Here is a 216,217-nt window from a genome sequence, read left to right as displayed (position 1 = left end):
CCGGGGAGCAGAAAGAAGTGTTAAGAGATGTTTGTTTCAGATTCTGGCCCTCCATTTACAACTCACTGCCATACAACCTCTTCTTGGAACCTCATCTTCATTCTTTATAAAACAAGGATAACACCTTCCATACAATACTGGGAGGATGACTTAAAACAGATAAGAAAAAGTGAAGACCACTTAGCACAGAGTAGATGCCCACCAAACGTCAAGTCCGCATCAAACTTTGTCTAAAGGGGGCACCTGGCTGGCTCAGCCAGTTGAGTGTGGGACTCCTGATCTCAGAGTCATGGGTTCAAGCCCCATGTTGGGCATGGAGCCTACCTAAACAAACAACACCATGTTGCTTAACTAAAAGGGTTTATACTATGGAAGTCCTGATGGCAGGCCTTCATATCAAAGGCTCCCCTCCTCACTTCTGCCCACATCCAGTATGGAAGGTGGCTGTGTCCCTGGCCTCTGTTAGATTTCCTCTGACTCTAGGATGGTGTTGGGTACTCCACTGCATGTTCATCCCTGAAGCTCACTCCAAGACCAAAAGCTGGAAGCCAGGACAACCAATTCATCTGAGGTACTTCTACATTTCCAACTGTTCCTCCACCCTTCATTCCCAATGCCGCTCTCAAGGTGGGGCATTTCCTGCTGAGCCAGAACTCTCTATGGGAAATATTTTTGAAGAGCCATCCTCAGCGCCTTGGTTCCTCACTGATGGATAGTGAATATAGTAAGGATCTCACAAGATAGTTGTGAGAGTGAAAAAACTTGTGTAAAGAGCCAGTGGTGTCAGACAACATGAAGTCATTCAATAAATGTTAGCTCCCTTCTCCTTGGCAACTCCTTTGCCTAAAAGGAACACCGGAGAGAGAAGACAGTGAAAGGGAGAGGTAGGCTCCAAGGATTCCCCTAATGCCAGCTTTCTTATCAAGTCTGAGATGGTTTTATGATGAATTTTCCAGAAATAAAAGCTACCTTTCTCCAGTAGGTCTACCTGTGAGCAATTGTGCTGGAGAAGGTGGTCAAAGGCACTGGCCATGGGCTGGCCAAGGCTATGATTCAGATCTTAGCAGACACGTTCTCTGGAGTAGCACCAAGGTTGTGTACTGGGTGGGCACTCTGCCAGCTCCCCCATCTGTTCTGTCCAATCCTGGCTTCTTGGAGTTGGGGTGGAAGAATTTTCCCTGAAGGAAAGCAGCCAACACCCTGTCCCACCCTTCTCCTTGGGCAACTCTTTGCTACACAAGAATCTCTCTCACCTGTTTTCTTTCAGCTGCCTGGGGAACCAGCTGCCAGACTATCAGTTTGGGCTCAAGCCCCGCTCACCACGTCCCTCCCTGAACCTGCCCGAAGTCCAGCAGCTGGTCTGGAGTAATATCTTCTTTCCAGCTGGGAACACTGAAAACCCCAGAGCTTGTCGAGTCAGCTGAAGCCCGTGAAAACCAGCTCCTGCCGTTGGCATATTTAGTGCAGAGCCAAACGTGGGGCGGGGCGTTCTAGGTCCTGCCTGGGGCTGGCCAGGCACTTTGGGATTAGGCTGGGGACATGCTTGGGGCAGTTGCCAGGTAAAATACAGGATGCCTAGTTTTGAATTTCAGATGAGCGAATAATTTTTTAGTATACTTAAGTCCCAAGGATTTCGAGGGATATTCGTAGCTTAAAAACATTTTTTTTAAAATCTGAAATTCAGTTTTAGCTGGCCGTCCTGTAATTTTATTTGCTAAATCTGGGAACCAGAGGCAGGTCTAGGGCACCTGGGGCAGCCCCGGCAGGAGGTGAGGCGGCGGGGGAGTCAAGAACAGGCTTGGGGATCTCGCACCGGGCCTCAGCAGCTCCTCCCGGCTGAGGGCTGCACCTCGGCGGGACTGTGGGAAAGTCTCTTTCCAGAGGAAGGAGAGTCTTCGCCTGGCCTCGTTCCCGCAGCCACCAGCCTCAGTCGCAGCCCGCAGGCTCTCCCCAGCCCGGCGGCTCGCCCATCCGTCCGCCCACGACCCTCGCGGCTCCCGGCACCTCCCCACCGCTCCGGGCAAGCCCTGGCTGCTCGCGGCCTGGGGGCGGTGCGGCGTGAAGTGCGCACGCGCGGTGGGCCAGGGGGCGGGGCGCGCGTGCGCGCGCGCGGGCGGGAAGAACTCTGCGCTGCCTGGCGTGGGCGCCGGCGGAGGTCGACGTCCCAGCGGGCAGCAGGTGGTGGGCGTCGCTGCCGCTGCCCCCGCGCCATGGAAGGGGCGGCCGTGGCAGTATGCGAGGTGATGCCAGGGAGGAGAGAAGGCCGAGAAGGACCCTCTGAGGAGGGTTTCGTGAGCGAACCGCAAAGTTTGGGGAGAGGGGTCTGGTGGTGCCTGAGGTGGGAGTGGGGTGATTCGGCGGAAGCTCGCTGGCCCCACACGGTGCTGTGAGGAGCAGATGAGGGACGGCGCCTCAGTTGGGGGAACGCCTCATTTCACAGCCCAGAAGACCGAGGCCCCAGAAGCTGAAGTGTTTGCTAGGCGTTCGCGGACACCCAGGTCAGGGCCGGGGAAACCAGCCTGGAGTGAAGGGGGCCCCTCCCCGGGGCGGAGGGGGTGCGCAGGAAAGACTACTGGGCAGCCTCGGGCGCAAGGCGAGGCCAGGGCGGGCGAAGTAGGAGAGAGGCGGACTCGTGTGGCGTGGGGCGCAGGCCTGGGTCTGGGTGGTGGAAGGTGGTGCAGAGGCCTCCCCCTCGGCCTCTACCACCCTGCGCGTCCCGGAACTTTCCCGCTCTGGAAAGTGGGATGGGGCGTCCCGCGCCGCCACGCTGCTTGAGTTCACCCATGGCAGCACCCTCAGAGCCGCCACCTGCTCACATTCTTAGCCCTTGGTCTTGTAAGGGGTACTAGACAGAACAGAACCACAGGCCTGACGGGGTTGACCTGACGGCCCCTGAGCGTTCGCCCGGTCCTCTTGCCTTCAAGGCCTTATCCTCCAAGTTGAAGGATTCGATTTTACAGACGGAGCCTAGGCTAGAACCCAGAGCTTCTGACTCCCAGGCCAGTGTTGTTTTCCCTATTGCAATCTACGGATAAAGCCACTGCGGGAAGATCTTAACAGAGGGGAGCACACTAAATCAGAGGCTGTGTGAAGGAAAGTGCTGGATTGTAGAAATGTCTGGAAGCCATTCTTAGAAACTTGGGTGCAAATTAGGATCTTCATTCCCAAGTTCTCTGAGATCTCCTCGCCTTAAAAGAGGTAGTAATTTTCCCTGTGATACTTTAGTGTGGAAGTGAGAGTGTGCTTTTATAAATAGTGGAATTAAATACAGAATATTTTTAATAATACATTTATTTTTTATTGGTGTTCAGTTTGCCAACATACAGAATAACACCCAGTGCTCATCCCGTCAAGTGCCCCCCCTCAGTGCCCGTCACCCATTCACCCCCACCCCCCGCCCTCCTCCCCTTCCATCACCCCTAGTTCGTTTCCCAGAGTTAGGAGTCTTTATGTTCTGTCTCCCTTTCTGATATTTCCTACCCATTTCTTCTCCCTTGCCTTCTATTCCCTTTCACTATTATTTATATTCCCCAAATAAATGAGAACATATGTTTGTCCTTCTCTGATTGACTTATTTCACTCAGCAGTTCCATCCAGTTCCATCCACGTTGAAGCAAATGGTGGGTATTTGTCATTTCTAATGGCTGAGTAATATTCCATTGTATACATAAACCACATCTTCTTTTTTTTTTTTAATTTATGATGGACATAGAGAGAGAGAGAAGTAGAGACACAGGAGGAGGGAGAAGCAGGCTCCATGCCGGGAGCCAGACACCGGACTCGATCCCGGGACTCCAGGATCGCGCCCTGGGCCAAAGGCAGGCGCTAAACCGCTGAGCCACCCAGGGTTCCCAGACTACATCTTTATCCATTCATCTTTCGATGGACACCGAGGCTCCTTCCACAGTTTGGCTATTGTGGATATTGCTGCTATAAACATCGGGGTGCAGGTGTCCCGGCGTTTCATTGCATCTGTATCTTTGGGGTAAATCCCCAGCAGTGCAATTGCTGGGTCGTAGGGCAGGTCTATTTTTAACTCTTTGAGGAGCCTCCACACAGTTTTCCAGAGTGGCTGCACCATTTCACATTCCCACCAACAGTGTAAGAGGGTTCCCTTTTCTCCCCATCCTCTCCAACATTTGTGGTTTCCTGCCTTGTTAATTTTCGCCATTCTCACTGGTGTGAGGTGGTATCTCATTGTGGTTTTGATTTGTATTTCCCTGATGGCCAGTGATGCAGAGCATTTTCTCATGTGCTTGTTGGCCATGTCTATGTCTTCCTCTGTGAGATTTCTGTTCATGTCTTTTGCCCATTTCATGATTGGATCGTTTGTTTCTTTGGTGTTGAGTTTTATAAGTTCTTTATAGATCTTGGAAACTAGCCCTTTATCTGATAACGTCATTTGCAAATATATTCTCCGATTCGTAGGTTGTCTTTTAGTTTTGTTGACTGTATCGTTTGCTGTGCAAAAGCTTCTTATCTTGATGAAATCCAATAGTTCATTTTTGCTTTTGTTTCTTTTGCCTTTGTGGATGTATCTTGCAAGAAGTTACTGTGGCCGAGTTCAAAAAGGGTGTTGCCTGTGTTCTCCTCTAGGATTTTGATGGAATCTTGTCACACATTTAGATCTTTCATCCATTTTGAGTTTATCTTTGTGTATGGTGCAAGAGAGTGGTCTAGTTTCATTCTTCTGCATGTGGATGTCCAATTTTCCCAGCACCATTTATTGAAAAGACTGTCTTTCTTCCAGTGGATAGTCTTTCCTCCTTTATTGAATATTAGTTGACCATAAAGTTAAGGGTCCACTTCTGGATTCTCTATTCTATTCCATTCTCTATCCTGTTCTCTATTCTGTTCTCTATTCTGTTCCATTCTCTATTCGGTTCCATTGATCTATGTGTCTGTTTTTGTGCCAGTATCACACTGTCTTGATGACCACAGCTTTGTAGTACAACCTGAAATCTGGCATTGCGATGCCCCCAGCTATGGTTTTCTTTTTTAAAATTCCCCTGGCTATTCGGGGTCTTTTCTGATTCCACACAAATCTTAAAATAATTTGTTCTAACTCTCTGAAGAAAGTCCATGATATTTTGATAGGGATTGCATTAAACGTGTAAATTGCCCTGGGTAACATTCACATTTTCACAATATTAATTCTGCCAGTCCGTGAGCATGGAATATTTTTCCATCTCTTTGTGTCTTCCTCAATTTCTTTCAGAAGTGTTCTATAGTTTTTAGGGGATAGATCCTTTACCTCTTTGGTTAGGTTTATTCCTAGGTATCTTATGCTTTTGGGTGCAATTGTAAATGGGGTTGACTCCTTAATTTCTCTTTCTTCAGTCTCATTGTTAGTGTATAGAAATGCCACTGACTTCTGGGCATTGATTTTGTATCCTGCCACGCTGCCAAATTGCTGTATGAGTTCTAGCAATCTTGGGGTGGAGTCTTTTGGGTTTTCTATGTAGAGTATCATGTCATCGGCGAAGAGGGAGAGTTTGACTTCTTTGCCAATTTGAATGCCTTTAATGTCTTTTTGTTGTCTGATTGCTGAGGCTAGGACTTGCAGTACTATGTTGAATAGCAGTGGTGAGAGTGGACATCCCTGTCTTGTTCCTGATCTTAGGGGAAAGGCTCCCAGTGCTTCCTCACTGAGAATTATATTTGTGGGCTTTTCGAAGATGGCTTTTAAGATGTTGAGGAATGTTCCCTCTATCCCTACACTCTGAAGAGTTTTGATCAGGAATGGATGCTGTATTTTGTCAAATGCTTTCTCTGCATCTAATGAGAGGATCATATGGTTCTTGGTTTTTCTCTTGCTGATATGATGAATCACATTGATTGTTTTACGAGTGTTGAACCAGCCTTGTGTCCCGGGAATAAATCCTACTTGGTCATGGTGAATAATTTTCTTAATGTATTGTTGGATCCTATTGGCTAGTATCTTGTTGAGAATTTTTGCATCCATGTTCATCAGGGATATTGGTCTATAATTCTCCTTTTTGTTGGGGTCTATGTCTGGTTTTGGAATTAAGGTGATGCTGGCCTCATAGAACGAATTTGGAAGTACTCCATCTCTTTCTGTCTTTCCGAACAGCTTTAGTAGAATAGGTATGGTTTCTTCTTTGAATGTTTGATAGAATTCCCCTGGGAAGCCATCTGGCCCTGGACTTTTGTGTCTTGGGAGGTTTTTGATGACTGCTTCAATTTCCTCCCTGGTTATTGGCCTGTTCAGGTTTTCTGTTTCTTCCTGTTCTAGTTTTGGTAGTTTGTGGCTTTCCAGAAATACGTCCATTTCTTCTAGATTGCCTAATTTATTGACGTATAGCTGTTCATAATATGTTTTTAAAGTCGTTTGTATTTCCTTGGTGTTGGTAGTGATCTCTCCTTTCTCATTCATGATTTTATTTGAGTCTTCTCTCTCTTCTTTTTAATAAGGCTGGCTAATGGTTTATCTATCTTATTAATTCTTTCAAAGAACCAACTCCTGGTTTTGTTGATCTGTTCCACAGTTCTTCTGGTCTCGATTTCGTTGAGTTCTGCTCGAATCTTTATTGACTCTCATTCTGCTGGGTGTAGGATCTATCTGCTATTTTTTCTCTAGCTCCTTTAGGTGTAAGGTTAGCTTTTGTATTTGAGTTCTTTCCAGTTTTTGAATGGATGCTTGTATTGCAATGTATTTCCCCCTCAGGACTGCTTTTGCTGCATCCCAAAGATTTTGAACGGTTGTATCTTCATTCTCATTAGTTTCCATGAATCTTTTTAATTCTTCCTTAATTTCCTGGTTGACCCTTTCATCTTTTAGCAGGATGGTCCTTAACCTCCATGTGTTTGAAGCCCTTCCAAACTTCTTGTTGTGATTTAGTTCTAATTTCAAGGCATTATGGTCTGAGAATATGCAAGGGATGATCCTAATCTTTTGGTATCGGTTCAGACCCGATTTGTGACCCAGTATGTGGTCTATTCTGGAGAAAGTTCCATGTGCACTTGAGAAGAATGTGTATTCAGTTGAGTTTGGATGTAAAGTTCTGTAGATATCTGTGAAATCCATCTGGTCCAGTGTATCATTTAAGCTCTCGTTTCTTTGGAAATGTTTTGTTTAGAAGACCTATCGAGTGTAGAAAGCGCTAGATTGAAGTCACCAAGTATAAGTGTATTATTATCTAAGTATGTCTTAACTTTGGTTATTAATTGATTGATATATTTGGCAGCTCCCTAAATACAGAATATTTTAAATTTGTCTCCTCAAGATTGGATGCTTTATCTGGACAGTTGAAACCTGTTCAACTTAAAATATTGTGTGCAGTCTTAACTGCTTATAAACTTACTAGAAATAAAAGCGAATGTCTGTTAAGCATTTACTATTATTATCTATGCCAGGCACCATGTTAAGCATTTTGCTCTTATTTTGTTTACATTTAGCAGTAGCCATACGTGGTAGTTTTGTCCTCATTTTCGTAAATGAGGAAGCTGAGGTAGAGAGGAGTTAAATAATTTCCCCAAGATCACATAGCACATCAGAGACTCAAACCCAGATATCTGGCTCCAAAGCCAGTGCTTTTAACTAGTATTCTGATCCTCAGAAAGGATGATTTAATGAAAAATAAAGATGATTCATAACCAGATGCCATTCTTATTCATAGTCTTCATATTGGCTTTTACTTGGGGGAGGAAAAAAGAAACAGGAAAAACAAACTCCCACATAATTTTTTCGAATTATTATTTCCAGATAAACCTACCTTTTATTTATTTTTTAAAAATTTTATTTATTCAAGAGAAAAACAGAGAGAGAGCCAGAGACACAGGCAGAGAGAGAAGCAGGTTCCATGCAGGGAGCCCCATGAGGGCTGGATTGCAGGACTCCAGGATCACCCCCTGGGGCTAAGGTAGACAGACGCTCAACCGCTAAACCACCCAGGCTTCCCGAACCTACCCTTTAAATAAAGCAATTTATTGTCTCCATTTCCTGTCCTGTTGAGTATTGTGTTAATTTCTTATGTCACTTTCCTAGTTACTTCTTTTGTTTAGACACAGTGCTTTGTTCTGAATAGATGTAAATCTGACATTTTGCAAGCAAGAATATTATTTTTTGGAAATTAGGATTGTTAATTCAACTGTCATAAATTTATTACCACCATGATTTCTAAAGATTTGTTTCCTTTGAATTCTGCCCTTTTCAGATTTTGAAATATTTAATAATTCACTGGAAGTGTGAAACAGCAGGAGTATCAAAGGGAACGTTGCTAGAACGACAGCTAGTGATTTCCATGGAAGCATTAAATTCTAAGCACCAGGCAAATACTCTTCATTGTGTAACAACTAGTAAGTAGGGGAAGAAATAATTGATTTTCTGTCTTTGTTATGATTTGTTATAATTAAAATTTTCAGTTAGTCATAATCTTTTATCATGTTATCACTCCAGGGTTACTGAATAGTTAAAAAACTTAAATAATCATGTAATAAGTATCTGGTGATAGATTTACAAATGTGTTCTACAAAACTCTTTTCAGAGAATATTTTACTGGCTTAAGAATTCTCAGAAACAAACAAACAAAAAAAGAATTCTCAGAAACAATCTCCTTGCTCTTGGTTTTAACCTCCTCTTTCACAGCATATTTATATTACATTGAATTTTATCTCCTTTTATATGTTCAGACTTTGGTAGTTAGAAGAGAGCCAAAAAATAAAGGAAAAGAAAGAAAATGACAAATGGTGCATACTTTAATAATTGTAATTTGCAATTAGTTTGAAAATAAACCTTTTCCACTTGACTCTTTTTCTCTCGTTTTTGCCTACACCCTTGAGGGAAGCTGATGCATTGAGTGGCCCTGGAACAACTTATTGTCTTGAACTTTGGAAGTGATCCTTTTTTGTTTGGTTACTTGTGTGCGTGTGTGTGTGTGTGTGTGTGTGTGTGAAAGAGAGAGAGAGAAGAGAGTGTATCTGTCTATAGGTTTACTGAAGGATACTGTGGGATGAAGTTATCTTGTCAGCCTTAGAGGAGTCACCCTGAGTCCCAGTTGAGACTGAGTAGTACTTTAGGCTCTATAAGACATTATCTCACTGAACTGAAATGCCCTTTCTTCCCTTTGGGTATCTAGCAATATATCCTTGAGAGAGATATGATAGGCTGGTTTGCTGTTACTGTGCATGAACTCTACTCTGACTGGACAGAGTTCCCACCATTCATAAGAAAGTTTTGGTTATGATGGCTAGGGTGATGTTGGTCTGTATATGGTTATTAGTTTATGCATTGATTCTAATCCAATAAACTGGCCAAGGTAGCAGGATTGATTTCACTCAAAGCAGAGGACTTGACCACAGTAGCTTTTGGCAAGAGATCCAGTTCCATAGACATTTTGAGCCAAATGGACTTCTTCAGCCCATGTGAAATATAGGGGCCTCTCTCTTCTCTTTATTGTCTTTATTGTCTCTGATCTTTATGTAATAATTTTCATATTTTTTTTGTAGAAGGAAGGGAAATACATGCTTATCATAAAACATTCCAACATTACAGAAATATATTATGGAAAATGAGACTTTCTAGTAATTTCATCCCTTGAGATAATAATTACTTTTTAAAAGATTTTAAAAATTTATTTGACAGAGAGTTTGAGAGAGAGAAAGAGAGAGTGCATATAAGCTGGGGGAGCAGGAAAGGGAGAAGCAGGTTCCCTGATCAGCAGGGATGCGGGGCTCATTCCCAGGACCCTGGAATCATGACCTGAGGTGAAGGCAGATGGTTAACCAACTGAGCCACCCAGATGCTTCCTCTTTTTTTCTTAAATTTTTTAAAATTTATTTATTTATGATAGTCACACACACAGAGAGAGAGAGAGAGAGAGAGAGAGAGAGAGGCAGAGACACAGGCAGAGGGAGAAGCAGACTCCATGCACCGGGAGCCCAACGTGGGATTCGATCCCGGGTCTCCAGGATCGCGCCCTGGGCCAAAGGCAGGCGCTAAACCGCTGCGCCACCCAGGGATCCCAGCTTCCTCTTAAGATAACTATTAATTAATGTTCGATATATATTCTGTTATATTTTTCTAGGCATAAATTTGTTGCCTCTCATCAGGCAGAGAAAAAGCCAGATTTTACAAGTGTTCTAGGATGGAGGGGTAAGAGAGATAACTCAGCATTCAGTCTTTATGTTCATTCAGGCCAGTTATTTTTAATACAACTTTGGTCCTCAACTGGAAAACTCATGCTTCTTCTTTTCAAAGAATAACCCTTCTGGGGCGCCTGGGTGGCTCAATGGTTGAGCATGTGCCTTTGGCTCAGGTCATGATCCTGGGGTCCTGGGATCAAGTTCTGCATCAGCTCCCCATAGGGAGCCTGCTTCTCCCTCTGCCTATGCCTCTCTCTCTGTTTCTCATGAATGAATAAATAAAATCTTAAAAGAATAACCCTTCCTTCTCCCCCACCAAGGTTAGGAAGGTGACCCTAGAATGCTGAGTGGAGAAAATAATCTAAAGACCTGACTACTTAGGGCAGCCCTGGTGGCACAGTGGTTTAGCGCAGCCTGTGGCCCAGGGCATGATCCTGGAATGAGTCCCACCTGGGGCTCTCTGCATGAGGCCTGCTTCTCCCTCTGCCTGTGTCTCTGCCTCTCATTCTCTCTTTGTGTCTCTATGAATAAATAAATAAAATCTAAAAAAAAAGGGAGCTGACTACTTAAATTCATTTTTTAAACTAACTCTCCTTATTTTAGCTCCCTCCCTACCCCTACTTCCATAAGTTCGTGATTCTGTCATTCCTGAGTCTTTTGGGGATTTTGTTGCATTATTCGTGTTGTTTTTTGGCCGTTCCATTTTCTGGATTTAAAATTATTTTTTTTTGAAGATTTTATTCATTTGAGAGAGAGTGAGAATGAGAGGAAGAGCACAGAGGGGGAAGCATACTCTCGGCCGAGCAGAGAGCCTGATTGCGGGGCTCAATCCCAAGACCCTGAGATCAGGACCTGAACCAAAGGCAGATGCTTACCCAACTGAGCCACCCAGGTGCCCTCCTTTTCTGGATTATAATTTGATTTTTAAGGTCCCCTGAATCCTTTCCCTCTAATCCTTCTGATTTTCAGTTTCTAGAATTTTACTATACTCATCTTTGTCTCTTCTCTATCCTCATGGGTTTGTTCCTCTAAAAAATAACCCTTTTCTATTGTCTTACTGCCATTTCAGGAGGAGGTAGTAAAGATAATGTGTATGTTCAATCTGCCATCTTTACTTGAATGTATGAAATGGTGTGTTTGGTCTGAAATCTCTGATGATGAAAAACCATATATTAGTTATTTAAGGCTGCTATAACAAAGTACCACAAACATAAAATAAACTTATTTCCTCACAGGTATGGAGGCCAGAAGTGCAAAATCAAGGTCTAAATAGGGTTGATTTCTTCTGGAGACTCTGAGGGAGGAATCTATTCCATGCCTCTCTCTTTGCCTTTGGTAGTTGCTAGCAAGTCCTTGGTGTTTGCTTGTAGGCATATCACTACAGTCTCTGCCTCTGCCTTCATGAAATACTCTCCACTGTGTTTATATGTTTCTGTCTTCACACAGCCTTCTTAGTTAAAAGGACAACAATTGGATTTAGGTCCACTCTAACCAGTATGACCTCATCTTAACTTGTTTACATTTGTGAAGACCCTATTTCCAAATAAAGTCATATTCACAAGTAGCAGGGCTTAGTTCTTCAAAATCTCTTTTAGAAGCACAAAATTCAACTCAAAACACACCCACAAATATTATTATTTGAATGATCCATTAAGAGAAACTGAGAAGTCACTATATAGTTTTTCCATCAATAATTGTTGAAGTCTTTAATATATTATTTATTGCAGTGTTTTTCAAAGTGTGCTACGGTCAGTTTATGAGTTATGAGGAAGGAATTATGTAGTCATCTAAATTTGGGAAATTCTGGTTAAAATCAAATGAGGGCTGCCTGGTGGCTCAGTCAGTTAAGCATTAGACTCTTGATTTCAGCTCAGGTGGTGATCTCAGGTTGTGTGAGATTGAGCCCTGTGTTGGGCTCTGCACTGGGTGTGGAACCTGCTTAAGATTCTCTCTCTGCTGCTGCCAACTCCCCCACTTCTCTGTCTCAAAAAATAATCAGATGAGTTTCATTATATGTTCTCAGAACCTTAGCTATGCCAGTGTAGACTGTGAATCTTCAAAAACGGACTATAGTATACAGCATTTCCCAAACATATTAGATCTTGTAACTCTTTTTAAAAATATATCATCTTCTCTTCAGAAAGAATTTTGGGGAATGCTGTTGCTTTAAAAATATGTGCTTTACAAATAAGCCTCTACTGTTATCTTTGCATTTGAAGGATAGCACTTTAGTACAGAAACATTAGAAAGAGAGTTGAGAATTAGGGACTAAAAGGGGTGTGGAGCAGGCAGGATAATTGTTCTCTGAGTATATTCACCAAAAGTGACCCACTTTCAACAATTGTTGATATGGTCCTTGTTAAAATTTAAAAAGGATGTTTGAAGAAACAGTGTGACATACGCAATTGAGAAACATCATAAACACACTGTGAGATGTATAGGTTGTATTTTTTTTTCTTATTATTGTTCATCTCCTCACTAATCACTAGTGTGGGCCTGCCACTCCACCTGCCATCTCTGTCCCAGTGACCCACTCTCCTTAAGTTAGAACTAGTGTATGCCTGTGAGGAATGTTAAGAAAAAAGAGATGATTGTCTTTTTTAGATTTATTATTTTATTTTTAGATTTATTTATTTTTATTTATTTTTTTAGATTTATTTATTTATTTGAGAGAAAGCAACAGAGAGCACAGGGGCAGAGGAAGAAACAGGTTCCCTGCAAAGTAGGGAGCCCCATGGGGGGCTCAATCCTAGGACCCCAGGACCATGACTGGAGCTGAAGGCAGACACTTAACTGGCTGAGCCACCCAATTGCCCCGAGATGATTGTCTTTTATTGAATGTTCTGTGCTACTTGGGCTCAGGCCTTTTGAAATACCATTTGTCTAGAATCATTCAAAATCTGGAAACCTAAAGCACTGCTCTAATAGCATTTTAGTAGAACTTTTTGTGATGATAGAAATGTTCTATATCTGTGCTGTTCGGTACAGTAACCATTAGCCAGCCACACTTGGCTAATGACCACTTGAAATATGGCTAGTGTGACTGAGGAATCTTATTTTTAATTTAAGTTAGCTAAGTTTAAATTTAAATAGCCACATATATCTAATAGTTATTGTATTTGGAGAGCACACGTTTAGATAATGGTGTTGCCTCTTACTGTAGTTCAGTTATTCTCAACCTTTTCTCCCTGCCTGAAGAATACACATTTCTGGAGGGATATACACATTTTCATTGGTTCCTGTGGCAGTTATTCTTAGATTCTTAACTGTGGGTTAACCCTGTGGGGGAGAGATGTTCAATTTAGAAAGTCTCCAGGTGGTTCTGATCTTTTTTTCCCTCTTAGGTCCCTACTTCCTTCCTCACACTCTTACGCTGGAGAATCATTGCTCTAGGGCCACCTGGCTGGCTCAGTCAGTTGAGCATGTGACTCTTGATCTCAGGATTGTGAGTTTGAACCCCACATTGGTGGTAGAGTTTACTTAAAAAAAAAACAATTAAGGGGCACCTGGGCGGCTCAGTGGTTGAGCATCTGCCTTTGGCTTAGGTCGTGATCCCAGGGTCCTGGGATCAAGTCCCACATGGGGCTCTCTGGGGGGAGCCTACTTCTCCCTCTGCCTGTGTCTCTGCCTCTCTCTCTCTCTCTCTCTCTCTCTCTCGCTGCCTCTCATGAACAAATGAATAGAAAAATCTTAAAAAAAAAAAAAAAGACTTGCTTTAAGTGTTCTGATGTTCAGACTTCTAACTCTAGGTATGGAGAATTCTTACCTGATAGTCTAATATTTTCTGCTAGAGAGTAAATTGTTTAAAAGGGCCAAAATTTTTAATTGAATCTTATACTGGAATATGGGTTACTGACAAGTTTTCTGATTACAGACTACAGTTTGCAGTCTTCCTATAATCCCTTTCTCTCGGGAGTAGTACTACCTAAAGAAGCAGTCGTGGTATTGGATATAGGTGAAAAGACTTGCCATTTAGTTCTCATCTCTAAGAAGTTATTCTGCTCCCTGAGAGTCATTGTAGCCTCATAATGCTTCTTTGGTGCCTCCATTTTCAGTAAACTCATTACAGAGTGGTTACCTTTTAATGTTCTGTATCTATAAACAGTGTTTTTAGGCTCCCATTGGGTTCTTTAGATAAAATCTGTTTGTGATATTTCTTTGTATTCTCTTTCTTACAGTTGCTTCTGCGGGAAGCATTTATGATGGTTTGGTTCTCAGGAAGTTCCTAAAAGGTAAATAAAGAATTACTTTACTTTCACGAGATTAAATCTTTTCCTGGCAGTGAATTTGGTATTTTCTGAAACAGACAAACTGAAAGATAGCATTGCCAGATATAGCAAATAAAAATACAGGATGCCCACTTAAATTTTAATTTCAGATAAATGATGAGTAATTTTGTATCGTAAGTATGTTCCATACAATATTTTATCCGGCAATCCTACTGAAAGATGATCTATAAAATACAGATCTATAAAACATAGCCTCTTTGAATACTCTGTATACAACCTCAGGCAAAATTATCACGTATATAAAATGAAATTTTTGGTAAAGTATTTGTTTCTATCTACCTCAAAGAAATAATTTTTGTTGAGTGTTAATACTGTACAACATACGCCAAAGTTGGTATGGTTTAGGTGACCTTGGTTTTAGTTCTTTCCTTTGATTTGAGAATAATCCTAAAGGACATACACATATTTAAGGAGATCAAAATGATCTGAGAACTTGTGCTTTTAAACTTATCTTCTATAGTTGTGTGGTTTGTAGAGTATCCAATGGGCCTGTCTTTTCCTAATGCGTAATTTACAAATTTCACTAAATAATTTTTAAAAGAAACCTCCAGTTAAATTTGGAACATAGATTGTGGGTTTTTTTTTTTTTAGATTGTGATGTTTTATCTTTATGTTTGTCATTACTTTAAAAAATGTGCTATGTGTAAAATATGGAAACAATAAAAAACTACATCAGAGCAGTGTAATGTTATAAATGTTTATGAAATATATTACCATTGGACTATTTATTTTACCATTGGACTTTTAAAAAGATGGTAGTGTTTCTTGTTGCTTTCTAAAATGCAGTCAATTAAAAATTTTACTTAGATCCACATTCCCAGTAACTCAATTACTACATAAAAGTACCTTCCTCTATCTTGGTGATATCAAAGAAGAAGAAGAAACTATATTTACAATTCACAAGATGTCTAAAGACATAAACATATAGGAAATAATTTTCCCTTTTGGAACTTCTTTTTTGAAGTAATTTTAATTTTTTAATTATTATTTGTTAAAGTTTTTATTTATGTTCCAGTTAACATACAGTGTAATATTAGTTTCAGGTGTACAATTTAGTGATTCAGCACTTACATATAACTCTCAGTGCTCATCACACTAAGTGCACTTAAGCCTCATCACCTTTTTTACTTATTCTCCCTCCCACCTCTCCTCTAGTAACCATCAGTTTGTTCTCTTCTTGTTCTCTTTATTCTGTTTCTTGGTTTGCTTCTCTCTCTCTTTTCCCCTGTGTTCATTTGTTTTATTTCTTAAATTCCACATATGAGTGAAATCATAGGTATTTGTTCTTCTCTGACTTACTTTGCTTAGCATAATACACTCTAGCTCCATCCACATCATTGCAAATGGCAAGATTTCATTCTTTTTTATGACTAATATTCCATTGTGTATACAAGTGTATATATTATACTATGTAATATTATATATCATGTGTATAGTATAGATATATATTTCACATCTTTTTTTTTTAAAGATTTTTTTAAAGATTTTATTTATCTACTCATGAGACACAGAGAGAGAGAGAGGCAGAGACACAGGCAGAGCGAGAAGCAGGCTCCACACAAGGAGCCCAATGGGGGACTCGATCCCAGAACCCCAGGATCACACCCTGGGCCAAAGGCAGGTGCTAAACTGCTGAGCCACCCAGGTGCCCTATATTTCACATCTTTATACATTCATCAGTTAGTGGACATCTGGGCTGTTTCCATAATTTGGCTGATGTAGACAATGCTGCTATAAACATTTGGGTGCGTATATTCCTTTGAATTAGTATTTTTGTATCTTTTGGGTAAATACCCAGTCACTTTTGCAGTGACTGGATCATAGGGTAGCTCTGTTTTTAACTTTTTGAAGAACCTCCATACTGTTTTCCAGAATGGCTGTACCAGTATGCTGAAGTAATTTTTAGTTTAAGCATGGGGATTTAAAAGTGTTTGCTTGCCAAACTAAGGTTATCAGGTATATTTTCCTTAGCCTTTGGAATTGTCTTGGCCCTCTGAATCTACTTTCCAGTAGTCTGTATCCTAGATTCTTTTTTTTTTTTTTAAGATTTTATTTATTCATTTGACAGAGAGCGAGAGAGCACAAGCAGAAGGATTGGCAGGCAGAGGAAGAGGGAGAAGCAGGCTCCCCGCTGAGCAGGGATTTTTTCCCCCCTGACACACACACACATGTGGGGCTGGCTCCCAGGACTCTGGGACCACCTGAGCCAAAGGCAGATATTTAACCAACTGAACCATTGACATGTCTCCCAACTCTTTAGATTCTTCTTGGTGTGTACACATTGAAAGCAGTAATTGTGGAGGAAAACTAGCTCCATAATAGATATTCTGTGGGAGCTTGGGTAGAATGTTTACCCTGTGGTAATCATTGTAATGTTGCTTTATTGAGCATTAACTATACATTGAGCCTTGTGCTTGACATGGAGGGGTTACAGAGGTGATCAAGACAGATTTGGTTTCTCCCCTTATGCCCATAGTTAAGATAACTTTTTTTTTAACTTTTTTTTTTTTTTTTAAGATTTTACTGATTTATTCATGAAAGACAGAGAGAGAGGCAGAGACACAGACAGAGGGAGAAGCAGGCTCCTTGCATGAAGCCTGATGCAGGACTCAATCCCCACACCAGGATCATGCCCTGAGCCAAAGGACGCTCAACCACTGAGCCACCCAGGGGTCCCCATACTTAAGATATCTTAATTATTTAATTCTGCTACCTGCCACAGCCTGTTTAAAAGATAGGGAGAATCAGCTTATTGTCCTGGAGAGTTTGTTCTGTTTCTAAGACTTTTGGGTAACATGAATCCAGCTTTAAGAATATGAGTTGACTGCCTCAAATCCATCTAATCTATTTTTAAAAGATTTTATTTATTTATTTGAGACAGAGCACAAGAGAGCACAAACCTGGGGGAGGGGTAGTCAGAGGAAGAGGGAGAAGGAAACTCCCCACCAAGCAGGGAGCTCAACATGGGGCTCGATCCCAGGACCCTGGGATCATGACCCGAGCCAAAGGCAGTCGCCTAACTGAGCCACTCAGGTACTCCCATCTAATCTATTTATCAATCTTTAGTCCTCTGCTTTTTTGAATTCTGTCCTTTGGATGATGTGAAGAATGGAAAGATCATTCCTCACGCCACTTCTCTAGTTAATATGAGTGAAAGTGGTTTGAAAGGAGTGAAAATCCATATAAATAACAGGGAGTATATTATTATTAGCACTAGGGAGGAGATAGGAATATTTCTTTTTTTAAATTTTTTTTTATTTATTTATGATAGTCACACAGAGAGAGAGAGAGAGAGAGAGGCAGAGACATAGGCAGAAGGAGAAGCAGGCTCCATGCACCGGGAGCCCTACGTGGGATTCGATCCTGGGTCTCCAGGATCGCGCCCTGGGCCAAAGGCAGGCGCCAAACCGCTGCGCCACCCAGGGATCCCGATAGGAATATTTCTTGCAACATAACTTACACTTACCATGCCTGTACAATTAGTGATCAGATTGTAGAAAACACTATTCAATTTTTATTTTTATTTTTTTTTCTATTCAATTTTTAAAAAGGATTTTATTTATTCATTCATGAGAGACACAGAGAGAAAGAGAGGCAGAGACACAGGAGAGGGAGAAGCAGGCTCCATGCAGGGAGCCCAAAGTGGGACTAGATCTTGTCTCCAGGATCACACCTTGGGCTGAAGGCAGCGCTAAATGGCTGAGCCACCCAGGCTGCCCTATTTCTTCAATTAATATTTGTGAAAGTGCTTTGACAAAAGTGAAAAACTATGCAAGTACAAGGAAGTGGTTTTATTACCACTGTTAATACCTGGAGAGAATGTATTGAGTTGAATTTAGGTTATGGAATAACCCCCTGTTTATTATGCTAATACAAACTTTAGACAATTTGTGTCCTGGTAAGTTAGTTTTAACTTTAATTATTTTAAAAGCTTGCAGCAATTTTAAGCCATTTATTTAATCTGTTTTAATATCCTTGTGATAAAGTACAGGTGGTTAACTTTTTGTACAAAGAGGAATTACTGCATATCAAGTACACAATAAAAATTGAGTCATTTGGGCAGCCCTGGTGGCTTAGTGGTTTAGCGCCACCTTTGGCCCAGGGTGTGATTCTGGAGACCCGGGATTGAGTCCCACATTGGGCTTCCTGCTTGGAGCCTGCTTCTCCCTCTGCCTGTGTCTCTGCCTCTCTCTCTCTGTCTCTCATGAATGAAAAAATAAAATATTAAAAAAAAATTGAGTCATTTGCTCATGGTCAGTCATATTCAGTAGCCAACTTCAGCCTGTCTTCTCTCCAGGCATTTGTTTGTTTGTTTGTTTATTTATTTATTTATTTATTTATTTATTTATTTATTTATATTTTATTTATTTATTCATGAGAGACAGAGAAAGAGGCAGAGACATAGGAGGAGGGAGAAGCAGGCTCCTCGGAGCCTGATGCAGGACTCAGTCCCTGCCCTGGAGGATCACGCCCTGAGCTGAAGGCCGCTCAGCTGCTGAGCCACCGAGGCATCCCTCTCCAGGCTTATAGTACTAACCTTCAGTCAATAATATTACTTATTTTTACTAATAAGTAACAAAAATAACTCAGTGAAATTCACAAAGGAAATTGTCCAAGTTTAAGATTTAAATCCCTTAGCAACCTGGTTTATGCACCATTAATTATGCCTTTATTACTATGGTTATTTATTTAGCATTCCTATAACATTATTAACAAACTGCTTTAAATTGGTCTGTTTGCAAATCTTTACACTGATTAATTAGCTTCATTAGGAAGTCTCTGGTGGCTGACTCATTAACCATTGGATTTCCAGGTGTTAAAAAAATACTTATTTTTACAAAATTAATAGTATGCCTCTGAATTTACTTTAACTATGTTCTGTTTATTGCTTGGTTTATGTCTCTCCCTGCCTAAAATAAGATCTGACCCCTCTTTGGGGGGACTATGCTGTTGTATAGCCATCCAGCTTCAGTTTTCTTTACTCTTCAGTCTCTTCTATCAGGATCCTATCAAGGTACATTTTCTCTGGATCTGGAATACTTCAGATCAATTTGTATACAAACAGGCTCTTATTTCTGGGTGTTTTATTTATGTTGGATTAATAAATAGTGACCAAGATTTTACTCCTTCTCTAATGGTTTATGTTCTCTTTTTGCTCACTTTTTTCTCTGGTTCCTAACTATTCATACTTTTGTCCTTTGTCCAGAAAACCTTTAATTGAACATCTGCTTTGAAACAGGAAGTCATAGGGAGAGATAGCTCTGAAAATAAAATATAATGTGATAAATGCTGTATGAAGATATGCATATTCAGGGTGCTTCTTTGGTAGCCCAGAGGATATTCCTTAAAGTTCAGTCACCAGTATGCCTTTCATCCCTTCATTATTCTGTATTATAATACTATATTTACTTCAGATAGCTTTTCTACTTTTAAAGTTTTAGTATTTTGTGCTGATGAGACTTAAGTTTTTTCTTCTCTATCACTAACATGTTTCCAGGTTTGACTGTCAATTAGACTATTCCATTTGAAGGTTCCTTTGAAATCTATGTGCTGGGGACGCCTGGGTGGCTTGGTGGTTGGGCTTCTGCCTTCGGCTCAAGGCATGATCCTGGAGGTCCTGCATCAGGCTCCCTGCATGGAGCCTGCTTCTCCCTCTGCCTGTGTCTCTGCCTCTCTCTCTCTCTGCCTCTCTCTCTCTCTCTCTCTCTGTATCTCTCATGAATAAATAAATAAAATCTTAAAAAAAGAAATCTATGTGTAACATATCTAAAATGGGTTTCATTTTCTTGCAGCTAACTTGCTCTGTAATTTCTCCAATTCTTTTTTTTTTTTTTTTTTTTTTTTTTTTTATGATAGTCACAGAGAGAGAGAGAGGCAGAGACATAGGCAGAGGGAGAAGCAGGCTCCATGCACCGGGAGCCCGACGTGGGATTTGATCCCGGGTCTCCAGGATCGCGCCCTGGGCCAAAGGCAGGCGCTAAACCGCTGCGCCACCCAGGGATTCCTCTCCAATTCTTTCAATGATACTAATGTTCATAATTTTCAAGGCTTATACATTTTGAGGTTTTTTTTTAGGATCCTCTTTTTTCTTTTTTCCATTATCTAATATAATTTAATTTTTGTTAATTCTTCTTTTGGTGTTTATAATTATTATTTGTTCAGCTATATATTAATTTAAACATATATTTAAGTTCCTGCTTTGATGACTCTCTTTATTGCTTATTAGGATAAGACCCCCTCCCCGCCCCGCAGCCCGGGTGGCTCAGCGGTTTAGCGCCACCTTCAGCCCAGGGCCTGATCCTGGAGACCTGGGATTGAGTCCCACATCGGGCTCCCTGCGTGGAGCCTGCTTCTCCCTCTGCGTGTGTCTCTGCCTCTCTCTCTCTGTGTCTCTCATGAATAAATAAATAAAATCTTTTTTTTAAAAAAAGGTTAAGACATCTCAGACCAGATATGAGGTCTTCTGTCAATTAGAATAACTTCTGTACTTTGAAGGATGATGCCCATTAAGATAGATAAATTCTTACATGTTTAAAAATTCTCATTAGTTCCTATTAATATATGTACTATTATTCTTCATGATATGTTTATCCATTTATTAAAAATTATTTTTATATGCATATATATAAGCATATATATCTATTTATCCATTTATAATAGAACTACTTCTATTATAAATACCTGTTTGGTGAAGTGTGATGGTTTTAGTTTGTCCATCTTGCCTGGATCTAGATGCTAGTTCTTACCATGCTTACTCTAGTGAGAAAAAGAGGAAAAAAAAAAGGGTAGAGTGGTAAGATGGGGGAATATGAAAAAGGCCGTATTTATAGGTCCCTATTTTGCTGTTTCTTTCTTGTTTCTTCCGTTCATATTATTTTGATTTCTTTTTCTTTTTATCTTTTAATCTCTTTTTATCTCTTCCTTATTCCCATGTTTATTGACATAATTTAACACTTTTGTAAGATATAGTTTGGCCAATCATGTTCAGATGTATTTCCCAGGTCAGAAAATTTACAGCCTTTTCTTTTTCCTCTTCAAAAGACTAGATAAGAATAACAGCCTTTGAAAGTAGGGAAGACAGCTGTGCTATTGATGTATGGTTATATGATTATGACAGTCTAGTTTTTGCCTCTTCTCTGTACTCCACCCTTTTGCCATTAGGGAGACTTTACAAAAAAGTTTAGTTTAATTTTGTCCTTTTTGTTAATTTGTGAAAGGAAGTGAGGAGTCATGGTTTTTGTATGTTAGATTGATAGGTCCAGTCTTGCTCATCACTGAGTGAGAAATTTGCAATGGTGAACTCTTGGATGTCTGACTAAATACATACTTTTAAATCTGAGATTCTCGTATTCAAAGATTAAATATCTATTATAATTTTATATTTCACAAGATCAGCAACTCTAAGGCTCAGTACTCACCCAACACTTTCTCCCCAGGAGCTTGTTTTTGTAAACATGATTTCATTCATTCTCCAGAGGTAGGTCAAATTTACATGTTATCACAATTTCTTTTTCCAAGATGAGGAAACTGAGCTTTACCTCAGCCTGATATATTAAATTTAGTGGTAAGGGAAGAGTTTGTGGACTCATAGGTCATTGGTTACCCTGTGAGTCCACATTAAATCCAAACTTTTGATATGTTTTAAATAGTCTCTTGCTATGAAATTTGCATAACATGTGGCAAGACTTCAAAAAGAAAAGATTGATTAAACATCAAGAGAAGTTAAAATAAATGAATTTATTGGGATGCCTCACTAGCTCAATCTGTGGAACATGTGACTCTTGATCTTGAGGATGTGAGTATGAGCCCCACACTGGGTGTAGAGATTACTTAAAAAACTAAAATAAAATTAAAAAAAAAATGAATGAAATTTGTCTTCTTTTGCTTCCTTAATATTTCTTTACTTTTTTCCCTGTTAAATATCTAATCATACTTCACTATTGAGAATATGTTTAAGATTTGATGTGAGAGGGGACCCCTGAGTGGCTTAGTGGTTGAGAGTCTTCCTTTGGCTCAAGGCCTGATCCTGGAGTCTAGGGATTGAGTCCACATTGGGCTGCCCACGGGGAGCCTGCTTCTCCCTCTGCCTATGTCTCTCTCTCTCTCTCTCTCTCTCTCTCTCTCTGTCTCTCCTGAATAAATGAATAACATCTTAAAAAGATTTGATGTGAAGGGAAAGGGAATGGAAAGGACATGAATCTTGACATGTTTCTCTTCCTTCTGAGCTTGAGTAGATGGAAGAGGAAGAAAAGGACAGCTTTTTTTTTTTTTTTTTTTTAGATTTATTTATTTATTCATGAAACACACACACAGAGAGGCAGAGACACAGAGGGAGAAGCAGGCTCCCTGTCCCGACATGGGACTTGATCCCAGGACTCCGGGATCATGCCCTGAGCTGAGGGCAGACGCTCAACCGCTGAGTCACCCAGGCATCCCATGGACAGCTCTTAGTATCAGATATCCTGGGAGTTGGCTCCTACTTCAGGCGAGTGGCTTTTTTTCGGTAGAGGAAGCTAGCCTGCATTGTATCTGCTTTGGCTTAAAATCCTCGAACTGTTGTTACCCCTCATTGGGTAATCAACTAGATGCTTAATTGGTCCAGCTCTGGCCTCTTGGGTTACCATATCCATTTCATCTCCATAGCAGACAATGTTAGCTGCTTATAGCAGTGAATTTGGCTGGTATGGGAATAAGGACATTATTTCCTGAGTAGACTTTATGGTTACCCATTTAGCACATTTTAAAGAGTCATATGACACTATAGATAAAAGTTAACTCAAAATGGATCAAAGAGGGCAGCCCGGGTGATTCAGTGGTTTGGTGCCGTCTTTGGCCCAGGGCCTGATCCTGGAGACCCGGGATCGAGTCCCATGTCGGGCTCCCTGCGTGGAGCCTGCTTCTCCCTCTGCCTGTGTCTCTGCCTCTCTCTCTCTCTCTCTCTGTGTCTCTCATGAATAAATAAATAAAATCTTTTAAAAAATGGAACAAAGACCTATATCTAAGAGCTAAAACTATAAAATTCTTACAAGAAAATGTAGATGTAAATCTTCATAGATAAGACATTTAAAGCATGAGCAGCCAAAGGAAAAATAAATTGGACTTCATCAATATTAAAAACCTTTGTATTTCACAGAACATTATCAAAGTGAAGAGACAATTTTGTGACGTGATGGACGTGTTAGCTCAGGCAAAGGTGGTAATCATTTTGGAACATATAAGTATCAGATTTATAGGTTGTACACTATAACTTTACACAATGCTATATATCAATTATACCTCAATAAAACTGGGGAAAAAAGAAAAAAGCTTAGAAAAAAACCTATAAAATTGGAGAAAATATTTGCAAATCATGTATCTGATAGGAGTCTAACATCCAGAGTACAAAAACAACTTTTATAACTCAACATTAAAAAGACAACTAATTTTAAAATAGGCAAAGGATCTGAATAGACATTTGCTACGAATTGAATGTATGTGTCCTCCCCAAATTCCTGTGTTGAAGCCCTAATCCCCAATGCAGGGGTATTTGGAGATGAAGCCTTTGGGAAGTAATTAGGGTTAGACTAGGTCATGAAGGTGGGGCCTTTATGATGGGATTAGTGGTTTTATAAAAAGATGAAGAAAGAAATATCTCTCCAAGTGTACCCTTCCAGGAAAAGCCATGTGAGGACACAATGAGAAGGCAGCTTTTGCAAGCCATGAAGAGAGCTCTTACCAGGAACTGAATTGCTGGCACCCTGATATCGAACCTTTCGGCCTTCAAAATTGTATGAAGTAAATTTCTATTGCTTAGGCCACCCAGTTTGTGGTATTTTGTTATGGCAGCCTGAGTAGACTAGGACAGCATTTATCCATGTAAATGGCCAATATTCAACATCATGGTTTTTAGGGAAATGCAAATCAAAACCATAATGAGGTACTACTTGATACCCACTAGTAGGACTGTAATAAAAAAAATATTGGCAGGGATATAGAGAATCGAGTTCCTCATACTTTGATGGTGGTGTAAAATGGTACAGCTACTTTGGAAGTTCCTTGAAAAGTTAGAATTATCTTCACTCAGAAATGTCTACACAAAATCTAATGCACTAATATTTATGGCAGCATCATTCCTAATAGCCCCAAATTGAAAACAACACAAGTGTCCATCAATTAACGGGCAAGATGTGCTCTCTCCATACAATGGAATATTATTCAGTCAAAAAGAATGATGAGGTCTTGATATATATTACAACATGATTGAAAATTGGATACATGCTAAGTGAAAGAAGCTGTATACAGAAGGCTGTACATTCTATGATTCCATTTATATGAAATGTCTGCAATAGGCAACTCCATAGAGGCACATCCAAAGGAGATTAGTGGGAGGAAGGAGGAATGGGGAGTTACTATTAATGGATATGAGTTTTCTTCTTGGAGTAATAAAAATGTTTTGGAATTAGTGATGATGGTTGTATAATGTTGTGAATATACGGAAAGGCACTTAAAATAGTGAAATTTATGGTGTGAATTATATTTCAGGTTTAAAATAAATCTGCCCAATGTTAGCAGCACTATCTCACAGTAGTCAAAATATGGAAAGAGCCCAAATGTCCATTGGCTGATGAATGACAAAGGTGTATACACATACATGCCACACACATACACACACACACACAAGAATATTAGCCACCAAAAAGAATGAAATCTTGCTATTTGCAACAAGATGGATGGAACTAGAGTGTATTATGCTAAGTGAAATAAGTTAGAGAAAGACAAACTTTGATTTTACTAATGGAAATTAAGAAACAAAACATGAACATAGGGAAAGGGAAGAAAAATATAAGGTAAAAATAGATGGAGGCAAACCATAAGAGACTCTTAACTATAGGGAACAAAGGGTTGCTGGAAGGTAGGTGGATAGGTGGATGGGAGTAAATGAGTGATGGGAATTGAGGAGGGCACTTGTTGGAATGAGCAGTGGGTATTATATGCAAGTGATGAATCACTAAATTCTGCCCCTGAAACTAATACTACACTATATGTTAACTAGCTTGAATTTATTTATTTTTAATTTTAAAAAATATTTTATTTATTCATGAGAGACACACACGGAGAGAGGTAGAGACATAGGCAGAGGGAGAAGCAGGCTCCATGCAGGGAGCCCGATGTGGGACTCCAGCCCCAGGACTCCAGGTTCACGCCCTGAGCCGATGGCAGATGTTTAACCACTGAGCGACTCAGGCATCCCAACTAGCTTGAATTTAAATAAAATCTTGAAAAAAAAAAAAAAGAAAGAAAGAAAAGAAAGAAAGAAAGAAAGTTGTTACATGGAATTGAAGTTTTTTGAACTCTCATCTTCCCCTTTCCTTCTCTCTTCTTTATATTGCCACCCCTTCTGGCCTCCCTGCCCACAGTTAATTAACCATTTGGCACAGTATAATCCCCTGCTGCCTTGACTTTCTATCTTTCCTTTCTTGTAGTCTTCAAGCTTAGATAATCCCCACTATTTGCTTTATCTGTTCTTATTTCCAAGCAGCCAAATGTTGCTAGTACAAATCGTAACAGTGGGAACTTGGTACACTATAAATTTAAGCAGAATTTCTAAATTTATGAGGGTTGTCCAAAAAGTATTCTTTTATTTATTCTTTTTTTTAATGTTTTATTTATTTATTTGAGAGAGAGAGAGAGAGAGAGAGAGAGAGAGAGGCAGAGACACAGGCAGAGGGAGAAGCAGGCTCCATGCAGGGAGCCCAACGTGGGACTCGATCCCAGGTCTCCAGGATCACACCCCAGGCTGCAGGCGGTACCAAACCGCTGCGCCACCAGGGCTGTCCATTTTATTTATTCTTTAATATTTATTATCCTTTTATATAATTCCATTATTATATGCTCCAACCTACCTGTACGCATTTAAACAAATTTCTTTACCTTCTGTTTTACTTGAAAAGATTGAGGTTGTCCAAGTGGTATTTCTTTAAATTCTCTTTGTAACTTAAATTTGAAATACTAAGTTGTAATGAAAAGATCTGTCATTAGCTCCATGGCCTTAGATGAATCAGTCTTATGGCAACTACTTCACCATCTCTAGTATATCTTTTCAGAAGTTTGACTATATGTGGGGGATCCCTGGGTGGCTCAGCGGTTTAGCGCCTGCCTTTGGTACAGGGCATGATATTGGAGTCCCGGGATTGAGTCCCGGGATTGAGTCCCACATTGGACTCCCTGCATGGAGCCTGCTTCTCCCTCTCCCTCTGCCTATGTCTCTGCCTCTCTCTGTCTCTGTGTCTCTCATGAATAAATAAATAAAATCTTAAAAAAAAGTTTGACTATATGTGGAACTTAATTTGTAATTGTCTTATTATAAAATGCTCTTCTATTACAGGGAAGTACTTTTGATTGAGTAAGTACAAGATGTTTTTTTTTTTTAAACCTTTTTTTAATTTTTTTTTAAATTTTTATTTATTTATGATAGTCCCACAGAGAGAGAGAGAGGCAGAGACACAGGCAGAGGGAGAAGCAGGCTCCATGCACCAGGAGCCCAATGTGGGACTCGATCCTGGGTCTCCAGGATCGCGCCCTGGGCCAAAGGCGGGCGCTAAACCGCTGCGCCACCCAGGGTTCCCGGTACAAGATGTTTATAAAAAAAAATTCCCTACAAAAAAGTCACAAACTTATCTAAATGTCTATACTGAATGTTTACAGTCAGCATTAAGATGTAGAATAAATATTGGGACGCCAATATTTATTGGCGGTTCAGTTGGTTAAGCACCTGCCTTCAGCTCAGGTCATGATTAAGCCCTAGGTCTGGCTCACTGCTCAGTGGGGAGTCTGCTTTTCCCTCTCCCCTTCCCCTGCTTGTGTTTTTTCTCTCTCTCATAAATAAATCTTCAAAAAAAAAAAAAAGATGTGGAATAAATGTTAAAGAATATGGGTTGTAGTCCTGACTCTGACATTAACTACTTGGTGTGATTTTGGTTATCTTGATCTTTTTTGTACTTGGGGTTCTTGGAATTTAAAATGTAGGGATTTGCTGTATAAAAAACTTTCAAAATCCAGTTTTAAAATTCTGCTTTATATCTCTGTACCTTAGTTTTCTGATATATAAAATGAAAAATGTGGTGTCTGTCACAGGTAGCTTTAATTTTATAATAAGAAAGCAATTTGAAAAAGTATAAAGTACCATGTAAATGAGCATGAGTAATATTCTGTATTTCCAGAAGTATTTCTCATTTCATAAAAAGGATAAATGTGCTATTTCTCTGGACTCTATTATCTTCCTGTTGAACCTAGGTCACATCAGTTTTTGCTATATAAATCTTTGCCTCTGTTATACTGGCTTCTTTGTCCTATGTGCAAATGTTATCAGATCTTTTCCAGTCTTAACAAAAGAAGGAATGAAGATAATTAATTCTCAATCCTACTGTTTTTCTCCTTTCTTACATAAATTTCTTAAGGGAACAATCTCTACTCACTGCTCTTACCTATTCTTGTTCACTCAATTCCCTAGTCCCTTATAAATTGACTCTTCACTCTAAGCATTCCATGAATTAAAGTTATATGTTTGTTGTAGAACTGTAGTAAAATATAAAGAAAAAGCAAAAATTATAAGTCTACCATTCAGAGAGAATTTTTTTAACACTTTGATGGTTTTTTCTTCCAATCTTTTTTTTTTTTTTTTTTTTTTTTAGAGAGAGAGAGAGAGAGAGAACATCCATGCGTGTGATGGGGAAGAGGTAGAGAGGGAGAGAGAATCTTAATTAAGCAGGCTCCATGCCCAGTGTGGAGCCTTATGCAAGGCTTGATCTCATGACCTGAGCTGAAATCAAGAGTCAGATGCTCAACCGACCTAGACACCCAGGCACTCCTCTAATCTTTTTTATAGTAGTAATTACACACAAGCCCAGACAGTTTATCAAACATATCTAATATGTTTTTTAAACAAAGTTATGATCTATATGTAGAGCTTTATAATATACGTTTTTTCTATTCTTAACATTATATTGTGAACATTTTCAATTACTTTAAAAAATTGCTCAACATAATATCTTATTCTGAATTTTTGTATTTTTCATCACGTTTTGTATACAGTAGGTAATCAAAAGTTATTTGTCACATAAATTGGTTAAAAAGCAGAGAAATTTAGATGAAGAGCATACATATGACTGTACAATTTAGCCATTCTGGTTAGCCATTTACCAGCTTTGTGATTATAGACAAGTTATATAACATTGTGTCTCAGTTTTATCATTTGTAAAGTGAGAATAATAACACTTAGGGTTGTTCGGAAGATTAAAATTGAAAAAAATATTTAAAATAATTTCAAAGCACCAAGAATGTAGAAGGTGCTCAAGGCTTCTGGTTATGCATTACACCACTCCATCTTTCTTCTCTATATTGCCAGCCAAGATCAATTCCCTAATCTTCAGATCTTTTCTCTATACAGCAATCCGAGTAATCATTAAGAAATATAAATGTATTATGTTATTCTCCTACTTAATACCCATTATGCATTCCATTGCAACTTAGAAAAATCTGTATCTTCTCATCATAAACTGAAAGATTGAATGATCAGACTCATTTCTGCCTCTCCAAACCTTATCTCAGACAATTCTTTTCTCCGTTCACTTGTTCTTCAACCACATTGGCCACATTTCTATTCCTTAATATACACTAAACTCTTTCTCATCTCTGAGTCTTTGTACTTGTTCCTTTACCTGTAATGTTCTTTCCCTAGTTTTTCATGTGGCTGGTTGGTTCACTTCATTTCTATTTCTCAGCTCAAATGTCACCTCCTCAGAAGCCTTCCTTGACTACCCTATTTAAAGTTTATTTCTTTCACTGCACCTATTACCTTCTGTAGGAATCTTGTAGGGTTTGTTGTTTTGGTATTTGTTTACTTATTGTCTTTTTCAATTGGAATGTGAACTCCATGAGGTAAGGGGTATAGTTTGCCTCAGTCATCCGTATGGGGGCACCTGGGTGTCTCAGTGGTTAAGCACTTTGGACTTTGGCTCTGGGTGTGATCCTGGAGTCCTGGGATGGAGTCCCACATTGGGCTCTCTGCATGGAGCCTGCTTCTCCCTCTGCTTGTGCCTCTGCCGTTCTCTCTCTCTCTCTCTCTCTGTGCCTCTCATTAATAAATAAATAAAAGTTAAAAAAAAGAATTTAGTGTTTCATCACTTACATATAACCCAGTGCTCATCAGAACAAATGCCTTCCCTAATACCCATCATCCGTCTAGCTTATCCTCCACCTTCCTCCCTCTATCAACCCTCAGTTTGTTCTTTATAGTTAAGTTTATCTGTATTTTAGAATCTACTTGTCAATATCTACAAAAGCCTGCTGGGATTTTGACTGAGATTGTATTGCACTGATAGCTCAGTTTGGGGGAGAATTAAATATCTAACTTAGCAATATTCAGTGTTCTGATACATGAACATGGTATATCTATCCATTTCTTAGGTCTTTAATTTCTCTAAGTGTTTTATAGTTTTCAGTGTATGGGTATTGTATCTTTTTGGTCAGGTTTAACACTAAGTGTTTAATATTTTGTTGGTATTATAAATGATATTTTTGAAAATTTTAATTTCCAGTTGTACTACATTGGTAATATTTGAAATACAGTAGATTAAAAATTGTCTCAGCCTTGCTAAACTGTTCTGGTAGCTTTTTTGTAGCTTCCATAGGATTTTCTACATGAGAATCATAGCATCTGCAACTAAAGAGAATTTTATTTCTTCCTTTCCAGTCTGGATACCTTTTATTTATTTTTTTCTTGCCTTAGTGAACTGGCTAGATCATCTAGGGACAATGTTGAATATATGTGATGAGTTCAGACACCCTCATCTTGCTCCTGACCTTAGAGGGAAATCAGTTTTTCACCATTAAGTATGCAGATTATCTATTTTTCTTTGAGCAAATGTGGGTAGTTTGTGTCTTTCAGGGAATTTGTCCATTTCGTCTAAGTGTTTAATTTATTGGCATAAAACTGTTCATAATACACCCTTATTATTTTTCTAAACTTTGTAGAATCTCTGGCAATATCCCCTCTCTCACTCCTGGTATTGGTAATTTATAGCTGGCTGTTCATTCTCTCCTTCCCTCCCTCTCTCCCTTACCTTAATCTGTCTGGCAAGAGTCAAGTTCTTTTTGTTATATTCTGTTTAATTGATTTTCACTCTGATCTTTTATTCTTTCCTTTCTTCTGTTTGCTTTGGATCTCATTTGCTCTTCTGTTGCTAGTTTTTTGAAAGTGGAAGCTGCAATTATTGATTTGACACCATTCTTTTCTATGCTGAATCATGACATTATTTAATAGTTCTAAAATTTCAAAATTGTGTTTAATTATTACATTATTACAATTAGTCTGGAGCTTATTTTGATTTATGATACAAGTTAGGAATATAATTAAATCTTTTGTTTCCCCCAATAATTTGTATTCCTATTCTATCACTTACTACAAGTAAGTACATATATATACCCTGTTTCTGGATGCCCTGGCCTTTGTGTCTGTCCCTGGGCCAGTATCATAGAGTCTTATTTCTTAATGCTTTAGAGTAAATCTTTCTATGTAATAAGGCAAATCCTTCCCCCTTATTGTTATTTTTTAGAATTATCTTTGGTTTTTAAAACTGTTACTCTTGCCTATGGATTTTATAATTTAAGTTTTATGAAAACTCTTGTGATCTTAATTATTATTTTACTGTGTTTATAGATTAATTTGGTAGGCAGTATTTTTATAGTATTAAGTGTTTCTATAAGTTGATATAGATTGTCATTTATTTAGATCTTCTCTCTAAAAATGTTACTTAATTTTTTTAAGTTTTGTATTTTCTTAAATAACCTCTACACCCCAACATGGGGCTCAAACTCATAACCCTGAAATCAAGAGTCATATGCTCCTCTGACTGAGCCAGCCAGGTGTCCCAAAAATGTTACTTAATTTTAATTGTCACAACCAGGAGGTAGGCACTATCATTTCCAATGTAAGGATTCTGTAGGAAAATAAGGAGCTTCCCCAAGAGTGCATGGCTAGTAAAGCCAAAGTTGGCCTGATTCCAGAGACCATTTTGCTAGATTTTATCATTTATTCAAAATATTTTCTCCCCAGGGGAGAATTACACTTCTTGTCCCATTAATAAGTTGGGTGGTAGAGCTTGCATAGGCGAATGAAATGAGTAGAGATGATATGTGCCATCTCCTCAGGAGAAGCTTTAAGGGTCAATATGTTTTGGTCTTAGCCCCTTTTTTTCCTGCTTTTCATCAGCTTCTAAGGTATCTGAGATGGAAGATACTCATTTAGCCTAGATCCTGTTCTGCAGTGGTTCTTTTTTGCACTTACCTGGAGTCCTGCAACCTCTTAGCTGGTTTCTTAATTCTTACAGAGGCAATTTGGTATTGTTAAGGCAGTATCTCCAGGGGGAAGCAAGAGCCTGGGACTTCCTCTTCTGCCATTTTGCCAATGACACTCCTAATTAGATCCTATTTTATAATAACATGGCAATTCTTCTCATAACAGTCTTAGGCATATTTTGTTATATTTATCCCTGGTGTCTTGATTTTTGCTGCCAGTTGTGAGTGGTATTCATTGTTTCAACACTGCTGAATTGAACTGTTAATAGTTATGGTAGTTATCTGTAGATTCTCTTGGATTCTTTATATGGGTAATCATAGCATCTCTAAATTATGACAATTTTGTCTTTTCCTTTCTTCTATGGCTTACTTCTTTTCCTTGTCATATTGCATTGGATAGAACAGTACTAGTACTGGTTAGAAGAGTAAAGGTGCTATTAGGTATCTGCGACTTGGCCTTTCTTTAATGAGATTACTGAAAATTTCCCCATTGAGTACATTTACTGTAGTTTTTGGCAGTTGTTCCTTGTCAGGTTGAGGGATTTCTCATCTTAATTTGCCAGTAGTGTTTGTTATGAATGAGTGTTGTATTTTCTTTTTTTTTTTTTTTTTAAGATTTTTTTCTTTGCAGGCTTTCAGGATTTTTTTTTTTAATTTTTATTTATTTATGATAGTCAGAGAGAGAGAGAGAGAGGCAGAGACACAGGCAGAGGGAGAAGCAGGCTCCATGCACCGGGAGCCCGACGTGGGATTCGATCCCAGGTCTCCAGGATCGCACCCTGGGCCAAAGGCAGGCGCCAAACCGCTGCGCCACCCAGGGATCCCGAGTGTTGTATTTTCTAAAGTGCTTTTTCTATATTTCGGGGGATTATGATATGGTTTTAAAAATCTATTAATATGATGACTTATAGTGGTAGACCTTCTGATGAAACATCCTTGCAGTTCCATCACAATTTGATCACAAAGTTTTTATATACCCTGGATTTATTTTTTTAAAGATTTTATTCATTTGTTCATGAGAGGCAGAGAGAGGCAGAGACATAGATAGACATAGGGAGAAGCAAACTCCCTGCAGTGAGCCCGATGCCGGACTCAATCCAACTTGTTTTCTATGATGATGTTTGGTTTAAATTTTCTGTTTCTCCCAGAGTCAACTTTGTAGGTATATAGATTTATTTATTTTTTATTTATATATTTTTTAGAGCAAGAGAGGGGCAAGGAAGGAGGAGGGAGAGAATCTTAGGCAGACTCCACACCCAGTGCAGAGACTCATGTGGGGTTGGATCTCACAACCTTGAGATCATGACCTGAGCCAAAATCAAGAGTCAGAACCTTAACCGTCTGAGACATCCAGGTACATTGCGATTCATATATATCTTTAAAAGAATACACAGATACACACAAATTATTTCTTACTCCCTTTCAGTCATTCATCCAGTACATATTTATTGAGCAACTGCTATGTGTTAGGCATTTCATCTTAGTTTTCAAATTATGTGAAGTTATTAATAGTACTTTTTATGATTTAAAAACATTTGTATTCTTATCTCTTTGGGGTTTCTTATGTTGTTGTTTTTTTGCCTTTTTCTTAATGGTGGTGATTATAACACTAATAGCAAACATTTCATTTTAAACGTGAAGAGGTTAAGTAACTTGTTTAAAGTCACAGAGCTAGTAAGTGATTGAGTGGGATACTTGAACCTAGACAGACTGGCTCCAGAGGTTGTCTTAACCACCATGACATAGTGTTTTGGTTTACTCTACAGTATACTGTTTTGCCGGAGGTTTGCTTACTATGTTAGCTTTTCAGATAACTCTCATTTATCCTGAATGAATGAACAGATAATTTCTCTCTTCTTTTGACAACTTCTTACTTAACTCTTAAACCACAAGTTGAGGAAATCTATAACCTGTATCACATTTGGTGGTTGAGTCATTCTGGTTGTGTGAAGAGGCAGGTGTAGGTTTGGAAAAAATTATCAAGTTTTTTCTCCCTCTATTCTCAGTTTATATCCTTTTGGTTTGGGAACCAGTAGTAGTATGAGACTCGGGTGCTTATTCCATTGTTAGAGACTTGAGTGATTACATCTTTTCTGACTGGTTTACTTGGCTGGATGAGTCCACTGAATATGCAGCAATGGCTACTAGTCTCTGCTTTTTTTTTTTTTTTTTTTTGAGGGAGTGAATGAAGGTTTGACACATTTCTGAAAGGTTGCTGATCCTCCATTAAAATGTTCTGCTTTCTATTTCTTTCTCTAAAGCATGTCTGGGGTTGTTTTATAATGTGGAAATAATTAGCCAATTTAACTAATGACATCAAGCCACAGAGCCAGCCAAAGAACTTTTCATCTTTTGGCTTAATTAGCTTCATTCTTTAAAATGCTTGATACTGCTGCTTTATTTACTGGTACATTATTTGCAAGCATTATGAGAAAGCTATGTTAAAGGGCAGGAGTCAGGCCAAGTAAGATGGAATAGTTACTGGTTTGCTGAGTCTCTTGGAAAAATAAAACAACATGCAGCCAGATCTCAACTTTTGCTACCATCAAATAAATTTTATTTATTTATTTATTTATTTATTTATTTATTTATTTAATATTTTTTTCAAATTATTTTTAAAAGGAACTTTCTGTTAAAGAGAAGCAATATTACCCATTTTAGAATATTGGAAAAAAGAGAAAAGGAAAACACTTCTTGCACAATAAATGTTGGCATTTTATTATATTCTCCGCAAATTCCTCTCCCACATATTTTTTTTTTCTCCCACATATTTTTAATATAGTTATAATCACAATATATACACAGTTTTGTGCTACTACTTTTTTTTAACTTAACATGTAAGCATTTTTTCATGTTATGACATAGTCTTTTAAGACCTTATTTTTTTTAAAGATTTTTATTTATTTATCCATGAGAGACCGAGAGAGAGAGAGAGAGAGTGAGAGAGAGAGAGAGGCAGAGACACAGGCAGAGACAGAAGCAGGCTCCATCCAGGGAGCCCAACATGGGACTTGATCCCGGAACTCCAGGATCATGCCCTGGGCTGAAGGCAGGCGCTAAACTGCTGAGCCACCCAGGGATCCCCATAGGTCCTTATTTTTAATGGATAAATTGTCCATCATAAGATATCGTAAGTTAACCATTTAAATATTTTTAGGCATTTAAGTTTTTTCCTCCATTTTTATGAATAGCAGTGTATTGCAGTGGTTAGGAAGCCATAGGTGTGTCCTTGAACAAGTTATTTGATATTTTGAAAGAACCTACCTCATAAAGTTGTTTTGAGGATTAAATGAGGTAATACACATGATGCATGTAGCATGGTGGTTATTCTGAGTACATAGTCCTTAGTAAGTCCTAATGTCACTGGGATGAATATCTTAATCATATAGCTTTTTTTTTTACTTAATTGAGAAATTTAGAGCAAATTTCCCTTTTTTTAAAGATTTTATTTATTTATTCATGATAGACACAGAGAGCGAGAGAGGCAGAGACACAGGCAGAGGGAGAAGCAGGCTCCATGCAGGGAACCCGATGCGGGACTCAGTCCTGGGACTCTGGGATCATACCCTCCTGGGCCGAAGGCAGGTGCCACCCAGGTGTCCCTAGGGCTAATTTCCTAAAGTAGAATTAACTTGATCAAAGTATGTATATTTTTATGATTCCTGAAATTGCTTTTAAAAAAGTTGTGTCAGGGCACCTGGATGGCTCAGTGGTTGAGTGTCTGCCTTTGGCTCAGGTGATAATCCCAGGGTCCTAGGATTAAGTCCTGCATCGGGCTCCCCAGAGGGAGCTTGCTTCTCCCTCTGCCTATGTCTCTGCCTCTCCTTGTCTCTCATGAATGAATAAGTAAAATCTTTAAAAAACAAAAAGTTGTGTCATGTAATGTAGAATTTGTAAGTGAAAGTAACAACTTTCCATAATTTGCCAGCATTGGGAATTTCAATTGCTTAAAATATTTTAGCTAATTTACTAGTTAATGAAATGGTGTATAATTTTAATTTGTATTTGTTTTTTGAAACTTTTTATAAGTGTTTACTATCTGCACCTTAGAATAAATTTGGTTTAGAATAAAGAAATAAATTTAGAATAAATAAATAATAATTGCTATGATCTGAATATTTGTGTTTCCCCAAACATTCATGTGTTGGGATCCTAATGCTCAGTGTGATAGTATTAGGAGATAGGGATCTTTGGGAAATGCTTAGGCATGTGGATGGAACTCCCGCAAATGGAATTAATACCCTTATAACAGACTTCACAGAGCTTTCTTATGTTCTTATGCCACATGAAAATGCAATGAGAAGTCTGGAACCTGAAAGAGAGCCCAGAACCCAACAAAGCTGGGGCCCTCATCTTGGACTTCCAGCCTCCAGAACTGTTTGTTTGTTTTGCTCCAAACATTCTGAAAAGATTTTTCTTTTTTTTTTTTAAATTTTTAAATTTATGATAGTCACAGAGAGAGAGAGAGAGAGAGGCAGAGACATAGGCAGAGGGAGAAGCAGGCTCCATGCACCGGGAGCCTGATGTGGAAATCTATCCTGGGTCTCCAGGATCGCGCCCTGGGCCAAAGGCAGGCGCCAAACCACTGCGCCACCCAGGGATCCCCTTCTTTTTTTAAAAAAATATTTTTAATTAATTTATTTATGAGAGACACAGAGAGGCAGAGACATAGGCAGAGGGAGAAGCAGACTACACGCTGGGACTCAATCTCAGGACCCTGGGATCACAACCTGAGCCAAAGGTAGACACTGAGCCACTGTGCCACCTAGGTGTCCCTCTGAAAGGATTTCTTGAATTAAATCACTTATTGTGGGGAAGCTAACAGAAAACTAAATGGCATCAATTCTCTTTATTGAAAAAATATATAAGAAAAAAGATACTTTGATTTCTCCATACCTTTTATTCCTACTCAAAAAGGAATAATTTCTTTGCATATTAATTACCATATATAGAAAGTATAAACTTTGTACCTAATAGTTGGTAGGATCTACTAAGGTACAAAGTAAAAAAAGTGTAAGATCTATATGAGGAAATCTATAAAGCTTTGATGAAAGATATCAAAGAACTACTAAATAAGTGGAAGGGATGTTCCATGTCATGGATAGGAAGATTCAATATTGGCATGATGTCAGTTCTTCCCAACTTGATGTATAGATCCAGTACGATCCCAATCATATTCTCAGCAAGTTATTTTATGAATATTGACAGACTGATCCTAAAGTTTATATGTAGAGGCAAAAGACCCAGAATAGCTAATGCAGTGTTAGAGGAGAAGAACAGTCAGAGAACTGGCACTACTCAACTTCAAGACTTACTATAAAGCTGCAGTACCCAGGACACTGTGGTGTTGGTGAAAAAATAGACAAATAGATCAATGGAATAGGATAGGGGTCCTGGGGGACCTGGGTGGCTCAGTAAGTTAAGTGTCTCCTCCTGGAGTCCCAAGATCAAGGCCCACGTAGAGCTCCCTGCTCAGTGGGGAGTCTGCTCTACCTCCCTCCACTCCTTTCTCACTCTCTCTTATTCTCTCTCAAATAAATAAATCTTAAATTAAAAAATAATAAGGAGCCCAGAAATAGAGCCCAGAACAAAAGAGAGAGCCCGCATAAATATGGTCAACTTACCTTTTTAAAAAAAAAAGTTATTTGGGGGCAGCCTGGCTGGCTCAGCGGTTTAGCGCCACCTTCAGCCCAGGGCCTGATCCTGGAGTCCTGGGATCGAGTCCCACGTCAGGCTCCCTGCATGGAGCCTGCTTCTCCCTCTGCCTGTGTCTCTGCCTCTCTCTCTCTCTTTCTCTCTCTCTGTCTCTCATGAATGAATAAATAAAAAATCTTTTTAAAAAATATTTATTTATTCATAAGAGACACACAGAGAGAGGCAGAGGGAGAGGCAGGCGCCCTGTGGGGAGCCTGATGCAGGATTTGATCCTGGGACCCCAGGATGCTCAACCACTGGGCCACCCAGGTGCCCCTAGTCAACTGATCTTTGACAAAGGAGTACAGATACTACAATGGAGCAAAGGTGGTCTGTTCAACAAATGGTACTGGAACAACTGGATATCCACATGCAAAAACATGGATCTAGATAGATATTACACCTTTATAAAAGTTAGCTCAAAATGGATCATAAATGTAAATGTAAAACACAAAACTATAGAACTCCTAAAAGAAAACATAGGAGAAAATGTAGATGACCTTGGATGTAGAGATGACTTTTTAGATACAACAACAAAGGTATGATCCATAAAAGAAATAATTGATAAGCTGGGACTTATTAAAATTAAAAAGTTCTGCTCTGTGGAAGATAATGCCGAGAGAATGAGAAGGCAAGTCACAGACTGGGAGGTAATACTTGCAAACGACACATCTGATAAAGGATTGCTATCCCAAATATACAAAGAAATCTTAAAACTCAACAGGAAGAAGACAACCCAGTTAAAAAATGGGCAGAAGACCTGGATAGGCATCTTACCAAAGATGAACAGATTGCAAGTAAACACATGAAAAGATGCTCTATATTATATATTAGGGAATTGCAAATGAAAACAACAATGAGATATCACTACACACCTGTTAGAATAGCCAAAACCCAGAACACTGTTGCCAAATGCTAGCAAAGATAGAACAATGGAACTCTCATTCATTGTTGGAGCCACTTTGGAAAGCAATTTGGCAGTTTCTTACACATAGTATGATCCAGGAATCATGCTCTTTGGTATTTATCCAAATAAATTGAAAACTTATGTCCACAATAAAGCTCTTACATGGATGTGTTAGCAGCTTTCTTTGCCAAATTTTGAAGCAATTAAGATATCCTTCAGTAGGTAAGTAGTTAGATAAACTATGTGTACCTGGATAATAGACTATATTATTCAGCACTAAAAAGAGATGAGCTATCAAGTCATAAAAATATATAGATGAAACTTAAGTGCATGTTACTAAGTAAAAAAAAAACGCCAATCCCAAAAGGCTACAAACTGCATAATTCCAAGTATAGAATACTGTGGAAGAGGCAAAACTATGGAGACAATAAAAGGATTCAGGATTCATGGTTGTCCGTGGTTGGGAGGAAGGAGTGATGAATAGGGAAAGTGTCAAAGATTTTCAGGGCGGTGAACTTTTCTCTATAATATCATAATGGTGGATACATAACATTATACATTGGCCAAAAACCATAGAATGAATAACACCAGTAATGAATCCTAAGTGAATACCATGGTCTTCTGGTAATAATAATATATCAATTGGTTTATTAGCTTCAGTGCTTATGACAAATGTACCATTGTGGTATTGGAAGTTGACAGTGGGGGAGGATGTGTTTGTATGGGGATAAGGATATATGAGAATTTTCTGTACCTTCCCTCAATTTTTTCCCTCAGAACTGCTCTAAAAAATAAAGGTTATTAATTTTTTAATTTTTAATTCTGATGTAATTAGCATACAGTGTTACTATCAGTTTCAGGTATACAGTATAGTGATTTAACAATTCTATAAATTAGTCAGTGCTCGTCATAAGAGTACTCTTATCCTCTCCACCAATTTAACCCTTTCCTCCACCCACCTCCCTTCTGATAATCATCAGTTTTCTATATTTAAGAATCTGGTTTTTTCTCTTTTTTCATTGTGCATTTGTTTTGTTTCTTAAATTCCACATATGAGTGAGATCATATGGTACTTGTCTTTCTTAGTCTTAGCACTTAGCATTATAGTCTCCAGGATTTTTTTTTAAGATTTTATTTATTTATTTATGAGAGACACAGAGAGAGAGGGGCAGAGACAGAGGCAGAGAGAAAAGCAGGCTCTATGCAGGAAGCCTGACGTGGGACTCAATCCTGGGACTGCAAGATTGTGCCCTGAGCTGAGGGCACATAGATGCTCAATGGCTGAACCACCCAGGTGTTCCTATACTCTCTAGAGTTATCCATGTTGTTGCAAATGTCAGCATTTCATTTTTTGTTAGGGTTGAGTAACATTCCATTGTATATATACACCACATCTTCTTTATTTATTCATCTAACAATGGACTCTTGGGTTGCTTCCATATCTTGGCTATTGTAAATAATGCTACAATAAGCATAAAAATCCACAGATCTTTTTGGATTAGTGTTTTTGTTTTCTTTGGGTAAATAGTGGAATTACTGGATAATATGGTAATTCTATCTTTAATTTTTTGAAGAAAGTGGTCTGTATTGTTTTCCACAGTGGCTGCACTAATTGGCATTCCCATCAGCAGTGCATGAGAGTTCCTTTTTCTCCACATCCTGTCAACATTTATTTCTTGTGTGTTTTATTTTAGCCATTCTGACAGGTGTGAGGTGATTATCTTACTGTCTTTGGATTTGCATTTGCCTGATGATGAGTGATATTGAACATCTTTTCATATGTCTGTTGACCATCTAAATGCCTTCTTTGGAGAAATACCTGTGCATGTTTTCTGGCTGCTATTTAGTTGGATTATTTATTTTTTGAGTGTTCTTTATATATGTTGGATACTAGCCCTTTATTGGTTGTGTCATTTGCAAATATCTTCTCCCATTCAATAGTTGTCTTTAGTTTTGTTGATTGACTCTTTTGCTGTGCAGAAACTTTTTATTTTGATATAGTCCCAATAGTTCATTTTTTGCTTTTGTTTCCTTTCCCTTAGGAGACATACCTAGAAAAATATGGCTATGGCTGATGTCAAAGAAATTACTGCCTGTACTCTCTTCTAGAGTTTTTATGGTTTCAGGTTCTTAACCTGTTTTGAGTTTACTTTTGTGTATGGTGTAAGAAAGTGGTCCAGTTTCACTTTTCACATGTAACTGTCCAGTTTTCCCAACACCAATAGTTGAAGAGACTGTCTTTTTCCCATTGGATATTCTTGCTTCCTGTGTTGAAGATTAAACAACTCCATTTAATCATTGGTTTATGTCTGGGCTTTCTATTCCATTCAGTTGATCATGTTGTCTGTTTTGTGCCAGTACCATACTGGTTTGATTACTACAGCTTTGTAACATAACTTGAAGTTTGGAATTGTGATAAAACAAATTCTGAATTTGTTTTTCTTTTTCTTTTTTTCTTTTTCAAGATTGCATTGGCTATTCAGGGCCTTTTGTGGTTCCATGCAAATTTTAGGATTATTTGTTCCAGTTCTGTGAAAAATGCCTACGGTATTTTGATAGAGAGTGCATTAAATCTGTAGATTGCTTTTCATAGAATGGACATTTTAACAATGTTCTTGGAGTCCATGAGCATGAAATCTTCCCATTTGTGTCATATTCCATATCTTTCATCAATGTTTTATATAGTTTTCAGAGAGTAGGTCTTTCATCTCCTTGGTTAAGTTTATTCCTGTATGTTTTATTATTTTTGTGACTGTTTTCTTAATTTCTCCTTCTACTATTTCATTATTATTATTATATAGAAATGCAGTGGATTTTTATATACTGATTTTTGTATCCTGTAACCTTTATCAGTTCTAGTAGTTTTGTAGTGAAGTCTTTAGGGTTTTATATATATATTACATCAGCTGCAAATAGAGTAAGTTTTACTCCTTCCTTACCAGTTTGGATGCCTTTGTTGTTTTTGTTGTTCTTGTTGTTGTTGATGATGATCTTGTTTTGGTATTAGGGTAATGCTGGCTTCATAGAATTAATTTGGAAGCTTTCCTTCCTCCTCTATTTTGGAGTAGTTTGAGAAGAATAGGTTTTATTTTTTTCACATTTTAAAATTTAAACTCAATTTGCCAACATATAATATAACGCCCAGTGCTCATCCCATCAAGTGCCCTCAGTGCCCATCACCCAGTTACCCCATCCCCTCACCCACCTCCCCTTCTGTAAACCTTTGTTTGTTTCCCAGAATTAGGAGTCTCTCATGGTTTATCTTCCTCTCTAATTTTTCCCACTCAGTTCCCCTCCTTTCCCTTATAATCCCTTTCACTATTCCTTATATACCACATTTGAGTGAAATCATGATGATTGTCCTTCTCCGATTGACTTACTTCACTCAGCATAATACCCTCCAGTTCCATCCACATCAGAGCAAATGGTGGGTATTCGTTTCTTCTGATGGCTGAGTAATAGGATTTAAATGTTTGGTAGAATTCACCTGTGAAGCCATCTGGTCCTGGACATTTGTTTGTTTGGAGTTTTTTGATTACTGATTCAATTTCATTGCTGATAATCAGCCTGTTAAATTTTCTATTTCTTCCTGATTTAATTTTGGGAGGTTTTGAATTTAAATGGAATTTATCCATTTCTTTTAAGTTGTATAATTTGTTGACATGTAATTTTTCATCACATTTTATTATAATCTTTTGTATTTTTGTGCTGTTGGTTGTTATTTCTCCTCTTTCATTTCTGATTTTGTTTGAGTCCTCTTTCTCTCTCTCCCTTTTGGTAAGTCTGGCTAAAGTCTTATCTATTTCCTTGATCTTTTCAAAGAACCAACTCTGGGTTTCATTGATCTTTTCTATCTATCTATCTATCTATCTATCTATCTATCTATCTATTTATTTATTTCTCTTTCACTTATTTCTGCTTTAATCTTTATTATTTCCTTCCTTCTCCTGGTTTTGTGTTCTGCTTGTTCTTCTTTTTGTAGTTCCTTTAGGTATAAGGAGGTTAGGATGTTCATTTGAGATTTTTCTTGCTTCTTGAATATACCTGTATTGCTATAAACTTCCCTCCTGGAACAGCTTTTGCTGTATTCAAAGATTTTGGACTCTTGTGTTTTCATTTTCATTTGTCTCCATATATATTTTTATTGCTTCTTTGATTTCTTGGTTGACCCATTGATTGCTTAGTAGCATGTTATTTAACCTCCATGTAGTTGTGTTCTTTTCAGATTTTCTTGTGGTTGATTTCTAGTTTCATAGGATTGTGATTTAAAAAAGGTGCATGGTATGACTTAAGTCTTCTTGAATTTGCTGTGATTGTTTTGTGCCTACCATGTAATCTCTTCTGGAGAATGTTCCATGTGCATTTGAAAAGAATATGTATTCTGTTGTTTTAGGATGGGATGTGTTCTGTTAGATCCACCTAGATCCATCTAGTGCAATGTGTCATTCAAAGCCACTGTTTCCTTGTTGATTTTCTGTTTGGATGATTTATCCATAGATGTAAATGTGATGTTAAAGTCCCCTGCTATTACTGTATTACTATTGGTTACTTCCCTTTATGTTTGTTATTAGCTGCTTTATGTATTCTGGTGCTCCCATGTTGGGTGCATAAATATTTGTAATTGTTACATATTTTGTTGGATTGTTCCCTTTATGGTCATATAGTGTCCTTCTTTGTCTCTTGTTGCAGTCTTGTTTAAAGTCTATTTTGTTTGGTAGAAATAGTACTACTATGGCTTTTTTTTTTTCACTTCCATTTGCATGATAAATGTTTTTCTGTCCTTGTACTTTCTTTTTTTTTTAATTTTTATTTATTTATGATAGGCACACAGTGAGAGAGAGAGAGAGAGAGGCAGAGACACAGGCAGAGGGAGAAGCAGGCTCCATGCACTGGGAGCCCGACGTGGGAATCGATCCCGGGTCTCCAGGATCGCGCCCTGGGCCAAAGGCAGGCGCCAAACCGCTGCGCCACCCAGGGATCCCTGTCCTTGTACTTTCAATCTGCTTATGTCTTTAGATCTGAAATGAGTCTCTTTTAGGCCCAAAAGTCTTGCTTTTTTATCTATTCTGTCACCCTATGTCTTTTTTAAAAAAGATTTTATTTATTTATTTAGAGCATGAATGGGGGAGAAGGGGAAAGAGAGAAGCTCAAGCAGACTTCACACTCAGTACAGAGCCCAATAAGGGGCTTGATCCCAGGACCCCAAGATCGTGACCTGAGCTGAAATCAAGAGTCAGACGCTTAACTGACTGAACCACCGAGGCACTTCACTATATGTCTTTCTTTTGATTGGAGTCCATTTATATTCAAAGTGGTTATTGATTCGTATGTAGTTATTGCCATTTTGTTCCTTTTATGGTTGTTTTTGTAGTTCTCTGTTGTTTCTTCTCTTGCTCTCTTCTCTTATGGTTTGCTTGTTTTCTTTAGTGATATGCTTCAATTTATTTCTCTTATTTTTTATATATATAATTCCAGTTTTTGATTTGTGGTTACCATTAGGTTTAAATATAACATCTTATGCATATAGCAGTCTATATTAAGTTGATGGTCACTTAAGTTTAAATCCATCCTAAAAGTACTAAATTTTTACTCCTTTCCTCCTTCCCTATGCATTTTAGGTATATGGTGTCACATTCTTTTATTTTGTGAACCTCTTGACTTGTTTTTATACATACACTTAATTTTACTGCTTTGGTGCTTCCTACTTTTCTTACTCCTGCTTATGATCTTTCCACTAAAAGAGTCACCTTTAACATTTTTTGTAGACCTGGTTTAGTGGTGATGAATTCCTTTAGCCTTTGGAAAACCCTGTCTCTCTATTCTGAATGATAGTTTTGCTGGATAGAGTATTCTTGGTTGTGGGTTTTTTTTTTTCTTTTAGCACTTTGAATATGTCATGCCACTTTCTTCTGGTCTGAAAAGTTTCTGCTGAAAAATCAGCTGATAGCCTTATGTGATTTCCCTTGTGTGTAACTGTTTTGTCTTGCTGCTTTTAATATTCTCTATCACTACTTTTTGCCATTTTGTTTACTATGTCTTGTGTGGACTTCCTTGGGTTGATTTTGTGATGGGGGGCGGGGCTCTCTGTGCGTCCTGGATCTGGATTTCAGATCCTCCTCAGATTCAGGAAGCTTTCAGTTATCATTTCTTCAAATAAGTTCTGCCCCCTTTTCTCTTTCTTTTCCTTCTAGGACCCCTGTAATGCAAATGTTATTATGTTTGATGGTGTTGCTGAGTTCCCTTAAGCCTATTTTCATCTTTGTTATTTTTTCTTTCTCTCCTGTTCAGCTCTACTGCTTTCCATTACTCTTCCTCTAGGTCACTGATCCATTCTTCTATTTACTCTAGTCTACTATTTATTCACTCTAGTATATTTTAAATCTTGGTTATTGAGTTCTTTGCCTCTGACTGGTTCTTTTTTGTGTTTCTGTCTTTTTCCTGAGGGACTTATTGAAATCCTCCATTCTTTTCTCAAGTCCACTAAGTGTCTTTATGACCATTATTTTAAATTCTCTATCAGGTATATTACTTATTTCCATTTTATTTAGCTCTTTGCTGTGATTTTGTCCTGTTCTTTAATTTGGGACATATTCTTATATATCCTCATTTTGTCTAACTCTCTGTGTCTGTTTCTGTGTGTTAGGAAAGTCAACTATGTCTCTTGCTTTTGAAATTAGTGGCCTTATAGAGAAGAGGTCTTGTAGTGCCCTGCAGTGCAATGTTCACTGTTTGCCAGAACCTGGCACTTCCAGGGTGTCCCCTATGTATATTGCGTGTGCCCTACTGTTGTTGCTGAGCTGTATTTGCCTTCAGTCCAGTCTTCTTCATTGGTTCTCTTTGCCTGTTGTAGGCAGGGTTTGGTCCCTGTGTTGTTAGTGGACAAGAGTGGAGCCACCTTGGGCTTGAGTTAAATCTGACCAGGCATTTGCCAGAGCTGTGGTAGCACTGAACTGTAGGGTGCTTTCCTTATGTTGTCCTGAGAAGTTTTCACTGGTAGATGGGGCCTGCAGTCAGACCAGATGTCTGCCCACTGCTGGGGCTGCAGTCAGACTGATGTGTGTGACTATCTTCCCCTCTTCTTGGGGTGTCACTTTGGAATTGTGCTAGCCCCTCTAAGGGCTGCTTGTACACTGCTAGGGTTGTGGTACCATTCTGGATGGGCTCCTGCCAATTGGCGAGGATGTGGCCACAGGAGAATGCAGTTGCAGGGCCCATGGTGTCAGCAAAGTCTGCTGGTCTGCTACAGAAGGGGACCTGCAACCTCTGTGGAAAACTCCTGCCCAGGCCAGGATGGAGGAGGGGATTTCAGCAGGAGAACCCTGGGAGTGAAGCATGCAGCAAGCTAGGTGGAAAGTGTTTGCTCTGCACTGGTTCTTGCAGGGGTCTCTATATCTAAGCTGGGTCTCTATATCTTGCAGGGGTCTCTATATCTGAGTTAGGGGAGGGAAATGATGCCTGCCAGCTCTTTTATTCTTTTGTTTTTAAAGATTTTTATTTGTTTATCCATGAGAGACACAAAGAGAGAGAGAGAGAGAGAGAGAGAGAGAGAGAGGCAGAGACACAGGCAAGGGAGAAGGAGGCCCCATGCAGGGAGCCTGACATGGGACTCGATCCCTGGTCTCCACGGTCACGCCCTGGGCGGAAGGCAGTGCTAAACTGCCGAGCCACCCAGACTGCCCCTCTTTTATTCTTTAAAAAAAAAAACTATTTTGTTTATTTATTTGACAGATAAAGAGAGAGAAACCACGAGCACAAGCAGGGGGAACAGCAGAGGGAGAGGGAGAAGCAGGCTCTCTGCTGAGCAGAAAGCCCAATATAGGGCTCAATCCCAGCACCCCAGGATCGTGACCCAAGCTGAAGACAGATGCTTAACTGACTGAGCCACCCAGGCACTCCTCTTTTTTTAATTTATTTTTATTTTTTTAGAAGATTTTATTTATTTATTTATTTATTTATTTATTTATTTATTTATTTATTTATTTATTTTTTCAGTTTGGGACTTTTATTTTATTTTTTTATTTTTTTTAAATTTATTTTTTATTGGTGTTCAATTTACTAACATACAGAATAACCCCCAGTGCCCGTCACCCATTCACTCCCACCCCCCGCCCTCCTCCCCTTCTACCACCCCTAGTTCGTTTCCCAGAGTTAGCAGTCTTTACGTTCTGTCTCCCTTTCTGATATTTCCCACACATTTCTTCTCCCTTAGAGAGAGAGCATGAGTTGGGGAAGGGGCAGAGGCAGAGCAAGAGGGAGAAGCAAACTCTCAGCTGAGCAGGGAGCCTGCTTCTCCCTCCTGACACAGGGCTTAATCCCAGGATCCTGAGATCATGACCTGAGCCAAAGTCAGACATATAACCTACTGAGCCCCCCCCCCCCGGATGCCCCCCAGCTCTTTTATTCTTGGAGGAGTCTCAAGTGTTTTTCAATCTGCTGTTTCAATGCTTATCTCAGCAGGTCTATTGTTGTACTGTGTGTGTCTTTAAGGATGGGAACTCAGTTTCCTATCCCTTCCAGCTCTCCCAGAGCTCAGCTACTGATTTTTAAAGTTCCGGGTATTAAGCCCCACAGATTGTAAGAACTTGTGAAGTTAGGACCCTATGATTTTCAAAGCCAAATGTTATGCTGGTTTTGTCTTCCTGGCATGGGTGCCCTGTGCCTGGGGTGCCTGGTGTGCATGGTGTGGGATCTTATCTCTCTCCTCTCTATGCCCTGGCGTCTCTCCCTCCCATGGGTAGATAGCCCTCTGGGTCATTTTGGCTCCTGACTGTGTTTCTGCCCTTCCTACCCTCTTTGATGTGGCCTCTTCTCTAGATTTAGCTGTCTGTGCTACCAGTGTTCAGGTCATTTATATATTATAGCTGAGTTGTTTACACTGTGTTTATCTAGGTATATCTGTGGGACAAGGTAAGCCTAGGATCCTCCTACTCTGCACTCTTACCCAGAAGTCTCCAAGAGCTGTTAATTTTTTTTAAAAAAAAAACAGGGAAAATGAAAGGGTGCCTTGGGTGGCTCAGTTGGCTGAGTATCCAACTCTTGATCTCAAGCTCCATGCTGGGTGTGGAGCCTACTTAAAAAACAAAGGATACCTGGGTGGCTCAGTCTGTTAAGCATTCAACTCTTGATTTCTGCTCAGGTCATGATCTCAGGGTTGTGAGATCAAACCCCAGGTCAGGCTCTGCACTCAGCAGGGAGTCTGCTTGAGATTCTCTCCCTCTGTCCTTCCCCCACTCACACACTCTTTCTACACTCTCTCTCTCAAAAAACAAGTATAAGTAAAATCTTTAAATCAAAATGACAATAAAAGACAGGGAAAATATATGGAAATGAAAAGGACCTAGGATAACTAAAACAAACTTGAAAAAGAACATTATTAGAGGACTTAACCAACCCTACTTTCTATAAAGCTACGGTAAGGCACCCCGGTGGCGCAGCAGTTTAGCGCCGCCTGCGGCCCGGGGTGTGATCCTGGGGATCTGGGATCGAGTCCCACGTCGGGTTCCCTGCATGGAGCCTGCTTCTCCCTCTACCTGTGTCTCTGCCTCTCTCTCTTTCTGAATAAATAAATAAATCTTAAAAAAAAATAAAGCTACAGTAATTAAGATAGTGTTGAAATGGCATAAAGACAGACAGAGGGCAGCCCAGGTGGCTCAGCGGTTTAGCACCGCCTTCAGTCCAGGGCCTGATCCTGGAGACCCGGGATCGAGTCCTACATCAGGCTCCTTGCACAGAGCCTGCTTCTCCCTCTACTTGTGTCTCTGCCTCTCTCTCTCTCTCTCTCTGCCTCTCATGAATAAATAAATTTTAAAAAAATCTTAAAAAAAAAGAACAGTGAGAAAGAATAGAGTCCAGAAACAGGCCCATACTTACAGGCCCATACTTGATAAAAGCACCAAAACAATCCAATGAAGAACAGTTTTTAAATTGAGATATAATTGATGTTTAATATTATATTAATTTTAGGTATACAACAATGATTTGATGCTTGTATACATTGTGAAATGACTACTACAATAAGTCTAGTTAACATCCATCACCATATATAGATACAAATTTTTTTCTTATAACTTTTAAGATCTATTCTTTTGGCAACTCTCAAATGAGCAGTAAGGACATGAAAGTACATATGAGTACAATATTAACTAGTCACCATGGTGTACATTACATTCCCTTATTTATTTTATAACTGAAAATTTGTATCTTTTGCCTCCCTTTATGCCTCTACCCACCCCCTTCTGGGAACTACCAGTCTGTTTTCCATATCTGTAAGTTCATTTTTTTTAAAAGATAGATTTTTTTGTTTGTTTATTTATTTATTTATGATAGACATAGAGAGAGAGGCAGAGACAGGCAGAGGGAGAAGCAGGCTCCATGCCGGGAGCCCGATGCGGGACTTGATCCTGGGACTCCAGGATTGCACCCCGGGCCAAAGGCAGGCACCAAACCACTCAGCCACCCAGGGATCCCCATTGTTTTCTTTTTTAAAAAAGATTTTATTTATTTGAAAGAGAGAGCATGCACAAGTGGTGGGGCGAGGCAGAGGGAGAGGGAGAAGCAGTCTCCCGCTGAGCAGGGGGCCTGACTCAGGGCTCAATCTCAGGACCCTGGGATCATGACCTGAGCCAGAGGTAGATGCTTAATCTACTGAGCTACCCAGGCACCTTGCATTTTTTTCTTTTAGATTTCACACATAAGTGAGATCATATGACATTTGTTTTTTTCTCTCTGACTTCACTTAGCATAATGCCCTCAAGGTTCATCTGTGTCATCACTACTGGCAAGATTTCATTTTTCTAAAGACTGAATAGTATTGCATTATATATATCCTATTATATATACACATTATGTATATATACATACAATAGAATATTATCCCACATATATATATATATGCAATATGGAATATTATCCACATTTTCTTTATCCACTCATCCACTAGTGGAAACTTAGGCTGTTTCCATATTTTGACTATTGTAAATAATGCTGCAGTGAACATGTGTATGCATATAACTTTTCAAATTAATGTTTTTGTTGTTTTTAGATAAATACTCAGAAGTAGAATTGCTGGATCATATGGTAGTTACATTGTTAATTTTTTTTCATAGTGCCTGCACCAATTTACATTCTTATCAACAATGTACAAGGGTTCACTTTTCTTTACATCCACACCAACACTTTATTATTTCTTATCTTTTTGATAGTAGCCATTTTGACAGGTGTGAGGTGATATTCTGGTTTTGATTTGCATTTCCCTGATGATTAGTGACATTGAGCATCTTTTCATACATCTATTAGCCATCTGTATGTCTTCTTTGGAAAAATGTTTATTCATATCCTTTGTATTTATTTATTAAAAATTTTTTTAAAGATTTTATTTATTCATAGAGACACAGAGAGAGAGAGAGAGGCAGAGACACAGGCAGAGGGAGAAGTAGGCTCCATGCAGAGAGCCCGATGTGGGACTCGATCCAGGGTCTCCAGGATCACGCCCTGGGCTGCAGGCAGTGCTAAACCGCTGCACCACTGGGGCTGCCCTATTTATTAAAATTTTTATTTATTTATTCATGAGAGACCCACAGAGAGAGAGGCAGAGACACAAGTAGAGGGAGATGCAGGTTCCCTCCAGGGAGCCTGGTGTGGGATTCGATCCCAGTACCCCAGGATCATGACCTGAGCCAAAGGTAGACCCTCAACCACTGAGCCACCCAGGTGCCCCTCCTTTGTCCATTTTTAAATCAGATTGTTTGAGGTTTTTGCTATTGACTTGTATGAGTTCTTTATATATTATAGATATTAACTCCTTATGAGATATATGATTTGCAATTTTCCCCTCACATTCATTAAGTTGCCTTTTCATTTTGTTGATGGTTTTCTTAGCTCTGCAGAAGCTTTTTAGTTTGATGTAGTCTCACTTGCTTATTTTAATTTTTGTTGCCTTTGGCTTTAGTGTGAAATCCCCCCAAAATAATCACCAAGCCCAGTGTCAAGGAATTTTCTGTTTTTTTTTTCTGGGAGTTTTATGATTTCAGATCTTACATTCAGGTCTTTAATCCATGTTAAGTTAATTTTCATGTATGCTGTTTAATATTGGTCCAGTTTCATTCTTTTGCAGCGTACTTACAATTTTAATTTAAAAATAATTTTAGACTTACAGAAGAGTTGAAAACATAGTACAAAGAATTCTTATATACTCTTCATCCAGTTTCCCCTCCAATTGATATTTTAAATACCTATAGTGCAATTATAAAAAAATTAACATTTATAAATAGTATTAACATAAACTATAGACTTCATTAAGATTTTACCAGTTTTCTACTTACATTCTTTTTCAGTTTCTGGATCCATTACAGGATCTCACTTAGCATTTAGTTGTTATGTTTTATTAATCTCTTTCAATTTGTGACAGTTTCTCAGTCTTTCTTTTTCTTTCATGATCTTGATACTTTTGAAGAATATTTGTCAGTTATTTTGTAGCTTGTGTGATATGTTCTTATATTAGATTGAATGTTATATTGTTGGAAACAATGCTACCGAGATAATGTATCCATTTCAGTGTACCATATGAAGGAACTGATGATGTTGATGTTTTTATTAGTAAAGCTGACTTGATTATTTGTTTGAGGTGTTATCTGCCAGATTTTTCCAAGTAGAGTTACTTCTTGTAGGTTTTAAATATTTAGGGGAAATACTATGAGACTTTGCAAGTACCCTGTTTTTCCTTTTTTTCCTTAAATGTTCGTCCACTAATTTAGTATTCATTGGTAGATCTTGCCTTCAGCAATTATTACTCTAGTGTTATTGTGATTTCATATGTCCTCATTTCTTATTTTTTTGTCCTCATTTCTTCTATATTTGTTTATTGAAATTTGTAAGCAAGAGCTTACACCTTCTTCACCTTTTTATTAACCCAGTTATTTCTATCAGAATAAACTTGTGGATATTTATTTTATTTGGGGTGTTATATAATTCAATATTATTTTCTACTTTGAGTATTTTCAGATGTTATCATTCTAAGATGTTATTCTTTTGCTTTAAACTGTTAGTTGTAGGTTAGGAAAATATGAGAAAAAATTATCTTCTGTATTTACTCATTTATTTCTGGTGCTCTTCATTTCTTCGTTCCTTCTGTATTTTCTTCTTCAACCTAAAGAACATCCTTTAGCATTTCTTGTATACAAGTCTTCTGCCAACAAGTTATTTAATCTTCTGTTTGTCTAAAAATGTCTGTATCTTACCCTCATTTTATTTTTTGTTTTTACAAAGATTTTATTTATCTATTTGACAGAGAGAGTACAAGCAGGGGGAGCAGCAGGCAGAGGGGGAGGGAGAAGCAGGCTACCTACTGAGCAGGGACCCCAGTGTGGGGCTAGATCCCAGGAGCCTGGGATCATGACCTGAGCCAAAGGCAGATGCTTAACTGACTGAGCCACCCAGGTGCCCTTTACCTTCATTTTAAAAGAATGTTTCATTGGATTTGAAATTTTAGGTTGGCAGTGTTTTAAAAGATGTCACTCCATTGTCTTCTGGCCTCAACTGTTTCTCAGAAGAAGTCAGTGTAATTCATATTATAGTTGCTCTGTATGTATTATGTGCGTTTCCCCCCAGCTTGTTTCAAGATTCTCTATCTTTTTTTTTTTTTAAATCACTTTGACCATTATGTACTTAGGTGTGATTTTCTTTGCATTTATCCTGCTTGGGGTTTGCTGAGTTTTTCACATCTTAATATTTTTCATCAAATTAAAAAAATTATCCATGAGTTTTTCATATTTTTCTGTCCTATTCTACTTTCTTTTCTTTCTGGAACTCCGATTATACATATCTGTAACTGGTTGATATTGTTCTATAGATTTCTAAGATTCTATTTTTCTTCAATCTCTTTTCCTCTGTTGTTCAGATTGGATAATTTTTGTTGTCTCCTATAATTTTACTGATTTTTTTCATATCTAATCTATTAAAACTGTCCAGAAATTTCATTTCATTTATTGAGCTTTTCAGTTAGGGAATTTCCATTTGTTTTTTTTTTTTTTACAGTGTATACTTCTCTGCTGATATTTCGTATCAGTTGACTTATTTAAACCACCTTTGTATTTGAACATTTTAATAATAGTATGTGCTTTAAAGCTTCTCCTAAATGTAACATTAACAGGCTTGGTTTTTTATTGGTTTTTTTTCTTTGCATGTCTAGTAAATCCTTAATTTTATATTGGGTACTGTGTTCATATATTATATTCTGTTTTACCTCTGAAGAGTGTTGATTTTTGTTCTAGCAGGCAGTTCTAGTAGGCTAATCACCTTAACCTTGTGTTAGCTTGTTCTTGTACATTTTATAGAATTGATATGTAGAAACCAAGTCATTTTCCAAACTCTTTTAACTTGATACTACTAAACCTCCATACTGTCTCCTCTGTAGATCTTAAGACTTGAAGTTTTAAGGCTTAGAGTCTTAAGATCTACAGAGGAGGGGTAGATTTTTTTTTTAATAGGGTAGATCAAGAGCAGATTTTCATCCACAAATTGTTGTTGGGTTTTGTTTTTTTGTTTGTTTTTTTGTTTTTAAATTCTTTTTTTAAAGAAGATTTTGTTTATTCTTGAGAGACACAAAGAGAAAGAGAGGCAGAGACACAAACAGAGGGAGAAGCAGGCTTCTGCAAGGAGCCTGATGTGGGACTTGATCCCTGGACTCTGGGATCACACCCTGGGCTGAAGAGGCGCTAAACTGCTAAGCCACCCAAGCTGCCCAAGCCTTACCTTTTTTTGGCATCTTAGTTAGACACCATCAGTTTTATCAAGGTCTCTCCATTCTGATTGGACTTGAAGACCAACATTTTCCAGTACTGCTTGACCGCTGGTATTCCAATCTCCATTGCCACTGCTGTCTGGGAGATTTTATGTAATCCCACCTGTACATGCATAGTCCAGCTTTTGACCAAGGACTCATGGGGACCTCCCACACAGACTTTCGATACCCACTTCTGTAGAAGTTCCTCTCCTCCAGTGCACCCTACTAGATTCCAGGTACTTCTGCAACTCTGAACTCTGTTCTGTGTCTCCTCAATTTACTGGAACCACTGTAGTCTGTTTGGGCTCTAGGTCCCTGCTAGTGGATGAGAAAATTTCCATAGGCAGATATCCAGGGCAATTGTAGGTTCACTTCAGGAATTTGCCTTCTGTCAGGGATCACAGACCTGTGCTCTTATCCAGTGCCTGAAAACAACTGACTCATATGTTTTACCCAATTTTATAGTAGCCTTTGGTGGGAGGCTGATTTGGTACCTGTTATTTCATCATTGCTGGAAAGAGAAGTTCCAATATGTTGTTTTGATGTATGTTTACATTGCCACATGATTGAAATGTTTCTACTTTAACAGTTGAAGAGTTGCATGAAGAGATAGTTTGATATTGTTGATGATATAATTCATTCTTCCTTATCACCACTATCTCAGCAAAAAGGTGAAAATTTCTTTTTAATATTTTTTTTATTTATTTGAGAAAGAGAGAAAAAACATGAGCAAGGAGAGAGGCAGAGGGAGAAGCAGACTACTCCCCACTGAGCAGGAAGCTTGATGCAGGGCTTGATCCCAGGACCCTAGGATCATGACCTGAGTCAAAGGCAGATGCTTAGCTGACTGAGCCACCCAGTTGCCCCAAAAAGGTGCAAATTTAAAGTCATTTTTAAGTGGTTATATTGATTTATTTGGTTTATTTAGGTCTTTTTCATCAAGAGCTTGTAGAACATAAATATTTACAGTTTCTCATTCTTTAATGGTAATTTGATTTTCCTAAAAGTCCAGATTGAAAGTTAATTTTTTTCTGGTCTTTGACAATAGTACTTAATTTTATCTTCTGGCTTCTAGTGTTGCTGATGAGAAGTCTAATTCATGCTTCTTTGGGATAATTTCCTTCTCTTTTGTAGTTTCAACAGTTTTCTCTTTATCTTTGTTATTCTGGGTTTCATTGTGATATGTTCTGCTGTGTAACTTTTTTCGTGCCTCTTTTTTTTTTTCCGTGCCTCTTTTTTAAAAGAAATTTATCCTGCTTGACATTTGGTACATTTATTCAAATAGTACTTACATCTGTGTTTGTTTTATGATAATTCTCAGTAATTATTTATTCTGGATCTGTTAATATCCAAATATTTCTTATTTAAAATTTTTAATGTTTATGACTTTTTAAAATCCTTAATATCTTTGTGGATTTGCCTATTTTGGACATTAAATATAAATGAAATAATACAATATGTAGCCTTTTTCGCCTGGCTTCTTTCATTAAGCATTATGTTTTCCAGATTCATCATCTTATAGCAGGTAACAATAATTTATTTTTGTGGCTGAAGAATATCACATATTTTGTTAATCTGTATATTATTGGTGGACATTGGGTTGTTTCCACTTTTGCTTGCTATGAATTGTGCTGCTATGAAAGATTCAGGTACTACCTTTTCCTTTAAGTATGTTCTTTTACAGCCACTAATATGCCTTCTGTAACATTTTCATTTCAAATACTGTATCTTTAATTTCCAAGATTTATAACAGGGTTTACCCCCCTTAATCTTTCTGTTTAATTGATGGCAATATATTATTTTTTGAAAAACTTTATTGAGTATAGTTGACACAGTGTTATATTAGTTTCATGTATACAGTATAGTGATTGAACATGTGTATATGTTATGCCATGCTCAGCACAAATGTAGCTGTCACCATACAACAGTATTGCAACATCATTGACTATACTCACTAAGCTGTAACCTTTTATTCCCATGACCTGTTCATTCTGTACCAGAAACCTGTAACTGTTACTCTCTACCACCCATTTTGCCCATCTCCCATCCCCTTCCCCTCTAGCAACCATCAGTTTGTTCTGTTATGTATAGGTCTGATTCTTTTGTTTGCTTGTTTATTTATATGTTTTGTTTCTTAGATTCCACTTATAAGTGAAATTCGTATGGTATTTGTCTTTCTCAGTCTAACTTATTTCACTTAGCAGAATACCATTCGTGTTGTCTACAAATAGATATGATTTTTTTTAAACATTACATTTTATTTATTTATTTTAGAAGAGAATATTTTCTTTCTTTCTTCTTTCTTTCTTTCTTTCTTTCTTTCTTTCTTTCTTTCTTTCAAGATTTTATTTATTTATTCATGAGAGAGAACGGAGAGACACAGGCAGAGAGAGAAGCAGGCTCCATGCAGGGAGCCTGATGTGGGACTCGATCCCGGGACTCCAGGATCACGCCTTGGGCCAAAGGCAGGCGCTAAACCGCTGAGCCACCTGGGGATCCCAGATATGATTTTTATGGCTGTGTAATCTTCCACTGTGTGTGTGTGTGTGTGTGTGTGTGTGTGTGCTTGTACCACATCTTCTTGTTCATTCATATATCAATGGGCACTTCTCTATTTTAGCTGTTGTAAATAATCCTGCAATAAACATAGGGGTACATATATCTTTTTGAATTAATTTTTCCCTTTTCTTTATATAAATACCCAATAGTCGAATTATTGGATCATATGGAAGTTCTATTTTAAATCTTTTGAGGAAACTCCATACTATTTTCGACAGTGGCTATACCAGTTTACTTTCCCACAAACAGTGCATGACAGTTCCTTTGTATCCATATTCCTGGTTGGTAACTTTTAGGTAAGAGTTAATTGTCCATCATCTATTTGTTTTGAACACATCCTGCATTGACAGGTTTCCAGTAGGGGGTTTTCTGTTGCTGAGCCATGTATATGTATATGTATATAGATTTATGTTTATTTATATGGCAAAACTTAATCTTATATTTACATATACGGGATTATACATATATATATAGGATTATATATGTATATGTACATATATATGTATATGTATATATGTGTAGGATTAAATCCTATATAATGTAATATAAATCCTATATAATATAGGATTAAATTTTGCTTAAGTGGCAAGATACAATGCGTTTACATCTTAAGAAATTATATAGTTCTGAATCTTATTTCCACTTATATGACATAGCTCTAAGGCCCTCAACCTGCGTCATTGATGCTCTTACTAGCATCACTTGGCTCTAACCAACTCTCTGGTAGGCAGATGGCAAATCTCTGGCCTCTGTTCATGTTTGTTTAGATCTCCTATGTGTGGCCTGTATGGATCTTGCTCTTAAACCTGTGGCTGTTGCAGTATTAGCCCCATATGTTTTCCCTAGTTCAAACCCCAAATACGGTGTGCATCTTCGGTCCATACCTACTATTATAGATTCTCTCTCTTTTTCCTTTCTGAAGATGAGGGAAATTTACCTCTCCGTTTCTGATCTATAAGGATTTCTCTTTCTCATCGTGCTATGTATTTATTAAGTTTTAAAAACACTTGTTTTAATACGTGATGGGGATTAAGGAGTGCACTTGTTGTAATGAGCACTGAGTGCTGTATGGAAGGGTTGAATCTATATTATACACCTGAAACTAATATTATGCTGTGTGTTAACTAGAATCGAAATAAAAACTTTAAAATATCTGTTTTATCATTTTATGTGTTTGGGAAGATGCAGTTTCAACATATGCTCAATTTACCTTGAAATAGAAGACTTTTGTTTAGTTTTATTGTTCTACTTTTCATATTTAACTCTAGTCAATCAATCTGGACTTTGTGTGTGTGTGTGTGTCTGTGTATGAAGTGAGGCAATTGAAATTGATTTCCCTCAAATCACTACACATTTTATTTAAATTCTTATTAAGATTTCTGCAGAATTTAGTTATTATTAACAAGGCTTCTTCTCACATATCTACACGTTTTCCCCATTCTGCATTGTATCAATGCTTCAAAGACAAAATAAGATTCAGGAACAAATTTTATATTTCACAGAAAGGTAATTTAGTCACAGTAAAAAGAAAGTCACCTTAGGTCAGTAAGTTGGTCACTGGTAAAACTGAAGATTGATGCAAGGCATCTTGGTTCAGTGCCAAGTGCACTAAACTTAAGTGTAGCGTAACCTTGCAGCCATATTATTCCATGCTTTATGACTGAATACACTTGAAAAACAAATAAGGGTAAGGAAAATACTACCCATTAAGAATGATAGCTAGTACTTGATCTTGGTAATGTTCATACTTTTTGAGATGGTTAAAGCTTTATTAGGTATGTAATACGAATGCTGTAGGAGAAAGTTGCACTATTAGGATGTATTTTGTAAATAGGTTTTTGAAGTTGAATTCTTGTATAATAGCAATATTGTCAACCTCATTTACGAGTTAGAGCTTGCAGTCTCTGCAAGCTATCTTTATTCATTTGTGGTTCTCTATTTTAATAGTACTGTAGAGGGGAAATAAGGGATAGCATTTTATAAAATGGGAGATTTGTTTTTTTCCTTTATAATATGAGTGCCAAGGTACAGAAAGGAAGAACCATGATGCAAGTTTTGATGATGCAGGACCCACTGGCACTTTGTGGAAAGATAGTTCTAAGTCTACATATGTAACTATACCAAGTGGTTAATTTATGAATTAAAATATCAATAGTTTGCTTTACTTTGTTAAAGACTGCCTTATTAATAAACATACTGTGTTAGGTAAATGCCTGAGAGGGTCATTCTTGAATTTCTCTGCTTTAGTTCTAAATTAGCTCACTTTGTGTTTATTAAATAAATTATTTTATTAAAAATACAAGAATATAAGTTAGAGTTATCAGCACTGAAGATTTCTGGCTTTGGACATGACCTTGTGGAAATTAACTGAAAATACAAATTGATTTAGCAAATGTGAAAAATTGAAAACCTGAGATTAAAAGTCTCAACCCCATAAAGTAATTCTAAATATTCAAGCAATTTGCTGATGCATAGCCATTTCCAGTCATATTTTAAATTTTGCAGATAATCTTTTCATCAGGGAAATGCCTTCTTGGCTCATCAGTTTAATAAACAATTCCAGAAACTCTGGTGCTTATCCAAACTGCTTTTTCTTTTGTCGCCATTTCTTCTCACACAGAAATACAATCTATATTGCCTGGATTCTCTGCAAAGCTGAATTGGTCTTCAGAGGAACCCAGCTCTTCTCAGGACATATCAGGGGTAACAAGATTCCAGATGATTTTTGAGGCAGGTTTTGTTGTGGTTCTATAAATTACAGATGTCTCAATTCTTATTTTTCTACAAATCTAGTAATGCTAAAGAAAAACCTAGGTACATCATAGTTCTAAGTTAAAATGAAATAAGGCATTTGTTCCTGAACTTCTCTGTACAGATTTTAAAACACTTGGTAGCTTCCAAAATATTGGTATTTGTGTTCCGCTCCAAGAGATTATGATTTTATTGGTCTAGGGTGTTGGATTGGTTTGCTCAGTTGCCATAAAAAACAAACTATGAATTGGGTAGTTAAACAACAGAAACTTACTTCCTCATACTCTTGGAGACTAGAAGTTTAAGATTAAAGTGGCTTGTCATTGTTTCCTCATATGGCCTTTCCTCTGTATGTGGAGAGGGAGAGCTCTCTGGAGTTTCCTCTTCTTATAAGGACTACTGTTCTATCAGATTAGGGTTCCACACTTATGAACTCATTTAACTTTAATTAAATATCTTTAAGGCCCTATCCCCAAGTACAGTCACATAGGAAGCTAGGGCTTCAGTGTGTGAAATTTGGGAGACACAATTCAGTCCATACTGATGCAGCCTGGGCTTTGGGATATTTTTGAAATCCTAGATGGAAAAAAATCTCAGATGGTTCCTAATGTGCAGATGAATTTAAGAACCACCGAAACAAGCAGTCGTTTGAATTTGGATCTCCTGAAAAAGAAAATAAAAATGGATTCTCAGTGCAGATACTATTTGGATAATTTTTATTAGGTTGGCTTAAAGATCTTTATTGATTTATTTGTAGCACAGATTTATAAGAGTGACAGTTGAGTTCTCCATTCCCTTTAACAATTCTGTGATCCCTTATCTTTGTTTCCTTTGAGTTTGTGGAAACATAAGGAATTAGAGTGCTTTAAACATTCTCCGAAGAAGCATTTGGGAGGCCTTTCTTCATGTTTGGACAATTATATGTTACTTCTCAAAGGAAATGGGTGCAGTATTACGACAATAGATATCTCTGGCTGTGCCTTATCTTCTTTAGGGGAATGATGGGTAAACAATCTAGAGCAATTAATGGTTAGTCAGCTCTGAAACTATTAATGTCAAGTAGCAATAAAAAAAAAAAGTTTTTTCCAGTGAACCAAGAAAAGCAGTTCTAGAAAATGAGATCATGTGTTTTACCAGTCTAAACTGATCTTTTTTTTTGTATATTTATTTTATTGGAGTTCGATTTGCCAACATATAGTATAACGTCCAGTGCTCATCCCGTCAAGTGCCCCCCTCAGTGCTTGTCACCCAGTCACCCCAACCCCCTGCCCACCTCCCCTTCCACTACCCCTTGTTCATTTCCCAGAGTTAGGAGTCTCATGTTCTGTCACCCTCTCTGATATTTCCCACTCATTTTCTTTCCTTTCCCCTTTAATCCCTTTCACTATTTTTTATATTCCCCGAATGAATGAAACCTTATAATGTTTGTCCTTCTCCGATTGACTTACTTCGCTCAGCATGATACCCTCCAGTTCTATCCACGTTGAAGCAAATGGTGGGTATTCGTCATTTCTAATGGCTCAGTAATACTCATTGTATATATAGACCACATTTTCTTTAATTTTTATCCCTAACTTTTATATATATTATTTAAGCCTCCTGACAACTCTGTGAAGTAGATAGAACAGGGATTATCTCCCCATTTTACAGATACAAGAAAACTAAGATTCAGAGAATTCAAAGGACTTTTCCATGGTCATATGAAAGTTAAGTGACAGAATTAGAATTTGAACTAAAATCTTACTCATTTTAATCAGGTCTGTTTGAATATATATTCACTCACACAGAAATATATATTCTGTGTTTGTTCAAGTCAGCCTCACTGTGGTAGATGTTGAAAGTACAGAGTCCCAAGATACATTACTTGATTCCAAGTTCCTAAAGGAAAAGATAAACAAGCAAACATATAATTACAATAAAATGTAATATGTGTCATGATAGAGTAGGGTGTATAACATAGAAGAAGGTACCTAACGCAGTGGGAAGTGGCCAAGGGGTCTTGATGAGACTGAAAACAGATTTTCTGGGCATTACAGGTTCAGAGACTTGAAAGAATAGGAATTTGTCTTCAGACTGATAAAGTTTGTCTTATTGTTTCCCTCAGGAAAATTTAGAACACAAATAATTTGACTTAATCATGATAGCCACTGTTAACATCTTGGTGTGCATCTTTTCACATAAGAATGAGGCATTTCAGTTTCAGGTTTTTAGAATGGTACAGTTCCAAACGATGGCCATGGAAATAGGTGGCTGGAAATGCGTGGATGTCAAGGTTATTGGAGTTGAAGAGGTCAGGAAATTGTGAGATTAAGTTGTTGCTTAGACAGGCCATCTACTTGGATGTGGAAGTCAGCCCAGCTGATGGCAGATCTTAAAGTACAGAGGAAACATGAGCTCAGTGCCTGTAGTCAGCTGGCGATAGATGAGGAGCAGCAAAGAACAGTATGACCTCAGAATAGGACCAAGAGTTCCCTGAAAGCATTTGTTCCATTACATCTCATTGTCTCTAGTACCTTGCAGCTATTTAAAAGATATTTGAATGAAGAGAGTGAGAAAAGAAGAAGGGGAGATTGTGAACAACTTATATACCTCAAATGGGGAGAAGGATCAAGTATCAAGGTTCATAGTGGAGGCTAGTCAGTGGAGACATCCATGAAAAAACTATAATAGATGATCCACTGATTTGGACATGCAAGGAGAGCTAATCGCAGGGAATACTGAAGCTTCATTTAGAAGAGATGCAAAGTCTTGTGTTTATGCTCAGACTTAGCCTTGAATCTTGGGGTCCATTGAGCAGGGTAACATGTCCCTCCAAAAATAGTTTGGTTTTACAAAATCTTGAGACTTTACCCATTTTTATATTAATTTTTGCCATAATACTAAATAATAAAATTTATAGAGATACACATGTATACCTACAAACATATCTTATATTTGTCTATATTTCTTTCTATATCTATTTAACTAGAGGCAAGAAGAGACAGAGGCAGTGATTGACTTTTCTCTAGACAGTTATATAGGGCCCATGAAAACCTAGGTTCAGTTTGAAATATAAAACAGCTCAAATTATCTGTGATACATTTAGATTTATACTTAAAGGTGAAGGCTGGAACATATGATTCAATAGTGATTTCTACTGCCCAGGGCTGGCAGCATCTATGTTTTCCTAATAACACTTAAGTAAGTTCCCTGCTTCTATATGTATGTCAAGGTGGGGTACTAGGTTTCTAATACCCAACTCTAAAAGGCTGTAAAAGACCTTATAGATATACACACATACATTTTGTTCATTCTCTCTCTCTCTCTCTCTCAGTAATTTATGAGTAGATTTTAAAAGGAGCTATTTACTTCATGTTAACTATCCTCTGCTGGTGTGATATTAGATCACTTTATCTGCCAGTCCTTCTTGTTTTTTTCTTTAGCATCTCTTATATATGTAAATCATAGGACTTTTCATACTGTCATATAAATTATTTATTTGCCTTTTGGTTTACTTAACTGTGAACTCTTCAAACTCAGAGGTTGTGTTATTTACCTCTGTAAGCTCAGGTACATAATAAACTCCATTAAGTGTCTTGAGTGGGTAATTCAGTAGTTTGCATAAGTATTGCCTATCAGACTCCATAAAAGTAATGATAGATGACATAATGTCCAATTCACCAACCTATATGCACAGATAATGAATTATCTTGGAGCAACAGTATTGCGTAGTGGAATGTGGGGTTTGAATTTAGTCAGATCTAGGTTTGAATTCCAGTTCGGCCACTTAACTAGCTAGCTATGTGTGACTGTGGACAAATTAAACAGCTTATTTAGTCTCATTATTCTCATAAATAAAATGGGAATATTTCCTGCTTGCATATAAACTGTTTGGCATGTAGCAGGTGTTCAGTAAGTGGTAGCTCTCATCATTTATTAATTCTAGCCTCTCTGGTAGCTGCTGAAGGAATCTTTAGTTACTTGGTTTACTTACTGCTAGATATAATTAGCCCTTTCTGTGATGTACCCTATAATAACCAAGGCTACAGAAGTTTGAAACTGTTCCAAGAAGTTGTTTTGGAAGTGCTAAGTACAAAAAATGCTTTGAAGAGATCATTGCTTTTCTATTATTTGAACATTTTATAATAAAGTTATTTTTTAAGTTATTTTTTTAAGTAGCCTCCCCACCCAGCATGTAGCACAACCCAGGGCTTGAACTCACAACCCTGAAATCAAAACTTGAGCTGAGAACTGAGCCACCCAGGCGTCCCATAGTAAAATTTTTTAAATGAAGGATGTGGCTGTGAGGTGTATGCTGCAGCTACTGTTTAATCACCACTATTTACATATATGAATAATCCTAGATCTGTTTCCAGAATTTTATAATAATTCCCATCCATTTTTCTGATATTTTTGTAATGATTCTATAATAATTTAATTTTCCCCACTCATTGCATAATTCTTGATCTCATTTTCAGTGTACTTAGAAAAAGTATTACAATAATTTATTCTTTCCATTTCTTCTTCATTGTGTTATGATATTTTGAGGTCTGGGACGATTTTTTTCTTTAACATGTACCTACATGGGTCTGTATTCTCTGAGTCATCAATAAGAACTTACTGATTTTTTACTCTATTTCTTCTCATTTTCCTAGACTTTTCCACTTTCTAGAAGACTCCTTCTAACTTTGGTTTTAGGGACACTGTATTAAATATAGTGAACCATTCTAGGAAAGTGGTTAATACTAAAGCTTTGGAGCCAGATCAGGTAACCTTGAGAAAATTGTTTGATCTCTTTGAGACTCTATTTTTTCATCCATAAAATGTGGGTTTTAAGTATCTAATAGGGCTTTTCTGAGGAGTAAATGAGGTGATATAAGTAGGATATGTGAGCTCCATTTCTGGACTAGAGAAAGCTTTCATTAGATTATAAATTTTTATTATATTTGTAGGGAGGTATCTGAGTATATTGGAAAGAGCATGGACAATTGGTGTTAGACAGATAGGGTCCGATCCTGGCTCTATCACTGAACAGCTTGAGTAACTTTAGGCAAGTTGCTTAATTTCTCTGAATCTCATTAAAGAAAAAAAGCTACAGAGACGCCTGGGTGGCTCAGTGGTTGAGCTTCTGCCTTCAGTTCTGCCTGGGCCTGGGGATCGAGTCCCGTATCCGGCTCCCTGAAAGGAGCTTGCTTCTCCCTCTGTCTGTGTCTGTGCCTCTCTCTCTGTCTCATGAATAAATAAATAAGATATTTTTAAAAAACTACAAAGAAAGGATAGTAATATCTGCTTCCAGGATTGTTATGAGGTAATAAGAGATATAACACTTGCACAATGCTTGCTACATAGTAGGCATTCAACAAGTGATATCTACTATTGTTGCCATGTATAATGTATACTTTCAGATTATTACTTGATCCTTTTTTTTAAAGATTTTAAAATTTATTCATGAGAGACACACAGAGAGAAGCAGAGACATAGGCAGAGGGAGAAGCAGGCCCCAAGCAGGGACCCTGATGCTGGGACTAGACCTCGGGACTCCAGGATCACTCCCTGAGCTGAAAGCAGACGCTGAACCACTGAGCCACCTAGACGTCCCTATTATTTGATCCTTAAAACAATTCTGTGAAGTAGAATGGGTAACTTTTATCCCTGTTTTACAGATTAGTAAATAAATCCCAGAACAATTAAGTGATTTTTTTTTCATGGTTACTTAAATAATTTATACAGAGCCAGTACTGGAACACATGTCTTCTGACTTGTGAATTTTTTTGCTTTACAACTTTTCCTAAAAAATAAGTGTTTAGATAAATAGATTGATGTTAAAAATAGGTTCTTTTTAGTTGTCTGCTCCTTTCACTCCATTTTTTAAAAAGGTTTTATTTATTTATGAGAGACACACAGAGGCGGGGGGGGGGGCAGAGGGAGAAGCAGGCTCCATGCAGGGAGCCTGACCTGGGACTCGATCCCAGGTCTCCAGGACCACACCCCAGGCTGAAGGCAGCACTAAACCGCTGAGCCACGGGGCTGCCCCCTTTCACTCTCTTCTTAATACAGATCAACTCACATGAGGATGGTAGAGCAAGATAGAGTTATTCTTCTTAGCTCTGATCTGAATTACTGTTAAATTTATTCCAAAAGGTAGTTCTGATATTGTGGATTTTCCTCTGATCTTTGTTCCTGTATCTCCTGTAGTTCCATGAAATAGTTTAAACTGGGCAGCCCCGGTAGCGCAGCGGTTTAGCGCCGCCTGCAGCCCAGGGCGTGATCCTGGAGACCTGGGATCAAGTCCCGCGTTGGGCTCACTGCATGGAGCCCATTTCTCTCTCTGCCTCTCTCTCTCTGAATGAATAAATAAATCTTAAAAAAAAGAAAAAAGAAATAGTTTAAACCAAGGGGCCTCTGGGTGGCTCAGTCGTTAAGCCTCTGTCTTTGGCTCAGGTCGTGATCCCAGGGCCCTGGGATCTAGCCCCATGTCAGGCTTCCAACTTGGCCGGCAGTCTGCTTCTTCCTCTGCCTCTGCCCTTTCCCCTGTTCATGTGTGTTTTTTCTTGCTCTTTCACGCACTCTCAAACAAATAAATAAAATCTTTTTTTTAATAAAATCTTAAAAAAAAAAGAAAGAGTTTAACCCGAGAAATGACAGCTATTAGATTGCCTTTTGCATGGGTCGCCTGGGTGGCTTAGCAATTTGGTGTCTGCCTTTGGCCCAGGGTGTGATCCCAGAGTCCTGGGGTCGAGTCCTGCGTCGGGCTCCCTGCATGGAGCCTGCTTCTCCTTCTACCTATGTCTCTGCCTCTCTCTGTCTCTCATGAATAAATAAATAAAATCTTAAAAAAAAAGATTGCCTTTTGTGTACAAGTTTTAGACCCTTGGGTGTCTGAAAAGCTTAAAGTTACCTTTAAAGGAAGAAATACCATTATTTATTAAAAAGATTTATTTTATTATTATTTTAGAGAGGCAGGGAAGGGCAGAAGAAGAAGGAGAGAGAATATTAAGTGGACTTTGAGCAGAGCTCCACATGGGGCTCAGTCTCACCACTTTGAGATCATGACCTGAGCTGAAACCAGGAGTCTGATACTTAACCCTCTGTGCCACCCATGTGCCTAAGAGATACTATAATTTAACTCATTTGTACTCTTGGGTTTGTGTATGTGTAGTGGATATTTTTGTTGTGTTGTTACAGGTTAATGAAAAACCCAGAACTTTGATGACAGATAGTCTGGTGATAAAGAATTTTTTACATAAAATTGTCATGGTACACCCTAAGGTAAGCTGTTCTTTTGCACAGTAATGCTTCTTTTGTCATATGATTTCAGGAGATTTCTACTCTGCAGGACATGGAAGGATATGGTTGGTCCTTTTTCTTTTCATGATAATGATTACAGCTTTTAATATTGAGTTGATTTGATTTCTGTGTCCCTAACATGGTGTTGATGTTGGTCATGTGACATAGGTGAGAGCCCTTGGATTTAGAGCTTCCATTGGGTTGTTTTTACTTCCTTACTGTTTTATAGTATCAGTTTAGATACATTTTTTTCCTCTGTACTTCATTATCCTATTAAACTTGGATAATAAACCTTGCTGACTATCACCTTCTTTTCCAAAGTGACTTAGAAGAGCAAATCAGGAAATTTTGATAAAGTACTTCAAACTTTAGAGAGCTATCGTTTTTATTATTTCTATAGTTAGGTATATTTATAGGGGTGCACAACATTAAGTATGCTATATAATTTCTCCTTTTTTTTTCTTGCTAGCTATCTACTTTTTCTGTCGTCAGCAGGACTCAATGCTTAATTATGCCAGTCACTATTCTGAGTGCTTCCCACACACACTCATTCACTCACCGCATGCAACAGCCCTTGTGAAGTAGGTTTTATCATCATTATTCCCATTTTACAGTTGAGGAAACTATGGTACAGAAGTTAAGTAACTTGCATAGTCAGGATTCGAATTCAGACAATCTGGCTCCAGAGTCCCTTATTACCCATTATATTATATAGAAAGAAAAATGTAAGTCAAAGGTAGGAAATAACTAGAACAGTGAAATAAATTGAAGGGAGGACATAAAAATCAGTTAGGGGCCAGGGAAGAAAAAACAAAGAAAAAAGCATGGAATTTTCTACGTACAAAAACAATGGAAAAAAAGAGAGAAAAATTGATAGTTCCTTTAAGAGGGAAAACACATAACATTGGGTGAAGAACAGAGAACAAAAGGTAGGATCTCCTGATAATCTATGACCACTTGGAATGAAGTATAGGACTTAATATATTTAAGATGCAGAATTTGAGCACAGACAAATGTTAATTGTGTTAATTATGTTATGTTTAGGAAAAGTACAGGTGAAAAAAAGGAGATATAAAGAATATCTTCCCCTCTGGAATTTAAGTATAGAAGTTTTTGATTTATGTCCTGGTTCATGTTAAATCTCATACCATTTACTTTGCAGATTAGATTTAATTTTAGTGTAAAAGTGAATGGAGTCCTTTCCATGGATATCTTTTGGTAAGTTCTTAAATCCATGGCTTAAGTTTATGCCATGGCTTTATAGTTTTTCTCAGTCATTATTGTCCTATTTCTAGTAGCTTCACAGTTTGACCTTTTTTAAAGATTTGTTTGTTTTAGAGACAGTGCACATGGCGGGGAGGGGCAGAGGGAGAGAGAAACCCAAGCAGACTCCACTCTGAGCACAGAGCCTGATGCAGAGCTCCATGAAAGGCTCGATCTCATAACCCTGAGATGATGACCTGAGCTGAAATCAAAAGTCAGGTGCTCAACCACCCAGGTGCCCCACAGTTTGGCTTTTTGACCCAAAGTCACTCTGAAACTAATTTTCTGAGACCCCCACATTTTCTGATTCTATGTTAGCTTTTAATAAGCAAGTAAATTCATCTAAACACTTCATGTCTTTCCCTCTCACTAGAGTGGGTGATATTAAAAGTTGCCATTTTCCCCTTGGTTATTTGGTTATTGAATTCTAGTAATCTCTGGAGGAGGGGTGTGTGGTAGTCATGGTCCAAGATTTGTATCAGGTAAAGATTGATTTTAGAATCTCTGAAATACGGCTTAGCTTTTCTTTGCTTTGCAGGACAAAGAATGAACCCACTTTGAACCTGTCAAATGGAATTTCTCTTGTTATAAGCTATCGGCATTATGTGAGGTGAAGGGTTAAAAGCATTATTGTCCCTTTCCATGTTTTAATCACCTATTAAAAGTATGAATGTGGGAAAAAAATGTATGAATGTGGGTAGAAATTGAAAGTAGCCTCACTCGTCATTTCCTAGTGCCAGGTGTCAGATTTTCTGTCAGAAAAGTAGAAGTAAAACTTTGAAATTATTTGTATTAAAAGCTCTTATTATTTCTGGCTCCTTGAATAATATTCTAATTAACCCAAGGACATATGCCTTCTCTTTTCCATGTCTCATTTTCTTCTGTAAATGAAATAAAACAAACCCTGCTAATTTCAATCTTATTTATAAGAAGAAAAGAATAACTTTATTTTTTTTTAAAGATCTTATTTAGTTATTCATGAGACACACACACACAGAGAGAGAGAGAGAGAGAGAGGCAGAGACACAGGTAGAGGGAGAAGCAGGCTCCATGAAAGGAGCCCAACATGGGACTCGATCCCAGGACCTCAAGATCACACCCTAGGCTGAAGGCAAGCACTCAACCACTGAGCCACCCAGGGATCCCCAAGAGGAATGACTTTAGATGGTTACTTGAACTCTTGGCTAGAAAGATACTGTGAACACAAAGGAATTCTTTGTATGTTATTTTTTTGTGCACCAGCATTTTGCATATGTTTGGAAATCATCTCTCACTACCTCCTCCTTCTTCAGACTATAAAAAAAAATTCTATGGAGAAGATGGTAAATAAATAGAATAGAACCCTCTGCCTTGCCTTCCTGTGTTATCCACCTACCTCAGAATCCAAAGTGAACACGCATTATAGCAAGAAAAAACTAATTATTAAGTCCAACTAATTTATTATTTATTCAGTAGTTTTCGACTCCCATTTGTATGTCTTAAATCAGAACTGATAGTCATAGGATCTTAAGGCTTGAAGAGACTGCTCATGGATTTTTAGTCTGTTTTTTGTTTTGTTTGTTTGTTTGTTTTACTCTTACCCAGAATTACACTTCAAAGTAGAATTTTTTTTTTTTTTTTTTTTAAGATTTTATTTATTTATTCACGATAGTCACAGAGAGAGAGAGAGGCAGAGACACAGGCAGAGGGAGAAGCAGGCTCCATGCAGGGAGCCCGACGTGGGATTCGATCCCGGGTCTCCAGGATCGCGCCCTGGGCCAAAGGCAGGCGCCAAACCACTGCGCCACCCAGGGATCCCCTTCAAAGTAGAATTTAAAAAATTTTTAGAAAAAAAATAATTTTTAGTTATGCAGGAAACAAAGCCCCACCCCCTTATCTTTCTTTAGTAGGCCTCTACTGTCATACAGTTCTTACAAGAAGACAGCTCATTATCATAGATTTACTGAAAAAGTTTAAGCCTCTGAGCCAGTATTTGTGGACATATTTTCCTGGATGACCTGATCAGTTTAAAGAGAGGAAAAGGTTCATTAATATTTCTTTCTGTTTAGAAAAGAGCTGTTGGAAAGTAAGCAAATATCAAATTTCACTAAGTTCTAGCAGAGAAAGATGTCCTAATTTTTTCTTATTACTCTTATCAAACAGTGACCTCAGATTCCTTCAGGGGAAGGTGTAGCATGTGTGAAAACAGATCTAAGTAGCAGGAGCTAGTTTTAGGCCGCTGTGATTTAGAGACCCCTCCACCCCTACCCTCACCATGCTAATCTTTGATCTTGGAAACTTATGCTCAGAACCATAGAGTAATTTTAATGAAGGAAATACACTTTAGAGAATATAAAACTGCATTAATGGCAGCAAAAGCAGGAGCCATGATATCATTCCTGAAAGGGCACTTTGTCTACTCTTTCTATTGCTTGTGATTCCTTGAATGAGGTACAAGTTGCTTATTCCAATAAAACTGATATGGTGAGTTATATGGTTACACATATGTTAGAAATATCTAAGGAATTTTAAATGCCCTTTAAAATAATCTGGATGTGGGGCCTACTTTATTTATTTATTTATTTATTTATTTATTTATTTATTTATAATTTAAATAATCTGTACACTCAGTGTGGGGACTTGAACTCAAAACTCCAAGAGTTGTACACACCACTGACTGAGCGAGCCAGGTGCCCCATAGTGGAGCCTACTTTAAAAACAGAAAAGAAAAAAAGAAAGAAAATAATTTCTTAAAAGCAAGAAAAGCTAAATTTATCTAACCTGTTTTTTGACAGTAGACCAAAATTTGGTACAGCTGAATTACTCTGCAGCAGAATCCATCCTGTGTTAGGACATCCAGTAATACTTTTCATCCCTGATGACATGGCTGGCATGGGCTTCTTGGGAGAGCTGATACTGACTCCAGCTGCTGCTCTGTGTCCCTGCCCCAAGGTCTTTTCCAACCAGCTGAATAGAATTTCTTCAGTTTCCATATCCTTTTGATTATAGAGTCCATAAAATCTTCTTTTTTTAAGATTTTATTTATTTATTCATGAGAGACACACAAAGAGAGGCAGACAGAGACAGAGGCAGAGGGAGAAGCAGGCTCCTTGCAGGGAGCTGGATGTGGGATTCAATCCCAGGACCACAGGATCACACCCTGAGCCGAAGGCAGAAGCTCAACCACTGAGCCATCCAGGTATCCCAGATGTCCCAAGTCCATCAAATCTTCAAATTAGTTGCCTTGAAAAATGAAATTTTTAAAGATTTTATTTATTTATTTGAAAGAGAGAGAGAGTGAGTGAGGGTGGGGAAGCAGAGGGAGAGGGACAAGCAGACTCTGAGCTGAGCATAGAGCCTGGTGCAGGGTTCTATCTCACAACCCTGAGGTTATGACCTGAGCTAAAATTAAGAGTTGGACATTTAACTGACTGAGCTACCCAGGTGCCCCCCAAAATGAATTTTTATATCTCAGTTCTAGAAAAGCCTTAGCATTATGAACTCTGCCTAGAAGCCAGTATGATTTGTATAAAAACAAAAATCTAGTATGAAAGCCGAGCTTTAGAAGTTTTCAAAAAAAAAAAAAAAAACTGAATACTATAAAATGTGCCATATGTGCCACATGCTTTTCATATAATTTAGTATGATTGAAGCATGGAATGAATGGTGCAAGCAGGAAAGATGAGAGATGAATATGGCAGCTATTGTGTGCCACACTAAAGAGTGTGAACTTCATTGTCTAAGGAGTAGGAAACCATTGGATGTTTTAGGAGTCTCAAGCAGCATCATACAGTGGGGTATGATGAGAGAGGAGGAGAGAAGTCAGTAATCACTAAGTAAATAAGTAAGTGACCTGGGCAAGAGATAATCCTTACCTGAGTTAAAAGTATGATGAGCATGGAAAAGAGTGACTTTTCACTGGAAGGAATCAGTGTAACAAGGCAATCAATTCATTATTAGGGTAGGGAGAGATTAGGGGCAGGGAATGGCCAAAGTTGATGTAAATATTTCTACATCCAGAATAGGCAAACCATAGAGATAGAAAGTAGATGGAAGGGGATTTGGGGGGGAGGTGATAAAAATGTTCTAAAATTGATGGTGGTGATGATTGCACAACTTTTTGAATATACTACAACACATTTAACTGTGCACATTAAGTGGATGAATTGTATGTTATGTGATATGTTTAAATCTCAGTAAACTGTTTAAAAACATTTCCACAGATGGCTGATAGAATAATAATACTGTCAATAAGATGCAGATCATAAGATCATAAATGGCAGATTTGGAAGGTAAAGAAGATTAGCTTCACTTTAAACATGTTAAGTTTATGGTTCCTACAGCACATCTCTTGAAAATAGCAAGAGCTGAATAGAAATTTTGGTCTGGAATTTTGAAGTATTTAGATTTAGTTCTAAATTTTAGAGCCTCAGCATTTTCCCTAAATATAGTATAGTGCTGTGGTTAGAGCATGGCACAAGAGTGTAAATACTGGATTTACCAGTATTGGTAAATTGTCTATGCCTTTATGCAGCTTGCTCAACCAGCCTAAGTTTTTATTTCATCAGCTTTAAGACAGAGTTAATAATACTTTGTATATTTATTTATTTCCCCTTGCAAAGGTTTTATTGTTGTTATGGCTGTTCTTTTGAGATTTGTTTGTTTGTTTTAGGATTAATTATATACTAATCTGGGATCCCTGGGTGGCGCAGCGGTTTGGCGCCTGCCTTTGACCCAGGGCGCGATCCTGGAGACCTGGGATCGAATCCCACGTCGGGCTCCCAGTGCATGGAGCCTGCTTCTCTCTCTGCCTGTGTCTCTTCCTCTCCCTCTCTCTCTGTGTGACTATCATAAGTAAATAAAAATTAAAAAAAATTATATACTAATCTATGTGAAGCTCCTAGCATTCTGCCTAACACATAATAAACATTCAATAAATATCAGATATTGTTGTTATATGATTGAAGCTATAAGAGTAAGTGAAGTTATAGTAGAGTAAAAAGAATAAGAACAGAAGAAGGCCAAGGTCATAGTATGATAAATGTCAGCTGAAAATATCTTTAGGGAGGAGGAAGGAGCAGGATGGTGATAAAGACTATGCAAGGAAAAAAAAAAAGACTATGCAAGGACTTTTGGATTTTAAAATCTTAATATCTAGGTCATATAGAAGAATATAAAGTAAAATATAAAAGTTTCTCCTTCCCCCTCATTCCATTCCCCCCGAGGGAATAAGGCACATTTTTCTATCCTCTTGAAGTTTACACTTAATGGGACATTTTAATAAATAGATGTCAGGTAGTGATAAGTACAGTAAAGATAAAGCAGAAAAGAGATAATAGGGAAATTATTTTGAATATTATTGTCAGTGAAGACTCTAGGGAGGTGATGTTTTAGTGAAAAGAAAGAGAGCTAACAGAAAACTCTGGTAGGATTTCAGTTTCTGAAAATGGCAAACTAGGTAATTTAGACCCACCCTCCCATTGAGGACAAGTACTGGATTAAATATTAAAATATCATAAAAGAATTTTAGAGGGCAGCCCTGGTGGCGCAGCAGTTTAGCGCTGCCTGCAGCCAAGGGCGTGATCCTGGAGACCCTGGATCGAGTCCCATGTCTGGCTCTCTGCGTGGGGCCTGCTTCTCCCTCTGCCTGTGTCTCTGCGCCTCTCTCTCTGCATCTCTATGAACAAATAAATAAAATCTTTTTTAAAAAAAAAAAAGAATTTTAGAGCTAGTGAATAGGGAAGAATTTCTGGGCCATCATAGGAGAAAACAGGAATTACAGAAAGCTTGGGCCCAGCACTGGGGGCTACTTTTGCCCTGAGGTCATTTGCAAATTAGAGCAAGCAGCCAAGAAGCTAAGATGCACTTCTGAATGCATGTAGGACAAGAAGGCCAAAGAGTTTAGGGCCTGCTGAGCTGGGGTGATGTTAAAAGCACCTCTTATTTTGGGCAGGGATAACTAAAAGGTTACACTTTAAGGAATAAGGTGAACCCGAAATAAACCATCCTTCAAGTGAACTGCATGTAGTTTTTGGGTCATTTTAGGAAGGCTAGAATATCTTAGACTTTCAAATTGGATTAAGATGATTCTAGATTTCTGATTCTCCCAGATGGCCTTGTAGAAACAAACAAAAATTCTTCCTAGAGGAAGATAACCACATCTGTGCTTCAAATTATTTAACAAATACTTTCTCAAAGTGTCTAGCTTATGTGCATTTCTCTCTCTCTCTCTCTCTCTCTCTCTCTCTCTCTCTCCTCTCTCTCTTCTCTGTCACAACACACACACCCCACACCTAGGCTAAAGAGCGGATAAGGTAACATGAACAAGAGCTCGCAAAAACAAAAGCAACAGAAGCACCCACTGGAACTCCAGATATTGGTAATAGCAGACACTGATTTTTAAAATAAAAAATTATGTTTACTGTGCTTATGGAATTGAAAACCAACCGTAAAAATCCTGTCAGGAAACTGTAAACTATAAAATGTGACATAATTTTTAAAAGAACCAAAAAAATTGTAGAACCAAAATATATAGTAACCAATATTGAAAATAAATAGGTTTAATAACAGATTAGATACAGTATAAGTCAGTTTGTGAAGTAAAAGATAATGATAGCAAAAACTTAATAAAATAAAGCAGAGAGAGAGAAAACTATGGAAAATACCAAAGAGAGGTTAACAGATGAGAAGAAACAGTGAGACCATTTAATGTACATTTAATCCATGTCCCAAAGGAGAAGAGAGAAAATGTGGCAGAACGTCTTTGAAGAATTAATGCCTAAAGCAACTAAAACAGATTTCAGATCTTAATAATCAAGCAGGATAAACTAAAAGATACCTATACCTGTAAAAAATAAAAAATAAGGAGAAAAATCAGCTAAGGAAGATGGATTTTCTTCAAAAGAGAAACAAATTGACAGCTAACTTCCCCATACCAACAGGATGTAGTAGTTTAATAGTGTTAATATCCTGAAATTAAAAATATCACCACACTAGAATCCCATACCCAATAAAAGTATTTCTCAAAAGATAATGAACATACCTATATACATTAATGTCATAATTCATACAGTAAGAAGAATTCAACTGACTTTAGGACAGTTTTTTTTTTTTTTTTTAAGATTTTATTTGTTTATTTGACAGAGAGCGAAAACACAAGCAGGGGGAGGGGCAAAGGGAGAGGAAGAAGCAGGGAGCCTGATACAGGGCTGGATCCCAGGATTCTGTGGTCTTGGCCTGAGTGGAGGGCAGATGCTTAATAAGCTGTGAGCCACCCAGGTGCCCCAGAACATAATGTTTTGACATATATTCTTGGTGGGATATATTCTAAGGATGAAGTGGATTGTATAAGCACTCTTGAAATTTATTTAGTGGACTTTATTCTTACTAATAACATTGGGATTGTACTGAAATTACTGTATGCATACTTATTATAAAGCAAGTAATTATGATAACATAGTTGGAAACCAAAATTTTTAGCATAAGACTGCAGATATATGAGTATAAATTCAAAGCAATATTTTTTTATTTTAAAATAAAAAAATTTTAAGTAATCTTAAAGTGGAACTGAAGATACCAATGTATACTCCCAAGTTTCCTGACTTCTGAAATTATGTATTTCTTAGCGCTATCTGCTAAACAAACAACAAACAAACAAACTTAGGAGCAATGAGCACTCCTAGTACCCAGAATGTATTCTCTAATTGTCTTTGCTCACTAAAAAGGTGGAATGACTGATTCCAGGCCTAAAGTAGAAATGTACAGGATGAGCCTGAATATCTTGTGCTGAGCCAGAAAGCAAAGACACTATCGAAGTCCATGAGATCATGTCAGAGGATTTCAGAAATTGTACTTCCAGCCGTGAACAGATAACAGGGACTGGATCCAGTCTCCTACCTTGAACAACTAAAAAAATGGACAAATTATATAAACAACAGTACAGGACAGTGGGTCTAGAGAGAGAGGAGAAACAAACCCTGTGTTGTACCACTGTATTACCTAGAGAGAAGTTCACAAGGAGGGTATACACAACTAGACTCTAGAGGATCTCTCTGAGTTGAGAAGACAAAGTTTACGGAGGTCCAGGCAGCTAGAACTGTAAGAGACAAATTTACAGAGAGTGCTCCAGACAGAGGAGAATTCCTGGAGTACACACAGAGCTGGGGATGGATTCTGTTCCTACCAGGCAGTATGTAAAACCTCATATTTCATAAAGCATCAGTTGGGAGTGCTAAGAACAGTTTGACTGAATATAATGGAGAAGTTAGCCCTAGTGTGTAGACTACCCTGGTCCCACCTAACAAAGCTTAAAAGTAAGTTCCAAAAGCCTCACACTGTTCCTAGGTAACTTTATAGTATCCTAGAAAAAAGTTCAAGAACATTTATAGGAATACAAAAATGTCCTGCATTCAACCAGATAAACTTTACTATGCTGGACATCCAATAAAAAATTATATAGCATGCAAATAAGCAGGAAAATAGGACCCATAATAAAAGAAAGAAAAATCAGTCAATGAGAACTGCCCAGAAATTATACAGGTGATAGGATTGGTAAATAAGAACATTAAGACAGGTATAACTATATCCACATATTCAAGAAGTGAGAGGAAAAAATTGAACATATTAAGTAAAGACACAAATGATATAACAAACACCCAAAATAGGGGCATCTTGGTGTTCAGTGGTTGACTGCCTGCCTTTGGCTCAGGTCTCAATCCCGGGGTCCTGGGATTGAGTCCTGCATTGGGCTCCCCACAGGGAGACTGCTTCTCTCTCTGCCTGTATCTCTGCTTCTCTCTCTGTGTCTCTCATGAATAAATAAGTAAAAATCTTAAACACCCAAATAAATATCTAAATATAGAAATTACAATTTTTAGGATAAAAATACACTAGATGAGGTTAGTGGCAGATGTACACATTGCAGAAGAAAAGATTAGTGAACTTAAAGACAACAATAGAAACTAAAATGAAACAAACAGACTAAAAAAGTAAACAAGGCTTCTCTGAACTTGGGATAACATCTCATGGCCTCATTTGGTGACATATAATTGGATTCCTACAGAGAGGGAGGGCAGATAAAATATTTGAGGAAATACTGTCCCCCAAATTTCCAAATTTGATGAAAAGTATAAACCTGCAGATCCAAGAAGATCAACAAACTTTAAACATAACAAACATGAATAAAATTATATCAAGACACATTTATAATTGAATTGGTTAAGGCCAATAATGAAGAACCTTAAAAGCGGCTAGAGGTAAAAGGACATATTAACATACTGAGGAACAAAGAGAGGAATTACCTCAGATTTCTCACTGGAAACTAGGAGAAAGTGAAGCAATGTTTTTATTTTATTTTTTGTTTTTTTAAGATCACAGGAGCAGGGGTGGAGGGGTAGAGGGAAATGGAGAATCTTTTTTATTTTTTAAGATTTATTTATTTATTTTAGAGAGGGAGAAACCAGGAGTGGCAGGGAGAGGGAGAGAGAATCTCCAGCAAACTCCCCACTGAGTGTAGAACCCAGCACAGGGCTCCATCTTAGGACCCTGAGATCATGACCTGAGCTGAAATTAAGAATCAGACACTTAGCTGACTGAACCACACAGATGCCTGAAGCAACATTTGTAAAATAATACAAGAAAAGAAAACTTAACCTGGATTCTATATCAAGAGAAAATATTTTTTAAAAATGAAGGCAAAATAATTTTTCAGATGTACAAAAGATTTCATCACCAGCAGATCTATATTATAAGAAATGTTAAATGCTCAGGCAAAAGGAAAATGATTGTTATAATGTCTATTATAATATCATTTGAGGTAGACAGGATAAACTAAAAGTTTATACTATAAAGCCTAAAGCAATCCCTAAGTTACTACAACAAAGAATTGTAACTAAGAAGTCCAAAAAGGGGATAAGATGGAATTGTAAAAAACACCCAGTCCAAAATAGAAACCCAAAAATAGAAAAGAGGGAAATATAAGGAACAAATAAATGCAAAACACTTAACAAGATGGTAGGCTAAACCTAACCATACCAGTATTTATATGTAATAGTTTCAACAACCCAATTAAAAGACATTCACACATTTTGACTCTTCAAACACCCCACTCTTCCTGAGTTTGCAGTGCATCAAAGCTCCCTTGGCTCTAAACAGTAAATGTATTGGCCTTAGCTCCTGTGTAAATGTCTTAGATTTGTGATAGAGACTTCATTTATGGGTACTGTCTCCCTTTGTCCTGCTGTGATTTACCCAGTACCTACTGGGTAAGGATTTTAATCTTCACACTTAATACTTCATGTTTACCCAATTTTTAAAAAGATTTTATTTATTTGTTTATTTATTTATTCGAGAGAGAGAGAGAGAGGCAGAAAGCAGAAACATAGGCAGAGAAAGAAGTAGGCTCATGTGGGGAGCCTGATGTGGGACTCAATCCCGCGACTCCAGGATCACACCCTGGGCTGAAGGCAGATGCTTAACCACTGAGCCACCCAGGCATTCCTCATGTTTACCCTATAAAAAGAGGATGAAACAAAAAAAAGATAAAGGAAAATATATTTCTTGTTTCTTTAGCCTTGGTTCAGGGGATAAAAAGGGTTAAGTATTCTTAACTGGATAATTTTGCCCCCAGAGGACATTTGGGAATATTGGGGGGACATTTTTGACTGTCATGACTTGGGGTGCTACTGGCACCTAGTGGGTAGAGGCCAGGGATACTGATAACCATCCTACAGTGCACAGGACAGCCCCTACAATAAAAAATTATCTGGCCCAAAGTGCCAGTAGTGCTAAGGTGGAGAATCCCTGGGTTAAAGGGCGAGCGAGGGTTGTAGTGAAATCAAGAGAAGGAAAGCATTTTAGAGGCCTGACCCCCTTGGTCTTGGTTAGAGAAAATGCTTAGGGAGGATAAGGAATTTCTCTTTTTTTTAATTTATTTTTTTAAGATTTTTATTTATTTATTTATTCATGAGAGACAGAGAAAGAGGCAAAGACACAGGCAGAGGGAGAAGCAAGCTTTCCACAGGAGCCCAATGTGAGACCCAAGCCCTGAGTCAAAGGCTGAGCCACCCAGTTGTCCCAGGACAAGGAATTTCCTTCTTTATCTGAATACACTCAAATACTTCCTGAAAGATATTTCTTTGTATATACTTCTAGCGTGTATCCTGCCATATTTTACTAATTTTTATATATATCTCCAATACTATAAATATGATAACTTGACGGTAGATATTAAATCTTAATATTCATCTTTGTGTTCTCTGAACTTAGTACAGTGTTTAGTCTGTAGTACCACAAAAAAACCTATGATGAAATGAGTAAGATGAAAAAATAAACTAATTGTACCAATACTATACCTGTAACACACACTTACACCCAGATTAAATTTCTAGGGAGGGCAGCCCCGGTGGTGCAGTGGTTTAGCGCCTCCTGCAGCCCGGGGTATGATCCTGGAGACCTGGGATTGAGTCCCACATTGGGCTCCCTGCATGGAGCCTGCTTCTCCCTCTGCCTGTGACTCTGCCTCTCTCTCTCTCTCTGAATAAATAAAAAATATAATCTTAAAAATTAAAAATTAAAAAAATAAAATAAATTTCTAGGGATTCTAGTGGATCTCTGGTGCCTCACACCTATATTCAATGTGGAAAGGCTTAATATATAATCCTCTAGCACCCTAGTTTATTTCTAGGAGTGTGAACCAGGTCAGTGTTATGTTTGTTTTATGCAAATGAATACATAGTCATAAAAAACTAAAATCTAATACTTTTCTTTAGCAACTATACATATTTCTGTATGGACCTTCAGGTCTGCCTCTGATATTGCCAAGTCAGGAGCAGCCAAATACTACTGTCTTCAAAGATATCTGTTATTTCATTGACTGGAAGAAATACCACTTGTGTATGGTGCCCAATTTGGATCTCAGCTTGGATAGAGGTATATTTCCCTCTCTTTTCACAGGAATAAAGAAACCTGGAGAATATCAGAGAAATGCAAGGAAATATAAATAGCAGGTGTACAAAAAAAATGGGACATGGTGATCCGATGGCTTAGGTTGGGGGCTGCTGGTAGGTTGGGGACTTAGGTTGGGGGCTGCTGGTATGAAGTCCACAACAGGTCAATAGGCAAAGCTGCATTAGAGCCTAAGTATTTTGGCATTACATATTTATGCTGGTTTTCCTCTCACTTCCTCTACAGCTTCCTCTCTTCCTGGACCTCTTGATATAGTCAAGTAGAAAACTTTATCTTGTAAGAACTTGTTCAGAAGGTTTCTGTTGTATCTTAATCTGTCACTGTGGGGTTTTAGAAGGGTTACTAACATCATTGAAATACTGTGTAAGAGAAATATCTCCTAATGACATAAAAAATCCATATAAAATTACTTTAAAAGATGAAAACACCATATAAATACAAAGCAGGGGTATAAACCAAGTAGTAATGAACCTAGGAAACTAGCTGTAGTTTTCATGTAAAGCCTAATTCATTAACTTTGAATCATGCTGAGAGTTGGACACTTAATAACTGAACCAAAAAGTAAAACAGGAAAGTAGGAATATGAAACCATGAGGTGATATTTAGGAGGTTTACAGTCTTGAGCTTGATGACCATTAGCTAGAATCCTTTGAAATTTAGAAGGTAGTCTGGTAAACTGGATCCTGAGGAAGGTGACCAGTGAGGAAGAGGCATTCTAGAGCGGTGACTGGTATGAGAAGACTGAAGCCTCCTGGGATGGAGAAGTATATCAGGGAGAATGATAGAATCTTCTCTGAGAAGGAAGCCTCAGAGTAAGGATTTTTTTTTTTATTGAGTTGGTAGTTGTTACAGAGTGTGCAATGAAAGGAGGGTGTCTTTGAATAGGGTCTGTAGGGGGCGGAGCAAGATGGTGGAAGAGCTGGGTCCCCAAGTCACCTGTCCCCACCAACTTACCTAGATAATTTCTTTCTTTCTTTCTTTTTTTTTTTTTGATAACTTTCAAATCATCCTGAAAACCTATGAATTCGGCCTGAGATTTAAAGAGAGAACAGCTAGAACGCTACAGAGAGAAGAGTTTGTGCTTCTAACAAGTACAACTCATTTTTAGCCACTCTGCACTGAGCAAAATGATTAGAAAGAACCCACACAAAAGAAAGAATCAGAAACAGTACTCTCTCACAGAGTTACAGAATTTGGATTACAATTCGATGTCAGAAAGCCAGTTCAGAAGCACAATTATAAAGCTACTGGTGGCTCTGGAAAAAAGCATAAAGGATTCAAGAGACTTCATGACTGCAGAATTTAGATCTAATCAGGCCGAAATGAAAAATCAATTAAATGAGATGCAATCCAAACTGGAGTCCTAACGATGAGGGTTAATGAAGTAGAAGAAAGAGTGAGTGACATAGAAGACAAGTTGATGGCAAGGAAGGAAGCTGAGGAAAAAAGAGAAAAACAATTAAAAGACCATGAGGAAAGGCTAAGGTAAATAAATGACAGCCTCAGAAGGAAAAATCTACCTTTAATTGGGGTTCCAGAGGGCTCCGAAAGGGACAGAGGACCGGAAAGTGTATTTGAACAAATCATAGCTGAGAACTTCCCTAACTTGGGGAGGGAAACAGGCATTCAGATCCAGGAGATAGATCCCCCCCACTAAAATCAATGAATAGGGTCTATAGAAGTGAGTTTTTTGGGGAAGAAAGAATGCCTGATCTTAACAAGTAGGATGTCCTGCCATTAGAATTTTTGAATCTCTACTCTAAGGCTCTCTGTGTTTCCTTTTCTCATTCATTTTTATTTTCATGCTTTGTCAGTTTCCTTCATTTTTCGCCAATTTGTGATGCCTGAACTTGCTCAGTTAACTTTGGAAATAAGTAATATAGAAAATGTCCCTTCATCTCCTTCTCTCCCTCATTGCTCTCAAGGACAGAACCAGAATCCACATGGAGATATTCTCCATATGGATCTGGGTGGAATTTAGGACTATCATTATTGTATTCTAAAGGATCAAGGTGCTAAAAAGTGACTGTAGGGCATCAGATTACTTGGGAATACAAATATAACATAGTAATGTGGTTAAGAATGCAGACTTTGAGTCTAAAATCAGTTCCATCGTGTTGGACAATGTATTTAACCTATTTGTACCTCTTATCTGTAAAGTGACCTAAGAATAGGTCCTATGACATAGTGCTGTTGTGAAGTCTAAATGTTTAGATAGTTCATGTGAAGAGTTTAACACAGTGTCATGTAGTAAGCATTTAATACAAATTAGCTGTTGTCCTTATCATTACTCAAACTTGACTCTGACCTCTTGCCTTTTGTTTAATTTAAAGATTTTGTTTATTTATTTGAAAGAGATAACAGGGAGAGCACAACCAGGGGGAGGGACAGAGGGAGAAGAAGAAACAGGCTCCCCGCTGAGCCGGGAGCCCAATGGGGGCTCAATCCCAGGACGCTGGGATCAGGACCTGAGCCAAAGGCCTAACTGACTGAGTCACCCAGGCACTGCTGACCTCTTGCCTCTTACTAGCGATAGCTATCTTAGAAAGTTGTATGGGGAATGAATAAATGTATTAATGTTTCCCAGTAAATTCTAAGGAGTGCTGTTTGGTTTGCATTTTGCACACCCAGTTGTTATTTTTATGTTCCTTCTGTGAGTCTCTATTATTTGCTTCCATCATATGGATAGAGAAACAGGTTCAGGAGGAGAAGGGAGTGTTCAAATTTCAATCTGTCTCACATCCTTCTTTGTTTGAGGCATAGGTTCTTTATTCACTTATCATTCTGAGGGCTTTACTTATCTTAGACTACAGTGTAATATCTTGTCCTCTAGATTTGGTGCTTCCAGATGTGAGTTATCAGGTGGAATCCAGTGAGAGAGATCAGTCTCAGAATACGGACTCCCAGGGACAAACTCTGCTGCTTTTTCTCTTTGTGGATTTTCAGAGCGGATTTCCAGTCCAGCAAACAGAACTATGGAGTAGGTATAGGGGCTGCTAGTTTGGGTGTGCTTAAATGTTAAGAGAGTAAAGAAAGGGAGACTATATATAATGCACATAATCTGAATTACATATATTTCTGTAGAATAATGAATTTTAATGAAAAACCTTGCTTAAATAAGTTAAACAAATGATATGCTCTATGGAAAAGGTTTGTATCTTGAAACATCACTTAAATGATGACATTCCCAGATTTAATTGGCCAGATATCAGTGGATACTTCCTATAATGCTCTCTACGGTCTGTTACTTCAGATGAGTGGTTCTCAACCTTAGCTGCATGATATGTACCTGAGGAACTTCTAAGAAATGTTCAGACCTCACCCCCAGGGATTATGAATTCCTTGGCCTGAGGCAAGACTCAGATATCAGTACGTTTTTAAAGCTCAGGCCTGAGAACTGTCCACCACATTATTGCTTTTCCAGGTGGACTCAAAAAATGTTATTGGCCTTACTTGGCCTTGATACAGCATCTCAACTACAATATAAGGAGGTATGGGAGTATATTGGTGTGAATGACTTTATGTGATTGCCTCATAAACCTCTGGAAATTGTCCTTGCTTAAGATAACTTGTTATCAAAAAGGTTCTGTTTAGTGGTCCATGAGTCAGAATCACCTGCAGTATTTGAAAATGTGCTGAGCCAAGGATTAACTCAGTATTTTGTTATAATGTAAACATACGGTATAGCTCAAGAATCTGCATTTTTAGCAAGATTCTCAGGTAATTTATAAATATAGTAAAGTTTGAAAAACACTGAGTATGAACAGTATTTGGCTTGTGCATTTTAATCCAATAAGCCCTGAGATATAGATTTAAGTGTTTCTTTTTTTTTAAGATTTTATTTATCTATTTGAGAGAGCAGGGAGGAGAGGAGGAGATGGAGAAGCAGACTCCCTGATGAGCAGGGAACCCAATACAGGGCTCCCTTCCAGGGCTGCATCCCAGGGTGCCATCCCTGGGATCATGATCTGGACTGAAGGTAAACACTTAACTGACTGAGCCACCCAGGTACCCCAAATTTAAGTGTTTCTCAATGCCCTCCTAAACTTAGAGGGAAGTAAGTAGCAAGAAGTGGAGCTTACAAATATCTAAAGAAAGGCTCATAAGCCTCCCTTTTGATGCTTCTGATATATTCCTGTGTTCTTTCTCTGTGAGCCAGTGTTTTTTTCTTGGGACTCTACTCTCCAGCCATTCCAGTGCTGTTTGGTGTGGCCTGCTCCTACTGAATCATGAGAGAAATGAGACAGCTTATATCCCCGGATCAGAAGAGCTCATGTTGACTGGTGCCAGCTATTTATTGAACAAACTGTTGTCAGCTGTGGAGTTCTTCCTACTGCCTGCCTTCTATGCTTCTCCAGTCTTTTCCCAGGATTATATATTGTTTAGGCAAGAAGCGCACTGCTTTCCTGGGCTCTGGCTTACAACTCTTTATTTGAAGAGCTGTTGTTGGCTGTTGCTCCGCTGTTTCATTCATCAAGGCCATAGAATGGGAGCATAGGAGAGACCCAAACTGGGGCATCTCGGTGGTTCAGTGGTTGAGCATCTGTCTACCTTTGGCTCAGGTTGTAATCCCAGGGTCCTGGGATTGAGTTCCACATCAATCTCCCTCTGCCTATGTCTCTGCCTGTCTCTCTCTGTGTCTCTCATGAATAAATAAAATCTTAAAAAAGAGAGAGAGAGAGATTGAGAAGAAGAAGAGACCCAAACTAATGAGGCTTCCATCAGGGAGGACAAAATGAGGATGCCTAGGGTTGTTACTTGGCCTGCACTCAAGTGGACAGAGGCTGATAAGAGAAGCCTCTTAGTATAGTGGAAACGACTTTAGGGTGGAGTCAACAAAGCTGGGTTTAATTTTAGTTCTGCTACCAAATTCCTTGGTGATTTTTGGGAAACAAGTCACAAACATCATCTGATCTTCCTTTTTCATATATTTAACATGAAATTGTTAGACTAGATGCCACAAAGTCCCTTCCAAGTCTAAAGACCCTCTTAAGACTTAAGATATACTATCTTTTGGCAGGGTTTTTTTGTTGGTTGTTTTTTGGTTTTGGTTTTGGGGTTTTTTTGAGGTCTGCTAGAGGGAATTACCACGTTCAGTCTTCCCTAGGATGACATAAAGTCTGACACCATTTTCTGATTCCTATTGAACACACCTAAAGAACTCCAATTCCTTTAAAAAAAAGTGTTTTCTGTCATTTTTGTAGTACTGTGATAGTTTATACATCTGTTTGGTTTGACCCTATAGCATTTCAGGTAATGACACTCAATATTGGACTAAATAGAAGTTCATCACTGCATTAAAAAACATACTAACTTTAAAAAAAAGGTTTATTTATTTGAGAAAGAGTGGGGGAGGGAACACAGGGGGAGAGGCAGAGAGAGAGAAAAAACCCTAAAACAGCCTCCCCACTGAGAATACAGCCCAGTGACAATGATGCTGGGCTTGATCCAGAACCCCCGAGATCATGACCTGAGCCAAAATCAAGAGCCAACCACTCTACCAATTGAGCCACCCATACACCCTCATCCTCTGTATCTTTTCAAATTTCCTTACACATCTGGTAGTTTAGCCTTTGAAAAAGGATGTATGGTAAAGGAAGGTAGATATAAATATATGGTTAGAGATACAGTAATTTTATCTTTTTTTCCCTTATCCTTTCTCATATCCTTGAAAGCTTTCTCTAGAGCTACTTTTAGGAAACAGATTGTGCAGAACTACAGTCTGTTTCCATGTGTCTTAAAAAAAATCACTTAACTGGCCTCCTGCCCACCTTGTCATGGTAACTTTTCTATGATTAACTCATTATTTTGCTACAACGTTAAAGGCATCTGGTAGTATCAGCAGTTTTAGGGGAACAAACTTGTAGCTTTTTAATTAAATGTCTGCTTTCTGAAGGGGTCTAACTGATTTCTTGAAGCTATTCTTAGCACCAAACTATAGAAAACAGTAATCCATATGATAGCATCATAGCAATAGTGATATTTTCCCTTTGAATATTGCAATATACATTTCAAAACACTTCATAGATACTGTCTCAGTTTGTCTGCATGACATGCCTGTTAGAGCAGGTGGTATAAAGCCAATTTTAGTTTTGAAGTGAGAAAAGTGAGGGGACTTGGTCACCAATAAGTGGTAGAATTCACTCTAGAATCTATGTTCCTCAGACCCCTTTGAGTAGACCACATTTTACATTCCTTTCTGGGAAAGCATCATGGTGCCTTGGAGTAGAAAAGGTACCTTCTGGTTTGCATTTTTAATGCAGCCCTGAGAAAACCAGCCAGCTGTAGGCTGCTTCACCGTAGTGCCTTTGAACAGACTATGCAGGAGAGAATAGAAAAAACACTGAAAAAGGAAGAGTTAATTAAATATTTTCTTGGGATCCCTGGGTGGCTCAGCAGTTGAGCGCCTGCCTTCGGTGCAGGGCATGATACTGGAGTCCCGGGATCGAGTCCCACATCAGGCTCCCTGCACGGAGCCTGCTTCTCCCTCTGCCTGTGTCTGCCTCTCTCTCTCTGTATCTCTCATGAATAAATAAATAAACCTTAAAAAAAAGAAAGAAAAATATTTTCTCAAGTATAAAGTGAAATTGTCTTCCTATGTCTGTAGCCTCTGGGTCATCAGTGCTGCTAGCCTATTGTTAGATGACATATTTTGCCTATCATTCTTACCTGTTAGCTTTTCTGCTGAGCAGTGGTGCCTATGGTTACTTTACAGAAATAGCCCCCATTTTAAAAGACTTTATACAAGCAGTCTCAGAGTCATCTTTGTGAGTGTTAACTTTTTCTGTATCACAGCATACATGAAAGGATTGAGACCTTGATGATAACACTGGCTCATCACAACAGTGATGCTCACACAGGAATGGATAAACACACTCTCCAGGAGGCTTTTCCTCTTCCTCCTTCTCCTATCCTTTGAGAGTCACCAGTATCATTTTTTATAGTATGTGGTATATATTTCTGTTTCTGATATGAATTAAACAAGATCCCTTGCTTGTTTCTTCAAAAATAATGTCAACCTTCACATTAATTTTCGAAGCTTTCTTTCATTTGTAAGTGGAACTCGGTGGGTTTGAAAGTTGCTGAGTTAGTGGTTTTGGTTTTGGTTTCATCTAAAAAAGTAATTATTTGTGGATAGGCAAAAGTGGCCTCTTGTTCCTAGAGACTTTGACTCATAGCACATAACAGCAGTCTTGAAGTGGCCATTCTCACTCAAGGTTACCAATATTTTTCCTTCCCTTAGGAGTCTACACATTGCTCACTGCTCATCTCAGTACCATCCTCACAGAGAGCCACAGTGTAGTGCAAGATTCCATCCAAGTTGCTGTGGACCAGGCCTTGGAGCAACATTACCAGGCTAAGGTAATAAGAGATTCATTACTTGTTTTCTCCTACTGTCTCTAAGAAAAAAGAACCAGAGAATATGACAAAGCCTAAGAGCCCTCCCTTAATGCCTCTTCCTCTTTTGTCACCTTGGCTGATCCTTACACTGCCTCTTGCCTAGGAACTCAAGCTTTAACTTAGGATATGTCACTGTAACCAGTCTTATCTCCTAATAGATGAATTTGAGTAAATGGGGACAAAATAATATAGAAAAATGACTAATAATGAGCCTCTTCCTTATCTATCTTCCCTTCCCACATATACTTCTGGAACTACTGCTTCACTAAATCTTACATTCTTCCCTCATTTCCTAATGCTTTCTAACATCACTTTCTCTTCCTATATGACTTTCTGATTTCTTCTGTCCTGTGTACTTTTGGCAACATATTGCTTAACTTCATATGGCCCCCCTTTCAGGGAAATAACAACCACTAAGAGTAAAGTTGTCCTTTATATATGGTGTGATCTCACTAAGCATTGTTGATAGAGGGGGAAGAATTGTTGAAATTCTGCTCCTACTGAAATCTTTAATTCCTTTGGGATTCTCTGACCCAGCAGCTTGGGATTATTATAAACAGTCATCTCTGCTTACTTGTTATATTTCTTAGGATCATCAGAAATTGCAGGCCTCACTCTCAGTGGCTGTAAATTCCATCATGAGTATCGTGACTGGAAGCACCAGCAGTAGCTTCCGAAAGATCTGTCTCCAGACTCTTCAAGTTAGTAGGAAATTGGGGCTGCTTAACACTGCCAGAATTTTAATGATATTCTACTACCTATCATAGGAATATGTTCAGAGTTTTTAGAAACATTATTTCATTTTCTCATACTGTGATCCTACATAGTATAGGCCTGTGGTCTTTTAAGAAATATTTATTGAATGGATAGTATATGTATACTATTTTATAAATGAGAAAATAAGTTACCTAAAATTTCTACTTGCTTTAGGTCACAAAGCTAGTTACAGTTAGAGCTAAGACTAGATCAGTGATTCCCAGTTCTCTGTTGAAGAATGTTTTGTTACCTCATGGTGACAGAAAACATTGGAAGTAACTGAGTAGCCTTATGTATTACACGTATTTGGCAGTATGGAATAGTGTAACAATTGAGATCAAAGACGTAAGTTCAATTCTTGGCTTATTTACTTACTGGCTATGTGGACTCAAGCCTGTACTTAATTTCTCTGAGCTTCATCTATACATTGGAAAAAATAATAGTACCTCAGTGGGTTATTACAAGGGTGAGGGCTAAGTGTGAACATGCATAGCACATGGTAGGTACTGAATAAATATTAGTTTCTTTCTTACCTTTAAGGAATGTGTGCTGACCAGTTGGTATTATCAGTGGGGTGACCCATTCATTCCATATCTTTTGCTTTATTTTTTTTGTACTTTTTTCTTGAAAAATAGTATGATACATTCAAAATTTAAAATAGCTAATATTTATCACTATAATTTAAAATTTTTGCATATTATCTCATATAAGTTATGTTGGATATTGTAACCAAAATATTCTATATTCATATATAATTTGACATTTTCCTGCCATTTCAACTGTCTTAGAATTTGTATTAGTTACCTAATTCCACTGCACTGGTTTAATCTAATTTAATGAACCATTTCCCTAATGATAGGCATTTAAGTTGCTTATATTCTTTTTGCCATTATAAATAATATTGCAGTTAATACCTCTGTGTGATAACTTTCCTCTTCTGAATTATTTCCCAGAATAAATCTCTATAAGTGGAATTACTAGGTCTAAGAGTATAACATCTTTATAATCTAGTGCATCCTACAGCTTCAGCTTTCTGGATCATGTGGATAGCACAGGGTCAATAAGAATGCTGTATTGGCATTCCTAAGGTCAGCCCTAAGTTTTGTATTAACAAGCCATGAGATCTTAGATGGGTCATTTCTTCTTTTTGGATTTCAGTTTTCTCATCTATATAATTAGTATGTTGTATTAGATGATTACTCTTGTCCCCTTAAACTCTAATATCCTGTTATTCTATACTAAAAAGCAGAGGTTATTACCCATTCCCTATGGATATTATCTTCTTCCTTTCTTCCCTAAAAGACTTCTGAGGAAAAGTTCTTATATCAGCCTTAGTTGAATATAGTGGAACCTCTGCTCTCTTGGAACTTGTTTTAGAAGAAAGAAATTTATATAACCCCTTTATGAACAGATGGATCTCTGGAATATATATTTCCTATAGAGATAAGAGAACAAAGGCCTTATGTGAAAGATCTTGCTTAAGTAACAGAAATTGGAAGACATAGGAGCCACAACTACCTGTCTCATGCCAAGTATCCCAGTATCACAGGCCTTCTCTCTACTTCTCCTGTATCCATAGGAATTAAGGAAACTCCTAATACAATATATGAAGGATGTCAGTGGGTTGCTTTCCTATTTGTCTCATCCTCTTCTCGTATCCTGTGGATACCCTCCTTTTGGTTGCCAGTACTAGAATTCAGCATGTTCCATCTCTGGCCCATTCTAGGCAGCTGACACTCAAGAGTTTGGGACCAAACTGAATAAATCATTTCATGAGATCACCTGGCATCGATATCTTCCCTACTGCTCATGTGAGATGAAGCAGGTAAGTATAAAGTATTAATCAGTACTTTGGTGGAAATCTTCCATATTGATGTGTGAGAACTCTGTATACAGGGTGGTTAGGTGCAGGTACTTTAGATTGCACAATCTGAGATTAGTTTTTCAGCAAGAAAGACTGGTTTAAGAAAATTTTATAGAATATAGTATTACACAGAGGTCAAGAGCATGGCTAGATATTGCTCGAATTCCATTTCTGCCACTAATTAGTTGTGTGGTATTGTGGAAGCTATTCAATCTTTCTAAGCCTTAGTTTCTTTATCAGTAAAATAGGAATAATGCATACCTAAAGTGATTGTTGGAGGTTTGAATAAAATATTTCTATCAACTAGAGAGGAAAGGTTTGTACTTTATGGAGCATCAGGTAGGATACTAAGAAGAGACTTGCCTTGGGAATGGAGAAAAATTAAACCTCTGCCAAATAAACACTCCTCTGCTTAAAAACAGAAGCAAGACATAAATCAAGTTGTTTCCAAGTAATTCAATAGCATCACAAAACAAAGGTCAAGAATATTTATAGAAGTATTAGAAATATCCAGCAACCACCAAGGTAATACTCACAGTGCTTTGCATCCAATCAGTATTAACAGGTATGCTGAGAAGCAGGACTATACAACCCACAGTGAAGAGAAAACTTAATCAGTTGATTAATTATTGAATCAAAACTGATCCAGAACTGACACAGAAGATAGAATTAGTAGACAAAGACAATAAAAGAGTTGTTATTATAACTGTATTCCATATGTTCTAGAGGAAAGACTGAACATATTAAGTAGATATGTGGAAGGTATAAAAAAAAAGACCCAAAACTAACTGTAAGGATGAAAATTATGATATCTCTGAGGTGGAAATTAGACTGGATCATATGAATGGCCCATTGGACACCTAAGGAGAAACACATAACAATAGAAAAACTTTGAAATGAAATAGATCTAAAATAGTAATTGGGATGCCTGGGTGCCTCAGCAGTTGAGCATCTGCCTTTGGCTCAGGATGTGATCCCGAGGTCCAGGGATCAAGTCTTGTATCAGGCTCCCTGCAGGGAGCCTGCTTCTCACTGTGCCTATGTCTCTGCTTCTCTCTGTGTCTCTCATGAATAAATTAATAAAACCTTTTAAAAAAATAATAGGGACCCCTGGGTAGCTTGGTCAGTTAAGCATCTGACTCTTGATTTCAGCTCAGGTTGTGATATCAGGGTCATGAGATTGAATCCTGCATTGGGCTCCATGCTTAGTGCAGAGTCTGGTTAAGATTCTCTCCCTCTCCCTTCTACCTCCCCACCCCCTGCTTGCACATGTGCTTGTTCTCTCTACCTCTCAAAAAAAATTAATTAAAAGGGTAAGATTTCTTTCCAAATAATTATAATAAAGCATAGAACATCTGTGACTTATCAGACAGCTTCAGGTAGCCTAAATATATGTATAATTGGGGAATCTGAAGAAAAAATGGAGGCAGAAAATATATTCGGAGGAATAATGGCTGAAATTTTTCCAAATTTGATGGAATCTATAAATGCACAGATCTAAGAATCTTAAACACCAAGCCCATAAAACAAAACTGCACCAAGACACATCATAATTAAATTGGTTAAAACCAGTGATAAAGAAAAAATCTTGAAAACAAATGGTTGGGGAAAGCTATTTACAAGGAAACAAAGATAAGGATTACAGAAAATTTCTCATCAGAAACAGTATAAGCTAGAAGAAAATGGAGCAACATCTTTACAGTACTGAAGAAAAAACCTTCAACCTAGGATTCTTTACCTAACAAGAATATCTTTAAAAGAAAAATGATGAAGGACTACTGGGTGGCTCAGTGGTTGAGCATTTGCCTTTAGCTCAGGACGTGATCCCTGGGTCCTGGGATAGAGTCCGTCATCGGGCTCCCTGCCAGGAGTCTGCTTCTCCCTCTGCCTCTCTCTCTGTCTTATGAATAAATAAATATTAAAAATAAATAAATAAAGTAAAAAAAAGATGCAATAAGGACTTATTCTGACATACAAGAATTAAAAGAATTCAGATGAGAAATGTAAAGGAAGTCCTTCAAACAGAAGAAAAGTGATACCATCTGGAAACCTGATTCTATACAAAGGAATGAAGAGTACTGAAAATGATGACTACATGGATAAATATAAAATTTATTACTTAAATCTCTTTAATACATAATTAACCCTTTAAAGCAAAAATAGCAATAATATATTATGAGGTTTATAAGCTATGGTAAAGTAAAATGTATGACGACAACAACAGCACAAAAACCAGGAGGAGAGAAGTGGAAATATATTGTTGTAAAGACTTATACTGTGGAGTGGTGTAATATTACCTGAAGGTAGACTGGTAAGTTAAAGATGAAAGGAACCATCAGAAATAATACAATAATACAGGTATTGAGCCACGAAAGGAGATAAAATGGAGTCGTAAAAAGTATTCAACTCAAAAGACACATATGGTTAAAGGACCACTATCCAAAAACTCACAATAAAAAAAAAAATTTAAAACAGGCCAAGACCTTAACAGACACCTCACCAAAGAAGACATAAGATGACAAATAAGCACATGAAAAGATGCTCCACATCATATGCCATCAGAGAAATTCAAATTAAAACAATAAGATCCCTCGATCAATGACCAAAATCCAGAACACTAACACCACCAAATGTTGGCAAAGATGTGGAACAATAGGAACTCTCATTCATTGCTGATAGGAATGCAAGATGATACAACTACTTTGGAAGAGTTTGGTAGTTTCTTAAAAAAATAAACATATGCTTACCATGTGATCAATAATCATGCTCCTTGGTATTTATCCAAAGGAGTTAACACTTGTGTTCACATGGAAACATGAATACAGACGTTTATAGCAGCTTTCTTAATAATTGCCAAACTTGGCAGCAACCAAGATGTCCTTCAGCAGGTGAATGGATAAATAAACTTTGGCACATCCAGACAATGGAATATTATTTTGCACTAAGAAATAATGAGCCATCAAGCCATGAAAACACACAGAGGAAGCTTGAAGGCATGTTATTAAATAAAAGAAGTCAATATGAAAAGGTTACACACTTAATGATTCCAAGCTTATGATATTCTAGAAAAGGCAAAACTCTGGAGACAGTAAAGAAAACTCAGTGGTTTCCAGGAGTTATAGGAAAAGGAGGAATTAATATACAAAGCACAGAGGACTTTTAGGGCTGTGGAACTACTCTGATTCTGTAATAGTGGATACATGTCATTATACATTTGCTCAAAGCCATAGAACATACAACACTAAGTAAACTCTAATGTAAACTATGGACTTTGAATGATAATGATGTGTCAATGAAGGTTTATTGTTTGTAACAAATGTACCATTTGGATGGGGGATGTTGATAATAGGAGAGGCTATACCTATCAGGCAGAGGGCATATTATTTTTAAAAATAATCAAAAAGAGGGCAGAAAAAGAAAAGAGAACAAAGTACAGATGAGACAAATAGAAAACAATTAGCAAGATAATATATGTAAATTCAGCTATATCAGTTATATTAAATGTAAAGGGCCTTTACAACTATTTACATGAAAAGGCAGAGATTGTTAGATTAAGTAAAAGCAAGAGCCAACTATATGCTGCCTATAAGAATCCCACTTTAAAATAAAGACTGGGTGTTATACTATATGTTGGGAAATCGAACTTCAATTAAAAAATAATTAAAAAAATAAAGACAGAAATAGATTCAACATGTAAAAGATGGAAAAAGATAATACCATGCTTAAGATATATACCATGGTATATCACTAATCAAAAGAGCACTAAGAAGGGTACCTGGCTGGCTCAGCTGGTAGAGCATGCAACTCTTGATCTCAGGATTTTAAGTTTGAGCCCCATGTTGGGTGTAGAGATTACTTAAAAATAAGCTTAAAAAAAGAAGCACTTGAAGAGGCTATAAAGTAGATTTCAGAGCAAAGAATATTACTAGGGATAGAGAGGGTCATTTCATAATGAATAATACAATACAATGTAATGAAAATAATAACCCCAAACATTCATGAAACTTTTGAGAGAACTTTATTTTTTTTTAAAGATTTTATTTATATTGGGCAGCCTGGGTGGCTCAGCGGTGTAGCGCTGCCTTCAGCCCAGAGCCTGATCCTGGAGACCCAGGATGGAGTCCCACATCAGGCTCCCTGCATGGAGCCTGCTTCTCCAACTCTGCCTATGTCTCTGCCTCTCTCTCTCTCTGTCTCTCATGAATAAATAAATAAAATCTTTAAAAATCCATGCAGGGAGCTTGTTGTGGGACTCGATCCCGGAACTCCAGGGTCACATCCTGAGCTGAAGATAGACGCTTAACTGCTTAGCCACCCAGGTGTCCCTTGAGAGAACTCTAAAAGAAACGAAAAAAACTGATGGAATTATAAGGAGAAGTAGACAAATCCCCTATTATATTTGGAGATTTCAGTATACTTCTATTAACAATTGGTAGAACAAGTAGATAGAAAATCAGTAATCAGACTTCTATGGAAGTCTTAAATAACACAATGAATTAACTTGACCTAACTGATAACCATAAAACACTCCACCCAACCACAGCAGAATATCCTTTTCAAGTACAAAAGGGACATTTAACAAGATAGACCCTATTCTGAGCCATTAAATACATCTCAATAAACTTAAAAGGATTCAAGTCATACAAAGTATGTTTTTGACTACAGTAGGAATTAAGTAAAATCAGTGACAGAAAGATACCTAGAAAATTCCAAATATTTTGAAATTAAGTAACACACAAATAACCCATGGATCAAACGCAAAATCAAAAGAAGAATTAGAAAAATAATTTAAATGGAAATGCAAGTTATCAAAATCTGTGAGCTGTCTCTAAAGCAGTACTTAGAGGGAAAAATGCCTATGTTAGGAAAGAAAAAGGTCCCAAATCAATGATCTCAGCTTCCAATTTAAACTAGAACAAGAAGAGTAATTAAACAGAAGAAATTAAATAATAAAGTCAGAGTGGAAGAGAATAAAAAAGAAAACAGAAGAACAGTAAGGAAAAATCAATGAAACTTAAAGGTGGTTCATTGAGAAGATTATAAAATTGATAAACATTTAGCCAGACTAATCAGAATAAAAGAGAGAAGATACAATTTTCTATTACAGAAATTAGAGAAATAACATCAGATATTAAAAAGATCATCAGAGACAATTATGAACAATGTTACTTCAGTAATTTTGACAACTTAGATTAAATGGACAAATTCCTTGAAGGACAGAAATTACTAAAGTTCATTCAAAAAGAAATAGCTTTAGGAGCGCTTCAGTGGCTCCATTAGTTAGGCATCTGCCTTTGACTCAGGTCATGATCCCAGAGCCCACATCAGGCTCCCTGCTCAGTGACGAGTCTGCTTCTCCCTCTTCCTTCTCTTCCTTCCCCTCTGTCTTTCTTCCTGCTCGTTCTCTCTCTCTCTCTCTCTCTTTAAAATAAATAAACAAATAAATCATTAAAGAGAAGAAGAAATAGAGCTCTATATATGTGGCAGTTCTGTCTATTAAAGAGATTGAATTTTTAGTTTAAAACCTTACCAGAAAAAAAAATAAAAAAAATAAAACCTTACCAGAATATTGGAAATACTTTTTTTTAAAGATTTATTTATTTATTTATGATAGAGAGAGAGAGAGAGAGGCAGAGACACAGGCAGAGGGAGAAGCAGGCTCCATGCTGAGAGCCCGATGCGGGACTGGATCCTGGGACCCCAGGATTGCGCCCTGGGCCAAAGGCAGGTGCCAAACCGCTGAGCCATCCAGGGATCCCCCTGAAAATACTTTAAAACCCTCAAAACCTAAACATAAGAAAACAACCAACTTTTAAAATGTGCACTAGATTTGAACACACATTTCACAAAAGAAGATACACAAACAGCAAATAAACATATAAGAAAGATGCTTAACATTATTAGTCATTAGGGAAAATGCAAGTCAGAAGCACAATTTCACACCTGCTTGGAATAAAAAGTCTGACCACACCAGGTATTGGCAAGGATGTGGACCAACTGGAACTCTTATTCCCTATTTGTAGGAATAAAAAGCGGTAGAACTCTGGAGAGTAGTTTGGCAGTTTCTTTTCTTTTCTTTTCTTTTCTTTTTTTTTTTTTTAAAGATTTTATTTATTTATTCATGAGAGATGCAGAGACACAGGCAGAGGGAGAAGCAGGCTCTGTGCAGGGAGCCTGACATGGGACTCGATCCCGGGTCTCCAGGATCAGGCCCTGGGCTGAAGGCGGCACTAAACTGCTGAGCCACCAGGGCTGCCCAGTTTGGCAGTTTCTTAAAAATTTACATCATATGATCCAGCTGTTCTACTCCTAAGTATTAACACAAGAGAAATGAAAGCAAATGTGCACACAAAAATTTATATACTAATGTTCATGGCACCTCTGTTGTATAACCCCAAACTGGAAACAACCCAGTGTCAACAGGTAAATGGATAAACAAATGGTTCATTCAATGGAATACTACTTGGCAATAAAAGGAATGAACTGTTGATATGCACAATAGCATGAATGAATCTCTAGGTAGCCATGCTGAATGAAAAACCTTGAAATATTGGATCAGGTGTGATAGCATCCAGGGGAAAAAAGCACTTACAATACAAGAGTACATACTGTTTGCATTTATATAAAATTTTTCAAAATACTAAGTAATCTTTAGTTACAGATCAGTGTTTGCTTAAAGATGGGAAGTATAACAGTTAGAGGGAGGGTGCCTGGATGGCTCAGTCAGTTGAATGTCTGTCTTCAGCTCAGGTGATGATCCTGGAGTCCTGGGATGGAGTCCCACATAGCATCAGGCTCCCTGCTTAGCACCTCCCCCACTCATGCACTCTCCCTATCTCTCTCAAATAAATAAATAATCTTTAAAAAAGTTGGAGGAAATGATCATGAAGGTCAGAGGAAATTTTTGAGGGTGATGGATATGTTTGTTATCTTGATTAGGATGATGGTTTCACAAATATGTATATGTGCCAAAACTTAATTGTACATCTCACATAAATGCAGTTTATTGTAAGTAAGTTATATTCCAATAAATTTGCTATAAAAAATTAACTGTTTCTGACAGAATAATAGGGCCTTTTGCACTTCTACTTCTCTCCCTCTCCTACTTTAGTTTGCCTGTTTGGCGAAGTTTAGGTGCCCAGACACTCAAGGATCACAGCATCTCATTGATTTGCTTATCCTCTGGTTTGTAGTCAGAAAAGCTAGAGGACAGGAGTGAATCCCCGTAAATGCTCCCTTCACCACACCTTTTATGTACCTTCTAGGAAGCACTTTAGCATGCATCCACCATTCCAGCAAGAGTGGTTTCCCTGCAACTTGGAAAGCTGTTGTCCCTAACTTGAACAAACAAATTTCCACAAACTTTAAAGCTTAAAAACACCAAAATTTATTATCTCACAGCTCTGGAGTTTAGAAGTCTGAAATCAGGAGCACCTGGGTGGCTCAGTTGGTTAGCCTTTGGACTCTTTTTTTAACACTTTTTTTTTTAAAGATTTTATTTATTTATTAATGAGAGACACACAGAGAGAGAGGCAGAGACACAGGCAGAGGGAGAAGCAGGCTCCATGCAGGGAGCCCGATGTGGGACTCAATCCCCAGTCCCCAGGATCATGCCCTAGGCTGAAGGCAGTGCTAAACCACTGAGCCCCACCCCACCCAGGCTGCCCTAGCCATTGGACTCTTGATCTCACTTGAGGTCTTGATCTCAAGCCCAGCATGGAGCCTACTTAAAAAAATAAAATAAAAAAGATGAAATCCGAAATCAAAGTTTTAGGAGAACCATGCTTCCTCCAAAGGCTCTAAGGATCCTTCCATTCCCCTTCCAACTTCTGGTGGCTCCAGATGTTCCTTGACTTACAGCCACAACACTTCAGTCTGTGCCTCCATCTTCACATGGCCCTTTTTTCCTATGTCTGTCAGATTTCCATCTGCCTCTTTTATAAGGATACCTGTCATTGGATTTAGGGCCTACTCTAAATCCATGATGGTCTTAAGATTCTTAATTACTTTTGAAAAGACCCTTTTTTCCAAATGAGGTCACATTTATAGGTTCTGGGGGTCAAGGCTTGGACATTCCTTTTTGGGCGTCTCACTTCATTCACTACAGCTATCCACACCTTTAGATTTCTAGGGATGGGTTCAGGGTAAGCATGTGCCATTATCATAGGACCTAGGATGTATGTGGGTAGGATCCAGAAGTGTTCAGCCTGTGAAGACCTTTTGCTTGGGCCTTTCTGATATCACAGTGAGAACTCATAAGGAAATGATATGACCTCTTTTGCCCCATTCTGTTGCCATAGTGATGGCTCATAGCCTCAGGGCCATTTATAGCCCAATTAATTTGGCAGATGGCTAGTGAACTCAAGGTCTTGTCCAGTAGTCATAATAGGTCTTGGAAGAAAGGAACATTTGTTGAATCCTTAATCTGTGCCAAGATTTCCACTTTAATACTACAAAGATCCTAAAAAATAGGTTGTAGTTTCCCATTTTATAGATGACTAAACTGGTTAGAGAATTTTCCTGATTGGCTCAGAATCACATAGTCAGCAAATGGCAAGGCTAGGCTCTCCTGGTACCAAAGCCTAGTAACCTTGTTACCACATAGGACTGGTATAGGAATGTTCCACACCATATAGCCCAGGGAAGATGAGTGATCAGAGGCACTCATGAGCAGAACCTGTCTGCACTCAAGATCATTAGTTTCCCTCCGGTGAGGTGGTTTTTTTTTTTTTTTTTTTTTTTTTTTTTTTTTTTTTTTAAGTGATAAATAACTTGGTAGTGGCACAAGAGTGGCACCCAGTGGCTTAGCTAAAAACTACAAGATCAATGATGAAAGGTCAAGTTCTTTTACCTCTAGACCAGTCCCAGTTTCCATTTTTAAACAGAATAGAATAGCTGACCTCTTGAATAATAGAGAATAAAACCATCCATTATATTTTTGTTATATGGTTTTATTATATGGATATTACATGGTTTATGGAGAAGTAGAAAAAATGAGAAAATATGTATTTAGGCTTATAGAATATATTTAGGAAAATGCCATTCCAGGAGTGGAGATTTATAGCCTGGGTGTGAGAACATAGGACAGTGGGCCATGAAAGAGCAGACTAGGCAGTTCTTCAGGGCTAGTGTCATAGATGTGCATAGCGGCTAAGAACATAAACCCATAATAAACAGGAGCAGTAACAGGGAGGTAGTTTTGTCAGGAAAGGTATTGTTTCTCTGGGGGAGTAGACCAGAATTAAATATCTCACAGTGTTAAATCCCAGGAGGTGTGAATATAGGGTTGTCTCATCTGGGGAACTGATGACGGGTGTGCAAGAACTCCTCTAGGGCTGAGAGCTTTATATCTGAGTGTGGGTTATTTCATTGGTGATACCAGCTTCAGGGTAGTAGAAGGATTTGTCTATTACATGAGACTTTCCAGGCAACAATGAAGTAAAAGAGTCAAGCTTTCTCTCAAAGAAGAAAAAAATTGTCTGGAAGTTTTCTTAGTACTGTTTTTTTTTTTTTTTCCACACCATTAGGGCTATCTTTACTCTTCTTTGTTCCTTGGAATGTACTTAGAAGTTGAGACTTGATTTAGTAAAGAATTCATGATAATTTTTTATTGAGTTGCAATTCACATACCATAAAATCTACCCTTTTTAAAAAGATTTTATTTATTCATTTGAAAGAGGAGGAGAGAAAGCATGAGCAGGGGGACGGGCAGAGGTAGAGAGGGAGGCAGTCTCCCCACTGGGCAACAAGTCTTACCTGGAACTCTGATCCCAGCACCCTGAGATCATGACCTGAGCTGAAGGCAGGTGCTTCACCAACTGAGTCACCTAGATGCCCCCAAACCTACCTTTTTAAAAAAGATTTTTTTATTCATGAGAGACAGGAAGAGAGAGGCAGAGACATGGCAGAGGGAGAAGTAGGCTCCATGCAGGGAGCCCAAAGTGGAACTCCATCCCGGGTCCCCAGGATCATGCCCTGGGCCGAAGGCGGCACTAAATTGCTGAGCCACCCAGGCTGCCCTACCATTTAAAATTGTACAGTTCAGTGACTTTAAGTATATTCATTGTGTTATGCAGCACTCACCACTAAATTCCACAATATCCCCATCATGCCAAAAAGAAACCACGTACCTATTTGTAGTCAGTCTCAATTCCCCTTTCTACCATCCCCTGGCAACTACCAGTCTTCTTTCTGTCTCCATGGATTTGCCTATATGGGTATTTCATGTAAATAGAATCACATAATAGGTAGTCTTTTGTGTCTGACTTCTTTCACTAAGCAAAATGTTTTCAAGATTCATCCATGGTAAAAAAAAAAAAAAAAAAAAAAAAAAAAAAGATTCATCCATGGTGTAGCATGTGACAATGCTTAATTCCTTTTTATGGTTGGATAATATCCTTTTGTATGGATATACCACATTTTTTCTATCCATTCATCAGTTGATGGACATTGTGTTACTTGCACTTTTTGGCAATTATGAATAATGGTGTGAACACTTATGGGTGGACATATGTTTGTAATTTTGGTTATATATCTAATAGTAGAATTGCTGGGTTATATGATAACTCTGTTTAACTTTTTTTCTTTTTTTAAAGATTTTTTTTAAAATTTCATTCACTTTTTAAAAATTTTTATTTATTTATGATAGTCACAGAGAGAGAGAGAGAGGCAGAGACATAGGCAGAGGGAGAAGCAGGCTCCATGCACCGGGAGCCCGATGTGGGATTTGATCCCGGGTCTCCAGGATCGTGCCCTGGGCCAAAGGCAGGCGCCAAACCGCTGCGCCACCCAGGGATCCCTCATTCACTTTTTAAAAGATTTTATTTATTCATGAGTGAGAGAGAGAATAAGAAACATAGGCAAAGGGAGAAGCAGGCTCCCTGCAGGGAGCCTGATGTGGGATTTAATCCCAGGACCCCAGGATCACAACCTAAGCCAAAAGTAGACCACTGAGCCATGGGGTGCCCCTCTTTTTAAAAGATTTTAAGTAATTTCTGTACCCAACATGGGGCTCGAATTCACAACCCTGAGATCACAAGCCACACAGCTTACCAGCTGAGCCAGCCAGGTGCCTCACTATGTTTTAACTTTTTGAGGAACTTTTTAAAAGATTTCATTCATTTATTTGACAGAGAGCGAGAGCACATAAGCAGGGGGAGCAGCAGGCAGAGGGAGAGGGAGAAGGAGGTTCCTCGCTGAGCAGGGCGCCTAATACGGGGCTCAATCCCAGGACCCCAGAATCATGACCCCAGCTGAAGGCAGCCACTTAACCAGCTGAGCCACCCGGGTGCCTCCTTTTGAGGAACTTATAAACTCTTTGCTAAACTGGCCACTTTACTTTCCCACCAGCAATGTGTAACAAATGGTTTCAGTTTTTCCACATCTTCGTGGTATTGTCTATTATTACTGTTATTTTATTTATTTACTTGTTTTATTACTATTATTATTACCACCACCATCCTAGTGGGTGTAAAGCGGTTTTGATTTGCATTTCCCTAATGAATAATGATGTTGAGCGTCCTTTTGTGGGCTTATTGACCATTTGTATCTCTTCTTTGGAGAAAGGTCTCCAAATCTGATAACCATTTTTAATTAGGCTATTATTTTATTGGTGCCTGAGACTGCAGGTGCCAGGCACTATTGTTGAAGTATAAGAGTTCTTTATTCTGGATTCAACACAATTGAATCAGATACAATTTGCAAATATTTTCTCCCATTCCTGTGGGTTGAATTTCTTTATAGTGCCCTTTGAAGCACAAAAGTTTTTAATTTTGATGAAGAGGATGTCTATTTTTATGTACTTGTGTTCTTGAAAAACAAGAAGCTAGAATTGGGTTCTGATCTTGGTAAGAAATTTTGTTTATCTGTCCAAATTGAACCAAGAGTGGCAAGGCTTTGAAAGGCAACAGAGGACCACAAAATGTACCCTGTGGTTTCCCAGGTTTGACCTCGGTCTGTTATAGTTTGAGTACTTACCTATGCAAGACACTATGCTAGCTGTAAAGGGATGCAGGAACAGTGAACCTTACCCTTCAAGGAATTTAAAGTGTGGAAAATAGGGTGCCTGGGTGGCTCTGTCAGTTAAGTGTTTGACTTTTTAAAAAATTTTTATTTATTTATGATAGTCATAGAGAGAGAGAGAGAGAGAGAGAGAGAGAGGCAGAGACATAGGCAGAGGGAGAAGCAGGCTCCATGCACCGGGAGCCCGACGTGGGATTTGATCCCAGGTCTCCAGGATTGCGCCCTGGACCAAAGGCAGGTGATAAACCGCTGCGCCACCCAGGGATCCCTTTTTTTTTAAAGATTTTATTTATTCATGAGAGACAGAGAGAGGCAGAGACACAGGCAGAGGGAGAAGCAGGCTCCATGCAGGGAGCCCGACATGGGACTCAATCCCGGGACTTCAGGATCACACCCTGAGCCAAAGGCAGTGCTAAACCACTGAGCACCCAAGCGTCCCTAAGTATTTGACTCTTTATTTCAGCTCAGGTCATGATCTCAGGGTCCTGGGATCAAGACCTGCATCAGGCTCCACACTGGATATGAAGTCGGCTTGAGGTTCTGCCCCCCACCAACCCTGCTTGGGAGTTCTCTCTCTACACACACACACACACACACACACACACACACACACTTTTTTTTTTTTGAAATAATGTGGAAAACAGGCAGATAAAAATGATAAACAAGGGCAGGCAGTGCATCTTCAGAGCCAAAGGAGCAGGGTAGTTGGTAAGCAAGTGACCAGAGTGCAGAGGAGGAAGGAAATGCCTAAAGTGCCTGGGATGAGCTGCAAATGCTCTGACAAGAGGAAGCCTTGATTAGGGCGGGGTAGGGGGACTCCCATGAACCAAGAGGAAGTAGAGTTCCAGGTAAGGGAGGATAGCCCCGTGAGTTCTACAAGCTACCAGGCACTCTCTCTCACTGGGGCTTGTTCATGTTCCTACAAAACTCACTTAGTACTTCTGATTTTTAAAACAGCTACTCCCAGAGAAAAATGCAGAGCAGAGCACAGAGGATGCACATGAAAACAGCAGCCCTGAGCAACTTGCAGGTAAGGCTTCAGCTTTTCAGGTGAATCCAGGACCAACACTCAGAAGTAAAAAATGTTGACTTCAAGCTTTCAAGCTACACCTTCCTCCACAGCAAAATCCTGGGATTTAGTTGGCTCCCACCACCACTTTGGGTGTTCTCGGACAGCGGCGGGGGAAGGGCATTCCCTCCCCAAAGCTGGTATGATAGAACTAGAAATTCCTCATAAATTTTGTGCAGTTAAAGATAGTGGCACATGAAGGGGCGGGTCCCTGAATTCAGCTGGTTCCTTTGTGTCTTTTCTCCATCATTACTGCCGGTACTGCAGCTCTCCCTAATTTTGGTTACTCCTCTGGGGCTCTGGAGGCTACTCCTGGGCACAGAGCACCACCTCAACTTTGATGTATATTACAGGGAGTTGTTGCGTGTGATGTTGGTGATTATATTGGTCTTTCCACCCTCCCTCCAACACTTACACAGTGGCAGAAGGTGTGTAGTGTGTATATGGCTGGAAATAGTCACAGCCACTGGTGCCTGAGCCTGAGAGTCCAGGTGTCAGGCACTATTAGAAGGTTTTCATGATTTTTAAAAAGATTTATTTATTTTGGAGGGAAAATGTGAGCATGAGCACATGGGGGGGGGGCAGAGAAACTTAAGCAGACTCCCCACTGAGCACAAAGCCCAATGTGGGGCTCAATCTCATGACTCTGAGATCATGACCAGAGCTGAAATCAAGAGTCAGATGCTTAACTGAGCCACCAACGTGCCCCGATTCTGAGCTTTTAAAATGGAGTAATGCTCTTAATTCTCAAAACAATCCTATGAGGTAGTGTTACTATTCTTATTTTATAGATAAGGAAACTATTGTCAGTAAAATTACTGGAGGTCATGCAGGGAGTAAGTGGAGAGCCAGAGTTCAAACCCACGTGGCCTAGCTCCAATCTGTCTTCACACAGCCAAGACTACCAGGGATGCATTGTCAAAACTATGTGGACTTGAGGAAATTTGGGGACTGATTCTAGCACCCATACTTTGTTGGTAAAATTCCTCTTTCCAGGGTCACAACTACAACATGCTGCATGTTGTCCAGACTAGGCCTAAGAGGTGTTCCTGAATCATTCTGTCAGTTGAACCTTGTTTTAAATGTGGTAGGGGCTGTTGCTACTGAAAAGAACTCTGCAGTGAAGGCTTGTATAAAGCAAAGAATCTATTTTTATAAATACAGATTGGAGATTTAAAAGAATGGATGTATACCACATACAATTCAGTATTTATGCAGCAAAGAGTAAAAAAATACTTTTTTAAAAGGAAGAACTTAGTATTTTATCCAGCACCTGCTGTGGACCCAGGGGAGGGGATGCTAAACTTGTCCACAGTGACCACTGTGACAGTGGTCCCCTTTCACAAGAGACCACCCAGGCTCAGAGGTTGCTTTGCAGGAAAATAATTTCATATGCTGTCTCTATGTACAATATAAGCCTTAAAACCTAGGCACTTATAATCTGGTAGAGCCACTGGAAGACTGCTTGAGCTGCTCTGCTTTACAAAGCTGCAGCTCTAGTCACCATCAATTCTATGTCCCATGTCCCCACAGTTCTGCTAAAGAAAATAAGTTAGATGATGCCACCATGCATCCGTGGTCTGTTCACTCAGGAGCCTTTAGCCATCAGTCCTTTACATCGTCTTCCTCGCCTTCTTGTCAGCGGCTACTCCATTCTTTAAAATATCTACCCAGCCTCTGCCTACTGACTTCGTGCCCAAACTGTGTCAGCGTGGCATTAGCCCTACTGCTTTCTCAGGACCTACTTGCATCATCACCATTTCTGCACCTTTAGTTTCTCTTCCGAGTTCTGTCCCCTCAGCAGGGCAATCCCTTGTTAAAGAGGAAATATCCCGTGATCTTGAACTACTTCTCTTTCCATCACATCTCAGCCATGGTTCTCAAAAAAGCAAGCTGTTTCCTCTCCTATTTTCCTCCCATTCTCTAATTCTTCTTTTAAAAAAGTTTATTTGAGAAGCACACAAGTGAGAGAGCATGAGGTGGAGGAGGGGCAGAAAGAGAGGAAGAAGCAGGCACCCTGCTGAGCAGGGAGCTCAATGCAGGACTTGATCTCATGACTCTGGGATCATGACTTGAGCTGAAGGCTTAACCGACTGAGCCACCCAGGTGCCCCCCAACTTCTTTTTTTTTTTTTCTTTTTTTTTATTTATTTATGATAGTCACAGAGAGAGAGAGAGAGAGAGGCAGAGACACAGACAGAGGGAGAAGCAGGCTCCATGCACTGGGAGCCCGATGTGGGATTCGATCCCGGGTCTCCAGGATCGCGCCCTGGGCCAAAGGCAGGCGCCAAACCGCTGCGCCACCCAGGGATCCCCCCCCCAACTTCTAATTCCAACCCAGGCACTTGCTTTCTCTGTGGTCTCTGCATTGCAAATTCTCGTTTGGGAAGACTTCCTAAGTACCAAATTGTATATTTATTTTTACTGTGCCTGAACTATTTATAGAATTCATTCAGCACTGTAAGACTGTGACTCACCTCATTCTCCCCTCTGATCTTTCAACTAGCTTCCTTTGACCACCCCTCAGCAGTGCTTGTATAGCACTCCTTCCCTAGCTGCTCTCTTCTATCCCAGGCATTGAACTTTGCTCTGGGCTCAAGACTTTCCAGTTGGCATGAACAGCCCAGGCCTCTCTTGAGTGCCAGGTGGGAGATAAATCTGCTTACTAGGCAGCTTCATGTGGAGGTCCCACTGGTACCTCTGTCAGGATTAATAGCACCACTTCCCATCCAGTTTTTCACATCTAAAATGAGATTCATTCAAGATGCCACTCATTCTCATGTATTACACCTAATCTCTCACCAAGGCCTGTTGATTTGGCCTCAGTTGACCCCTAGTGGTGCCTGTGTCCATTCCTGCTGCCTTCACTCTCCTGAGGTTTTGAGGACTTTCTCTTTTTTCTGTCTCTCCTTTCTTTTTCTTTCTCCTTCTCTCTCTTTCTCTTTTTCTTTTTCTCCTTTTCTTTTTCTCTTTCCTTTCTTTCCCTTTTTTTGCTCTTTCCTCTTTCTCTCCTTTCTTTCTCTCCCCCCTCCCTTCCTCTTTCTGATTTGAGAGAGTGAGAGAGTAGAAGAGCATGTGCCTGCATATGCCCAAACACTCAGTGGGGAGGAGCAGAAGGTGAGGCAGAGAGTCTTAAGCAGACTCCACACTGAGCACAGAGCCCCATGCAAGGCTTGATCTCATGACTCAGATTAAGAACTGAGCTGAAACCAAGAGTCAGATGCTCAATCGATTGTACCACCTAGGCATCCCAAGGTCTTCCTATTTCTAATTTGACGCTAAGCTACACCTTTGACATAATAATCACTCTAAAATAGAAAATTAAAATCTCCAGTGCTTATTAAAATTCTTCAGTTTCCTACAGATAAAAATCCTTTTCTTAGTCTTCTGATTCCTACTAACCCCTTCAGATTCATCTCCTAGGGAGCCCTCCCCCCCATTTTGCATTTTATGCAGGATATTAATTAATGCCTTTGGGTATTTGCCTCTTTCTGCCTGGAATTCCTTTTCTTTCCCTTGTTGGTCTGGCTTATTTCTCTTCCTTTAAAACCCAGCTCTGAGGGCAGCCCCAGTGGCGCTCGGTGGTTTAGCGCCGCCTGCAGCCTGGGGTGTGATCCTGGAGGCCTGGGATCGAGTCCCACGTCAGGCTCCCTGCATGGAGCCTGTTTCTCCCTCCTCCTGTGTCTCTGCCTCTCTCTCTCTCTATCATAAATAAATAAATCTTAAAAAAAAAAAAAAACAGCTCTGACTTCTCCTCGGGGAAACCTTCACCTCTAGGAATGGTTAGCAGCTTTATTCTATGTTCTATCCCTGGGCTTCATACACACTTCTGCATCCCTCCTGGCATTTGCTAGCTTCACCCAGGGAACACCTCATTGAGCTACATTCCCAGGACCTGCTCAAAAAGAATCTATGGATCCTAACTCACTTTAAATTTGCACACGTGCATCAGTTAATAGTAGGGAGAATGCCACTGGGCATTGCTCAAGGCACTGTGAGCTACGAAGGGAGAGGTGATGCTGGCTTTCAGGCAAGGAGGTCACAGCGTGGCAGGGAGGAGCTGGTTAGTGCAGACTCCACGAGGAATCTGTATGCAGATGAATTGAGTGGATGCGAGCCCCAAGTAAGACTGAAACGATTCTGCAGCCTCAGCCTTAATTCCCAGAGCTGCCAGGTTTTGATTCCGACAGACCTGTTTGAAAGGAATTTGAGGTGGGAGGGCTAAGAGAGGGGGGACCAGCTCCTCCCTCTCTCCTGCCCTTGGTGTCTTTCTAGCACAGGGTCGCGGGCGCAAGGTAAGTGGGCTTGTTTTCGTCTAGGGACCGGCGGGCAAGTGGAAAACAAGACGCTCAAAAGGGGCAGCCTGCGGCGGGGCATGAAGGAGACGCGGACCTTCCCCTCTGCCAAGGCCTCGAGGCAGTCAGAAGCCGCCGCGTGCCGCACGGAGCCCACAGGGGCAGGGGCCTCCCCGACATCTGGCGGGAGCAGGGAGAGTCCCGGGGGCGGCCTGGAGGTAACCGGGCGAGGGTCGCGCAGGGGAGGTTAGAAACGGCCGCTGTCGACGGGTCCTCATCCCGGGCTCCCTTTCCTCCCGCAGGACTCGCTCTGGCTGCAGGAGGTCTCCAATCTGTCCGAGTGGCTGAGCCCAGGCCCTGGGCCCTAAGCTGGGGTGCCCTCCCGGCGCTTCCACACCTGCCGGGCGGCTGTTGGGGCCGCGTGCTGTCTGTTGTTCAATAAACCAGCTCTGCGTGCGCCGCATCTGTTTCAGTGTTGGGGGCGAGGGCGGGGGCTGGGTGCCCGCGCTGCCCGATGACGTCACTCGCGCGTCCGGTAGGGCGCGGGTCGAGCGGCGGCGGGATCGCGTCATTGGTGCGCGCCGCGGGTCCGGGCGCGATGGCGGCGCTGGGCGGGGATGGGCTGCGCCTGCTGTCGGTATCGCGGCCGGAGCGGCAACCCGAGTCGGCGGCCCTGGGCGGTCCAGGCCCTGGGCTGTGCTGCTGGGTGTCAGTGTTCTCCTGTCTCAGCCTCGCCTGCTCCTACGTGGGCAGCCTCTACGTCTGGAAGAGCGAGCTGCCCAGGTGCGGGGGCTGCGCGCGCGGCCAGAACCCGCGCCTCCGCGAGGCGGGGCTGTGGGCGGAGCTTGGGCGAACTGGGGGCGGGGCCGCGCTGTCCAGAGTCTGTGGGCCCCCAGAACTTACTGCTCCCTCCGTAGGGACCACCCTGCCGTTATCAAGCGGCGCTTCACTAGCGTCTTGGTGGTGTCCAGTCTCTCGCCCCTCTGCGTGCTACTTTGGAGAGAACTCACAGGCATCCAGGTGCGAAGGAGGCGGGGCAGAGGGCAAGAGGGGGAGGATCTCAGGGGTCTTTTAGAAGAGAGCAAGACTGATGCCTCCTTTCCTGTGGCTCAGCCAGGCACATCCCTGCTCACCCTGATGGGCTTCAGGCTGGAGGGCATTTTCCCAGCAGCACTGCTGCCCTTGCTGCTGACCATGGTGAGTGCTTGTTTTATTTTTCTCATTATTAGCATGATGTTCCTGTCCATGGCCTTTTTTTTTTTAATCCTCATTGTGCCTATCTTTTGACTGATGGGCAACAGAAATTGTGAGATGGTCCTTGGCTGTTGGTTATACATGGGTGGGAGATTGTCGCTGAGAACAGGAAGCTTGAAATCTCATGAGACTTTTGCTGGGCACGGGTAGTGGATTTTGGCTTAAGCCTTTCCTTTGATCGCTTGTTTTTCTATTCCCAGATCCTTTTCCTGGGCCCACTAATGCAACTCTCTATGGATTGTCCATGTGACCTGGCAGATGGCTTGAAGGTTGTCTTAGGTGAGTCCTTAGGGCTTAGGGAGAAAGTAGGCACAGGCAGCCCAGCACAGTGGAGCAAGAGAATAAGTGGGCTCATGGTGAGACTTAGATTTGAGATGTATGAGTTACTCTTCGTTTCCTTATCAGTAAGATGGGAGCATGTAGCAGACAGCCTGTAAGAGTTGCTTTGACAGGCCCCTAGGAATCCCCAGCAGTACTTTGTGTGGACTGATGAAAGTTGCTTTCTCTTTTAATATTTGGCTTCTTCAAACCAGAGCTGGTCTTGAGTTAGGATTTTGATGCTTCCAGAATTTACTACCAGAATACCCTGCCTTAGCTACTAATACTTTTCCTTTCAGCCCTCTTAAAACATTGTTTTATGCTTTGTGTGATAACAAAGCTTGACTCTTATCTGTTCTCAGGAGCATTGATGCCAATCTGAGTTTGGCTAAGGAAAGATTGTGGGAGAGGGACCCTTGGGGACTCTAGGATCTTTTTGTTCAATAACTAGTCACTAATTCTTGGTCCTGAATCCCCCCACCTTCAGCCCCTCGCTCCTGGGCCCGCTGCCTCACAGACATGCGTTGGCTGCGGAACCAAGTGATCGCACCCCTGACAGAGGAACTGGTATTCCGGGCCTGCATGCTGCCCATGTTAGCACCATGCACGGGCCTGGGCCCTGCCGTGTTCACCTGCCCACTCTTCTTTGGAGTTGGTGAGTTTGTCTAACCTGGTCCTTTTGAGATGTTCCCAGCATGAGAGCCAAAAATGGGGTTTGGAGCAAGGGCGTGGCCTATAAAGCAGGCATGAGGAATGTGACATGGTTCTTGCCTTTCTCGCAGCCCATTTTCACCACATTTTTGAACAGCTTCGTTTCCGCCAGAGCAGTGTGGGGAGCATCTTCTTGTCTGCAGGTGAGTCCTAGAAAGCTTGCTTGGGGCAGTCCTGGGTTGGGGTGTGTAAGGGTGTCCCCAGTAGCCATTCTGGAGGAAGACTTGGGGACAGAGGGCTCTAGTACTGGAAGGGCCCCTGGCCGTGGGAGTTGGGGTGTAGAGGACAGCCATAGGTGCTGGGGCAGGCAGCCACTGCCCTCAGGGGGAAGGGGATGTCTCTGGCTGATGGGTGTGCAGTGTTGGGGCAGAAGAGCATACAGGTGTGGTCACTCGAGGCCTCCCCGTCTCCAGCGTTCCAGTTCTCCTACACAGCTGTCTTCGGTGCCTACACTGCTTTCCTCTTCATCCGCACAGGTTGGTCCTCAGTCTCTCACGGGTCCCCCTGGGGGCTCAGGGGTCCACAGGAGAGGGTGGGAGAATGGGAATGCTGTGTTTGTTGTAGGAGTGACAAGTTTCTTCTACTTTGGTCTTTGAGACAGACAGAGCCAGGGCTTTCAGTCTGTGAGGTCTGAGAGGTGGAAGGGAGCAGGGGCCATATGGTGTGTGTGGGTAGTCCTTGATCTATTTCAGGGATATGGGTGATTAGCCCTGGGAGGTGGTGGGGATGCTCCATGAGCTGCTCTGTCTCCCCTCCCTAGGACACCTGATTGGGCCAGTTCTTTGCCACTCCTTCTGCAATTACATGGGCTTTCCTGCTGTATGTGCGGCCCTGGAGCATCCGCAGAGACGGCCCCTGCTGGCAGGCTATGCTCTGGGTGTGGGACTCTTCCTGCTTCTGCTCCAGCCCCTCACGGACCCCAAACTCTACGGCAGCCTTCCCCTTTGTGTGCTTTTGGAGCGAGCAGGGGACTCAGAGGCTCCCTTGTGCTCCTGACCCATGCTCCTGTACATGCTCCTATGAACTCTCACGGGCTCCCCAGCTTCTCCCCATCAAGGGGTACTGCAGAGGGGAGGAGCTGGCTGGGGTCCCCGAGATCTCAGGAATTTTTGTAGGGGATTGAAGCCAGAGCTAGTTGAATCCCAGGGACCAAGAGAAAGGAGCAGATATCCAAAGGGTGCAGCCCTTCTCCAAAGGAGGTTGAGGAGCAGCTGGGAGGGGACAAGGGGCAGGTCCTAGGAGCTGTGCACTCCCTTCCTCACTTTGGACTGCTGCTTTTCTGAGCTCCTCTGCCCCCTTCTGCCTCTGAAAAGCTGCTCGGGGGTGGAATTTACAAAATCCCTCCCCCCAACTTCCCAGGGTTTTCTCATTGTCTTTTTGCATCAGGACTTTGTATTGAGATATTAAAGAGATTTAACTTGGGTAACATGGCCTTGGACCTTTGGGAATCGATCTACTTGGGGTCTTGTGAGTGTGCCTGCCACCTGTCTTGGCTACCTTGTACACTACCCTCTGGGAAGTTCAGCCTGGTAGACTTAGGTCCCTGAAGTAAAGGATAGGATGGGGTCCTCTGGCTGCCTTGGGTCTGTAGCTTTCTCCTCTCTTAGCCACACCCCAACTCCTAGCACAGGTGGGCCTGGGACTGCAGGTGCCAGGTGTGAGCTCAGCAGAACCTAGCACCTGTGTCTTGGCTACCAGAGTCAGGGAATGAAACCTAGGCCCGGACCCCAGTGATGGAACCTCCAGCCTCCAAAGGGTAGAGGGTTGACTGTGGGGCCTCCACCAGGACCTCCCCAAAGTCTACCAGCCTCAGGTTGCACAAGCAAGAATAAACATTCAAAATGGTAAAGGAACCAGCTCAGAGTCACCTGGGAGTAGAAGCTTTTCTGCTTGGACTTCTGCCACTGTGCTGCTAGTCTGGTCCCTAGAGGAGCTCAGAGCAAAGGCTGCAGCCCTGAGAGTAGCAAGGACCCTGCTGAGCAGCACTGGAACTCAGGGTTCTTTCTTAGAACTCTCTAGTTCCTTCCTCTTGATTTTAGAATGGTTTCCATGTTTTTATTACCCTGCCCCTGGGTCTTAACTTTTTTAAAAGAATATTATACTCTCAGTTCTCACTCTAAACTGAAGGAGGCTGTTCCTAGTCCCATCCCCTGAGGCTGGTGGTTGAAAGGAAATGGAAGGGCAGTCGCTCCCCAGGGTACCCCCAATTTGGCTGTGACTACACTACATGCACCTGGATCTAAAAGGTCATCATGATAGTCACACACCTACCTTGCTATGGAGAGCTTTCTTGTCTTCCACCCTGTGTAGCATCTGTTGGGGAGGTAGAGGGGGTGAGCATGGGCCTGTTTTAGAGCGTACCTTTGGGATCTTGAAGTCCAAAGAGGAGAAAGCCCAAAACCACCCGCAAAGAGCACTGTGCTGGCAGGGTGCTGGGGGTGAACTGCCTGCCTGGTCCCCTGGAGATTGTGCTCTACCTCTTCTTCATGCTCCTGCTCAGGAATTACCCAGCACCCCTATTTCACCTTCCCTGTGGAGTTTGGGGGTGGGCAACAGTGCAGTGATGCACGCAGGGTTGCTGTCCTGCAGGTGAGGGATTCTCCCTAAGGCTTAGGAATAGGAATGGGCAGGATTAGATCTGGAGACTCAATCCAGTGCTCCTAACCTCCCACTAAAATCCTCACCCACAGGTTCCCACATCCAAGGGTTTTGCCCACCTCCTAGATGTTGGTGCCTGTTTGCATCCAGTCCTGAACTAATGGGGTGGTAGGTTTTCCCTGGTTTTAGGAAGTAAAGCAGTATGGTTGGGAAGCAACTCCACTGACAGCTTGAGTATGAATGCTCTGCCTCTTACTAGCTGTGGGGTCCTGGACAAGTTATTTAACCTTCCTAGGACTCCATTTCTCTGTCCATAAAATGGATGACTGATGCCTTGAGTTAATGGGTGTTAAATGCTTATAACAGCCGAAGCTCTCAGTACAGTTAATTCTGTTAGGGTGTGTATACCATAGGCACTCTGTAGTGGCTGAAACCAAGGCCACTATTCTCCTACTCTCCAAGAGTTAGATAAAACTAACCTGCCCTTTCTATGAGGAGTCCCAGTAGGCAGCCCTGCCCCTCTGCTGAGTGGCGCAGGGTGGGGGGTTGGGGTACTGCACAGGACCCAGCATAGAGGGCAGGGGAAGCCAGTTTTATTGAGCGAAGTTCTCAGGACTTGGAGCCTAGATCTCCCCCTACGAGGTAGCACCCCTAAACCTGCTCCCCTGGGTCTTAGGCCCTCCTACACACCATCACCTGCAGTCTCCAACAAGGAGAGGAATCTTGTTTGGCAAGAGATGACTATGTGAGCAGCTGTCCAGCAGGGAAAGACAAATGGCTGGAGGAAAGGAATGTGCCACAGCAGGCAGTGTTTCTCCTGCCACAAGCAGCTGAGGACAGGAGCTCCAGGGCTAAGCCTTTCTGCTCTCAGGCATGGGCTGGCCTGGGCCTGCCCTGGCAGCACAGTGTCTATTGAAGGCTTGGGGTGGGGATGGCCAGGCTGCCAATCTGGGGCAAGATCACTCAATCTCCAGGATGAGGTCATCGCCCTCCAGTGTCATGTCTGTGGTTATGTGGACCTTGCGGACAGTGCCCTCCATGGGTGAAGTCACCACAGTCTCCATCTTCATGGCACTGAGCACACAGAGGGGCTGGCCCTTGGCCACCTTGGCCCCAGCTGCCACCTTGATGTCTATCACCTTCCCAGGCATGGGTGCCCCAATCTGGCCCTTCACATCCTTCAGGGCCTTGGGGTGGAAGTGCATTTCCTGTAGACAAGACAAGAGGGGGAGAGACATGAGGCATCGGCCCTACCTGTCCCCACCACGTGGCTGGCCCTAGGAGGGGCTGTACCTTCATGGCCTGAGTGTCCTTGACCAGAATGGACCGCAGCTGTCCATTGAGCTCAAAGAAGACCTGCCTCTGGCCAGCCCGGTTCAGGTCACTTATGGCCAGAGCCTTGATGTGCAGTGTCTTGCCCCGCTCCAGCTCCACCTGCAAGGAGGGCACAGAGACTCAAGAGCCGGGGGTCAGGGGCAATAAAACACACCAAGTCTGGGTAGAGCAGCCCCCCAACCAAGTCCCAGGCAAGTCCCTCAACCCTGGATCTCAGCTCTTCACTTGTGAAGGCCTAGCCTCCTCATCTCTCAAGGGTTTTTTGGGCACCGACAGCTTGTGAGGCAAGGTGACAGCCAAGCCAAAGCCTGGAGCTCTAGATGTGCTAGTGTCCTTAGGGATGCAGGGGTAGGGCTGAGGGGGGGAGTGTAAATAGGGGCCAGAGCCACTCACCTCAAACTCCTCTGCAATTTTGGGTCCCTGCAGGAAGAGGCGGGTATTGAGGCTATCCAGGGGGCCAAAGGTAGCTGTGAAGTCCTTGAAGTGGGCAAAGACGTCTGGATATATGGCTGCTGAGAGCACATCTTCTGGGGTCACCTCCTCCCCATGCCGTTCAGTCAGCTCCTTCTCCAGCAGCTGCAGATCCAGTGGGGGGAGGGAGGCTCCTGGCCGCCCTTCTACCCTTGGCAGGTCCTTTAGCACCTGGGGAGCAAAGCAGAGGGTCAGGCCTGATGCCTGCACCCAGTCTCCACCCTCAGGCTGTGCTGGGCCTTCCTACCTTAGAGCGAAGGGGCTCAGGGAAGCCCCCGTGGGGAATGCCAATGTAGCCCTGCAGGAACTCCACCACGGAACGGGGGAAGGACAATTCTTCTGCCTGGGCTTCAGCCTCTGTCCGGCTCAGCCCATTCTGTACCATGAACTGGGCCAGGTCCCCCACGATCTTGGAGGACGGGGTCACCTGAGAAGAAAAGCCCCAGGTTGGGATGCTTGGCATCTTATGGAGGCCCAGAGGCAGGGATAAGAGCACTGGGCCTAGCTCACCTTGATGAGATCGCCCAGCATCTGGTTGGCCTCCACATAGGCCTTCTTGACTTCCTTGAACTTGGAGCCAAGCCCCATGCTGTGTGCCTGGAAGTGCAGATTGGTGTACTGGCCGCCTGGGATCTCGTTCTCATACACGTCCGAATTGCCAGACTTCATGGTGGCCGTGCAGTCAAAGGCCGCATACAATCCCCGGGCCCCCTCCCAGTACTCACTGTAGTCAAACACACGTTCCAGGGGCACCCCTGCAGGGAGGCCAGGAGACTTTGCTAAGTTCCCAGGTGTTCCTCCTCCCAGGACCCCGGAGCCAGGTTAGGTCCCATCTTGGATGTGGGTGATAGAAGACAAAGTCAGGAAAGCTCATCTGGATTCAAGCATAGGCCAGACTCTACTAGAACTAATAAGGTCCACAGCTGCGAGGGAAGTGGCCATGGACTCCCGCCGTTCTTACCTGTGTCCAGGGGAGTCCCTCGGGTGCAGGCCACCAGGGCCCCCATGCTGGGCTGTGAAGTCATCCCGGACATGGAGTCAGATGCCACATCTACCACATCAGCCCCAGCCTGGGCACAGGCCAACATAGCTGCCACACCTGCCCCTGATGTGTCATGGGTGTGGATGTGCAGTGGAAGGTCGGGGAACCGGTCCCTGAGGGAGCTGACCAGCATGGTGCAGGCTGTAGGCTTTAGCAGCCCTGCCATGTCCTGGGGCAAGAAGGAAAGAAAAAGGCTGGTAAGGAGGGGGTGTGATGGGGAGACAGGCTGGGGGTGGGGTGGGGAGGAGAGATGAGTAAGGGGCAAGGGGGAATCCCAGGGTGGGGGGAAGGTCCAGGCACCTTGATACACAGGATATGGGTGCCAGCTCGCACCAGCTCTTCCGCCAAGCCCATGTAGTACTGCAGTGAGTATTTGGTGCGGTTGGGGTCGGCCACGTCACCAGTGTAGGAGATGGCAGCCTCCACCACGCCACCAGCATTGCCTGCAGCCTCCATGCCCAGTAGCAGATTCGGCATGTAGTTGAGGGAGTCAAAAACCCGGAAGACGTCCATGCCATTCTCCTTGGCTACCTCACAGAACCTGAGTGGGTAGGAGAGCGCACCCTTCCGATAAGGGTCAACCCCATCCCACTCCCTCCTGCACATCCCTCTCTGGCTCTGGCCTGGCAGGGGGAGTGGCACCCCAAGGTGGAAAAGGCCTTCTCTGGGGCAACCTGGCTGGGCAGAGCCACCCTAGAGGCATTGGGCATCCAGCAGAGCTGCCCTGCCCTAGTCATGTACAGTGCAGTTCAGTCGGCCCAGGTCAGAAAAATCGGCTGGGGAGTCTTTGCAAGAGTGGCAGTCCTGAGGGAAAAGGAGCACTGAACAAAGGAGTCCTGAGGTCTCCACTGCCCCCGTGAGCTAGAAGTCCTTCCAGTTCTTCTATGATTCTGCACTCCATGAAATTTCCAGATAGCCGCCCTTGCTGGGTACAGCTAGGAGGCTTGGTGTCAAGCCCTCCACGGGGACCACAGGCCATCTCACTGTGGCCCAGCACCCGACCACGCAGTACAGTGCCCACCCGACCCCAGGCTCACTTGAACACCACATTGTCAGGGTAGTTGGTGTAGCCCACAGCATTGGCCCCCCGCAGCAGCATCTGAAACGGGATGTTGGGGATGAGCTCCCGGAGCTCCTGCAGCCGCCGCCAGGGGCACTCGTACAGAAAGCGCATGGCAACATCAAACGTGGCTCCTGCACAGGGACCGAGAAGTCCAGGTCAGCCCCTCGCTTCCCTGGGACTCCACCACACCCTGCAGCTCTGCAGCCTAAGCCTCCAGCCCTCGAACCATCCAGCCCTCTTCAAGATCTCTCACAGTCCTGTCCCAATCCTTGAAGACTTCCCTTTGCTGCTCACTCAGCGTAGCTCAGGATCAGTGACCTCTGTGCCCCCTTTCACCTGCCACCAAGTCTCTGTGCTGTAACTAACAGGCTGGTGGCCACTCTCTGACCTTGAGCATACCAGGGTCTCAGCTCTGCGACCTCATGCCCAGCACCAGGCCTGCCCAGAGTGGGCACCAGGCATTGCTGAACAAATGAACACCATGCCTTGTTCACTTCTCACTGGTTTCCTCGATGTTAACATCTCCAGCTTCTGGAGTGGCCAGTGGCCACACTGGATACCCAGTGCCTTTCAGGTGCTGTCCCACATTCCCGCCCTCTTCCAGCCTACCTCCCCAGTTCTCTATGCTGAAGAGCTTGCTGAAGTTGTGGGCAACGTAGGGGGCAATCTTTTTGAGATCATGGGTTCGCACACGAGTGGCCAGCAGCGACTGGTGGGCATCCCTGAAGGTTGTGTCCATGAGCAGCAGCCCCTGGTGGTTCCTCACAGCTCGAGCAAAGCCCTCAGGCCCCTCCCGCAGCAGGATGTCTCTGAAACCAGCTGGGGGTGGGCCTAGGGCAGAACTGGGCATCAGCACTCATCCTTCAGGCAACAACCTCCTCTTTGTGTCCCCAAGTTGGCAGAAGGAATCTCACCTACCTATGGGCACCGCAGGGACAACAGGGTCCGTGGGGCTGGGGCTGGCCTTGACAGGGATTGGGGTGGTTGGTCCGTTCACCATGACATGACCTAGGAAGAGAGTGGGTAGTGGGGTCAGGACAGGCTGGGGAGTGTCTGAGGGCAGGAATGACAGTAGATGGGCCTGAGGATAAGGGGTTCCTCCAGGATCCCCACTCCTCCAGCTGGCCCCTGTCCTCTCCAAAGCCAGGGCCTCCTGGGTCCAGGCAGTGGGAACCTACTGAGGGCTGTGTGGGCAGACGAGGGGGCACCTCTAAGATCAGGAGCAAGGAAGGTGGGCAAGGTGGGAGAGTGAAGCAGAGGAGGTGGGGTGCAGGACCAAAACGAGGGCAGGGACAGTGGGTGCTAGGAAGCTCTTCTAGACGGGGCCAGGAGGGGAGAGCAGGGCAGTCTGGGGGCCAGACCGAGGTAGTGCAGCAGCTTCTGAGCCCGGTTCTGCGCAGGCCGCAGCTGGAAAAGCTCCGGGTTCTCATCGATGAACTGGGTGTCCACGGTGCCTGCCAGGAACTGCTGGTTGTTGAGCACATTCTGCAGGAAGGGGATGTTGGTCTGCAGGATAGAGGTGGGTGGGAGGGTGTCATGATGTAGCAGGGATGGGGAGAGAAGAGGCTGAAGGGCCAGCGTGGGCCAGCATAGCTCCCCCACGTTCCCCAGGATACTAGGCTGAGGTCTGAGGCCTCCCTGTGGGATAACCTCCTCACCCACCCCCTATTCTGGCAGAGTCCTGTAAGTTGTTAGGGGGCTGAGTCCACTTCCTCCCCTCTTGCTCACTCCAGAGGATGTGCCGAATCAGCTCCTCCTTCCTAAGGGATCTGGAAATAAGCACCTCCCCTTCACACAACCTAGAAACTTGGTCAGGCCTTTCCCATAGCACCATGACAAAGTAGCTATGCTCACCTTCCCAGCCATGCTTCTTGACAGATGTCCCCTACCTTTAGCAACCCCCTTTCCTGCAACCCCTCCACTCCCCACAGCCACACTTTGGTACCCTTGCTAAGATCCCTCCTTGTGGCTATCTCCTGTGGGCTCTTTCCCACCCTTCACTTGCTAATAGCTCCCACCTGGACCTTCTCGCCCTGGGCTTCCAAGACCTCTTGCTCTCCTCCCCAGTCCCCACTGGGGGCTCCTTTCACCCCTGCAGGATGGAGTTCTCAGAGCTGTCACTGGGCCTCTTCTCCTCACACAGCACATTCTCCCTGGGTGGCCTCATCTTGGGCTTCCAGCTTCAGAGCCAAGACCCTAAAGTAGAAATGCCTCCTCGACCCCTCTCCTTGTGTGGCCCTCACCCACCTCGTCAAGTCCAAAGTCAGCTTCCTTCACCCAGTCCTCCTCTGCCTTCTGCTGAGTGCCTCACTGTCCATCCAGTAATCCAAACCTACACTCCATCGCCCCCAATACCCACTCCTGTGTCACTGGTCAAGCCAGATGGCTCTACCATGGCCATCTCTAGACTCTATGACCCCTTGTTTCCAGGTCATGCCTTCTGCCACACTTCCAAGTCATGGCCACCTCCAGCCTTGCCAAAGTCGCCATGTGTTCTCATGCCTCCACTCCTTTGTGCCTGCCTGGGAAGCTCTTCCTGGCAGTCTGAACTTGAAGGCCTTCATCTGTACCTCCCCCTTTTTAGTAGGCTTCTGTGGGGTCAGCTGTTGGAAAGTGCCTCCCTAGGCCTCAGCTTTTGCATGTCTGCCTTCTTCCTATACTTGGGAGCCCTGGGAGCATTGTGCTGCCTTGGGTAGCTGTATCTGCCCGTTTTGTACACAAGATCCCTCATTTCTGCTCATTAACTTATTGGGTGACAGCATGAAGCTGGAGCGGGCCAAGTCCAACCTAGAAGCCACACGGGGGCCTGGAAGCCGGCACACAGAGATGTCCCGTGACTGCCAGGCCACGTGGGTGGGATTCCAGCATGCAATGTGCCTGTGACCACACAGCTGTCACTTCAGATAAGGCACCTCCATGTCACCCATTCATGGCCTCTGTTGGCAACTTCAACAGGGACTCCAGGCCCTGCATGGGCTGAGGAGCCCTGCTGCTACTCAGAAATTCTACCTGCCCCCCTCCTTGGGCTCCTGTCACCTGGAGGCCCAGATGGGAAGGTTGTCTCCCCCACAGTCATTGCAGACCCAGCCAACATTGCCTCATGCCACTGGTGTGACAGATCTGCCTATCTGTCCCTGAAACTAGTGGCTGCCCCTCCTAAAAAAGAGATGGAAACATTTCAACTGGACCAAGGCATGGCATCTGAAGAGATAAACTCAATTAAGCCATCTAAAGAACCTGGAACCGCACAGGGATAAGAGGCATTCTCAGAGGCCTCCCCTCTTCCACCCTACATTTCCCATTTGTAGGCCCCCCTCCCCCCTTCATAACTCTGTGGGGGATGGGTGGTCCTTATGTACTGTGAGCTGGATGCCAGCAGGAACCAGGCCCATCTGGTTCCTCAAGTACCCTAACTCCCAGCACAGAGCCGCTTGATGGATGCTAGTAGATTTGTATGTTTAGAATGAAACATTCTGGAAGGTGAAATGAGGAACAAAGATAGCCCATGCTACTGAGCACCAGAGTGGACCTGGGCTGGAATTCAGTGCCTTCATTTTACAAATCCAACAGCTGAGGCCCAGGGGGTGGCAACAGTTAAGAACAGATTCCAGCTGACAGGTAGCCACCCTCACGGGCCACATCGCTACTCTCGGCCCTAGGAGGGAAGTGTATGTGCAATTAATACCCCCTGGCCAAGATGGGTAGTGTTTCAGTGGTTAAATAACTTGCCCAAGGTTACCTGCTCTACCAGGCAAAATCAGAATTCCATGTTTCCCAGGGGGCTGGCCTACCCGGCCCTAGGAATCATGTCTGAAAGGAAGGGAAAGGGACGGGAGTCGGGGTGTCCAGGTGGCCTAAGGACTAGAAGAAACTTGGAGAAAGTGGTGACTTCCCCTGTTTCCCAACGGCCGAAGGGTCCGAGCACTCAGCGCGCCCACCCAAGCCCCGACGACCGGAGGCAGGAAGCGAGGAAGCGGGGATCTCAACCGCCACCGGGAGACGAGCCCACCCTGGGCCGCTCTCCCAGAGAAATGGCCCGACCGGGGCACAAGGGGGAGGGAGGGGCTGCCGGCTCGGCGAGGACCACTGACGACAGCTTCAAACAGCGTGCCACCGCCGGCCTGCTGGGAAACGGCGCCGCGCAGACCAATCGGGCCGGAGGCAGAGACCGGTTGGCTCCCGAGCGTGCCGGGCGGGGCAGGGAGCCCGGGAAGGGGAGGGAGGGGCGGGGCACGGCGCCAGCCGGGAGGCCGAGCCCTCTCGGCCCCACCCCGCAGCAGGCCTGCCGGGGGCGTCGCCCCAGCCCCTCACCCCCACCCCAGGCCCCTTGCCTGCTGGGGACCCTCCACGTGACTCGGTGATGCAGAACGGTTATGACCTTCAGCGTGTGTCTGTGAGGGTCCCAACAGTGCGGGTTTGCGCCCGGCCCTGTCTGTGGGTGCGGGGACTGTGGGTGTGTGGGCATGTGTGGGTGTGCTGGGGAGGGTGCCCAGCGACATGTGACACAGGCTCCCGTCTCTGGGAGATGGTGAAGGGGCCCGCGAGCTGGCGCTTTGTCTGGCTGTCTGCAGAGTGACGGTTCGCGCGGCGGCGGCGGGCGCCCGTGCGGTGCAGGATGCCGGGGCGCCAGGGTGGCCGGGGGCGCGCGCGCCTGTGCCAGGGTGAGTGCGCTGCGGCAGCGCCGGGGGACTGCGCGGCGGGCCCGCGCCGGCCCGGGCCTCGGGCGTGACCAGGAGCCACCCGTGGGCGCTGCAGTGGCCGCGTGTCCCCGTGACCTCGGGAGCCAGCCGGCCCGGGTGGATCCCCGTGCGCCCCTCCCTGTCCGCCCTCCACGTGCGTGTCCGCGGAGCGCGCGCTCGCGGGCGCGCACCCGCCTGCCTGTCGCCGCCACCGCCGCCGCGAGCCGCCGGGAAAAGGTGCCGGGAACCGAGTGAGCCGGGGCCGCGGGCCCGAGCGCCATGGGCAGGAGGGCGCGCGGCGGGCGGCCGGTCAGCCCCTGGCCTCGCCCCCGCGGGAGAGCGGCCTGGAGTCGGCGGGGGCCGGCCAGGCCCGCGGGGAGGCCGGCCCGCGCCCCCTGAGCTACAGACACCAGGTGAGGGGGCCGCGGGGCACAGCAGCGGTGGATGGCCAGGGAGGGGCGACGGGAGGGGCTTGGGGGGGCGCCTTCCCCGGCGGGGGAGGGGATGGCGCGGAAGGAGGGGGCTGGCGGTTCCTGGAGACGCCAGAGAAAGGAAGTTCCGGGACCCTCCCTGCTCTAGTGTCCACCTCCGCTTCCTGCCTCACGCTGCACCCCATCCCCAGAGCCAGGACCCCCCTACCGGCTTGGGAAATGTGACCTTTACTCTGGGGGGGGGGCCTGGCCCTGCAGGCCCCGGCCTTCTTTCAGCCCTGGGGGGCCCCTCGGGCCTCTGACCCTGACCCCCACGTGGGCCAGACTCTGGAAGCTGGCCCTTGGGACTGGGCCACGGGCACAGCCAACACCTGTCCCAGCCCCACCTGTGCCTGGGGCCCTGGCCCTTCCCTACAGGGCACTCACCATGGCCCCGCCACTCCTGCTGCTGCTGCTGGCCAGTGGAGCGGCCGCCTGCCCCCTGCCCTGTGTCTGCCAGAACCTTTCCGAATCGCTCAGCACCCTCTGTGCCCACCGAGGCCTGCTGTTTGTGCCACCCAACGTGGACCGGCGCACAGTGGAGTTGCGGCTGGCTGACAACTTCATCCAGGCCTTGGGGCCACCAGACTTTAGAAACATGACAGGGTTGGTGGACCTGACGCTGTCCCGAAACGCCATCACCCGCATCGGGGCCCGCGCTTTTGGGGACCTGGAAAGCCTGCGCTCCCTGCACCTGGATGGCAACAGGCTGGTGGAGCTGGGCGCCGGCAGCCTACGGGGCCCTGTCAACCTGCAGCACCTCATCCTCAGTGGCAACCAGCTGGGCCGCATCTCACCTGGGGCCTTCGATGACTTCCTGGACAGCCTAGAGGACCTGGACTTGTCCTACAACAACCTGCGGCAGGTACCCTGGGCCGGAATCGGTGCCATGCCTGCCCTGCACACCCTCAACCTGGACCACAACCTCATCGATGCACTGCCCCCGGGTGCCTTTGCACAGCTCGGCCAGCTCTCCCGTCTTGACCTCACCTCCAACCGCCTGGCCACACTGGCACCCGACCCGCTCTTTTCCCGGGGGCGCGACGCAGAGGCCTCGCCTGCCCCCCTGGTGCTGAGCTTCAGCGGGAACCCCCTGCACTGCAACTGCGAGCTGCTGTGGCTGCGGCGGCTGGCCCGGCCTGACGACCTAGAGACGTGCGCCTCCCCTCCAGGCCTGGCTGGCCGCTACTTCTGGGCAGTGCCCGAGGGCGAGTTCTCCTGTGAGCCTCCCCTCATTGCCCGCCACACACAGCGCCTCTGGGTGCTGGAGGGCCAGCGGGCCACGCTGCGGTGCCGGGCCCTTGGCGACCCTGCGCCCACCATGCACTGGGTTGGCCCCGATGACCGGCTGGTTGGCAACTCCTCTCGAGCCCGGGCTTTCCCCAACGGGACCCTGGAGATTGGGGTGACAGGCTCTGGGGACGCGGGGGGCTACACGTGCATTGCCACCAACCCTGCTGGTGAGGCCACAGCCCACGTAGAGCTACGAGTGCTGGCCCTGCCCCATGGTGGGAATGGCAGCACTGAGGGGGGCCGCCCTGGGCCCTCGGACATTGCTGCCTCAGCCCGCACTGCTGCTGAGGGCGAGGGGACACTCGAGTCTGAGCCGGCTGTGCAGGTGACGGAGGTGACTGCCACCTCAGGGCTTGTGAGCTGGGGGCCGGGGCGGCCAGCAGACCCCGTGTGGATGTTCCAAATCCAGTATAACAGCAGCGAGGACGAGACCCTCATCTACCGGTGAGGATGCACTTTGCAGCCCGCAGCCCCTGCTTCACTCCCAGCTGCCCCTCCTCACCCCTCCCGGACTCAGCCACCTCCATTCACCCCTCCTCAGCTTCTGAGCTGCCTGCAGGGAGAGGGGAGGGGCAGGCACCAGGGAGAGGTGGGAAGTGCCCCATGAAGTCTCTTGGTGTGGCTGAGCAAGTACAGGCTTCCTGGCATCTGGTCTCTGCATTTAAGCACACCAGCCTGGGCCACACATACGTGTGTTCTTTCTGGCTCTGACAACGTGACTCTCCACCACCTCCCTGGCTTGCCCTGGGCTTGTGCATCAACACATATGCCTGCCTGTCCCCTTGCACTGTCCCCAGCTGCACACATGCATGCCTGTCTTGGCTTCTCTGCCTTCTTGAGTAAACCGACAAGGCCCATGTGGTCCTAGGGGAGAGGAGTGATCTGAGCTGGACCTGGGAGCATGCAGTGAAGGTGGGAGGTGTGCAGTGAAGGGGTGTGAGCTGGGGCCAGGGCCTGGACCCAGGCTCTGATCAACCACCCTTGCCCACAGGATCGTCCCAGCCTCCAGCCACCACTTCCTGCTGAAGCACCTAGTCCCTGGTGCCGACTATGACCTCTGCCTGCTGGCCCTGTCACCTGCCGCTGGACCTTCCGACCTCACAGCCACGAGGCTGCTGGGCTGTGCCCACTTCTCCACACTACCGGCTGCACCCCTGTGCCACGCCCTGCAGGCCCATGTGCTGGGCGGGACCCTGACCGTGGCCGTGGGGGGTGTGCTGGTGGCTGCCTTACTGGTCTTCACTGTGGCCTTGCTGGTTCGGGGCCGGGGGGCCGGGAATGGCCGCCTCCCCCTCAAGCTCAGCCACGTCCAATCCCAGACCAATGGAGGCCCCAGCCCCACGCCCAAGGCCCACCCGCCACGGAGCCCACCACCTCGGCCCCAACGCAGCTGCTCCCTGGACCTGGGAGACGCCAGCGGGTGCTACGGTTATGCCAGGCGCCTTGGAGGGGCCTGGGCCCGGAGGAGCCACTCCGTGCATGGGGGGCTGCTCGGGGCTGGGTGCCGGGGGGTGGGGGGCAGCATGGAGCAGCTGGAGGAGAGTGTGGTGTGATGGGAAGGGAGTCAGCCCAGGGTGGGCTGGGGAAGGGGCAGAGGACATGGGGTGGGCAGCTGCGGGGCCTGGTGGGTCAGCGCTGCCTGGGAGTCTCTCCTGATTTTACCCTTGGTACCTCAGGCTCCCTTTGTACTTGGCAGGACAGGGGGCCCTATCCCTGGTTCTGGCCTCCAGACCCGTGTTCCTCCAACAGGTGCTCACAGCCACCAAGGCAGGGGCTGCAGCCACCAAGCGGAAGTCTTGTTTTTCTTTATAATAAAATTGTTGGGTACACCTCAGTGCTAGCCTGTCTCATCCTGCTAGGCTCCCTGAGAGTGGAGGGGAACGCGTGGGCCAGTAGAGGCACACAGGACAGGGTCAGGCCTGGGGCTGCTAGCCCCATAGAGGTGGCCCAAACAGCCTGGGGTGTGTGCCCTCATCCTCATCTGTCTAATGGCCAAGTGCTTGGGGCTGGTACCTCCTGTCCCAGGTGAGCTGGACCAGCACCTAGAGAAGGGGAAGGGCTGTGACTGAGCCTCTGGGCCCTGGGCCTATGTCTGTGAGGGAAGAGAACACCCCTTCCTGGCAGGACATGGAGGGGATGTGACATCCTCATGGAGGCATGGATGTCATGGTGCACAGAGTGGCAACAGGGGCACAGGGGATGTGGCACAGCCCTTCAGGGCAAAGGGACCTTGTCTGGTAACAGTCTTTTAACTCAGTAGGAAGGCCCCCATGGCTTCCATCAGGGACAACCTCTTTCACCGTCTTTCAGGGCATCTTCTGGATTTGTAAAATGTTATCCTGGAGGGATTGGAATATGCTTGGAATCCCACTGCCCTATCAGCCCAAGACCTTCTGGAAGGTTCATCAGTGCTAGAGGCCCTGAGCTCCCAGCTGCTCCACTGATGCCCTCCACTCCCCATCCTGTGGCTTTGCTCTGGGCTTATCTTGAAAGACTGAGTCAAACCCTTGCTGGACACTGGAGGGGTAAACACTAGGAAGGGGGTGCCCACACCCACAGGGCCACTGCCCTGCTTCTGTTCCCCACCCCGAGGAGCTGGAGTTTGGGGGGAGTGGGCATGCCCTGCTCTGCCTCCTCTCGACCCAAGACCCCTGCCAGCCTCTGGCCCCGGGCACAGGCTCTGCCAGCCTTTGAACAATCACAGCTCCAAGTGTCAGCTGAAGGAAGTCCGTGCTCCAGACACAAATACTTGCCGATGTGTGGCTCTCTGCTGGGCTAGGTGCACCCAGATGCTTTAAGAACATGCAGGTGCCTGGGCCTCACTGAGGCACCCCATAGCCTATAATGGTGCCCAGGTCGTGGCAGCCACAGTACATGTGCCAAGGGGTGCATGGACATTTATCTGAGGCCCACCAGGGTTCTAATGGGCAGCCCCGAGGAAAACTGGAACAACAGGTATGTGTGTGCACACGTGTGCTAGCCAAGCTCACACACTTGTGGGTTTGCACGGTGTTGACATATGTGCGCTTGCCCTCCCAGCCCCAGAACACATACCTGGGTGTGGCTCAAGAGAGATCCTGGTTTAATTAAATGAAACGAGGTCCTAAACAGAATAGCAGGAGAGCATGGGCCCTCTAAGGGGCTGTAGGGTGAAGGCAGAGGGGAGGGAGGGCCCATGGTGTGTAAGATGAGAAGGTGCAAGGTGCTGCAAGGTGCTGGGTGCGGGAGGCTCTAGAGGTGGCAGGAGCCAGCGGCCTAGTCAGGGTGCACATTTGGGGAGGACTCTGGTGCCCCAAGGAACCAGAAACACGTGTCCCAAGGCTTCCTCCTTGTGAGCCACAAGGCTCTGGTCTCCCTTCTCCGCCCTCAGGGCTCTCAGACACTAGGTGTGCAGGAGCCTGCCAGCTGTAGGGCAGGTGAAAGGCCCAGTGGCCCAGGGGCACAAGCACAAGGGCCAGCCGGGCTTACCAGTAAGAACAAGAGCCACAAAGGCAGGCAGGCAGGGCCACGGTGCATACTGGCCACCCGGCCCCCAAAGCACCCCTAAGACACCATGTGGGGAAACCCAAGGCCCCTCAGAGAGCAGCACATTGAACACATGACGCCACAACACGTCTCTGTATTTGTGCAGAGAACAGCCCCCAGACCAGGAGCCCCGAGGCTTCCCACAGAAGTGCACAGAGACGCCCCAACACCCAGGGAACAGCCATTCCCTCTAAGGTGGGCCAAGGGCCTGAGGAGAAACGGCTGACCAAGCCTTGACCCCACAGGTACGCTTCCTCCCTCCTTCCACACCACGTGCTTCGAGAGGCTTCTGCACCTACCAGGGCTCCTGCCAGGACACACCACATAGCCAGACCAGCAGGTGAGAGGACAGTACTGCCCATATCCCCTGACCTCACCAGCCGAGCCTGGACCCCAGGCAGGACTGGAGGCAGCCGAGAGGAGAAGGTGACACAAGGGGGACATCAGCCAGTACCTCAGCACACACACCCTGTGCCTCTGTGCAGGGCAGGCCAGAGAGGGCATCCTCTGCATTGGGTGCCATCCTTTGGGCACTCCCAGGAGAGGCTGAGGGCTGGTCTGCCCAGAAACCACCCCCATGGTTGGGCCGGGTGGCACAGTCCACTGAGGGCAGAGCCCTCCTTCCTGCTCTTGTGCCGCAGAGTGTCTGCTGGCAGCATCTGCCCAGGGGATGCCCACATATATGGAGGCAGTGCTGGCCTCAAGGCCAAGGCAGTATGTGGCTGTGGCTTCATCTCTAGCTACAGACGGGGCATCGAGGGGCTGACGAGCATCTCAGGTCCTTGCCTGACAGCTGGGCTAGGAACGCTCTGAGGGTGGGCGATGTGCCCCACTCTGCCCTTGCTCAGGCCTCCCAGCTGCAGCCTCCCTTCCTCGCTGTCCCAAAAGCACCAACATGATGCTGGTGCCAGGCCAGGGGATGGGAGCTGTGAGGGCAGACAAGGGTCTCATTTTATGCCCAGTGACCTCATCCACACAGGCTTGTGCTCTCACCCAGGGTTTTCCTGGGACTCAGAATTCCCGAGAGCTTGTTCAAAACTGGGGTCTCTACCCCAACATGCGGGATCAGAATTTCCAGAAGGAGGCCTATAATATGTGGATTGAACACAGACTCCATGTGATCTCACCTAAGAAGGGCAAGAAGGAGTGTGGGGCTCCCCGGAACAAGTCTCCTGTCTCTGGCCGAGCGTCCCCTGAGCATCTGATGCCGAGGCCTACTCCCAGGAGGCTGAGGGGCCTGGCACCAGCAGAGGCAGAGCAGTTGGGAGAGTCCCCGTGCAGCAGAGGGACAGAACTGAGCGGGACTGTGAGCGACTAGAAAGCAGGCAAAGCATACAGCCTCTCTCACCTTTACACCTCGGACTCGGAACTCCGCAAGGGCTCTGCTCATCTTGGTGGCGGCCGTGGGGTGGTCTTTGCCATGAGCAATGACTTTGACGAGCAGGGAGTCATAGTGCGGGGAGATGACAGCTCCTTGGAAGGCAGATGCATTATCCAGGCGGATGCCCATGCCCTCTCCGCTCCGGAACACCTGTGGGCACAGGTGAGCAGGGTCAGGAACTGGGTCTTAAGCAGGAGTCAAGATGTGCCCCAACCCCACCCCAGGCTGGACAAGGGCAGATGTGGCAGGGGGCTGTTCCTAGCACAGGTGCACCAACTCTGGCTTGTGAAGTTCTGCCTAGTTTTCACCAACAAAGCCAGGGGTGCCAGTGCGTGCTCTGGGTGCCAGTCACTGCTTCCTTCTCCCTGAGAGCTGGCAGGGGAAGAGGCAAGAGGGGGAACAGGGGAGGCCCTGCTCTTCCCAGTCCCAGGGCTATACGCCCAGAGCTCAGGGCTGACACAGAGCTCAGCAGAGCACAGACAGGGGCCCTGGGCAGGCAGAAGCCAAAGCCCCCAACCTCCCACCCGCCTTCCTGCCTAACCCTCTTGCCTTTCAAATTCATTCATCCCACAGCATTTGTGGGCACCAGGGTGAGCAGCTAAAAGAGGGTCCCTGTCCACAGGGGGCTCCCAGCCTGCTGGGCAAGGCCGTAGACAAACGTACAAATTCAGATTAGTGACAGGGACACTGCAGGGCATGAGCAGGCCAAGGAGGGAAGGCAAGCTGAGGGGTTTTGTTTTAACATACACAGTGAAATGATGAGGAAGGCCTCGGTGTCCCCTCACTTTCCCCTCCTTCAGAAGGGGAGAATGGAAGGGAGAGGGAGGAGAGGCAGAAGAAAAGCTGAGAATGGCAAGAGGGGCTGGATGCAGAGTTCTCGGGAGAACAGGTGCATACTCGCATGTGAGAGAGGGAAGCAGGGCAGAAGAGGACGGGTCCCAGAGGCAGATTCGGGGGGTGAAGCGGGGGTTCCAAGTCCAAGGCTGGACAGAGACAGGGTCCTGGGGGGACAGGGGTTTAGGATGTCTGGGGTAACTGGTACACACATGAACATCTGTGACGAGGACAGGGGTGAGTTCCTGCAGGGAGAGCCTTCACCTGGGGCCGGGGGACCCCTGTGAGGCACCAGTGAGGTAGGAGGATGAGGAGTGGGAGGGACAGCCCAAGGGGCTTGGGACACCCACTGCACCATGTTTCCGCTTCTAAGGGACACAGGCCTGTGTTCGATAAAAAGGAACTTAATAAAATATTTAAGGGTGAACACTCAGCTGTGAGCAGGAACTGTCAGCTAAAAATATTCTGTGGTAAACCAGGCTCAGAGGAGCCAGGCCTTGGAAGTGGAGGTGCAGGAAGGCAGTGGCGCGTCGCAGGGCTGCCCCTTCCCCGCTGAGGGCAGAGAAGTCAGGGGCCGGCCCACTAGACAGCACTCCAGCCTTAGCACTTGCCCCCACCTATGGACTTGAATTGTTCCAGAAATGGAATTCCAGTGGCAGCTGTCTCAGGACTCCCAGAATTCTGCAACTGTCAGAATCCAGATATTCCCTTTCCCTTCCCACATCACTTGTTCCTCAGAAGCCCAGTATTTGTCTCAAAATCATCCTGGGCTTCTCCCTGGACCAGAACCTGAGCTCTCGCACATGTCCCACTTCCTTGGAGGCTCAGGCCAGATGGGGAGGCAGTAAACCTGCAGAGCTGGGAGCAGCACTGCTGATGTGCAGGTTCAAGAGGTATCCTTAGCCAGCATGAGCTAGAGGGCCAGGAAACAGGCACCCCAGCAGTTCAGAGGGCTCCTGCCCCAAGCAGATCCAGAGGCTGGGAGTGGGGAGGGAAGGCGTGTGGAAGGGGGGCTGTCTGTGCTGAGAAAAGAGAGGGCGTGTGGGAGATACTCCTGGGGCAGAGGCATGGCAGGTCCACCTCCACAGCTGGCCATCTAGCCACTGGTGGCCCAAGCCTGCCTCTTCCCTGCCCTCCACAATTTCCCTGACTCCCTCATTCATCCTTTAATGGGCCCCTCCACTGGGACCCACTGGCCTATCCCCTCCACTGGGACAACTGGGCCCCAATTCTTTGCAGTAATCCTTGGGTTCTGCCTTGCCAACTACATAGGACAGAGGCTACTACTCTGTCTTTGGGCTCTTGAAAGAAGCCAAAGTCCAGGGCCTGGGCTTTGTTTCTGGGGAGCTTACTTTTGGCTCCACCTAACTGGTCTGCTCCCTGTTCTGCACGATTCACTCACTGGTTTCTTCGTCTGTGTTCATGGCAGTCTCCCCCTGGAAGGCTCTCCCTTATTTTTGGACAGAGCCTGGCTCCTGTGTACCCTAAGCCAACCGAAGCGAGGGTTCTTACTCCCTGCCGGGCCCACAGGAGGGTCTTCCCACCCAGACTGTGCCAGTGCATGCTCCATTGGAATGCTGGCCTACCTCGATTCGGCCAGTGTCTGGCTGGAAGCTGCGTGCAGGGTCCTCGGTGGTGACCCGGCACTGAATGGCACAACCGTTGATACGGATATTCTCCTGCCGCAGGCCCAGGTCAGGCAGGCTCCGGCCCTCGGCCACATGGATCTGGGCGTGAACCAGATCCACACTGCAGAGGGGGTAGGGAGAAGGGGAGCATGAGGCAGGGGATGGATGGGGAGGGTGATCCCCATCCCTGCCTGCCAGCTCTTCATTCACGAGCTGGGGCAGCAGGATCCTTCCACCCAGACCTATGGCCCCTGCCTGGGCCCATGGGGGCTGGGAACTCTGGGCAGTGGGAGTAAGAAGAGGGCAGCTGGAGGGGGGGCCAGCTGAAATATCTACATCTACCTGCTGTCGTCCCTCCCACCAAACGACGCCTCCCCATACTCTGCCCTAACCTCTCCCTAGGGTCTCTCCATCCTCCCACCTCCCCCGGACCCACCCTTGGTGAAGCCTGATTTGAAGGCTCAACTGCTCATGCTGAGAGTGGTAGGTACTATGCCCTGATGGGGGAGGAGGGGCGGTTGGTGGGAGAGCAGGGTTGTGAGGGCTGTAGGGAGAGGCTGTGAGGGGACATGCTTCGGTGAGAGTGCCTTCCACCCAGGAGGTGTGTCAAGGCTGGGCTCGTGCCTGAGACCCCAACCTAAAGAAGATCTCAGTGCACAAAGCTCTCCAAATGTGCATGATTTTATAAGCTCAGCCTCACTGACTGCCATGCTCCTAAGGACAGTGACAAATCCAAGTGGAACAGCTATTAAAAAAAAAAAAAAAAAAAAAACTCAGGGTCATAAATGTATTGTCACTGAGGCTTGTGGCAGGGACAGCCTGTAAATGGCACTGGAAGATCTTCTCCCGGGTCCTGTACTTGCCACTAAAGCATTTCATGGGAGTGACAATGACTACCGGGCGTCCCTATGTCCACGTACCACGAGCTTAAGGCTGTGTTCCAGCCTGTGTTCCACAGTGATACTCTGAATCTGTCATTCCCATCAGAGGAGGAGCCTGAGGGTCAGAGAGGCTGCAGCTCACCCAAGCTTTGCGTGGCCAGTGACCAGGTAGGAACCTGCACCCTGGTCTGTGTTGGACACAAAACCCCTACTCCAGAGCAAGCACAGGCTTCCATCCTTAACAGAGCAGGCTTGTGGCAGGCCCAAGATTGACAGTGAGTTTATAGTGGCACAATGGGGCAAAGTCTCATGGAGTCAGAATCTGAAGCTGGAGCGGCCACCTCAATTCAGCCTTTACCTCAAGAGAACAAGGCATCTGGAGGCCTGTGTGTGCCTGCTGGGCAAAGGCAGGCGCCCCCACAGCATCCTCAATCTCAGGTGGGGGTCAGGGGAGGAACAAACTGTCAGAAAAGTTCCAGCGTGAGATGTGCTGGCCCAAAGCCAGGGCTTCACACTTAAATGGCTCAAAATATGATCCTGAAACAACTGAATGGTTTATAAAAGGAGCAGATTTTTTAAAGGTCTGTACTCAGTGCTTGTGGAGCACAAACTGATACAAGCAATCTGGAAACCTGATTAGGCTTTGCTCGGGTAACTGCACTGTAAGAGTCTATCCCCACAACTCTTCAGGGGCGAAGGAAAAGATTTAGACACAAAAATGGTGTGACCACCCTTTATGAGCCACAAAAACCAGAAACGACCTGACCCGCTAGCAATGGAGGGCCATTTTGGGAAGTCATGAAACACACATCTACAGTTCTAGAAAGACTACTGGCCTGGAGGATGCCTTCAACTAATACTAATTTTAAAAGTAGAAGAGGAACTCTACACATAACATCTCAATTGTGTCAAAATATGTATATAGTAAAATAAAGATGGAACAAAACCAGGAGAGTTAGGGTCGACACTGACAGTTCTGCTGGGCTGGCAACTCTCTTGACCTGAGCCTCCACTCCTCATCTGAAATATGTTAGACTTTCCTCCTCAGCAGCCTGGTTCTGAAAGTGGGGCTCTGAATCGTTTTTTTTTATTTGCTCCTTCATTTTTATGATAAGCATATGATGCTTTTCTTTCTTTTGTTTTTAGAGAGAATCTTAAGCAGGCTCCAGGGCCCCATCCCACAGCCCTGAGATCATGACCTGAGACAAAATCGAGAGTCAGCTGCTTACCCGACTGAGCCACCCAGGTACCCCACATGTAATGCTTTTCTAATAATTTTTGTAAAAAGTACCTAGATCCTTAACTGCTCTCTACCACAGTGGGGGGTGGGCCGAGCCCCCACTAAATGCCCCCCCAATATGTGGATTTTATGGGAAACCTGGAAGCTGCCCCGCCCTCAGAAGTGCCCCGCCCCTGAAGCCCCACCCACTCACTCTGTGATCTCCTCGGTGACTGTGTGCTCCACCTGCAGGCGTGAGTTGACCTCGATGAAGTAGTGCCTGCCATGCCGGTCCACCAGGAACTCCACCGTGCCTGCGTTCTCGTAGCCCACCTGTGGGGCGGCCGTGTCAGCAAGACATCAATCAGCAGGGCGGGACCGACTGGGCCCTGAGTGGGCCCTGACAGCCACTCTGGCTCAGCCACAACCATTGGCCGGTTCCAAAAAGAACAGACTGCACTCCCAGCCTCAACAGCCCTGCCCCTAGGGCAAGCGCCTGCAGCTCACGCCCCTCCCTTCCCCCTTGGGCTGAAGGGGCTGAAGTCCCAGCCTCTGGCAACTGCACCCAGCTTCTCTGAGGCAACAAGTCAGAAGCTGCCACTGGCTCTGCACTCAGAACCCTCCCCAGTGGACAGGCCCCACCACGCACCCCAGTCTCTGCTGGACCTTCTCATTCTCAGAGGGTTTTCAGAAAGTTCCCCTCTGCTCTACGCATCACCAGGACCTCTGACCATGACCCAAAGAGGTGTCCTCTGAGAGGAACCAGCAGTGATGATCCTTCTAATACAAAATTTAACCCTCTTTCCAGTCTCACTCTGGTCCTGCCAGAACCTGAGTGAGCTCCCTCAGACCTGTTACAGAAGGACACGCTGCCTAAGCCAATGAATTAGACCCAATTCCAGGTAAGATTACTCATATGAAATAACCCAAATGGCAACTCTAAATTAGATCCTAACCAAGCCTTATATTAACTGTGTCTGAAGCTTCCCTGTGAGTGCTGACCCTCTCTTTCAGCTGGGGAAGGTCATAGAATCATCTGCTGCCCGAAAGGTCTGAGGGGGCCAGGCTCTGCAAGAAGAGCAGCACCCGGGGGCCCACCTGGGTGCCGAGGAAGGCAGATTTGAGAAGATGCTCTCACTCGGGGCCCTGGGAAGGGAGGTAGAGGTGGGGGCAGGATACTCCGACTCTGAGAGGGGGTGGGTTCAGGAGGGCCCAGAAGAACAGAAGGGGGGGCCCCCTGCTACAGGCCTGGCCACGGCAGGTGCTCTCCTGGGCAGGCCTGGGGGCAGGTCACTGTTGGGGAACCACCTGCCATCTCCTACCTCCACGCCCCAGTAGAGCAAAGACTGGCAGGAGGAGGAGAACCTGAGGATTCGATGGGTGGCAATAAAGGTGATGCAGGGGCCAGTCAAGAATGAATGATAGGAAATGCCTTAGTAATGTTTCTTAATCTTGACAGAATCCACTGGATCTCATTCCTTTTGTTTCAGGAGTGAGGCAGTGCCACGCAGAACTCCCATCTGTGCAGAGGGAGTGGCTGGAAACCTCTTTCCCTTCCTCTTCTCAGCCTTTCTGGACTCCAAGCTTGGTCTCTGGGCCTGGCACCTCTGCTCTCACACAGCAAGGATCCAAATCCCATGTTAGCACTTTCTCCTCCCCAGAGAGTCCTCACCTCTGTCTCCCAGAGCCAGTCACTTGGGGCCTCCCTGCTCCCTAGCAGATTGTCCACATGTGGACATGACTACTGGTCACGAGGCCTAAGCTGGCAGGAGTTCAGAGGAAGCCACAGGTACAGGCTCCTTATCTCCATGAAGGAGACTGTCCCAGAAGGCCCCTGCCCTTCACCTGCTTAGCAAGTTTGACAGAGTCACTGGTGAGCCGTGTCCGAAGCTGGGGATCCAGGTGGGCTGCAGGAGCAATCTCAACCACTTTCTGGTGCCGCCGTTGGATGGAACAGTCTCGCTCATAGAGGTGCAGAATATTCCCGTACTGGTCTCCTACAGTGAAAGGTAAGCTGGCCTCAGTGTCTCCTGGGACCTAAACACTTCCTAAATACCCACCAATCCCATATAGCCTCCCAGGGCCAATCCATGCTTGCCCTCGGCAGTTGGGGCAGTCAGGAGGGAAACGGTCAGCACCAAGGCCAGGGCCCTGACCAGTCCAGCCTCCACGGCTGGCCTTCCCAGGGGAGGTGCTTCCTGAGGGGTGGCTCCTGGACACCAGCTGTGGTGAGCCCAGAAAGATCAAGCCCACTTGGCTCCTGCCTCGTGTGGTGGCCCCGTGAACGCCCCCACTCACCCAGGATCTGCACCTCGATGTGGCGTGGCTTCTCAATGAACTTCTCCACAAACAGCGCCCCATTCCCAAAGGCGGCCAGGGCCTCCGAGTAGGCCCGGTTATAGCTTTCCTCCAGCTCCTGAGAGGGCAGGCAAGCTGAGCAGACACTGGGCCCTGTAGCTCAGCCTCACCCTCTGTGGGACCCCCGCCCACTCTGGGAACCCCAGGCTCTGTTCTGCAGGTGGCCTCACAGGCCAGCGGGGCTCCCTGCTCTGCTCCCAGCCCTGGGCTTCTGCTCACCTCATAACTGTGCACGACCCTCATGCCACGTCCCCCACCTCCATAGGCGGCCTTGAAGATAATGGGGAAGCCATAGGTGTTAGAGAATTCATGGGCCTCGTGCAAGGAAGTGATGGGGGCATCTGTGCCAGGGACCACAGGGACACCTGTTGGGAGAGAGGCATGTGGGTCCTCTGTAACAGGCTGGAATCTCTGCCCGAACCCATCAGACCCTCCTTAGACAGCCCCTCCCGAGCTGTGCGGGCCATAGTCGCTTGTCCACCACATGTACCTGCAGCAATGGCGATGGCCCGGGCCTCCACCTTATCGCCCATCTTGCGGACCACCTCAGGGCTCGGCCCAATAAACCGAACCCCTGCATCCTGGCAGGCTTGGGCAAAGTCTGCTCGCTCTGACAGGAACCCGTAGCCAGGGTGCACTGCATCCACATTGTTTTCCTGGGGGCAGGAGCAGTCAGAGACATGCAGCATCTCTCAAAATCTCTCACACAGGTCCAGCCCAAAACCTGTGGCTCAAGCATCTCCCCCCACCTCATCTGGTTGGTCCATCCATCCATCCATCCATCCATCCATTCATTGATTCATTTACCCAGTCCCCTATTCACAGACACTTACTATGGGCTGCCCTGGGTGGGGGGAAGGCACAGGACTCAGGCCTAGCCCAGCCCAGCTCACCTTGGCCACCTTGATGATGTCTGGGATGTGCAGATAGGCCTGCACTGGGGCAAGGCCGCGGCCGATGAGGTAGGCTTCATCTGCTTTCTGCCGGTGCATCTGGCCTGTGTCCTGCTCCGAGTAGACAGCTACAGTGCGGATGCCCAGCTCTGTGCAGGCCCGGAACACACGGATAGCAATCTCACCTTGGAGGGAGGGGGCAACGGGACCAGATGTTAGATTCCTGGGTCCTTAACAGAAGCAGAAGGGGAGTGGAGAGCTGGTGCGCAGGGCAAGCGCAGAACAGAAACACTAAGGTTGGGCTAGACACGTGGCTCCTCTTGCTGGCCCCAAGGGCACTCACCTCTGTTGGCCACCATAACTTTCTTGATGGGCTTGTACTCCAGGCGCCGGACATTTGGGGAGGCAGCAGGGGCAGTGGAGCTTCGGTGGATACCCAGGAGCCTCAGGCCCCCACGGACGGTTTGGAACTTCAGCATCTGGGAAGTCAGAGCTGGGTTAGAGCAGCTTCGGCAAAGAGGGTCTCCCAGGAAGAATGAGAGTCCTACCCCACCCTGCCCTTGTAGCGGCCCCACGTGAAAGCCAGCACCTCACCCTCCTCAATTCCCGGCCACACCCAACATTCCCTTGGGGGCCACCTGGCTGTAGGGAAGGGAAAAAGCCAAACCCAAACAGAACCCAATCTCACCCTAGCACTCTAATAACTTTCACAACACTCCAAGCTCTTAAAGCAATTGTGGGGACCAAGCAGAGACCCTGAGTGCCCTCAGTGTGCACATTGTCAGAGTCCCCTTCAATGCCTTCTGTGAGGCCCAGCAGCCTGGGTTTTAGGACCTCTCCACACCACACTGGCCCCTGTGTCCTTCCAGAAGGGTTCCACCTGGCCAGGCAATGAGGGTAATGACAGATCTCTCGAGGAGCCAACCTGCATCACCGTGCCCTCTCAGGAAGCCACACCTCTGTCAGACTTTAGAAGCAAGGACTTGTTCACACAGTGGCAGAAGCCTCCTTTTCTACCAAGGGTTAAAGTGCACTGAACTTCAGATATCACCGCATTATCTCCCCCTCACAGATCCACCAGCAGCCCAAGCCTCTGAGATCTGCTTCAGATAACAGGCCCACTAGCCCAAACTACCACATAGGGTTAAGTCAAGAAGAGGCAAAGCACTCCTTTAGAACAAGGGCGGCAACAGAGCAGTAAATAGGTGGTTAATAAACCATGAGCAGTTTCACCTCACCAGAAATCACCAGGGACAAAAGAGAACAGGGAGGTGCCACTTCGCCTATTAAATTAGCAACAGTGTTGTAAAACAATCAGATTTAGTGCTGGTAAGGCCTAGGGAGACAGACACACAAGGTGAGGTCTGGATATCAGGGCAGCTCTCTGGAAATCCTATCAAGAACCTTTGAAATATTTATGCCCCTTGGCCCAGTGGTTACCATTCTAGGAATCCAACACAAGGAAATATTCTTTTTTTTTAAATTTAATTTTATTTTTTTAAATTTTTATTTATTTATGACAGTCACAGAGAGAGAGAGAGAGAGAGAGAGAGAGAGGCAGAGACACAGGCAGAAGAAGAAGCAGGCTCCATGCACCGGGAGCCCGATGTGGGATTCGATCCCGGGTCTCCAGGATCGCGCCCTGGGCCAAAGGCAGGCGCCAAACCGCTGCGCCACCCAGGGATCCCAAGGAAATATTCTAAAATGGGAACGAAGATGGATGCAGAAAGATGTTCAAAACAGCATTATTTACAATAGAAAATAATTAGAAGCCACTTAAAGATCCAACAATAGGGCACCTATACAGACATTATAAAATCATTAAGAATGACTATTTGCACAACTCTATTTACAAGGGAAATGCTTATAATGTGATGCTACAGAAATTAAAAAGGTAAATAATACGATTTCATGAAGCTTTTTTTAGGTGAGGAAAAGAACTAGAAGGAGCTCTGTCAGACAACATGTCACTCATTCCTGTATTCTAGAATTGGTGCGGTGTTGTTCTTTTCCTTCTCTATCTTCTCTAAACAGTCTATATCTTCTCCACTAGGGGTGTATTATTTACAATTAGCACTAAGGAGGCATATACGGAAGGGGGAGGAAGATCTTTGCAGAAAAAAAAGGTAAGGGGAGCGCCTGAATTGTCTCCCTGGGGGAGGTAAAGGACTCAGCATTTGTCCTGTGAAACCACAGGCAGTAAGGCTGAGCCCCCTCTCCCTCACAGTGGGGCCACCTCACCTTCCTCATCTCTTGGTTAACGAGACGGCTATGGGTCTTCCTCACCTGTGTACAGATGAGCAGCCTCACAGCTGAGGGGCAGTGGCACCAAGATTCTCAAACCTCCAGAAGTTTCAACTATTTTCCAGGGAGGCCAAGCTTTTCTCCCGCCTGGGTGGGTTTGCTCCTGCTACCACTTAGGCACTTACCTATCATCTTGTGTGTAAACACCCCCTTCTACTCCTGCTCTCTTTTCCAAATACAGAAAGGGATCACTGGAGGCTGTGTGGAAGGTGGGCATCAAGTGCCTCTCAGCTCACAGCTAGGAAAAGAGGGAGCCTGAAACACCCACGCAGGCCTCAGAGCTCAATCCACCATGACTGATCTTCACAGATGCCGCCCCCCGCCTCTGGGCTGGGACAGAAGCCTCCAAATGCTGCTGAACCCGCATCCAAGCAGATCAAGCCCTGGGGTACAGCAGAGAGCCAGGCAGAAGTTCACAGAGAAGGGATCCCTGGGTGGCGCAGCGGTTTGGCGCCTGCCCTTGGTCTCGCGATCTCGGAGACCGGGGATCGAATCCCAAGTTGGGCTCCCGGTGCCTGGAGCCTGCTTCTCCCTCTGCCTGTGTCTCTGCCTCTTTCTCTCTCTCACTGTGTGCCTATCATAAATAAAATAAAAATAAAATTAAAAAAAAAGAAGTTCACAGAGTAGATCAGGGCCCTCTCCCTGAAGTCAGAGCACTGGGGAAAGGAATGCAGAGAGCAGCCCCATCCAGCCACTGGTGGCCCAGCATGCAAGCCTGGAGTCCATAGGCCTGGGTCTGCCCCAGCTGAGATCCAGGCTCCCAAGACCTCATGTCCTCATCTGTGAAACTGGAAACCACCACCCCCAACCTCGGTGGGTCATCCTGGGGGCCACTGAGCCCGTGCCCTGAGCATGGCAGGATTGCTGAGACACTAGCACTTGCTTCCCAGAAAAGAACAGGAGCAAGAAGGTACTCCATCTCCATGCAGCCCCACACAACCCACATTCCTGCGCACACTCCGCAGCACCAGGGCCTGCCACCCCAGTGTGCCTGGCCCATGCTCTCCCCATAGCACTCACCCTGCAACAGCCAGGCACCCACAGCGGCTTCTGCCCAGGGAGGCCGTGGACAGCTGGCTGCTCTGCCTGAGGTCACTGGCACTGGGATACAAAGGCCTCAGGCACTAGAGTGCTGGAAGCCTGGGTGGTAGCCAAGACTGAAATCAGGGGAAGGGGCGCCCCCAGTGGCTCTGGGCCCGAAGCAAGGGGAGGCAGAGAGGTCCAGTCATGAAGGCAGCAGGTGACTCACAGCCTGCCCTGACCCCCTGGGGCCAGGAAAGATTGCAAGGGAGGTGGTCTGAGGCAGGCTACCAGCCAGCAGACAGACAGCAGGCAGCCATGACTGATTTAGGACCTGCTGCCACTTGGGGTTAAAGGCACAGAAACATCAGTGAGCAAGGAGAGCGGGGTCTGGGAGGCTAGGAGGGCGGAGCTCGTGTGGATGACAAAGGACACAGGTCATGCTGCCCCGCAGAGCCCAGGCAGAGCTGAGTCACACATGACCCTGACCCCCCACCCCTCCTGCCCACCAATGCTAGGCTTGGGACAGGAGCACACAGAGCTGAACTAAAATGTCACCTCAGGGGGATCCCTGGGTGGCTCAGTGGTTTAGCGCCGACTTCAGCTCAGGGTGTGATCCTGGAGACCCAGGATCGAGTCCTGCATCGGGCTCCTTGTGTGGCATGGAGCCTGCTTCTCCCTCTGCCTGTGTCTCTGCCTCTGCCTCTGTGTGTGTGTGTGTGTCTCATGAATAAATAAATAAAATCTTAAAAAAAAATGTCACCTCATTCCCATAACATGTCCACCCTTCCTAGAACTTTGCTAACTCAGTACCCAGCCTCTCCCCTTGTCAAATCCCACTCTCCTCCTAGACCTGAAACCCAGGGGTGTGGGGGTCAGGTGCCTGGTGCTTCCTGAGACCTTTCCAGAATCAATTACAGTTGAGGGAAACCTGCAGGACAGAGGTGGGTTGCCTCACAGAGCCCTCTCTTCCGGGAAGTAGGACATTGTGGGTCATGTGTGAGAGTCCACTCATGGTATGTTGAGTTTGAGGGATGGGCCAAAGGGAGGCGTTGAAGGGAGGTGCTGAGTGGGCAGATTCTACTGCTCCCTGAATCTTGCCCCATCTCCTAACCCTGGAGGGAGGAGAGGCCCTGTGCAGTGCTGGGTGGGGGTGGGGGTAGGGGGGATGCTGTGGAGGCAGGAAGCCATGCCGCTGGAGGCTGGCGAGATCTACTGGTAGAAGTGGAGTCCCTGAGATGGGAGCAGAGGGCAGTGGGGAGGTCTCCAAGTACCAAACTCCTTTCCCACAGCCCTCCTAGAGGGGCTGCCTCTGGCATTAAATGGGGCCCCTTGCTCAGAGATCAAGCCCTGGCATCGTGGAGTCACCTGAGTCCCAGCCTCTCCCCACAGTGGCACTTTCCCAAAAACAGCCTCTGGAGTGCCAGCCTTCCCTCAGACACTGTTCCAAGTGGCATCCTTGTCATCCTCACACCAGGGCAGAGAACACCCAAAGGTGCTGGTCACAGGGGAGTGGTGTGGGGTTGGGGCCAGGCTCCCACTGTGGGTTTTTGGTTAGTGGATGGTAACCACAAAATCCTCAAACTCATTGATAATCTGGCTAAGAATCTCCCTTAAAAGCTCCAAGGGCCTCGCTAAACAAAACTGGCATCTTGGAAAGCTCTCATGTTGTTGCATTATGACCTTCCCTGATCCTCCCTGATAGAGCTGGAACCCTTCAGCCAGCGAGGCTGCTTTCCTGGACAGCACAGCCTTGCTGGCTGGATCTCCTCAGGAGAGGCAAGGCTGCTCAGATGCTATCAGAGCAAAGAGCCTCTGGTTATCTGCCCCAGGCACACCATGTTGCCTTGCTCCATGCTGATGATGTGCATGGGTGAAAATCTTCCCTAACATCAGCGATGGGGAAAGAAATAGTAAGAGAAAAGCAACTACTGTCACCTGCAGATCCCTTACCCTGGTTTCCTCTCCAGAGAGCTGACAGTCCCAGAGAGGCCTGTTTGCTATTTTTTGCAAATGCCAGCTGACAGATCTCTTTCCTTGGCCTTGGGTTGTACATTAGAGACAGGGAATAAGACGGCTTTGACTCTCACTTGGGACATGTAAACAACGCCTTGCCGGCAAGCGTGAGGCAGAATGAAGCAGGGAGTGTCTGAACACCTGCTTTCTCCCTGCTGCCTCTCAGTGTGACTCCACACTTTCTACTTCTCCCTGAGCTTCGATTTCTCCTCCAACACTGGATCAATAAGCTCAGCATTCTCCTTCGAGAAGGCAGTGATAACAATCAAGTCAGGATGGTGCCTACAACAACCCGTGGAAGGAGGGAGGGGAAAGGTGTGGACACCTTCTGCCCAATCTCGATGATCTGCCCGCTTTGCTTCTAGGACATCCGATGCTCACCAAGCTCTGCCTACATGCCAGGCCGGTGCTGGCGGGTGGGGACACACGCTGACCAGCACACCGAGCAGTGCCTCTACTCTTTACCAGGTAACTGAGCTACGCATGGGATGTTCTGCAAGTACTAACTCAGGTATCTCTTATCATTCCCTGGTATGGATAAGGAATCCAGTGTAGGGGTATTACAGAACACCCCAGGTCACCTAGCAGGGCTGGTTTAGAGCCCAATTTGTACACTGCCCTCCGAAGCAGGAGCTCTGATCCATGAGGGCATTTGGAGTCATCACAACTAAAGGAGTAAGTTGTGGCTTTCATCAAAAGTACACCATGACAGGTACTTGGAAACCAAAAATCAAAAATCACAGTCTTGATAAAAACTGTGTCACTGGTCTGAACTTGCAGCAGGGCCCCCAGGGGCACTCTGCCACTTCCCACCAGGGAGCCGGCTAGCAGTGCCAGCCTTCATGTGTTTCTGGTAAGCTACAGCAGCTTCAATTTGTCCAATAAATAGTCAAAATGGCACTAGAAGTCCCACCACTTCAGACCTAGACTACATCTCCCAGGCTGCCTCTTGCAGCAAGGAGCAGCACAAAATTCTGCTGTCAGGCCACTGTTGTCCAAATTTTGGTCCACACAGTACGGCCACTGTGCTAAGGGTGGGTGTACTCTCAGCCAGAGGAGCCCTGCTGGGACCAGGCTAAGGCAGCCACCTGCATGGTCACTGTGGCCAAGCGTCAGGCCCTGGAATGCTCCTTCAAGGATCTGTACTGCTTCCACCCTAAATATCCCTGGTCTTCACATGGCATCTCCTACAGCCTTAGGGGGCAGCTGTGGGCAGGAAGCTCACTAGAAGGGAGAGCCGTGGCTCTGCTTTGGGGGTGCCTGGCTGATGGCAGTTTTGGAAGCCCTCAGTCTGGACTGCCCGCCACTCGTTCCCAAGCCCTTCAGCAAATCCACATCAGAGGTATGTAGGGGGGCAGCAAGAAGAGGTGAGAAGGGAGAGCAGATCAGAAACAGGCCCCAGGAATCTCCAAATGAACTAAAAAGACTCCTGTATATCTACTCCCCCGACCCTCCCCAGCACCAGCACCCCCACCAGGCTCCTTCCCCGGCCCCCAGCTGGCCTCTGCAGGGCCAGCAAAAGCAGGTCGAAACCAGAAGGAAGAAGTTCTTGGCAGAGGACTCCAGCCATGGCAAAAGCAAGCCTCTGGTGGATGGGGCCGCTCTTGGGGAGCTTTCTCTCCAGGCAGCTCTTGCACTGTCCTAAACGTGTCCAAGACGGGGCCTCAGGACTGGTGGCCAGCAGGGACAGATGAAAGGAAAGAACTCAGCCGGTATCAAAGAGCCTAAGAGAGGCCTGACTAGGGCTATGATGTCTGGGTAGGGGAAGCTGAAGGGAGGACACAAAAACAGTGAAGGTGACAGACAAAGTAGAAAGAGCGAGAATACCAAAGTCAGAGACAGGAGTGGAAACAGCATGTGGCCCAGGGCAGCACAGCCGGCTGCTGCCCTAAGTGGCCACAAGGGTTCAGAGACACACCAGCATGGCCCCACAGGCCCCTCCTGCTCCCCTGGCCCTCTGATTTCAGGCAGCAGGCACAGGGGAGAGGGTGGGACAGCCACGCCAGAACAAATGGTGCTGTGTGAGTTGCTGGGATGTGCAGGCAGGGGGACGGAGCAGGCTCAGAGAAAGGAGGCGAGGAAGGGGTCTGGTCCTGCAGGGAAGGACAGGACTGAGGAGGGGGCAACTGGCATAGCAACTGGCATAGCCTCTTTCAAGGACAGGGAGCCTTGCAGGGCGAACAGTGCCCCCTGGTGCAAAAGGAGAGCTACTGCTGACCTGCGCATGCTTGCCTAGGTACCAGCTTGTCAGAAGGCCACTGGCCCTGAGTGCTCTGAGTCCTTTAGGACTCACTCAGAAGTCAATCCTGGACACCCACCTCCTCAGTGAGCTTGAACCTCCCTGGAAAAGCTCTGTCATTGTCCTTGCCACACCCCACTGTCTTCCTGTCTATGGAGGATGTCTATAAGGTCCTCCATGGCACAGCTGTCCATGGCAAGAAGCACTTCATGTCCTAATGATTCGTTGACCCATCTCATGAGCCACTGTGAGGACCTTGGGGATAGGATCCTCAGTTTATTTTGTCTTCTGTTGACTTCCTAGCACTCTGTACTGTGCCCGACACCATGACTAAATGTCTGGGGAACAAATGAACAAACCAATGAATGAATCCTCCAGATCACACAAGCTTCCAGAAATATTATGGCATGCTAATGCAAACGGTCATGACCCCTGCTAGGAGCAGCACACACAAGTTAGTGGGGCATACAACACAGATTAGAGCCCAAAGGGTTGATAAGGAAGTTTAGTTAAAAGGGCAAGGTCAGCAAAAAGCACCTCCCAGATGGAAGGTGGGAACCAGGAGGGCTGAGCAAGGTGCTCAACACTAAAGACTCCATTCTGGATGGTGGCTGGATAGGAAGACAGGTACCAGAAGGCAGCAGGGATGCAGGTGGTCCCGGAAGCTCCTTGATCCCTTCACAGGATACCACCCCAGCTGGAGAGTCACATAGGACCTCCTCCCCCACTTGCTCACCCAGTTCACTCCAACCCCAAGGTGGCAGGAAAGTGAATGCCAGTGTATGGAATGAACTGTGTTCCTCAAGGAACTGTGTTCCTTCTACTCTGTGGAAGTCCCAACCCCAGGCCTCAGAATGTGATCTTAGCGGGAAACAAAGTCTTTGCAGGGGTAATCAGTGAAAATGAAGCCCCTGGGGTGGCCCTAATACAATATGCTTGGTGTCCTTATAAAAAGGAGATATTCTGACACAGAGAAAGACAAAGAGAGGGAAGATCATGTAATGACACACAGGGAGAAGACAGCCATATGTCCAGAAAGATTCATCTACAAGGATTGCTAGAAAGTACCAGGAGTCAGAAGATAAGTAAGGACCCCTATGGCTTTGGGAGGAAGCACATGTCCTGCCAACACCTTTAGACTTCTGGCCTCCAGAAGTGTGAGATAATAAATCTTTGTTATGAGTTCTGGGGACTTTGCTATGGCAGCCCTAAGGGAACACATGCCCAGGTTCCCCACTAATGACCAGGACCTACAGAGACTCTAAAACCAAGGACCAGGTTGGGGGGCACAGGCTGATAAAAATGCCCCCTTCTTTTACCTGCTCAGGTTGACACAGGCCACAGCAGGGCCTTCAGAACAGGGAGCTATTTAGGATTGTGATCAGTGATCCCTCCAGGGAAGGCCGAGTGGGAGGCAGCAAACACGAGCAGTGAGCAGCGCCAGCACGAGCACCAGCTGCATGAAGAGCAGGCAGCCAGCAGGAAACCCTCCTGAAGAACACCAGGACTGAAGCATCCAGGACAAGGAAGCGGGGGGAGGCAATTTGGGCGTGAGGCAGCTGGAGCAAAGGCCAAGGAGCAAACAGCCTAGTGGATGTACACTGAGGCCAGAGGCAGGAATGAAGGTGCTCAGGAAGAGGCCAAGGGCAGACACCTGGACTCTGACAGCAAGGGGCAGGGACCAGATCCCCTGGGTCAGGAGGTGCCATCCAAGAAACCAGGCAGGGAAGAAGAGTGCTGCAATTCAGCGGGACCACTCTGCCCATCCTGAGGAAGGTGATGTGAGGAGGAAAGATGAGAGGGTGGAAGACAACTGAGGAAGACATTCTAACATAGGCAAGAGACAACAGGAACCCAGAAACGCAGCAGCGGCAGTACCTCCAGCACCTCTTAGATAAAGGATAGTGGCCACAAGTAAGGATGACTCATGACTCTTGTTTGAAAAGTGGGGATGAATAGCGGTAACACCAAGTTAAAGAACACAGAAGTGGCTGTAGGTAGAGAGCAGCAAAGAAGAGCAACACCCACAGCCCTCATAAGGGCCACCCGGTCCTGAGTCCCCTGTGGTCACACACAGCCCCCCCACCAACCCCACAACAGTTCCTGTGCCCTGAGAGCACGGGTCTAGAGCCGCAGGAGGTGAGACCCAGGCAGGCTAGATGATGCTATCTCCGGCCATCAGGCTCTGGAGAGGCTCCACCTGGGGTGGGGACAGGCAGCAGAGACAGCCTGTGAAGCCCTTGAGTCCCGCCATGCCCAGGCTTTCCAACCTGCATCCACGTCAGCCTTCAGCATGAATGGACAGCCAAGATCACCAGCTATTTGAGCTCACCCCAAATTCACCAAAACAAATGGAGAATAAAAAACAAGAAACTCTCAGAAGAGTAATATGGAGAGCAGATAGTTAGAAAGAAACTATAATTAATCTCAGAGAAGTAAGAGAAGCTATTGCATTGAGAGGCGGCAGCTATTTTAAAGGCAGGAGAAAGAGCTCTAGGAAATTAAAAATAGTTTCAGACATTTTTAACGATAATAAATAGAAGAATGAGAAGACAGTTAAGGACATTGCCCAGAGAGCAGAACAGGAAGACTGGCACATAGCAGTCCCAGGGCTGAGGACGTGCAGTGGTGGCGAGGGTGCTTGGAGATGCCAGTGTGACGCTGCGAGTCCCACCTGGCAAGGGGACCCAGCGGTATCCAACAGCTTCCTGCATGAGTTTGCTGGCACCACTGTCATAAATCATCACAGACTTGGTGGCGTAAAACAACAAAGGTATATTCTCTCTCTGTTTTAGAGGCCAGAAATTCAGCATCAAAATGGTCCAAATGGAGATGCTGGCAAGGCTACACTCCTTGCAGAGGCTCGGGAGGGGGTGTCCTACCCCATGGCACCCTGCTTGTGGCACCTGGACACCTCTGCTTATGGCCATATCCCTCTGGTCTTGGCCTCTGTGGGCACTTGGCCTTCCCTGACATGTGTATTCTCCCACCTCTATCTCCCAAGGACACGTGTGACGGCATTAAAGGGTCCCTGGATAATCTGGGGTCATCCCCATGTCAAGGTCTTCTACTTCATCACCTCCACAAAAACTCTCTTTTAGGGGTACCTGGGTAGCTCAGTGGTTGAGAGTCTGCCTTTGGCTCAGGTCATGATCCCAGGGTTCCGGGATCAAGTCCCATATCGGGCTCCCTGCAGGGAATCTGCTTCTCCCTCTGCCTATATCTCTGCCTCTCTGTGTCTCTTATTAATAAGTAAAATCTTTAAAAACAACAATAACAACAACAAACAAAAATAACAAACTTTTTTCATTAGAAGGTGCCATTTACAGGTTCCAGGGACGAGGACCCGGAGATCTTTGGGGGCACTCATCCAGGCTACTATGCTTCCAAAAAGGAGACTGAGAAGGCATGTAAGAGTCTTCAACAGTGACACTGAGCCAGAAGCTACTTCTGAGGGAAGACGTCCTCCAAACTACAACTCTCCACCTGGTTAGTCTACCAGTCAAATGTGGGGGCAAAATAAAGACCCTTTTCAGGCACACCCAGCAAAGGCAAGTTCACATCCCAGGAGCCTGTTGGCCTGGGAAGCTCCTGGGGAGAGGAACTAACAAGACAAGGGAGTAAACCAAGATGTGGAATGCGGGAGCCAGCAGAGAAAGAAGCAGGGGACCTCTAGGGAAAGTAATGACAGAGAACCACTGCCCTGGACAACAGCAGAAGTGGGAAGGCTCCCAAGGGTGGGGGTGGGGGAGGCTCCAGGGGAGGGGAGGGAAGTCAGGGAGTTAAGTAAACAACTAAAAAAAAAAAAAAAAAAAAGGCTAGATTGCCTGAAGTCCCTGAAAGAATGGAGAGGGGATAGCAATTTACAATTTAGGGATGAAGAATGAGGCAAATAATAACTCCAGGAAACTGAGAAGGTATACAAGAAAATGTTACCATGTATACACTTGGAAGTTCTCAAGTATGACTATTAATACTTGATTTTAATAATGTGCAAACTGAAAATGTACTTAAAAATGGTTACCTAACCAGGGAAAGTGGGTACAGGTAGGGGGCTTAGGCAGAGGTAAAAGCAAGCAAAATCTTCCATAGCAGGAGCCCAGCAATCAAAAGTCCTGTGTAAATAGGGTTGTCAGCAGCTAGGAGTAAAGAGTTTGTCTTTGGGGAGACAATCAAGGAGGGCAGGTCAGAGAGGGGACTGAGGGAGTTTTTATAGGCCTCATGACACAATTTGACCACCCCAAGTGTCCACATGTATTATTATGATAAAATTACAGCTAAAGTTAACAAAAGGAAACAGTTCCTACAAGCAGTTCCAATTTCTCTCGCTGTTCTTCCAATCCCATCCCTCACCTCTTTCCTCCTCCCCTGATCCCTAGGTGTGTTACCATAAGCCAGTTGCTGGGGTGCTCCCCCTTTATAGATTTTACGCTGATTAGATAGATATATGCCCAGAAAACATACACCTGTATTTTAATTTTTCCATAAATTATATACTGTCATTTTTTAACTCAGTTTTTTCACCCAACATATTTGGAATCTATCTACATTGATACAAGTCGATCTAGCTCATTAATTTTAATGGCTTCATAACAGTATACATATCACAGCTCATCCATGCCCAAATGAGGGACACAGAGGTTGTCTCCAAATTTTAGCTATCAAAAACTGTATATGGATTGGCAAATGGATCATTGTTGAAACTGGGGGACAGATACATGAAACTCACTGTACTATTTGTTCCATTTTTATGGATGTTTGGAAACAACCATAATAATATCAATTAAAATGTTAAAAATGAATAACCTTGAATCCGTGTACAAAATATGCAGGAATTTCTCCAGGGCCTACACATGGAATTGGAACTGCTGCCCCAGATGGCAGACACATTTTACCGGTTTTTTTTTTTTTTGAGAGAATGTGTGCACCAGTGGGAGGGCAAAGGCAGAGGGAGAGAGAGAGAATCCCAAGCAGGCCCCACGTTCAGTACAGACCCTGATGCTGGGCTTGATCCCACGACCTTGAGATCATGATCTGAAATCAACACTCGGAAGCTCAACTGACTGAGCCACCCAGGTGCCCCCAGCTGGCGCATTTTAAATGTCAATACTGTGATGCCTGTGATTGAGTGCCTGCCTTTGGCTCAGGTTGTAATCCTGCAGTCCTGGGATCGAGTCTCCACAGGGAGCCTGCTTCTGCCTATGTCTGTGCCTCTATGTGTCTCTCATGAATAAATAAATAAAAATAAACAAATAAATAATAAATGTCAATACTGCCAAATAGCTCTCTAAAGCAGTTGTCCCAAAACTTCACACAGCTACCAGAAGCACAGCAGAATTTCTATTTCCCCAAACCTCTGCTAACTCTTCTACTGTTAGATTTTGATTTTTGTCAATCTCATAGGTAGAAAATCATTTCTCTGATTATTAGTAAAGTTGGATATTTTCTCAAGATTGTTGAGATTATTTTTAGATTTTCTTTTTTATGAATTGCCTGTTCATATCATTTGCCCCTTTTTCTAATGGACTGGTTGTCTTTTCTTTACTGAGTTGTATTAAGTCTTTATGTATTTTAAATATGAACCATTCTCCATTATACACACAGCAGGCTTTGTTCCACATGACAGAGTACTTAGTCCTACAAAGAGGAGAGGGAGAGAAGAGACAGTAAGAGACAGCAAGCCCAGGGAGGGTCCCCCTGGCACAGGTGAAAGACTGACGTGGAAGTCGATAGAGAATGCCTCCCTCCTCTGAAACCAAAGTACCTACATTTCCTGGAACAGTCCCAGTGGAAATATGCCAGTGCCTAGCCACAGGCAGGATGCAGTGGCACCTGACACACTGAGCAGGCCACAGCCTGAAATGACCAGTAGCTCTTGGACTCTGGCTCTTCAGGCTGAGGAGCCCAAAGACATCACATTCCAGGAGGCACAACCAGAAGAGCAGCAGCAGAAGGAAGATAAATTTGCAGATGGCAGGGCATCCTGTTCATATCCAAACTCCCTGTTAGCAGCAGCTGTTCCAAGAACCAGGAATAATTAGTCCAAGTTGCATCAGAGACGACTGATATTTAACTTTAAGAAAAATGTCTGGCCAGTCAGATCAGCAAAAGATACAGATTAGACAAAGAAGTGGTATTTCCCTCTGAGGGGGCTTTTAAAAGAATTGAGACAGTTTTCTGAATGAATGGGCTTAGGTCAAGTGACTCTTTTGGAATAGCAAAATGTTAGAATGATTGTATGAGAATTCTTGAATTTTGGTTGTGATTATCCTCAGGAAATGGGGAAGCAAAGCAGTTTTCTACCTGTATTTTGGCATATTCCTACAAAATGTTGTTTTAATATTCTTTCTTTAGAGGAAAAAAAAGCAAAAGTGATGTTTGGAGTTTAGATATTTTATTTATTTATTTATTTATTTATCTGTTTGTTTATTTATTTATTTATTTAAAGATTTTGTTTATTTATTCATGAGAGACACATACACAGAGAGAGAGGCAAAGACACAGGCAAAGAGAGAAGCAGGCTCCCTGCAGGGAGCCCGACATGGGACTCGATCCCGGGACTCCAGGATCACAGCCTAGGCTGAAGGCAGGTGCTAAACCGCTAAGCCACCCAGGGATCCCCTAGATATTTATTAAGTATGTTTTACTTTACAGTGTACCATGGATCAGAGACCTGCAGCCCACAGCACAACCTGGCCAGAACCGTGAGCAGCAAGATCACTTACCTCAATCTCTTCCCACACTCGTGACTTCACTCTCACCCAACATAAAACTAGCTGAGGGCTGCCATTCAGTTAAAATCTGATGTTCGGGGCAGCCCTGGTGGCTTAGCAGTTTAGTGCTGCCTTCAGCCTGGGGAGTGATCCTGGAGACCTGGGATCAAGTCCCATGTCAGGCTCCCTGCATGGAGCCTGCTTCTCCCTCTGCCCATGTCTCTGCCTCTCTTTCCTTCTGTGTCTCTCATGAATAAATAAATAAAACCTTTTAAAAAAATAAAATAAAATCTGATTTTCGGATAAATAGTACTTTTTTTCAAAGTGTGAGTATATACCATGCAGTATTTATTGGGGTATATTACAAAAATAATTTTTTTAAGATTTATTTATTTATTTATTCATGAGAAACACACACAGAGAGAGGCAGAGACATAGGCAGAGGGAGAAGCAGGCTCCATACAAGGAGCCCGACGTGGGACTCGATCCCAGGTCTCCAGGATCACACCCTGGGCTGCAGGCGGCGCTAAACCACTGTGCCATGGGGCTGCCCGGTACATTACAAGACACCATGAGAAACAGGGTCTGCCTGCCCAGCTGAGGACCCCCCGCGAGCCACACAACACAGATGCGGCTCACTCCTGCTGGCTCCCACTGGCTCCTGGACTCTGCTTCTGTCCAATTCTGTGGTCAGTGTCATCACACCAGGAGCTACAATCGGCCACAGTGGGCAGACATAGACCAGAAATTTGCAAACTCGGTGATCAGGGCCCTTTCCTTACCTCTCAGACAGCCACTGAAAGAGAACCCAGATGGCTCGAGTATCCCACCTTGACACAGAGACAGGCAGGGGGGTGGCTGCATGAATGGCACCCCTTCTCCATTTTCTTTTTGGCTACAGAACCCAAATAAAGAGGCCTCTGTTTCTTTTGTAAAAGCCTGATGTACAAGTGCCTAATGCAGTTAAAACATGAGGGTGAGCTAGGAAAGAAATGAATTTGGCACTCTCCATGTCTTAAGGAAGTTCAGAAGCCAATTAACAACACCAATTAACCTGTGAGAATATCAAACTAGAGATTCTTTTGATAATCTCATTTAACAACACAAAAATTATTCTTTTGTTTTCTAAGGGACTGATTTCTTTGTTCACATCCTGACACCCTGTCTCCCCCTCCTTCCCTCTTAACCAGTACAGGCATTTGCAAGTTGAAGTGTGAGGATTTAAAATAATAGCTGTTGGATATAGATGCGAAATGTCAATTCTACAACAGAACTACCTCCCCACCCTCTTCCTGCTCTCCCAAATGACACACACACCTCAAAACCCAAACTCAACACTTCTTCCTGTCTTCCATCTGCCCAGGAACCAGGGCTTCAGTTTGGGGAACATCTTCAGCTCTTCCCTCTCCCTCACCCACCATCTAGTCAAGGAGGCCTGTCAGTTCCTGTCTCTAGACAGGAGGCCTGTCATGTTCTTCTTCCTTTCATTTCCAAGAACATACCCTAGATCATCTCTTTCATGCTACTTCAACTAGTGCAAAAGGCTCCTAAACATTGCCAACCATTACTCTGGGTTAGCTTTAGCTACCAATCTGCACTATACACTAGTGGTAGTTAGCACCCCAAATACAGGCCTTATTTCACTCTCCTCCTCTCCCCACCCCCCCACCCCCACCCACAGGTAAGCTCTCCCTCCTGCTGGCCTTTTCCTCATCAGCACAACCTGCCTTTCCAGCCTGATTGCCCATCAGTCCTCAGCCTCCTGAATCTTGTAACTCCAGCCAAACTGCCTCCTCCTTGTTCCTGAAGAATCCACGTACTCTCCATCTCCCTTGGAGCAGTCTTCCCCAGGATGCCTCCACCTTAACACCCTTCTCCTTGTGCTGACCTGTGCAAAGCCTCCGGCTGGGTTACGCATCTCATTTTCCTTTCTCCTAAAATCGCAGCAGAACTTGAATGAAGAGTTTTTTGTGGTCATATTTAAAGCTCTAAAGCCCCGAGGACAGAGAGAGCAGGAGAGGAGACCACAGCCACACAACCTGGAAACTGAAAGGCAGCTGATATCTGATCTCAGGTCATCTATCTGGTGGTGGGGAAGACTGGGGTTTCTCCACAGAATCCATGGAAGGCTAGGAAGCAATGGCTCTGGGGCCCCTGGGACTGGGCTGAGCTGCTCCTCTCATGTCTAGAGACTACTCACCTCTTCTGCTCTCTCCTGAAGAACAGACATTTAGTCTCTGGAGAGGGCAAAGCCTAGGGTCTACATTGGCGGATGTGAGGCACAGTCAAGGGCCTGGCTATCTGGTCAAAAAGGGTGATGGAAGGTTCAGTCAACCTCCGCATGCTGTTGCCTTATCCTCCTCTGCTCCCACAACACAGCAGCCCATCCTTCCCTCCTTGGAGACCTGACCTTCTTAAGGGGGAAGACCTCAGGATATTGACACTGAGGGCCCCCAACAAAGGGCACACATATCACCTACTGTGCAGCTTAGGAATCGGACTCCCAGGCAGCTTTTAGCCCCTGGTAGCAATCATGAGCAGGCCACCAAAGGTCACTGGGCAGCAGAAGACAGAGGCCCTAAAAGGCAGAGACCAAAAGAAAGCAGCAGAAAAATGCAACTGGGAGGAAACAGCCTGTGCAAGGGAAAAAAGGCAAACACACATTAATATCCTCGGAGAAGTCAGGAAAGACTACAGTACCAGCAAATCAACAGGCAACTATGCACAGATTGTTAAAGGCCCATTCAGAGAGCTACCAGAGCTCTTGGAAATTAAAAATATAGAAACGGAAGCAGAAAGACAAACAGAAAATGGGCTTGAGATGAGAGCAAAAAGAATCAGAGGGCTGGTCCAAGCGCTCCATTGACAGGAGTCTCAGAAAGAGAGAACAGAAAAAAACAAAGGGGTTACAGTAAACTCAAGAAACTCCCTGCACAGGAACACATTTCCACAGAAGGACACACCAAGAGCCAACAAGATGGATGAACCCCAGACCCACACCAGGCGTGTTGTGAAATTTCAGGTCCTATGAGTTTTCAGAAAAGGAGGAAAAGGGAGAAGGACAAAAAAATCAGACATCAGCAAGGTTTAGGATTTCTCAACAGCAACTCGGGAGGCCAGAAAAGTATAAAGCGATCCTTCAAAATTGCAAAGGGAAAACTATTTCAAACCTGAAACTCCATATCTAGCTGAACTATCAGTTATGTGTACAGGTGAAATAAAGACAGGGGCTGCCCAGCTGACCTCCCTGGCACTCGGCACTCCTTCTCAGGAAGCTACTGTAGACAAGCTCCACCAAAACAAGGCAGTGGACAGGCCAGAAATGCAGCAGGAACTACAATGAGAGGTGGCAGGAAGACCCCAGAGCATAGGCCACATAAGGAAAGGGGGCGTGCTGGGGAAGGCAAGGGCCAGACTGGAACCCCTCCGTGGACACCCCTGTCTCTAGGGGACCTGAAGGAAAGCAGTGGCAGCATTTCTACTGATGGGACCCATGGTGAGTCTGGCTGAACACAACTGTGAGGCAGGGAGGCAGCATGAATGACACCTTAGCCTGAGCCTTCCCTTCCGGTGCACCAGCAGGGGAAGAAGCCAAACCTGCCCCACTCACAGGAGTTCTGCTATAGAGACATAAAGTTGCTCTGATGAGTGTAGAATATTCCTAAAAGCAGACTCGAGGCGCAGGTAACAGCAGGTGCCTCTGGAGAAAAGACGTGAGGAAAATGTCTATCTTTCACCGCTTACCCCTCTGACTCGACAACATGTGATTGATTATTCAAAATATGAAGTAAATACAATATATGACAAAGAGATCCACCCACTCTCAAGACCCCTCCCACAGGGAGTCGTCCCTGGCTCCCCACCCATGTCCCAGACATGGCCAGGGAAGGCTCTGGTGTCTTCCTGCTTCTCACTGAGCACTAGGTAGCTAGTGCTGGCTGAGGCTGGACCTCCAGTTCTTTTTTTTTTTTTTTTTTTTTTTTGACCTCCAGTTCTTTTGTGGTCAGATCTCACTCATCACTCATCTTTGAACTTGCTCCAAGAGCTCTGCAGTGGGAGGGGGGGCGCTTTCATTTTCTGCTCATTGGATGCCAGGCTTCCTCTAGCTTGCTTAATTCACACCACAATCGCAAGGGATCACCCCTCACTATACTGATAAGAAAAATCAGCCTCAGGAGGACCCACAGGGAGAAGACAACTCAAAAATCACCAAACCTATCCAAATCCAGAACCCCGTTTTTCACAAGAGTATCCAGTTTGGTGCCTGATTCACAGTAGGGTTCCAGAACTTTTAAACTAAACCAAAATGCAAGTTGGGTTGGAATTTTGGAATTAAAATTTTCCAGGGGATCTTCCCATGCTCTGAGACCCAGAAAAAGAGGCAGAAGGTGCTCAGTGGCAGGTAGCACCTCCGCCCCCAGGACTGCCAGCATCAGCCATTACAAAACAGTAGGAGTTTCCTCAGGAAGTCACAGACTTAGCCTACTGGATTACCCCCTGGGGGACAGGTCTGTGTGGGTTGTTTTAAACACCTTTATTGAGGTTGAATTCACACACCAGACAGTTCACACACTGAAGTACAATTCAGTGGTGTTCAGTCAATGGAGCTGTGCGTCCATCACCAGAATCAATTCTAGAACATGTTCACATCCCTTAGCTGTCATCACCTCACCTCTCACTAAGTTCTCTATCTTTCTGGATTCGCATATTCTGGATGTTTTGTATAAAAGGAATACAAAGGTTCTTCATGTCTGGCTTTTTTTCCATTGGCACAAGGTATCCGAGGTTCTTCCATGTGGCAGCGACTGCCAAGTCCTATCCCACTATAGAGACAGACCATGTTTTACTCACCTGTTCATGAGCTGATGGACATCCGGGTTGTTCCCACATTTTGGCTGTTAGGAACAAGCTGCTATGAGCATGTCTGTGCAGGTTTTTGGGTGTACCTGTGTTTCATCTCTCAGCTAGGTACACATTGCTAGGTCCTGGTGACTCTATGTTTAACTGCTTGAGGGACTGCCAGACAGTTTTCCACAGCAGCGGCTCCATTTTATATCCCACCAGTTCCTCCACATCCTCACCAGCCTCTGCTACTGTCTTTCTTTTTAAGTAGCTGTCCTAGAGGGGACAAAGTTGTACCTCACTGTAGTTTTGATTTACATTTCCCTGATGGCTAATGATGTTGAACATATTTTCATGTGCTTACTGGCCATCTGTCTATCTTCTTTGGAAAAATGTCTATTCAGATCCCTTGTTGGTTTTATTTTTTTTTTTAAGTTTTTTTTCCCCACCATTTTTTGTTAAGATTTTATTTTTTATTTATTTTATTTATTTTTATTTTTTATTTTATTTATTTATATTTATTATTTATTTGTTTGTTTGTTTCTTTATTTATTTATCTGTAATGAGATACAGAGAGAGAGAAAGGCAGAAGACTTAGGCAGAGGAAGAAGCCGGCTCCAGGCAAGAAGCCCGATGTGAGACTTGATCCTGGAACTCCAGCATCATGCCCTTAGCCGAAGGCAGATGCTCAACTGCTGAACCACTCAGGCATCCCAAGGTTTAATTTATTAGAGAGAGAGAGAGAGAGAGAGAGAACTCGTGAGCACAAGTGGTATGGGGGCGTGGGGCAGACAGAGGTGGAGGGACAAGCAGACTCCCTGATAGACACAGGGCTCGATCCTATGACTCTGTCATGAAAAACAGGGACTCTGGATTTTTAAGGTGGATTATTTGTCTATTTTACTGTTGAGTTATAAGAATTCCTTAAATATTCTAGATAAAAGTTTTAGATAGAAGTTCCATATCAGATATAAGATTTGCAAAATTTTTCTCCCATTCTTTGCATTGCATTGCCTTTTTGCTTGACAGTGTCCTTAGCTGCTACAGAAGTTTTTAATATTGATGAAGTCTGATTGATCTATTTTTTATTTTATTGCTTGTGTTTTTGCTGTTGTAGCTAAGAAACCACTATCTACCCCAACATCACAAAGATTTATGATTATGTTTCCTTCTAAAAGTTTTATAGTTTTAGCTCTTGCATTCAGGTCTTTGATCCATTTTGATTTTTGTCTGTGGTGTAAGGTAGGTGTCCAATTTCATTCTTTGGCATGTAGACCTCTAGTTGTTCCAGCACCATTTGTTGAAAAGGCGATTCCTTCCCCATTAAACTGTCTTGGCACCCTTGTCAAAAATCAATTGACTGTAAGTGTGAGGATTTATTTCTGGACTCTCAATTCTATTCCATTGATCTATATGTCTGTCTTTATGCCAGCACCACACTGTCCTGATTACTGTAGCTTTGTACAAAGTTCTGAAATCAGAAAGTGTGAGTCCTCCGACTGTGTTCTTTTCCAAAATTATTTCGGCTGTCTGCTTCTCTTGCATTTCCATGGGGACTCTAGGATCATCTTGTCAGTTTCTGCAAATAAAGGCAGCTGAGATTGTGAGTGACCCTGCATTGCATCTGTGGATCATTTGGAGGGGTACTGCTATTTTAACAGTATTAAGTCTCCTGATCCATGAACATGGGGAATCCTTTTATTTAGGTATTCTTACATTTTTGTCAACAATGTTTTATGCTGTTATAGGTTTTATATTTCTTTCGTTAAATTTATTCATAAGAATTTTATTCTTCTTGATGCTATTCTATATGACACTATTTTCATTTTCAATTTGCTCACTGCTACTATATAGAAATACAATTGATTTTTGTATATTGATCTTATGTCCTGCAACCCTGCTGAACTCTTTTATTCATTTTAATGGGTTTTTAGTGGATTCCTTAGGTTTTCCTACACAAGATCATGTCAGCTGCAAATAAAGATACTTTTACTTATTTTTTTTCCACTCCATATGCTTTTCGTTTCATATCTCTCCTAATTGCCCCGATGAACAAATTTTAAACTGGTGACTGATGGGCAGGCTGGGAAACCGGGGCTCCAAAATGGCGGATCATCCCGCCAACCCTCTCCAAGATGGTGGACTTTCCCACCACTTTCACTGCGGCCTCCAGGTCACCACCAGGAAATTGAAATTTTCCACCCAGGAACTTCACAATTGGGAACTGTCCATCACGGGCTTCTCCCACCCCATAACCTCCATACCTTACCTAATATGGACACAAGCCTATGTCCTGCCTCAACCCGATAAAAGGACCCTGCCAACTCCCTCCCAGCGGGAACCCCCCCCCCCCCCCAGTCGTGGAACCTCGCGGAGGGTGCTTGCAATAAAGTTCATCTCTTGGATCCACTTGCCTTGTAGCCTCTTTTCTTACCACCATCAACGGGAGCAACTTTACAGTGACTACTTTGGATTTGGAGGTAGTGCCGTCCCAAAAAATAGCAGCTGCTCTGACCCACAGGAGGCCAGAGCCCTCATTCCTCTGCTTGTCATGCCTGTTGAGTAGATGTCTCCACACAGATTTGGCCTTTAGGAGAGGCTTCCTGGTTGGTTAGGCTCTGCTCACCTCCCCACATCCCTCTAGCTCTGTGCCCAGGGAATCTGAGACCTGTGAAAGACTCCCTTTGCAGGCTGGTTTCCCGCATGCATGTTCAGCCACGGGGAGGCACAAGCAGGAGAGGAGGGTGGAGGAGAGCATGGGTGTATCTTCCTCACTCTCTATGGGGTTAGATGCCAATACGGACTGGAGGTGTGTCCTGCCACTATGACAGTCCCTGCTGGGCACTTCTGCCTCCATGTTTCCAACCATCTCTGGAGTCTAGAGGAAACACTGTTTCCTCTCCCAACCTGGAAGTAATGGCTTCCTACTGCTGTCTGTCCTGAGTGCCTCGACTGCCCTGGTTCAGTGCCTGATTTGCTTTGCCTGATTAATTCAATTTCACAGAATCAGTGTGTGACCTCCACTATACCTGGCCAGCCCTTACCGCTCTTCTGTTAGATACCACCACCACCCCCAAAATACCCCTATGGGAGGACAGGTAGAACCTGGCTCACTAGAAAACTTGGTTCTCTGGGTAAACACTCACCAGAGTGTCCAACTATGAGTCAAGGAGACAGTGAGGAAAATCAAAGGCAAAGTGCTTCAATTCCTAGAGGGAAGAAAGTAAACAGCAACCCAGACAGGATACGACCGTGAGGCTGCTGCGCTTGCTCCCTCTGTTCTTGACCCCAGAAAAATACATCTCTGTGACCCCCTGATCTGACCTTTCACCCTCTGCTTTGGAATTTGAGCACAAAAACTGGACTAGAGGCTTTTCCAAGACAGAGTTGTAGGCACTCGCTATTGTTGGCATCCTCATGACCAAAACACATGGCAAAGTGTCAGAACCATTGATAATACCTGGGCTTGCTACTGGGTGCCAGCCACTGCATTAAGTGCTTCACATCATTCCATTTAATCATCCAAAACCTTGTCTGGCAGGTGTTATGGCCCCAGCTTTGTAAGTAAGGAAACAGAAAATCAGGATAAATAGCTTAGCCATGGCTTCCAAGCCCAAAGGCACCCATACCCCAGTCTGCCTGTCACCCCAAACTGTGCCTCACTCAGGGCACTAATTCCCAGGGGCCTCCTGTGGCTCCCATCCCAGCTAGGTTATTAGTTACCACTCTCTCCCTTTCCTGCTTATCAATCTCCAACTATTTTTCCAAACCATCACACTCGCCCCAGCCATACCTGGGCATTCCATCACTGTGTGAAGAGCCTCCTCCCCCCTCTACCTGGATCAGCGTCACACTTGTGTCACCCTCTCTATCACAGCCTTCCCTTGCAGGCTAACTGTGCTCCGTCACAGTGGTGGGAGCCTGACTGAGTACGCAGCTGATTGGAGCAGACAGAACCTTCCCCTAGGATGTTCTGGAACTCGGCAGAAGTGACCAGAGGCTCCCAGTGGCCTTTACCCTGCTGTGCACGCCCTGGGAAGGGAGAGCATGGTGTCTGCCAGGAACTCTGGCAGCTCCAACCCTTCACCTACTGAGCAGGTTCTGATTCGCCGAGACTCACACTTATGCTCTCCTGATAGCAGGGGATATGCTCATTTGAATATACTTTCTCTGGGGATCCCTGGGTGGCTCAGTGGTTTGGCATTGCCTTTAGCCCAGGGCGTTATCCTGGGGTCCCGGGATCGAGTCCCACATCGGGCTCCCTGCATGGAGCCTGTTTCTCCATCTGCCTGTGTCTCTGCTTCTCTCTCTGTCTCTGTGTCTCTCATAAATAAATAGATAAAATCTTTAAAAAAAAAATGAATATACTTTCTCCTCAGTGTTGAGAAATTAGATTGAGAATTCCCTGGGAAGAAAAACACATCCTAGCTAAGAACTTCAGCCTTCATGAGGGACAGGCTTTCAGGACCTAAGATAGTAAGTGAATTACCAAAGTCCCAGGCAACAGACTGCCTTTCTTATCTTCTTAGTCCCAAATCAAAGGGACATCCCAACCCACTCCAGGAAGTCTCCTCAGGGCCACCCACCCTGCATCTGAGGGAAGAGGTCATATGTTATAATAGTTATGAAAACAATAATTAATTACAGCTGTATGTGTCTGTATAGTGCCAGACCGCTGGACGAGGTCATCTCCTAACACTTAGGAGGTGAGTATTGTTTCATTTGACAGTTTTATTGAGCTGTTAATCTATGTACTGTAATTACATTCAACAACAATATACCTCTGGCTCTCTGCCATTTATAAGGTACTTTAAGAGATACTCTCAGGGATCCCTGGGTGTTCAGCAGTTTAGCACCTGCCTTCAGCCCAGGATGTGGTCCTGGAGTCCCGGGATCGAGTCCCGAGTTGGGATCCCCGCATGGAGCCTGCTTCTGTCTCTGTCACTCTCTCTGCCTCTCTCTTTGTCTCTCTCTCTCTCTCGAATAAATAAATACAATTTTAAAAAAGAGAGAGAAAGATACTGTCATTTGCTACTAACAGCAACCTTGCCTCAAAGGAAGGGCAGGCATTACCTCAATTTTACAGACAAGGAAAATGGAGCTTTTTCCAGGCCCATCTGCTGACCCCCATCACTTCTTGAACTCCTTGCTGCTGCCTGACATCACAGTGTTCTTTCAAGCAGCTCACTGTGTCAACAGTCCCAGGAGTTGGGGCTTTGGAAGGATAAAGGGGAAAGCAGCCAGACCCTTTTGCTCCCCCTCCCCCGCCCCGCCACTGTGAGGTCAGGCAGGAGAAGCTTTGATGAAGTGGAGGTGGGGGCCAGATGCTGCTGTAATTCCATGGAAAGGGCAAAGTCTTTGAGTCAGAAAAGTTAGGTTCAAATTCTAGCTTTGCCACGGGCTCGTCAAATGACCTTGGGGATCACTCTGCCTCTCTGCACTTGTGTGATATAGTGATAACAGAATTATTAAATTTGGTTTTCCTCCCTGGTTCCTGGAACAGAGCTCCTAAAACCCTCTGAATTTCTTGAGTGGTAGGAGAGAAGGGAGCAACTTTTCTTATTCATAATAAGCCCTTTTCAACCACACCTGACTTTATGCTAAAGTAGTGATGCTTGGTGGGCTCCTAGATGGCTTCAGGGTGAGGCTGCTTGCCAGAGGAACCAACCACATGAGTAGAATGATGGAACTTCCAGCTTCACTTCCACTTGGAGGGATGAGGGACCAGAGATTGAGTTAATCACCAATGGCCAATGATTTGATCAACTGTGCCTACATAATGGAACCTGCATAAAAACACCAAACAGTGAGGCTCAGGGAGCTTCCAGGATGGTGAACACATCCACATGCCAAGAGGATGGTGCACCCCAATCCATGGGGACAGAAGCTCCTACACTCAGAACTCTTCCAGACATCACCTATGTATTTCTTAATCTGGCTGTCTATCTGTATCCTTTACAATAAGTTGGTAATAGTAAAGAAAGTAGTTTTCTGAGTTCTGCGAACAGTTCTAAAAAATTATCAAACCTGAGGAGAGGATTACGGTCATTTCCAATTTATAGCTGGGTGGTCAGAGGTCCAGAAGGCCAAGTTTTATGTAGTGTCCCCTGTCTTGTGGGACTGAGCCCTTCACCCATGGGGTCTGCACTAACTCTGGGTAGTGTCAGAACTGAATTGAATTGAGGGATACCCTTTGGCGTCTGCAGAGAACTGAAGAATTGGTTTGTGTGAGGGGAAAAACCCACATATTTGGTGTCAGAGGTATTATGAATAAAAAACAGTTTGGCACCTGTTAATCCATCAATGAAACAGCCTGATCCCCCAGCACAGATGGCTGACAATTTAGCAACCTGCCACATGAGAAACCTCAGATTGACCCTCTTTGGTTTCGTAAACTAGAAGCCATAGTATGTATTCCAAGGACTAGGATTAGATTTCACACAATTGGAGCCATCAAATGTCTATTGAGAACCTATAGCCCATAAGAAACACTTGAGGGACAGAGGATCACGTAACAAATGCAGGGCCTCTCCCTTCGTTAAACTTTGTCTGGTAAGGAGACAAGACTACCACACTTGAAATGTAAGGGATATTAAACAGCCAGCATAGCAAAGGAACCACTTGGGGGAAAAGGGAAATTGGAGAAGGGTAAAGCAGCTGAGAAGAGCTACATAAGTGGCATGGAGGGAACCACCCCAGAGGCCTCAGCAGAGGTGGGTGGCACCTGGCCCACAAGACATCAGCACCCGCTTGCTTGGTGTGGACCAGTGGTGGAGGGAAGAACAGGGAGATAGCCTCTTCCTGTGAGCATGGTCTTGCCTGATTAGAGTCAGGGTTGGGTGACACCAAGTAGATGCTGATCAGGTGAGAAGGCTGGTATGGAACCAAAAAAAGATGAAACTGGAGAGATTTAGTGAAATGACAGGCAGAGAAAGTGTTCATTCATTGATTCATTCATTCACTCAATAGTGACAGCCTTTGCAACATGCCAGGTATCGTTAGGCACTGGAGATAACAGCTGAACAAGAGAGAAGAGGTCCCTGCCTTCAGGAAATTTGCTGCTTCCTTCTAGTCAGGAGCAGACCAAGTCCGCAAATGAGATCATTCCAGATCCAGCCCTTCAGATTAGTAAGCACCGATGGTCCTCTTGCTTTGACTTCTTCCTGATGACAGGTCTCCCTCTGAGTCACCCAACAGGAAAGAAAGTCTAGAAGCCACACCCTTCCATCCCTGGTCCAGAACACCAGGAGAAAAGGCACATTTCTTACCAACTTCTGCAAATGTTGTTAAGCAAAGGGAGATGTAGGTCCTCCTTCTCACCTGTTCCTTGAAACACACACACACACACACACACACACGCACACACACACACACACAGAGTTACTCCCTTCTTGAATCTTTATCCCATGACCTGGAGAATCTAGCCTGCTGCAGTAAGAGATAACCAGGAGCCATCTGGTGCCCTTAGTTTCTCCTCCACCCGAACCAAGGGAAAGGTTTTCTTCTAAGCAAAAGTTTTGTCCCTTTACACCTGTGCAACAGGTTCTGCTCAAATGCCAGAGATTCGTTCTCCTGAAAACTGGGTAGTTTCGTGCTTTCCCTTCACTGTTCTCTAGGACATAATCATAAACTCACCTCCTGAAGAGATCTGATCTTGGCCCTTCTACTTCCCAGATTCCTAAAGGAGAGCCAGGCCTCCCTGTTCTGCAGCTCCAGAGCATCAAGGCCCATTCTGGCCAAGGAACTGGAGCACAGCACATGTGGGCTCCCGAGCCCTGGCCTGGTGCTGTTCTCAGAGCAGACCCTTCCCCTGACCACTTGCTGCATCACCATTTCCACAAGGGGCCCTAGTCAAGGGAACCACATGGCCTTTCCCCCAACTTCATCACCACATAAAGGAACTCTGGCCCAGAGCTCTGGACCCATGGCACATCTTCCTCTGTCCCCAAGGTCTCAGGCAGAATCCATTTTCATTGTCATGTAGGGTTTGTCCACTTTGAGCTCCTTCGTCAAATACCTATACCTGACCAGAGCTGTCCCCACAGGCCTGTGAGCAATGATCCAGCACACTCGTCCCCTGGATTCCTGTCTCCAATGACTGTTCCCAGAGTCCCTCTGCCATCTTCTTAAGTAAAAATAGACTGCCAAGCTCCAAAGGAAGAGAAACAATAACTACACTGCATACACACCCCCACCCAGGACAGTACCTGGGACTGTTGAGAGGTGGGTCCTCTTACCGTGGCAGTTGGTCTGCAGAGTCCCAGAGAGGCCATGGTGTTCCTGGTACCGGAATACCCAAATCTAGGCCCTCTGCCCGCTTCTTGTTTATAACTGACTTTCTAGATTAAGCCTCTGTCAATGACTTTCTAAACTATCCCCTCCCTACAGCTCAGAGGAGAGAGAGCTGCTTGTGAGCCAATCTCTGGCTCAGGAATAGACCTTGAACAGCTTGTTTGAGGGAAGGGAAAAAAACAAAACCAGGTCAGGGGTGAGCTTGGAGAGGGCGGTCAGAACTACTGCCTACAGGTTAGCAGGAAGGATTAAAGGGCAATGGTGTTTGGCTTTTACAAAGGAAAGAGGGACAGGGACAGGAGAGCCAACCAGGTGAGAGAGCTTCTGGCCTAAGGAAAGGAGCAGAGGCTTTGACAGAAGAAAAAATGAGGACTCTGAGGTCCTACTTCTCCTCCTGCTGAGACCTCAATAAGTCTCAGGTTGTCCCCTTGAGATCTGGAGATATCCTGGTCCTTTCTGCCCTGGGGCCAGGAGACAGGCTTCCTCACAAGGGCACATGGTACCTAGTGGCTCTTGTGAGCACTTAGCCTGGTCTGACTTCATTAGCAAGGTTTTTAAATGCTTAAATATAATATTAAACCCACTCAGATCAGGGCACCTGGGTGGTTCAGTGGTTGAGCATCTGCTTTTGGCTCAGGTCATCATCCCAAAGTCCTGGGATCGAGTCCTGTATCAGGCTCCCCACAGGAAGCCTGCTTCTCCCCCTGCCTATGTCTCTGCCTTTTTCTGTGTGTCTCTCATGAATAAAGAAATAAAATCTTAAAAAAAAAAAAAACAACACTCAGATCAATACATTGAACATAGTGTTATCCCAGAGACCACTCTAGTCCAGAACAGGGATAGAGTGCCTACCCCCTGTATGCCACCCCGCTATCACCAAAATAAAAACCAGCAGTGGCTTAGCTCGGATAAGAGTGCTTGGAGGAAGCACAGTCAATAACTCACTATTCTATCTTTGCTTAGCTTCCTGAACCCAAGATTAATTAGTCAGAGATGCCTTCCCTGCTTCTGAGTGCTCAATCCTAGACCAGGCAGGTGGCATCCAGAGAAGTGGGAAGGATGATCCTGCTAATGAAATGTGGGCAGCACGCCTGACCTGGGAAGAGGTTCTAAGTCAGGTGGAAGTCTGAATGTCAGGAGTCTCTGGGAGACCCACAAGTTAAATGCAAACTCAGCATGGGAGGGAACCTGCTTACTCCTCTTGGATCCAGGCCCTCACCCTGCACAGGTACTCTGTTCCCCCTTTGCCTACAGCTTTCTCCAGAGCTGACAACAAGCAGCTTTCTTTATTTTTTTTTAAAGATTTTATTTATTTATTCATGAGAGACACACACACACACAGAGAGAGGCAGAGACACAGGCAGAGAAGTAGGCTCCACACAGGGAGCCTGATGCAGGACTTGATCCTAGGTCTCCAGGATCACACCCTGGACCGAAGGCAGCGCTAGACCGCTGAGCCACCTGGGCTGCCCCAACAAGCAGCTTTCTGCCTCCCCTCTAGTCCATCAAGGAAGGGGGCTAACCTCTAATAAACCCTGACAAAGGCAGGCAGCTGCAGATCCCCGAGGTGGCCAGTGACACTCCAGAAGGGCCCTGCCCAGGAACAGTAAGAGTAAGAGGGTCTGCTGGAATGCCGAAGTAGGAAACCACAGAGGCTCCCTGCATACAATGCTCTGACTTCTGAGCTGAGGAGGGCTTTGTCCTCCCCCTGGCATCAGGTCAAGCACCCAGGATGGCTATCCCAGCTGAAGGTAGAACAGTGCCACATCCACCTTGAGACTGGCTACCTAGCTGATGGGCCTGCTGAGAGGGTGAGCCAGAGGGAGCAGCTGGCTTCAGGCTGGCACACAGGCCTCAGTCTCATCCAGGGGCAGGGCCAAGAGCAAGATTGGTCTGAGGGACATTTCTTAGAGATCTTAGTCCAGCACTTGCACACACCTTACCTCAATCTCCCTACACCACAGGGATGAAGACAGAATAGGAACATTTACCCCCCTGACAAAGGGGAGCAGAGACCCTCCTAACATAAGTGCAGAAACAGGTCCTACGACTAGACAGTTGGAGACTACCTGGGGAAAGGCAGAAACTCTTGGTGAGTGGCCGAAATCAGGAAAGATAGGACTGCCTTCACCAAATACTTAGTATGCTGGCAACACGGGTTACAGAGTGGGGGTGACACTTGCTGCTCATGAGGACGAGTGAGCATGAGAGAAGAACAGGGCTTTGCTGTGAGATGCACCTGGGGTGGGTCGTAGCTCTGTTCTGTGTGTGTGACCCTGGGCAGGTCCCTTAACCTCCAAGTTTCATTTTGGTCATTGGTAAATGGAGATTGACAACCCATACCTTGTAGAGTTATTTGTGGGGGGTCAATGGATCTGATTACTATGAACAGGCAGCTTCAACTTCCAACTGTTCCCAATTTTTCTCATAAAAGTAGAACCTTCTTTATGAGAGAATAGGGTAGATGAGAAGGAGAAATATATCCTAACATTCTACTGTTTCTCCGACTTTTGTTAAATCTCCCAGCATTGAGGAACTCAACAAAAGAAGCACGAGGGTAAGGGGAAAAATTAGTAATGGAACCGGCCCCGTTAGATGATTAGGTACATGCCCTCCTTTCTCTGTAAGCTCCTGGACATTCACAGGCATCACAGAGGTGCCATGAAATCTGGTACCTGTCTCCCCATAGCATCCAGGTCAAGACAAGATCAAGGAAGCAAGTAACCTAGCTTTGAGTGGGGATAGTCCCAGGGGCAGTGTTCTGAGAGCTGAGAGGACCCAGGCCGCCCTAGGTTTGGTCGGAGGGGGTCGGGGAGAACTTCCAGTGGTACTGGAACGCTTTTCATGGGCCCCAACTGCCTCTGCGCATGCTTCATTTCTAGCACACAGAGATCAGGCCAAAGACCAGGAACCTTTAGAACAGGTGTCTACTCATCCAGATTAGAAGCTGCCTGAGAATGGGGCAGCCTGGGTGGCTCAGCGGTTCAGCACCGCCTTCAGCCCAGGGCGTGACCCTGGAGACCTGGGATCAAGTCCCATGTCTGTCTCCCTGCATGGAGCCTGCTTCTCCCTCTGCCTGTGTCTCTGCCTCTGTGTGTGTGTGTGTGTGTGTGTCTCTCATGGATAAATAAATAAAAATCTTAAAAAAAAAAAAAAAAAAAAAGCTGCCTGAGCTTTGGCCCAGGTCTTCCGAAGCTCTGCCTGCAGTAGACACTTCACAGGCTATAACCGGACCGCAGCAGGGATACCATCACTGCCAGCAGCAGCACCTTGTTTTCCGTTTAGCACAGTGCAGCCTGCCCAGCTGTCTCTAAGGCAGTGGGGATGCAGAATGATGGAGGGAGAGGGGTGGTCGTTGCCCTCAAGGCACTCAGGGTCAGGGAAGACTAAACACATATAGAAATGAAATGAATTGCTCAGCAGTGACTACAGTAAACAATACCACACTGTATATTTGAAAGTTGCTAAGGGAGTAGATCTTCAAAGTTCTCATCACAAGAAAAACAAATACATATATAAAAAAAAAGAAAAACAAATATATACCTGTGTGGTGATGGATATTAACTAGACAATGTGATTGTATCACAATACATACACAGTGAATCATTGCCTTTTATACTTGAAAGTAATAATGTCAATTATACATCAATAAAAAAAGGAAAGGGGCGCCTGGGTGGCTCAGTTGGCTAAGCATCTGCCTTTGGCTCAGGTCATGATCCTGCAGTCCTAGGATCAAGCCTGGGTTGGGCTCCCTACTCAATAGAGAGTCTGCTTCTCCCTCTCCCTCTGCTCCTCCCCCTGCTTGTGTTCTCTCTCTTGCTCACTCTCTCTCTGTCAAATAAATAAATAAATAAATAAATAAATAAATAAATCTTAAAAAAAATAAATCAAGGGGGAAAAAATGCCAAATGAAGTGTGGTGGATACTATCAGATAGAAATATGTAGATAGGATGATGGCCTAAGCGGCAGGTGTCAGCTCTAAGCTAATGGTAGGCAAAGGGGGAATCGAGGACCCAGAAGAGTATCACAGGAGGGAGCCTGAAAGATGAGAAGAGGGACAGGTGGTCTGGAGAGAAAGGAGGAAGGGCAGGCATTCAGGAAGAGGGAGCAGTGTGATAGGGACACCACCTGGCTTTGCATGTTCACAGCCATGCACAGCTTGGCATGGCTGGGCAGCAGGTGCCAGAACAAGGCTGGGGAGTAAGGCAAGCTCACTGCATCAAAGAGAAACATAATCATCTGTGCCACTGCTTTCAATCTAAGAAGAATATCCAGCATCAAAAACTGCACCAATTAACTTTCTAGACAGTTGTAAAATACTGCCAAGGCCACCAATGACTACTACTTCATAGTTGTTTTCTTACTGTAGAAAAACAGAAATGGGGATAGAGAGTAAGGGTCTGGCTCAGTTAAACCAATGGCAAAGATATTCAGTGCTGTTCTGGTTCATGGGTCACTCCGATGTGGAAACGACACTGTAGACCCAGGGTATAACAGACCAGATGTCCAAGACACCAAGAAGGAACCATATCTGTCTGTGCTCTGCTCTGGAGGTAGAGAGGCAACCAACAAGAGGCAGAGCTTGCATCTCTCCCATGCCTTTTGTCTCACAGCAGCAGGACAGCTGGACCCTTCTAACGGCCTTGTCCCCCTTTCTTCTATATCACCCCACATCCAGCCACAAAGGCAGTGAGGTTCTATGACTTCTATGGGGCAAAGCAGCTGGTAGAATGTCTTTCATTTATTCAAAAAACTTATAAGGAATGGCTGTTGGGTAATGAAAATGATGCCAAGTGTTCTGGAGAAGCAAAGAGGGAGAAAGCAGCAAGGAGCAGCAAGCCAATCATTTTGAGATACCAGTTCCAGGCCAATGAGCAAAGGCTTCTGGATTGATTCAGTTCAAACCTGATGTTGATGACCCTCACAGTTTCCAAGAAAGCCCCCATTCCCTCCTTCCTCCCCACACCTTCCTTCATTAAGCACCATACTTGGAGCTTTTGGAACAGCGTTGAACATGTAACTCACTTTTTGATTGGGAGTTTCCGTGACTCTTTGAACTTTCACCTCCTGGTCTATAAAATGCAGAGGGATCTGAGTCATTTTGTGGAGTTGCTCTGAGAACTTAATTAGGTTACATATTTTGGAAATACTTAGGAGAGTCTGGCACATTAAAGATGTCCAGGAAAAAAAAAAAAAAAAAAAGATGTCCAGAAAAGTGACCCCAATGGTCAGCCATTGTGATATCAACCTTATTCCTTCTCTTCCCTTCATACCCTGGGGCTCAATATGAGAGGTAGAGACACAACCACTGGCGGGGGGCGGAGGGCAAGAACAGAATGTCAGGGGTGGCTGGGTGACTCAGTCCATTAAGTGTCTGCCTTTGGCTCAGGTCATGGTCTTGGGGTCCAGAGATTGAGCCCCATATAGGGCTCCCTCTTCCTCTGCCCCTCCCCCACAACCATCCTCAGCTCGTGCTCACATGCACACGCATGTTCTCTCTCTCAAATAAATTAAAAAAAAAAAAAAAAGTAGAGTGTCAGTCCTATGCAGGATGATGCCTGGAAAGAGGAATGGGCTCTGAATCAGAAAAACCCTGATCCTACCTCTGCTACCACTAATCAATGTTGTGCCAAGAAACAAGTCACCTTGCACTCGGGCTGCAGTTTCTTCAACTACTAGGCCAGGGACAATAAGACCATGCCTCCTTCACAAGGGCAGTGTGAACAAAAAATAAACAAGAAAATCTCTACTCTGTGCACTGTGCTACCAAAATGCCAGGCCCTATGGAGAAGTCTAGTTGAGGAGGAGGGAGGAATTAAACAACAAAGTTAAATCAATATACAGTAAGACAAGCATGAAAAGAACAAAACATCAAGGAACAAATTTAACAAAAGAAGTGCAAGACTGGTACACTGAAAACTACAAAATATCATTGAAAAAATTTGAAGATCTAAACAAAAAGAAAGCCATCTCATGTTCATGGATCAGAGACTAAACATTGTTAAGATAGCAATATTCCCCAAAATGATTCAATACAAACCCTAACAAAAATTGCAGCTTACTTTATTTATAGAAATTGACAAGATGATCCTAAAATCCATAAAGGAATACAAAGGAACCAGAACAACCAAGAGAATCTTGAAAAAGAACACAGTTGGAGGATTCATATTTGTCAATTCCAAAACTCATTAGGAAGCTACAGTAATCAAGATGGTGTGGTACTGGCATAGGGATAGACACATATATCAATGGAATAGACTTGAGAGCCCTTAAGACCCTCATAGTTACAGTCAATTGATCTTCAACAGGGTGCCAAAAACAATTCAGCAATGATGCTGTAACAACTGGATAGCTACAAGCAAAAGAATGAAGTTGGACCCCTAACTCACACCATTTATAGACATTCACACAAAACGGATGAGACTTCAATGCAAGGGCTAAAACTATAAAGCTTTTAGAATAAAATATAAATTTCTGTGGCTTTGGTTTCCTAGCTATGACAGAAGATATATAAGCAACCAAAGAAAACAGATAAATTGATTCCATCAAAATATAAAAAACTTTTGTATTCTCAAGGACACCAAAGAGAAAAGACAACTACACAGAATGGCAGAAAGTTTATACAAATTAAGTAATCTTCTAAAGGTTTAATATCCAGAATATATATATTTTTTAAAAACCCTCTTACACCTCAAACACAAAAATACAAACAACTTCATTAAAAATAGGGAGGAGATTTGAACAGATATTTCTCCAAAGACATACAAATGGCCAATACATACATGAAGAGATGCTCAATGTCATTAGGAAAATGCAAATCAAAACCACAATGAGATAAACTTCACACCTACTAGGGTAGCTATAATCACAAGACAGATAACCACAAGTATTAGTGGTGATACAGAGAAATCGGAACCCTCACACACTCCTGATGGGAATATAAAATGATGCAGTGGCAGCCCGGGTGGCTCAGCAGTTTAGTGCCACCTTCGGCCCAGGGCCTGATCCTGGAGACCCAGGGTCAAGTCCCACGATGGGGTCCCTGCATGGAGCCTGCTTCTCCCTCTGCCTGTGTCTCTGCCTCTCTCTCTCTGTGTCTCTCATAAATAAAATAAAAAATAAAATAAAATAAATTTTAAAAAATGATGCAGCCACTTCAGAAAATGTTTGGAGTTCCTCAAATGATTAAATACTGAGTTACCATATGACCCAGCTCCTAGATAGATACACAAGAGAAATGAAAATTTATGTCTACACAAAATGTGTACACAGAGGATCACAGTAGCATTGTTCATAATAACCAAAAAGTAGAAATAAGCTAAATGTCCAATTGGTGAATAAACAAAATGTGGTATATCCATATAATGGAATATTATTCAGCCAAAGGAAAAAAAATGATGTACTATTACTTGTGACAAAGTGGGTGAGCTTGAAAACATCCTAATTGAAAAAAAGCCAGACACAAAAGGCCACATACTATATGACTCCATTTATATGAAATGTCTGGAATAGGCCAAACCACAGAGACAGAAAGTATATTAGTGGTTGCCAGGGGCTAGAAGAGGGGTGAGTAACAGAGAGTGACTGCTGATGGGCATAGTGTTTCCTTCTGGGGTAAGGAGTATGTTCTGGAATAGTGGTGTTGGTTAGACAACACTACATATACTAAAACCACTGAATTATATACTTTTTTAAAAGGGTGAATTTTACAGTATGTGAATTATATCCCAAATAAAGCTATCATAAAAATGAATTTTTAAAACTAATGTATATTTGGATGCCGAGGTGACTTGGGGGTGGTTGGGCATCTGCCTTCAGCTCAGGGCGTGATCCCTGGGTCTGGGATCAGGTCCTGCATCGGGCTCCCTGCATGGAGCCTGCTTCTCCCTCTGCCTGTGTCTCTGCCACTCTCTTTGTGTCTCTCATGAATAAATAAAATCTTTATAAAAATAAAAATAAAAAATAAAAGTAACGTATGTTAAAGCTTGAAAAGTTAAAATCCGGGCAGCCCAGGGGGCTCAGCAGTTTAGCGCCACCTTCAGCCCAGGGCCTGATCCTGGAGACCTGGAATAGAGTCCCATGTCAGGTTCCCTACATGGAGCCTCCTTCTCCCTCTGCCTGTGTCTCTGCCTATGTCTCTGCCTCTCTCTCTCTCTGTCTCTCATGAATAAAAAAAATTAAAAAAAAAAGTTAAAATCCTCACACAAATAAAAATTCTATATGCTTGCTTTTTAACCACCAATCAGAAGCCTATATGCTCCCTGACCTCAGAGAGTCTTCTAGTAAGGGGAAGAGAGCTTTCTGTGGGCAAAGCAAATTCAGTGCTAGGTTACTCTGGGATGTGGTACCCTCATTTATATTGATTAGTGTTTTAAAATAATAATAAATATATTATAGGTTAACAAATACTTTTCATAAAACACAACTATATTTTTAAAAACACTGAGGAGAGTGATATTATTTTACATTTTTGCAAATCTCCTTAATGTCCAGCTTAATAGAAGATACTGGATTCTCACATCTGTGCTTCTACATTCAATTTGTTGTAGTAAATGATGCTCATGAAGAAAATATGGACAACTCCCCCCAATACGTATTAGCCAAAAGAAGGAATATATATGTATATATATATTAAGGGAGGAATATTTTAGTAGCCATTTCAGACAATGGTGGATACTCCTGTTTAATACACCAAAACTTGACCAAAAGTTATTAATGATAACGTGAAATAGGAAACCCTATGAGCCTTAATGTACTCTGTTATGTTAAAATCCACTGGCCTATCTTGAAAAAATAAATGGGCCTTATACCAAACATAATTTTGTAACCTTACATACCACACTGGTCATTTGGAAACATATTGGTTCACTGAGTTATGCTGATGCTCAAGATGGGGACACATTTTATAATAAAATGCCAAGATATCACATGTGTGATACTACCACCAATATCATCAGGAAAGTCTAAGGACTGAAAAGCTGCCCAGCTCAAGATGTTAGATAAAAGCTTTCCAAAATTCTAATTGTGGCTTGACAGCTCCATGATCATCAGCAATAAATGCTATTAGTTATTTTCTTTGAAGCAACAGGTTCACTACTCCATTTTTTGAGAAAAAGTCTATCGAATAACCCAACTCTGAACAACCACAATTGCCAGTTGTTCTTTCAAGTAAAAACAACATTCCCTGAAAAAGGTGACTATTCAGCTGGCTACCCAAACCACCTCAGAAGCACCTGTCCTCATGCTACCTAGTGTAGTTCAGCATGCAGAGTAACTCCCCATCTCACCACACAGGCTATGAAGGACATGTACACATGCATAGAGTTAATGAAATGAATGTTTTTCTTGCTTTGTCAAGGCCACTCTTAAGTAAAGCTGGCTCTTTGGAACAGCAAACTTGTGGAGGTGAAGGGCTCCATGCCTGCCGGATAGTCTGCTGCCACTGTCCTGACTCCTGCAAAGGAACCAGTTTTGCCCACCTCTGCTTTTGCACCATCAATGCAAATGTCAACATAGTGAAACAGACAAGGAACCTCTTGGTATCATTATGAAAATTATTCTGACTCGGGGACTCCCTTGTAAGGGTTTTAAGGACCCCACTTGAAGAGATATTTGTCTAGGAGACCACTCCCTGCAGACTGGGAGAAGGGAAAACCTTTAAAATAAAACAGACTTCTTCACGTGGTGACGTAAGGAGAGGCGTCAGAGGTGAGCAGAAAATGAGACATGACCTCTGTTCTGAGTCAGGGCAGGAGGCTGACTCAATGCCCTTTAACTGACAGTCTGAAAGGGCCCAGGAGTTTGTGCAGAAAAGATGGCTTGCTGTGGTTTCAAAATCTTACAAACAAGCTCCCTGCCTTTTTGCTCTCTGACCCCACTCCACCTTTCCATTCCTTTGACCTCAATATAAAAGGTGCACCTTCAATTCTTGGGATGGTTCTCCCGTTTCCACACCAAAGAGGGCAAAGTGGTAAACTTATGCAAGTTGGAGGAGAGCAAGAAGGCTAAAAGAAAGGAGAGCTGCAAACCCCATCCTCTGCTGTGGCCCAGCCGTCCCCAGCCTCGGCTTGCCCCACATTCCTACTACATTCCCTTCCTGCCAAGTCAGGGCCAGCCTAGATCCCTGCCAACTAGCTCCTTGGTTCAGTGTGAACAAAGGGGGTGGGGGGTCTCCCCACTTGTCCTTCTGCCACAGCTCAAGTCTGCTGGTAGGGAAGGCCCCTGCTCTCAGCACCTCTGTTCTCAGCTCCCATCCTACAGCAACTAACACAAGACCCCAAGTTGGCTCAAAGCCCTATCCTCCCAGGATATTCAGTAGAACTACGTGAAGTCAGAGTGGGAATGGATTTCTCATCCGAGATGTGATGGTTGCAACAGCAGCAGCAGAAAAGCCAGGGCCTGAGAGTTCAAATGCAGAAAACAAAGTGCCATTCAGGCCCCCAGCAACTAACAATAGGCCCTTATCCTGGTGTCTGGTGTAAGCCAAGACCTGCTAAGCAGAGCTGGAGTGCCCAGTGGGTAGTCCTGGGGCAGGTCTGCCCCTAGGATGTGTGGGGCCCCTGGCAACTATTTTAGGGGGATAACCTCATCTATATAAAAAACTTGAGTCACTCACGCTTAGCACCGTCAGCACCATCTGGCTGGCCCAATCTCACATGATCCTACAAAAGAAATACTATGACCACCAGTAGGGCCACCCTCCTGGAACTGGGCCCAGACATGGGACCCTGGAACAACCTCTTAGGACATCTGGTTATCCCTGCACAAGGCAGAGTTGAGAGCATCCCAGAGGGGCGATGTGGATCCCACCCAGGGTTAGGAATGGCCAGCAAGAACGGCACTGGAGGGGGACACAGAAGACTCACAGGGAGGTACCCCACACGTGGGGCCCCCTGCGGACCACACATGCCTGGCCTAAAGGTGGCAATGACCCTTGGATGCAGCCACAGTGGTGGGCTTGAAGGGTTAAAGGACTGCCTTCAAAAAAAGGCTAGGAACTTGGAGCTGGGGTGCTGCTTGTCTCCCAGCCACCAAGCACCCGGGCGACCCAGAAATGGCTCAATCTCCCCACCCTGCACTCATCCCTGCCCAGCTCTTTCAGTGAGGGCAACAGGTAAGGGGCCGGGAAGTAGAACCTAAGAAGACTTGAATTCTCTGTGGAGAGGACTGCTGAGCCTGGGCCACAGTACATGCTCAATAAACGTGAGGAAAGAAGAAGCCCGTATAATCCACAAACTGATGATCTGCTGCCAGGCAAGAAAGCATTTTATTCAACTTGAAACAGATCCTGGCCCCCAGGGGCATTACTGCTGTCACCTCAGTGACCACACAGGGGCTGGTCAAGAGTAGTGCCATCAGAGGTCCTAGGGCACACCAGTGGAAAGGGGCTCACCAGGTCTGCAGGTAGCCCCAGGAACCTAATCTTAGCTAGGGACTCAGGGCAGGTGAGGGGAGCACAGTGGCTGCCACAGCTCCTCCCACCCTCCCCTTCAGTTGACGGAGAGTTGAGCTGGAGTCCCTAAAAACTGCCTGCTGTGTAGGCAGATAACCACGTGGCAGCCCGCCCAGTTAAGGTGCTCCCCTTCCCCACCATGCTTTTCTTCCTAGGACTTATCACAGCTGTAATTAAACAGTCACTGGCTTTCTGCCCATCTGCTCTGATGCCAGGCAACCAGGCCTTCATCCTTCTGGTTCCCTGTTGTGTGTCTCCAACAGGTAACATGAGGCTTATAACACGAGTACTCAATAATTAGTTGGGGGTGCTTGCAAGTCTCTCTCAGCTACACAGTGGCCCTGAAGATGAGCACCAGCTGCAGACCACGTGACCAGTGAGGCCATGTCCAGTGACCACAGAGACCAAGGACCATTCAGCCCAGCCCACTATCTCCTCTCAGCAATGGGCAGACCAGGTTCACGGCTATGGACAGAGGCCTATTCTGCTTGTTGCCAAGCAGTTTTCTATGTGTGGTCCGTGTTCCTCACAAGGTGAAATAGAGCCCTACCTCCTGAGTGACATGGTTGGCTGGACGCAGCAAGGAACTCACCCCACTGCCAGGCCCGAGACCACAGATTATTCATCTTGGCATCCCAAACCTAGCCGAACAGGAAACCAAGCAGGCACTGGGTAAATCTCTGTGGAAGTAATAAGCACTTAAGGGAGAAACCTAGCATTGCAGACTGTCCAGGGGATTTGGTGGCAGAATACTTGGGTCCCAGGCCTGGTTCTTTGTGACCATCTGCATATTGGAGCCCCCGGCCCCCTCAGAACATAGGTGAACGTGCTGTGCTTGCCGTGCGGGTTTTCTAAGTTGGCCTTCACCTGCCTGGGATAAGAAGGATAAGGAGAATTGATAAGCTAAGAAAAGAGGTCAAATCTGAAATTCCAGAACTAAGCTCCAGGGAAAACTGGAACCAGGCCTGGAGGGCTGATTGTAGGTTACAGCAGCTAATGTGTCTGTTGTGTGTACATTGCTCTCAAGCTGTGTTTGCTATGTGTTTGCCTTAGCTAGGCCTAAGCTTAATCTTTTTTTTTTTTTTTTTTGAGATTTATTTATTTATTCATGAGAGACAGAGAGAGAAAGAGAGGTAGAGAGAGAAGCAGGCAGGCTCCCTGCAGGAGCCCAATGCGGGACTCGATCCCAGGACTCCGGGATCATGCCCTGAGCCAAAGGCAGATGCTCAACCGCTGAGCCACCCAGGTGTTCCAGCTTAGAATAATCTAACACCTAAATAAATGCATGTCAACTGCTGAGATGGATGTAAGTCACCAAAAAGGGGAAAAGGTCTCAAAAACTGTTCATTCTTGTGTAAAAAGGCAGAGATTATTTTTTGCCTAGACGTGGGTGGCCTGGGACAGCGGCACGCACAGCCAACAGAAGGCTGTGGCAAAGGTCTCTGGAAGGCCCAAGACGACCTCCAGCTACTAGAAGGGAAGAAACTGGAATCCTCTCAGCTCTCTAAGTTATAAATGTTTTTATCCCTCTGGAACACCCCCCATCCACTGCAAAACCTTGACTCAAAATGCCCAAGTCCCTTTCAAGGCAGCAGCCTGTGTGCTCTCTAGGTGGTAAGGGAAACAACAAATGAAATCCTCTTTCCTCCTCCTAAATCATTTTGCATTAAAGGAAAGTCACATGAAGGCAATGAAGACAATCAGAATTCGTGTTTCTACTGGCAGCTCCTACAGAAGGGAGGTGAGCAAACCACCAAGCCTCATGTCTACTTTTTTTTTTTATTTTTTAGATTTTTTATTTTTATTTATTTATTCATGAGAGACACAGAGAGAGGCAGAGACACAGGCAGAGGGAGAAGCAGGCTCCTCACAGGGAGCCCGATGTGGGACTCAATCCCTGGACCCGGGATCACACCCTGAGCCAAAGGCAGACGCTCAACCACTGAGCCACCCAGGCGTCCCTCATGTCTACTTTTAATGTCTCTTTTGGGGGGTGTGGGTGGGAAGATGAGAGGTGAAGGAATAAATAAATAGAATGAATAAAATGTTTCTCCACCCTCTAAGCCTCTGGATGTTCTGTTCACCCTAGCCTCAAAGCAGAGCCCCACTCGAGTGGAAGCCTGCAACACTTCTGTCTTCTTTCTGAAGATTAGTCTATCCAGAAGTGCCTCTAATGTGGGAGCTCAGGGAGGAGACAGACCAAGCCCCACAAGCCTACAGGCCCATGAGCCTTCAGTGCCCACATAAGCCAGAGGGTTTCAGGAGAAACCCTGGAAAAGACTCAGACAGTCCTGGCACCATGGGCCCAAGGGGACTGCCTCAAGCCATGTCTCAAGCCATCAGGTTGGTCTCAAAGGGTAAAATGAATGAAGAAAAATTTTCTATTTTCAAATTCCCCCTTCACTCACATCCTTAAAGAGCGTCTTTTTGGAACTTGAGGGAGGGGCTTCCTGTGTGCTATCAGAGGCTCCCCTGAGATCTCCAGTTGCTGACAAGCTGTGAAGGAACAGAAGCCATTGCTTCCAGGGAAAGGGTGGAGGATCAGGGTAGTGACAACACTGGAATAGGCTCTAGGCCAGAGGCAGTGAATGGGCCAATCCCAAGGATCTGTGCTAGGAATAGCAAACAAATAGAAAAGAGGGAGAGGGGGCTCTAACTCCCAATGCTGAGACTAAAATGAGGCCTGGCAGTAAGGGGCCTGGCCCAGGCTCCCCCTCTGAATGAGGTCAGAATCAAAATCTAGGCCTCAACTCCTTGGGGAAGAGGTACCGTATTACTCAGGAGGAACAGGAGTTTATAAAACAGGCATCAGGGGGGATCCCTGGGTGGCGCAGCGGTTTAGCACCTGCCTTTGGCCCAGAGCGCGATCCTGGAGACCCGGGATCGAATCCCACATCGGGCTCCCGGTGCACGGAGCCTGCTTCTCCCTCTGCCTATGTCTCTGCCTCTGTGTGTGTGTGTGACTATCATAAATTAATTTTATTTTTTACTTTAAAAAAATTTATAAAACAGGCATCAGGTCAAAGGCACATCAGTGACCCCAAACTTCTGCAAGTGATACTGGTTTGATAATGTCAGATACAACCTTGAGAATGCCGGTTACCACAATGCCTGGCACCAAATGCTCATCAAATGTATATGTGGATGAATGGATTCCTAATAATGCTGGTTCGATCTGGAGTACTCAGAGTAGCAGAGGCAGAGAGATGGTGCTTATGCAAGTAAAATGGAGCAAAGAGGATCACTTTACCATGGACCCAGAATATGTCATGCCTCTAATTGGGGCATAGAAGGAGGGGGAAGGGAGAAGGGGGAAGCCAGGGAGATGTGTTCTCAGATTCCACACGCCAACAAGACAGACCTCAGCTGTCACAGCAGACACCCTGAAGAAAGGTGCCAAGCTATTCATCCATAGGGCCATTGGCTCCAGAACTTGCCATATGAGGCTGGGAGAAATACAGGAGACAAGAGAAATGGCGTGGACCTAGACCAGGTGAGGTGTTTGGCCTGTCTTCCAGAAACCTGTTGCAGCTTCAGAAAGTACAAATGGCCAACTCCCGGCAATGGTTTCCTGTCAACTCCAGGCTCTCCAAAGCACCCCTCTGTCTTCACTGTGCCCTCCTCCAAGCAGCCTTACCTGGGGATTTCTTCCCTCCACACGGGAGAACTATGACCTCCTGAGGGAATGGCACTGGGCCTGGACTCACATTTGTTCAGTACAGAGAAATGTGATGCAGGGTGGCCAACACAAGATGCCTTACTGGGTCGGCGGCTTGACTGCCCCGGATTGCATCCACTCATACACGTGCCTCCACTGTGTCATAAGGAAGACAACGCCCTCTCACTAGGGCATCAAGAAGTGTGGCAACAACCTTGCTACACACTCAACTGTTCGCTAAAAAAAACCACCTCCTTTACATCTCTTCAAATATTTGGGCAGGCTTATCTTTTTCTTCACTACAGCCTAAAGCAGCAGTATTGTACAGAGGAAATTGAAGAAAAATGAAACAGAGGCCAAGGAAAATTTTGTCAAACAGAGATGAACCAAGATGTTCTGAGCAAAGAATCCTGCTTCCACACCCTGGGCATCATGTCAGATGCCAGCAGTGAAGGAAAAATAAAAGGAAGGAAAGCTTTGCAAAGGACACCACAGAAATGGACAAAGAGAAAACCCAGGCCAGAGAAATAAGTGAATGCACGGCCTTCTGGCAGAGGGTTCTGTCTTGTTCTGTTGGCAGTAGTACAGCAGCAGGGCCGGGGGCACGGTTTGGATGTTAGGGCAGAGAGAAGAGTCTCTGCTGCTCCATCCCTGGACTACTTGGGGCAAGTAGATCACTCTCAGGAGTCTCAGTTTCCTCAAGGTAATGCTTTTGACCTCCAGAAGAGACCACAGTGGAGCAGAACAAATGTAGCTGCCGTTATGACTTTACTATTGATCTCTATTATATACATTTAGTTTTAAATGAGGGAGGTAGGGAATCAACCAGCAGATACAAAACCACCCAAGAACTCTCCTCTCATTTTTCCCACACTTTGGAACGCTCCCTGAGAATTTTAGACTGACAAGGCTCTACAAAGAGAAAGCTGCCTACCCCCTACATGATTCACAAAGGGGCTCCTTCCCTAGCCCCCAGCTCAGTTACACAGCAAAAAGGAGACCCAGCATCTTCCTCATTACAATTCCTCTGTGCTTGTGAATGAAGCTGTGGGTCCTTTGTCTGCATAAAGCCCACCCAGCATCTACAGTCTACAGTCACAGAATAGACTTTCTGAAAAAGTAAGGGGATTTCCGACAGTCCTAATTTAAATCAGAGTGGAGAGGTGCTTCAAATCTAAATAAACAGAATAATGACAAGAAAGATAAACAGCTATAGAAAGATGTACTTTCATTCAACAATCTCCTTCCTCAACCTAAGATAAAAAACATTCTTTCAGTCTTCCTAGCGTCAACTAGGAAAAACAGTAGCCACCAGCTCTGCTGGATGTGCATCCATAACTCCAAGGAGGAGTGCCTGCTTATCCTGTGCTTTCCTATCTCTGATCCACACCCACATCCCCTCCACATGGCTGCGGGTGACATGTGCATGAGTTGTTTGCTGTCCACGGGAGCTGAGGGCCACTGGCCTGTCCATCACTGAGAAGGCCTGTTACTTTTGGCCTATATACCTTCTCCCTGATGAACTGTCCTGCCCAAGTTTGCTGTTAGCTATAAAAGGGGTTTCAAAGAAGGACACAAGGAGTATGCAAACATCCTCATGGGAAAATAACTCCCAAGAGAAAAGCAAGGTACAAGTCAGTAATATTAGCTTTGTAGTAGACAGTTGCCTGTCACTACTGCCATGTCTCACCTCACTCAAGGTTGCTGAGCCATGAATGCAGCAGAGAAAAGGGACCAGATACCACTGAGCAGCAAGAAGGCAGCCTAGTGAACATCTCTGCCACACACAAAGGGAAAGGAAGAAGTCTTAGAAGTCTACCACTTCCTTTCCACAAAAGAGCCATGTCATAGATGAAGGTTTTAATGGGTCACAGAAAAGCACACTGTGTCAAGATTCAGAAAATCATGAGGCCAAAAGAGAGAAAAAGAAAGAGAGAAAAGTTAGGAATTACGGAGGCGTTGACTTGGCAGAATAAATGGCGAACACTATTCTTTCTTCCTATTTGCAAACAAGACAGACATGATCCTTGAACAAAAGGACAATGGCATCCTAGGCTCCTATCTCAGAGAAAGTGTCTAAGAAGCTATGTGGAAAGAAGTGATCGAAGCCAAACTAATTCAAGATGCAGAGAATATAATAAAAAGAATGACAGGGCAGCAAGATTAAATAAAAAGAAGAAGCTCCTTTGCAGATTTGGAATTGTCTGGAGGCTCCTAAAAGCTAAAGGCCACAGTCCAGTGAAGACCATTATCTGAATCTTGCTTACAATTACCAAATATTACCTTTGTGATCAGAAAAGCCAAGCACACGGGACGCCTGGGTGGCTCAGTGGTTGAGCGTCTGCCTTCAGTTCAGGGTGTGATCCTGGGGTCTCAGGATCAAATCCCACATCAGGCTCCCTGGGAGGAGCCTGCTTCTCCCTCTGCCTGTGTCTCTGCCTCTCTCTCTGTGTCTCTCAGGAATAAATAAATAAAATCTTAAAAAAAAAAAAAAAAAAAAGCCAAGCACACTATATTCTCTCTGGAAAAAATATATACATAGCTCACAAATGTAAAATGTAAAGCTCCTACTGAAGGGCACATAATTTAAGAGATATTATCTTTTTTGAAACAATCTTGAACAAAAGGTAATTGTAGCCAATCTGCAATTGCCCCCACTAATGAAATGGGAATGGCAAGCATAAGTAATTTTACAAATGTTTCTAGAGTACCTCTGAAAGGCCTGGCATAGTGTAGGAAGCAGAATTTTTTTTAAATGATCAAATCATGGTAAATTGATAGGCCCAGGGACTAGGTACATGATCAATTAGAAAAGTTTGGCACCTGGGCCTAAGAAACATACACATAGTGGTTACAAGTATATACAAAGTGTATAGGTGCGCTGACAAGGAGTAGAAGAAAATCTAACATTAAGCCTTCAGTCTACAACTTTACATTTTTTTTTAGGTTTTTCCCCATCATTTTAGTATTTTAAAGTGCACAATTCAGTGGATTTTAGTACTTCACAACGTTGTGCAGTCATCACCACTAATCCAGAACATTTTTCTCTCCCCAAAAAGAAACCCAGTATGATTTTTTTTTAAGATTTAATTATTTAATTGAGGGAGAGGCACAGGGGGAGGGGCAGAGACAGAGGGAGAGAGAATCCTAAGCAGGCTCCACACCTAGAGCAGAGCCTGACACGGGGATCAATCCCATGACCCATGAGATCATGACCTGGGCAAAAACCAAGAGTCAGATGCTTAATTGACTGAGCCACGCAGTCACCCCAGAAACCCAGTACTGTTAACAGTCACTCCCCACTCCCTCATTTCCCCCACCCCCCCCCCCCCGCCCCTAGCAACTATCAATCTACCTTGCTTCTATGACTTTGCCTACTTGGACATTTCCTTTTTTTTTTTTTTTTTAATTTTTATTTATTCATGATAGGCACACAGTGAGAGAGAGAGAGGCAGAGACACAGGCAGAGGGAGAAGCAGGCTCCATGCACCGGGAGCCTGACGTGGGATTCGATCCCAGATCTCCAGGATCGCGCCCTGGGCCAAAGGCAGGCGCCAAACCGCTGCGCCACCCAGGGATCCCTACTTGGACATTTCCTATAAAGTCCATATACTACATAGCCTTTAGCACAAGCTTCTTTCACAGAGTCTAAAGTTTTCAAGGTTCATCCATGCTACAGCATGTATCATTCCTTTTTATGGCTGAATAACATTCCGTTTCATGGATATACCATATTTTATCTATCAGTTGATAAAATTTGGGTTGTTTCTACTTTTCGGCTGTTATGAATAATGCTGCTATGAACATTCATGCATATGTGACTGTTTAAATATATAATTTTTAATCATCCAGGCTGGCCTCCCTAATTATGCTTTAATTAGTCAGGGACTTGAACCCAATAGTCTAGACTCCAGAGCTTGACTCCCAGTCACACCACTGGACTCTTCTTCATTCCTATGCTCTGACATGGAAGGTAACAGCAGCCCAGAAATGTGCTAGATGGCAGAAGAAAGCTGCAGAAATTTGAAAGTCACTGTTGACAATCTATATACATGAAGCACTTAGCTACAGGGTCAGAAATCCACCTAACTGAATGTACTCCTTCCTGTCTTCACAGACCAATAGAAGGGAGATTATAGATAATCAATGGAAAACTCTATAAATTGACCTTTTGAATCCTATAGTAAAACACACTGCTGTAAAGCTAAATGGGACAAGGAGAACGACAAGTAGACAAGCACTTACACAACATGCTCCCTGTAAAAGTTCATTTGCTCATGCAAAAAAGAAAAGAACAAAAGGGCACCCAGGTGGCTCAGGGGTTAGGTGTCTGCCTTCACCTCAGGTCATGATCCCAGAGTCCTGGGATCAAGCCCCGCATTGGGCTCCCAGGTCAGTGGGGAATCTGCTTCTCCTCCTACTCATGTGCACGCTCTCTCTTGCTCTCGCTCTCTCTCTCTCAAATAAAATCTTAAAAAAACAAAAACAGAATTTAGAGGGCTAACTTTGGGTTTTACTCTCCCTACTTGGAAGGGCTAGATGAAGTCGAACCTACTGAAGGTTAGAGAGTGGTGATAAAGGCAGGAAATCAGACCATGGGAAACAAGCAATGTTTGAAGAATCAAGACTAAGAGAAAAAAGAAAAATATGTAAAGAATAGGAGAAATTCACGTGAAGGAACAGGAAGGGAAGAAAATCTAATACAATAAAAACACATAGAAGAATTTATGTCTAAACTGGCCCAGACAGGGCCACCCTACCCCTGGGTGGCTCAGTGGTTGAGAGTCTGCCTTTGGCTTGAGTGTGTCCCGGGGTCCTGGGATTTAATCCTGTATTGGGCTCCCCACAGGGAGCCTGCTTCTCCCTCTGCCTATGTCTCTGCCTCTCTCTGTGTCTCTCATGAACAAATAAATAATGACTAAGAAAGAAAGAAAGAGGCCCAGACAACACACTAATGGTGTGTGATGAGCATAACATGACAGGCAGATAAAAGGGACTAAAGAGAACAAAGACCACCCAGGAGCAGGGGCAGAACCACTGAAGAGGTTCATCCTCCCAGGGGAACCTGGGTGGCTCAGTAGTTGAGCGTCTGCCTTTGGCTTGGGGAGTGATCCTAGGGTCCTGGGATTGAGTCCCACATCGGACTCTTCACGGGGAGCCTGCTTCTCCCTCTGCCTTTGTCTCTGCCTCTCTGTGTCTCTCATGAATAAATCAAATCTTAAAAAAAAAAAAAAAAAAAAAAGAGGTTCATCCTCCAAAATGTGTAGGCAAAGTAGTCACTGAATGAAGTCACGTATGAAAGTACATTGGAGGATCCCTGGGTGGCGCAGTAGTTTAGCGCCTGCCTTTGGCCCAGGGCACGATCCTGGAGACCCGGGATCGAATCCCACGTCGGGCTCCCGGTGCATGGAGCCTGCTTCTCCCTCTGCCTGTGTCTCTGCCTCTCTCTCTCTCTCTGTATGACTATCATAAATAAATAAAAATTAAAAAAAAAAGAAAGTACATTGGAGATGGTAAAGTACTACAAAAAGATGATAATCTGTATATATACAAAATAATAAGTAGGAGGATGCTGGGAAGATGGCAGAGTATGAAATATCAGGAATCTGACTTCCCTCCTAGACAACTACACTGGTAGAATCTTCTGAAGTAACTATTTTGGAATTCTGGAGTCTACTGGAGTCTGTTGAAGTTTGAAGTCTGCAATTTCCATGGGAAGTCTTGGGGGGTAAGCTGCGGTTAATTCCTGTCTATTTCGGCTTTTAGCACAGTAGCCTCTATGTAGCCCCACCTCCTAGCCACAAGGCAGGCACATGTTCCTAGAACAGGATGCACCCAATATGTGGGAGCCAGGGCAAAGAGGACCTTGACTTTCAAATACTGATGATCTGTGCTCTGATCATAAATTGCTGCTTCTGATCACAGAGGTGCAGACAGAGGTGAGAAGCCATGGTTGCTGTGCTTCCCTCCACGGTTGCAAGCCCCCTCTCCCTCCAGTTGAAGTGACTGCTGGGGGATTTTGAGAACATGTACAACTGCATATGCGAAATTGGAAAGTGACTATGCACTCTGGGAAGATGCACAGAAAACACCTAAAAAGACCTTACACATACACCTCAGGCTGATCCTTGGCAGAGGCAGCCTACAATAATCATTTTTAAAAACAACAAACAAAAAGAGCAAACCCTAAGAGGGAGTTTCACACTTTTGGAATCAAATGCTCGGTAGTCAGCGACAAAAAACTCAGGAGGTGTACAAAGAAACAGAAAAGTATGGTCCATTCAAAGGAAAAAATATAAACTGTCCCTGAGAAAAACCTAATGGCAGATTTACTAGATAAAAACTTTAAAACAACTGTCAAAGATTTTCAAAGAACTAAAGAGAGATATGGAAAAGGTCAAGAGAATTAATTATGTGGAAAAATCAATAAAGATACAAAAAAAAAAAACTAAAAAGAAATAAAAAAGAAATTCTAAAGTTGAGGGACACCTGAGTGGCTCAGTGTTTGGCTCAGGTTGTGATCCCGAGATCCTGGGATCAAGTCCCCCATTAGGCTCCCCAGAGAGAGAAGCCTGCTTCTCCCTCTCCCTATGTCTCTGCCTCTCTATGTCTCTCATGAATAAATAAATAAAATCTTAAAAAAAAGAAATTCTAAAGCTGAAAACTACAATACCTGAAATGAGAAATTCACTACAGCAATTCAAAGGCAGATTTGAGGAGGCAGAAGAAAGAATCCATGAACTTGAAGACAAGACAATGGAAATTACCAAATGTGAGGAAAGAAAGAAAAATGACTGAAGAAAAGTGAACAAACAGAGCATAAGGCTACTGTAGGGTTGTCAAGCACACCAATATATGTACTGTAGGAGCCCAAAAGGAAAAGAGAGAATATCTGAAGAAATAATCCCCCCTGCAAAAAAGGAATAATCCCAAATTTGATGAAAACCATGAATATAAGCACCCAAGAAGCTTAACAAATCCCAAGGAATATGAAGTCCAAGAGACCCACACAGATAACATAAAATTTAATAAATTAATTAATTTAATCTAAAACATAAAAATTTTTAAAAAGAGATTCACACAAAGACACCTTATAATCAAATTTTCAAAGGACGAAATCAAAGAGAATCTTGAAAACAGCGAGAAGCAAATTGTCACAAATAGGGATCTTCAACAAGATATTTAGCAGATTTGTCATCAGAAACATTGGAGGTCAAAAAGCAGTGAGGCAATATATTCAAAGTGCTAAAAGAAAAAAAAAAAAAAGAAAACTATCATGGGCAGCCCCGGTGGCGCAGCGGTTTAGCGCCGCCTGCAGCCCAGAGTGTGATCCTGGAGACCCTGGATCAAGTCCCACGTGGGGCTCTCTGCATGATGCCTGCCTCTCCCTCTGCCTGTGTCTCTGCCTCTCTCTCTCTAGCTGTGTCTCTATGAATAAATAAATAAAATCTTTAGAAAAAAAAAACTATCAACCACAAATCCAGTATCTAGCAAAACTGTCCTTCAAAAGTGAGGAAGAAATTAAGGTATCCAAACAAAAGGGGACAGGGAATCTTGCCCTGCAAGATATTTTCAAGGAAATCATGCGAAATCATGCAAAATTATATGAATAGATACTAGATAGTAATTCAAAGCCACGCACAGAAATAAAGATCTCAATAAAGGTAATTACATGGGCAATTATAAAAGCTAGTATTATTGCAACAATGCTTTATGATTATACTTTTTGTTTTCTACATTATTTAAGAGACTTAAATATTCGAAGAAAAAAACAGTTACTAGTGTAAACACTAGTATTACTACAACTTTAGTTTATAACTTCAAATCTTCTCTACATAATTTAGAAAACTAATGCATTTAAAAGAATTATTAGTTTATATTTTGGGGCACACAACATACAAAGATATAATCTTGTAACATCAACAACTGAAAAGAGTGGGGACAGAGCTATAAAAGGGCAGTTTTGTATATTATTTAAGTTAAAACGGTACAAGTGAAAATTAGACTGTTATATATAAAAAAAGAAAAGAAAATTAGACTGTTATAACTTTAGTACATTAAAAGTAATTCTCATAGTAACTATAAAGAAAAAGCTATAGAATACACACAAAAGGAAATGAGAAAAGATTTAAACATTTCACTACAAAAAAATCAACTGAACACAAAAGAAAAAAGTAATGCAGTAAATAAAGGACAAAAAACTACAGGGCATATAGAAAACAACACAATGACAGAAGTAAGTCCTTCCTTATCAGTAATTTCTTTAAATGTAAATGGATTAAACTCTGCAAACAAAAGACATAGATTGGCATAATGGATTGAAAACACATTGTCTACAAGAGAATTACCTGAAATCCAAAGACACAAACTGACTCAAAGTGACAGGATGGAGAAATATATTCTGTGCAAATAGTAACCAAAAGGTTACTATTAGCAGGGTGGCCATACTAGTATCGAACAAAATAGATTCTAAATTAAAAACATCACAAGAGACAAATATATATTAATAAAGGATTCAACACAGCAAGAAAATATAACAATTATAAACACAATTGATCATCAACTGACAAAATTGAAGAGAGAAATAAACAGTTCTACACTAATAGTTGGAAACTTCAATACCCCTCAAAATAATGGATAGAACAACCAGACAGAAGAGGACTTACAGAACATAATAAACCAACTAGATCTAACAGATATATATAGAATACTACCCAATAACAGAATACACATTCTTCTCAAGTGCACATGGACATTTTCCAGGCCACAAATTAAATTCTGATTAAAAAGATAGCTATCATCCAAATATCTTCTCTGATCATAATGGGATAAAGTTAGAAATCAATAAAAGGAAAAGGAAAATTCAGAAATTTGTGAAATTTAACAACACATTTTTAAAATTTTTTTTTTTTTTTTTTTTTTTTTTTTTTTATGATAGTCACACAGAGAGAGAGAGAGAGGCAGAGAGACATAGGCAGAGGGAGAAGCAGGCTCCATGCACCGGAGCCCGATGTGGGATTCGATCCCGGGCCTCCAGGATCGCGTCCTGGGCCAAAGGCAGGCGCTAAACCGCTGCGCCACCCAGGGTTCCCCAACAACACATTTTTAAATCACCAATGGACCAAAGAAGAAATCACAAGGGGGAGGGGAGGAGAGGAGAGGAAGAAAGAAAGAAAAAGAAAAAAAGAAAGAAAAAGAAAGAACTCAAATCAACAACCTAATTTTATAACTTAAGGAACTAGAAAAAGAACAAACTAAACTCAGTAGAAGGAAGGAAATAATAAAAATTAAGAACAGAGATAAATGGAATAGAGAATAGAAAACATTTAAAAAAATCAAAAGTTAATTCTTAGATTCACAAAATTGATGAAAATGTAACTAGATAGACTAAGACAAAAAGAGAAAAGACCCAAATTACTAAAATGAGAAATAAAAGTGGGGATATTACTACTGATTCTACAGAAATAAAAAGGGCTATGTAATAACTATAAACAATTATACATGACAAATTGGATACCCTAAATAAAATGGACACATTCCTAGAAACACAAAACCTACCAAGACTAAATCATGAAGAAATAGAAAAATCTGGAGTATCTGTGACTAGTAAAGAGATTGAATCATTAATCAAAATTTCCCAACAAAGAAAAGCCCTGGACCTGATGGCTTCACTGGTGAATTCTACCTATTTAAAGATGAACTAATACCAATCCTTCTCAAACTTTTTTTTTTTTCCTTCTCAAATTTTTACAAAAATTGAAGAGGAGAGAGCATTTCCTAACTCATTCTATGAGGCCAACAGAACCTCGATACAAAAGCCAGATAAAGACACCTATAAGAAAACTAGATCAATATCCCTTAGGGACACTGATACAAAAACCCTCAAAAAACAAAACAAAACAAAAACAAAAACAAAACCAACAAACAGAATTCAGCAGCATATTATAAGGATTATTCACTCCACCTTATCGGAATTTATTCCTGGGATGCACAAGTTCAATATATGAAAACAAATCAATGTAATAGGCCACATCAACAAAATGATGGAGGAAGGGGATCCCTGGGTGGCACAGCGGTTTGGCGCCTGCCTTTGGCCCATGGCGCGATCCTGGAGACCCGGGATTGAATCCCACGTCGGGCTCGTGGTGCATGGAGCCTGCTTCTCCCTCTGCCTGTGTCTCTGCCTCTCTCTCTCTCTCTGTGACTATCATAAATAAATAAAAATTAAAAAAAAAATGATGGAGGAAAAAAACAATTGATCATCTCAACTGATGCAGAAAAAATATTTAACAAAATCCAACATCCTTTCAGGATAAGAACATTCAATGAAACAGGAATAAAAAGAAACTACCTCCACATAATTAAAGCTATATATAAAAAACCCACAGCAAACATAATACTCAATGGTCAAAGACTGAAAGCTTTTCCTCTAAGATCAGGAACAAGGCAAGGATGCTTGCCCACTTTTGCCACCGCTGTTCAACATGGTACTGGAAGTTCTAACCAGAGCAATTATGCAATAAAAAGAAATCAAAAGCATGCAATTTAGAAAGAAGGAAGTAAAGTTATCTCTGTTTGCAGAGGATATGATCTTATATGTAGAAAACACAAAAGAAACCACAAAAATGCTATTAGGATAAATAAATTCAGCTAGGTAGCAGGATACAAAGTAAACACAAAAGTCAGTTGCTTTACACATGAGCAATGAACAATCTGAAAAGAAAATTACAAAGACAATTTCATTTACAATAGCCTCAAAAAAACAAAATACTTAGGAATTAACTTAATCAAGAAGGTAAAAAACTTGTACAATAAAAACTACAACACATTGCTGAAACAAATTAAAGAAAACATAAATAAATGAAAACATCCTGTGTTCATGGTTTGGAAGACTTAATATGATTAAAATGTCAGTATTACCCTACGTGTTCTACAGATTCAATATAATTCCTAACAAAATCCTAATGACTATTTTTTTTCAAAAATAGAAAAATCCATCCTAAAATTAATACTGAATCTCAAGGGACCCCAAATAGCTAAAATAATCTTGAAAAACAAAAATAATAAAACTGGAGGACTGACACTTGATGATTTTAAAACCTACCACAAAGCCACAGTAATCAAAATAGTGTGGTACTGGCATAAAGACAGACATATAGACAATGGAATAGAAGTGAGAGCCCAGAATTAAACTCACATATATGAGCAAAGGATTTTTGACAAAGATGCCAAGTCCACTGCACGGGGGAAGGATAGTCTTTTCAACAAATGGTGCTAGGAAAACAACATCTTCATGCAAAAGAATGAAGCTGGACCCTTACCTAACACCAGATGCAAAGGTTAACTCAAAATGGATCAAGGACCTAAGTGTAAGTCCCCAAACAATAAAACTCTTAGAAGGAAACATGAAAAAAGCTTCATGCCATTAGTCTTGGCAATGATTTCTTGGATATAACACCAAAAGCACAGGTAAGAAAAGAAAAAAATAGACAAATCAGACTCCATGAAAACGTTTAAATTTTGTACAAGACAATATTCCCAGAGTAAAAAAGCAACCTACAGAATGGAAGAAACATTTACAAGTAATATATCCAATAAAGGACTGATATGCAGAATAGATAGGACTCCTAAAACTCAACAACAAAACAACCCAGTTCAAAAATGTGCAAAGGACCTGATCAGACATTTCTCCAAAAAAGACATATAAAAGGCCACTAAGCATATGAAAAGACAAAGTATAATGGTGGTTTCCAGGGCGGGGAGATATATGGGAGGGGAGAATTGAAGTTATCGATTAATGGAAACAGAGTTTCACTTTTACAAGATGAAAAAAGTTATGGGGTTGGATGGTGGTGACAGCTGTACAACAGTGTGAATATACTTAATACCACTGACCTTTACATTTAAATATGATTAAGATGGCAAATTTCATGTTCTGTGTATTTTACCACAATAAGAAAAAAAGGAAAAATAAAATAAGTAGCTTCTTCAGTATCCAGACAACAGATGGACCTTATAAAAATGGGTTTTTATGGGCAGCCTGGGTGGCTCAGCGGTTTAGCGCAGCCTTCAGCCCGGGGTGTGATCCTGGAGACCGGGGATCGAGTTCCATGTCAGGTTCTCAGCATGGAGCCTGCTTCTCCCTCTGCCTGTGTCTCTGTCTCTCTCTCTCTCTGTGTGCCTCTCATGAATAAATAAGTAAAATCTTTTTTAAAAAAATGTGTTTTTAAGTTTAATTTTTTGAGAGAGATAAAGTGTGGGGAGGTGCAGAGGGAAAGAGAGAGAGGGAGGGAGAGAAAAAGAATATCAAGCAGGCTCCATGACCAGCACGGAGCCAGATGCAGGGCTTGATCTCACATCCCTGAGATCACGACTTGAGCTAACTGCCACCCAGGCACCACAAAAAAAGGTTTAAAACAAAAGATCAATTTGGCAGCAGTAGAATGACAATGGGATATTCACACAGTCTCCACAGAAATGCAAAAATGTGAAAATTATGGAGAATTTCAGAAATCAAAAAGGCAAAATACTTGGAAAAGCAACTATGCAAAAGCAGGAATCTGCAACCAGAGACAAGGGGGACTAGAGTTTAAAATAGGATATCATTTTAAAAGTCCATTAAGGCAGGTATCAATAATTGCCTATGTGTTATTCCTGCTCTCTAAGCAACCCTAACTGTGTAGTGAGTGCTAGAGTAGACCTAGCCCTCAGCCAGACTTACTTGATACAGATGGGTCAACCACAGGCCTTTAAATGAGAAGGGCAGACCCCAGGGATTCTATCTTCCATTACAAATTCAAAGTACCTTCCAGGACAAATCAATGGCAAATAAGTTTAAAATGAGTGAGTCAGGGACGCCTGGGTGGTTCAGTGGTTGGACAGTTGCCTTCAGCTCGTGTCATGATCCCAGGATCTGGAATCGAGTCCTGCATCAGGGTCCTGCGAAGAGCCTGCTTCTTCCTCTGCCTGTGTCTCTCTGCCTGTCTCTCTCTGTATCTCTCGTGAATGAATGAATGAATGAATGAATGAATGAATGAATGAATAAATAAATAAATAAATAAATAAATTAAATAAAATAAAATAAAATAAAATAAAATAAAATAAGTCAGATTTCCAGGTTCGACCCAATCATCAAAGTACTACAGCTCTGGGGGAGTGACCCAAACCATCTCCATAACATCACTGTGATGCTGGTGGTCTTATTTTCAAGTGTTAAATCCAAAGACCCATGAGAATGGGACCCATATCCTAGGGATGAAAGGATCCTGCCTCAAAAGCACTACTTTAAAGTTAAACAAGAATTTTTCTAGCTGGGTCAGATAAACATTGATGAAAAATCGAAACAACAGGCCCCAAATGGAATCACTTGTGCCAAGCCCCACATCAGCAAGCCAAGATTTAATACCAAACCTAGTTGCAGGTTCCACCTCTCCCGGAAATGTAATCTTAAACCACTCAATCTGGACTTTTCTTTGTCAGCAGTAGTGAGGTATCTACCTGCCTGATAGACCCCATTCCATCCCCCAAAGAAAGGTGAAGTAATCTGTTCTTTCCTTGTCCCTGAACCTTTTGCCCATTTTGTATAGCTCTTTAGAGCTCCTTTCTACTTGCTAGATGAGATGCTGCTCGACTCAAGAGCCACAAAATAAAACCAACTAAATCCTCAAATTTACTCAGTTGAATTTTGAGTTTGTTTTTTTTAATTCATGACTCCTGCAGATAACTAAAAATGCTGAATAAAATACCTGTATATATTTCTTAATTGTTTTTTCATTTAAAAAAAAAACTTGATTTTTAAAAATCTTCTTAAAAGTGTTGACAAGCTAGCAAGAAAATAAGGAACACTCAGATCAAAATCTAAGTGGAGGAAGAAACCAGGAGGGACAAGTAAACACTGAAGCCTTTGCCCTGAGGGCATCTACAGAACCAGATGATCCTTCAAAGCTTCAACAAACACAAGGGCACAGCTCAGAGCCCACACAAGGTGGGGAGTCTATAGAGGTCTTAACACCAATGCAGCTGGGACTTTGAAAGGATACTCTTTTTGCATGAGAGTGAACCAGAAATAAACCTATCTACCTCCTCACTGGCAAGAGGTATCTGAAAAAAAAAAAAAAAAGTGTCTTAATCCCTGTTACTGAACAGTTGGAGAACAACAACCCCCCCACACACACACACACAAAAGTTGTAGTTACAACCCCCTCCCTTTGTAGTTACAAACAGCCCTCAAAGATTTGCAGTCCAAATTCCTACTACATGGGTGATCAGAAAACATTGCTCTAATACTGCTGATGGGAAGAAGGGTAAATTATCACAACCATGTTGGAAAAATTTCCCGTAAGCTAGAAGGGTCAGACATGCCAGCAATTCCACTCCTAATTTATTCCCTGGTGAAACTTGTGCTCATGTATACCAGGAACCATGGACAAGAATGTTCACAGCAGTGCTGTTCCTCAGAGCAAAAACATCAAAGTAGACCAAAGGCTTCTTGGCAGGGGAAAGGATCAATACGCTGTAGTGCATTCATACAGTGGAAAGTTACAGAACAATGAAAATGAAGGGAGCTAGGTGCATCCACATGGACACATTACAGACACAATACTGAGTGAGTCAGAGGTCTACAGTATGACTCCATGTCTAGATGTTCAAAAATAGGCAAAACTAGACAGTAAGTTATTTAGAGATTGGTCACAGGTGGTAAAACTCTTGAGAAAATCAAGAGACAGGGTGCCTGGGTAGCTCAGTCTGCCAAGACGCCGACTCTTGGATTTCGGCTCAGGCCATTATCTCAGGGTCATGAGATCGAGTCCTGCTTCTGGGTCTGCACTCAGTGGGGGTCTGCTTGAGATTCTCTAAGTAAATAAATCTTTTTTTTAAGATTTTATTTATTTATTTATTCATGAGAGACACAAAGAGAGGGGCAGACATAAGTAGGAGAAGCAGGCTCCTCACAGGGAGCCCCATGCGGGACTCGATCCCCGGACCCAGGATCATGCCCTGAGCCAAAGGCAGACATTCAACCACTAAGCTACCCAGGTGCCCCTAAGTAAATAAAATTTTAAAAAAAGAAAAAGAAAAAGAAAATCAAGAGAATGATTATTACAGAATAGCTGCTGTGAGGGTAAGGCTCTTCAATTGGGGTGTGGGGCTATACATAGGAGATTTATATGGTCCTAGCCTTTTTATTCCTTAACCTGAAGGATGGAAACATAGGTGTTCATTATTTTGTTTTAACGTGTGTGTGTGTGTGTGTGTGTGTGTGTGTGTGTCTATGTTTTAAATACCTCTTCTATGTGATATATTTTGTGGTAAACATATGGCAAAAAAAAAAAAAGAAGGAAAGAAAGAAACTATGGAACGTTATGCAGCTATTAAAGAGTGAAGCTGACATCTGTACTGATATGGGAAGCTCTCTAAAACACAATGATAGATGAAAACAGCATGGAGCAGAGAGTGTTGGAGGAAAAAAGAAAAGAAATAGATTTATATTTTAAACAGACCCATCATCTCTAAAAGGATAGACAATATACTTTATCCAGAGGTGGCTTCTAGGGAGCAGAACAGCGTTACAAGGGAAAAAAGAACAAAACAAGGCTTTTATATATGTCATGTCAAGATTACTCAGCTAAAATACATACTTTTTTCTTTCTTTTTTTTTTTTTTTTTTACCACTTGGTAAATTTGTTGTAAAACTATTAGGTTCAGCCTTCTGCGCTCAGGGCTCGGGGTCTGCTGTCTCAGTCCCTAAAACCCGATGAAGTCCAATAACAGGTACAATTTTGAAGTAAAAAAAAAAAAAAGACTATTAGGTTCATGGGTAGTGCCTCTAGGGCCACTGCCTGGGCCACACCTGGGCATTCTTTGACTCATCCATAGTTGTTCCACCAGACCTCAGTTTCCAGGATGGAAGGCACATCATCATCCCAAAGATTTCACTGCAAGGGTCCACCAGTCCATCCAAGCCCAGAATCCCACAAGGACCTGATGATACTGTAATATAATAAATATGAATTTGGCCCTTATTCTCGGGTTTCTGGCATAAAAAGTTCTAAAACCCTTGGAATTTCCTGAGTGACAGGAGAGAGGTATCTTTTGTTATTCACAAGCTCTTTTCAGCCCCACCCTTAGGCCTTTAGGAATGGGAGAGGGGCTAAAGCTTGAGTTAATCACCAATGACCAATCACGTTTATGTTATGAAACCTCCATAAACACCCTAAACAACAGAGTTCAGAGAGCGTCAAGTAGACATCCCCCCAGCTCCACGAGGACAGAAGTTCCTGTGCTCAGGATACTTCTGGACTTTACCCAAAGTCCTCCTTCATCTGGCTGTTTGTTTGTATCCTTCATAATAAATAAGTCAGTAAACATAAGTAAAGCGTCTCCCTGGGTTCTGTGAGCCATTATAGTAAATTATCAAACCCAAGAACATGGTCTTGGGAGCCCCCTATTTACAGCCAGTCGGTCAGAAGTACAGATGGCAGCCTGGCACTTGTGACTGGTGTCTGAACTGGAGGTAATCTTGTGCAATTGAGCCCTCAACCCATGGAGTCTGCACTAACTCCATGTGGTTAGTGTCAGAACTCAAACTGTAGGACACTCAGTTAGTATCAGAGAGTCAGAAACCTGGTTGGTGTTAGGAAAAAACACCATACATTTAGTGTCTACAGTGCTGTGGTTAAACACCATGAGAGATCTTTGGATGGGAACCCATCAATGACTGGAACCTTGTGTGTACTCTGCTTGGCTGGCTGATCTGGGACAAAAATCTCAGAAAAACAGTGGCTCCTGTGGGAAATGTCCTCCTGGGACCATAAATCTGCTAGGAATGGCTGTATTTGCCCTTTGCTCTAGATAGACCCTTCATCTGCTTCCTGGGGAATAAAACCTCTTTAAGCTATGTTCTCGCCTTTCGGAGAAGCGAAACAAGCTAGGATAGAGAAGAAAACAGACTCAGAGTTGTAAAAACAACAGAGAAGCCGGAAGCAGGATTAGACTCAGAGCTTTGCTTAGAAGGGAAAGCATACCATCCCCTCACTGGTGACCAGTCTCAATGTACTGACTTCCCCTGTCCTCAGCAGGTGCCCAACCTGTCTGTTCTGCTCACCAAATACCATTCCAAAGCCCCAGCACATGAAACATGAAAACAAAGCAGTTGGAAGAAGAACAGAAACCAGAGTTGTAAATGCATATTCTGAGTGTGCTAGGAGGAAGGATCCTCCTCTCCAAAATGCCTCCCTCACCTCACATTTTTACAAAAAAAAAAGTAAAAAATAAAACTATTCAAATTTAACCTCCACAAATACACTGTTTTGCTTAGACTAAGTCCCAGTGCTGGCAGGCAGTTTCAGCTTCCACCTGCCCTGCCTTGGAAGTAAAGGGAAAGCTCCAAGTACCTGGAAGCGGTTCCTCCTGCCAGCCCACCTAACCAAGCAGCAAGGGGCTCTGGGAGGCTCACCAGGCAGACAATATGCGGTCTCTCACCCAGACACTGTCAGTAGCACCTGCTCTAAGAGGGAGAAAAGGAACAGTCCTATGAGGCAACAGCTAGAGAGATTCAGGAATTAGAGGACTCTGTTTGATCTCTCTCTAGATGTTTTCTCCAGGTACGTCTTCAGACTAGCTGCTCTGGTCTCAAGCAAACTCAATTTTCTCAGGAAATTGTGAGTTAGGCTTAACAGCCCAGTCCAAACACCGCATTCCATTCCAATTCCCTATTTCTATGCCTGTCCAGTTAGTCTCTTCAGCTTGAGGAATGAGGATGCTTTCCCAGCTCTGCATCTCAAGGTGGAGGCAGAATTGAAAATTCGTGCTAAGTCCTTTCTGCACTCCACCCATGGTAACCTTTCTTCTCTAGCACTCTGTATTTGCTTCTTCCTGCCCATTGCCACCTGGTCCAGTCCATGTGTACATCAGGGATGTCTGAGTCGCAACGACTGCCTCTCAGCTGGTCTCCCACCCTGACAACCTGCCTCTCCCCATTCTGGGCCAGTCAGCACGCTACTTCCAGAAGAGTTTTTCAAAACCCCATTCATCTGTGGGTGGTTGTCTGTTCAAGCATCTCAGAGGTTTCTCATTTCTCAGATCCCAGCAGGCTGCTGGGCATCACAGAAAGAATTCCCCCAACAGGAGCCATTCTTTCAACAAGTTTCCTAAGCACAGAGTCTGTGGGTTCAGCAGTGAACCTAACAGGTGCAAATCTCCATCCTCACAGGGCTTCCATCATCTTCCTCCCACCAGTGAGGCTGGGGCATCACCCTTCCCCATGCATGGCTCTTCTTATCATCATGACTTTTCTCCATGTGCCACCACCTGGATGCTGTCCTCTCCTCTCTGTAGAGGTGGCTTTTAGGCAAACAGGCTTGAGCAATGGAATGTAGAAAGGGCCCACAGACCCTTCTGGTGACTCACCTCAAAATATCCATAGGCCCTAACTAACCAATGGGTTACTTGCAACCACAGCTTGGCATAGTTACCAAAAAAGGGAGAATTCCAACAGCCCCTACCCACTGCCTCGCTGCATCTCTGCTCTGCTGCCCTGTCCTCTGCTACCTTGCTGCATTCTATAAAGTGCTATCTCCTTTGTTCTGCCTTGGACAAATCCTTTTACCACCCAGCCTCCACTCCACATCTGGAGGCCTTCCTCTGATGGGAGAGACTCCCCACTTAGACACCACACTCTCTGCCAGCCCAAATGACCCCCTTGTCTCTGGGACAGCTCTCCCAAGAAGTCCCTCCTGTGTGGCCACCCACCTGACACAGTCCCCCTCAAAGTGCAGGCCTCCCACCTCCTGTCTCCCACTCTATAACATGTTCTCCCTGTGGCTCCTATCCACTAGCACCATCAACACAGCCACTATGATGATGTGTCTGCTGGGTGCCACTTTAAAAAGTGATTTCGTTTAATTCCCCCAATGGCCCTGTGAGGATGGTTTCACTGCCTCTATTTTATAGATGAGGAAACCAAGCCTCCCAGGAGTTCAGGAAACTGCCAGAGTGACAGGACTGGTAAGGGGCCAAACCCAAACTCCACTCCTGACTGCCTGACTCCAGAGCCCTGCTCTTAACCACTTCTCTGGGAACTGCCTGCATTGGGCAGCTCACCTGACAGAAGCAGCCCTCAGGGGGGAGGAGTTATAATGCTTCATCGTTAACAGGCACTACTTGAGCGAGCCTGTATTTTGCCCCAGCACACGCATGCATTTTCTCTCCCGAGCCATGGGATACACAACCAAAGGCAAGGGCCACAGCATTGTCAGATCCTCCTATAGCCCTACAGGATTTAGTAAAGAGCAATGCCTGCCACAGATGCACAGCAAACGCCTGAGGAAAGAACAATTTCTTGGAACACCTCACAATCATAACCTTTGCCTTTCTCAAACTATTCAACTGTGAAACATCTGTAGGCTTAGGTCATGGGGAATGTATTCTGCCAAATATTCAACTGCCGTTACTATCAGAGATAAAATGGGAGGGAAAGGGAAATATGACTTGGGTCAGTAAAAACACAAACAGTGGCTTTGCAAACCAGCTGGAAAAGAACAGTCGAAAGCCTGGCAGGCGGAGCAAAACCTTCAAGTCTTGTAGAGATGGCCCTGCCTTCGGCCTCTGGCAACATGGCAGGGAGGAGCCCCCAGCCCTGAGTGAAGGCTCCTGGTTGGCCAAAGTCCAGTGCCAACAAATGGCTCCTATGGGAGGAGCTGCAAACCCCCATCGAGAGTTGATGAACTAAAGTAGGAAAGACTGAGTTTCTGAGTGATCTCTTCAGCCCATACACTGTGACACGGCCACATCACATTCTAATCCTGTGTGACAGCAGGAAGGTCTCAACGCCAGGAGTCAAGTTGCTGCTTTCAAAGCTTCCTGGCAGAGCTGGTTGAGTCACTGAACCCCTCCAATCTCTGATCTATCATTCATAAACAGCGAAACCATGATCTTGACCAGTGTCTGTGAGGACTATCCAATGAAATGATGAAACTGTAAAGTGCGGTACATATATGAGGAGTGTTACCAAGAGAAACAATAGAATATCAGCAGATGATGTTCCATGGTGTCCTGGGAAGTGCTGATCATGATTAGCCCCCAATATTTGGTGAAACCTGATGACTAATGGTCAGGGGAGAAGCTGCCACTATTAGGTTATAGCAACAGTGCTATTTTTCAAAACTTTCTTTTTTTCTGTATTGTAATTCCATTCTGCTATCCACAAGCAGTCAGTAAAATTTTGTAAAATGTCCAGTAATATTTTTAAATGCTGTTTTTCAAAGTTATTAAACTGGTTAGTCTGCATGTTTCAGGCAAGATGGTATAATAACCCTTAGACAGGGAGAATGAGATGACACACACAAGAGTGGATAGACAGCTGACCAAAGAAGGAAGCAACCCAGACAGGTTTCATTCATTTAACAGATATTTTGGGGGGCCTATTACGTTCTAGGTTTGGTAGAAAATAGAATAAGCATTCCTTAGGTATTTCTAGAAATACTTCGGGAGGGGAACATGGTAAAAGACAGACTTCTTGCAGAATAAGTGTGAAAAGACCTCAAGTAATTGTTATTTAAGGATTAAACTGATATGTTGTCCCTGATGACAGAAGAGATCCAAGCTATCTCAGACTCAAATGTCAAATACATTGAAAGTTTGCCTCATCTGGTACCTGTGTTCATCCCACTGCCTCTGGCCTCTGTGGTTTGCAGGGAGAAATGAGCTCTTAATCTTATCAAAGATTCCTTGTTTGTGATGAGTTGCTTAAGTGCTGCTTTAAAGATTCTTTTTTTTTTTTTTTTTTTTATTTTATTTTTTTATTTTTTTTTTATTTTTTTTATTTTTTTATTTTTTTTTATTTTTTTTTTATTTTTTTTATTTTTTTTATGCTTTAAAGATTCTTTATGAGATGCCTAATGTGGCTTTCTTTGAGTTTTCCTATTTGGAGTTTGCTGGGCTTCTTGGGTACATAAATTACTGTTTTTCATCAAATTTAGGAAGGTTTTGGCCATTATTTCTTCAAATATTTGTTCTGCCCCTTTCTCTCCATCCTCTCCTGCTAGGACTCATTATGTACACACTTTACCAGAAAGCCACAGGGATGCCTGGCTGGCTTAGTGGGTAGAACATGCGACTCTCTTGGTCTTGAGGTTGAGTTCAAGCCCCATCTACTCAACCTAAGTAGAGGTTACTTTATTTTTTTTATTTTTCTTTTTTTTATTTTTCTTTTTTCTTTTTTTTTTATTTATGATAGTCACAGAGAGAGAGAGAGAGAGAGAGAGAGAGAGGCAGAGACACAGGCAGAGGGAGAAGCAGGCTCCATGCACTGGGAGCCTGACATGGGATTCGATCCCGGGTCTCCAGGATCGCGCCCTGGGCCAAAGGCAGGCGCCAAACCGCTGTGCCACCCAGGGATCCCTAGAGGTTACTTTAAAATGGAAATTGAGGGCAGCCCAAGTGGCTCAGCCAGGGCAGCCTTGGTGGCTCAGGGGTTTAGCGCCGCCTTTGGCCCAGGGCCTGATCCTGGAGACCCAGGATCAAGTCGCAGGTTGGGCTTCCTGCGTGTTGCCTGCTTCTCCCTCTGCCTCTCTCTCTCACTCTGTGTGACTCACTCTCACTCATGAATAAATAAATAAAATATTTTAAAAAAATAAATAATAATTGCAGTTTCAAATTCTCTAGGATTGGAATCTTAAACCAATCAATCTAGAATATGCTGGTCAGCACCAAAGAGGTAATCTGTCATCTGGGCCTTTGCATCTCCCAGAGAAAGATAACGTAATCCATCTAATAAGATCACCAAAGGGAAGGTGACTGATCTTGAACAATTTCTTCTTTTATTCTGCTAATAACTCCTTGCCTCACCCACCCCCTCCTATAAATACCTTCTTTTAAATACCTGGTACGACACCTCAGAGCTCTCCTCTACTTGCTAGTTGGGATGCTGCCAGATTCATGAATCATTTAATAAAGCCAATGAGAAAAAAATAAATAAATAAAGCCAATGAGATCTTCCAATTTACTGTTGAATTTTTGTTGTGTAATAATGCTGATAGGCTTGATGGTGTTATGCAGGTGTCTGAGGCTCTGTTCATTTTCCTTCATTCTTGCTCCCTTCTGTTCCTCTGAATGGATAATCTCAATGACCCATCTTCAAGTTCACAGATTCTTCTGCCTGCTTTATTCAGCTATTAAGCCCCTCTATTATAGCCCCTTTTAGCTATTGTATTTTTCAACTCCCGAACTTCTTTCTGGTTCTTTTTTTAATAATTTTTTTAAGATTTTTTTTTTTAATTTATTCATCACAGACAGAGAAAGAGAGGCAGAGACACAGGCAGAGGGAGAGGGAGAGAAGCAGGCTCCATGCAGGGAGCCTGACATGGAACTTGATCCCGGGTCTCCAGCATCACACCCCAGGCCGAAGGCGGTGCCAAACTGCTGGGCTACCAGGGCTGCCCCTTTTTTTTTTTATATAATTTCTATCATTTCTATTTGCTGAGGCACTGTTCTCATACTTAGTTTTTTAGACATGTTTTAACATAGCTGATTTAAAGTCTTTATAAAAGTCCAACATCTGAGCTTCCTTGAGTACAGTTTCCTTTGGCAGCTTTTCCTATGCATGTGCCATTCTCTGTTTCTTTGCAGAATTCATAATTTCTGTGGAAAATAAGATTTAGTCATTTCTCTTGAGTAAATTTTCCTTGGATTGCTGCAAGCCTTTAATTTCCAGAGTTCTGAAAAAGATTATTTTTACAATTTTTGCCAATTTTTTTCATTTCTTTAGAGAGGAGCATCTTTTAAGAAGTCTTTATTCCACTATTACCCAGGAATCTATATCATGTATGGCTCTTAGAAAATGGTTTTCATCCCCCTAAACAATTTGTTGGAGAACTGAGGTAAAAGAGAGGAAGTCTGATAATTAAACACTATCCCTGATCTTATGTCCCACATAGTATTATAAGTTGCACCCTTCTATTTTTTTTTGTGGAGGCCAAGAAAAATTAAGGCCATCCCACCTAAAGTTTAGCATTAGCACAAGTACAGCCATCTTAGGCTCCTGTGAATAAGAGCTGAACTTTATGGGAAAAACTGCAGAATGTCCTCAATGTCCTCGGCAGGTAATCCCATATCAGAAAGACAACAGAGCCCACGCCCATGGTAGAAAGTCTCATATTAGAATGAGAACAGAGCTCAATGCCCTTGAAAGCCCCACATCAGAATGTAAACAGAACTTGGAGAAATTCTTCCACCCTTCTGAAAATCCCCTAGACCAGCCTGTAAAAAACCCAGCTGTAACCCCCTTCGGGGTTCAAGTCCCTGCTCCGCTGTGTCGGGCACACTTGGACCCAAGCTCGAGCTTGCTAATAAACGCTTGTGCACTTGCATCGGTGTCGGCTCCGTGGTGGTTTCTCGGATTCGCACAACATTTTTAAAGCTGATTATTCAAAATTAAAAGACACAGCAAAACAAAACAATTTAAACACATAATTTTATAATTCCAGCATCCAGGAAAAAAATGTGGGTATAGCATTTCAAAATAACCAAAAAGATGTTATACATTCTGTTTTATAATATACCTTTCTCAAATAAACACATCTTGTTCTAGGGTAACAAATTTAGAGCAACAGTTTGATTAGGGTACATGGGCTATTTTTAAAGCTGCATTATATAGACATTGAACAGACTGCATATGTAACAATACTTTTTTGATGTACATTTTGGTTTCCCATTTTCTTTTTTTTTCCTTTTTAAAGATTTATTGTTAAATAATCTCTACACCCAGTGTAGGGCTCGAACTCCCAACCTCAAGATCAAGAGTTGCATGCTCCACCAACTGAGCCAGCCAGGTACCCCAGTTTCCCATTTTCTGCTATAAAAATGCTGATCTGAACAGCCCAGTTTGTGTGCTTGCCCCATTATACTTTATGTTACATATCTAGAACTGGAATTGCTATATCAAGTGCTGTTTATTTACATTAAGTTTTAGGTGAGATCTTCTATATATCCTCTGCCATTTAATGTCCTGCCCCACGGTGGAGCACATCTTCCTCCCTCTCTGAACAGAGATTCTGCTAACTCAGTGATTCACTGCCATCATCAATATACTCTTTATTATCACACAGTGCTGCTTCACCACCTGAAGGGGAATCTCAGAGCCAAAGGTAAATAAAGACTGTATTTCAGACTGCAGAGCAGAAATCTAAGACAGTCCCCCACTCAAATTTCCTTTTCTTGGAACTCCACAGACCTTCACTCTTACTCACGTGGGGTGACGTCAGCATTGGCCATCACAGGAGAGGTCAGGCTGCATTAATAATTTTCAACCAGGTCCCACTAATCACCCACAAGTTTCCTGAGGCCCCACCTAGTGACCAGGATGGGAATGCAAGTCCACATCCATTTATCACCTAACATCAAATCTATAAATAGAATTTGATGGTAATGGCCCCTCCAAAGAGATTGGTAGCTCTCCACCGTAAGGTCGGGAAAAGCCAGGGTTCTTAATATTTCCAGGAAGGTGAACTGAAGAAAAGGAAAAAGGCAGGCATGGGTTCTTGGTACCAGGATTTCTTGGTAACCAAGCCTGACCAGAAATCACCAGTCTCTGAAGTACCAGATTCCCTTTCTCTTCATTTGAGAAGATGTAAGAAATGGAAGCCGGGGGGGGGGGGGGGGGGGGGGGGGGGTTAGGGGATAGAATGTTAGACCTAGACTCCGAAGACCAAGACTCAAATTTTCGCACTGCTGGGTCACTGACCTGATTTTACAGCTATTCCTTGGTCTAACAAAGCCTTGGAAGTACACAGAATCTCAACTCCACCTATTTCGTACTTTAATTCCACCTATTTTGTGACCATAGTACATGAGAAATGAAGCCTTAAATAGGCTAATTGAATCTAGTGATCCAGTCATATAGTATGGCAGCCTGGGTGGTAAAGTGCAGAGTTTCATGGGAAGAGGATTAGGTAATGTGATGCTTCAATCTGGGACATATGGGCTGCGAGACTATCCCCATTTGGGGGCAAAACAGCAATGAATCAGGGCTCTGCCTAGCAGTTGGACTGAAAGAAAAAGAACTAATTTTATCCTGGCTAGGATCTCTTGAATTATAAAGAAATGTCATCTAGTTGAGAAACTCCTCAAGTTCCTTAGGAAAGTAACTTATTACAGTTTGAAATCACAGCATGATTTCTTTGTTAGGCAAGATTCTCTAATTCCAGGAAGATAAAGCATTAAGAATAAATATACCCAAGAAAATAAAAACCATAGTATTTATAATTTTGTGTTAAGAAATCTGTATGTTATTGGGACGCCTGGGTGGCTCAGCAGTTGAGCGTCTGCCTTTGGCTCAGGGCGTGATCCCAGAGTCCTGGGATCAAGTCCCACATCGGGCTCCCTGCATGGAGCCTGCTTCTCCTTCTGCCTGTGTCTTTGCCTCTCTCTCTCTGTGTCTCTCATGAATAAATAAATAAAATCTTAAAAAAAAAAGAAAATAAAAAGAAATCTGTACATATCTATTATTTTATGTACTTTAATTCAAGGGAATTCAGTCTGTTCAGAATAACAAGTTAGTCTCAAGATTCCCAATTAACATATGTAACTGAGTAATTGGTTCAGACACAATTTTAAGCAGGAATTTTATTAAGTTTAAAATCAGTATGGCAGATGACAAATAAGCTCAAATATGCCCAACATCAATAGTGACAAAAGAAATTCACATTGGAACCACAAAACATGAATACACATCTTTTAGAATGCCTAAAATGTAAAAGACTGACCATATCCAGTATCAGTGAGGTGTGGAGAGCCTGGAGCTCTCATACACAGCTGGTGGAAATGTAAAATGGTACAGCCACTTTGGAAGAAGGTTGGGCAAGTTCAAGTTACACACATGCCTACCATATGATCTAGCCACTCCACTCTTACATGTCTACCCAAGAGAAAAGGAAAGATATCCACACGAAGACTTGTACACAAACATTTATAACAGCTTTATTTAGAACCACCAAAACCTGGAAAATGAGTGAAACAACCAACAACAGGTGAATGGATAATAAACACACTGTGGGGTACCCACATAATGGAATACTACTCTGAAGCAAAAGGGAAAGAACTACGGATGGATGCAACAACATGGACAAACCTCAAAAAATTATGCGGAGTGAAAGAAGCCAAACAAAAAAGGATACATACTCTCTGATTCCACTAATGTAAAATTCCAAAAGATGTCAACTAATCTACAGTAACAGAAAGCAATTTAGTGGTTACTTGGGGCTGGGGGAAGCAGAAAGGGGTGGAAGGGAAGAACTACCAAGGGGCATGAGGACATATGGGAGGTGATGGATGTGTTCATTATCTTTTTTTTTAAAGATTTATTTATTTATTTATTTACGAATGATAGAGAGAGAGGCAGAGACACAGGAGGAGGGAGAAGCAGGCTACATGCTTGGAGCCCAATGGGGGACTCAATCCCGGGACTCCAGGATTGCGCCCTGGGCCAAAGGCAGGCACTAAACCACTGAGCCACCCAGGGATCCCCGATGTGTTCATTATCTTAAGTGTGGTTAAGGTTTCACAAGAGTATACATATGTGAAAACATACACTGTACACTAAAGATGTGCAATTTATGTTAAATACACCTCAATAAAGTGAGTAGAATAGCTTTCAAGTGGTAAAACATAAGAATGTTTAAGAAAATTTGTCAGCTTAATTTATTAGATTTACAGGAATTATTTAAGCATTAGAGATATTTGTTAAACAGACAATGGAAGAGTTAAAATAATTAAAGAAAGTTGAATGTAATTTATAAATTCAAGTTACAATTTTCTTTTTTTTTTATTAATTTTTTTTTAATTTATGATAGTCATACAGAGAGAGAGAGAGAGAGAGGCAGAGACACAGGCAAAGGGAGAAGCAGGCTCCATGCACCGGGAGCCCGACGTGGGATTCGATCCCGCGTCTCCAGGATCGCGCCCTGGGCCAAAGGCAGGCGCTAAACCGCTGTGCCACCCAGGGATCCTCAAGTTACAATTTTCAAATGAGTTAAGTTTGCAAATGGAACCAAGTATTAATCAGAAAGTCCCTTCAGGGATCCCTGGGTGGCGCAGCGGTTTAGCGCCTGCCTTTGGCCCAGGGCGCGATCCTGGAGACGCGGGATCGAATCCCACGTCGGGCTCCCGGTGCATGGAGCCTGCTTCTCCCTTTGCCTGTGTCTCTGCCTTTCTCTCTCTCTCTCTCTGTGTGACTATCATAAATAAAAAAAAAAGAAAAAAAGGAAAAAAAGAAAGTCCCTTCAAATTGACTGTCAAAATTTTCTAGAATCATAAATAGAACAGAAAGATCTGTAGGCCCTACTTAAAAGTTAAACTTAAAAGACTAGAGGCATCTGGGTGGTTTAGTTGGTTAAGCATCAGACTTCTGATTTCGGCTCAGGTCATGATCTCAGGGTTATGAGATCGAGCCCCATGTCAGCTCGAGCTGGGCATGGAGCCTGCTTAAAATTCTCTCTCTCCCTCTTCCTCTGCCTCTCTCTATCCTCTCCCTCTCTAAAAAATAAAAGACTAGCCTTTGGGACACCTGGTTGGCTGGAAGAGCTCAAGACACTTGATTTCAGGGTCGTGGGTTCAAGTCCTACACTGAGTGTGGAAACTATGTAAATAAATAAACTGAAAATAAATAAATAAATAATAAATAACAAAAGACTAGCCCTTAAAAGAACAGGCTGGTTTTTCAGTTTGTGACGTTAACAAATTGAAAATCAATCTTTTTTTCAACCAAAGTTACTTCCAAATAATCTTTGTGTGACACAAAAGCCCAGGGGAAGGGGCGGGGGCCTGCATCACAAACCTCACCCTGACATTCCAGTCACCTAAAACTCACCAAATCACTTAGTCTCTGACCTTCAGTTTCCTCATCCATAAGAGAGGAATCCAGAATAAACAATACATTTATTATTAGTGATTTCATATTAATAAATTTCATACTGGTAAACAGCACATTAGTAAAAGCAGTGATATGCAAATACAAATGATCAGCAGCAGGATATCACTTCAGAGAAATAGCCTTTCCCAGACCCCTGGCTGACTAGGGACAGACATGTGAAAGGTGCCACACGTATCCTCAGAGACTAAGCATGACTCAGCACAGACAGATCATGGAATTTTACCCAAGGCCTCAGCCAGGGATGAATGTCCGTGGGGAGGGGAGCTGCCACATGTGGAGTTTGGCCCCATTCCCACACAGCTGGTGGAAATGTACTTAGAGTAGTCTTCGATACCCACCCACACCCACCCCCTTCTCTGGCCTGCAGGCAAATCAGGATGAGGAGCTGTGGACAGCAGCAATAAGGGGCTGCTGGGATGACCTCAGTTACACCTACCGGCATTCTGCTTAAAAAAAACCAAAAAACCAACAACATCCCGTATCCCCCTCCCTCCAGGATCACCAAGGAGACAGCAAAGGAGGAGAACAGGGCAGCCACCTCCCATGGCAGTCTTAGTTCCAGTAACTAATAAGCAAAACTCCAGGGACTCAGCAGGGACTTAGGGATGAAGTGCCAGACAAGCCTTAACAAATTAGATGAGCTGGTAAAAGGCAGCCCTTCTTGGCAACTAATTTTCCCTTGCTACTGATGGATTTGAGGGAAGATATACAAGAAAAGAAGACACTCTTAAAAGGGGGGGAGGGGGTCAGAATCTTGGATACTGCTAATCAGCCTTCTCTGGGCCCCAGTTTCTCAGCTCCATAAGATAGGTGGTTTGGGGCCTTCACCCAACTTTCCCACCTCTCCTCAAAGGGATGCAAGTAAGAGCAATAACATTCAACTCTGTCAACCAAGAACAGAAAGAGAAGAGCAAACAGAGAACAGGGCAGTGGAACCTTTATGGAGTAGAGTCCATCAAAAATTCACATCCATCTGCCTTTACTCCACCTGGTTCGCATATAATGAGTTTATATATATATATAAGTAGGCTCCACACCCAATGTGGGGCTTGAATTCACAACCCTAAGGTCAAGAGTCACATGCTGAGCCAGCCAGGTACCCTACTCCACGTGCTTTTCAAAGCAAATGCAATCCTAGAGTGGAAAATGGTCCAAGACATAGGACTAGAGAGGATCATGGGAACATATCAGAAAGCAGGACAACTCCTAAGTCATGAAGGGTCACCTGAGAAGAACTCCTGCACAATGGGTGGAAACCCAAGAAAAATCCCAACACAAAGGAATCTCCATTCTGAGCACAGAACCTGAGCCATGGGGAAAGTTGTCCCTGGGCCACAATGTCCCCGGGGCCCCCAGCTACAAAATGAGGATAGTAACTGGCCTGCCTCTGGATGTACAAAGAGCAACATTATTGGTGTCTGAAATACAGGGGGAATGCTAGACAGAGTGCAAGGACCGTGCCCAGCTAGGATGTTCATGTGGATTAGCAGCAGGAAAAAGTACTGGATCGTTAGGTGGACTCTGCCCAGAGGGCCTCGGCATTAGGCTGAGATGCACCCAGATCAGTGCATCAGGGGAAACCTGTGTGAGAGAAGCAGCTGGTTATATAGGACAGTGCTGCCTGAGCACTACATGGGAGAAGGTCCAACTGCACCCCCTGGTCCCCTTATCATTTTGACTCCCAAAGCCTGAGTGTCATTGTCTGGAAACATGTGTCAGGTGTTTTTACAGCCAGCTGACAGAGCCACCTCCCAGATCCAGCTTCACACTTCCCAGAGTCCCCCACTGCCCAGCCGTCTGTTCTACTCATTGACTCAAGGGGTCTTCCCAGGAGGTGCCCAGCTCTAAACATGCTTCTTGTGGTCCTGGGAAGCCTCACTGCCCTCCCCTTGACCAGCATCCCAAGCCACACACGCTTCCAGAAGTCAGGCCTCCTGCTGAGGCTGCCGGCTACCAACTGTGGCTGGCAGGGAGCCAGATGTCACTTTCCTGTGTAAACCAAGAGAGAGATCAGGTACAGATGACAGTCACTTGGCCTTTTTTTTTTTTTTAATTGAACTTGATAACTGATGTTCTAGGACTGCTAACATCTACAACTGCTCCTGAAGAAGACCCACACACATCCCACCGACCTGGATTCAGGCACGGACTTACCCTCAGTGTTCTGTCAGTTCTCAGAAAGCAGCTGCTATCTAAAGTAAAAGAAAAAAGAAGTGTTATCTTCATTTCTCCGAGCATTCCCCCAAAGAACCTAGGAGTGGCAAGAACATATATTTAGAACCCAGAGAGATACCTGTTGCTTTGCTTCCACCTTAGGGACTTGGGACAGCGGTGGGGGTTGGGAGCCCAGGACAGCACAGGGCTGAGAGCACCCTGGTTCTTTTTTTTTTTTTTTTAAGATTTTATTTATTTATTCATGACAGACACAGAGAGAGAGACAGAGACATAGGCAGAGGGAGAAGCAGGCTCCACGCAGATAACCTGATGCAGGACTTGATCACAGGACCCCGGGATCACAACCTGAGCCAAAGGCAGATGCTCAACCACCAAGACACGCAGGTGTCCCAAGCACCCTGGCTCTTATCCAGCCGTCTGGGCCCCACCCTTGACGCTCAGCCACCCATTCCCATAACCACTCAAAGCCTGTTTCCTCGTCTGTGAAATGGGAATGGTAACAGCATCCAGCTGTTCCCAGTGAGGTAACACAGACAAAGCACTGGCACCAAGCCTGGTACAAAGGATGCTCTCAGACATTAGCCAACGTGCTTATTAGTAAGAAGCTTAAAGTAAGACCTTTCCTAGCACCCACTACATAAGAACAAGAAGTTCTAGAAATGTGTATTGTTTTATCTGAAGTGCTTTCTCTTCCTGCCCACCTCCAGCCAGCCCAGGCCCACTTTCTGGGCAGAGCTGTCTCTAATCCTTCAGGAGTTACTTCCTCCCCTTTGGATTCTCTGAGCCTGGTTCCTATCTCACTAAGCAACCTGACACTAATTAAGAACTGTCTTACGTGACCTGAGAGCTGATAGGTCTCCTCTTTCCCTGTTTCTTCAGATCTTTTCCTGCAGAGATAATACACACATACACACATACACACACACACACACACACACACACACACACGAGAGCACACCCCTTGTTTAGATCCATGGAAGCCCATAATTTTTCAGATTTCTACAGACTTTTTCAGTTTTTTTGTTTGTTTTTAAAGATTTTATTTATTTATTTGAGAGAGAGAGAATGAGCAAGAGCGGAGGGAGGAGAAACAGACTACCCACTGAGCATGGAGGTCTACAGAGAGCCAATCCCAGGACCCCCTGAGATCATGACTGGAGCCAAAGTCATACGCTTAACCAACTGAACCACCCAGACACCCCTTGTTTTAGAAAGGCCACATCTGTCTGTCAGCTCTAGCCACTGGTCAGTAAAGAGCAAAATGGAGACACAGGCCAGCAAGCCATCAAATGTACTGAATCCATGTTCTAAGAAGATCAGTTGCCTTGATAGATTATTTCAAGACTAGAAATGAATGTTTGAGGCATTAAATTCAATAAAATATTTATCGAGCACGTATCTTGCACGAGGCAGCCTGCTAGAAGGCACAGGCTCTGTTCCCCAAAGGCCCAAGAGCAAGTTGTTGAGGGCTAGCAAATAGAGGATGAAAACGAAGGGGCACCTGGGTGGCTCAGTTGGTTAAGTGTCTGCCTTTGGCTCAGGTCATGATCCCAGGGTCCTGGGACCGAGCCCCACATTGGGCTCCCTGCTCAGTGGGGACTCTGATTCTCCCTCTGCTGCTCTCTCTCAAACAAATAAATAAAATCTTCAAAAAAGAAAGAAAAAGAAAGAAAGAAAAGAAAAAGAAAAGAAAAGAAAAGAAAAGAAAGAAAAGAAAAGAAAGAAAATGGGGTCATGCTTGAGAGGGAGCCAGGGAGACTCCAAGCCTGGTGGCCTGGGGTGGACATGTAAATGAGGGCCTAATGGTACTTTTGGTGTAGAGTTGTTGTCATGATCACATGAAGTGATAGATGGGGAGAGGGGCCTTGCAAGGCCCCCTGCCACCATACAGTTACAGTAACAGCACCATAAAGGTTGGCTTTTATTGTTAATAACAATAAATTATTAGTTATCATTACTGTTATTAAAAGAGAGAGCCCACTTCCAACTGAACAGACTTGGCAAGACTTAATACTGTAAGAAAGCCTGAATCTTGACAAATAATTTCACTTTGATAGGACAAGGTACGAGGAAAAGCCCTGCAGAAAACAAGGTCACCAAGGAACAAGAATGGGGAAAGGACACAAAAAGAAAGTCTGGGATGACAGCAAGCAGTCTTAGACGAGGGCTGAGGCAGAAGAGGGTACCTGAACAGGTATCAAATGGAAGAAAAAGCCCAGAGATGGCCTCACATCTTTTCATTGAGTAGGGAAGAGGAAATGGTTCTTCTTCCCATCATTTCCCTGTCCCTTATGGTGTTCTACTCCTTTGGCAGTTCGGCAACATGTCTAAAACCAAGACTAGAAGCAGCTAGGGCAGAGACCAAGGAGTGGTCAGTCAGGCCCAGGTGAGGTTTCAGAGTAAGCAGGCAAAATGGCCCACTTCTGCAAAGTAGGTCTCTGGCGAGAGAGCAGCCCCCAAACAGGCACACTCTCCGGATGTGAGGGGTAGGGGCCCTCTCAGAAGAGGGTCAGATGCTGTTGGGAGGCAGCCAAAAAGAAGGCCCACACTAATCCTCAAGAACATCTACTAGAGGCATCCAGCTCATGCAGAAAAGTGCTAGCGATAAGATCTACATGGTCTGGGGTCTGCCCAGGCCTTCCTCCCAGATGCACTGCCATATGACAGTCATCGATGCAGCATCCAAATGTACTCCCTTCCTGGTTCCCCAACTTCCGCCCTTCCTTCCTCATTGGTTTCCAATTTGTGCCATTTCCAGTAATTCACCTGAAACATTTGTCAACAGCACTGACAGGACACAGGGCAGAGGTACACGGGGAACTGCAATTTGGAAAGACCTGGGTCTGAGATCCACCCTGCCATGGTCCCAGGGCCTCTGTGAGTAGCACTGGGAGGACTGGAACCTAGCACCATATGTGGGGTACTGGAGTGCCAGATGTGAAACAAGGAGAAAGCAAAGAGCAGGACAAAAAAGGGCAAGTGGCCTGTATTCATAAACCAAAGGTAGCAGAGGTCCAAGAGGCTACAGCCACCAGGGCAAACCTTCCTGAAGGACGATCTTGGAAGTGAGTACTGGCACAGAGGGTCCATCAGGCTGGAGTAGGCTTCGGGAGAGAGTAGGAAAGAAGGCACAGAGGGGACACTGGGACAAATTGTGGAAACTTTTGCTGGCAATCTAATTCAATTCAACAAACAGATATTGGGCAACAATTGTGAACAAAGCCACTTCCAGCAGGGCAGCCATTTAGAAACACAAGATGCTTCCCCACAAGTTGCTCACTACAACACAGACACAACCTGTAGCTCAGGCCTGCTGCTGGGCCCTGGGCACCCAACCAAGCACCCTGGCACCTGTGGAACCCAATCTCACTTCTGGCTTTTCTGCACCTTGGCAAGTGCCCTCACCTTGTTATATCTCCTAGAGAAGCCTCTTCTAAGTGCCAGACCAAACTTCTATCCAACTGGAAAGCACTACTTCCCCCACATTCTCCTCCCATCTTCCTCAACCTTTCTCTGGCGGGTTCTAATGCGTATAGCTCACCTCTCCTCCATGACAAAACCTGGACTGCTCAAATCCAAGCACTGCTTCTTCACCGTGGGCTCCAGTGGAATTGAAGGAGATTCACGACTCATCTCCTCCATAAAGCCTGCCCCAGTCCAGCCCCAGCCAGCCCATTTCTTCTCTCCCTGGCCTTAGTGTGTGGTTTGCCCTGATTTGTGGGCCTTTACTGAATTTCCTCTTCCATGTCCCCCTTAGAGGCCATACCTCACCCACACTGGGTTCTCTACAAATACCTGTGCCATGTACACTCAGGGCTTAGTTCTGCTTCTATTTCTCTCCCCAGTTTGCCAGCAGTCCTAGGGCAAGAATTAACTTCACCTCCCAAGTATCTCAATGCCCAGTCTAGGGCTCCCAACAGGGTAGGCGTGCAAAAGAATGGGATGGAGAGTTCCTGAATTAGGATGGTGAATGGACAAACAGAAGAGCTCCGGCTGTGAGCAACTACACATGTCCAGCACATCCACCCTCACCGTAAGTGTCTGCATCACCGGCAGGGGAAGGGTGGCATGGAGAAGCCGGGGCTGCCGTTAGGAGGGAAGGCAAGGACTTCTTGGTAAAGACACTGGAAGCTCTAACTGTGATCTGGCAAACACCGGCACCTCCTGGAGCCTTGGCTTTCTCAGCTGCGGAATGGGGACAATGGGCCCTGGCCTACTCTCTCTCACAAAACATTTTGATTTGTAGGGCTTTCAGAGCTGCCGGGAACCTAAGGGACTTGGCCTAACCCCAGCATTTAGGAGATGAGGAAAGAGCTTGTCAGAGGTGAAACAACTCAAAAGTACACAAAACAAGTTCCGCTGGAAAGAACCTGCCACGGCAGGTCCACGAAGCCTGCCCGGTGCTCCTGATTCCGTGCCCAGGAGGGCACCTCCAGGACCACCTGCTGCTCCTCACCGCCCCGAGGCCAGTGCACTTTGTAAACTGCTCCAGCCTGTAGAATAACGGGCTGAGTGCAGCCCCACCTCCTCCTCACTGAGCAGCCTCGGGCGAATCACTGCTTTGCCTCTAAAACGAATGCCCGACCGGATTATTACAAGAATCCCTACAGCAGGCGGAGTGCAGGCACTTGGAACACAGAAAGCCCTCGCCCGGCACGCCACAGCTTCCTTCAGGGCTGAACAACTTCCAGGACGCTGGGGGAAACTTAGGCTCCCGATTCTGACAGACTTGGGTTCGAATCCACAGGGACCTCTCGCCCGGGGCATCCGGGGGTTCCGTGCATCAGTTTCTCCATCTGCAAAATGGGCTCGAGGGCAGGGATAAGGTCGCCGGCGACCGCCAGGGACGCGGAGCTGACGAGGCCCGGCTGCGCCCGGGCGGACGGACACCCGCGGAGAGGCGGGACGGGGTCTAGGCGAAGGGTCCCGGGAGCTCTCGCGCGCCGTGAGGCGGGCGGAGGCGGGCCCGCGCCCGCCGCCCCGCGGGAGGGGGAGGGGGAAGGGAGGGGCGGCGCACGTCGCGTCGCGCACCGCCCGCCGCCGTCTCCTCCAGCCGTCACTCGTGGAGACCGCACCGCCTTGGCGCGCACGACCCTTACATAAGCGTCCCCCACGGCGGCGCTGGCGCACGCCCACGGGCTCCGACCCGTCGCGAGGAGAGGAAGGTGCGCAGCGCCGCCGGCACTCACCTCCTCGCCTCCGCCGCAAGTCGTCGCCACCGTCTCTACCGCCGCTGCCTCCACTGACAGGGAACAGCTGCGGTCTCCGCGCAACCGAACTTGCTGCAGTCCTGGCCCCGCCTTACGGACTTCTTATTGGCTCAGACAGCCCAACCCCTCCTGTTATTGGGCAATGACGACCGTCACTCACCGCTCCCGGCTCAGGACTCCTCCCTACCTCCCGCCTACCCGTCACGTTTAAGCCTTGGCGCCCCACGTCGGCTCCGCCCCTCGCGTCGCCGGCGGGCCCCTGGATTGGTGAGGAGGCTGGGAGAGCCAGCCCCCGGCGCACCACCGCCTACTCCCTTGCCTTTAGAGCCCCACGTGGGCCGCGGCGCCGGGGCCTCCGCCCGCAATAGGCGGAAGTAACCGGGTTCCGGCACGCTGTGATTGGCTATCGGCGGGGGTGGGGACGTGCGATTCATTCACCCGAGTAGCACGTGTCTCCCAAAGCCGCAAGCAAAACAGATCGCACCGAGACCCGGAGATCCCGGCTGGACGCGGATGCAAGGAGCGGACCGGGAAGAGGGCGGAGGAAAAGCGTTTGCGGAGCGGGCGGGAGGAAGGAGATGGCAGTTGTACCACAAGAGTGATGGAGATTGTGTCGGTTAGCTGGGGTGGGGGTGAGGGGGCGATGAGCAGGAGTCCATCTCTGTGTGACCTTGGACAAGCAACCTCACCGCCCTGAGCCTCAGTTTCTTAACCTGCAAATCGAGGCCCCTGGGGACCTAGAAGGTCTAGAAGGCCTGATTAAACAGAAAGCTTCATAAACTAGGCTCTGTACCAGCCAAGGGGATATGGAAATGACCAAAACGAAGCAAAATCTCTGCTTTATAGTGAGAGAAAAGACAGACGATAAACAAAATATAGGGTACATCGTGTGGTACTCAGGACATGGAGGAAAAATAACCTCCCTCCAGACAGTAGGGAGGATCAAGGACTATGAGAACATCTTGTTAACTAGAAATTGCTTATTGAGCATGGAGAAATATTTACAACTCCATGCTCTGTTGTGTCTGTTAATGTTTGTCTCTCCCAACTTTCTTGTCCTTCCTTCCACCTATTGGCTGAACTTCAACATAGGTCAATCCAACACAGTTATTTTAGTAGCAGAAAAAGGATTAAAATCCTAATTCTCCAGATCCACATATTCATTCAATTAACAATTCATTTGACTGTGGGATGCCTGGGTGGCTCAGTGATTGAGCATCTGCCTTCAGCTCAGGTCCTGATCCTGGGGTCCTCCAATGGGATTGAGTCCTGCACCGGTTTCCCACAGGGAGCCTGCTTCTCCCTCTGCCTATGTCTCTGCCTCTGTGTGTGTGTGTCTCTCATGAATAAATAAATATAATGTTTTTAAAAATTCATGTGATTGTGCACCTACTATGATCCTTGTGCTATGCCAGGACACTACTGTGAAGACATAGCCCCTGGCATCACATCATAGAGCTCATATTCTATTAGATGTCCAAGTCCTATGACTCTTTCTACCTCAGAACTTTATGCCAGAAAGCATTAAAGCTGTGTGATCTTGGGCAGAGCCCCTCCCTCTCTGAATTGAATTTCTTCTTAAAAGCGGTTGGGCTTGATGGACATTGAGTCCCTTTTACATGGTTGTCCCTGTTACTATTCTTCTAGCATGCTTACCTTGTGATTTCGACATTTCCTGCCTGTATCTTATCTCCCCTACTGTGTACATGTAAGATGCAGACCCTGGTGTCCCTCAGGAAAGACAAGGGTCCTTCTCTACAGCTGGCCATGCTATAGATGCTGCGACATGTCAGCTCAGTCCTGGCTGGTCCCTGTGAACCTGTGGGTCTGGAGCAAAGGTTGGGTGACTCCAGCCAGGTTCAGGTAGTCCCCCATATCAACACCACCAGGTAAAGGTCTGAATGAAGAAACTAATTGAGAACTAGAAAATGGACTGCTGTGAACCAAAAAAGTATGGATTTTGGACAGTTAGCTCAGACACATAAATTATCTAGTTCAAATGAGATTAGGAAACAAGATACTTCTCCATCTGGCCTCTGTCCTACCCTCAGGCTGATTTCCCCAGAAAGACAAAGTTAGAAGGTGTATTGCATCCCAGATAGAGAAAACTGCCCAGACAAAAACCTTGGGTGGAGAGCCACAGTGGCTAGAGAAAGCATCTCTCTGTTTGGGCTTCCATACCTCTAGTGATAGAATCTCCTTGGGACAGGGTGCTGGCTAGTGGGAAACAGATTCCTGAGCCCCACTCCATGGTTCTTATGCATATTGATCACCAATATGACCAGCAGAATACCACCTGGGTCTATTTTTGTTGGATGAAATCCCTGCATTGAATTGCTAGTTTAAGAAGCTCTCCAAATGGTTCTAATGTGGGTCAGTGTTGAGAACCACTAATAGACCAAGAGAAGTTACTCTCTTGATTTCCTGATAATAAGACCCTCCCTGGGGCTCTTTAAAAGCAAAACTGATGGGGCACCTCGGTGGCTCAGTTGGTTAAGCAACCAACTCTTGATTTCGGCTCAGGTCACTATCTCAGGGTCATGCTTGTCCCTCCCATGCACCCCCCACCCCACCCCACCCCGCCCACAACATACATGCACGTGTGCGTGCATGTGTGCGTGCGCGCGCAGGCGCGCAAGTGCACTCTGTGTCTCTCTCTCTCTCAAGTGAATAAACAAAGTCTTTAAAAAACAAAACCAAAACAGATGGCTGACTCCCTGGTCCCTGATTCGTAAGGGTTCAGTAAGTCTGGTGGCCAGGCACAAGAATCTTTTTCTCTATCAAAAGCCCCCAACTGAAAAAAAAAAAAAAAAAAAAAAAGCCTCCAACTGATTCTTTTTTTCTGTTTTAAGATTTATTTGTCCAGAGAGAACAAACAGGGGGAGGGGCAGAGGGAAGGAGATAAGCAGACACCCCACTGAGCACGGAGCCTAACATGGGACTCCATCCTAGGACCCTGAGATAAGGACCTGAGCCAAAGTCAGACACTTAATCTACTGAGCCACCCAGGTGCCTCTCAAGCTCAACTGATTCTTGAAGCTACAGAGAGCTTGGGAAACTTCGCTGAGTTCCTAGGGGGCTATAGGGGAAGGTGATGTGAGAGAGATAGGCTGAGATCAGCCTGAGAATGCTAATGAGGAGTCTAGCTCTGGTGTTTAGGGCCCAGGCAGCATAGTTCTGGTAAGAGAGTGTGGTCTAGGGGTAGCTGCAGAGCAGCTTATGGGCTCCTGTTAAACTAGGATTATGTCTGCCTTATTGCTTCTTAGTATCAATCACTTTCTGGAAGTTTCTTGGTTTGTTTCTTGCTTCTATTCTCCCAACCCCTTCTCATATTTGAATGTTACCACTACAAGAGCTGAGTCTGGCACAAAATAGATGCTTAATAAGAGTCAGCAATTGAAGGAATGGGAGTCATCAGCCCACTTTTAGTGGTTAAAACCAAGGGAGGGAATAAGACAGCCCCTGAGGCTGAGTAGAGTCCACCAATAGAGAAGGCACCACATTTAAGAGGAAGGGAAGAGTTAAAAAGAGGGCAAGGGCTGGCAGGAAGAGCAAATTCTGAGGTGGGGGGGGGGGCATCTCCAGGGCCCCAGACTGGAAAGGAGGACTGAATGGCAAGAGACAATGAGTACATTCACTCTGCACCCATTTTGGCAACACGCAATAGAAAAAGGAGCTACTTGCCCCACCCTCAAGCTGCTCCTAGACCAGATGGGGAAATACACCTCAAAGCATATGATTTTAAAATAGTTTGTGCTGTGCTAGAGAAAATGGCCAGAGTACTATAGAAATCCAAAGAAGGTGTCACTGACCCCATGAGAGGGGTGTGGAAGGCTTCCTGGAGGGGGCAATACCTATCTATGCTAAGTCGATAGATAGATTAGATAGATAGATAGATAGATAGATAGATAGATAGATAGATAGGCAGGCAGATAGAGAAAAGTTGAGAACTTATTGGGTAAATTTATTGATAAAAAGAATCCTATACACAGCCTAAACAAAGACAGGGAGGCATGATAGGATCAAAGCATGGAAGGGGTCAGTGGGGACTCACTAACAAGTTCAGGAAGCATTGCCTGAGGGGAAGCTGTGGGGAAGTCCAAGAACAGTTAGAACTCAGGAA

General features: G+C 43.9%; 4 protein-coding genes and 1 long non-coding RNA gene across 13 annotated transcripts; 4 read left to right on the top strand and 1 right to left on the bottom strand.

Annotated features, from left to right (window-relative positions):
• The first annotated feature begins 2,105 nt into the window (after positions 1–2,105).
• Positions 2,106–106,753, top strand: C18H11orf80 (chromosome 18 C11orf80 homolog). The gene is given in 15 exon segments (XM_049096851.1): positions 2,106–2,240; positions 8,178–8,319; positions 14,283–14,336; positions 58,287–58,396; positions 65,582–65,665; positions 66,846–66,901; positions 67,485–67,556; positions 69,721–69,916; positions 78,703–78,853; positions 81,723–81,869; positions 86,133–86,251; positions 86,881–86,991; positions 88,773–88,871; positions 101,889–101,961; positions 106,319–106,753. Coding segments are annotated over 15 exon segments (1,788 nt in total). The 5' UTR covers positions 2,106–2,210; the 3' UTR covers positions 106,663–106,753.
• Positions 106,754–106,856: 103 nt separating this feature from the next.
• RCE1 (Ras converting CAAX endopeptidase 1) lies at positions 106,857–110,003 on the top strand. 6 transcript variants are annotated; one of them, XM_049096848.1, is made up of 8 exons: positions 106,857–107,077; positions 107,212–107,314; positions 107,408–107,491; positions 107,749–107,827; positions 108,354–108,521; positions 108,649–108,720; positions 108,937–109,053; positions 109,338–110,003. In XM_049096848.1, the coding sequence occupies exons 1-8, from the start codon at positions 106,893–106,895 to the stop codon at positions 109,571–109,573; spliced, it is 1,044 nt and encodes a 347-aa protein (XP_048952805.1). In that variant the 5' UTR covers positions 106,857–106,892; the 3' UTR covers positions 109,574–110,003. The 6 variants fall into 6 exon arrangements, with proteins under 6 accessions (XP_048952805.1, XP_048952806.1, XP_048952804.1 ...); XM_049096847.1 differs by having other exon boundaries at positions 106,858–107,077; positions 108,951–109,053; XM_049096846.1 differs by having other exon boundaries at positions 106,858–107,077; positions 108,948–109,053.
• A 1,743-nt stretch (positions 110,004–111,746) lies between these two features.
• On the bottom strand, positions 111,747–212,195 carry PC (pyruvate carboxylase). Of its 4 annotated transcripts, XM_025446394.3 has the most exons (22): positions 212,074–212,195; positions 206,864–206,901; positions 134,591–134,726; positions 134,248–134,432; positions 133,845–134,010; positions 133,574–133,719; positions 133,295–133,412; positions 132,842–132,993; positions 131,211–131,329; positions 128,855–129,017; positions 126,402–126,584; positions 116,448–116,592; positions 116,005–116,094; positions 115,696–115,917; positions 115,061–115,217; positions 114,324–114,564; positions 113,943–114,192; positions 113,492–113,736; positions 113,229–113,408; positions 112,904–113,152; positions 112,469–112,609; positions 111,747–112,383 (listed from the first exon to the last, which is right to left on the bottom strand). In XM_025446394.3, exons 3-22 carry the CDS (start codon positions 134,724–134,726, stop codon positions 112,135–112,137), a joined length of 3,537 nt encoding a protein of 1,178 aa, XP_025302179.3. In that variant the 5' UTR covers positions 206,864–206,901; positions 212,074–212,195; the 3' UTR covers positions 111,747–112,134. The 4 variants fall into 4 exon arrangements, with proteins under 4 accessions (XP_025302179.3, XP_025302178.3, XP_035557493.2 ...); XM_025446393.3 differs by lacking the exons at positions 206,864–206,901; positions 212,074–212,195 and adding an exon at positions 161,619–161,774; XM_035701600.2 differs by lacking the exons at positions 206,864–206,901; positions 212,074–212,195 and adding an exon at positions 161,589–161,612.
• LRFN4 (leucine rich repeat and fibronectin type III domain containing 4) lies at positions 119,339–123,362 on the top strand. The gene is made up of 3 exons (XM_025446397.3): positions 119,339–120,178; positions 120,614–121,972; positions 122,520–123,362. The coding sequence occupies exons 2-3, from the start codon at positions 120,624–120,626 to the stop codon at positions 123,079–123,081; spliced, it is 1,911 nt and encodes a 636-aa protein (XP_025302182.1). The 5' UTR covers positions 119,339–120,178; positions 120,614–120,623; the 3' UTR covers positions 123,082–123,362.
• On the top strand, positions 139,545–148,848 carry LOC112659510 (uncharacterized). The gene is made up of 3 exons (XR_003136360.3): positions 139,545–140,055; positions 145,140–145,315; positions 148,481–148,848. It is a non-coding gene; the product is annotated as an uncharacterized LOC112659510 (long non-coding RNA).
• Positions 212,196–216,217: the final 4,022 nt, after the last annotated feature.

Source organism: Canis lupus, chromosome 18, assembly GCF_003254725.2.
Source record: "Canis lupus dingo isolate Sandy chromosome 18, ASM325472v2, whole genome shotgun sequence".
NCBI lineage: Eukaryota > Metazoa > Chordata > Mammalia > Carnivora > Canidae > Canis > Canis lupus.
The sequence above is the reverse complement of the archived record's forward strand: the minus strand, read 5'-3'. Positions and strand labels throughout refer to the sequence as shown.

What these genes read in the sequence shown, in the direction of transcription:
- LRFN4 (XM_025446397.3), top strand. Translation starts at nt 120,624, where the DNA reads ATGGCCCCGCCACTCCTGCTGCTGCTGCTGGCCAGTGGAGCGGCCGCC. An exon ending in GACGAGACCCTCATCTACCG is followed by an intron (nt 121,973 to 122,519) that starts GTGAGGATGCAC and finishes CCTTGCCCACAG; the next exon opens with GATCGTCCCAGCCTCCAGCC.
- RCE1 (XM_049096846.1), top strand. Translation starts at nt 106,893, where the DNA reads ATGGCGGCGCTGGGCGGGGATGGGCTGCGCCTGCTGTCGGTATCGCGG. An exon ending in GAGAACTCACAGGCATCCAG is followed by an intron (nt 107,315 to 107,407) that starts GTGCGAAGGAGG and finishes CCTGTGGCTCAG; the next exon opens with CCAGGCACATCCCTGCTCAC. An exon ending in GAGCATCTTCTTGTCTGCAG is followed by an intron (nt 108,721 to 108,947) that starts GTGAGTCCTAGA and finishes GTGTTGGGGCAG; the next exon opens with AAGAGCATACAGGTGTGGTC.
- PC (XM_025446393.3), bottom strand. Translation starts at nt 161,654, where the DNA reads ATGGCCTCTCTGGGACTCTGCAGACCAACTGCCACG. An exon ending in AGTTATGGTGGCCAACAGAG is followed by an intron (nt 134,433 to 134,590) that starts GTGAGTGCCCTT and finishes CCTCCCTCCAAG; the next exon opens with GTGAGATTGCTATCCGTGTG. An exon ending in GGGTCGTGCACAGTTATGAG is followed by an intron (nt 133,413 to 133,573) that starts GTGAGCAGAAGC and finishes CTGCCCTCTCAG; the next exon opens with GAGCTGGAGGAAAGCTATAA.